Source organism: Balaenoptera acutorostrata, chromosome 4, assembly GCF_949987535.1.
Source record: "Balaenoptera acutorostrata chromosome 4, mBalAcu1.1, whole genome shotgun sequence".
Taxonomy (NCBI): domain Eukaryota; kingdom Metazoa; phylum Chordata; class Mammalia; order Artiodactyla; family Balaenopteridae; genus Balaenoptera; species Balaenoptera acutorostrata.
The window spans coordinates 111,793,727-112,082,084 of record NC_080067.1 but is presented as its reverse complement, the minus strand read 5'-3'; the positions used below and the strand labels follow the sequence as shown (position 1 = coordinate 112,082,084).

At 37.1% G+C, this 288,358-nt stretch overlaps 1 protein-coding gene, 1 long non-coding RNA gene and 3 pseudogenes across 5 annotated transcripts; all 5 read right to left on the bottom strand.

The window, feature by feature from the left end:
* Positions 1 to 57,869: 57,869 nt before the first annotated feature.
* Positions 57,870 to 60,391, bottom strand: LOC102998634 (eukaryotic translation initiation factor 3 subunit E-like; annotated as a pseudogene).
* Positions 60,392 to 60,594: 203 nt separating this feature from the next.
* Positions 60,595 to 105,515, bottom strand: LOC130708159 (uncharacterized). Its single transcript, XR_009008260.1, has 3 exons — positions 105,263 to 105,515; positions 104,478 to 104,704; positions 60,595 to 60,917 (listed from the first exon to the last, which is right to left on the bottom strand). It is a non-coding gene; the product is annotated as an uncharacterized LOC130708159 (long non-coding RNA).
* A 5,260-nt stretch (positions 105,516 to 110,775) lies between these two features.
* LOC102998358 (uncharacterized) lies at positions 110,776 to 111,790 on the bottom strand (annotated as a pseudogene).
* A 1,135-nt stretch (positions 111,791 to 112,925) lies between these two features.
* VGLL3 (vestigial like family member 3) lies at positions 112,926 to 160,733 on the bottom strand. Of its 4 annotated transcripts, none has more exons than XM_007164095.2 (4): positions 160,168 to 160,733; positions 148,268 to 148,550; positions 138,727 to 139,260; positions 112,926 to 119,235 (listed from the first exon to the last, which is right to left on the bottom strand). In XM_007164095.2, exons 1-4 carry the CDS (start codon positions 160,291 to 160,293, stop codon positions 119,192 to 119,194), a joined length of 987 nt encoding a protein of 328 aa, XP_007164157.2. In that variant the 5' UTR covers positions 160,294 to 160,733; the 3' UTR covers positions 112,926 to 119,191. The 4 variants fall into 4 exon arrangements, with proteins under 4 accessions (XP_007164157.2, XP_007164159.2, XP_007164156.2 ...); XM_007164097.2 differs by having other exon boundaries at positions 148,268 to 148,385; positions 160,168 to 160,714; XM_007164094.2 differs by having other exon boundaries at positions 148,268 to 148,553; positions 160,168 to 160,701.
* Positions 160,734 to 282,008: 121,275 nt separating this feature from the next.
* Positions 282,009 to 282,796, bottom strand: LOC114237227 (40S ribosomal protein SA-like; annotated as a pseudogene).
* Positions 282,797 to 288,358: the final 5,562 nt, after the last annotated feature.

Genomic DNA, 288,358 nt, shown 5'->3' with positions numbered 1-288,358 from the left:
ACATTATTTTTTATCTCTGATAATTCTATAAATTGTATTTTTTATAAGTACAGAAATGACTTAAGAAATATTGTTGACAGATGAATACATGGGAGGAAAATGATGATGATTTACAAACTAATTTAAAATATTGCCATTCCTTTAATAGCCAAAAAAGTAATTAAAACTGTTTCACTTGCTTTCATTTTTAAATATGCTATTGAAACTTTTAATGTTAATTTTACAGAAAGGAAAATATTGTGACATGAATTTTACTGCCTTTCCATCTGATTAGAATTATGTTAGATCTGGTTTAACTGTATCAACTAAATAATACCAGCTTGAGTTTCTCTTGGACATTTGTATCCAATTCTGAGTGCTTAGTTTTTGAATACATACTAAAATTTCACTTTGGTTGTGTTTACATGTATATCTGGCCTAATATTTTAACCACATTATCTGCATGCCCAAGTTAATGTGTCAGTTCACTCAAAATGGTTTAATTTATATTCTTTTAGACCCCTGACTCCTGTTTTGGAGTGAGTAGGAAAGGTGATAGAATTTTCAGGATCATCTTGAATGAACACTTTGTTGCACTCTGAAATAATCTATATTTTTCTTAATATTACCATTTAAAATGTCACTATATACCTTTTTGATATTTTTTAATACAATAATTTCGAAATGAGGCAGATTTCTTTGCTTGCATTGTGAAGGAGTTAGGCAATTTAAAATTTTCCAACTGGCTAATTTTTACTGCAATCTGGTTGTTCTCAATCTTGGCTGGGAAGCTTTGAAAACAAATTAAAACCCAGGCCTCACCCCTGTACCAAATGAATCAGAGTAACTGTGGGTGGGGACAAAGGAGAGGTACTAAACAAAGGAGGGGGTGGGGATTAATGCACCATGAGCTAGAGAACCACAGCTATATAACCTTTGTGATATTTTATTGGAGGTAGTAGTTCCATCCACATGTTTCTATGAATAGTTCTTGATAAATATTTTAGATTCCAGGAAGAGAACTAAGCCATCTCTAGTGCAGACCAATATGAACAAAACAATCATGTGAAAAGTACAATATCCACAACAAACTGGGTTATTTTGTTAAAAGGTTCCAAAGCAGGCATATAATGCCCAATTTTCCATTTGCAAACTTATAACTCTAAATCTGCAGAGTTTAAGAAGTATCTGTAATTCTACTAAATGTCTTATCTATAGGAGGTTTACTATGTAGTTGGGGAGAAAAGGCTGTATTGACTACTTCTGGTGCCCTGCCTGATCTCCTCCAGGACCTCTTACTAGTTCTGCACTACTTTGCTGGTGATGCCTTGCACCTGGGAAACCTTCTGAGCATGGTCCATGAACTACCTGGTTGTGCCTAAAATTTCATACCAGTACCATTTCCCCACCTTCCCCTCCACAGCCCATAGCCATTGACTAACTGGTGCAATATATAAAAGTCCAGCTCTATAAGCATTAGGTGGAAAATCTTGGTAGAGTAATTTACACTCCAGACCTCTCCATGGGATCAGGCTGAGGCTTGACTTCACCTGATCATACCCTGGCTTCCCTTCTTCCCTTTCCTGCTCTGCCTGCCTCAAGCCCTAATCGTTTGCAGATGAATCTGTCTCAGGCTTGTCTTCCAGGAAACCCAAACTAAATATGAGACTACCTCACATATAGAAATATGGAACAAGAACACAATAGCAATAGTATTGCTAATGACAGCTAAAACAAAGTACCTACTCTGTACCAAGCACCACGCAAAAGAACTCTAATCAATCATCAATTACTTTATTTAATCTTTGCAATACCTGTTACTATCATCATCACTGCTCCCTCTCCCCAGTTTATAGATCCAGAATCAGAACTTTTGAATGGATATGCAATTTTCCCAAGGCTCTCAGCTAGCCAAGGAACCCAAGCCTACAGTTTTAACCTCTCCTTCATAAATTCAGTGTTTAAATGAGCTATAAATGATATAGATCCATCACCATAGAGATCAATGGAAACTGGCTATAAAAGGCAGTGGTTGGGATCAGACAGACCTACACTATTACCATGAACCAGACACTTATTAGTTGTACTGATTAGCAAAGCTACTTAGGTCCACAACTGCAATTACCCATACATTGTCTGATTGTTTTCAAGGATTCCATGAAGCTCATATTTAAAGCTGTTATCATAGGAGTTACTGAAAACAAAAAAATTCCAAAATCTCATCCGTTTCTTGGAGTCACAGAGTAACCTAAAATCTCAGTTTTATGACCAAAACAGTTAGATGAACAATACGTTTCTTGCAAAACTAAAGTTACTAAGGCTGAGATTTGGTTTATTCACCAATATTGTGAAGGAAATGATACACGTATATACATTTATATGAATATATAATATATATATATATATCCCAAATTGGTTATGTCTAGGATTACATGAATTAATGAGTACCATACTTAACACAGGTCCTATGGCATAGCCAGCACTAAATGATGTGATTTCCTTCCCTTTTTTTTTTTTTTTAATATTTATTTATTTATTTTTGGCTGTGTTGGGTCTTCATTTCTGTGTGAGGGCTTTCTCTAGTTGCGGCGAGCGGGGGCCACTCTTCATCGCGGTGTGCGGGCCTCCCACTATCGCGGCCTCTCTTGTTGCGGAGCACAGGCTCCAGACGCGCAGGCTCAGTAACTGTGGCTCACGGGCCCAGCTGCCCCGCGGCATGTGGGATCTTCCCAGACCAGGGCTCGAACCCGTGTCCCCTGCATTGGCAGGCAGAGTCTCAACCACTGCGCCACCAGGGAAGCCCTTTCCTTCCCTTTTAAAAATGGTTTCATCCATGTTGATATAAATAAATGATCACAAAAATATTTGAAAGTGGAAGAATAGATAAATCTCTTATACAGAAGAATTCCAAATAAGTTGTATAGATATTCCTCCCTTAAGGAGGGGAGCATCGCTCCCTACCTGCTAAATGTTGGTACCGGTTAAGTCTTGCTTTCAAAGACAACAGTATGGAAAGAGAGGGAAAGTGGCTTTACAGGGGCGGAACCTGGCACACACCACTTCCAGGCAGGTGGTGATGATTAACATCAATGATAAGATTTGCTGATAGTCTGTACCCTTGATATGATGTGGTAAGATTGGCAGTTTACACCTATGGCTTTTCCCCCTAAATCATGAGAGAAACTCAGACAAATCCAAAACACCTGAACAGTACTCCTAAAACCTGCCAAGGTTTTTAAAAATCAAGGAAAGTCTGAGAAAAACATCACCATCTAGAAGAGCCTAAGGAGACATGACAACTAAATGTAATGCGGTTTCCTAGATGGGATCCTGAACAGAATAAGGAAATTTAAGGTAAACACTGAGGAAATCTAAATAAAATATAGACTTTAGACAATAATAACGTATTAACGTCAGCTTATTGGTTGTAACAAATGAACCATACTAATTCATATAAGGGGTTAACAATAGGAAAAATTGTCTGTGAGGCATATAGAAACTCTCCTTACTCTCTTTACAACTTTTTTTTGTAAATCTAAAACTATTCTAAAACAAAAAGTTTATAGCAAAGATCTTAAAATATAGATAGAGGGGCTTCCCTGGTGGCGCAGTGGTTGAGAATCTGCCTGCCAAAGCAGGGGACATTGGTTCGAGCCCTGGTCTGGGAAGATCCCACGTGCCGCGGAGCAACTGGGCCTGTGAGCCACAACTGCTGAGCCTGCGCGTCTGGAGCCTGCGCTCCGCAACAAGACAGGCCGCGATAGTGAGAGGCCCGCGCACCGCGATGAAGAGTGGCCCCCGCTTGCCGCAAATGGAGAAAGCCCTCACACAGAAACGAAGACCCAACACAGCCATAAATAAATAAATAAATAAAAATAAATAAATAATAATTAAAAAAAATATATATATAGATAGAATTTTCTAAGAGGGAGTCACTGGCAATTATGTAATGTAAAAGTCACCTGATATCATACGTGCAGTATAATATTATTTAGCATTAAAAAGGAAGGAGATTTTGATAGATGCTGTAATATGGATAAAATCTGAAGATATTATGCTAAGTGAAATAAGCCAGTCATTCCTAGAGTAGTCAAATTCACAGAGACAGAAAGTGGAATAGTGGTTGCCAGGTGAGGGGAAGGGAGAATGAGGAATTAGTGTTTAAGGGGTACAGCATTTCAGTTTGGGAAGGTGAAAACTTTCCGGAGATGTATAATGGTGAGAGTCTCACAGCAATGTGAATGTGCTAAATGCCACAGAAGCATACACTTAAAATGGTTAAAATGCTAAATTTTATGTTATGTGTATTTTACCATGATAAAAATAGGTGCCTGATGTCAAAATAAATTCATACAAATAAATTCATATGTAGGACTATAAGTTCCTTGAAAGGAGGTATCATAAATTTTAATTTATTTTATTATTTAATACCTCTTAGTGCCTACAATGGCACCTGAAATTATTAGGCATTTCAGGATGGAAACAGCAGGAGGTGGTAATAAATATTTAATTAAACAATAGGGAAAAGGTGTGATTTCATAAAGAAACAGAATTTAATGTTACTATCACAATTATTTCATTTGATTATCATAACTTTTAATCAATGTAATGGACATGGGTGGATTCACACCTTGGGAGAGTAGAATATTAATAGGTGTATGTATTTCCCTTTTAAAATTATATTGGCAAACATTAGAGGGGCTTTTTAAAAAGTTGACCTTGAAAATTCTTAAAAGAGAAAATGTACTTTCTGTGCATCTGGGGACTTAAAATTTACACATATTTAACTTAAGTGTTGCCTTAAGCCAGGGCAATTCAAGCAAGTGCTTTTTCCCATGATAGAGAAATCTGAAATTCTTACATGCTCTTGCTACTATGTATTTTGTGGAAACATGAACTATAAGATTTAAAAATAAACAAGTCATATTCCAGGGACTTTTTTTTTTTTTTTTTTTTTTTTTTTTTTTTTAATGTCTGGCCTCTAAGCTTAGGTGCTTACTCTCTTTTTGGACTACAATATCCCTGGAAGAAGCCTCCACTATCCACTGCATCTGTACTGTCATTGAACTAAAATTTACAGTAGACGCTACGTGGAGCCCTCTGCATATTTTTCCAGAGGGCCTTCCCTTGCAAAACCAAAGTCACTGGAATATAATCATCCATAGCTTTTCTCATTTTGTGTGAAGTTGTAAAGTCAACTTTTACAGAAAGTATTCCCAAATGTCAGGTATTTAAAGCACCTTTAGAATTGTTAGCATAGTGACAAGTTGGCATTTATCTTGAGGGTAGCATTTTACTGACCAGTACTGAGAATGAATAGATAATATTGACAGTAGCTAGAATTAATAAACTCCTCAAATGTTTCATGTTTGATTTTTAAATCAATGTAAAAATATCTAAGGTAATAATTTAACTGATAAAATGGATTGATAAAGTATCATGTGCCAGGCATTATGCTAAATTCATTAAGAGCATTAACTGATTTAATCTCAAAATAACCATATGAATGAAGATTACTATTCCAGTTAAATTGATGCGGAAACTGAGGGTTAAGTAATTAAAGTTAAATATATCGATCATGATTCATGCAGCCAGGAAGTCAAGAAGCTTGATTCCCTAAGTACCATCTCCAGTAACTGCACACTTAACTATTTCTAAGGAAGATGCTAAGGATGAAATATGAGCCTCTCAAGGCTCTTTTTATACTTAGGTTTACAGTCAACAGTTATTATTTGACATTTGTATGCTATAGACATCTCCAGTATTGTACATGTAGTTTACTTCTGAATTGAAATTAGAGGCAGAGATCTGTGTTATGCTAAAAGATCAGAAAACTTAATATTAAGACCTAGTGACACCTGTTTCAACATTTTTTAACCATGCCCTACCCCTAGATATCTCACTTTTTCTCCAGTGGAAAAGCTATATCCATAAAAATAATGCAAAGGACAAATAAAGGAGTTGAGAGATTTGCCAAACTGCTCTTTGATGGAAGGATTTGCATCTGCATAGGGTTGCCCTGAAGATGCCGTAAAGTCACATGATCATTCTCTTCTCCCATTTTCTCCTTTCTCTTTCTTTTTTAAAACTTTTGTTGATGAGTGATTCCCTTTTTCTCTTTTCTTTCTGGGTGTTTTTTTCTATACCTTTACTCCCTTATCTACTTTTTTTTCTTTCTTCCCCGTTACCTTCCCTAGGCTAGTAGTTCTGTTGATTCTTCCCCTCCCCTAGCGGGAAAGGAAACCCACAGAGCTTAGAGTTGGAGCAGTATGACTCAGAAGGAACAATTTTAAAATACACCTTGATATTCTGTTCCTCTTTCCACCTACCATTATTTGACTCTTCTGTGTAACCTATTTCTTCTAAATATTCTTTAGGATCTAAAGTTTAAATGAGTACAAAATTCCATTTTAGTTCCTTCTCATCTCATGTCCTCTTACTTTTTCTGGTGAAAAATATTGGATATATAGCAATAACACCTATATTTGCCATTGAATCAGAATTTGTATTATTTTCTTGGTTTTTAATAGTTACTGTGCCTTTCTGTTTCTATTTATTAGCCAATGACTAATATTTAGCCATTAGACAAGACCATTTTAACTCAATACAGTACATCTTAGGTGGTTAATTTCCACATAACTCTGTTTTAGGCTGTAGTTTGTCTTTCTCATGTAAAATATTTTTCTAATTTTTTTCATTCTGATATTTTTCATTTCACAAATGATGGTTGTTACTTTTGAAATTGTATAAAAAGACAAAATAGCAAATTTAGTAACCTACCAATATAGAATATTAAAGAGGCTATGACTGGACATTAAGGGAATAATTACATTTCAGATAAATTTCGGAAACATTTTAAAAAGCATTAGGACATCCTTATTCACATCTACTCAGCAAGATAAACATACATTTACACATACACACTATACAAAAACACACATACTTACCCAGTGATGTAGCATCCGGATAGTCCTTCAATGAAGGGCTTGATACCCCGGCTCCTGGTGGTATGTCAACAGACAGTCTTCACAACAGCCTTCAGGGACCACCTCAGCTGCAGAACACCGCTGCCTAAGGGTCACCTTTCTCTAAGGTCACGTTCCTGCTCCTGAGTGGCCCATATGACACCGTGACTGGTAGATGTAGGAGAATAAATGTCTGGTCGTCTTGACCCAACTCAGGGCAGCTCTGAAACGCATTCAAGCTTCAAAACAACCTGAGGGGTGAGCTGAGATGTGTTAGGTCTGCACTGCAGCTTGGCTTTTTCGTCAGCCCAATCCTGCTTCCCACTCCTTTTTTCTACAGGTGTAGATGTGGTGGATCTGCACTGCGGCTTGGCTTCCTCCTCTGGCCAATCCTGCTTCCTTCCCCTCCTTTCCACAGGTGTTGATCCGAGGGTGCTCCGTCATAAACAGCCTGCATACTCCACACCCACTCAGAGTCTGTTTTCTGGGAAACTGATAAACAATTTCCTAATCCTTTATTCTTTTATATTTAAAATAAAGTAAGTAAATGATTTTTTTAAATGTTACTCATACTTTAAAAATTTAAATCCCCCTTAGTTACAATCAATTCTGTGGCCTTCATATCATCCAAGGTAATTAAAGTGAAGATATATTATATATGCTATAAAAATCAATTATCAAATATGCTTAAATGCACACACACATAAAAACAATTTTACCTATGAGGGTAATAATTCCATGAAAATAAACTCTGGAAATGAATAAAATGGGAAAAAAACCTAGTGAATTAAATGTTGCAATCAAAATGAAGGCTGTTTTTGCCAAAAGAAATTGGAACTCTTCATTGGGCAAGTTATCTACACTCTTTCAAGGAGGAAAATGGAGGAGTAAAGATGAAATGTGATCTGAACAAAAGAAAAGCAAGTGAAACCCTGATGGCAAGAATTCTGTGACCTATAGTCCGTGACCTTCAGATCCGAATGGGTAGTATACCTTGACACTCTCAGCACGCCTGAAGCAGGCAGCAGCTGTTCCTAAATAAGTGCACTTTGCTACGACACAGAAGATAATATACACTTCTCTTCAGAAGACGTTTTCAGAATGAAGTAATTAAAATTGCTTATGTCAGTTAGTGGATCTAGGAATTAAGACAAATAAAGAGAAAATAAAAGCAAGACAAGAGTGGGGATAAGGTGGGGAGAAGATCTCTCCTCAAAACAAAAAACTAAAACAGTATTTTCTCTGCCATTCGAATGCTTTTCCCAGTTATCATTATGTGACCAAACGATGGCGTTCCTATAGTAAAATCCATGGACCCTTTTGTATCATCCATCTTGACCTTTAAGTTCATTTGGGGCACCTAGGTATTTCTAGAGCCACTTGGAATTACAAAATAACAACTGCAATCAAAACAGCTCTTGGAAGAAACATTAAGATATGGTATAACCCTTCAAACATGTTTGCATTTGAAGTCTATGTTTACCACTGATCCACTCTCATTTCTAATGCTATAGGGGGAATCATGTCAAAATATGTTTTCAGTTCCTGGGGTGTGCATCTAAATAGCACCCCCCCCCCCAAAAAAAAAAACTGGGCTGACTCCCTCTGAGGGATTCTGATTCAAATGATTTTAGGTGTGGCCTCGGATAATTATACACTAGAAATGCAACACTAGAAACTCCAATCTGAAAATACAGGCTGAATCATGGATTTTGACAGATGATGACAAATTATAAATAATTTATTGATTCATCTTATTATTTAGTAGCAAAACTGATATCAGACTAACAATACTGACTAAAGCCATTTCATATTTTTACAGTATTTTCCTTCCTTCCTTCCTTCCTTTCTTTTCTTCCTTCCTCCCTCCCTCTCTCCCTCCCACTCTCCCTCCCTCTTTCCCTCCCTCTCTCTTTCTTTCTTTCTTTCTTGCTTTCTTTCTTTCTTTCTTTTCTTTCTTTCTTTCTTTTCTTTCCTTTGTGAGTAAAACCAAAGGAAAGACTCACAAAGACCCATAAAATTGCCAAAGGACAATTTATGGCATCAGTAGTAGCTGCCCTTAAGGCTATCATCTAAGGTACCATGAAGGTTCCTAACTTCTTTCTATGAATTTCAATTCTTAAATTACTGAGTCAAAAGCAATAAACATTTGAACTATTTCTGTAACAATCCCATATTCCTTTTCTTTTTTATTGAAGTATTGTTGATTTACAATATTATATTAGTTTCAGGTATACAACACAGTGATTTGGTATTTTTATAGATTACATTCCATTTAAAGTTATTTTTACAGGCTTTTTCTATAACAAGTTTTCTCTGTTACTCATTCTCTTTGTGCCTCTCCCTTGATCTGCTTTTTACACTGAGTAGCTATTTAAATAGCTCAGGTGAAAAACATTGGGAAGTGGGTGCTTATGAAGTACTGATTGTATTGGAGAGAGGGGAGAATTACAAGGGTTAGTATTCGAATTTTTTTTTTTTTAATTAAGAGACACATATATAGAGAAAAAAAGTCCACTCTTGTCTTTCTAACTGGATTTCAATTAGCCACTGTCTTCTTGTTCCATGTTATAATATTAATTTAGAAAAGAAGATTGACTGTACTGTTTATGCTCTGTAAGTATTTGAGTAGGAAAAAAATGAGGAAGAGAAAGGTAGAATCAAGAAAGCCTAATATCAGCTGTGGTAACAAATCTTACTGGATTGAACAAGAAAGGTTTATTAATTTATTTGGGGGAGTGGGTATTACCAAATGTCTATCATAAACCGTGGAAGGACTCTTCCCATATCATTTTCATTCAGGGACCCAGCCTTCACTGTGCAGAAGAGGGATGAGGTAAATTGCACCCCAGCTCTTAAATGTTTCTGCTCACATTGCACTGGTTAAAGGAATTCATGTAGTTCTGCCTAATTTCAGGGGGCAAGCTTCCTATGTGTGCAGAAGAAGGAGAAGCTAAGATCCTTAGTAAAAAACTTAATGTCTACCACAGTTTGATTATTGTCAAATAGAATATGATATTATGTGCACACACACACACAGTTAAATAGATTGATTTTGGTTGGAGATGACCTAAACAACTAAATCCAGTGTCCTGCACATGGGAATTGCACTTGCTCTAGGACTATTTTCTAACAGGAAATTTTAAAATTTGGGGAGCTTTAAGATGGCGGAAGAGTAAGATGCAGAGATCACCTTCCTCCCCACAAATACATCAGAAATACATCTACATGTGGAACAACTCCTACAGAACACCTACTGAACGCTGGCAGAAGACCTCAGACCTCCCAAAAGGCAAGAAACTCCCCACGTACCTGGGTAGGGCAAAAGAAAAAAGAAAAAACAGAGACAAAAGAATAGGGACGGGACCTGCACCAGTGGGAGGGAGCTGTGAAGGAGGAAAGGTTTCCATACACTAGGAAGCCCCTTCGTGGGCGGAGACTGCGGGTGGCAGAGGTGGGGAGCTTCGGAGCCATGGAGGAGAGCGCAGCCACAGGGGTGCGGAGGGAAAAGTGGAGAGATTCCCACACAAAGGATCTGTGCCGAGTAAAACTCACCAGCCTGAGAGGCTTGTCTGCTCATCCGCCGGGGCGGGCAGGGGCTGGGACCTGAGGCTCGGGCTTCTGAGGTCAGATCCCAGGGAGAGGACTGGGGTTGGCTGCGTGGACACAGCCTGCAGGGGGCTAGTGCGCCACAGAAAGCCGGGAGGGAGTCCGGGAAAAAGTCTGGACCTGCTTAAGAGGCAAGAGACCGTTGTTTCGGGGTGCGTGAGGAGAGGGGATTAAGAGCGCCACCTAAAGGAGCTCCAGAGACAGGCGCGAGCCACGGCTATCAGCACGGACCCAAGAGACAGGCATGAAATGCTAAGGCTGCTGCTGCCACCAAGAAGCCTGTGTGCGAGCACAGGTCACTCTCCACACCGCCCCTCCCGGGAGGCTGTGTAGCCCGCCACTACCAGGGTCCCATGATCCAGGGACAACTTCCCTGGGAGAACACACAGTGCACCTCAGGCTCATGCAACGTCACCGCTGCAGGCTTCCCCTGCATTCCATACCCCTTCCTCCCCACGGCCTGAGTGAACCAGAGCTCCCGAATAAGCTGCTCCTTTAACCCCGTCCTGTCTGGGCAGGAACAGAGGCCCTCAGGGGACCTACAGGCAGAGGTGGGGCCAAATCCAAGCTGAACCCCAGGAGCTGTGCGAATAAACAAGAGAAAGGGAAATTTCTCCCAGCAGCCTCAGGAGCAGCAGATTAAATCTCCACAATCAACTTGATGTACCCTGCATCTGTGGAATACCTGAGTAGACAATGAATCATCCCAAATTGAGGAGATGGACTTCGGGAGAAATGATATATATATTTTTTTACTTTTTCTCTTTTTGGGAGTGTGTATGTGTATGCTTCTTTGTATGATTTTGTCTGTATAGCTTTGCTTTTACCATTTGTCCTAGGGTTCTGTCTGTCCTTTTTTTTGTTGTTTGTTTTTTTGGGGTTTTTTTTAGTATAGTTTTTAGTGCTGTTTATCATTGATGGATTTGTTTTTTGTTTGGCTGCTCTCGTCTTTCTTTCTTTTTTCTTTTTTTATTATTTTTAATATTTTATTTTTAATAATTTTTTATTTTAATAACTTTTTCTTTCTTTCTTTGTTTCTTCCTTTCTTCCTTCCTTTCTTTCTTTCTTTCTTTCTTCTCCTTTTTCTTCTGAGCTATGTGCATGACAGGGTCTTGGTGCTCCAGCCGGGTGTCAGGCCTGTGCCTCTAAGGTGGGAGAGCTGAGTTCAGGACATTAGTCCACCAGAGACCTCCTGGCTCCATGAAATATCAAATAACGAAAGCTCTCCCACAGATCTCAATCTCAACGCTAAGACCCAGCTCCAATCAATGACCAGCAAGCTACAGTGCTGACACCCTATGCCAAACAACTAGCAGGACAGGAACACAACCCCACTCAAGAGCAGAGAGGTTGCCTAAAGTCATATTAAGTTCACAGACAGTCCAGAACACACCACCGGATGCGGTCCTGCACACCAGAAAGACAAGATCCAGCCTCATCCACCAGAACACAGGAACTGGTCCCCTTCACCAGGAAGCCTACATAAACCACTGAACCAACCTTAGCCACTGGGAGCAGACACCAAAACAACTGGAACTACGAACCTTCAGCCTGCAAAAAGGAGACCCCAAACACAGTAAGTTAAGCAAAATGAGAAGACAGAGAAGCACACAGCAGATGAAGGAGCAAGGTAAAAACCCACCAGACCAAACAAATGAAGAGGAAATAGGCAGCCTACCTGAAAAAGAATTCAGAGTAATCATAGTAAAGATGATCCAAATTCTTGGAAATAGAATGGAGAAAATACAATAAATGTTTAACAAGGACCTAGAAGAACTAAAGAGCAAACACACAATGATGAACCACACAATAAATGAAAATAAAAATTCTCTAGAAGGAATCAATAGCAGAATAACAGAGGCAGAAGAGCAGATAAGTAACCAGGAAGATAAAATAGTGGAAATAACTACTGCAGAGCAGAATAAAAGAAAAAGAATGAAAAGAATTGAGGACAGTCTCAGAGACCTCTGGGACAACATTAAATGCACCAACATTTGAATTAAAGGGTTCCCAGGAGAACAAGAGAAAAAGAAAGGGAGTGAGAAAATATTTGAAGAGATTATAGTTGAAAACTTCCCTAATATGGGAAAGGAAATAGTTAATCAAGTCCAGAAAGCACAGAGAGTCCCATACAGGATAAATCCAAGGAGAAACATACCAAGATACATATTAATCAAACTCTCAAAAGTTAAATACAAAGAAAAAACATTAAAAGCATCAAGGGATAAAAACAAATAAAATACAAGGGAATTCCCATAAGGTTAACAGCTGATCTTTCAGCAGAAACTCTGAAAGCCAGAAGGGAGTGGCAGGACATATTTAAAGTGATGAAAGGGAAAAACCTACAACCAAGATTACTCTACCCAGCAAGGATCTCATACAGATTTGACAGAGTAATTAAAACCTTTACAGACAAGCAAAAGCTAAGAGAATTCAGCACTAACAAACCAGCTTTACAACAAATGCTAAAGGAACTTCTCTAGTCAGGAAACACAAGAGAAGGAAAAGACCTACAAAAACAATCCCAAAACAATTAAGAAAATGGTAATAGGAGCATACATATTGATAATTATTTTAAACATAAATGGATTAAATGCTCCCACCAAAAGACATAGACCGGCTGAATGAATACAAAAGCAAGACCCATATATATGCTGTCTACAAGAGACCCACTTCAGACCTAGGGACACATACAGACTGAAAGTGAGGGGATGGAAAATGATATTGCATGCAAATGGAAATCAAAAGAAAGCTGGAATAGCAATTCTCATATCAGACAAAATAGACTTTAAAATAAAGACTCTTACAAGAGACAAGGACACTACATAATGATCAAGGGATCAATCCAAGAAGAAGATATAACAATTGTAAATATTTATTCACCTAACATCGGAGCACCTCAATACATAAGGCAAATGCTAAAAGTCATAAAAGGGGAGATTGACAATAACACAATCATAGTAGGGGATTTTAACACCCTACTTTCACCAATGGGCAGATCATCCAAAATGAAAATAAATAAGGAAACACAAGCTTTAAATGATACATTAAACAAGATGGACATAATTGATATAGGACATTCCATCAAAAAACAACAGAATACACTTTCTTCTCAAGTGCTCGTGGAACATCCTCCAGGATAGATCATATCTTGGGTCACAAATCAAGCCTTGGTAAATTTAAGAAAATTGAAATCATATCAAGTATCTTTTCTGACCATAACACTATGAGAGTAGATATCAATTACAGGAAAAAAATCTGTAGAAAATACAAACACATGGAGGCTAAACAATACACTGCTAAATAACCAAGAGATCACTGAAGAAATCAATGAGGAAATCAAAAGATACCTAGAAACAAATAATAATGAAAACATGACCCAACACCTATGGAATGCAGCAAAGCAGTTCTAAGAGGGAAGTTTATAGCAAAACAATCCTACCTTAAGAAACAAGAAACATCTCAAATAAAAAACCTAATTTTACAACTAAAGCAATTAGAGAAAGAAGAACAAAAAAACCCCAAAGTTAGCAGAAGGAAAAAAATCATGAAGATCAGAGCAGAAATAAATGAAAAACAAATGAAGGAAACAATAGCAAAGATCAATAAAACTAAAAGCTGGTTCTTTGAGAAGATAAACAAAATTGATAAACCATTAGCCAGACTCTTCAAGAAAAATAGGGACAAGACTCCAATCAATAGAATTAGAAATGAAAAAGGAGAAGTAACAACTGACCCTGCAGAAATGCAAAGGATCATGAGAGATTACTACAAGCAACTATATGTCAATAAAATGGACAACCTGGAAGAAATGGACAAATCCTTAGAAAATCACAACCTTCTGAGACTGAACGAGGAAGAAATAGAAAATATACACAGACCAATCACAAGCACTGAAATTGGGACTGTGATTAAAAATCTTCCAACAAACAAAAGCCCAGGACCAGACAGCTTCACAGGCGAATTCTATCAAACATTTAGAAAAGAGCTAACACCTATCCTTCTCAAAATCTTCCAAAATATTGCAGAGGGAGGAACGCTCCCAAACTCATTCTACGAGGCTACCATCACCCTGCTACTAAAACCAGTGAAAGATGTCACAAGGAAAGAAAACTACATGCCAATATCACTGACTAGCATAGATGCCAAAATCCTCAACAAAATACTAGCAAATTGAATCCAACAGTACATTAAAAGGATCATATACCATGATCAAGTGGGATTTATCCCAGGAATGCAAGGGTTCTTCAATATATGCAAATCAATCAATGTGATACACCATATTAGCAAATTGAAGGAGAAAAACCATATGATCATCTCAATAGATGCAGAAAAAGCTTTCCACAAAATTCAACACCAATTTATGATAAAAACCCTCCAAGAAGTAGGCATAGAGGGAACTTTCCTCAACATAATAAAGGCCATATATGACAAACCCACAGCCAACATTGTCCTCAATGGTGAGAAACTGAAACTATTTCCTCTAAGATCAGGAACAAGACAAGGTTGCCCAGTTTCACCACTATTATTCAACATAGCTTTGGGAGTCTTAGCCACAGCAGTCAGAGAAGAAAAAGAAATAAAAGGAATCCAAATTGGAAAAGAAGAAGTAAAGCTGTCACTGTTTGCAGATGACATGATATTATACATGGAGAATCCTAAAGATGCTACCAGAAAACTACTAGAGCTAATCAAAGAATTCGGTGAAGTAGCAGGATACAAAATTCATGCACAGAAATCTCTTGCATTCCTATACACTAACAATGAAAGATCAGAAAGAGAAATTAAGGAAACACTCCCATTTACCATGACAATAAAAAGAATAAAATAGCTAGGTATAAACTTACCTTAGGAGACAAATGACCTGTATGTAGAAAACTATAAGACACTGATGAAAGAAATGAAAGATGATACACACAGATGGAGAGAAATACCATGTCCTTGGATTGGAAGAATCAGCTTTGTGAAAATGACTGTACTACACAAAGCAATCTACAGATTCAATGCAATCCCTATCAAACTACCAATGGCATTTTTCACAGAACTAGAACAAGAAATTTCATAATTTGTATGGACGCACAAAAGATCTCGAATGGCCAAAGCAATCCTGAGAAAGAAAAATGGAGCTGGAGGAATCAGGCTCCCTGACTTCAGACTATACTACAAAGCTACAGTAATCAAGACAGTATGGTCCAGGCACAAAAACAGAAATATAGATCAATGGAACAGGATAGAAAGCCCAGAGATAAACCCACTCATATATGTTCACCTTATCTTTGATAAAGGAGGCAAGAACATACAATGGAGAAAAGACAGCCTCTTCAATAAGTGGTGCTGGGCAAACTGGACAACTACACATAAAAGAATGAAATTAGAACACTCCCTAACACCATACACAAAAATAAGCTCAAAATGGATTAAAGACCTAAATGTAAGGCCAAACACTATAAAACTCTTAGAGGAAAACATAGGCAGAACACTCTATGACATAAATCACAGCAAGGTCCTTTTTGACCCACCTCCCTGAGATATGGAAATAAAAACAAACATAAACACATGGGACCTAATGAAACTTAAAAGCTTTTGCACAGCAAAGGAAACCATAAACAAGACATAAAGACAACCCTCAGAATGGGAGAAAATATTTGCAAATGAAGCAACTGACTAAGGATTAATCTCCAAAATATACAAGCAGCTCATGCAGCTCAATATCTAAAAAACAAAAAACCCAATCCAAAAATGGGCAGAAGACCTAAATAGACATTTCTCCAAAGAAGATATACAGATTTCCAACAAACACAAGAAAGGATGGTCATCATCACTAATCATTAGAGAAATGCAAATCAAAACTACAGTGAGGTATCACCTCACACCACTCAGAATGGCCATCATCAAAAAATCTACAAACAATAAATGCTGGAGAGGGTGTGGAGAAAAGGGAACCCTCTTGCACTGTTGGTGGGAATGTAAATTGATACAGCCACTATGGAGAACAATATGGAGGTTCCTTAAAAAACTAAAAATAAAACTAGCATGCAACCCAGAAATTCCACTACTGGGCCTATACCCTGAGAAAACCATAATTCAAAAAGTCATGTACCACAATGTTCATTGCAGCTCTATTTACAATAGCCAGGACATGGAAGCAACCTAGGTGTCCATCGACAGATGAGTAGATAGAGAAGATTTGGAACATATATACAGTGGAATATCACTCAGCCATAAGGAGAAACAAAATTGAGTTATTTGTAGTGAGGTGGATGGACCTAGTGTCTGTCATACAGAGTGAAGTAAGTCAGAAAGAGAAAAAAAAATACCATATGCTAATGCATATATATGGAATCTAAAAAAAAAAAAAAAAAAAAAAAAAAAAAGTTGTTCTGAAGAACCTAGGGGTGGGACAGGAATAAAGACACAGACGTAGAAAATGAACTTGAGGACAAGGGGAGAGGGAAGGGTAAGCTGGGACGAAGTGAAAGAGTGGCATGGACTTATATGTATTACCAAATATAAAATAGAGAGCTAGTGGGAAGCAGCTGCATAGCACAGGGTGATCAGCTCGGTGATTTGTGACCACCTAGGGTGGTGGGATAGAGGGGGTGGGAGGGAGATGCAAGAGGGAGGAGATATGGGGATATATGTATATGTATTGCTGATTCACTTTGTTATAAAGCAGAAACTAACGCACAATTGTAAAGCAATTATACTCCAATAAAGATGTTAACAAAAAAATAAAAATAAAACTATGTGTTTTATTTTTCTGTGAAGATAAAAAACAAAACCAGAAACAAAACATGACTGTAAAAGAGATGAGGGAGGAGTGACTTGAGTTAATCATGCTAATATATTTCAATAGTGACTTTTATAAAAAGATCTTTGCAGCCTTTTTTTTCATCTTAAATCAAAAGTGAGTGTGAGTGTGAATATATATATTTGAAGAGATTCAGTCTAGTAGTTGCAGTCCTACAACTCTCTCCATTAATACAAATTGCAATTTTGTAGCTCTTTAGCAGTGTTAATGTTTTTTTCAATATTGCTATTAACATTCTCCAAATATTTAGTAATATGTTTCTGCAATATTTAAAAATTTGTTATTTGCAGATATATCTATATTTAAACATTTACTGTGATGAAGTTAATCTACAATATATTGTTTAGTTAGGGCTTACAATGTTAACAGAATGGATAAAATGGAATCTGAAGAAATATAATTGTTAACAAGGAAGGAGAGAATTCTGTAAAATTTTAGATAATTGACAGAATCAAATGGCTGGTTCAAGTAGTCTTGCATGCCAAACCATTATTCCTGGAATCTAATCTCAAGTTTAATTATTTCAAGAGTAAGTCTTTATATTTTAAAAATCAATGCGTTTACTCCTCAGCTCTAGGGTCTGGTGGTGTGGAGAAAAGCTTTTATAATTTAGCAAAAATAGATGTAGACCGGGTTAAGTTAATAAAATATTCCAAAGAGTATGACTACAAAGTAAAAAATGTTAATAAGATCTTTTTAGGATCAAATTTATTTTTAATTAATCCAGGTATGAATACTAAATCATAGATTTGAGGCAGTAAAATGTAAACTCACCAATCTTATTTACACAGTATTCTTTGCTAAGTGACAAAAATATGAGTAACAATATCTAGATCTTAAAAGACATAACAGTGAAAAGAAAAAAATCTTCACAGCAGTTTTCCTTTACATTATCTATATCTTAAAAAAAATAGGAATAAAAAAATAATAGGAATTATACATTCAGAGTATAGACCCTAAACTTTGAGTAATGATCATTTCTTGGTAATCTCATCTATGTTTATTTCAGTGAAGCAATCATAAAAGACAATTTGGTGTTTTTGTGGCAAGCATCTCAAAATCCATCCACATTTTCCTGAAGTCAAGAAAACAATGTGACTAGGAGAAAACCCACTCTAAGCAAATAAGATTTCTGAATCTTTAATTTGATGGTAGCTATATCTGGTGTGTTAGATAATTTATATGCTAACACCAAACATTCCCAAGCTTTCAAGTATTTCAGAATGCTGAAACAATCCACTTTTTTTTCTCCTGCAACCCACTCTCCCCCTAATGCTGACTTTAAGATTTTGAAATCCTGTCCTTTCTTCTGAGCATCTGGCATAAATCTCCATCAGACACGAAGAAGGAGGGGCAAATTCTGTGGTCTGCATGAGAACAGCCCAACAGCTGCCAGTTTAATCCCTTGACGTTGCAAAAATTCCTTCAAGGAGGGAATCCCACTTAACATGCAAACAGTAAATCCTGATACATTTGGTTTCTTTCCATTTTAGTGATATTAATTAGAATGAAACAAAACAGTATTCATTTTTAATCTTTTTTTTTGAAAAACATTTAAAATTCTAGAAAAGAAATTTTGTTATGTCAGCATCTAGATGACTCAGATTTACATGGTAAGATTAAAATTATATTGCACGTTTACAGAATGTCACCATCTGACATCTTGATAAGTGTGAAAATACTATACTGCAATAGTTTGGTAAAAAAAAAAACTTTGAGGACTTGAATGTAGGATAAGGATAGGAAAAAAGGAGAGGTGCCGTGAGTGGACCTAGATAATTTTTATGCTTTTATATTTGTGCTTTTATTTTTTTCTTGAAGTATCCCATAGCTTTCACCAGATAATCCTCACCCCAGGGGGCACTGGTCTGGTCCATCCTTGTGATTCTGGATAGAACCACATTTACTAGAAACCTCCTAAGCTTTGCTCCCCAAAGTTGTAGCTGTTTGTCCTTCATGACACATTCCCTGACTCCAGTCTTCTTTTGGGAATGCCTTCTCCCAACTCACAAGCCTTGGAGCCAAAGAGATAGCGCTAAATGGAGACTTCCCGAGAGAAAGTCAAATACCGTTCCCCATTTATTCTTCTGGCATTCACTCCAAAACCATGGCGGAATTAGTGTACTCCCCTCTGCGGTCAGTACCCCTGGGTACATTGGCCATCATCCAAATTAGAGCTTAGCCTGCTCTGAAATCACTATCTGTGTCTTGGCTGGGGAAAAAACTTGGAAGAATTGACCATTTCTAGCTCCCTCTTTGTGTTTTTAATCTTTAAAGGATATTGTAATTATGTGTCAGTTTAACCCAAGACATCAGAGACAATCTTGGGACAATTAGAATCTCATTAAAATCACTATCGGGTGCAACCCTTTATTTACAAGCCTCATTTTTTTAAATTGCTGTATGAGTTTAATTTTATTTTCTCAAGATACATCAAGTGAGTTTAGGAGTGAAGAATGAAATGGATAAATAGATAAATACATAGGTAGGTAGATATAATATGCTAAATAGAAAATAAAGAGCAAAACACATATCATTCATACATGAAAACGTAGAATCAAATTAGCTAACAATGTAACCACACGTAAAGATATTCCTTCGGAAAACAAATTAATGTTTTCATAAATGTAGATTAGCAAAAGTAATCTGTATGTAATATTTTAAATTAAGCTATTTGGTTGGTTGTTCAATGGAAATAAATGGGTCTGTGTGGGCCTAGAACATATGTAGGAAAACTTAGTGTGAAAAATAAGAGGTTATATATTGCCTAATATCATGAATAATTTTGAAGTCAATTAAAGCATTCCAGTAGGTTTGTTTTTCTTAAAAATGAACACATGCGGAAGTTACTAACAATGCCATAAACTTGTTTTAAGCAGCAACTGAACTGTAGCTACATTCTCCAATAGTTGCCACCAGTTGGAATACAAGCCTCATTCTTACTTTACATTCTTTGCAGCCTGTCTCAGAGTAATAATAGCTAACACACATATTTACCGTCATTGGGTGCTCTTCTAAGTGCTTTACAAATATTAATTCATTGTGTTAAGCACTCTGGACACCTTCTCAGATTTCTCTGATGTCCTCCCTCCCACAAAGTCCTCCCTTTGCTAGGTCTCTTCTGTACTTTCAGAGTCAGATGAACCTCTCCACAGGTTTCCTTGAGAAAATACCAAGGGCTGGATGACAACGTCAAATTGCATGAGAACCAGCTCTACGTTGAGGTAAAAACTTTGACTGATGGGAACAACAGATGAGGAGTCATGAGGATAACTTCTCTCTCCTCTCTCTTTTCTATGGCTGTTCCTCGTTATAACTCTTCCAGATAATTCCCATGTACATAATAAACATGCCTACCAAGAGACCCGCTTTATCTCTAGGCGTCTTGCTGTGAAATAGAACCCAGATTGATAAACATTATCTAGCATAATTTTACCTACTTTGTTAACAACTGTTTCCTTTTTCTCTCACTCTTACCACCCTAGGTTGGAAACACAAAAATAAAAGGTTATCCTCTTAAATCTTCCCTCCTGCTCCATTTTCTAGAAGGCCTAGACTAAGGTGATCATTTAATTTTCATAAAAATCCTGTGAGGTAAGTACTATGATTTTGCCCATTGTACAGATAAGAAAACTGAAGCATAATAGGATTATAAGTAACTGATGCAAGTTAGCACATCTAGAAAACAGCAGGCCAGGATAAAAATACAGGCAGTTTGGGTCCAGAGTGCATGGTCTTAAATCAATGCTGTATGATGTTGTCTGGATCGAGAAGGCAGCTTGGACCCAAATCTGTATGTCAGCTTCATCTCCATAAACACAAAGAATTATTAGTAAAATTAAAAAAAAAAAATTTGAGATAGTTGTCTTGGATCCTGGAAAATACCACAGAAGAGGTGAGAATTGACAATCCTACCGTGTCAGTTAGATCTGCTATCTAATTGAAATATCTTTGCCAAGGAGTGTCTGCTAGCTCACTGCTTCTATTGCTATATAGCAGGGTAGTGGGTTTTTTAGTACTATCAGTTCCAGAATATTCTAGAATTACCAGAAAGCCACACCAATAAGTATACTCTGGATTACCATACTATTCTTTTAAATAAACTTCTGGAAGAAATCCTAACATATAGCTCTTCCTCTGTATATCCCTCATGTGATAACTTATTTCTATTTAATCTTAATTAATAAATCCATCCATAATTTAAGACTAAACATTTATTAGTGACTGTTCCCATCAATTTTTGGTTATATATCTTTTTATACAGAAACTTCCCTTTTCAAAGTCAAACCTAATGAATCCTCAAATTAATGTAGCAGTGCAGACTTCTACCAGCCAAACCTAAAAAGCAGTTGTAATAAAATTATAAAACGGCACTCAATACCTGGCTGGGAAAGTATAAAATTAATATTTGCTGACTGTGGTTTAGAACTTGAAACGTTAACACAAAAAAGTGGGGAAATCTAAACATTTGTTCCTAGTAAAAGTTTTTCACTTATATACAATAATAAATCTGACAGCCTACTTGTTATTGCAGAATGGACTATGGTCTGCTTCAAGTACATACAAACCATTCCATTCATTCCAAAAAAATCAATTATAGTTCTTCCAGGAAATTGTGGGGGAGTTTCAAAATCCAGCTGAATTCTTTGGAAGTTCAAACCCCAAACTGCATGTTCTACATGCCCATAAACTAAATATTATTTTTTGAATCCTTAATCCTATACGTCCCACATTCACATCGTCAGATTTTACCAATTCCTCCTTTACCACATTTTCTCAGCTTTAACATTTCTTTTCCACTCCCAGAGCTGGGGCACACTCATTTTCAGGTTGCGATTCAACCAGTATGGTCTGGATTCTGTGGTTGCTATATTGCATCCCACAGATTTAAGGAAGAGCATTTCCCTAAGTTACTCTGTGAATTGAATCCCCTGCCCCAAGCTGTGATACAGTTCATGTTCTCTCACAATCCCAGTTCTCCATTTGATCAAGAATATCTCTTCATATACAGCTGGCTTCAAATTTTTAAGTCATTTCCATGTGTTCTCCTTCCCATGTAGAACATTTAACACTATTCTTCTGTTGATTTTCACAACCTGTCACACAAATCTTTCAATTAAGTGTGAAGTCCATAGACAGAGTGATGTTGAATTCATTTGTATATTTCTCTTTTGGGTATTATGTTGGGTTTTCTCTAGGTATATTTGACTTTTTTTATCCATCCAACCAAATCTCAATAAGCATAATGTATTAGTCATGATTCTCCAAAGAAAGAGATATATATACATATACACTCATATATGTCCTATTGTATCCTGTGTATGTGTGTGTATATATATATACCAGGTGTGTTTATATCCTATGTATGTATATGTATGTATGTATCATACATACACACATGCACACACACAAAGAGATTTATTTATTATAAAGAACTGGCTCGATTATGGAGACTGGTGAGTCCAAAAACTGCATTGTAGACTACCCAGAAGAGCCAATGATGCAGATGAAATTCAAGGCAGTGTGGCAGTTTTCTGGAGAGTTCCCCTTGCTCAGGGAGGCTGTAGTCTTTTTTTAAAAATTCAGACTTTCAACTGATTAGATGAGGCCCACCTGCAGCATGGAGAGCAATCTGCTTACCCCAAATTCACCACTTTAAATGTTAATATCATCCAAAAATACCCTCCAAGTTGATACATAAAATTAACAGTCACACACAATAACTGTGCCTATTATTGCACTTATATTTTTTCGCCAGGTCACAATAGCCAGCACCCATGTTCTGTTTAACAGTAGATAGTTTACGACTTAGGTGACAAGCTCACATTATGTGTTGCTGATGTCTTAGAAATAAATTAGGCTGGCAAAGATAATTTTGCATGGCATAAATAAAAATATAATGGGTAATAAAAATTGATTTTTATGAGCTTTGTTTTTATGCTATATCCTTAGAAATTATTAGAACTCACAGATAGGTTACAAAAGCAAATTTTAATTTCTGAGATCTATATCACATTTAAAAAATAACTTTTTGGTAACTTGCAGTATAAGGTAGAGGCGAAGCTCACACTGAAGTCAGACTGCTTGGAATTTAAATCCTGGTTCTTTCCATTAGAAGCTGTGTTACTTTGGGTAAGGCACTTAATCTCTCTGTTCCTCAATTTACTCACCTATACAATAATATTAATAGAATCTTCTTTATAGGCTGTGCTATTGTCTAAATGTTTATGTCCCCTCAAAATTCATGGTTGAAACCCTAAACCCCAACATCTGATATTTGGAAGTGGGGCATTTGGGAAGTAATTAGGGTTAGATTAGGTCCTGAGGATGAGGAGGATGAGACCCTTACAATGAGATTAATGTCCTTTCTTGATGAGACAGATCTCTTTCTTGGTTTTCCATGTGAGGAAACCAGGAAGAAGACTTGCACCAGAACCTGACCATATTGACACCCTGGCCTTGGACTCAGCCTCCAGAACTGTGAGAAATAAATATTTGTTATTTAAGCTACCCAGGCTATCTTATTGTTATAACAGCCCAAACTAACTAAGACTGGCCACTCAGAAAATTAAATGTAAAGTCCTTATAAGGATACTTGGCTGTTATTAAGGGTTATGCATATTTGTTAAATTAAAAAAAAAGGAAATAAAATAATTGTCCTGCATTAAGCAGAGGTTTTCTCCCGTGCTGTGAATTGACTCTGGAGAAGTACAAAATCAGCATGACTATTTTAGCTAATAAAATTCCTCACATTCACTTAAACACTTTATGGAAGTCAAAACAATGAGCTTTAAAGTGTTTGCATGAGATATTTTCTTAGGTGGTTGGATTTGTTTGTGTGAGAAAGCTAATACTAGCTCACTCTAGTGGAGAAATAAGTTGTCTGTGTCTTTAAGACACTCTCATCACAAGCAGATGAGCAGACAGTTTAATCTTTTTGGTAAGGAAAGAGCAAGTTTGGTGAAGTAGGCAGGTGAGATACTTGGCATTGTAGACACTAAATAACTTATTAACCAGTTTTCCTTTTCGTTTTCATTCACTGGATGTCATGATACATAAACCCATATGCATGGAAAATATCCCTGAGAGAGTGTTGGCAGAAAAGTTGGGTAATGTCTTCTTTTGCTGTATTTGTTATAGTATAAATTATAATATCCAATCTCTAATCTATTAAAGAACATACTTGCCATTTTTATGCTCTAGGGTAGATAATAAATCATGTCATGATCAAATATTAATACTAATAATTATATCAGGCTGCCCTAAGGACTCTGAGATGTCTCAAAAGTTTGAAAATTTTTTTTCTAGATTTCTAATATCAAATGTAATCTCTAAACAGCTCCTACAGAAAAATCATATCTACTGTGCTGGGTCAAAAGACAAGAGAGCACATATCAACCTCCTTAGACTTAGGTGGGCAAGCACAAGTTGACTGACCGAGGAGATTTATTATGGCTTCTGTACTGCAGTTGCATTCAACCTCTGCTTGATCAGCAATAGATGTTGATGTCTGTTTCTAATTGCTGACTGACTCTCCAGCTCTTGTACTATAAAAGATTGGGTCACAATGACCCAGAAGAGTAAAAATCTGACAGTGAGGTAGCTCAGCATTTCCACACAAATGTATCCTCTCATGTTTATGGCAGACTTGGGGTCTGAGTCCATACCAAGTAGAGCATACAGGGGTGTCTCAACACACAGAAATAGGAAAAAAGATCATGAGAGCATGGCATTAAATTCGAAGAACTGTATTATTTCTTAACTGTAGTGGGGAAAATATGTAAAGAAGCTATGCTCCCATGCCCACTCGAGTCAAATATAAGAGGCTGCTCTAACCCTCAGCATGCTCCTAGCCAAACATCGCATGTCCATGAGAATGTGAGGATAGTTCGAGAAACAGAGAACGGAAATGATCCTACTCTTTCCTTACTATTGAGAGAAATTTTCAACACAATTTTCACATTGATTTATAATAGTTTAATATGTATTTGATATTACTCTTTTAACCTATGTGTTGCAAATGTAGGCTTACAGAATTTCTACCTTGTGTTGGGGGCATTAAGATGTTAAATGTATTTTTATTTTATGTTTAATTTGTGGTTAAGAGGCTTGCTCTACATCAAGATTGTAGATTATATACCCAGGATTTTACAGATACTTGCATGATTTCATACTGTACATTTAAAGCTATTACTTATTTTGTGTAAGTAGTGAAGAAATGTCCATACTTATTTTTAACACTGTTTATGTAATGATCCAATTAGTCTTTACTAATTTTAAATGACGTTTATGACACTAAATTTCCATTATACTTGAGTCTAATCTAGTCCATTTAGATCTATGACCTATTGATCTATGTCCATACTACTTTTTTTTTTTTTTTTTTTTTTTTTTAAATTTTATAGCTACTTTATTTATTTATTTATTTATTTTTGGCTGTGTTGGGTCTTCGGTTCGTGCGAGGGCTTTCTCTAGTTGCGGCAAGTGGGGGCCACTCTTCATCGCGGTGTGGGGACCGCTCTTCATCGCGGTGCGCGGGCCTTTCACTATTGCGGCCCCTCCCGTTGCGGGGCACAGGCTCCAGACGCGCAGGCTCAGTAGTTGTGGCTCACGGGCCCAGCTGCTCCGTGGCATGTGGGATCTTCCCAGACCAGGGCTCGAACCCGTGTCCCCTGCATTAGCAGGCAGACTCTCAACCACTGCGCCACCAGGGAAGCCCCATACTACTTTTTAATTTATGAAACATTATAGTACAATTACTGTTAGTAAAGTACATCTTTATTTTTTTCTATTATTTCCCTGTTTCCTTATGTTTATTCCTACAGATGTCTTTTAGAGTCATTTTTTTCACATTAAAAAAATACATTAAGAATTTGACCAGGATTGATGGCATAGCACTAATAGATTAACTTAGGGAAAGTTGACAAATTTCAGTATTTTCCTATTCTAGAACAAAATATATTTTCTCTATCTAGTAATCTTCTGTTCTATAATAGGTTTCAGAGTTTTAATTGTATTTATTCTATATTGTTCTATTGTGCTTTGTGTTGGAAATATTCCTAGGTTTCCCTTTACCTTTTTTGTAAAAGTTTGATTGTGTTTATAGATAGGAAAGCTACTAAATTTATTTCTGGAAGCATTTAAGTGAATTTCTTAATAATAAAAAGAATCTTCATAGATTTATAAAAAGAACCTCTGTATACTATAGATATTTTATTTCCTCTTTGAATAATGCCTGAGGAGCGTATACAAAAAGAGTTCTCAGACTACTGAGATATTTCCAAATTCCTTCAGCACTTAGAGGTCCATAGGTTTGTGAGCAACTGGATCATATGACTATTTAAATTCATTCTTCCTGGATGAGTCTGTATTTCACATTGACATGAGTCTTTTTTTTTTATAAAGACCATTAAAACACAATTCATGTCATAGAATTTGAGAGCTATATAAAGCTACAGACATTATGAAGTCCAATCCAATACATGTTTCGCATACATCAATATATTGAAGTCTTTAAAAATATTTGTTGGGCTGCCCTGGTGGCGCAGTGGTTAAGAATCTGCCTGCCAATGCAGGGGACACGGGTTCGAGTCCTGGTTGGGGAAGATCCCACATGCCGCGGAACGACTAAGCCCATGAGCCACAACTACTGAGCCTGCGCGTCTGGAGCCTGTGCTCCGCAACGGGAGAGGCCGCGACGGTGAGAGGCCCGCGCACCGCGATGAAGAGTGGCACCCACCTGCCGCAACTAGAGAAAGCCCTCGCACAGAAACGAAGACCCAACACAGCCATAAATAAATAAATATAAATAAATAAATTTATTAAAAAAAAGAAAACAAAAAAAAACATTTGTCTTTTTCCATTTTTTTTTTAATGAAATAAAATCATCATCATTCCATTGTTCCAATTACCGGGCTTCAGTTGATTGTGTTAAAACATGCTCAGCTGGGTCTTCCGTGGTGGCGCAGTGGTTGAGAATCTGCCTGCCAATGCAGGGGACATGGGTTCGAGCCCTGATCTGGGAAGATCCCACATGCCGCAGAGCAACTAGGCCCGTGAGCCACAACTACTGAGCCTGCGCGTCTGGAGCCTGTGCTCCGCAGCAAGAGAGGTCACGATAGTGAGAGGCCCGCGCACCGCGATGAAGAGTGGCCCCCGCTTGCCGCAACTAGAGAAAGCCCTCGCACAGAAACGAAGACCCAACACAATCATAAATAAATAAACAAATAAATAAAAAATAAAAATTAAAAAAAAAAACAAAAAAACATGCTCAGTTGAGCAGATGGCCAGGGACCAACTAGAGTAGTGGCCCTTATTTTACAGAAACTATAAAACTGATACCAACTGATACTGTTGGTGCCTGCAAGGCAGTTCATCTCTTCAACAGTAAATCTGAGTCTGTGGGTTCTCTAAGGTTGGGCAGAGCCTGGGAGAACTGTTTATCAGTGTCAAAGAAAAGATTACTTGGAGAGGCCTGGATAACAGACTGACCATCCATGATTCAGCAAATTTCCTCTACCAAGCTTCCTAGTAGCAAAAATCACAAATCATTCTTGTTTAGGAAACATATGGATCATTATTTTTTATATCTGTCAAACCATGAACAGGTCAATCCCTATAGGTTCATAGTCAAGAAACAAGTCAGATACTAAAGATGAGAACTAATCCCTAGGCAACTGGTCAGAAACTAGGAGAAAAGACTCATGCTTTTGATAGACCCCTTAACAGGATATATTATTCAAGTACATTAAAAAACAGGCATATATGTCAAAACATCAGCTGAGGAAGATTAAACTTTCTTGCAGAAGTTCCTTTTAACTGAAAAAGGTTTATTTTCTCTTGTCAGCTGTTTGAATGGCAAAAATCTACTAAGATAGTTTTCTCTTATCCTTAATTGTCTATTCTTTCAGAATAGCTTTATCTTAAAGACTTGTTTAACCTACAATAAGAATCACCTAGCGTTAAAGTTAACTATGTTTTGCATGTTATTAATGAAGTATGATGAAGCTACTGTTAGCACCATCTACTCAGTCACTCAAGCTCCCCAGTTCCCCTTAAAAATGGATTTCTAATCACTTCAGTCATTTTCTGTTGGCCAAAATAATAAAGCAAAAATCTGCATATACTAGGCTCTCCATTATCTGGCAACTGCCTTATTCTAGCCCAACACCTGCCTGAGGTGTGACAGTTGTGTTGACTGAGTGGCAGGGAAAAAACATGGATATTTCAAGGGACAGAATTAAATCAAGTTCAAAAACTCAGATGAAGTATAAGAAGGCTACAAATTGATTACTTATGAAGGCCATATCAAAGGCTTATTTTACATATACAGGTGAGTGGATGAAACCAAGCATGAAGACAGTGATCAGGAATCTTTGACTCTATGTCCAGCCTTATTTCTAACCATTCCTTCCTATGTACTTCATCATGCTATTTTATGACTTTACGTCTTTGTTGAGATAGCTCCCCCTAGGAAGGCTTTTGCCATCTGGCCAGCACAGTGAACTCCTACTGACATTTTACAACTGAGCTCTGATTAAGCCTTCACTAACTCTTCCACTATTTCTCTCCCCCAAAAACCTGACAATCACTTTCTTTCTTTTTTTTCCCCCAAGACTTTTTAATTTATTTTTTTAAAACATTTTTATTGGAGTATAATTGCTTTACAATGTTGTGTTAGTTTCTGCTGTATAACAAAGTGAATCAGCTATACATATACATATATCCCCATATCTCCTCCCTCTTGCATCTCCCTCCCACCCTCCCTATCCCACCCCTCTAGGTGGTCACAAAGCACCGAGCTGATCTCCCTGTGCTATGCAGCTGATTCCCACTAGCTATCTATTTTACATTTGGTAGTGTATATATGTCAATGCTACTCTCTCATTTCGTCCCAACTTACCCTTCCCCCTCCCTGAGTCCTCAAGCCAATTCTCTACGTCTGTGTCTATTTTCCTGTCCTGCCCCTAGGTTCGTTGTGACAATCACTTTCTGCCGCCACTTTAGCTGATACTTACAGGTAGGACATAGAGATTAAGGAATGACTCTAAGAACCTAGAGATCATGAAGATAAGATTTGCCTAAAAGATTTAAACTTCAACATTAATGTGTAATGAATTGCTACAGAAATATATACAGTCACAACAAGGAGTCAGAATAATGTCTGGGCTATGGAAATTCCACATTAATAGAATTGTTGATATTAGTTCAGAGTGAGAATAGTGAGGAATTTGAGTGAAAAGGAATGTGATTCGCTCCCTGCCAAATTTTTCAGTGAATGAGGAGGATTAAACTAGGAATCAGGAAGAGAGAAGACAAAGGAGAGGCAAAAGATAACTGAACATAACGCTGTGAATCTTAAGAGAAGAAAAACATTTTATTTAAAAAAGCTCTGTACTAATCATCATGGAACTGTAACCGAGAGAAAAAAACGACAAAATCCTACTTCCTGACCATCAGGAAAGTGAGTTCAAAACTAAAAGATGCAGACAGTGGTATCTTCAAGGAAGACCTATGTTTCAGCTAAGAACAATGTAGGAGAAGTAGCTGGCATATAATTTGTGACTCTTGGTTAAATTTAGTCCTAATGGTTTCTTAGACATGACTGAATACTGAGCCAATAAACATCCTGCTTGGGATGGAGTTTGCCAAGCAATAGAGGTCTGATGCAAGATATCCTGCTAGAACTACAGCAGCATCTTGCCCACCAGGCTTTGTGGAAAGGGACAAAATATACTCATACAGATGAGGGTCCAACAGCAGTAGTCCCTTACTGTGATACTCTGCTCACAAAGCAATATTCTAATAATTTGGCTTTTAATACAGATTGCCTAAAGGGAGAAAATATGCTTGGAAAATAAATATGAATGTCTAATTTTCCTATAATTGTATTTCTTAACATAAATTAATGAATTTATATATATATTGGTTTTATACTTCAGTGTTTTGTGATCATGGTCAGAATAAATTGGAAACCCTCTAGGATCATTTCTGGTCCACTGAAAAGATCACTCTTCAGGCATGGCCAGCTTATGAGCTAACTCTAGATTTACTTCTATTACAGAAAATAATTCCATTAACACTAAATAGATCTATACACTAACAGAGGGAATCTATTAGAGAAATACCTCTGTTACCCTGAAAAGAAATCATATTTTTTTGTGTGTGTCTTGCCTACCAATCTGTGAGATTTGGAGGACAGAAATGGTGTCTTATTCTCTTTTAAATCCAGAGCATCTAGTGCAGTATCTGGTATGTGTCAGGCAAACATTTAACAGTTTATGAAAGAAATTAAACAGTGCTCTATAGACTGAAAGTGTGTGTCCTCCCAAAATTCATACTTAAAACCTAATCCCCAACGTGATGCTGTTTGGAGGTGGGGCCTTGGGGAAGTGATTAGGTCACTAGGGCAGAGCTCTTATTAGTGAGAGTGCTGTTATAAAAGAGGCCCCAAAGAGATCCCTAACCCCTTACGCCATGTGAGATTACATTGAAAGAATGGCTGTCTAGACACCAGACACCAAAACTGCCAGCAAATTATTTTGTACTTTTCGGCCTCCAGAACTGTGAAAAATAAATGTGTTGTTTATAAGCTACCTGGTTTATGGTATTTTGTTACAGCAGCCCATAAAAACTAAAATAAAGAGCTATTCAAATGGTGGCATTGCAGGAAAAAGATGCCCCTTTCCATTGAACAAGGTCTTATAGTATCCATAGAATCTAACAATTGCTTTCTTGAAACTCTATGTAGAAGGTTGTACTGCCTAACAGGTCTCTGTGGCCGATTGAACTAAGTGGCTGACATATGCAAATTGGAACCATGATGCAGATCTATGTGGTTGGTCATTTCATCAGTCCTACGTGAGACGGGGGATTTCAATTTGTGACCACAGGCCAGACAGCTTAACTTCTTGCCCCTACAAATGTGTGGTACAGGTGGGCATCATGGAACATTTCCCCAGTTCTTTCAGTGAATGTCAGAAAGTTTTTCATTTTAATCGAATGGCAGATTTAATACAGATGTGGTTTAAACTGTCTACCATAAGTAATATATGTTTAAAACAGAATAATTAACATGAATTAACATGAATGATTTTGATAACTTGAGCTGCGAACACTAAACATTTTCTACAAAGTTTCAGGGACTTTTCACCTGTATTACAGCAAATGAATAGTTTCCAGGACAAGATTTTCTTTCAAATCAAAACATCTTCTCCCACCCTCCGCCCTGACTCTAAGTAGTCTATAGAGAGCAAATGCTGTCGTTGTTGTTTTTTTAATCTACAGGCTATTGAATTTTTCATAATGCTTACTTCCATTGATTATCTTAACAAATACTTTCTTAATAAGATGGAAACAAATGCAAAAGCCTCTGTAAGACAGGAAATTGGGCAGAGGACTAAGATATAAAGGCACAGAAACCAAGGACTGAGGGATCCACTCCACAAAGCCAATCAACAGAATGCTCAGGAGAAGAGCTGAGTTGATAAATTAAGGCTGAAAACATGAAGATCCAAGTAAAAGAAAAAATAAAGAGGAGTGTGTGTTGCCAGGGGGTGGGGTGGCAAGGAAGAAATTGTGAGAAACACACAAAATCAGAGCCTAAGAGAAAAACAAATACTGTATGCTAACACTTATATATGGAATCTAAAGAAAAAAATAATGGTTCTGAAGAACCTAGAGGCAGGACAGGAATAAAAACGCAGATGTAGAGAATGGACTTGAGGACGTGGGGCGGGGGAAGGGTAAGCTGGGACAAAGTGAGAGAGTAGCACTGACATATATACACTACCAAATGTAAAATAGATAGCTAGTGGGAAACAGCCACATAGCACAGGGAGATCAGCTTGGTGCTTTGTGACCACCTCGAGGGGTGGGTTAGGGAGGGTGGGAGGGAGATGCAAGAGGGAGGAGATATGGGGATATATGTATATGTATAGCTGATTCACTTTGTTATAAAGCAGAAACTAACACACCATTGTAAAGCAATTATACTCTAATAAAGGTGTTTAAAACAAAAATCAGAGCCTATTGGCCAATCTAAAGTCAAAACTCGTCAATCAGGTAAGAATTATGAGTCCCACACACTTTATGCCCAATCTTGAGCTAGTATAAAATTATAAATTTTAGAGAAAAAAAAATATCATTCCTACCTTCAGAAAACATATTTTCTAGTTTGGTCCTCAGACTAAGTGGTCAAAATTAAGGTTTTATGTGGCCAAAACTATCACTAATCAGTGAAATAATAAAAGCAATGACCTGATGAGCTCAAAGAAGGGATAAAAATGTGTACGGATTGCAGATCAATGTCTGAAGTCAAGAGGGTACAGACCCCTAAGTATAACTGCAAAAGATGAGCACAGAAGGAAGTCTGCCAAAGCAAAAGAACTGATCTTTACATCCTGTTTTGCAAGTTAATCTTTTTGCCATCAGTCAACTCATTTGCCCAAAGTTCTCAGAGAAATAATAAACAGTAGAATTGGCGATCTTAACATGAGCAGATTCTGATTTTGATGAAATTGTTTTGAGGTTTTTTAATACCATCAAATCACCATCAAAAGACGTTCCTGCCCCCTCCCCTTCTGGTGGGACTATCCTGTAGACAGGATCCTAAAAAAGATGAATTACTCCTATTAGATAAATGAAAATTTGTCAGTGATTTATTAAATAAGAATTGTGCTCTCTTGCCTTAAAACATAAATTTTAGTCTTTGTTATCTTTTTGCTTCACTGTAAATTTCTGTATATTTTCCTCTCTGTAATATCCTAAGTTTGATTTATCCAATATCCTCAAAAACTCATATGAAAGACAAATGAGTTGATGCTGGGCATAGCTCATAAAACATGTCTGGAGAATAATTTTTGATATATAGGAAACCTTTTTGGTCAATTTTGCAGTTGGTTTTCAAAGGTCATTTTTTTCCACCGAAATTCAATTAGTCATATAAAGTGTGAGTTAGTCATGTCCATCCAATTGGCAACATATCCTGATCCAGTAGCATGTGGAACTGGTGATAGGTATGTCAAAAATAGCAAATATACCTTCAGTTTCTTCTTGCCCATTCCACTTCATGAAGTCCAATTAACCAAAGAAGAATTTGGTCTTCTAGACAAAATTTCAGTGACTACTGAAGTAAAGTTCAGTAAGGTTTGTTTGGGAGAATAATCAATGTTTATTTGTATCTTAAGGTAGATTTTGCATAGTCCTTTTCATTAGTTTTTTTTTAATCATAAATGGATGAAAACTCATTGTAAAATTTTTTTTAAATCCCAAAACTGAGAATATATGACTATCTTTTTAGATACTTTTAAAATGCCTTTTAAACAGAGTTGTGTTTGCCAAGGGGTGTGGGGGAGGGGAGGGATGGTCTGGGATTTGGGGATTAGCAGATGCAAACTATTATATTTAGAATGGATAAACAAGGTTCTACTGTATAGCACAGGGAGCTATATTGAATATCCTATGATAAACCATAATGGAAAAGAATATAAAAAAGAATGTGTGTATATATATATATATATATATATATATATATATATATATATATATATATAGCTGAATTACTTTACTGTACAGCAGAAACTAATACAACATTGTAAATTGACTATACTTCAATAAAAAATAAAATGCCTTTTAATGATTTTTCTTATATAATAACTTTCACATTTTATACTCAGGCAGATGTTCTCAGGAATACTATAAAATCTCTTAAGTGTCATTTATTATTTTCTAACATTTTGAGATCAAAAACATTCAAAAGAGAAAAAGATAAGTAGGCTTGTAAAAATTTTATCTAAAAAAGGTTCTTTTTGGTAAAGCTTGACTGATATTGGTATTTTATAAATATAATAAAAACAGTGTTTCATGCTACTCACTGAATAGTATTACCCTCCAGTACAGATCTAAAGAAGCTATAACTATTAAAAAAAAATAGTAAGAAGGTCTTTATGATAGGGAAAATGCAGAGTACTTTCTTTTCTAATAGGTCAAGCTACTTAAGAAAGTAAAAACAAAGACAGTTTCTTGTTCATGGTTCCACTAACAGTTTTACGTAGGCTGAAAACTGGCCTCTCATCCTGTGACTGGGAGTCTTGCTTTTGTTTTTTCTGCCCTCCCTGCCCCTATCCTGCTGAAAACAAACATGGCTTGAGAAAATGCCTAGACACAGTGATCTTATTGTGCCAATCTTAGTGCAGTTAGATGATTGAGAAGCACAACATGCTCCACAGATATGGAAACCATGTAATTCTGAGCTTCTTCCAGGAAAGAATGAGCTTTGATAGGCTGGAACTAAAGCTTTTCTAAAGGTGTAAAATAACCATGAATTTCCTATTACTATGGACAACTATTTCAGATATTCACAGCCAATTTAAGCATGGTGTCTAACAGCTGTTCATAGTTTTCCTGCCTTTGAGAACATATACCTTCTAAAAAGAGAGAGGGGTACATTCCCCACTCTCTTTTTTTTTTTTTTTTAAGTTATAACCATGTTATTTTTGCTTAACATCTGGTTCACTAGTTTGCTTGATTTGATGAAGTTTGAAAATGTATATGGCCCATTTACAAAGGACATGTAGAAGTACCACATTATTTTACAAAAGTTTGAATTTTGCCTCAGAAATGCATTTTATATTTTTAAAATTTCTACGTATTTAACACAAATTTATATTATGTGCAAAGTTTGAGAAGCCTTACAATTTTACCTAATTCTAAGGACAATAATTTTAACTATATGAATAACTATGCCCAGAGATGCAACCCGTATAAAGCACTCACCCATTTTCATTTTAATTACATTCATTAATAGAATTTTAGTTCAGAGAAAAAATTGAATACAGTAGAAATAGAAAGCATTTTTACATACCTTATTAGAGAGACTATTTTTTCTTTGAATACATAACATTTTGAATATTTACCTGGAAGCTTTCCATGTCTTTTGACCGCAAGGGAACTTTTATTTATAATAAGCATACTAAATTCTTTAATTAATTCAGATCTGTGAAATTGGCTTCAATCTGAGAAATGTCAATGCCATAGATAACAAAAGTTTAGTATATAATATTCTATACATATTGCTCAATAATATAAATAGGAGACGATGATGATGAGGGCATGTGTAGTGAAATTTGGGTGCTAGTTATAAATTTAATGTGAATTTCTGGAAATGTGAATCATGCAGTACTAGCAATTTTTCCCCCCTCAAGAATATTAATCTTTCAAAGTGGAAATGAATTGCCTTGGTTTCGGGGGACAATTTGTACCCATGGTTACTTTATACTGGAGAAATACTTGTGGACTTAAATAGATGACTGAATCTACCTGTGTACCCTGCAAATCATTTTATAATCAGCACTTCAGTTAATCACCCTTTACATCCAATTGAGGGAAAATTAAGAGAATTGAGGTACTGTATGTACTTTAGATAATCTTTTACTTGGGAGGCTTTTTACTAGTTTTCTTTGAGAACTCAAATTGATAAAGTTCAAATGTTATTGCATTTGCTTGGATGATCATATTTCAACATCACAATCAAGGAGTATTATCATTTTATAAAATACACACAATTAAAAACTACATGATGTAACAAAATGTGAAATGCAAAGCTAGATTCACTATATGTACATTTTCAATCCATTTTCAAAAGTTGATTTGTTTTTGTTTTGTTTTTTTAGGGGAATGCGCTAGTGAATGAAAGAAAGACTGTCTTTAAAATATTCTAACAGTGATCGTTGATAGAAAGAATAGAATATTAAGAAATGCTTTGATACTTTAATTTCAAAAATCAATATTTTTACTAATATTGAAATGTATATTTTACAGAAAAATGTTAATTCATGTCAGTGTTATTAAAACTCCCTTGTACTTTTCCAAAAATAATTTATCTTATACAAAACTTGGCTTGGAGGAATCTGAATTTTAACCCACCTTAAATCCAGTGTTGAACCCAATAAATGGAATTCAACCATACTTTTTAGAATTACATATATTTTTAATTGTATTAAGGATTAATATATTTTCTCATTTTGATATGTAAAATTTCTCATAACTCAAATTAAATATAAAATTATAAAACTATTTAAAACTAAGAAAAAGGTTGTTTATTTCTTCAAATAATATTTGGATTCATTTATCTTAAAAAAGTATCAAATTCATAAATAATAAACTATACTACACCTTTAAAAAAATTATTACTAAACCTGAATATACAAGAGTTTTATGGTTTTTTCTCTGAAAAATAAATAAAATAACTCCTTTACAAAGCAATAAATCCATAAATCCAAACAGGAATCACAGTGGACAATATTACCTTCCCAAATCAATCATAATAATTAATATTAATAGCTGAATATTAGTTATTACTTATAATAATAAATTAATGTTAATAATAACTAAGCAAGTCATAGATGATAAAATTTAAATGAAAATACTGTTTTACTGAGGTAATTTGTATGTGGTTGCATAATATAAAGTCATATATTATCAAAATCGCAAATTGCCGCAGGTTTTGGAAACTTGAAGCAACTTGCTGGTAAAGCGATATAGTAGAGAAACATCTATTGTCATGGTAAAAATGGTCTCTGAAGAGGGATTATTAGCAAAAAAGAAAGAAAAAAAAACTATGGAAGTGAAAGAACTTTTGTATGTCCTTTTTTTAAAATGCTGTTATTGTGAAAAATTATAATATGTCTTTCACTGTGCTCAGTGGATCTTATCACAGGGGAGGAAAAAGGCTTAATAGCATGAAAAGAAAATTTCAAAATCTGCACTTTTACAAGAGTATCCATTTAGAGTAGGCCACAGATTGGCACATAAAACCACTTTTAACAAAATGAGTCAGTTGAGATGACAACATTTATTTGTTGAAATCAGTGTTGTTTTGAAAATCAGTGGTACTTTTACAATCCACTTAGAAAAAAAATTGGTCTAATTTCTTAGTCCTGTTTTTATCCCCAAAATAAACCCTTTTAAAAAAAGCCATACTGTTAATTCCATTCATTAGTCTACTTTAGGAATGTGGACAAATAGAAGATAGCAATGATAAAGATAAGGCAAAGGAACCCAAAATTCTGTGCCTTGTTCAGCCTTATCTTCAATAAACCTGTATGAGTTATTCTCATTTTCTAGGAATTCCTGACAATCTTAATCTCATTTTTCCATCATCCAAATTGGCCACATAGGCAAAAATGGCCCAATCCTGGTTCCAGTGAGTCGAGTGAAGACATGGCAAAAGTTGTAAGAAAGCTTAATTGATTCTTACTTTGACAATCATTGATAAATTCAAAATTTAGAAAGGCAATCACTCCAATAAAACAAAAATGAAATTCTACAAGGTTACATCTATTTACAAACTGATAAAACAGCCTGGCCAATGGAGATGATTAAAAAGCAAACAAAAATTTAAAACGACATCTACAAAAAAGTGGTACTTTGAAAGGTTTATCTGGCAAGTGAGTTGACCAATGACAGACAATCGATCAATTTAGGATAAATCACAATGTTGTGGGAAAAACTTGGCCTTTGAATCAGACGGAAGACATGGTTTAAAACCTGGATTCTAAACTTGTCATCATTTTAGTTCCACTGAGTAAGATAACATTTATTTCAGCCTTGGAATCTTCATAAATAAATAAATGATACATCTTTCATAGGACTATTGTAATAATTAAACAATATAAGGATTGGCATAATGGGGGACAATGTCTAGAGAACTTTGTGAAATTTGTACATAAGTGTTACGGGCTGAACTGTGTCCCCCAAATTCATATGTTGAAGTTCTAACTCGCAGTTCCTTAGGATAGGACTGCGTTTGGAGACAGGGTCTCTAAAGAGGAGATTAAGTTAAAATGGGGCTTTTAGGGTGGGTCCTAATCCAATATGACTTGTGTCCTTATAGGAAGAGGCAATTTGGACACTCAAAAGAGACACCAGGGATGTCTGCACACAGAGGAAAGAGCATGTGAGGACATGGCCACATGGTGGCCACCTCAAGCCAAGGAGAAAAGCCTCAGGAGAACCTGACACCTCAGTATTGGACTTCCAGCCACAGAACAGTGGGAAAATAAATTTCTGTTGTCTGGTATTTTGTTGTGGCAGTCCTGGCAAACTAATACAATGCACATATAGAGAAAAAGAAATGTATCCCAATGTAGGCATATGTCCATTGCTGTATGTCATAGTTTCTAGGAACATGCCTCAGGAAATGTTCCAAAAACTTTACGTACATTATTTTATTTAATCCTCAAAATAGCAATAATGAGTTCAGTGCTATTTTAATGTCTATTTTACAAAGAGGAGACTGAGTCACAGCTTTCAATAACCTAAGGTCACAGAGTTTGCCTAAAACCAGAGCCTAAGCTCATAACCACTATGCTCTAAAAGAAACTGCAAAGTTAAGAATAACAAACATTCAGTTCTATGGGTGTGTATACAAATTGTACATCATTATTCATTAAAGAACATGAAACCCCTAGCCCTTGTTAAGAAAGAAGGAAAAGTCATATAGACTTTAATCCATATTTGGACATGTATGAGTACATGTTATCAGATCTATTTTAATAAGAACTTTTCAGTGATCATTTTCATGAGGAATGTAGATGACACATGTGGTTTTTAAAACACAAAGAGTTCTTTTTAGCATAGCCTAGACTATAATATTAGAGTCCTTTAACCACATCAGCTCCAAGTATCCATTGGATAATTCCATGAGCACAAATACAAAGTAGATACAACTCAGAAGGAAATAAAAGCTGATTACATTGTCTGACCCTCAGTTAAAATGCTTAGATTTTTAACTGGAAAAAATGTATTTCATTTTGCAACAGTAATTTGGTGGAAGGATTTGAATAGGTCAAATATCTGAATTATATATCAATTTAACAGAAACTTGGTTTGATCATTTGAATTATTGTTAATCAATTATTGGTATGGAGAGGCCCTAGAGGATATAAAATAAGAAATTGATACAAATGTTGAGCATCAATTACTCATAAAAAAATTCATCTAATAAAATTAAAATAGCATTTTTAGTTATGAAAAATACTTATTACAGGTACCAGGCGCTTCCCTAGATCTGACATAGCAATTAAAAAGACAAAATTCCTTTTCTCTATTTTTCATAAATATGAGAAAATGTCCACTAAAATTTTTTTAATATCATTACTTTTCATTGAAATGCCTTTTTTCTTTTTAGTAGAGCAAAAAGAAGCTTTACTTGATGACCCTATAAACATAATCATAAATTCTAATTATTTAATTCTGCTCAAGCAGTATTTTCATTAATTTACTTATCCAGTCTTTTTCTTTATGTGTCTTAAAATCTAGAATGGTTGTACTTTCAATACTTTCTCTGGCTATAAGAGTTGCACATAACAATTATGGAAAATTTAAATAAATAAAACAAATAGTAGCATTTGTAATCCCTCCACCACTGTAGGTCACTACTATTCAGATGTTGATGTATTGCATTTTTCGTTTGTTATTTGTTTATATGTATTTGTGCCTGAAAATTTGATTCATGTGTGCATTTATTCTTTAATTTAGCAAATGTGTATTGAACAACTGCTCTGTGCCAGAGCAACAGAATATGCCACCCACGACTCTGTATTCTGAAATGGAAAGTTTGTTGATGGAGAGAAGGCTCCAGATCTGGACATGCTAAGTTTGAGACGTGCTTTAAACACCCAAATGGAAAAGCTGACCAGGGAGTTGGATGTAGAGTTGTGCAGTTCAAAAGACAAGCCTGGTCCAGATATATAACATTTGGGAGTAGAAGGCATTTAAAACCATAAGGCCAGATAAAGCAACAAACACATTATAACGGGTAGAGAAGAGACCAAGGACAGATCCCTGAAGCGCTTAAGAGGGTGAGGAGAAAAGAAGAACCAGGAAATGTGACAGAGAAGGTGCAACCAGTGAGGGAGGAGGGAGAGCAAGGGAATGAGGTGTCTAGAAGCCAAATACAAGAAGTTTAATATAGTAGGAGAGAGTTTTGGCTCTGAGAGTGCTGCTAGGGCGAGTATGAGGATAAGTAGGAAGTGACTGTTGGATTTAAGGTGAGGAGGGCATAGGTGATCTTGATGAGAACAGTTGCCATGGAGTATTATGGAGGAAAACTTGGCCCCAGTGGAATGAAGGGAGAATGTGAGAAGAATTAGAGTGAGTGTGTATAGGCCACTCTTTCCTGGTGTTCTGCTGAAAGGAGAGTTAAAAAAAAAAAAAAAAAAAAAGTGAGTGGTACTTCAGGAGAAGGTGGGAAAGGGTTCAAAATAAGTTTTGCTTTTTCTTTTAAAATGAGAAAAATAATATATGGTTTGAATAATAATTGAAGTTAGCTAAAGGGGAGCAAAAAGGTGGTGTAAGAAAGAGGGGGGAATTGTGATGCTGACGAGAAAGAAAGGAAATGGGACATCCTTTAGTCAGATCTATGAAAAAGTGAGTTCTGGACATAGGCAGAAGGGCAGAATATGTGAGGGCAGATGAGGTTAGTCATGATTAGTGACAGTCTGCAATGATCCCTTTTGACGACCGAGGAAATGGAGTAGGGATGGGAGGGGATAGGCCTGGAAGGATCAAGGCTAATGTTCATGAATTTCAGATGAGAACAATCAGGGTGGTTGTTTTCTCTGCTCATGTTCAGCTGATTGGGTGCAGGAAAAGAGTAGGAGAAATTGTGGATTTAGGTGGTTATTGGCTAGACCATGAAGTGGCAAAGAAAGCAAAAAAAAAAAAAAAAAGATTTTTATCAAATTGTTCTCATTTAACATTAAGTCATAAGCCTTTTCTGTGTTATCAAATATCGTTGTAAACGTTTTAATGTCTGTAAATTGTTGGGCTGCACCCCACAGACCTGAAAGCCCATCCTCGAGATGGGAGACAGCAACAGAGACATCAACGGTTTATTGGATAGGGAATCCTACCCGTCTGAAGCAAAAGGTCCTAGAGCAACAGTCCATCATGTATGGCAGGCGGGCGGGCGGGCGGGCAGGCAGGCAGGCAGGACACGACAACAAGCTTACTCAGGGGAGAAAGAGGCTACCATTTATAGAGGGAATTGACTTCAGGTTGGCTCATCAGTTACCTGAGAAACCAGTGGCTGGGGCAGGGAGCAAGCATGTTGACAGTTACTGATTAAGCCCAACGATTAAGAGGATTGGATAGTCATGTGAGTAGGGTGTAAGTGAAGCAGGGACTGGTCGAGCAGAAGATGTACAGAGAGCAAGAGAACAGCCATCTTGAGTGGCCTGACCATCCATAAATAAATATATGAGCAATAGGTTTAAATATTTCCCTATTGTTGGAGTGTTTTAAATGTTTTTACTTATTATGTATACTATTTCAATAATTATTGAATTTGAGGATCAAAATTGAGAACCAATTGAAAGAAGAAAGGTATCTAAAAGCACAAAAGAAATTGCAAAGGAATTCCAAAGGAATAAATTATTTTAATGAAGAATCTATCGCTGTAAAACAATTCATTCCACAAAATTCAGTGGCTTCAAAAACAGCAGCTAATTTTTCGCTCATACGTCTGCAATTCAGGTAGAGCTTGATGGGAATATCTTTTCCTGCTTCAACATCCATCATACAAAGCAACTTTGACTGGAAAAATTACTTCCAAAGTGGCACCATTTACTTGGCTGTTGCTGCTGGCTGTTGGCTAGCAGCAGAGCTGAGGATATTTGAAAGATTATAATATATCTTAGAAATCAATATTTCATGATGGATATAAATTCAGATTTGACTGGAAGAGTTTTTATATGTTCCGTTTGTCCAAAAAAAATCTTTTAAAAACTTAATTCTACTTTTCTTGGACAATTATTTTTTGCCTCAATTGTGTTGGAATTTCTTTCCTATCTCTTTTTGGTATACTTTGCTGTTCTATGTATGGCTCATTAATATGAATACTTATTTATTTTCATTCTCTATTTATAAATATGAAAATTTTCAAAACTATGCTTGTACCTCTGAATAGAGTGTTGGACATATCTTATACAGCTTACCATGATGTTGGCTGCTAAATAATCAGTCATCATAATTTGTTTTCTGTTTTATACAGTACTTTCTAGCAGAGATTTGCTTTGCTTTGTTCCTTTTCTGTGTTTATTTTCAACTTGAGGTGTTTTTTTAACATCTAACTTTGATGATTTAATTAAAAATGGAAACTAAATTTCATCTTTGAGAAATACACTAAGGTTTTATTTGTGATGTGATCACAAATAATGGTGTATATGAAGGTGTATTCTCAGTTTTTAGTTGCTAGGTTTAATATTTCCCCTTTAATTTAACCTAGTGAGTACTCAAATATTTTCTTTTATTCTAAGTGTATTACACCAATTACTTCATTGGCTAAAGTTTTTTTTTTTTTTTTAAAGCACTTTTTTTTTTTTAATAGTTTCTCTTTTTCTTTTTTTTAAACTTGTTTGGGTTTATTTATTTATTTATTTATTTATTTTTTGGCTGTGTTGGGTCTTCATTTCTGTGCGAGGGCTTTCTCCAGTTGCGGCAAGCGGGGGCCACTCTTCATCGCGATGCGCGGGCCTCTCACTATCGCGGCCTCTCTTGTTGCGGAGCACAGGCTCCAGATGCGCAGGCTCAGTAATTGTGGCTCACGGGCCTAGTTGCTCCGCGGCATGTGGGATCTTCCCAGACCAGGGCTCGAACCCGTGTCCCCTGCATTGGCAGGCAGATTCTCAACCACTGTGCCACCAGGGAAGTCCTAAAGTTTTTAATATGTAACAAAATCTTTACAACAGACTGATGGTTGAGAACTGATATATAACAACATCTCTTGTAGAAATGCAATATTTTCATTCAAATTAATAATCTGTTACTATACGATTAGTATTTGGGAAAATATAATCTGAAAAATCCATTCACTGTAAAGCCATACAAACAACCTAAAAGACCATTTTATGATTTCTTTATTATTGTGGAATAGACAAGATATCAATCTCTTACACCTAGAATCACTCTGTGCCCTAATCCTAAATTATATATTGCTTCTGGGTGTTAAAAAATTTTATATATAAATTTGATTTATCTCTCCCTAATAGTTAAAAATACTTAGGAAATACTCTTTGAATGTATGAAGACCTAAAATGACAGTTCTTTTATTCACAGGCTACCTCTTCCTACACATGCAGCATCTAATGTTTAATGGTATAATATCTCTTTTGATAAAGCACATCTTCAATATTCATGTTTTTATGATTTCATCAATTGTAAAACTCATCTTATCCACCTGGATATAAAGTATAAAAAGAACTATATTAATCATGTCATTAATAGCACTGCAGTCTGAGCATGTTTATTGAAATCACACATCCTCTCTTTTGACTCTCATTTTGCAGAATAGACCTCAGGATATATTTTTACACTGTTATTGTAATTTTCATTAGAAGAGTATTATTTAGTTCCATTAATACTTTAGCACAGGAACTATTAATTAAGTATTCATGTTTCCTAAGTTTCTTATTGATAAGTTAAAAGAATTAAATGACATATCTGTATGAATTATTACCAAAGTCACAACTATTTGACCTTCATCATTTGGAAACTAAGAAAATGACTCTTAGGATATTTCTCTGGAACACAAGAATACTTCCTCTGTGAACTTCATTAACATAGGTATTTTTCTGTCTTCTGGTTTGGAATTACACTTGTCACAACTCATTTTCAGTGTGAATTAAATGTTTCCTAGGTAATATAAATAAATATATTCTTGCAGGCAGCGCTCACTAATAGCTAACTATTCTTATTGACCAGTCTCCGTGGTAGAATTAGTGAGGTTTGTAGGTATATTTTAATGTCATTTCAACAAATGAACCTCTGTGACCAAGAATAAGCCTAGATTGTAGAGATGTTTACTGGGCTGCCAGAACTATTGGAAAAGTGAAATAGATCCTTTTTTTTGTTTGTTTGTTTTAACAAAGCATGTTTATATTTTAAGTTTACTATTATTATTTGTAACTTCATTTTTTTCTTTTATTATAGCTCTAAATAGTATTTTCATCTTCAGTCTTCAGCAGGATACTTTTTCCCCTCAAATGTAACTAGGTACTATACCAGAGAGTGAATCATTTTTATTGCCATCTATGGGAAATAAAGCATTACATTTAATTTCCCCAAGTAAAGTCATATAGTAAAGACAAGTTTTATTACAGCCTCTATTCTAGAATTTAAAATACTAGTACTTTGTTAATAGTACTGCTGTAGTATTTGTCAGTTTTTAAAGACCCAATGTCCATGTGGGAAACTTTAATGTTAACCTTATATTCCTTCCAAAGAAATCTACACATCTTGACAATTACACAAACACACATACACACACATGATATCTCTGCAACTGAAAATATAATCTAAATATGTGTCAGCATGTAGTGTTATGAGTTAGATCTGTGACAGCAGATTCTTGATGAGAATCCTGTGTTCTCCATTTAGTACCTGTTTATCCATTTGTAAGCTACTAAATCTTTCCAATTTTTGAAATTCTTACCTGTTCAATGGGATTTTTACCCAGGAACACTGTGAAGATTTAGGGAGATAACATACAAAAAGGATGAGGTACTAGTACTATGTAAGCAATTGCTTTATATTAACTATTACTTTATTGTGGTATTTTTTCATATCAATGTACTTTTTTTTTTTTTTTTTTTTTTTTTTATAAATTTATTTATTTATTTATGGCTGTGTTGGGTCTTCGTTTCTGTGCGAGGGCTTTCTCTAGTTGCGGCAAGCGGGGGCCACTCTTCATCGCGGTGCGCGGGCCTCTTCACTATCGCGGCCTCTCTTGTTGCGGAGCACAGGCTCCAGACGCGCAGGCTCAGTAGTTGTGGCTCACGGGCCCAGTTGCTCCGCGGCATGTGGGATCTTCCCAGAACAGGGCTCGAACCCGTGTCCCCTGCATTGGCAGGCAGATTCTCAACCACTGCGCCACCAGGGAAGCCCCTCAATGTACTTTTAAATGGAAGATAAGGATATATGCATATATATGTCTCTGTAAAAAAAAAAAAGTTACCACAATTTAAGACAGTATCATGATGAATATCACAAGGAAATCTAAACAGGCTCTAGGTATTTCAAGAAGAGAAGATCTTTTTTTTTTTTTTAATTAATTAATTTATTTATTTATGGCTGTGTTGGGTCTTCGTTTTTGTGCGAGGGCTTTCTCCAGTTGCGGCAAGCGGGGGCCACTCTTCATCGCGATGCGCGGGCCTCTCACTATCGCGGCCTCTCGTTGCGGAGCGCAGGCTCCAGACGCGCAGGCTCAGTAGTTGTGGCTCACGGGCCTAGTTGCTCCGCGGCATGTGGGATCTTCCCAGACCAGGGCTCGAACCCGTGTCCCCTGCATTGGCAGGCAGATTCTCAACCACTGCGCCACCAGGGAAGCCCAAGAAGAGAAGATCATTTTTAAGTGATGCTTTTTGAAAGGACTCTATGAATGAATAACATCTTTCCCAGTCACTGAAACAGATTCACAAGTTTATTTTGTTATTAAAATAAAATATATGGATAACTGATTGGCTGACCAAAGTGTACTTTCAATAACACTAGAATTAGTACATATTTTTGAATTAAGAATGGATTTAGTTCAATGTATATAAGCTTTATAATTTAATTCTCTATTATATCTGAGTCCTTCAGGTGTGTTTGAGAAGCAAAGCAAAGTACAATTGTTTTTTTAAAGTCACAGGTTAAAAAGTATGTGAAATACTTTAGCAAACATTTCAATTGGTTGCTGCACAGATAATAACCTTCAGCATGTGGTCGTGAATTAAATGCAAAATAACATCAGGAGCCCTGCTTCAAGAAATAATTAGGCCTTCTGCAGAGTCATTCAGTAAAATTACATTATTGTGCTCAACTGAGAGGAGCTGTGTAGAATTGTATTTGTAAAATATAATTGCAGGGACAGCTGGCCTGAAAAAGGACGAATCTTAATAATATACGTTGCTGAGGTGGTTGGTTGTTTACTCCCCATTATGAGAGTGGTTGATAAGAAGAACAGTCATTTGTTGCATGGGAAAGAGAAATTAATTCAGGAAAATGATGATGTAGCTTCTCGTGCAGTTTAACTGAATTTTAAAGTGAAATGTATTGTTAGCCATGAAAGCAACATGCCTGGAAGATTTGTGCTCCTTGCTCCCACTCTTGAAGCTTCAAATCTTCTATGTGGCCTTTCTCAGTTGGCTTCTTCTTTTATTTTCTTAACTTCCCTCTTGTAATGTAAACATGGGAAAGAGAAAGTGGTGGAAGAACAAAGGATAAGCATACAAAATAGCTCCACTCCTTCTGCATAAAGCTTTAATAGGGAAATGGTACCACACTGAGATTGTTTGAATAGATTGATAATAGCACGTTCATTTAAACCAAATGGGGAGCCACTGTATGTTTTGCCATTTTAAAGTCAATTTCACTTTTACTTAAAGGCCCTCTAGATTTTTTTCCACCCTTTGTCAAATAGGATGATTGATTTTATCAACATAAGTTTTCAATGCCATTATAAACTCACATGTGCTAAAATAAATGTCTTGACACCCTCAGGATCATGAATTATACAGATTATCACAGGAAGTGTGGAGGCTAGTATTTCACATACAATTTACTGTCATGTAAATTAAATCAAGGGAAGACAAAGAAAACATTTTGGTTGATTATCAACTCCACAGAGAGCTATAAGATATAATATGACATTTAAAAGTAAGTTAAATTTTAAATGGCTTTTGATTATACAAATGAATATTAGGTAAATATTTGAGGTAATTATCCCTTAAAACCAAAACATTAATAAATGCATTTTATTAGTCTTTATTGAGAACTGAATATTTCTATATTTAGACAATGCCATAATACCTTTCTCTTTTAAAGTATTGGGGTGACATAGTTTTATTTCTAAAAACAAAGTTTGTAATTTTCAGGTAAAATATCTAAAGACAAAGTTTTAATTCTTCAGCAAATATTTATTGAGGCACTGTGTGAGAGTCACTGTTCTATGCAGTAAACAAAACACAGTACACTCAGGGAAGTGATATGCAAAAGTGAAGGTGGACATTTGTAATGTCAGCAGTGATAAATGTAACAAGAAAAATTAAGCGGAGTAAGGAGATCAGTAAAGTACGTACACGCAGGTTGGTCAGGGAAGTCCTCTCTGAAGAGGTGACATTTAAGCAGGGCTCCATCTCTGATTCTGGTGGGGGTTTTTTTTGGAGAATTATTTAATATTTTTATTATTCTGAAATTGAGGAGAAGCCAAAGCTGCCAGAAAATTTTAAGATATACATGGAGGAATTCTGTTCTATCACAGGAAACCAAGTCAGATGACTTAGATATATGTACAGCTGAGATTCACAGAATGCTTTTATTAACTTCACTTATACAGAAAATATGATTTCAATGAAGCAGTGGGAGATATAAGGAACCGATTTTTAAGTTATTATGTCTTATGATCTTATGGGTCAAGAATTCAGGAAGAGCTCAGCTGGGCTATTCTGTCCTGTGTGGTTTCAACTAAGGCCACCTTGGGGTTCAGCAGAAGACAGGCTCATCTGGAAGGTCCAAGGTGTCTTCATTCACACATCTGGCGCCTTGGTGTGGATGACGAAAAGGCTGAGGTTGGCCAGGGGCTGCCAAGGAGGGGACTATACGTGCCAGTTAGCATGGCAGGCTCAGGGTCATCGGGATTCTTGTGTGGTGGCTCAGGTTTACTCAAGAGAACGTTCCAAGAAACAGTAAGTAGATGTTTCTAGCCTCCTAAGCTCTAGACCCAGCACCTGCCCACAGCATCATTGCGGCTGTATGTTATTGATCACAGCGGTCACAGTAGACACACAGATCTATAGGCTCCAATTCTTCATGGGAGCAGAGTCAAAGAGTTTGTGGCTACCTTTAATCTGCCATAATATACATTTTAAAAATGACAAAATTTACTCAAAAACGGTGATAATAAGCAAACTAACCTAAAGTGATTGGATAGCTCTATAGATCTGTTACATTTGTTTGTGTGTATAGTATTTGAACCAAACCTAAAATGATATTGGTGTCATAAGAACATGGCATTTTCCCACTTGTATACTCTAGAACCCATAAATTAAAATCCAGTCAGAGAAACATTATTTAATTATATATTGAGGGTAGTGACATGAATCTATGAAATGCAGCAAAAATTAATGCACTATTGGTGTTTCTCTTATAAAAGGGGATTTACAGATGGTTTGTTTTCACCTCAATGCTGATTTTAGGATCTTTCAACTCTTACATAAAAGATACAATGACCACTCATTGTGACATAATGATCTCCTTTATTTTTAAATTCCCACTGAAAAAATTATAAGTATGATGCCCATATTTGACTTACAGGCTGTGTTGTATCTGCTTGAGAATTAATTTGCAAACCATTCTTTTGGTAGCCCTGAGCTGTCAATCCAGTCAGTATGGTCTCTGTTTCTGATGTCTTCTTTGATAGATAATTCTAAGTTCTAAGCAAATTACTCAACCAATTTTACCTACAGTAGAAATAAAATCATCCTAGTATTTTCCCTAACTGTGGTACATTTTTTATTCACGTTCGTTCACTAGGTCTACTTTAATAGGACAAATAAGATCACTTAGAATATCTGCTATAGCCATGGAAGTCCTTAATTTAGGTATTAAGGATTTATAATAATTGGGATCTAATGGTCATTATGAGTTAATATTTTTAAATTAATTTTTTCTATGTAAAAATGTTTTATCTAAGATATTTAAATAGCCAAACTTTTACTGTGATATTGTTAAACTTTGTTAAGTTAACATTTGTTAAGTGGAGCACAGGGTACTGAATGGTGAGTTATGGTTCAACTACAGACCACAAGAAAGTTGAACTAGAGAAGATTATTACTCACAGGTCCTGGGGGAAGTATATGGTACTCTAAAGAAGTTACATAGATTTCTCCAGATATATGCCCAAGAGTGGGATTGCAGGATCATATGCTATTGCAGCACTATTTACAACAGCCAAGACATGGAAGCAACCTAAATGTCCATCGGCAGCTGAATGAATAAAGATGTGGTATATATACAAAATGGAATACTACTCAGCCATAAAAAAGGATGAAATAATACCATTTGCAGTAATATGGATGGACCTAGAGATTATCATACTAAGTGAAGTAAATTAGAGAGAGAAAGACAAATATCATATGATATGGCTTATATGTAAAATCTAAAAAAAATGATACAAATGAACTTATATACAAAACAGAAATAGACCAACAGACATAGAAAACAAATTTATGGTTACAAAAGGGGAAAGTAGAGGGTGGGAAGGATAAATTAGGAGTTTGAGATTAACATGAACACACTATTATATACAAAATAGGTAAACAATGACCTACTGTATAGCACAGGGAATTATACGCAATATCTTGTAATAATCCCTAAGGGAAAAGAATCTGAAAAAGAATATATATATATGTGTGTGTATATATAAAACTGAATCAGTTTGCTGTACATCTGAAACTAACACACCATTGTAAATCAACTATACTTCCATTTAAAAAAATTAAATAAAAAAAAAGTTACATAGAGAGGTCAAGGCAGAGTGCAGGCAGAGAAAGAGGCAGGCCCTCAAGCATATGCTTTTATTAGGGTTCCTAGGCGAAGTGCTTTGGGGTTCCCAGGCTAAGGCAAGATTGGTTAATTCAATTCAAAAGAGTGGGGTTTTGGTAAGCTCCACAGGGGTCTTATCTAAAGGGAGCACACGGAGAAGGCACTGAGAGGTGGGAAAGATTGTTGATCACAAGAGCCGTTGGGGAAGTATTATCAGAAACTTAATTTGCTTGTGACTCTGCAGACTGTTATTTGGGGGCACTTTCATGAGGGGCTAGTGTCAGTTTAATACCCTCATAGGCTACTTAACCAAACAAAATGGATGCAGAGGCAACAATATCATGGAGTAGCTTAGCTAAACTCTCAAAATATATATTAAATAACAAAATGTAAAATTCTAGAACAGTATTGGCTCCACTGTAACAGTTTTCTGAATTATCTAAATTCTGGTCTGTTTGGACAGCAAGATTTATATTTTTCCTGAAATCACTTGAGGTTTAGCAGGGATTTCTATTTCTTTATATTTAGGAAAGTCTGAAGATAGCTACGTGTGCTATTCTGAATGCAACACCCTTGCTTTTGACATTTTCTTTCATTTTTTTCCATGTGAAGTCCCTCTGACACTAGGTATGACTAGAGCCTATATTAATAAGATCTTTCAAGACTTAACTTCTCATAACTTATTTTTAAGGTAAAGAACCTGGAAGACGTATGTCTGCATGAGTTGGAAACCAAAAATTCCACTTGCATTTTTGCTCATTAAACATACAAAAATTATTCAGAAACTGACCCAAGACACATGCCAGTTGAAATAAATTAAAAAGGAAATGACTTTCTTTCTCCTTGTGCTGGCCTCATGGAACAGTCTCATTTACTCTTCAAAACATGTTATAAAGTTTGATCTTGACCAGGAAGTTGAGAGAATGTAATCACAGTCTGTTCTCTTTGAACTGGCTGGGTCTGCCAGCCAACTTCTCTTCTGGCATTCCCAGACTCAAATTAGTCTTGCGATTAATTAATAACCACTTTAATTCCTTTCTTGAAAAGCATGATAAAAAAAATCATATCCCAACATTTAAATGCCTAGCATTTAATGTCATATAATCACCTGAAGGTGAAAATAATATCTGCCTGGCTTGATTTCACAGTTACAGGAATTTCTGGGTCTAGATATCTGGGAATATTTGAAAGCCTAATGAAACTTTTTGGTTTTTATCTTTTTTTTCAAAGTTATTCTCTTTTTTTCTGGGCTTTGGCATTAGGTAAGTCTATCTAGAGATGATTTGATAACAAGTGATTTTTATAGGAAGCACTCATAGCTTTGAGCAATTTATAGGAAACATTCATAGCACTGAGTGTTCCTTTAGGTTTACCAATTTTATTTTCTAGAACCCAAAGGTAATTTTTATAGTGGTGGATCCATGAGCATTAAAAAATAAGAGTTAATTCTTATTAAGTTGTTACTCCAAGTGCTTCTTTGTGTATTAATTCATTTAATCTTCATGATACCCCTATGAGGAAGATACTTTTTTGAAGGGGAATAAGGGGTCATCCCCAAATATAGATGGGGATTCTGACCCAGAGAAGGTCACAAAGCCAGTAAATGGTAGAATCAGGATTTGAAGTCAGCCTGTTCAGCTTGCCCGGTCCTTATCTGCAATATTGTTCTTCCTCTCTATATTAGATTTAGGAAGAACTATTTGTAAAGATTCAGTGGCCTTAGAATAACTCATAACAGAACCAACATATTCAAAATTGCTTTGTATGAGTCATTATGTAATTTTCAAGTTTTCAGGTCTATGAACTTTGTTTATGCTAAACTCAATACCTTAGAGCATGTAGGAATATATAATCATAACCTCTTTTGGCAATGGACACTTCTATTCATAATTTCCCATGTATAATATATGAGAATCATTTGGACAGAAATATATGTATATATATATATGCATATAATAGGGAAATGTTATTATGATTATTATATTTTAAAATATAATTTTCCTTTTAAGTTTACCTTGTTTGGAGGAGTTTCTAGAAGGAAAAAAAATGAGTCAAATTACATTTTAGAATTTCTTTTTCCTAAATTAATGTTTTACCCTCAGTGACCTCATGAAGATATTCCAGAAAGGCTGGGGTGGGGGGACATCTTTAAAAGTTAGAAGTATTTCATGTATTTTGGTGTTCAACACCATGGTCTTTCAAGTGACTGAAGCATTGCTAAGAAAAAGTAAAAATCTGATGTCAAAACAGTAATTGCTTTTTTTATATTTGCAACTGATCATAGGACTTAAGAGAATTTTGATCTTATGGATATGTCAAACACATAGTATTAGATATATAGCAAAATTTACTTTAGGCAATTTTCAAGATGATTTTAAAATCATCTTAAAATTAGTTTTTATATTATAGATCATGGAAATATTTCTTAAATATAATGACAGAAATAGCAAGATAACATTTTTCAAATTGGCTGTTTCTTATAATTTGTTAAACAAAGATTTTCTTGTGGAATTAAAAAAAAAAAATTAACACATCAGCAAAATATGCTAGCTAACTTTTAGCATGTGTGAGATGACTAGCACAATTTACTTAAATTGCTATTACACAGTGTGGTGTTTCTGCTCTGACTACCTAAGGTTTGGACTTATTAAAGTATAAATTCAAGAAATTTTGATTTGAAAAAATAATAACTAGGTCCCCAAATAGGTCCTCCTTATGATCTCCTCAGAAGTGAACAGTTTTTTCTTTTTTTCCAGGTTGTTTAGCTTTCGCATTTGGTCAGTGAATCAATAAATATAGAAGTTATAACTTCTATGGCTATTGTAAAACGTTCGATGCTTGGTGTGGATATAAAAGGGCAGGAGGTTTTGAGACTTTATCTTGCCAATGTTTTGTGAGAACATCAGAATGTCCCTGAGGCTGGGACCATATGTTTTTCATCTTGAGTCTAGCACATTTCCTGACACATAGTAGGCAGTTGAAAATATTTGTTGAATGGAAAAATGACTGAATGGCTGAATGTGCTAAACTGTTCCTGCTTCACATTTACAGGTTATTTTTAAAACTGTTAGAGTGAGGAATACACTCATTGAAAACAGCAGAAAATATTTTCTTTTCACAAATCTCCAAGGATTTTTGATAGGTATGTTAGTTCCCCAGTGTGCCAAAAGCTTTAGTCACTGTTCTCTTTTTAATACAAGCATCAAGGAAGTCTTTGGTTAAATCTCAAAAAACTTAAATTTGCTTTTCCAATTGTTCTCTTTGCAGAAATGTTAATTTACATGTTGAATTTTCCATTTTTTACGTATCATTAACAGCTTTTATGCATGATGGCCGACAGTTATAAGCAATTTTTCTTAAAACAGTTCTACCTATTGAATATCATGTAACCATTATTTTATTTTACATAAACTTCTCAACAACTCTAAGATGTAGGTATTACAATTATCATTCCTATTAACCTAGGCCTAGAGTTATTAAAGAATCTGACCTAGTTTGTTCCACTATTAATAGGGCCAGACTTGTCAGATTTGAAATTGTTACTATGGTCTTTGACAAGGCTATTTTTGCTGGCATTGTATTATGTGTATGTATGTACCACATTCATTGCTTTAATGTATTTTTTTAAATAATTGGTTCCTAAGTTATGTATAATCAATTTAGAGCCCTTGCTTTAGCAAATTCATTCCTTTACCTTTAAGTCTAGAATCAAAAGTAGATGGCTGGAGATGTCAATTTTTCAGCATATTTTATACAAATAATATAACTTATTTTTAATATTTGAAAGTCTATCATATTTTCTTTTACGTTTCCACATTCTTAAGCATATATGCCCAGAGATATAAAAGCTTGAGGAATAAAAACAAATTTTACTTTTAAGCACCAGATTTGTTTTTCATATGGTAAAGTCTTTGATTTGTTTTGTTTTCCTGCTTCCCAAAAATGCTAACATAGTCCTGCCAGGATACAGGCAGTTGTTTATGATATTCTAGTATTTTTCAGGCAAAGAAAAGTTTCTTTTTTTTTTTATACTGTTCTTTTACTAATGTAAGTCAATATACCACTAAAAACTGTACAAGAAATACTGAATTAAGGAACAAATCGAAACCATTATTGTCTAGAAATGAGTAGAAAACACATGTATTTAAATCACCAAAAAAAGTGCTCATATTACTTCTTCAATTGGGACAATTCAGATATGACTAGTGATGGAGCAGACTCTCTGAGAGCCGTAATTTTATTCCCATTATGTCATTTGGATGCTCTTAGCTGCTTGTGTAGCAGAGAGCCACATCATGACCATAGAACAGACTGTTTCTTATCAAAAGCAGCAGCACTATAACGTATTTTCCATAAAAAGAGAGGCAAAGTACTGCCATGTTTGCATTTTCATTATTTTTATAGTTGCTTCTATTTTCAAAGTTGAATATTCATCAGGGTGATTATTATATCCAAAGCAACAGAAATAACTGTACAAATCAAAAGTTATTTTTATTTTTGTAGAAATGTAACAACTGATTTAGGGGCTTAATATAAAACTCCAATTCTATTATAATACTCTTAGCATCCATATTTTTGCTTTAGACTGTCTAGATGGACAAATAAATTGACAACTTTAATCAATATGTCACATTCATAAGTCAATAAAATTCATAAATTTATATGGATGGATTTCCCTGTTTATGCAGATAATCAATCCTTTAGTCTATCTACATATTTATGAAGTAAATTAGAGAACAAATGAATGAACTAAGCCTACTTCAGCTGTTTGTGAGAAAAGCCAAATCAATGAGGCAGTGAGACCATAGTGGGAGACCATGGATACCCATTTGAATATTATAGGTCCTAAGAGAGAAAATCTTTTCCTTATTTTAATTATTGATGTTCATTGGCATAATTTGAAGATTATTGATTTAGGAGTCAGAGGCCTGATTGCTGGTTGGTTCTGCCATACAATACTGTGTGGCCTGTTGTCATTTATTTAACCACATTAGATCCCAATTTCCTCATGGAGACCATCACAACTTTCTTTGACTCATAACTTTGCGGTGACTTTCAAAAGATATAAGATACTATGCAAAAAAATAAAAACATTGTAAAAACTGCAAAGAGCCTTAATAATAGATTTTTCTTATTAACATAAAATCAAAAATTATCTGGAATTTGCCTCATTTAGATGGAACCCTAAACCCCAGTAGCCTGTTTCTTTTTAAACCTTCATAATTTTCCATGTCTACCCCAAGAATAGCAAATGGGAATTTTCCTTGAGGAGTTTACAGATCATAGAGATGAACAAGGCAAGTGAGCATCTGTCATTAGATCAGATGACTAAACTAAAACCATTATTTCAGATTGCCTTAGGTCTCATGTACTCAAACCAGCAGCAGTAGTCTTGTGTATACGGGTGTTATGTGCACGAGCTTCTTTGTGCTTGTGTGAATTTTTGCCTTTATAATAAATATATATTATCCTTTCAACAAAATAAATAAAATTTCAACTTCTGAATAATCCACTACATGTTGGAACTATTCTAAGCCAATACTCTACGTCTTAGAGGAAACCTCTCACACAAAGAAAATAGATTTATGTTTCCCACAGGACAGCAGAGCTGGAAGACATTATACAGAAGAAACAACTAGTTTGTTCAAAAGGACCAGTATTAAAAAGACACACATTTTATGTTATCATGTAGAAATGATGAATGATACTTCTTGTAGATGGTATCAGATAACAATAAGAGGAAGCATATCTGATAGCTACAATTTTGAGCCCAATTAGACAAAATGGGACAGCAGTACCTAATGGACAGCACACATCTGTTGTTACAATGTGAAGTACTCCATGGAATTTGAGAATTACCCAAGAAAGTGTAGGGAAATTTCACACAATCTGACTTTGTCTCTAGTTGATATTTCAGTTGCAGAGACACCATAAACCTGTTTTGATGCTAGAGTAACAGCACTCCACCAAAAAAATCTAAGTATCATAAAACGAATGTTGTGATTACTAGAAAGAAAGAAAATGTTGTATATTCAAGACAGAAATATGTTTTCCAAGTAGTTAACTAAAAGAATATATACTATTTCTTTTGTTGCAAAAGTTGATTCAGTCTTGAAATATAAAAATAAAATTCAACTATACAAATGGCAAGGAACTAATTTATGATGACCTCATAGATATGTACTCTTTTTATTAAGAAACTAAAAAATGACATTGTTTAAGTTGTGCTGGGCTTCAGCAGCTGTGATCGCATTATTATAATCAGCTATCTAATTATGTTGGAATGGTGCAAATTTTTTTATGTTTAATAGCTCAGTGGTCAAGATACCCAAAACTAGCACAATTAGAGATTTGAAAATGAAAGTAACTTAGTCTAAACCTTTTTAGAACAATATACATATATTTATATAAACTAATGTAAAACTGATTTTAGTATTAATCTGTTGTTCAGTTTCAACTACACCTATTTGGAGAGTTGTGACTACTTTCCTATTTGGAGAGTTGTGACTAAAAATAAATTAATGTCCCTTTCTTTAATCAGCACATTTAAACCAAGAAACTTCATTTACAGTGTCTAGTTTTAAAATAAACCACAATTCAATGAACAAATATGATAACTGAGTACTGAACCTATACTCTAAAACCTCTGATATATTTTTTTCTCTGATGTTAGGAATAATGAAGTAAAACTTAAGAAATATATGTAAGAAATGTACAAAAAGATGTTGCAGTATTTTCTTCTGTAAAATTGGCAAACAGTGTTTACTGTGAAGCCAATAAGGGCATTTGGTATGATCTCCATCATACCACTTTTTTTTTCAGCGTGCTTTCAAGTTTCCCTAAGTTACACATGCTATTTGGGAAAGAGAAACATAAGCAAATTTAGTAGCATAATTGGAAATGAATGGGTCATCACGTGTGGTTGTAATATAAAATATTTTAGGAGTAAGGCAAGTAAAGCATAATGGTTTAGATCTGTTGATCTCAAACTTCAGTGCACATCAGAATCACTCAGTAGTGATTCCTGAGTGGGCCCAAGGATTTTTATTTCTAACAAGTGACGAGGTGATACTAATACTTCTGAATCAGGGAGCATACTTTGAGAACTACTAGTTTAGAGGTACATGAGTTGCTAATTTTACTTCTGAATTAAACTTAGTTAGAGAATGTAAAAAATTTTATTGTTTATAATTAGTAGAACAAGATGTTCAATTTTAGCCTAATGTTAAAATCCTATGAGTGAAAGGGTAATTGAATATAAACTTAAAGGGTATATTGAGAACAGATTTATTACAATGGAGTCTGCAGTTCATATGACTGTATAATAGAGTGCCTGCTCAGAGCCCTAAAGATGAAAGCACTGTTGATATTGGCATAAGACCAAGACACTCCTAAGAGCAATAACTAAAGCAACAATCAGTGCTTGTTGATATGTTATAGTAACATATCAACAATACACCCCAAATGGAGACTAGAGGAGCAAAGCAACAACATGTGACAAAGTTAAAGGAGATGCTGTGTACGAAGAGACGAAAGAAAGGTTTTTGAAGTCTCTATTTGAAGAGTGACTACAAATGGTCATGAATTGGTACATAGCTCAAGGGTATCCAGCTGAAGTGGATAGGGGGAGTTAAAAGTCCACCTCCAATCCTTGCACCCAGATACCTGACACTGAGGCAGGGGTGCAGTTTTAATTGCACAAAATCATCATTTGTCCAAATGGTACATCTTTTTCTAATTCATCTCCCTACTTCAGGAGTCTATGTTTTATTTTATTATTTTTTTATTTTTTATTTTATTTTTTAATGAAGCACAGCCAATTTTATTCAAAGTCTCCAAAATTTATATTTAACATGTTAATTGTTTCTAAAATGTTTCATCTTTGTAAAATGGTTTTATTTCACCTTTCTTTTATAGATTTTTCATTTTTTCTGTACAGTTCTTCGGGAGAAGCCAGAGTCCTGAATTACACCGTTAGGAACCTCTGACCTACTATTCTGATTTTCTTCTCAATATTCATGGCCAACACCTGGCTTTTAAATGAAAAGCTTTTGGTCTTTTCAATCACTTGCTGATAGGGTGAGACTGCACTGTTACCCATAACCACATGACATAATTTAGAATCAATCTTGGCATCCAGTCTTGTATTTCTAATCAAATTTACAACCCACCTTTCAGCTTCTTCTGGAGTCATGTTCAGTTTATCTGCCAACATGTTAATGCTGATACACTGATGGATGTGACAAAAAGTCTCAAATATGAAGAGACAGACATTTTTAATGAAGTCCTCAAGACAAGCCACCAAGAAAAAATCATTCACTAACACTGATTCACATTCTCTCAGCTTTTTCTGAGCCCCGTCAAAGTGAAAGTTAACATATAAGCATTCAACAAACTCTGTAATTGGGTCTTTACATGTGTAAGACTCCTGTTGAATAACGTGGACCAGATCTTTTAGCACCTGCGGCGTTTTCAAACATCTTTCTTTGTTATGACTGCTGTGGTCAAACAGTGGAGAATATGTGGACCCATAGTCTGAATTGCATTAAGATACTGCGGATGGTAAAGGAAGAGATAGATAATGTTTTCACGCCCTTGGGGTTACTGAAGAAAACAAACAGAGACTAATGAATGAGCCATGTTCGCTGCTGAAGAGACTGAAGTGGAGAACTCACAGAATTGTATCTATGGTCTCTTTTAGCCATGTAAGGTCTTCCATGGCTGCATCCCAATTCTGCATTAAGATTTCAGAAGCCAGTTTTCCCCAGAGTGAACTCAAAGCATTTCTATCCGTTGCTGGAACCAACACTCTAAAGAAGTAAAGATATTCTGCAGCTCAAGAGTAATTTCCACATTTATATAGGAATTTTGCATACAGAGAGTGTCTCTAAAAATTCCTGCCTAAAACCATGTTTGTCTGCCAGGTAGTCAAACCGCATCTGACCATCCCTGTTTGACTGCATTTGCTTTGTAGTTTCTGGATCTTCAAACATCTTCACAATTGGTTCTGTTTCTGCCTGAAGCTGTTTCAGTTGTGCAGCAACAGTGGTTCTTTTTTCTCTCAAAGCATGAGGAATATCATCAGAACAAAGGTTTTAGTATACATCCATAGCAAAGGCTACCGTATTGTTATCACTAAGAAGATCCACTTTCCCTTGTAATAATTCTTTTTCATTATATATCTCCTTTACAGAGGGAAACTCAAGCAATGAAAAGACTAGATGCCGATCCAAAAAGTGTGCAGTGTGAGTAGTCAAGTCGTACTCCACCTTCTTGCCAAGGAAAAGTAAAGTGTAGGAGTCTATTTTTTAAATTTAAACCCAGTAAGCCAAGGAATTTAGGCCAATTTGTTAGTTCCTGAAATATGGAAAGAAAGCAACCACAATTAATGCTGGTGCTATAGTATTGGGTTGGCCAAAATGTTCCTTTGGTTTTTAAGTTAAAAATAAAAGACACATTTTTCATTTTCACCAAGAACTTTATTGAACAACTTATTCGCCCTTTTGTTCCACTACCTTCTGCTATTTTCCAGGCAACTTCATAAATCCATCTTCCCAAAACTTTTTATTTTTTTGAGCAAAGAACTGTTCCAGGTGCCTTTTACAGTCATCCAGGGAATTGAAATTTTTTCCATTAAGAGAATTTTGTAAAGACCGAAATCAATGGAAATCTGAAAGTGCAATGTCTGGTGAATACAGCAGATGAATCAGAACTTCCCAGCCAAACTGTAACAGTTTTTGCCTGGTCATCAAAGAAACATGTAGTCCTGCACTATCCTGATGGAAGATTATGCATTTTCTGTTGACTACTTCCGGACGCGTTTTGTTGAGTGCTGCTTTCAGTTGGTCTAACTGGGAGCAGTACTTGCTGGAATTAATCATTTGGTTTTCTGAAGGAGCTCATAATAGAAGCCTCCCTTCCAACCCCACCATATACACAACATCACTTTCTTTGGATGAAGACTGACCTTTGGTGTAGATGGTGGTGGTTCATTTCGCTTGCCCCATGATCTCTTCCGTTCCACATTATTGTGCACTATCCACTTCTCATCACCCGTCACAATTTGTTTTAAAAACAGAATGTTTTCCTTACGTGTAAGTAGAGAATCATATGCGGAAATATAGTCAAGATTTTTTTTGCGTAACTTATGTGGAACCCAAACATCAAAGTGATTAACATAATCAAGCTGGTGCAAATGATTTTCAGCTCTTGATTTGGATATTTTGAGTATGTTGGCTGTCTCCCACGTGGTATAAGGTTGATTGTTCTCAATTATTGTCTCGATTTGATCGCTATCAACTTCAACTGGCCTACCCGACCATGGAGCATCGTCCAGCGAGAAATCTCCAGCACAAAACTTCACAAACCACTTTTGACATGTTCAATCAGTCACAGCACCTTCACCATACACTGCATAAATCCTTTTTTTGCGTTTCAGTTGCATTCTTACCTTTCTTGAAATAATAAAGCATAATATGCTGAAAGTGTTGCTTTTTTCTTCCATCTTCAATATTAAAATGGCTACACAAAAATTCACCAATTTTGATAAGTTTTTTTTTTTTAATGCACGCTGGTATGATAGCTGTCACAATACAATCTAACAAAATTGTTTCTAATGAAGTTAGACAACTAAGCGCTACTAGAGCCATCTTACGGAAAAAAACAAACGAACTTTATGCCCAACCCAATAACTTTATGGTTACATGACCTTAACTAAGTGGTCTAACTCCTCTAGGCTACAGTTCCCTAAAACATGAATTGAAGTTGTTGGAATGAGTAATCTCAAATGCTCTTTCATCTCTGAAGTCTAATAATCCTATGTTTAAAATAAAGTAAGAGAGTATCTGAATAGAAAAATATCATGAGCATTGACACCAGGCAGATCTGGGTTCAAATCCACATTCAGAAAACTTCCTTGCTGAATGGCTTTGGATGCATCATTTAATCTCTCTGAGTTTCAGCTGACTTATCTGCAAAATAGAGAAAACAATTCTTGCTTCATAAGAACAAGTAAAACTGAAGAATAATGAGTTCCAATATAAATATTCAATATTTTCTTAAAATCATTGAAGAAAACAATTCTCCCATTATATTTCTGTCCTTGGTAAGATAAAAAATCACATAGAATGAAAAATCACACCTACCCCCGTATCAAATCTCCCCTCTCCCAATACTGCAAGGTTTAAATACAATAGTTAAATTTTTAAAAAAAAGATTGGAAAGAAGGAAGGAAGAGATAGAAAGACATGGAGAAAAGAAAAGAGGAAGGGCTGTGGGGAAAAAAAGAAATATTTTTTAATTCCAGAAGAGAACTCTTTCTCCTTAACCCAAAATGACTAAGTTAAATCATGACAGTACAAAGATATATAGAACATATGGAAAGTTACATACTATAAAAATTAAATTGTCAACAGCTATATATGAAAGGCATGACTACAAAAGGAATAAACATAAGCACTATAAGAAATATTTAACAGGTAAATACTACTTAAAATACTTTTGGAAGTCCTAGCCAGAGCAAGTAGGCAAGAAAAATAAAGGCATCTAAATTGGAAAGGAAGAAGTAAAACTGTCACTCTTTGCAGATGACATAATATTATATGTAGAAAACCCTAAAGTCTCTACCAAAAAACTGTTAAAACTAATAAATGAATTCAGTAAAGTTGTAGGATACAAAATCAACATAAAAAATCTGCTGTGTTTCTATGCACTAACAACAAACTCTCAGGAAGAGAAATTAAGAAAACCATTGCACTTATAATTGCATCAAAAAGAATAAAATACTCAGGGATAAATTTAACCAAGGTGAAAAACCTGTATTCTGAAAACTATAAGACACTGATTAAAGAAATTAAAGAAGACACAAATAAATGGAAAGATATTCCATGCTCATGTATTGGAAGAATTAATATTGTTAAAATATGCATATTACACAATGCAATATACAGACTCAGTGAAATCCCTATCAAAATTCCAATGGCGCTTTTTCACAGAAAAAAAAAGATCCTAAAACCTGTGTGGAGCCACAAAAGACCCCAAGTAGACAAAGCAATCTTGAGAAAGAAGAACAAAGCTGGAGGCATCATACTCCCTGACTTCAAACTATATTGCAAAGCTATAGTCATCGAAACAACATGGAACTGGCCTAAAAAAAGAGACATAGAACAACAGAACAAATAGGTAGTTCCCAAATAAACTCAATGTATATGGTCAATTAATTTATGACAAAGGAGCCAAGAATATACAATGAGGAAAGGACAGTCTCATCAATAAATAGTGTTGGAAAAACTGGACAGCAACATGCAACAGAATGAAACTGGACCACTGTCTTACACCATACACAAAAATTAACTCAAATGGATTAAAGACTTGAATGTGAGACCTGAAACCAGAAAAGTCCTAGAAGAAAACATAGGAGGTAATTTCCTTGGCATAGCTTTTGTGATTTTTTTTAATTTGGATTTGAAACCAAAAGCAAGGGCGACAAAAGCAACAACAAAAGTGAGACTGCATTAAACTAAAAAGCTTCTATACTGCATAGGAAATCATCAACAAAATAAAAGACAACCTATTAAATGGGAGAAAATATTTTCAAATCATATATCTAATGAGGGGTTAATATCCAAAATATATAAAGAACTCATACAACTCATTAGCAAAAACAATTCAATTTAAAAATGGGCACAGGGCCTGAATAGACATTTGTCCAAAGAAGACATACAGATGGCCTACATGTACATGAAAATGTGCTCAGTGTCATTAATCATCAGGGAAATGCAAATTGAAACCACAATATCACCTCACACCTGTTAGAATAGTATTATCAAAAAGACAAAAGATAAAAAATGCTAGCGAGGATGTGGAGAAAAAGGAACCCTTGTACACTGTTTGTGGGAATGTAAATTGGTGCAGCCACTATAGAGTATGTAAGTCCCTCAAAAAATTAAAAATAGAACTACCATATGATCCAGCAATTCCACTTCTGTGTATTTACCCAAAGAAAGCAGAAACACTAACTCAAAAAGATATATGCACCCCCATGTTCATTGCAGCATTAGGTACAATAACCAAGATAGAGAAACAACCTAATTGTCCATCAGTGAATGAAAGGATAAAGAAGATGTGGTGTATATTTGTATACACTGGATTATTATTCAGCAAAAAAAAAAAAAAAAAAAGAATAAAATCTTCCCATTTGTGACAGTATAGGTGCTGAGCATATTATACTAAGTGAGCATATTATACTAAGTGAAATAAGTCAGACAAAAAATGACGAATACTGTAGAGTCTCACTTATATGTGGAATCGAAAATAAAAAATAAAAAAGTTCGTAGATACGGAGAACAGCAGATTGGTGGTGGCAAATGGATGAAAGGAGTCAAAAGGTACAAACTTCCACTTTTGAAATAAGTAAGTCATAGGGATGTAATGCACAGCATGGTGACTATAGTTGATAATACTGTCTTGCATATTTGAAAGTTGAGAGAGTAGGTCTTAAAAGGTCTCATCACAAGAAAAAAATTATGAAGCTGTGTATGGTAACAGATCTTTCCTAGATTTACTGTAGTGATTATTTCTCAATATATACAAATATCAAATCATTATGCTACATGCCTGAAACTAATATCATGTTGTATGTCAATTATCTCTTTATAAAATAAATTGTCAACAGCTGTATATGAAAAATATGACCACAAAAAAAATGTATGGAAGCACTATGAGAAATATTTAACAGGTATCTATAAAAGAAAAGATCAGTCATTAAGATGGCAAATTCTCAAGAGTGTTTTTAAAGGATGGTAAGTGGTATACTATTTTCTAGAAATGCTGGAAACACTGTGGCCATAGAGGCTCCAACTAAATGTTGTTTGAATCTTTATTCCAACACTGTGGTCCAGTAATGTGACTTTGGGCCACAGCCTTGATACCAACACCTATCAAATGTAGATTATACTACCTATTTCTCTAATGAATCTGTTGCTTACTAGCCTGGTGACCACATAACAAAATCAATTTAAATGCTCCCAGTCAGTTTCTGATCTATCGCTAAGTTTTATCTCTTCTGAGCATTAAATGAGATAATGCATTTAAAGCACTTGCACATAGTAGTCATTCAATAAATATGAATAAATAATTAATATAAAGATTAGCATAAAAGTTCCAGTAACATGCAGTTAAAGATATTTACATGTGGATACCATCATTTCAATTACTTTAACACCCTAGGATTTTTAGCTCTGTCAAATGAATCTAAAATATGGTTTCTTCAAAAACTGATAAAGGTTAAATGAAGATGAATTAATTTTCTACAGATTCTATTACTTTTCATGGGACAAAGGAAAAACATGGCTACCTTAAGATTCACATTTTCCATAGAAGTCAAGTCATAGCACTACCATCTCTGAATGTTGGTCAATGTATCCAAATAGCCAAACATAATAACACAAGCAGTACTTGCCAAAAACACAAATAAGTCCACTATTTATGTGTGGGCCCTGAACATTGTTTTTTAGAAATCCCAAGAATATGATAATGTCTCAGCAAATATCCTTTTATCTTCTTAGTATCTGAAATTCCAAAATTGAGTGCTTCTTTAAGTTTAAAGCTGTGATCCCTCTTATCATATTCAAATACTCCTGAGAAACATACTTTTTAATGTAATCATTGGTCCTTCATACTTATTCTCATCTATAATCATGATTTTGACCAACTGCTTCCCCTGACACAGCTGGCCTCATAGCCCAGGTGACTTTTCCACTCCTCTTTGGCTGTGTACTTACAGTCCAACATAAGCCCATTTGAAATGATTAAACAGCAGTGAAACTGCTCACACTATGAACTAAATGTCTTTATTTTTATGTTTTATTATATTTTATAAGTAAATATGGAGGTATATTTCACAGATCTTAAAAAATGCAAGTCAAAGAAAATCAGTATCATATTTCACTCAGAGATACCCTATGTAAATAACATCAAAGAATTCATACCCTGCTATTTTTATATATCAGAAGTATTTTCACTGATGATTAAGTATTTTTATAAGTAACTGTTCTAATGAATGTGTAATATGCATTCACACACTTGTGCTATAATTGTTTTCAACAACCCTGATTGTTAATGCTAATTTTTCTGCATGACAATAAATATATTTATAAATAAACACGTGAGAACCTACGTATTACTTTAGCTTCCTAAGAGGGGAATTCCTGATCCAAAGTTAATAAATCATCTACTTTTGCTAAGTACTTTATTTGCTTTCCTGAAAGATCATAGAAGTTAACTTTAAATAAGATCACTATCTAAATCCTTCCAGTAACAGTTACTTTTACTTTAATGGAAAAATAACTAATTCATGTTCATTGCAGAAAATTTAGAAGATACGGGGAAAAATGAAGAGTTCTGAGAAATTTTACCATTTACAATGAATAGTTGTCCTTGTTTTCACCAGAGCTTTTCCGTGCATATTACACACATATTTTTTAAAGGACAATACAGAGTATACAATTTTGAGCTCTACTTTCTTTTTCTCTTTACATGGTATCATAAGCATTTTCTAATGTTCAATTCTCTTTTTTTCTTCTTTATCCCAGTAGTCACCACTGTCTACACTGTTGCCTTAATCAGAAACTCAGAGGAATCCCTCCAGACACAACTTTCCTCTCCTTTTCCAACATCAAAAGCTTAAGCCCTCACATGCCCTCTTCTAGAATAACTCATGTGAGCTTCAGCTTCCCTCCAACCATATTTCCACTGTTTCTCTCACTTGTGCTATTGCAGGTACCCCTTACCAGGTCTTTCTACCTCCAACCCAGCCATCTTGTATCCCATAATCCATGATGCTAGAGAATCTTCTTTCTAATATTGAGACAAAATCCTGTTATCCCAATGATTACAATGATTCGTTTAAGATAAAACCCTGGTTTTTCAGCGTAACATCGTTCTCATTCACTTCTTTAGCTTCCTTCATCTCTTGACATTGTCCCAGTTATAACTTACATTCAGGAAATGCCAACCCACTTGTTCTTCCTTGATTGTGTGTTGCTCTCCATGAGTACGTAAATTCCCCATTAAAAGTCTCCTGCAGAGACAATGGAGACACACAATACCTATATTTAAGTCCTGGCTGTGCCTGCTGTTGACCTTGGGCAATTCACTTAACTTGTAGGTACTTCAGTTTCCTCACTTGGAAAATTAGGTTAGTAACAGTGCTTTACCCATGGGATAGTGATGAGGAGTGAATGAGTTCATATTTGTAAGGAGCTTGGAACGGTAACCCACACAAGTAAGTGCTATGTAAATGTCTCCTAAATTGAGGCTTTCATGTTGCCCTGTTATAATGCTTAGCTTGCACACCCTGCTTAACTTTGAGATCGCTCCAAAAGCATTTTTCTGAAACTAGACCGAGATGCCTGCCTCTACTCTTTGACCTTTGTCCTATCACTCTGCGCACAGTGTTGAAATCGTCTACATTTGTGACTCCCAAAATGGTCAGTTGTCTGAGAGAAGAGGTTGTCTTTCCTCTCTTCATTGCCAGAATCTAGCACAACGCCTAAGCAAGGCCCTGCTGGTTGTGGGCCATCAGTATCTGTTTTGCAAATGAACTGGCAATTTTGATTAAGGTCTTGTTCACTACTTGTTCTTTTCATGTGCACTGTATTTTCAAGACCCTAGTTAAATTTAAGAAAATAGTTTAACGACCAATCCTTACAATAGATTACAAGCATGCAATCTAATTTTAAAAAGAGACCGAGTCAGAATCCACTTTTATCTGGCATTTTACTATATTATCCTCATGCAGAAAGCAAGTAGCACATGCCACATAGTACTTTAAAAATTAGCAACCCACCAGTCATATTTACTAAGATTAAAAGTTGTAGCAATCAGAACTAAGCATGATAAGAAGACATGAAAGAAATAAAAAGACATAGACCCTACTTTTAAAGGTGCTTGGGGGTGCTCTTGAGTTTCAGAGTATACATCCACAAGATTATTTAAGAATACTTAAAGACCTGTGACAGGCTATAATTCAGAGGATAAGCAAACTAGAACAATGTTTTATCCATAAGTATAAAGAATACATAAATGGAACCAGTAGGACAGAATCATTCAGCTCAACAATGAAATGACTTTTAATTCAGATTATTAAGTCAGACAATTGTACAAGGATTTGAAGAGAGGTTAAAAATAGCTATGAGAGATGAATAGCACACTTAGTCACGAAAGTAGAAATAAAACAGATGAACTGAAAAGAAGATTTTTGGAGGTTGTAAAGCAGTTGGCAAATTCTCTCTTTCTGACATTCTATCAGGAAATGAAATAGGTGAGTACGCTACAAAGCCTGGAATTCTCTTTCCATACAAGTCTTTAAGGAAAGATGAGTAAGATAAAACCACTTTGTAAATGAAGATGTTGCAAATATATAGATATTCTTGTAACACCACTAATGTTATTATGAAGTTTATAACAACAGTACTAATAGTAAATAATAACATAGTAATAGTATAACAAAGGATATAATGGTGAAGATTACCATTATATTAATAGAATAGGGAAAGCAAGATATAAGGACAAATATAAATATTCTAGATTATGTTATTTACATACTTGAAAAACTGAATACCTGAGTATCTAACATAAACTATACCAAAGAACATGCTATTACTTTCCTAATAAAAAGAAAGAGCTTCAAAGGCAAACAAATAATTTCCAAAGTCTTTTTGTCTCCAAGTCACTCTTACACAAGAGGAATTTGATGAGTTAAGTGTAAATGAATAAGAAACATGTGGATTACATTTTCTTTAAAAATACACAAGGGTTTAAAAATAAAGGAGAAAAAGTGTTTGGCACAATGCATTTTCCGTAAAGCCAAACCAAAAACATTTGAGACAGTTTTAGATTGTAGTATGACCTTCCACATTGTTGTGTTTGTCTATTAACCTAAAAATAAACACTATTTTTCAGTAGGAGAACTGAAGCCATAAAATATACACCAAGGTATGGATATGAATGAATAATTTCTTAAGGATTTAACTGAGTTTTTTTTTTTTTTTAATAATCTTCCATCCAGAGATGTTGAAGCAAATGCCCACCACATGTGTCATACTCCGTGTCTATTCCATTATTTCTTCATAATGTTTCTGGTTCATGTATTAGAGGAGACAACATCTGAATATGTGTAAAAAAAAAAAATGAACCTTCCCCTAGTGGTAAGATTGACTTAACCTCAACTTGTACTCTTCAAATAGTTCCAATGTATTCTCAGTTTGCATCATTTTTAATACTTTGGTCCATGCTTTATTCCAATTGCTGCCTATGTATTTGTTGGAAACACATTGTCTATGATGACACTCTTTTCCTGTAAATAGGCAAGAATTGTACTGAAACTTGAAGAGCTGGGTTATTTTGAGATTTACTGGTGAGTAAGTCAAGATTGTGGAACACACCATTAAGCCAGGCAATGTCCAACTTGACAGCCTGCAACAAGTGGAGAGAACAATTAAGCAAGAACACTAAAAAAAGTTGGTGTTTTTATTTTTGTTGTTTGCTGCTGTCTCACCTGGTGTTTCTATTCAAGCACGCCTGACACTTCAGTGATTTGGGATCATTGTTTTGTTCTTCTTGAAATATTGATATTGTAATGATCATTTTGCTATTCCTCAAATTCTCCCAATCATCATGCAACTTTATCCCTTTATCCCTATCCCAACTTCATCAACTTTATCCCTTTTATGCCAAGCACAAAGTTTTGTCAGTTATTTATTTGTACCTTTCCTCAAAGTCATCCTTTCTTTTTTCTTTCCATGGCCAGCTTCCCAAAGGAGACACTTATCTCTCTACCTCTAACCTGCAGTTACAAAAAGGAAGAAATCATCAGTCTCCCTTCCACTTCAAGTATGAACCCATAGCCTGATGACAGCAACTGGGGTTTGGGCACTTATTCTGCATTTCTGGGCTGCTTTGCTGATACTGCTTATTCTATCACTTTTCTACTTAATAATCTTTGAAAACACCCCATTGTTCAAAAGCTAAAATCCTAGCCCAGAATACTAGAAAGCAGTATTTACTCAATAAATATTTGTTGAAAGAATGGAAGTATTCCTCTCATTTATAGCTGTCTAAAATCTATCTCCAAACCACCTCTTACTACATTTTGAAGCACATAAACTCTGTGGTAGGCAGAATGGTTCTCCAAAGATATCCATCCCCTAATCATTGGAACCTATGGATATGTTATGCTGCATAGTAAAAGAAACTTTGTAGATATAAATTAAGGTTACAGACTTTAAAATAGGGAATATAATATGGATTATCCAGGCGTGTTCAATATAATCACATGAACACTTAAAGGTAGAGAATCTTTTCTGACTGGAGGCAGAAAAAATGTGTCAGAAGGGAAAGCAAGATATATGTGACAGAAGGGAAAATCAGAGAGATTCCAAGCATGAGCCAATTTGATGTACCCTTGTTGACTCTGAGATGCAGGGACCCACAGGGAAGGACCTAAGAGCCACTAGATGCTAATAACAGCCCCCAGCAGACAGCCAGCAAGGAAATGTGGACCTCAGTCCTACAATCACAAGGAACTGGATTCTTCCAAAAACTTGAATGAGTTTGGAAGAAAATTCTCCCAGGGCCTCTTGATAAAAGCCCAGTTGAACAACATCTTTATTCCAGAGCAGAGAAGAGAAACAGGGCAGAGCAAATAGCCAGCGAACAGAACTGTAGGATAATAAATTTGTGTTATTTTAAGCTAAGTTTTTTTTTTAATTTGTTACAGAAGCAATAGAAAACTAATACACTCTCAAATAAGTCGTCCTTGAGTTATACCCATGCATGTCATTGCCTTCACCTCTGATTGGCACACTACTTATGACAGTAACACCCTTTTTATATCAATTCCCAACCCAACTCTAACTCACAGAAACTTCTTTAAAAAAATTGCACTGGGTCCCTCCCAGCAAAATATTTTAATTAGTTAAGGTTTGTAAAAGAAAATACTTAGGAGAATCTCTTTGGTTTAATTAAAACAACAGTATACCTTTTGGATTACTTGATACTGTATATGACTTTCTCTTTTGATTTATAACTATAGGCATTTAAGAAAAAAAAATGAAAGCCAGTGCTTAGCAAACCTAAATATGCATGTATAACATCTAGAGATTCTATTAAACTGCAGATTCAGATTCAGTAGGTCTGGGGTAGGACTGGAGATTCTTCATTTCTTGTGAGCTTTAATTATATTCTGTCACTTATTTTTTTGTGTGACCTTGGGTAAATTATTTCAGAATCTGAACCTAAATTTTCTCATCTGTAAAATGGATATAATAAGTAAAAATGTGATCATGAATATGAGAAATGCTGCTTCTTGTGCCCTATGACACAACCCCTTAGCCTACTGTAATCTAAGCTGCATTTTTCACAGACAGAGCTCATCACACTTATCACATCCCATATGAAACTATAGCCATATTTTTCTACTTTTCTGTTATAGCAACTCAGGAAGTATCAGCAAAGCAGCCCAGAAATTCAGAGAGTGAATGCCCTTGGATGAATCCATCAATCAGTGGAGCTAGGGATTAATAATCAAGGTCCCAGGCTCCGCTTCTTCATTCAACAAGTACATTCAACACAGTTCTTTAGAGAGAATGAAGCCCACAGTGGGATTAAGTGCCAGTTGTTATCAGTGAGAACAAACAGCTTCTTTTCCTGTGTCACTTTCCTCATCTCTTCATTTATGTTTCTGGGTATCACCTTCTAAATAAGCTACATTTTAATAAGTCCTTGTCTTAAGTTCTGCTTTTAGCACCATGATCACTCATACTTTCACCTGTTTTAGAATGGGTTGAGCAGCAGGAGAGAGAGAGAAAACATTGGCTTATGGTGTAACTTTAATATTGAACTATATGGGGACAATGGTAATTTTAACGACCATGGAATAAGCCGAATTTTTAATTTGTTTGTGTGTTTGTTTGTTTCTTTATATTGGAAACCTTGCAGAAAGAGAATGACAGTCTGACGTTATCCACCTATGAATTCAGGGAATGCTGAGAAAGCCAAAGGGCCTTCATGGAAATTTTTCAAAACTTTCGTTTCCTACAGCTAGGGGTAAACTTTGCTGAAATTCAAGCACAGGATTTAATAGTAAATGTAGAAAACCTGCAAAGGAGACAACGTTCGGCCTCAGTGTCTTCTAGGCTAAAATTATGGTGAAGATACAGAGTAAGCAGGAGCCTGAGGTCTGGAATGGTGAGAGCTGTTGTACCCAAGAAGGCACGCATTAGTGAGAAGGACACTAGCATCTTTGAGAAGTTCATTGTGGCTGTCTTCTGTAAGACAGAATTAGCAGGAGGAGATGATGCCCCGAGAGATAGGGCCCTCGTGTCGATGAAGATGACACGGTTCCCGAATAGCAAAGACCAGATGGTGGCACATAGCCATCAGGAGCAAAGTCAATATAGTCACCATAAAGCACAGCAATACTAATGTGATAAACAAGGGGTCCTTAACTTACGGGGTTCTTTGACAATTATAAGACACTGTGATATGTCTAGGAGTGAAATAAATGAGCAGCCAGCAAGGGTGATGCTGGATATGAACTAAAAACCTCAAGAGATAATAAACCAAGGCTTCTATTAGCTTCTGCAATGAAAAATCACTATTCCTTGCCCAGTTTCCAGATCTGAGCTAACCTCACACATAGGGCCTGGTGACCAAAAGGGAGATAAATTCTCTTGAGGAAAGACTCTGTCATGCCGCCAAAAGCATGTATAATAAATGTTTCACCAATCTCTCCTTGAAAGAACCTATGGCCTTAAAGTAACTGCATATTGAGGAGGAAGAATACCCAAGATCTATCATGAGGCATTGAAAACTGAGCCTTACTTGATACTGAAATTAAAGTGACCCTAATCCCTAATATATTATTGCAAGGCAGTAAATGGATTTCTGGCCTAAACATATCTTGCAGTGGATCCAATCATTTCATGGACTTACCCTATGTCATTTTCTAAAACCCTGAGTTTTTAATCAGGGTTTAAATAAATATTTAGAAGCTGTTGGAAACCTTACGTTAGATTTCTGATCTAGAGAATAAGAGATAATAAGATAATAAGGGTAAAATATCAAGAGCACACTTGAGGTTACCCTACTCTTCCCGATCATGGTAGTGAATCAGATGTAATGCTGCATCTAAGGTGGAAGCATGTCATCACAGGATCAAAGAAAATCTGACAGAATGTACGAATAGTTTCATAAAAGCTCAGCCAAAATGCCAGCATGGGGACGACACCTTCTGTGGTTAGGATACCGCCTTCTCTGATGCAATATTCATATTTAATCGACAGGTATTATATCATGCCTGTACCCAGTACTAGAATACACCGTTGTGGGAATCAAATGTTGAAAGAAGGATTAACCATTGTCACCATGCCTCTCAGTGACCCACTGGGGAGTTTGTGCTGCTCATTCCTGCAACTTTAAATTCTGCAATATTCAAGATCTTTAACCCCAGCATGGAAATGTTTCTTCTAAGGGATATACTAAGGAGTCCTCCAATCCTAAAGCTTCAACTTATGATTAGTAATTCTGGGCCTCTCATACCTGTAGACCAGCACGTAAATAAAGGAATTAGTAAACTGACAGCGTTGTTGACTGTGATTATCGTGAATTTCTATGGTTGCTGTCACGTCATGGAGGCATGGAGGAGTATGGAGGCCACTGAGGTGGATCACTGTGGCTTCTGTCGGGCTTTCTATGTTCAACGATAACAGAAAAAGGCATTTTCAGCAATAACTGCCTGAAAAGGAGCAAGGCAACCAAAGACTCAGATGCCTAAGGGATGAAGGTCTGTGTTTCTCTTTTAGGCAAGCAGCTTATATGTCAACTGGGGAGCTGGCCAAGTGTGAGAGGACTCTAGAATGGGTGGTAGAGGAGGGAAATGATGAACATAAGGCATAGAACTGGGACGCACAGCTGTAGCAGGAAATAGAGCCCGCTATACTAACCCTGTCTTTAACCCTTTTTCTCAAGAGGTGGTGGCCAGACACACCTTTGAAAAGTTATTAAGAAGCTGAACTTCATGTGAGGCAGTGACATTTCTGAGCAGTAAAAAGGGATGCTGGGGCTTCCCTGGTGGCGCAGTGGTTGAGAGTCCGCCTGCCAATGCAGGGGACACGGGTTCGAGCCCTGGTCTGGGAAGATCCCACATGCCGCGGAGCAACTGGGCCCGTGAGCCACAACTACTGAGCCCGCGCGTCTGGAGCCTGTGCTCCGCAACAAGAGAGGCCGCGATAGTGAGAGGCCCGCGCACCGCGATGAAGAGTGGCCCCCGCTTGCCGCAACTAGAGAAAACCCTCACACAGAAACGAAGACCCAACACAGCCATAAATAAATAAATAAAAATTTAAAAAAAAATAAAATAAAAAGCAGAGTTTAAAAAAAAGAAAAAAAGGGATGCTGTAGAATACCATTTGGGGGTTCTGTGTTAAGGTCCCCTGAGCAAACCTGCAATGTCAGCCGCAATTGTGGAGGGCTCCCTGCCATGCACTCAAGCAGCATCTCACCGCATGTGCCAGCTGCTTTGCTATTCTGATTGATAGTTTTTGCAGAAGTTACAGGAAGCTCACTCACCCTGCACACAGGGTAGCTTGGAAGTGTGAGATAACTAATGCCCATAGGGCACAACCCTCAACAGTGATGGACAGACTTGATGGTGAAGGACCCAGCTTTCTCTCCTTCAGAGAAACAATTCTAAGGGTCCCCAGCAGGACTGAGCCGCAGTTGCCCTCAGTGGTAATTTACTCTTTATTGGAATCTAGTCCTTCCATGCCTTCCATGCCTCATCCATCTTACTCTATCATACAGTCGGCCTACTGTCATTAGTTTACAATATTTATATGAACAAATGCGGTGTCCCTAGGCCCCTTCTTCTCAGGGCAGCTGGTTAAAACCCTATGAGAAATGCCTGAGCCTTGCAATATCTCATCATCCTCCCAGGCGCACCTACCTCAACCTAATGTGTTTTTAAATGTATGAATCTAGCATGGTCAAACCTGGAGTAAAACATTTAAGATGACGGCAGAGTTTAAACTTTGGGAATTATAAAATTCCAGATTCAAGGTGACTCCTAATTGATTCCATTTAAAACAGAACCACTTATCTCAAGAAAATGAACTTGAATAAAATTATAAGTAGGTGAGAGTATGAGTAGGCATGCTACGGTTAATTGATAGGAAACATAGTTATTTTATCAGACTAGATATGCCCAGTGAATAAATATGAATAGTTAGAGCCTTTTATAAAACTTCTGAAGAAATAATATCTTTATATATTATTTCTGCATGTATTAGATTCAAAGACTTTAAGAGAAATCCTTGGATCATAGAATGTTAAACAGGAAGGACCTTGAAGAGCTTCCAATTCTGTCCTCTGTCTTTCTGTTGTCTTTCTTGCCCAGGAAAATCAATGTAGCATTAAGGTTAAACACAGAATCTGGAGCCAGATAAGCTTGGTTCCGGTCCTGACTGTGACCAAACTAATGCATTTTTCCATCTCTCAGTTTCTCACGCCTGCAATGGGGATGATAATAGGAGTAGCTAATGACAGGGCTATTGGAGAACTGAGTGACTTAACACATAGGAGATCTTAAAACAATTTGTTACATGCTAACAACACAATAAGTTTTATTATTTTTGTTTGTTTTCCTTCATTCAGCAACTGTTTATTGAGCACCTGCTATATGAAGTCACTGGCCAGGTGCTAGAACTATAAAGACAACTGTCATGGTCTATGCCTTCAAGATTCTGAGAAACTGGGAAGAAATGAATACAAGATGGAAAGGACAGTGCAACAGGATAAATGAATATATTTCCCTGGAGCAGTCTTTTCAGATGAGATGATATTTTAACTAGCTCTTGAAGGTTAAGTAAGAACATTCTGGGAAGTTGTTGCTGCTGCTGCTGCTGATAATGATGATAATAAATAGTAATTAATAATACAATCTTTAGTTAGTGGGTAACATTTATTTGCTCCTCACGGTAGGCCAATTTGTAATATCAATATGTATTATTTTGCTTAATCTTCATGAGTTTGGTTTCATTTTTTTGTTTGTTTCTTTATTGAAGTATAGTTGATTTAAAATGTTGTGTTAGTTTCAGGTATACAGCAAAGTGATTCAGTATATATATATATATATATATATATATATATATATATATATATATATATATTCTTTCTCAGATCCTTTTCCACTATACATTATTACAAGGTATTGAATACAGTTCCCTGTGCTATAGCGTAAGACCTTGTTGTTTATGTAGTTTATATGTTGTAGTGTGTATCTGTTAGTCCCAAGCTCCTCATTTACCCTCCCCTTTCCCCTTTGGTAACCATATATTTGTTTTCTATGATGGACCTAGAGATTATCATACTAAGTGTAGTAAGTCAGACAGAGAAAGACAAATATCACATGATATCACATGATCACTTATATGTAGAATCTAAAAAAATGAAACAAATGAAGTTATATACAAAACAGAAACAGCTTCATTTTTATCTCTAGCCTTGAATTTAGGAATCTGAGGCAGAGAGAGATTCTGACATTTTCCCAAGGTCACTGGGAGAATTAATGGCAGAGCTGCAGAGCGAGCTGGGGCAGAAAGGCATTTTAAGCAGTGAGATAAACAGTGGAGAGCACGCTTAATTATGAAAAAGCAAGGCTTGATGCTGAAGGAGAAAAAATTCAGAGTGGCTTGAGTACTCAGTGTTCAAGGTGTTAAAGATGGTGGAAAATGGTGAAGAATCCTGAATATTTTGCTAAAAGCTTGAGCGTAACACAGAAGGACCCAGTAGGAAAGGAGTAGCTTATGGAAGTTTATGAGGAGAAAAACAAGAGTAATGCTACCCTTTACAAAGAAATTTACATCCATCATACATCATCTCACTTAATTCTTTCAACAACCTGTGATCTATGTAACAGTATTCTTGTTTGAAAAAAAAAAAAAAGGAAGCATACATTTAGAGAGGTCAGTTATTTTCCTAAGGATTTAGGGATGACAACTCTGGAGGTGGTATACTTGAGTCACATCTTAATTGGAGGCAAGGGTTAGAGGGAGGATATGGTAAAGTCAAATGTGACTGTGGTTTCTGGAGTAGGGCACTGAGTTAGAAATGACACCATTAAACGAGATTTACAAGGGAGTGTGAGGGTTACAGGAGGACATAAAGAATTCAGCTTTTGCATAAAGACTTCGTACGGATTATCAGACTTCCTGGTAACAGAAGCTTATAGATGGGCCGTTGAAATATACATCTAAGTTCTAAAGAGATGATAGCTAAAAATGGCAAAAAAGGTAATTATTTGAAAAGTATTAATGAACTTTATGCTTTTACTTTTCTGCATATATAACCATCATGCTTATTGACCTGAGGTCCAGGGCTATAGGCATCAGTCACTGGGGGATGAGAAAATTAAGGTCTGTTTCAGAAGCAATGTAAAGAGAAAAAGAGATGATGACAGAGTACCAATAATATTTTACAGTAAGACAGTGATTTTAAATCCCAACACTGTAGAGAAAAATAAAGATTAGCTTGATTTCTTTAGTTTCTATTAATATATGAAGGGCTAAACTAGGTGTTTTCCAGTAGAGAAAGCAGCCACATTCCCCTGAGGTCAATATGGAAAGAAAGGTGACAATGTGATAAGTGAAATAACACTTCACCCTGACCTTGAAGGTTGGTCAGAAAATGGAGGTGGGGGAGAGAAGGAGATTGCCTTGTGACTCAATATTCCCTCTCTGCAGTTGATCTGGAGGTGAGGAAAGTCTATTAGACAATTTGAGGAGAGTACCAAATTCAGGGACTTGTGACTCACTCCTTCCATTGAGATCATTTGTGTCGACCCAGGACACTCTGCAAACTGTGCTAACGTGAGGTACCCCAGTCTGATCAAGAAGGTGGAGCAGGGACTTCCCTGGTGGCGCAGTGGTTAAGAATCCACCTGCCAATGCAGGGAACACAGGTTCGATCCCTGATCCGTGAAGATCCCACATGCCGCGGAGCAACTAAGCCCGTGTGCCACAACTACTAAGCCTGTGCTCTAGAGCCCACGAGCCACAACTACTGAGTCCGCACGCCTAGAGCCTGTGCTCCACAACAAGAGAAACCATTGCAATGAGAAGCCCTTGCACCGCAATGGAGAGTGGCCCCCCCTCGCTGCAACTAGAGAAAGCCAGCACACAGCAACAAAGACCCAACGCAGCCAAAAATAAATAAATGAAATAAATAAATTTAAAAAAAAAAAGGAAGGTGGAGCTGCGTGGTAAGAGACATGGTTGACACTCTGTTGGTCTTGCCATAGTTCTATAGAAGAGGGACCACATTGGAAGTCACCAGGTCTGTGCGTAGCCCTACTGTAGTGGGATGAGTTAACTTGGGTCAAGACCAGACAGATGCATGGAGGAGAACTGCATGTCTCTGCCAAATGAAACTGAGGGTCAGCTGCATTAACCAGGTGGGAGATGCCTATGGTCCTGGAAGGACAGTCACAACCTTAAGTTCAAAATCTCAAACTTTAGTTTCAGAGGCATGTAGGAGGCCTAACTACAAAGTAGACAAGACTGATGGCAAAGATATCAGTTAGTGCATGTGCAATAAACAGAGGGAGGCTGAACCAAAATAAGACAAAACTGAGAGCCACCATAAAGATATATGAATGACATGCTCCTTCCTCTATCCTGAAAATTCAACTTCTTAGCAAGTGAAGCAAGAGAAGGCAGAAAATAGCTGAACCCAGTTTCTATTTGTTGTCTTTGTTCTTTGTGCTTATTTTTATCTTCTACTTTTTTGTGTGTGCCTTTTGTGGTTTTAATTGAGCATTTTATATGACTCCATTTTCTCTCCTTTCTTTGCATATCAGTGATACTTCCAAGACCACTTTCTTACTTTGTTTTCAATTTTGCATTTTTAAATTGAAATATAATTGATTTAGAATATGAGTTTCTGCTGTACAGCATAGTGATCTCATATTTTTATAGATTATACTCCATTTAAAGTTATTATAAAATGTTGGGTGTATTCCCTGTGTTGTACACTACATCCAAGTCCACTTTCAATTAATACTTCATGGGTAGTGTGAGTACTTTAAAATAACAAAATAATCCTAATTCCTTCCCCTTATCCCTTGTATTACTATCATTTCACTTATATATAAGCATACATAACAAATATGCATAAGATACATACATAAGCATAATTAAAACTTTTTTCTATTATTAATTTGAAAAAAAATTGTTAGAACAATGAAAACTAAGAAAAAAAATTTTATTTTACCTTCACTTATTCCCTTTCTTTATATAAATCTGAGTATCTACATTATTTTCCTTTTCTCAAAAGAGGTTGTGTTTTTTTTAATATTTCTTGTGAAGCAGGTCTAGTGACAAGAAATTTCCTCAATTATTGCTTGTCTAAGAAAGTTTCTATTTCTCTTTCACTTTTGAAGGATAATTTTACAGCATATGGAATTCTCATGTGGTTTTTTTTTTTTTTTTCCTCTCAACACTTGAAATATGTTGTTCCACTCTCTTCTTACTTGAGTGCTTTCTAAGGAGAAGTTGGATGTAATTTTTATCTTTATTGCTCTATAGATATGGTGTTTTTCCCCCTCTGGCTTCTTCCAGGATTTTTCCTTTATCTTCAATTTTCTGTATTTTAAAAACATTACCCCAAGGTGTACTTTGTTTGTTTGTTTTCGCTTTTATCCTGCTTGTTGTTTTTCTGAGCTTCTTGGAGCTGTGGTTTGGTGTCTGACATTAATTTGGGGAAATTCTCAGTCATTATTGTTTCAGATATTTCTTCTGTTCCTTTCTCTCTTTTCTCCTCCTTCTGGTATTTACAATACGTGTATGTCACACCTTTTTGTTTTCTTACAGTCCTTGGATATTCTTTTCTGTTTTTCTTGGTCTTTGTTCTCTTTCCTTTTTAGTTTTTGAGGATTCCATTGATGTATCCTTCAGGTCAGAAATTCTTTCCTCAGCCATATCCAGTCTACTAATAAGCTCATCAAAGGCCTTTTTCATTCATATTACAGCATTTTTTATCTCTAGCATTTCTTTTTTATTCTTTCTTAGGATTTCCATCTCTGCTTACATTGCTCGTCTGTTCTTGCAGGCTGTCTACTTTATCCATTAGAGCCCTTGGCATATCAACCACAGAGTTTTTAATTCCTAGTCTGATAATTCCAACATCCCTGCCATGCCTGGTTCTGATACTTGTTCTGTCGCTTCAAATTGTGTCTTTTCCTTTAGTGTGCCTAGAAATTTTTCTTGAGAGCTGAACAATGGCAATACTGAGTAAAAGGAGCTGTTGTAAATAAACCTTTATTGATGTGGTGGTGAAGTACAAGGGGAGGGAAACTTTTTATAGTCCTATGATTAGATCTGTCTTTCAGTGACCCTATGCCTCTGGACTGTGAAACACTTCACAGGTTTTTCACAGGTTTTTTCTCCCCACTTAGCTGAGAAAAGATGCTAAAGTGGGCTTGAGTTAACTACAATCATACCTTGGTATCTGTGGGGATTGGTTCCAGGACCTGCCACAGATACCAAAATTCCAGGATGCTCAGGTCCCATAGTCAGCCCTTAGTGTCCATGGCTCTTAATCTGCATATTCAACCAGCCAGGGATCATGTAGTATTTATTCAAAAAACTTCATCTATAAGTGAACCCAGGCAGTTCAAACTCATGTTGTTCAAGAGTCAATTGTATTTCCCTTCTGCCACATGGAAGGCTAGAGTAGGCTAGAGTTGGGTGTTTCCTTTCCTCATGTCATTTAGCCTCTGATAAAACCCCAGCAGGTTAGGCTCTGGTTAACTAGTTTCTCCTGATGACAAGCCTTGTTAAAAGTAACAGACTAGGGCTTCCCTGGTGGCGCAGTGGTTGAGAATCTGCCTGCAAATGCAGGGGACACGGGTTCGAGCCCTGGTCTGGGAAGATCCCACATGCCACGGAGTAACTGGGCCCGTGAGCCACAATTACTGAGCCTGCGCGTCTGGAGCCTGTGCTCCGCAACAAGAGAGGCCGCGATAGTGAGAGGCCCGCGCACCGTGATGAAGAGTGGCCCCCGCTTGCCACAACTAGAGAAAGCCCTCGCACGGAAACGAAGACCCAACACAGCCATAAATAAATAAATAAAATTAAAAAAAAAAAAAGTTACAGACTAAGTTTGGGATTGACATGTACACACTGATATATTTAAAACAGACAACCAACAGGGACCTACTGTATAGCACAGGGAACGCTGTTCAATATTCTGTAATAACTAAATGGGGAAAGAATTTGAAAAAGAATAGATGCATGTATATGTATAACCGAATCACTTTGCTGTACACCTGAAACTAACACATTATTAATCCACTATGCTCCAATATAAAATAAAAATGAAAAAAAAAAGAACAGAGTGTAGGTATCCCCTGCTTTTGAAAGTCTGCTTTACACCACTTCACTTTTATGAAAGACCTACCTTAGTACCTGCTTTCACTAACCAAAAGAAATCTGAAGAGGATCTTGGCATTTATGAAAAAGGCAAAAAACAAAATTAGCACTGCGTGTTTGTTCTGCAGCGAGCCATTATAAAGGCAGCGTGCACCCAGAGCAGTAAGGGTGGCCCCGCCAAGCTCCTTCCCCAGGAACTACATTCAGCATCAAGCCACCAAGGCTTTGAACTGTGTCTGTGAGCATCTGTGCTTTAGCTCGATTTATTTTATGCATCCATTGGCAAAATATATCCTAAGGTAATTGCTTCTTTACACCATTTCAGTTTATGAAAGGTTTCATGAACTCCCTACTTTGAAAATGAGGGAAACCTGTCCTCTTGGGTATTTCGTAATAGTTCCTTTTCTGCCTCTCCCTGTGGGAAGCCTGAGGGGATTTTTCTCAGACATTTACTGTGAGAATCTGGTCAAGCTCCTGGAAGCAAGTCTCGCAATAATGTGGGGGGACCCCTATGACTGAGTCCCTCTAGAATTTTTAACTCTCAGATTTGTCCACGCAAAGCCTCCAGAAATGTATCAAGTACAGTTTAGGTTTCTCTACCCCAGCACTGGTTCCTGCAGCAGTTTTTGCTGGTGAGTCTCTGCTCCTATAAGCCAAGACTCCCTGTATTTGCCTCACTGTCTCTCCAGTCTTGGGGGCAGCAGTTTGCCCTTTGGGCATTCCTGTCTCAGGATGAGTTGTTGAGTTTTTCAGCCTGTCCAGCTTTTTACTTGTTGTTAGAACTGAGTGGTGACTTCCGATCTTCTTCCACACAGAACTGGAAACCAGAAGTCCACCCGTGCTCTTTTGCAGTGTGCTAGCAGGCCTCAGAGAAAGAACCATCACTGTATTTGTGCATGCATGCTTGTGGATGAGAGAACAAAGAACATCAGAACAGCAAAGCGTTCTTCAGGCTCTCCAAAATGAGAAGGTAATTTGAATGTATTATAGCAAGAGAGCCTTCTTGCTGGGAATTGGAATCCCTCCCCTTGCTGCAAGAGATCTCTGGCCATCCATGAGCATAAAGAAAGAAACCCTGGGGCAATAGCCCCAGACTTGCAGTAGGGTCAGTGCTCTCCTCCTTGGCCATTCATAAGCTTTCACAGACTCAGCACCAAACTGAAGTGCTGAGGGTAGAGAATAAGAGATCTCAGGATTTGTTTGGAGAGAAATGTCTATTTGAAATACATATACTATTAACATCTGATAGAAATGTGATCAAAAAAATTTGATATGGTTATGACTCGAACCACTTTAAATATACCTGGTATGGAAGAAATATGTTGCAAAAATCTATATTGGGGCTTTAAGATGGAGGAAATGCCAAAAGAATGTGTATATTTCTTAGGGGGTCAGATAATGGGGGACTACAAACAGCTAAACAAGGTTAGACTGAAGAATTATTGGTTAGTGGTAATGCAGTTTCCTTCATTGTGTTCTTTAAAATATTTCTAGGAATTGCAAATAATTTTGAAACCTTTAAAAGTCTCAAATGAAAGCCGAATGTTTATAAAAATGATTGGACCATTTCAAATGCTACAGATTTTGCAACTATACTGTCAGGCATCCCAGGATGTTCTTTCAAACTCCCTGGGCAATAAGTAGAGGAAGTAGGTGTAAAAAAGAACAAGCTTGTGAAACAATTTAAGATTTTCCTCCCTGTTCCCTAAACAAGCATGTATTTAACTACCATAAGGACAAGAAATACTCTTACTTGAAAATGTGAAAAATCTTCTCATCAGTGCTTGCTTTTGAAATTTAGACTTTGGCTATAGGTAGACACCTAGAAAAGGAGCTGCTTTATTTTGCCAGAGTACACTTTTATGTATTTCTTTAAGGAAGGATTTACACGTAGTAAACTATCTGAGTTTTTACATTTCCAAAATGCCTTTGTTTCTCACCTTGATTAATAGTCTTCTTGTGGATAGATATCAATTTTTAAAACCATTTATCCTAGACATCTATTTGAAGGAATGTTCCATCATCTTCTATCCAATGATTCTTGTGAGAAATATTTATGATGCCCATCTTAAAACCAATCCTTTGTTTATGGCTGTTTAGTTTAGTATTGATTTAACTTTTGTTTTAAGTCCTCCTGCCAACAACTTTTAAGATCTTCTCTTGTTCTAAATTTTGTGATATGTCTAGTTGTGGTGTTTTTTGTTTGTTTGTTTTTTTCCATTGAATGTTGTTTTGTACTAGAGGGGTTCATTCAATCTTGAATGCACTGTTCTTTTCTGTGCCCTCAGGAAATTCCACTTTATTTTCCCTTTGATTATTTCATTCTCTCTCTCTTAGTTTCCCACTGCTTCTGTAACAAATTACCACAAACTTAGTGGCTTAAAACAACATAAAGTTCTTATCTGTAGTTCTGGAGATCAGAAGTCCTAAAATCAAGGTGTCAACAGAGCTGCATTTGTCCTGGATGCTCTAAAATGAATCCATTTCTTTTTCTTTTCTAGCTTCCAGAGGCTACATGCCTTCCTTGGCTCATGGCTCCTTCCTTAAATCATTCAGACTTCCACTGTCATCACTTTCTCTGACTCTGACCTTCCTACTTCCTCTTATAAAGACCCTTGTGACTACATTGGGCCCCCCTGAATAATTCAGGATACTTTTCCCACTTTAAGATCCTTAATTTAATCCCATTTGCAAATTCTCTTTAGCTATGTAAGGTAACATATTCACAGTTCTGGGAATTAAGATATAGATATCATTCAGAACCACTGTTTTATCTACCACACCCTCCATTTTCTTCATTTGGCATTTCTGGAATTCCTATTTCATAGATGATGTCCTTCCCAGAATGACTATCTCTATCTCTAATGCTGATTTCTTACTTTTTCATCTCTTTCTCTTTTTGTGTATATTCTGGTAATTTCCTAGATTTTTTCTTCAGGTCTATTTTTAACATTTTATATTGGTGATTGTTTTTCTCTTTTTATACATAGCAGTTTATTTTTATTTTATAATTTCTTCTTTATTGGCTTTAAACTTAGGTGCCCTTCATCTGATTTATCTTTCAAATAAGTCCATCTGCATTTCATTATTCAGAAATTAACTAAATATTTGTTCTGATGATAGCTTCACTTTACTCAGCTCTGTTTTTTGTCATTTGTGTTGTAATTTCACTGAATTTTCAGGAAGAAAGTGAGATAAATATATGTGTTCTCTGTTACAACTTGAACTGGAAGTTGTATAAGCCTTTATTTTAGTTGCTTTACAAATAGTAAAAGATCTTCTGTGATGGATGCAGGAAATGATAAGGAAACCTAAAGAAAAGCATCTCTAGGAAGAGAAATAGTGGCAACTGGAAAGGCAGGTGAATATCAGTAATAGTCAATAAAATGTTAAAAAAAAAATTTAAAAAGCTGTGAGAGAGGCATCCTAGTAGCCAATGGACCAAAATCTGAAATATTTGAAAGAAAATAATTACACTTCAGATGAAAGTTAAATTGACCTCCTGTACAAGAATGGTAGAATGAGAAATAAACACAAGGCAACACGTTAAGTGTTGGGCTTCACCCCGCAGGCCTGCAAGGCCTGTGTTTGCCCAGCTTCAAGACTGAAGAAAGAGCCTGGAGTCAGCAACAGAGACATCATTCCTTTAATGGATGGGGGAGCTTACACGTCGGAAGCAAGGTCCTGGAGCTACACCCTACCATGTACGGTGCACGGCAGGTGGGCTCATTAGTTACCAGGAAACCAGCAGAAAACCAGCAGAGGGGCACGCCCCTCACTACTTCTGATAAGAACAATCACTAGCTGGGGCCTGGGGCAAGGATGTAGGAAGGTCAGTCATGTGAGTAGGATAAAGGTGAGGCAGGCAGTGGTTGGGCAGGGGATGTACAGAGAGCAAGAGAACAACCTTCACTTAATGAGTGGCCATACATTAAGCAATAGAGATTCTCTTAATCTAACTGCCGAATGAGAAAATAAATTTAGAACATGAGAGTAATGGGGGTTGCAGTGGTCAATATTTAGGTTTTTAATATTTTCAAGTGTTGAAAAATATTTAAGGAGACAAATTTTAATCCAAATAAATTGGCTTGAGTTATGTAATAGTTCAGGTTCTGTGTTAAACATTCAACAAAATACCAAGATGTGATGCATGAATATAGTGGGTATTTTTACCATCCGATCGGCATAAGAAATGTGGTGTTTCTACAAACATTGTGGGTATGAAATTTGTTAGACTGGGGGTGTGACTCGACCTTCACTCAGTGCTCTATTCTACTCTGTGAGTCAACCAAGTGACACTAACTGCAGACAAACTCTAGGGCATCTTTACTGACAACACATAGCAACTCCAACTTGAAGAAGGAACCACTACAGGATAGGACCACCTATCAGCATCAGAATCACAATTGTGCTAAAGCCAGGGATGTGGAGAAAACGATGGCTTCCTGGATTGTTCTTGGGCAAGGACAACTGCCAGCACCCAGCCTGCTGATAGCCAAGGACCTGACATATTACCAAGCAATGACTCTAAGGATGTATTAAAATGTATCCATGCAGAGGTACCCTCATTCAGGACCAGAAAGAAACCATTGAATCACCAATGTACTAGTTGCCTGCCTTCATCAACTGCTCTCAAATTCCAAATGTTCTATTCGGATTACCAACTGTAAACCTAGAATCTGTCCCATCCTTGTCCAATTCTTGGCACAAAACTACTTGAAATATCCGATGACATGTGAGGTGGTTTAGTGTGGTGGTTATGGACCTTCCCCTTGGATCCAGACTCTCTGGGTTTGAATCCTATTTCTTCCACTCACCAGCCATGTACGAGCTTGAACCTGTTGCTTAAATTCTCCATGCCTCTGTTTTTCCTTCTGAACAACCAGGAAAATAACAGCACACACCTCTTAAGGCTACCGTAAGAATTAAGAGAGTCAAGATACACAAAGCCCTCAAAAGAGTGCCAAGACAAATAGGCACTAAAAGAATGCAAATTTGATTATCTGCCATTTCCTGTTTCCCTTCCTTCCAGGAATAAATTAAAGGCTACCACATCAGTGTATCAATATATTGATATGAATAACTCTCACATTAATAATTACTTTTTCAAAATTTTAGTAGTCATGAGGCTGACTGACACTTGAAGTGCTTGAACGATAGTCTTGGACATCCAACAACATTGCAAACTCATTCTCAACTCAAATGACCCCATGGAGAAAGTCCGACCATACTTAGCCCCTCTGCTATAGCTTCTTTAGTACAGAAGTTGATCTGGACTATCAGTATATTTGAGGCCAACCACATGTGTTCTTCCTCCAACCTCTTTCTTCCATCTTTGGGTTCCAATCTTCTTTCTGCCTACATTTCCAGTAATGACCCTTGTCTTAAGTTTCAAAGTTGTATGGGTTAAACTACTTTCTCATTCTTGCTCTGAGAATAGCATTGCATTCCACCCTCTTTCTGGAAAAGGGCTCTGCCCTTGAATAAAAGGCAAACTTGAATACTATTGAGTCATGATAAATGGTGAAACTTAAGCCCACAGGACTTTATCTTTGAACATATTTTTACCCTGACATCTTGAAAGCATTACATGATGCAATTATCTCCACAAGTTTTTTTAAAACTATTTTTCCATCCCAAACGCACTATTCTAAATGAGACCTCAATTTATTACCATCATCATCATCATCCTTTCATAAACTCCTACTGAGTAAGCTGCTTCAAAGATATTGTTAACACTGAAAAGTGTATCACAGGATCTTGGTCACGGAGAGGTTAAGAGTCTATATGGGGAAATTGTACAAGTGCCGAAAGATTATGGACCCAGGTAAAATTTACTGTGTAGCTTATAATTGCAGCAGGTAATAAATGCTACATGCAGAATAAAGAATGGGTTTGAAGAGTCTTTAAAAATGAGTAAGATTGAGACAAGAAAAGTGAGTGTGTCAGAGCATCCTCAAAAGGATATACGTAGTGAGCACACATTGCAGAATCTGGAAGGCGTGTGACACGTCTGAGAAATAAGAGTAGGATGATTTGGTCACTGTGAGAAATTTTAATATGGAATCACTTTTCCATCTAGTAAAAACTACAGAGTTCATAAGAGAAGAGGAAAAGAACCCAAACATCAACAAAAAACACAGTACGGATGATGGCTATTAGGCAAATATTCTTCTTGCTGTAAACTAGTATTCCTTTTGTATGTTTTTCTTCTTTCCCCTTCCTTTTTAATGGGGACCTAATGTTCCAAGAATCCATTTGACTTTGGCAAGCTGTATGAGACACCAAGCAAGAGCATGTTTAATATGCTTACATGATACAAATAAATAGAAAGTAAAAAACCAAACATGCAACAAGCTAGAATGATTGTCACCTGAAGAATCCAGAAACTGAGAAGAGCCTGGGTGGTGTACCCTATGTGAAATGGGTGTCAGTGTCTCCAGAAGACCCCTGCTCCTGCTACACAGGCTAGCTTTGTTCTATTTCATGAAATGGCCAAGCTCTGTGGTATACTCATTCTTTTTCTCTTTCTCTTCAAAGGTTAAAACAAACAGGAGAGATCAGATGATGATCATAATAGGAAGAATGTGGGTGTGGGAGGTGTGAGAAATAACTGCCTGGGGCCTGAGTTCGTTCTCCCTTGGATGACTGGAAATCACACTGTGGCTGGATGACCAGAAAGTACACCAAAGACTTTGAGTAAAATCTACAGGCCAGGCCCATAGAAACAGTATTCTGCAAAGATAAGTCCGATCATCACTTACTCATATTTGCCAAAACAATCAGCCAGGAGAAGAAAGTCCCTCTCCCCTGAGTCCCTGCTTCTTTCTCCCAGGATGTAGCGTTGCCTATTAGGACCATTGGAATTGCCGCAAACATATCCTGACAGCTGCAGAAGATTTTGGTAACAGCCCTAATTCCACTTTCCCTTCCATCTGTCTGCAGATGGTTTAAATTTGACCCCTCAGGAAAAAAAAAAGAAAAAAAAAAAAGAAAAAAAGCATCCTACCAAGAAGTAATTACTATGCTTGTAGATTTCACATCAAAAAAAAAAAATGACAGGATTGTGATTTGCAGGAGTCTTGTAATTGTAGATTATGTTGGGAGTTTGACACTCATTCTGAGCATGGAGGTTTTGACACTATTTGGAGCTGGATTGCTAATATTTCGTGTAGATTTATTCAAGCTGTCAATCATAACAACATAGAAAATAATCAGAAATGTCAGCCAGGATGCTGAAGGAAGTCAGTCCTTTCAAAACTATTAGAATTGCTTTTATTTTTCTTTTTCAAAATATCTTTCAACTACAACAGGATGATACAACACCAGAATGTTTCTGTTTATTATATGCCATCTGGATTTCCTTTATTAATTATAGAATTCTTCTTTCTACAAGATTTTTCTTCTAAAAATTGCAAAACTATTTAAAGGTATTATTTTAAAATTCACTATACTTTAAGGAGATTATCATGGTGTGAATAACATAACCGAGATAATTTAGGAGAAATAAAAATGTAAATAAAGTCCTAGAATATTTCAAAGAATTATAGACTCTTAGAATCTCTATGGCCTTAAAGTTCTCTGGTCCAAGCCTCTCCTTTGCTAAGTGGGGAACTCAGGTGCAGGGAGAGTTGACATGCCCTGAGACACTCATTTTGCTTACCACTGAGCCAGAAGGAGATGCCAGCTCTCCTGATACCCAGTTCTGTACTCCTTCCACCAAATTTCTCCTGAGATGTCCCTTTGACACATAAGTCACACATAAGTCGTTCTTTTAAAATAAGTCAATTTTTCAGATGAACAGATAAAGAAGATGTGATACATACATACAATGGAATACTACTCGGCCATACAAAAGAATGAAATAATGCCATTTGCAGCAACACGGATGCGACTAGAGATTATCATACCAAGTGAAGTAAGTCAGAAAGAGTAAGACAAATACCATATGATATCACTTATATGTGGAATCTAAAATATGGTACAAATGAACTTATCTACAAAACAGAAACTGACTCATAGACATAGAGAACAGACTTGCGGTTGCCAAGGGGGAGTGGGGGAGGGAGAGGGATGGACTGGGAGTTTGGGGTTGGTAGATGCAAACTATTACATTAAAATGGATACACAACAAGGTCTTAATGTATAGCACAGGGAACTACATTCAATATCCTGTGACAAACCATAATGGAAAAGAATATTAAAAAGGAATGTACATATGGGTATAACTGAGTCACTTTGCTGTACAGCAGAGTGGCACAACATTGTAAATCAACTATACTTCAATAAAAAAAATAAAAATAAGTCAATTTTTTGTAATTATTTCATTAATCTTCAAATAAAAATCTCTGAAATAGAAGGAATTTAATTTTTAACATATTAAAGCCATATTTTAGGGTACTGGCTTTGTGAACAGTGTTGTAGAGCCTACCAAGAAAAGACATGGTTCCTTATGTCAAGAAGCATATCATTCTTTGGGGAAATTATCTTGGGAAATCAAGGTCTAGGCACGTGAAACTGTAAGACTCTAAGGCTGTATATGAGGGAAAATGAATGGCACAGAAGATACAAAAGAAAATAAGGCTTTTCCTTGGCTTTCAACAGGTGCTCTGTGAATACTTGTTGAGTTGCACTGAGTGTTTTCACTTGGAGAACAGCTTCTCTCTGGGAAGAGGAGGGGATAAGACAACATTGTCAATAAAAATTCTGTAGACTTGGGTTTAATTATGGATATTTTTTAAACATATCTAAATGTAAAATGAGTCTGGAAAGACAGTTGAGTGTTATGTATTTATTCTAAAAACATTACGTTAAAAGTACAGATTACATTAATATGTGAGAAAAAAATTCTTCCTTTAAATAATTTTCTAAGTATTTTATCAGTAGCTTTCTGATCTGTGATGATGATTTTATGTGTCAACTTGAATAGGCCATGATACTCAGATATTTGGTCAAACACTAGTCTAGACATTGCTGTGAAGGTAGTTTTTAGGTAAGTTTAACATTCAAATCAGTAGACCGTGAGTAAAGCAGATTAGCCTCATAATATGGGTAGGTCTCATGCAATCAGTTGAAATAAATGTTTCTTGCATTAAGCAACTGAGGTTGGATGATTGTAATCACAGCCTAACTTTCCTCTCCTTTCTAAAATAAAAATAGGTATTACAAGAAAAAAGAATGACGTCCCCCAAAGAAGAGAAAATTCTGCCTGCTATCCACAACATTAGCTCTTCCCTGGGGTCTCCTACCTGCCAGCCTACTCTGCTGATTTTGGACTTGCACAATGAATGAATGAATGAATGAATGAATGAATTAATTAAAATATGCACACATACATATCCTATTGCTTCTGTTTCTCTGGTGAACCATGACTAATAGCACACCATCAACTTACCCATCTAATAAAGTATCATAAAAATTGACTGCTCAAAGGAAGATACATCTCAATGCTTTGACAGAAAGCACCAAAGCGACTTGGAGATAATAGAGAACTATCACTGTGACCATATGATTACTGCCTTGGACTGTGGTGGTTGGAATATTCTTTTGCAGAGGAAAAACTGCTAAGTTCTACCATAAAGGCAGGTAGTCTGGGCTCTAGACTCAGAGATGAATTGTGCCTTGTCTCAATATTTATTGGCTGTATGTGTTTAGTAAGGCATATCAGCTCTCTGAATCACAGGTTCATCATTTTAAATTTGTAATTTATTTAAAAAATTACATATAATAATAAGTAACTATGTTCCTATCCATAGGAAAAATACTCTACGGTATTTTCATTAATTTTTACTGTATATTTTCTTTCTTCCAAATGTGAAAGGACACTTGATTTGTGGAATCCTTTGGAGAAGTTGTATCATTTCAACTGGATGACTATTATTGAAGAAATATTTCCATGGTTGGCTTATAGGCTTCCTAGGGCCAGATGAGAATTAATATCTTAATATGTGTTCAGCTTTTTGCTCAGTGATTAACATAAGTAAAAGTAATCAATAAATATTTGTTATTGTTCATAGCTGCGGTAGAGAAAATGTTCACCAAACATTTCTTGCCCACATTTCGCTGTGTTCTTGCAGCTTGATAGGACCATGTGAATAGTTTGAGCCAATTAGATATAAACAGAAGAAGGAACATTTTTAATTTCCAAAATGAATCCATTAAAAAAAAAAAAGTAAAAGCTGAAAAGACTAAGTGTTCCAGACGTTGCAACTTCAAGATGTAAAGAAAGCCTTCCTTATTCTGGGTTCTAGAGCAGCTAGGTGGAGTAGAGGTCCCTTGTCAACCTCTACAGTGAGTGTGAAATAGAAGTTTCCTGCATGAGGCCTCTGAGATTTGATGATTGTAATCTCAGCCTCACTTTCCTATTCTGTTTAAAATGATGATGCACCATGCTTACCCTTCAATAAGAATAATCAGTGACATTCCCAAATAACCAGAGACTCCAAACCACCATTATATTAAGTAAAATATATTGAATTATCTACATAATTTGTACTAAGACAACATGATGAGGTGATTCAGATTGAAAAGTGTTTTCTTTTTAACATTTTGTTTGTTTATACTTTTGTTTTTAAAGTTTGACTTTCAGTGAATTTATATACTTTAATTTCCTTTTCTTTTCTACTTCATGTAGACCTTTTAACATAACTCCTTTAGTTTTTGCCTGTCTGGGAAACTATTTTCCTTCAATTCTGAATAATAACCTTGCTAGGTACAGTATTATTGGTTGTTAATTTTTTTCATTTAGGACTTTAATTATATCATGCCACTCCTTCTGGCCTGCAAAGATTTTGCTGAAATATCAGCTAATAGGCTTATGTGGATTCCCTTGCATGTGACTAATTGTTTTTCTCTAGGTGTCTTTAAATTCTCTCTTTATGTTTAATTTTGACATTTTAATTATAATTTGTCTTGGTGTGGATCTCTTTGGGTTCATTGTGTTTGGGGGGGGGGGGTCTCTGTGCTCCCTAGACCTGGATATTTGCTTTCTTCTCCAGGTTAGGAAGTTTTTCAGCCATTATTTCTTCAAATAATTTTTCTGCCCCTTTCTTTGTCTCTCTTGTCCTTCTGGGATCCATATAATGCAAATTTGTCCCATAGATCCTTTAAACTATCCTTATTTAAAAAAAATTTTTGTTTTCTATTTTGCTTGGGTAATTTCCACTATTCTGTCTGCCAGATCACTGACCATTCTTCTGTACCATCTAATCTGCTATTGAGTCCCTCTACTGTATTTTTTATTTCAGTGTTTATATTCTGACTAGTTCTTTCTTATGTTTTCTCTCTGTTGAAGTTCTCACTGTGTTCCCTCATTCCTCTCCTAAATTCAGTGAGCATCTATTTTAACCATTATGAACTCTATATCTGGTAATTTTTTTTTTTTTATCTCCGTCGCATTAGGTATTTTTCCTGGAGTTTTATTTTGTTCTTTCATTTGGAATATACTCCTCTGCCTTATCACTTTGTTTGACTTTCTGTGTTTGTGTTCATGTGGACAAAACAGATACCTCTCCCAATCTTGAAGGCATGGCTTGTGTCAGAGTGTCCCCTGTGCAGACTGTGTGTACCAGGCAGTTTTGGCAGGCCAACTAGAGCTGAAGCAGGCACATGTGGGCCATGGAGCCCTGGGGCACACTGCGATGGGGCTGCCCCAGTAGGAGAGCTGGAGCTGGAGTTGACATGGGCAGGGAGCCCAGGACATTCCAAACTGGTGCTCACTTGGGGGGATGGCTGTAGCTTGTGAGGGTCAGGATTCTGGGGGCACACTGGCACTGCCTTAGATGGTCAGTTAGAACACCTGGATTGTATTCCCACCTGAGCTATCAAGGTGGAAGGGGAATGTCAAAAGTGGTGCTTTTGGGTACCTCCTACCTCAGAGAGAGTCTCGTCATTTCCCCACCCATTTAGCAGATGCTCTAGGGTTAGTAAATGAATATCCTTGATGCATAAACTAGGTACCCTTTAAACCACTGTTTTTTGGGGGGGTTTTTTGTTTATTTATTTTATTTTATTTTATTTGCTGTGCCCCAGGTCAGGCAAGTCTGCACATGGGTCCCTCAGTGATAGCCCTTCCTACTGCACGTTGCCACATCAGGGGTGGGATTTCCATAGATACTGTGTCTGTGACTCATCTGCCCCTCTTTATGTTGTCCCTCTATCATATAATGTGCAAAAGCTGTTCAATCAGCCCTCAGTTCTTCTTCAGGATGAATTGCTCTATATGTAGGTATAGGTTCAGTGTGTCTGTGGGAGAGGTTAGTTCAAGGTCTTCCTAATTTGCCATTTTGGACTGGACCAATTCTGTTATTTTCTTCATCTACTTTACCCAACTATGTAGTCAGGCATATAACCAAAGGATGGATTCAATAGGCCCACTTTGAGATAGAGGTTTGGTCAAAGTCTATTTACCAGCCACCTTCCATAAGCTTCAGCGAACCATAGTCACATCTCAGGTCCACAGGGATTAAGGTCAACTCAGAGTCAGTGTCTGGGATTTTTCCCTTTCTCCAGTGCAGAGTCACTGGCAAAATGACTATATACTATATCAGGGGATGTTTAGAGGATGATTTACAGTCTGTACACATAATGGTTACAAGGCCCTCCTCAAGAAGGCCAACTGAGTTACTCCATTAAATCCTGTATCCAATAGATATAGCCTATCTAACTTTCTATTCCACCTCCTTAGTCTAACATGCTCAGGATCCATTCATGTATATGCTTCTCAGCTTCCAAATGGTAAATACGAGCAAGTTCTTTCAATCTCTGTGATGTGTAAGTTGTCTTCTCCCAAGATAATTAGTGATTCTCCCCTGGGTCTTATTGGAACCTGACTCTCGTTTTTGAAGTATGATGCGGGTATTTTATGAAAGAAGGTTAGTTTCCCCTAAAAGAGGAAGGGAGTTGTTTGAACTGGCAAATGAATTTTGGGACTCAATTATGGGATTTATTTAATTATGGGGCCCAGGTTTTCCAGCTTCCTCTGAGAACACCCAAATATTTCTACCCACGTCTAAGGGAATCATTCTTCCTCACTAAGAAAATTGGTAAAGTTGTCTGTCCAACTTGCTTTAAAATTCTCCAAACTGTACCATAAAACTTTGATTCTGATCTTCAGCTGTGTCTACAACTGAATTTAAAAATCCATTTAATGCTGTTATGAAGTTCTCTGGTTTTCTACCAGAATTTTGAGCTAAAAGTTCAAAACTTTGAGTTAACCTTTTTTTTAAAGGCTTTCGATGCCGTTTCATATACTCTTCTATCCCTTACAATATTTATAACCATTACTGCTGCCACAGTGGACGAGTTCAGTAGATTTCTTAGTTCTTAGAGCCCTGATACTTCAAATGGATTTGATGACACTGCATACCATGGATTACTAAAATTCTCCTTTTTGCCTGCAAGGGGGTCATTCCTACATTCATGCTCTAACATATGAACAACTCTATGCCACATAATTTCTTGAGGATTTTTTTCCTAGGACCATTCCTTATAGGCAAAAGTGTGTCTGCCACATTTCAACCAGGTAAACGGAAATCACTCTGAATACTCAAAGTAGCAAATTCAATGCAGGATATTAGTTTCACAGTGATGGAAAAGCTAAGGGGATGGTGAAGTGAACCAGAGATTAGTAACATCAGGAAGCTTCTTCCACCCATAAGTGAGGATCAATATTAAGAGAGCCTGAGGCCAGGGTACCTGGCATTAGCTGGGAGTATAGCAGGAATAGAGGCTACAGAGAAGCCATAGTCATCTCTGGAGATATAGCTGCTGCCAGAGATGTTGTTCAAAGTAGAAAAGGAGAAATATCCAGGCTTCTCCCTGACTCCTGGTCTCATCCCTCAGTCTCCTGCCATTGCTGGGAGTCAATCCTCCTGTGATACTGAGGGAAACACTGGAAAGTTTAGGAGGAGATCTGAGAGCAAACAGTCCCTGGATCTACAAATAAATAAAAGTCGTTGCTCTTTCCAGAACAGAGTGGTTTACTAAGGAGGAGAAAAAACTTCCCCCTCCACCTTGGAGTGAACGGTTCTGTTTACATTGAGCAGCTACCACTGTGTAATGAGGATGGCATCAGGCATCATGTGCATAATCTACCTAGAATAAAGCTATTACAAGAAAAAAAAACAGACCAACTATGCATTAGGACATTTACCAGGAGAAAGAAATTGAGGAGAAACAAGCATTTACTTTTCAAAAATAAAAGAAAGAAGATTTGGTCAAATTGCTGATAAAAGACAATGTGAGAGAGACTCAAACACACAGTACAGCCAGACCAAAGAGGTTGAGGATGTTTTTAGAACACAGAACTCTATACATTTAACTAGCTTTATCCCACATGAGAGATGGCATTGTGAGGAGGTAGTAAATGTTTTTAGATTATGGTGATAATTGTTCTTCCTGATGAAATGGTGAAAGACTGTAGGTAATTACATGGAATTTGGATGCAAGGAAATGAAGTGGTCAACACACATTAATTGAGGCTGGGGTTTGAGGACAAGATGATGGAGTAGAAGGACCTGAGTGCACCTCCTCTCACAAAAACACCAAAATCACAACAAACTGATGAACAACCATCAGCGAAAAAGACTGGAACCTACCAAAAAAGTTATTCTACTTCGAAAGACAAGGAAGCCACAATGAGACAGTAGGAGGGGCGCATTAACAATACAATTAAATCTCATACAGGCTGGGTAAGCAATCCACAAACTGGAAAATAATTATATCGCAGAGGTTCTCCCACAGGAGTGAGAGTTCTAAGCCCCATGTCAGGCTCCCCAGGAGTCTGGAATCGGGAAGAGGAGTCCCCACAGCATTTGTCTTTGAATGCCAGTGGGCCTTGATCACAAGAATTCCACAGGACTGGGGGAAACAGAAACACCACTCTTGGAGGGCACACACAAGGTCTTGTGCACACTGAGACCCAGGGGGAAAAGCAGTGACTTCATAGGAGCCTGGACCAGACCAACCTTCTGGACTTGGAGGGTCTCATAGGGAGGTGGGGGAGGGGGTGGCTGTGGCTCACTGAGCAGAAAAGGACACTGGTGGCAGAGGTACTAGGGAGTACTCATTGTCGTGAGCTGTCCTGGAGGCTGCCATTTTGATGCCAAGACCTGACCCCATCCAACAGCCCTTAGGTTCCAGTGCTGGGATGCCTCAGGCCAAACAACCAACAGGGCAGGAATACAGCCCCACCCATCAACAGACAGGCTGCTTAAAGTCGTCCTGAACCCACAACCACCTCTAAATACACTCCTTGACATGGCACTGCCCACTACAGGGGAAAGACCCAGGTCCACCCACCAGTGGGCAGGAACCAGTCCCTCCCACCAGGAAGCATGCACAACCCTATTAGACCAGTGTCAACCACCAGGGGGGCAGACACCAGAGCAAGAGGAACTACAATCCTGCAGCCTGTGGGACTGCAAACACAGAAAGTTAGACAAGATAATATGGCAGAAGAATATGTTCCAGACAAAGGAACAAGATAAAACCCCAGAAGACCAACTAAGTGAAGTGGAGATAAGCAATCATCCGGAAAAAGAATGCAGAGTAATTATAGTAAAAATGATCCAAGATTTCAGAAAAAAGAATGGAGGCACAGATCAAGAAGATATAAGAAATGTTAAACAAAGAGCTAGAATATATAAAAAACAAACAAACAGAGATGAACAATACAATAGCTGAAATGAAAAATACACTAGAAGGAATCAATAGCAAAATCAGTGAGTCAGAAGAACAGACAAGTGAGCTGGAAGACAGAATGTTGGAAATCACTGCCATGGAACAGAATAAAGAAAAAAGGATGAAAAGAAATGAGGAAAGTTTAAAGGACCTCTGGGACAACATAAAATGCACCCATATCTGCATTATAGGTGTGACAGAAGGAGAAGAGAGAGAAAAAGGTCCTGAGAAAAAATTTGAAGGGATAATAGCTGAAAACTTCCCTAAAATGGGAAAGGAAACATTCACCCAAGTCCAGGAAGCAAAGAGAGTCCCATACAAGATAAACCCAAGGAGGAACACACCAAGACACATATTAATCAAACTGACAAACATTAAAGACAAAGAGAAAATATTAAAGGCAACAAGGGAAAAACAACAAATTACATACAAGGGAATCCCTATATGGTTATCAGCTGATTTTTCAGCAGAAACTCTGCAGGTCAGAAGGGAGTGGTACAATATATTTAAAGTGATGAAAGGGAAAAACCTACAACCAAGAATACACTAGCCAGCAAGGCTCTCATTCAGATTTGATGGAGAAATCAAAAGTTTTACAGACAAGCAAAAGCTAAGAGAATTCAGTACCACCAAACCAGCTTTACAACAAATGCTAAAGGCACTTCTCTAGGCAGAAAAGAAAAGGTCCCCACTAGAAATAAGAAAATTACGAATGGGAAAGCTCACTGGTAAGAGCAAACATACAGTGAAGGTATGAAATCATCCACACACAAATACGATATCATAACCAGCACTGATGAAAAGAGGAGAGTACAAATGAAGGATATTGGAAATGCTTTTGAAGTTAAGAGACCAGCAACTTAAAACAATCTTGTATATATAGACTGCTATATCAAAACCACTTGGGAACCACAAACCAAAAATCTACAATAGATATACACACAAAAAAGAAAAAGGAATCCAAACACAACACTAAAGACAGTCATCAAATCATAAAAGAAGAGAACAAAAGAGGAAGGGAAGAAAAGAGACCTACAGAAAAAAATTTAAAAAAAAAGATTTTTAAATGTCAACAAGAACATATATGTCAGTAATTACCTTAAATGTAAATGGATTAATTGTTCCAACCAAAAGACACAGACTGGCTGAATAGATACAAAAACAAGACCAATATAATATGCTGTCTACAAGAGACCCACTCCACATCTAGGGACACATAAAGACTGAAAATGAGTGGATGGAAAAAGTTATTCCATGCAAATGGAAATCAAAAGAAAGCTGGGGTAGCACCACTCATATCAGACAAAATAGACTTTAAAATAAAGAATGTTACAAGAGTCAAGGAAGGATACTACATAATAATCAAAGGATCAATCCAAGAACAACATAAAACAATTGTTAAATATATATGCACCCAGCATAGGAGCACCTCAATATATAAGGCAAATGCTAACAGCCATAAAAAGAGAAACTGACAGTAACAAAATAATAGTGGGGGACTTTAACACCCTACTTATATCAATGGGCAGATTATCCAGACAGAAAATCGATAAGGAAACACAGGCCTTACATGACACATTAGATCATATGGACTTAATTGATATTTATAGAGCATTCCATCTGAAAGCAGCAGAAAACATATTCTTTTCAAGTGCACATGGAACATTCTCCAGGAGAGATCACATGCTGGGCTATAAAGCAAGCCTTGATAAATTTAAGAAAATTGAAATCATATCAAGCATCTTTTCCAACCACAAGCTACAAGATTAGAAATCAACTACAAGAAAAAAACTGTAAAAAACACAAACACGTGGAGGCTAAACAATATGCTACTGAACAACCAATGGATCACTGAAGAAATCAAAGAGGAAATCAAAAAATACCTAGAGATAAAATGAAAATACAATAATCCAAAAACCTATGGCACACAGCAAAAGCAGTTCTAAAAGTGAAGTTGATAGCAATATAATCTTACTTCAGGAATTAAGAAAATAAACAACCAAACCTTACACCTAAGGCAGCTAGAGAAAGGAGAACAAACAAAACCCAAAGTTAGCAGAAGGAAAGAAATCATAAAGATCAGAGCAGAAATAAATGAAATAGAGATGAAGAAAACAGTATAAAAGATCAATGAAACTAAAAGCTGGTTCTTTGAAAAGATAAACAAAATTGATAAACCTTTAGCCACACTCATCAAGAAAAAAAGAGAGAGGGCTCAAATCAATAAAATTAGAAATGAAAAAGGAGAAGTTGGCAATGGCACTGGAGAAATACAATGGATCATAAGAGACTACTACAAGCAACTATTTGCCAATCAAATGGACAACCTAGAGAAATAGACAAATTCTTAGAAAGGTACAATCTTCCAAAACTGAACCAGGAAGAAATAGGAAATATGCTGACCAATCACAAGCACTGAAATTGAAACAGTGATTTAAAAACTCCCAACAAACAAAAGTTCAGGACCAGATGGCTTCACAGGAGAATCCTATCAAACAATTAGAGAATACTTAATACCTATCCTTCTCAAACTATTCCAAAGAACTGCAGAGGAAGAAACATTCCCAAACTCATTCTATGAGACCACCATCACCCTGATACTAAAACCAGATAAAGATACCAAAAAAAAGAGAAAATTACAGGTCAATATTACTGATGAACATAGATGCAAAAATCCTCAACAAAATACTAGCAAACAGAATCCAACAACACATTAAAGGATCATACACCATGATCAAGTGGGGTTTATCCCAGGGATGCAAGGATTTTTCAGTATCCACAGATGAATCAGTGTGATACACCACATCAACAAATTGAAGAATAAAAACCATATGATCATCTCAATAGATGCAGAAAAAGCTTTTGACAAATTTCAACACCAATTATGATAAAAACTCTCCAGAAAGTGGGCAAAGAGGGAACCTAGCTCAACATAGTAAAGGCCATCTATGACAAACCCACAGCAAGCATCATACTCAATGGTGAAAAACTGAAAGCATTTCCTCTAAGATCAGGAACAAGACAAAAATGTCCACTCTCACCACTATTATTCAACAGAGTTTTGGAAATCCTAGCCACAGCAATCAGAGAAGAAAAAGAAATAAAAGGAATCCAAATTGAAAAAGAAGAAGTATAACTGTCACTCTTCACAGATGACATGATACTATATGTAGAAAACCCTAAAGATGCTACCAGAAAACTACTAGAGCTCAGCAATGAATTCCATAAATTTGCAGGATACAGAATTAACACACAAAAATCTGTTACATTTCTATACACTAACAACAAAAGATCAGAAAGAGAAATTAAGGAAACAATCCCATTTACCATCACATCAAAAAGAACAAAATACCTAGGAATAAACCTACCTAAGGAGGCAAAGACCTGTACTCTGAAAACCATAAGACACTGTTGAAAGAAATTGAAGATGACACAAACAGATGGAAAGATATACCATGTTCTTGGATTGGAAGAATTAATATTGTCAAAGTGACTATACTATCCAAGGTAATATACAGATACAATGCAACCCCTATCAAATTACCAATGGCATATTTTGCAGATCTAGAACAAAAAAATCTTAAAATTTGTATGGAAACACAAAAGATCCCGTATAGCCAAAGCAATCTTGAGAAAGAAAAACACAGATGGAGGGATCAGGCTCCCTGACCTCATATACTATACTATAAAGCTACAGTAATGAAAGCAGTATAGTACAGGTACAAAGTGAGACTTATAGATCAGTAAAACAGAATAGAAAGCCCAGAAATAAACCCACATACCTATGGTCCATAAATCTACGACAAAGGAAGCAAGAATATACAATGAAGAAAAGACAGTCTCTTCAATAAGTGGTGCTGGGAAAACTGGACAGCTATATGTAATAGAATGAAATTAGAACATTCTCTAAAACCATATACAAAAATAAACTTAAAATGGATTAAAGACCTAAATGAAAGACCAAATACTATAAAACTCTTAGAGGAAAACATAGGAAGAACACTCTTTGACATAAATTGCAGCAATATCTTTTTGAATCCACCTCCTAGAGTAATGAAAATAAAAACAAAAATATACAAATGGGACCTAATTAAACTCAAAAGCTTTTGCACAGCAAAGGAATCCATAAACAAGACGAAAAGACAACCCACAGAATGGGGGAAAATATTTGCAAATGATGCGACCAACAAGGGATTAATCTCCAAAATTTACTAACAGCTCATGCAGCTCAATATCAAAAAACCAACAACCCTATGAAAAAATGAGAAGACCTAAATAAACATTTCTCCAAAGAAGACATACAGATGGCCAAGAGACACATGAAAATATACTCAACATCGCTAATTATTAGTGAAATGCAAATCAAAACTACAATGAGATATCACTTCACACCAGTCAGAATGGCCATCATCAAAAAGTCTACAAACAATAAACGATGGAGAGGGTGTGGAGAAAAGGGAACCCTCCTACACTGTTGATGCGAATGTAAATTGGTACAACCACTATGGAGAACAGTATGGAGGTTCCTTAAGAAACTAAAAATAGAGCTACCATATGATCCAGCAATCCCACTCCTGGGCATATATCTGGAGAAAAACATGGTTTGAAAGGATACATGCACTCCAGTGTTCACTGCAGCACTGTTTACAATAGCGAAGACATGGAAGCAACCTAAATATCTATCGACAGATGAATGAATAAAGAAGATGTAGAACATATATACAAAGGAATATTACTCAGCCATTAAAAAGAATGAAATAATGCCATTTTCAGCAACATGGATGGACTTGGAGATTGTCATACTAAGTGAAGTAAGTCAGACAGAGAAAGGCAAATATTGTATGATATCCCTTATATGTGGAATCTGAAAAAAAAGGTACAAATGAACTTATTTACAGAACAGAAATAGACCCAAAGACACAGGAAACAAACTTATGGTTACCAAAGGGGAAGGATGCGGAGAGATAAATTAGGAGTCTGGGATTTACATATACACACTACTATATATAAAATAGATAACCAACAAGGACCTACTGTATAGCACAGGGAACTCTACCCATATAGGTAATAACCTATATGGGAAAAGAATCTGAAAAAGAATGGATATATGTATATTTATAACCGAATCACTTTGCTATACACCTGAAACTAACACAACATTGTAAATCAACTATGCTCTAGTATAAAATAATTTTAAAAAGTGTTTATTGAAATTTATTTATTAATTTTCCAGTGGAAGTCATAGAAGCCAACATGGATTGTTAAAATTTGGTTGGACACACCATAAAAGATTTTTTTTAAAAAACTAAATAAGTAAGGGCAAGGCTGGATAACCTGTTATGTCTTTAGTGTTATATGTAACATTATCTTCTGTGTTGGATATAATTATTTATAGGAATGCTGTAAATTATTTTTTTTAATTCTACATTTCTATTTTGCAACCATTGAGTAATTCAATCCTGCTCACTGAATGCATGGGATGAACAAAATTTCTAAATTATACACAGGTTTGAACATTGGCTCCTTGAACGACAAGCTATGATAAAAATATAAATTCCAGGATGTCAAATTCCTAAGGGAATTGTGTCTCTCCTGCTTTTTTCCTGTTAAGATTACATAAACACCAATGGCCTTTGTTGCAAAGAGATTTGGAATTTTCCTTTGTTCCACTGTGTACAACATTGTCATTACTGAATTTTTATAGTCTAGTCTTCCACTGACATCTGAAGAAGTGGTCAAATAAACTTCCAATTAGATTATTCTTTCCAAAATTTTCTTGCCCCGGGAAAATATTAATGCTGATGTCTAAATAGGTTATAGCAGTATATATTTTAAAAATACACATAGAATCAGAGAACTTTTGAGCTAGAAGAAGTCTTAGAGGTATTCTAGTTTTGTTTACCCTATTTCATAGATGAGGAAACACAACAAGGATATTTAGTAATTTTTCCAGAAGCACATAGGCTGTTAGTGACAGTCAGTTCAGGAATACATTTTTTTCAGATAATCTAAGAAAGCATTCTTTCGGTAATATTTCATTGCACAGTAAGACTTCATTTTGTGGGGAGCATGTGATGTGGTTCTTCTTTGTGATCATGAATAGTTGCAAACAACACATAGACTTTTTTATTCTTGAAGAAAAATAAGACTGGCTTATCCAGGGGGTAACTCGTTCCTCACTATTCTCAGCTTCAGGTTATTTGTACATAAATTCTTCAGTTCAAAGTCATCTTACAAACTGTTTTTCTCTTGTTTGTCTATGTTGAATTCCTTCCAAAATTTTCAGCTTTCGTTTCTGCCTTCCTCTCTCAACCTGAAGCCTTTTTTAATCTCGGCTATTCAAGATGGAACTCTCTTATCATCTTTGAATTTATAGTTTAATGTACTACAACAGACAAGAACTGGAAGTTAAAAATACAAAGCCAAGACAGCCTAGAAATAAACGCACATACTTATAGTCAATTAATCTACGACAAAGGAGGCTTGAATGGATATATAATGGAGAAAAGACAGTCTCTCCAATAAGTGGTGCTGGGAAAACTGGACAGCTACATGTAAAAGAGTAAAATTAGAACATTCTCTGACACCATACACAAAAATAAACTCAAAATGGATTAAAGACCTAAATGTAAGACCGGAAACCCTAAAACTCCTAGAGGAAAACATAGGCAGAACACTCTTTGACATAAATCGTAGCAATATTTTTTTGGATCTGTCTCCTAAAGCAAGGGAACTAAAGCAAAAATAAACAAATGGGACCTAATTAAACATAAAAGCTTTTGCACAGCAAAGGAAACCATCAACAAAAGGAACCATCAGTTTTCTCCTACTGAATAGGAGAACATATTTGCAAATGACATGACTAATAAGGGGTTTATATCCAAAATACATAAACAACTCATACAATTCAACATCAAAAAAAAAAAGAAAAAAATCCAATTAAAAAAAGGGCAGAAGACCTGAATAGACATTTTTCCAAAGAGGAAATGCAGAAGAACAGGCACATGAAATGGCTCAATATCACTAATCATCAGGGAAACACAACCAAAACCACAATAAGATATCACCTCACACCTGTCAAAATGGCTGTCACCAAGTATCAAACAACAAATTTTGGTAAGGATGTGGAGAAAAGGGAACCCTTGTACACTGTTGGTGGGAATGTAAATTGGTACACCACTATGAAAACAGTATGGAGGATTCTAAAAAAACTAAAAATAGGACTACAATATGACCCAGAAATTCCACTTCTGGGTATATATCTGAAAAAAACAAAAACATTAATTTGAAAAGGTACATGGGGTCTTCCCTGGTGGCACAGGGGTTAAGAATCCGCCTGCCAATGCAGGGGACATGGGTTCGAGCCCTGGTCCGGGAAGATCCCACATGCCACAGAGCAACTAAGCTGGCGAGCCACAACTACTGAAGCCCATGAGCCACAACTGCTGAAACCCACGAGCCACAACTACTGAAGCCCGTGTGCCTAGAGCCCATGCTCCACAACAAGAGAAGCTACCGCAATGAGAAGCCCGCATACCACAATGAAGAGTAGCCCCCGGTCACCACAACTTAGAGAAAGCCTGTGCACAGCAACAAAGACCCAATGCAGCCAAAAATAAATAAAATAAATAAATTTATATTAAAAAAGAACTTGTAAAAATTTTTTTAAAAAAGAAAAGATACATGCACCCTAATGTTCATAGCAGCATTATTTACAATTGCCAAGATATGGAAGCAACCTAAGTGTCCATTAGCAGATGAATGGTTAAAGAAGATGTGGTAAATACACACAACGGAATACCACTCAGCCATAAAAAAGAATGAAATTTTGCTATGTGCAACAACAAGGATGGACTTGGAGGGTATTATGCTAAGTGAAATTAGTCAGACATAGAAAGAAAAATACTGTATGATATCACTTATACGTGGAATCTAAAAAATACAACAAATAGTGAATATAACAAAATAGAAATAGACTCACAGATATAGAGAACAAGCTAGTGGTTACCAGTGGGGAGAAGGAAGGGGGGTTGGCCACACAGGAGTAGGGGATTAAGAGATACAAATGATCATGTATAAAGTAAGCTGCAAGAATATATTGTACAACAGGGGCAATATAGCCAATATTTTATAATAACTATAAATGGAGTATAACCTTTAAAAATTGTGAATCATTATATTCTACACCTGAAACATATAATACTGTACATCAACTATACTTCAATTAAAAAAAATAAGCAGTTGAAAACCACCCTGCTAGGCAGGAACATCAGAAGTAGAGAATTACATGTTTGCAGGTTCTCAATCTGTGGCATTTCAGGAGCAAAAACAGACACAGCCTCTGACTCGAGAGAGAGCATTTACCTGAGAGCCTGCTCTTTCCTCCTCTTTCTCCTCATGCTTTGGATTGTATCCTCAGGCAAGATTATGTTGCGGAATCACATCTGCATCTTGAGAACATACCTTCAAAGGCATCAGCACAACTCCTTCGCCTGCTCCCACTGCATCCAGAGAAAGAAGGACCTTGAAATGCTGAAAATGCCAACCTCTCCAGTCTTTTGTCTCAGGAGAAATTCAGGAACAATGAACTCCTAGATGAAGACCAAATTGTGATTTGTTTTCTTTCCTGTCTGCATGTGCTCTCCCCTTACACAGACACCCAAAAATTCTGCTACAGCATGAAGTCTGTTGGTTGCGCTGACCTGCCCCGTCCAAACACATGCAGAGCAGGTTCTGTTACCCGCCCTTGGACAAATGCCTGGACGCAACTCTCACAGATATACCCAGTAGCCCTCGTGCTTAATCCTGGCCTTAGCTTAGAATCACCTGGAGCACTTAATTAAAATAGCATTGATGTTTCCACCCAGATCAATAGACGGGCTCTGAGGGGGAGGCACAGGTGATGTTATTTCTCAATACTCCTCATGTGATCCTAATGGATGGGAACCACTTAGCTAAGCATTCCTTTTAAAGCTTTAAAGTGCGTGCAAAATCCCTTAAGGATAAGGGGCCCCAATCTAAGAAGCTATGATCCTGCAAGTTCGCACTGGGGCCCATGAAATGACGTCTTTAACAAGTATTTTGCTGCTTATGTTGTTCCAGCAGACTCGTTTTCAGCAGCACTGAGTTTGAGGTGTCACACAGCGCACCTGAGTCCTCTGCATGCCGTGAAGCTTTGGGAAGGGAACATCCAGAACTTCGGGCTCCCATGGGCCAATTCCTAGTGTCTGAGCTCATCCTGGAATTGGCGTGGCTGTGTTGTCGCCTAGAGCACATGCGGTGGCCATGGAGAGAATCACATGGTGCTTCAGGGTTGTATAAAAGGTTCCCCTCAGAATTCTACCCAATGCTACCCTTTGTCCTCGAGTCCTTTAGCCCCCTGTCTCCTCAGGGCCTATTTGATTCACGGGGCAATCCGTGGTGTGAGCACCTGTCCACAGGTGAGCAGAGCCTCCATCCCCAGGAGACCTGAGGCATGAAAGTGTTTACATCACAGCTTTGCCTGAAAATAAACCAAAGACAGCAGCAGAGGATAGATTAGCATTTTATGTTTGGAATGGAGAGAAACCCTTCCAAATGATGCCATGAATGCACATTTAGTGATGCACAAAGGAAGCTATGATACATGCTAAGTAACAAAGGAGATTATAACTGGAAAAAAATGCAAAGCCACACACCAATATCCTGTAAGTAGGACTTCTCTTTACCACGGAGACACGTTGAAGTGGCATGTACACAGACAGATTTGCCCTGAAGCAAATGAGGCTAAAGCTTCAAGGCCCCTTCCCAAGCCCTGGGATGCATCCCAGCATTCATGTTGACATATGTTTTTGCAAATATTTCAAAAATAAGCTATTTTAACCACAATCATTTCAGAGCACTCTCTTTTTCACTCAGATGGTCCTTATTACACTTTCCCTGCATGGGGTAGTGGATATTAAGCTAAGGGAAAGTTTAGTTGGTAGATATACACAGTTTGGATTTGGATTGAGTGGGATATATTTATAGCATTCTCAAACATTTTCAGGGGTAGATAAGTAATCATATCCTAATGTAATGGCTTCTAGGAATACTTCAGCCCCTCACTGTGCTGTTTCAAAAGGGGCTGAGAGGATGTTACTTTATGAACAGGTCCTATGAAGGTTCCACTACCAAGTATAAGAAGAAGGTACTGAAAAAGGAACATGTTTGAAATGTGATAATAAAAGCACGTTGTTTGAAGAGTGCTATGTTATACCATACTTGTGTCTTAAGCAGGTAGTTAATACAAATTTACATGATTTTTCTAGGTTTTGTGGTTATAGTATTCAGTCTCTCAAAATCTGTTAGCTGTGATTTCTAATTCTAAATAAATATTCACTTTCATACATAATTTAGCATTCGTTTTGTTTATTTTTCTTGAAAAGCCGCCTATCCCCCAAACTTTTATGTCTCAGGTCCCACAAATCATAGATCAGCCCTTGGGTGAATAACTTCCCGGAGAGAATCCTTTTTGGCTTCGGGACAGCCTGATCCTGGCTCATTCCAGGAGCCAGAACTGAGCCAGGCAGGGGTAGGAAAGACCTATTATGAACAACCAAAGAAGTCAAAACCTCTTCTGAGAAGTGCAATAAAAAGATCAACATCAGAAAATGTTGAATTCTGTTGACAAGTCGAAGGGGCTCATCATGGGGCCAGGAAATAGATGAGTTCAGAAGTTTCACAGGCCCAGATGTACCACAGAGAGCAAGGAGCAATGGTTCCATCAAATAACATTTCCATGAAAAAGCTGGCATTCCTAAGACTTGTTTTCATGAATGTGCACTGCCTAATAGGAGGGTAGTTTGGCCTATTTCAAATAGTCAGTACAGACACGACGTCCACTGACAATTGTCAAGGGAAAAAGATTTAACACACACGTGACTTCAAGACCACAGCCCCTAGGCATTGAAATCACCACTTTGTTTTCCTTGTATTAGTATTTTTAGCATATATGGTTGACCCTCCATTTAGCATAAATGGAGAAGAAGAAAAGATGTTATGTTGTACACACAAACACACCCAAATTCTAGGGTTCTGGGAGAGGGAGATTTCTCCTGCTCTGTTTTTTGTTTTTGTTTTTAATAGATCTTTATTGGAGCATAATTGCTTCACAATACTGTGTTAGTTTCTGTTGTACAACAAAGTGAATCAGCCGTATGCATACATATATCCCCATATCCCCTCCCTTTTGAACCTCCCTCCCACCCTCCTATCCCACCGCTCTAGGTCGTCGCAAAGCACCAAGCTGATCTCCCTGTGTTGTGCTTCCGGAATCTAAAAAAAAAAAAAAATGGTATTGATAAACCTAGTGGCAGGGCAGGAATAAAGACGTAGACATCGAGAATGAACTTGAGGACACAGTGCGGGGGAGGAGGAAGTGGTGGCGAAGTGAGAGTAACATCGACATATATACACTTCCTGCTGTGTTTTTATGGGATTTGGAGGAAGAAGAAAATGGGAATTACTTCCCTCTTGCACAAGTTTATGTTAATCTGATTTCTGATGCAGAAATTCGACTAGACTTTTTGATTACTCATCATGGTGTATCAGTCATGAAATTAGCTGCCCAGTAATTTAGTTCAGGGACCACAGCTAGTCTGCGGTATAAGCAGTTTAGAAGCCAGGCATCCCATCACCCAGAGTAGGGCATTTATACTCTTTCTTACTTATATTTTATATGTGAACGTGAGCAAACCATAGGCACTCAATATTAATTTTTTAGTAGATTGAGAAGCCAGCTGGTGCAGTGGAAAAGAAGTGAGCTTTGAAGTTACACAGACTGAACATTCAATCCTAATTCTGCTTGGGACAAGTGATCTAAAATCTCTACAACTCAGCTTTCTCATCTGTAATGTGGGAATTAAAAAACCCACCTTGGAAAGTTGTGTGAGGATTCAATGGAGTGACTGTTGTGTCCTTCTTACAAGTGCCTAGTAAACTGGGGCTGTTAGTAATTGATACAGGAAATCGTACTCTTCCCAGGAAGTCTAGTGTTTAACAGGCATATACACATTATCTCATTTAATCCACATATCTACTTTACAATGCAGGGATTACCATATCTTTTTTTTACTGATGAGGAAGAATACTTTTTCCCACATCAAACAACTGACAATTAGAGAGTAAAAAGGTCAAAACCCAATCTTGCAATTTCTTAGCTTTCTGACAGAGAACCTGCAAGTTAAGATATTGTGTGTTTTTAAATGATTTATTCCATTACCATTAGTCCTGCCCCAACACACACTCAGGGTGTGAGAAATGAGAATACTTCATAAACATTAACCTAATTATAAAATAATCAGGTTTAAAATGTAACACTGATTGTTTCAGCAGAGAAAACGAGAGCTCAGCCCTAAAGAGCTAGTGAGTTGACATTTTCAGATGAAAACTATGATAAGATGTCAACAGAAAGAAGCTATAATTCTTCCAACCCATTATTCACTATTTTAATGAGATTTGAGATTGACCTGAGTAGAAAAATAACCAGGATCCTTCAGACCAGAGGAATATGTTGAATGAGTTGATTCTGTATCCCCAAGTTACAAATAATGATCTACAGTTGCAAAATCTGTCTGAACTCTATTTGGCTTGTGAAAGCCACCTTACTCTAGCTTGCTCTAAAGAATCTTCCCCTTTCTGGCTATTTTTAGTTCCTCCTACTGTCTCTTTTATTCTAGTTGGCTAAGAGATCATTAAAATATGTTCACGGCAAATACATTCAGATGTGACAATAGCAAAAACTTTGGGAACAGTGTGGTGTTCTAAGATTCTATTTGGGGGCTTGAATCCTGGTTTTTACTTGTGGCCAAGGACCCTTGGGCAAGAGCTTCCCTGATCATTTACTCAATTACTCAAACTACTGAAAAATAAGATTAATAAAAAATCATAGTATTTACCTAGTGTTAAACTATTTGCATATTTTACTAGTCTTCATAACTCTATGAAGTAGTTATTTTAAATATCTTCATCTTATGGATGAACACAATGAAATTTTAAAAGCTTAAGGAAATTGTCCAAGGACATACAACTTCTAAGTAGCATCACTAAAACTCAAATCCCCATTTTTTAAATATTGCTAACAGCCTCCCAAATAATGCTATCCACATGTTACTTGTGAAAATTCCTTGAGATAAATTCATGTATTGTTCATGGTATATAGAGGACTTTTAGTACATATCCCTTCCTGTCTCTTTGTATCTACTTTTTGTTTTCTCAAAGCAGTTTGCATCTTTTTATTTCACTTGACCTTCATCTGACCAATAGAGAAACTTCGGAAATTTGGGACTAAATGATATCGACAAGTTTCCCGTGGAACTGGTCCTAGGACCCAGGGTTTCTCCTTTTACGTTTGCCATCTTTTCTCCTCTCGAAACCTGTCAAAATCCTGTAAGAAGTGACTTATATTTTTAACTTCTCTTGAGTCCTCTCTTCCTTTTTAGGCTTTGGGTAGAAAGGCATATGCTTATTTTCATAAATGGATGAGTGCCTTGATAAGAACCTGATAATACACACTTAAAGTGATTACTCTGATCTTTGGAATCTTCATGGCGGGATGGCCACTCTCAAGAGGACTTTCCCTCCCCTCGCAATGACAAGCCTTAAAGGAATCTGGCCTGAGGAGCATCTGGGCTGTGTGCAGGGCTGGTGTCAGAGCAAGTGCAAGCTAGTTCCCCGAAGCTCAGCCTTTACAACGTGGTACAACTCAAACATTCCTTCAAGGCACCGCCCACCTTTTCCAGTGGGAATCTACTGAAATGATTCTCTTGGAAGCAGTGTGGAGGAATGGGGGAAGGGTGTTAAGTAGGTGTTTCCAGAGGAGATAGTGGATGGGTGAGTGGGTGGAGACAAAAGGGGGAAATGGCAAGTAAAGATGGAAAAAATAACCACTACTGCCACCAAAATATTCTGCTCAAGGAATGAGGGAGTACACCTTACAGCTGTTAGCACTGGTCAGCATGTTTTGCATATTTACATATACCAAGTATTTCCGAACAGCCTTGTGTTTGTTTTAAAATCCCACACAGAGGGGCTTCCCTGGTGGCGCAGTGGTTGAGAATCTGCCTGCCAATGCAGGGGACGCGGGTTCGAGCCCTGGTCTGGGAAGATCCCACATGCCGCGGAGCAACTGGGCCCGCGAGCCACAACTACTGAGCCTGCGCGTCTGGAGCCTGTGCCCCGCAACGGGAGGGGCCGCGATAGTGAAAGGCCCGCGCACCGCGATGAAGAGCGGTCCCTGCACCGCGATGAAGAGTGGCCCCCACTTGCCGTAACTAGAGAAAGCCCTCGCACGAACCGAAGACCCAACACAGCCAAAAATAAAGAAATAAATAAATAAAGTAGCTATAAAAAAAAAAAAATGGTTGCAGGGACTTCTATTATAAAAAAAAAAAAAAAAAATCCCACACAGAGATGTCTGGTAAAGCTGTCACTGTGAAAGGGTTATTTTCTTGGTCATGTTTGCAAAACTGCTTTCAAAACTCTGTATATACAACATAAGAGACAGAAGAGTCACTGTCATTACCCACGTTATAGAGAAATCTGGACTAGTCCATTTACCCATCAGACAACAGTCAGAGTGAAACACCCACATTCTAAGGCAAAAAAAAAAAAAAAAACACCTGGTTGGTTGAAGCCAATTTTTTATTATTACTTTTGCTTCAATACAAAACAAAAGACAAAATATCACCCAGTGATCCTTGGTTAGTCCTGAACCCACCAAAGTGTGATTTTCTTAGTTACTGCTGACTCTCATCTTTGATTTAGGAGTTGAGATTTTTTTATGAAAAATGCTAACACTGGATGGATTTCTCATATAGCCATTTTCTTTTGGAAACATAAAGCTCCACAAAACCACACATAGCCCATTTGAAAAAGATTAGGGAACTTCCAGCAGAAGGAATGGGGTAGTTTAAAGCTATATTTTCCTTTTAGCAAGATCCACAAGAAAAGGATAGAGTGTTGTGCTTAAAGGGGAACAGATTTTGTATTTTTTGGCAAGATATTAAATCCTCTGTTGCTATATTTGGTTTCCTGCAAATAGTCTTTCGTACAAGTGCAAAGCAAAGATCAATGCTGGTGTTCTTCATTCAGCCACAGCCAAACTTGGTATGAAAAGTAAAACGGGCTTAAGTGTTGTTTCAAGAGATTCTAGTTCATTTATTGATCAACAGCATTCTAGAGTCTAGGTTCCTACTTTACACATTAAATGTATCAAAACATGTTTGCTTTCCATAATAGTTTTTCCCCTGCTTAACTGATAACAGATGTAAGGATTCAATCTGGACAGAAATGTAAAAGCTTTACCAATGTAGTTAATGCAGTCATATATGGATATTTAGTCAAATGTGTATAAGCAGGTCAAATGAGATGCTTGGAGACTTAGGACATCACAGGATGGGCATATATTCCCAAAAAAGGAAGCAAAACAATTAAATGGTAGTTGATTGTCCCCAGAGAAAACACACTTCAGCTAGGAAGAATCTGTACCAGATGTCCTGCTCACCACCCCCCTGAGTGCCTGTCTGACATAAAGACAACATAACCCTTTGGATTCGAAGACACTATAATAACCACATAAATGTTTGAAATAGCAACAAGAATTTCCTTTATATGCAATTATTTAAGTGACTGTAGATGAATCTTACACAGATGACCATTGCAAACATGGAACACGCCTTGCTAGTTCCAGTGATATAGTAAACCCTCTTAGATTAAAAGGCTTTTAAAAATTAACTGAAATCTAATAGTAATTGTGGTAGGTTGAATAATGCCCACTCAAAATGTTCACTTCCTAACCCCCAGAACCTGTGAATATGTTACCTTACATTTAAGGACTTTTTAAAAATTAAGAACCTTGAGATGGAGAGATTATCCAATGCAATTACAAAGGTCCTTAAAACTTGTAAAAGAGAGGGTCAGAGTGATCCCATGTGAGAAGGATTTGACCAGCCGTTGTTGGCTTTGAAGATGGAGGAAGGAGGCCATTAGCCACGGACTCCAGAAGCTGGAAACACCAAAGGAACAGATTCTCCCTTATATCCAGAAAGAATGCAGCTGACAGTTTGATTATAGCCCACCGAGACGGGTGCTGGATATTTGATTTATAGAGCCATAAGATCATAAATTTGTGTTGTTTTTAGCCATTAAGATTGTGGTAACTTTTTACAGCAACATAGAAAACTCATTACACTTGTCTAGTCTAAATACGGCAGACAGTTGAGAAGGCTGTGCCACATTATTTCACCTGTGATGATGAAGGTCTACTAATCGAAATGCTGATTTCCAGGCTTTGCATTTTCACATTACAAATTCATTTAATAAGAAAATAGAAGGCCCCTGTAGAGAAACTCCAGCTTCCTTTAAAAATAAGGTCTTGGACTTCTTTCCAGGTGCACTTCTTCAATGTCAATGAATTGTCAGGAAAGTTTTGTTTGTTCTTCCACACTACTTACAGAAGCTCCATATCAACAAATGTAAAAGCAAAACAACAAAGTACACCTCTCCCAAAGAGTTAATTGATAACTTCAGAAGCGTTGTGCTAAAAAATTCACAAGCCTCATAGCGCATTTCACCTGCTCTTCTATTATAAACACTTGTTTTGTAACCATACAATCCTCACTATGACATATAAATCCCTTGGCTGTAGAAATTAACCTCATTAAGAAAAACTAAGGTGGTTTAATTTCTAAAGATATTTGTAATTTGCTTAATTGAATAAGAAGAAAAGAGAGAGCTTTAGTTAATTGTCAAGAAATGCAGACAAAACCAAATTGCTACATTAAAATATAAACATTAAGTTCACATTAAGTTATTTATTGAAAAAATTGAAGATGACATTTGTTTTTATTACAAAGTCCTCCATCATCTCATATCATCAACATATAGCTATGAGACCTGCATTTGAAGAGTGAATAGAAATACAAAAATGTCTCTTCCTCCAACCCCATGAAAAACAACAATAAAAAATATGATTTTATAATTAGGCTGTGAAGCGAAAAGTTTTATGAATTACATATATTTTGTAAATTAAGAATGACAACAGAGCTAAGATTAGTTAATTTCTCTTTCTGGACATGTAAAATGAAGATAGCATAAAATTGCCCACAAAACTAATAAATCTGGAATTTTTTTGTATTTCAGGGTTGTAAGATAACATTTATATTACAAGTTTTCAGTTCACTTAATCAAGTGACAAATATAAAGTTCACCATACTATGTATTTTTTTTTTATAAAAGCTTTCACCTTATCTAGATTTATGTGATGAAAACAAATTGAATCTATGTTTTCCCTTTCAATATATGCACTTTAAAATACAAAGAATTCACATGAAGACCCTTCCCCATATTGCATATCCAGAAAAATGTATGGAATAGTAATTTTAAATCAGATACAATATCCAAGATTGTAAATAGTCTAAGAAATTAAATCAAGTGTGTAAATAATCATTAATTTTTGCCCTAGCCACAGCATAGAAAAAAATGTACACCTCTATCAGTATCTCTTATCAGTAAGAGATATCATTAGAAAACTTCACATCTTATGCATATACCAAAAAAACTAATGAAAGAATCTTGTATTCTAAAAGAGTTATTCTTAGGGCAAAATTTAGTAGTCCAGAAATTGTTAACAAGGAAGCTAATCGATGATAACGTGGCATTTTCTAGGTGTCATTGTTTATTTACACAAAAGAATTGGTAAATTACACTTAACTCAATGATCATTTCTTGAAACTTTAAAAGAAGATTTAGATAATTGTATTGGATCAAATGAATTGGCATTTTCAAGAGAACATTAGTTTGATCAATGATCTGAAACTATAAAAATATTTTTCAAACAGACAAAAAAACACAATGGACAATAAAAGGAATAAGAAAATTATGATATTTTAACTATAATGACTATTTCTATACTTTGGAAAGTGTATAGAGGGAAATTCCCAGCGAGCACTAAAAGGAAAAAACCCACTGAAGATTCTGAAAGTCTGTTCTGTGCCCAATCTCCATGACCAAGTTACCAATTAATTAACTTTTTTTTTAATTAATTAACATTTTGAAGCTATTAGAACTGAGGTTCCCTTGCAGGCCTCACCCGTTGCCCACTTTCCATTTGTGTGTAGTTTACATATCCTTCTTCAACATACATTATTTTTTTTTTTATTTTATTGAAGTATAGTTGATTTACAATGTTGTGTTAATTTCTGTGGTACAGCAAAGTGACTCAGTTATACATATATATATTCTTTTTCATGTTCTTTTCCATTATGGTTTATCACAGGATATTGAATATAGTTCCCTATGCTATACAGTAGGACCTTGTTGTTTATCCACTCTATATATACTAGTTTGCATCTGCTAATCCCAAACTCCCAATCCTTCCTCCTCCCACCCTACCTCTCCCTTGGCAACCACAACTCTGTTCTCTATGTCTGTGAGTCTGTTTCTTCAACATATATTATTAAACTAAATTTTTACCTTGATTTTTCTAAAATGACTTAAATAATAGTTTTAATGTTTAATAATAGATTTAAAGGATTCTAGGGCCATGTTTTTAGAGAATACATTTTAATTTCTCTCTCAAACCACCTTAAATTTTTTGAAAGATATGTCTTTTATCCTGAAGGAGGAAAAAAGACAACTGAGTCCTTAGGGTCCTGTACATTAAAATTGGCAGGCTGATTTCAGTCTTGGTCTCATAGTTTCAGCTTTTCTGCTGTCCTGTCTGCTGTGAAGATGCTCAATCACAGGAATTTTAACAGCCATCGATGCCCCTTTGTAACCACAATGGCTCAAGTGAACCCTTTCCATCTTCAATAACTGACACAGTGTCAACATCTGCTTCCAATGAAGTTGTTTCTTTTTTTCTCAAGTAGAATAAATCTGCTGACTGAGATCATAAAGGGTTGGGGTTTTTTCCTCCTCTTTTCATGCAGAACGTTTTTTCCACCATATTTTGCAATTTTTTCTCCAAGTCAAGTAAAAAAAAAATGGGATAACTTCAAAAGAGATGTTTTTATTCTAGGTGCTAAGGAAGCCCAAAATATAATGAAAAAATTAAAACTTTGGTGATTTCATGAAAATGTCACTTTAATTTTGGGGACAATAATACACGGGGTCCTGGATGAATAAAAGTTTGGAACATGTAAGAAAACTCAGAGTTGGGTCTACATACCACTAAAAGGTTAATTTATTTTCCTTCATAAACAGCACACTAAAATAGAGATAATTTAGAAATTTATGTTTTATCTTCAACATCTAGTAGAAGGCAAAGATTCTCTTGCAACAATTTCTTACAGAAAGGCACAGTCATATCTATTTGATTGCTACAGAAATGGGTGTGGAAAGTAAACAGAAGTGATGTTTGGGAGGTCAATTTTATGATTTACTCACTCAGCTGATAGGTATTTGTGGTATCTGTCATTTATTGAATGTCTACTATGAGCCAGATGATTGAGTATATATATATGATTTCCAGCCTGCCAGTTAGGTATTATTATCCCACTTTACTCATGAGATAAATAAACGAAGCACCAAAACACACATCTAATTATGGCTAAACCAGAACAGAAAATGACCTAATGTCCAAGCCAATGTTGTTGGTTTTTTTTTTTCATTAATTCATTCTGCTTCTCTATTTATCCTCTAGTCGATCTGTAACATAAATACTAGCCTTTTCTACCTCTTAGTACCATTGTCCCATTGACTTAATTTGGCAAACCTTACATAACCAAGGGACACTCAGTAAGGGATAGAATGCAGTTTCTAAAAATATAGTTTTGATTGCCATTTGTATAATGAATAACGAGCTCCTCAAGGGCACAGTTTATGCCCGTGCCTAGAATTTTTTTTAAAAAAAAGGTTTTTACAACATTGAAGAAGTTAATTTCTCAATTATTTGCAAACCACTTGTTATCATTTGCAAAATGTAGAGCAATATCGGCCATTTTTGCTTAAAATAGTGATGTAAATAACTTTAAGCGGAAAGAGAGAGGAAAAAAGCTAAAGGGGAAAGTTAGGAGGGGACGGTTAACCTTAAGACGAAGCATTGATTTTTACATTTAGAGGTGCTTTTCAAATAAACAGTGAGGAACCAAATAACCCGTAAAGATCTACCTAATCACTATTTTGTTGTTTCTTAGTTCATGATAGTTCAGTGGTTGAAGCATAGATTCGATGGCAAATCAATGAGATGATTTTCTAGGGTCTAGCTCACAGATCTTTAGAAAGCTTGAATAAAGCCTAATTTATAAAATAACCAAAGGTGGAGTGGTTCCAAATGAAATTGGGGAGGGAGATGGTAGCCCTCAATAAAGCAGTCTGGAAGCCTCCAAAATTAACAGTACCATTTTGGTGCGAGAAAACCAACCCAGAGAGTGACAGCATCTTAAACTTAAACTCAGAATCATACTAAATTACAACTCATCCTCTTTTATGACTTTGGTGGTAATAGTGGTATGATTATAGCGATGGGATGTGAGACAATTACAGAGACAGGCACTCATCTTTTTTGACTCACCTTTTGGTCCACTCCTTGTATATGCAAGGACCCAGTCCCTGCGATGTGCCTGCGACACCTGGGCCCGTTCTCAGTGGGGGGTCTCACTCACAAATCTCTCCTGTGTACAGCAGGATTCAGATCCCCAACTTTTCTTGCGTCCTCAGAGCCAAGCAATGTTTTATCAGAGAGTTACCAGGAGTGACACAGGGCAGAGTGTCACCCTAATTTCAGGGTGAAGCTATCTAATTGTCAGCTCTCTCGCCTTAAATTCAATTCAGTGGAGAGTAAGGAAACGGGCAGAAAGTCAATACGTTTCTTCTCATAACTGGGAAAATCCAGTTGAACGATCTGAATGAGTTGGAGTACAACCCTGTTCTAAGAGAAACTGCAAAGGAAGTTAACAGGTTCCAAGGGAAGAGGAGGAAAATAAATATCCCCAGTGAGTCATCCCATGGGAGCTACTGAACACTGGTCTTTGAGAATTCAGGAGGACACAAAGTAAAACAAATTTTATAGATTCATTCAACCTTGTGCTACACAGATTTAGGCAAATTACAGATAATTGTATCAAATCAAATTGTAGATCAAAATGTAGATAATTTAACCAAGCCACTCCCTAGAAATCTAAGTTCATATCATTAGTAAGTGGAAGATTCCTTACGTTTGGACCTCACATTAGGTTAAAGGTGCATACTGTGTTAAGAGGAGTCTGGTTAAGAAGCAATAGAGTGATGAAAATACAAGAGAGTGTATAGATTTATAACTCATAAGATGCACCAGGAAAGAAGACTATGGCATAAAAATAGAGATAAGGGAAATATTTGAAAATTATCTGTGAGAACTCTGCCTAGCTAAGCAGAGACTATGTTGTTCTTATATCTAAAATGTTCACACATATGAGATACACTATTTAAGATGGAAAATGTATTTCATTAAACATTTAATTTCACATGGGTGAGGACAGGGATGGGAAAAATTTGAGAAACATTTTTTAACAATCTAAAACTTCTATATAATACTACCTTTTTAATATGAGCCATCTCTGGAAGCAAATGAAAGAAAGAATGGACTTTACATTGAAAGTCCTTAAAATACCAATAACGGCTACCTTTATAAACCTAATCTTTTCCTAATAGCATTTTAATGATAATCCCAACTTTTTCTTATTTAGATCCTGAGGGCCATGTCAAGTTGAATCCTGAGTCCTCAGTAATAAATTTCAAATAATAAGTTGTCAATTTATTAACCTAATTTCAGTAATTGTAGTATAAATCCCAATTTAAATTTATCTTGCCCCCATTTTTTATTAAAAAGAACTAAATCAACTAAAACCAGAGTTAAACAGACAAAAAAGACACAAAAACTGATTTAAAATATTACATATGCAATACATTATTTTTCAATTTAAAATGATGGGTAACACTCTCAGGAACAGCCATTGAATTAAAGGCTTTGTGATGCGTCTAGTACCTTCCCAAATATTATCCCTTCAAACTATCTTCAGGAAAAAAAAATTCACTTAAAATATGGCAAAAAATTGCCATGAATGAATAATTATAAACAAGAAAAATAAGTCACTGGCACTCAAAGTTAGCATGATTAAATGTGTTCTTTTTCCAGTAGTTGGATATAAATTCTGGTTCCATTTTTCAAAGTCAGATGGACGAGAAAGATAATTATATACTCTAGGCAAACTCTCCATCTGATTGAAAGTTTATGCCAACTTTCTTCTCAGTCAACCTCCAAGCAGTCTTTGGGAGAAATCAAAGTAATGAAATAGCCTTTCTTTAGTGTGATCATTAAAAATCTTCCTTTTCAAGCTTTACATATAACTCAGAGCTAAGTGAGCTAGCATGGAATTAAATCTTCACTGAGATTTAATGTAAAACAATACCATATTGGCTTGGCTATGGTGCTACTTTTGTAAAAAGGAGAAACTATCAAACATTTGAGGTAACCTAGAAAGCACAGAGCGTATCACAGACATCTTAAAGCCAAGCATTTTAAACATTTTTGCCAGTGCTTCTCTGAGAGCAAGTTCTTTAAACAGAACTTAACAATTTTTACAATATTAAAAAAAAAAAACACATCCCTCAAAAATAGCCCATCGATGCTAAATCAAACTTTCTGTATTTTTACAAAAATAGATGCACATAGAGCTACAAAATTTTATTCCTGAAAGAATGATCATTTTTTTTGTGGTTCATCTTTTCCTGACAAGGTGGTTGGTTCAAAAAGAAAAAAAAAAAACTCAAAAAAAGTGTCGAACTGAAACAAAAATTAAACCATGTATTGTTAAAAGCAAGACAAAAAATAAAAGAGTGTTGCACAGTTGGCAAAGGCTCAGATGAGGGAAAAAATAAACAAAAATGCTTTTCTTCAATGTCTATGACCCACTCTGCTTTCTCAAGAAAAGGCTCCAAACCAAAGTCAGCTGGATAACACTTCCTCTTTTCCTTCCATGTCTACTGTGTCCCACTGCAGAATGACAAACCCTGGCAGCATCTTTTCCCAGTGGGCCCATGGATTCACGCTTCAATCTAACTTGCTAATACTGTGTGTTTCAGTACCATGGTGAGTCCTTACTCTTGTCTTGATGCTGTAGACCTAGAAAAGGTGACAATGAGAAATAGAAAAGAATCAATATACGTAGCACTCAAAAATGGGCATAATCTACAATGCACTATGTATAGAAACCAAAAAGACAATTGAGCTTACAATTTTCAAAAAGCCAACCAACACAGTAAGTGACAAAAAAACTCTAGAGCAGTGTTATTTGCATGGTACACATTCTTTACTATGGTTTTATCTTACTACAGTAGGTGTGAATAATAAATAAAATAATATAAATGAAGATTTCTTCCTTCTAATCCCAAAAGGAATTGATATGGGGGAAAATGATATAACCTGTCTTTGGGCATTTAGGCAGCGCTTCAGTTCATACTTTTCAGCAACCATCAAATGACAGTTTTGGACTAAGGTAGTGGCTAAATTTACCGATTTTTATTGCCTTTTCTTTCAGAAACTATTTAAGATGGCTTATAAAAATCCATATCTCAAAGCCAGAAAATGAAATTTACAGATAAGTTTAAAAATAGGAGTACAAAAGGAAAATATGTGAACATGTATGAATTCCAACTCAAAGCTCAAATGATTAGGACGAAGTATATCAAAGAGGAAACAGAAAATATGACTCTGATTTGGTTCTAATGTAGTCAATTGACTAATTTCTGATGTGGGCAATTAGCACACCATCTTCAGCTTACACTCACTTGAATCATTTTATTTTTGTCCTGAGGCATAATTGTTTGGAAGAGCGAAGACTCCAAATAATGGTTGCTCTTAAGTTGTTTAAAACCAAATACCTAAACATGAAGAGAAGGCTATTAAATAAGTGAGTAGAAATGCAGTGTGACTGCTGTTATGTGGGTGCTAGGATCCCAGGCTGTCTTCTTGATTTTTTAACCTAAACCTGTTGTAAGTCTGGGCTGGATGTCAGAAATTGAATGGTTAAATGAGCCAGTATGGCTTTCAATGTAACTGTTACTAAAACAGCTGTAGTGATTTCATTGCTTGTCCTTCAACTTGTTAAAGAACTTTATAAAACAATGTGTGTCATTATAAAACAGATACAAGTAGTCAGTCATTGCTAGGAGACATTAAGACAATCTACAAAACAGATTATATAAAGGGAGGAAGAACAAATAAAAGAAGTCAGAGAAGCACCTCATAGAAACACAAGGCACAATCTCTGGTTTATAGCATTTGTATCCTGGGAAAAAGCAGCGCTTCTAGAATGCCAAAAGATTAGCTCCATCTTAAGTTTTTTCTCATGTATACTAGCATTATGTTTAGATACAGTCAATAGTTTTCCTTTCCCATTTCAAAAGAAGAAGAGAAGGATAAAGAGAAGCAGGAAGAAGAAATAAAAGGATCTGGGATATACCAATTCACTCTAAGTTTGCTTTATTCATTTTCAAATAATTTTGTGGTCAGAATAATTTGCAACCTGACAAAGTCTCCGTTGGGTGACTTTTATAATCTAAACCACCTTAACTGACAATCTGCTGACTGCATAAATATTTTTTTCATTATTAAAACGTCTCATCTTCTGTATGACTCAGTATTTTCCACACTTGAAGACTACATCAATCTATAGAATGTCAGCACTGCAAGTCATGAATAGTGTTGGAATCATCAAGTGGTTTGAGTGTCTTTTTTTCTTCTTAAATAAAAGCAATCCTTAGTTTGCCTTGCAAAGACAGATGACTCCCTCAAAAGCATGTTAGCCTTTTTCTGTGGACAAGGATTACATTACTTAACAGAGCCCTAAATATTCTAACCAGAATAACTGGTTGGAATAAATTTCATTATAACTTCGTCTCTTCAATTGTTTTGTTTCTAAAACTTTGCATTACTCCAAAGCAAACCTTAAAAAAATCAATTCATCTACGCCCTGAAACATATTAAATAGCTAATGTTGTCCTTTTGGCTTAGCTTCTTCTTAGTGATGGGACATATATAAAATTTTTACTTTGATTACTAGGTATCTATACCTGTAAATTTCAAAATAGGTGTAAGTAAAGCACAAGAAAATGAACAACCACAGGCAAAAGACCCTACTACTAGTAAGTTGTAACAGGAAAGCAGGACTATGATCTTTCTTGTTAAACACTTGTTGAAGGAAGATCAGAATATTTAAGAATCAGCCAGTACACTTAGTTTTCCAAGTAAGGGTGAAAGGGGACAAAGTCATTAACCCATGATCCTTATGTGGTCTATATATATCTTTAATCCATGATCCTTACATGATCTACAGTTACTTGGGGTTTCCCCAAATTTTCTTACCAGAACACAAAATCAACTCTGCTATTATTTTGTTCCTATTCAGGCTTTTTTTTGCCTTCTCAATTCCTCAACTCAAACCTATATGCAATTAGTTTATAACACATTCTGAAATCTGCCCACTGGCTAGCTGAAATCACCCATGTTTTTCTCTTGATGTTAGTAACTCAGTTTTAGTTTTATTGTTTAGTCTGTGAGACTTTCCATGAAAGGAAAATAAACATCATAACAATAATGTTAGCAAACACTTTCTTAGGGCTGAATATGCCAGACATTGTGCTGCTTTACGTGAAATATCTCATTTAATGCTTCCAACCATGCTAAATATATATATATATATATCCATTTTACAAATGAGAAAACTGAGAGTAAGAGAGATTATGTTAACTATGAAGTGGTAGAGCCAGGACTGAAAATAGGTGGTCTGATATCGGAGACAGTGGTCTTAACCACAATGAATATGGCTCCCCCTATGTGGACTATATTGTCTGTAGGCTGTGACACTAGCCTATACTCCTGCAACTCCCTGAGTCAAAATCCTTTCATTAAATTAATTCGAAGAAAAGTCAATACATTTTTTTAACACCTTTATTGGAGTATAATTGCTTTACAGTGGTGTGTTAGTTTCTGCTTTATTCCTTTTTGCACTGTTTAGAAACACCCTGATTTAACAGAACTGATACCAGTGTTAACAAAATAGCTCTCCTATTGTGTTTTTTTAAACTATACATTTGAAAAGCTTTACCCAAGACACAGCAAAGGATTACACAGTAGTTAGTTTGTTATACTTCAGATGAAGACTACTCCAATCGTGTAATGGACATGTTTTATTAACTGATGTGTTTTTTTGATATGTATCTTTAATATAACCACTCCTCCCTGCCCCCCACAGACCTCCCCAGTGTGAACACTGAAGACATAGGGTGGCCATTTGACTCATGAGGTGGTTGTCAGAAATGGGACCAAAGAACAAAGACATCACATTGTTGGCTTCAGAGTTTGAGTCTGGGATGGAGTTAGGAGAAAAGCCTGAAAGGAAATGCAAGCCCACAGACCCAGTTCCTCCCTTCAGTTCCAACACCACCACCACCACCTGACCACCAAAAGAAAAGGGAAAAAAAACCCAGACCCAGGAATAGAACAAAGGAAGGACGAACATAAGAAAGAAATATAGAATAATTAGTAGCAGGAGAGAAGTCTTGGTCACAGAAGATCATAATAGGATTTCCCTTTAAAATTTGAAGAATCTGACTATATATCAAGGCATCATAACTCATTTTCTCATTTTCTAGCTGAGATTTTTGGGAGGCTGTTGCTTCACAGATTCATCTCTTGCAAAAGGCTCTGGGAGTAAGGAAGTAGAGATGGCAACAGGGTGTGTCTAGGCATAGAAAGCCTAGAAACTTCCCCCTCCCTAGTTTCCTTCAACTCCAACGTGTCTGATGAAAAGATCTTAAAGTTCCCATGGGCCCCCTGCAACAATGATACAGAAGTTAGTTCAGAGAGATTTCTGGCAGGCCTGCTACTACATTCCATAGTAGTGGGTACCCCATGGAAGAAGATGTGGGTATCCCATGGCAGAAGATGTGGGTACCCCATGGCAGAAGAAATGGCACGAGCCACCCCAGCTGAGCACCTTGGAGGGATGATCACCAATATTAGGAAGCTGAACTCGAAGTAATTAGTCATTGTCGGGGGAGCACAGTATGGAGAATGCACAGAGAAACAGTGGGGGGAGGGGAGAAGCTTGCAAACAAAGGCCAAGATAGGAATGAAATGACATGGCCAAGAGCAGAGAGCAACCTCTCAATCAACAATGTTCACAATGTGACAAACAACGTGATGCAATGTGAAGCAATCCCTAGGTAGAGCGTGAGGGAAGCATCTGAGAAGACGTTTCAACTCTACGTGGGACAGTGTTTTAAAAAACTGAGCAATGAAGATATCATTGGGCTGGACTATGAATACTAAGAATTGACGAAATTACTGTATAGCACAGGGAACTATATTCAATATCCTATGATAAACCATAATGGAAAAGAATATGAGAAACAATGTATATATATATATATATATATATATATATATATATATATATATGTATAACTGAATCATTTTGCTGTACAGCAGAAATTAACACAACACTGTAAATCAGCTATACTTGAATAAAGTAAATTAAAAAAAAACTGATGAAGTTAAATTTTCTGTTATGTGGCAGAAATAAATAGTAAATTGGCTTACTGAAAATGTTACACTCCAGCACACCTGAGTTTTAGGGACTATGTGATTATCAGAGTCATATCCACTAGAAAAGCATATCCTACTTCTAAGGAGGCATAATCACTTGACAACATCATTGACTATCGCTCATAAGTAAGTTGAATATGCTTCCAATTAATTTTATTGCTGGAGATAAAAGAAGTAATGTGGTAACCATGCACTGGTGAACATGCTGTTGATAAAAAGAGAAGAAGAAAAATAGGAACATAAAACCTGGATGTGCAGGTAGAATATTTTATGACTGAAAAGTAAAGAAAATACTTAAATGAACTTTTCATTTCATAGATATTAAGAGTCTAGAAAACCCTTGTGGATCAGAATGCTTGCTATTAGACTAAAAGAAGCTGGTAGCTTATTTCTACATTAAAAATAAAAATGAATCCCTGCTTCATCCTTGCTTTAATAAAGAAAAGCTATAATTATTACAAATATAAATATATACAACACTGTATTGGATGCTATATCAAAATATCCAACCTTCACCAACAACCTGACATCTAACACTGACATACTGTCAAATGATCACAAACTATGTGATGTGAGAGACAGTCATATTATCTTCTCCTACTTTATAAAATTATCACTGTTAATGATCATACAACTACATTTGTTTGTCTGAGGCCCAGAGCAATCAGTTTAAATGCTAGTTAAGAATTTCTAAATAAGATCTACATGGGGGTAACACCTTAACACTAATGAAGGGAAAAAAAATAAGAGTGAGGGCTATCCAATTTGGGAACTATGATTTCATTTCAGGTGAATATCAAGATAGATCATGTTTACTCACCATGGAGACCTCCCTTTATTTGTTTTTAAAACATCTTTGTTTTTTTAAACTTTAAAACATCATAGATTTGTTTAAAAATCAAGTTACAAAGTATTTCAAAAGTAAAAGTTCTACGTAATGTACCCTGTCATCACACAACTTGCTGAGTATACTTCAGATGTACATGCATACACCACTGTTTATCCTGTGCTACAACATGCTTATTTCACCAGCAATATTATCTTGGAAAACCATTTCATGTCAGTATATGTAGATCAACCCTTTTGAAGGGCTACACAATATTCATTCTTCCCTATACCATAAATTACCCAGTACTCTATAGATATGCATCATTCGGATACACACACACGTGTGTAAAAATATATTTGTTACTTATGTGAATATTTTGGTAGATAAGAAAAATTCCTGAAAATGTTTGTATAATTGCTGAACCCAAGCATATACCCACATTTATGCTTACATATTTCATCATGAGGGGTGTGTTTCAGAAAGTTTGTACCAATATTCATATTTTTACTATTATTATCATTATTATAGATTAAAAGTATCTAATCATTTCAATTTACATTTCTTTCAATATTAATGAAGCTGAACATTATTGAGATTATGGCATTTCTTCCTCTGTGTTTTATCTTTGGCCTATTTTCTACGCTTTTAAGAAAGTAATTTCCTCATTGATTTCTAAATGCTTTTTGTATATTAGGTATATTAGCATTTTTTCTCATGTATTACTTGTATTTTTGGCCAGTTTGATGAGCACTAAGTACCTCCATACTTAGTACTTAAATTTTGGACAATAGTTCTTTTAAAAGTCGTCACAAACAAGATGCATTCTTGAACCAGACCAAAGATTAAATTTATTATGACACTTAAATTACAATTATTCACTTATCATTACAACTCTTATATACTAAAACAATAATAAAAGATACCTAACTATGACCGAGTAATAACTGATTAGCAGAGGGAGGGTTTTCAGTGTATAGAGACATTTTCTCGGGGTACATTTAGAATTGGCTTAAAATCTCCACACTGTCAGAAACAATGAGGTGAAAACTGTCTGAACCTGCTGAAATATCCTTAATTCAGATTCAAAAGAGGAGTAGAACTTTAAAGCTCTCTGAACCTGACGTTACCGGTAGACCGTAATTTCGTGCATTATTGTAAGAAGCATGACACCCACACACCTGCGGCCAACATTGCAGGTGACTAGCAGTTCAGTGGCCAGGTGTTTCCCACTGCTCCTGGCCCAGGTGGCAAGCCCCCTTAGTCTGTCTGCCCTCTCAGACGTCTCCTCCCTCCGAAACCACAAACTCATGCACAGACTCTCCAGCCTTTGCCTTTAGCGATATCCACTACCTCAGACTTGTGCACTTTAAATGCCCAGCTGGAAGGGAAACTGGCAAGTACTTTAAGCATAAGAATATGGAATTACAAATCTGCACCAGCCATTCTAAAACCGACCTTTTGGACAAATATATAATATAAATCACAGAGTTAGGTAGTTTTTGATCACAGCAGCAATTTACCACGTTCAAAATGTCAGTGTCAGTGTGATAACCTCTTGGCTGAGAGAAGCTGGGGACCAGGAGGTGCAATATGGCATGAAGACACCTCTCACCAAGTTAGTGACCTCAATTTCAAAGCAGATAAAAAGTAACTTTGAAGACAGAGACAAAGAATAAAGCAAAAAAGGAATGGGGAAGAGTGAAATGAAATACCCTCTGTGATTTCTTCTACAGACTTTCTCCCAGAACTGGAGAAGAGCAAGACCAGAAAAACGCCTGGATCACTTATTGTAACTGAAACCACAAGTTAAAATACTCTCAAGAGATTCTAACCATCCAGACATCTGCTGGATAAGAAATACAGCCAAACATGCATCTTTAAAGAGGTTTCTAGGTTATGCAGTGACAGCTTTACGATCCAGAAAATAGATAATCCAACCAAAGGAAGAGCTAATCTGGATCCACTGCTTACCCATAAAACCTTAATTAGGGACACAACACCAATACAGCAAACATTCTACCTGAAACTATGAGTTAGTTAAGAACTCTAAAATTTTAAAACTTACTTCAGAACTGCAGAAATACAATGTAATTTTTATGCCCATTTAGTTTAAGTAATCAATCTTCCCATTAAATCAAAACATATTGGAAAATATTCAGTAAGAATGAGACATGGTGTATATAGATCAATTCTACACTGACATCAGTAATTTTTCATCTCACTTCTATGTGACACGAATACAAGCTCACTCTCTGACATTATCCAGAAACGTCTGTCCAATCCAAGCAAACATAAATAGGGCTTCAATGATTGTGAAGATGCTAGATGTCACCTGATACTGCTCAAACAAGGCAGCTATGAAAATAAGCATTATAACACATGCTTGTGGTCAACAAAAATTAAATGCCCAGTTTATCAGGCTGTAACCAAACAAAAAACGGCATATTTTGCTTCTCATTGGTCTCTTGCAAGACTTTTTTTGGTCATCTTTTTGCCAAGGAATTCAGAACATGTTGGCCACAGACAACTGTTTGTGAAACCTTGTATTGTTGATAAATAGAACAATAAGAGAAGAGTTAGACAGCCAAAAAGAGAATAAAAAGTATCTGTAAATTCCACAGGCCATATAGAAATTTTGTATAGAATCTTTGTAGCTTATTTGAAAGTCAATGTGAAATTGCCTGGGGACAAGTTCTAAAATGGATTTCTTCATTCGAGCTGTTTCTTTTAGATGCATGCCTATATGTGATACAGGAAATAGGAAAGCATTACTGAAAAGACAATTTGCTGATACAAAATACACTGACCCCTGAAACAAGCCTTTTAATGCTTTGAGTGGTTCTCCATTAGAGTCATGTTAGAATTAAGTATGAGTTTATTGAATTTCTATAGCTCTCCTCTCAGGCAAGCATATAAGCTTCTCTTGGGAAGACACTGTGTACTTTGACAACATCCCCAATCCCCATCCCCAATCAACGACAGGTAGTTGATGACAACTCCTTCAAGAAAATAATCAAAAGATAATGGTGTTGCCCAATTTTGCTTGCAATTTTTAAGAAAACATTTCAGAAAGCAAGAGATGCCATCCAATTTATATAGCTACTGATAGCAATTTGTTCACAAAATTAATACTAGAATGGAAAATGAATCCGTTTTTAGTTCACAACTTTTGAAGATTAGCATGTATTAATTGAGCTTTGGTGAATCTAATTATACGCATAGTCTAACTTCCTTATTCTGCACAAAAAATTTCCTTTCGATCTATGTGAGTGTCAAGAACAAATATCTCAACCATCCATAAGCACAATGGGATAGGATGTACTTATTTAGTAACCCCTACCACATGGTAGAGCGTTTAGATGGAGAAAACTATGTTTAAAAATGTCAAAGATGTATATTCTGATGACCCTTCAAATCCTTATCTTCTTGATTCTTTATCCTCCCTTCTCTCATAATCTGCCCAACCAATACAAAAGCACCCAGTTTTCAAGGTATGGCCAATACCAGCAAACACCACTACTGTGAAATTTGACTCCAATATATATCACAGCTATTCTTCAAGAACAGAAACAAATTAAATTAGAAATAGTCAGGAAGTGATAGAGGTATTTAAAGTTTGCATCTCAATTATGCGTGATGCTTCACATCTCCAGTGTGACTTTTTCTGTTTGAAATGCACCATATTTATTAAGAATAATGAGAGCTTTAGCTCTGCACCATGTGTCACCATCTAGAAAACACAACCACGTTCATTAGTGCATTGGAATCTCCTAGTTGTGTCAGAGTAGGGAGTATCATCTCCATTTTGCATCTAAGGAAGAGGAGTGGAGAGGTTGTGAGACTTGCTCAGCATAATATAGCTACGTGAAGATAGGGGTCCTGGACTCTATTTTTTGGCCCTCTGCTTTTTCCATAAACACCTCTGCAAAGATTAACGTTCCTGTATTTACCATCATTTTATGAGCCCCGAAGTTTGGGGGAAAGAGTAAATTATTGATAAAATCAATCTTTCTCCTCTCTTTTTCCTTGTCTCTTTCTCTTACACACACATATGCACATACATACATACATATATACATATTTTTTCTCTTATTCTCTCCTCCTTAAACTCATATTAGTGACCCCAATACCTTCAGCCCCAAAAGGAAACACAAATTGGCAAACTAGTCTTCTCTTCTTTCATTGAATTGTAAGTACATGTACACATATGCAGGATTTCTTGCCATCCATTTTTTACAAAAAGGGCATCTATAGGCACTTCCTCATCTTTTTTTTTTTGTTTGTTTCAGTCAGCAATACCACACAAAACATACTTCACTCATAGATTACCTTCTTGATGGCAGTCACTTGATTCCACTCTTTTGCTACTATGAATATTGTCACAATGCACATTTTTGTACCTCTATCCTCATATGCTGCTGCTTGTATTTGTGTGGCATAGACTCACAAGAGGAAGAATACTGTGCCAAAGGTTATGAGAATTTTTAACTGTAATACATTTTCTAGTTCACTTTTTTAAAAAGCCTACAATTCTTTAATTTTCTACCAGCAATGTATGAAAAATAGCATTTTCCCTTAACCAAGATGTCTTTCACAAGGATTCACACACACATATCACACAGGCAATTATTTGTATTATTATGCAAATGCATCCTAAAACATTCAGAATCCTCTCAGAAGGCTTCTGCATTTGTCCTATAAGGTCGGAGGAGGACCTGTGGGAAGAAATCCCCAGGTTTCGGGTCTTGTGACATTACGGCACCATTCTAAGGATGAAGGGCCGGGAGAGAGCATGGGCAACATCTACGTGGCCCTGGGAGAGCCGGGGAGTTTCATTAAGGTCCTGCAGAATCCAGCCCTGGATACTCAAAACTGACAGCAGTGCTCTGGAATGCATTTCTCCCTCTGATTTACCATTCTGCTACTTTTCATGCAGATCTCACTCTCTGGCTGGGATCTCCTGGCCTTTTGCATGCATCTCGAAGATGGTTTCCATTACCCTTCTGGTCACGAAACTGTCATTCTGGACATGTGCCTTATACAACTAACACCATTCAAGAGTGTGTAAATACTGTAACATACCTTTGGTGTTTTTTCTTTTTTTTCCCTCTCAGTGGAAAATAGACTTATGCCATAGGCCAAAGAAAAAGAAAAAGGATTATAGAAAGTGTGAAGCAATCAGTTGTTAATTACTAAAGTCTTTACTGTCACCAAATCATAATAAACTGTAAAAAAAAAAAAAAAGTCCACAGGAAGTATCATTTTATAAACATTCTTCCTAGTATTTTTTTTAACCCACAACTATTTCTTTGTGACATTTTAACTATTCTAATTGAGATATTGCCCTCAAGGTAAGTACCCAGAAATCTATAAATCTCTATCGACCAGCGTGACTGTCATTGAAAAATCACATAGTCCTAGGGATGGCTTCTGTATTAAAATGCCATTTAATGGGTCTCCCTGCTGAAATCAAATGATTAGAAGTAAGCTTCTGTGTCTATTCTATTTTACGACATTATTAAATAAAATTCCTTAACTTCTTCATTTATAAAAATCATTAATAACATCAGGAAAGACTTCAATGAATCACCAACCCCATAACCTTCCTATATATATTAAATGACTAGTATATATGTTCCAAAGAAGCGGTGAAATGGAAAAGAGAGAAACTGCTTGTAGTTGAGCTCCTATCGTATGTGTTGCTTTGATGCCTTCTCTTCTCTATGCTGAAAAATATCTTGGTGTTTTAATATTTTTTAGAGCTCATACTGTCCTGTTAATTATTACTGTGGCTCTCAATGATCTCTCTCCAAATTTAGCATATTTCTCTTTCATTATAAGGCCTGGAATTGGGGCACTAGGCTATCAGGTAAATATTCAAATGTCTTAGGTTCGTAACTCTTGGTTTCCTTTGGTCTTTTATTGTAAATGTATATGTTTAGAGAGAGAAATGATTTCCAAGAAGTTACTGGATGCAAAGCTCCATGATTTTGATACCCTTAATATTCCAAATAAAAGCTTGTCAGCACCAGACCACCTAACAGGAAGCATGGGTCTTGAGAGGTGATCTAGAGAGATGGTAACTTACAGGCTGGATGGAAAAGCAAGTGGTAACTTTATATCCATTTCTCTTTCATGGAGAGAAACTGCTTCTCCATTTGCTGCTCTAGTATGTGAGCTATTTTTACCTGGCTCTTTTACTTCCTATATTTGATAAAACAAAGATATTTATATTTCTAATGGATTTCAATGTAAAGCATCCATATAGTATTAAGCAAGACTGATCTTAACCAATGAAGTAGTTTAATTAGCTTATTTCAAAGGGAACACTGTATAATAATTTTGAGCAATAATAATTACAACTTAGATTGCATTAAAATGCATTTTTGGTCATTTATGAAAGACGTCTCTCACAAAATATTCAGATTAGAAGATTCAGATTAAACCAGATATATATATAAAACTATAAATATATATGTAGAACTATGAACACATATATTTATACATATATAAGTGCATATATGTATAAACATTTACACATATATAAATATATATATATAGTTTATAGGCCTTATATCATAAAAAATTCAGAAAACCATCTAAGGTGATTCTACTTTTATGATATTATCAGACACATAGTGTCTATGAAGAAAAAAATAAAAGAAGGGCGTTTGTGAACTCCTAACTTCCCTATTGTTGCCCAGTGTTCCGTGTTCACTATCAAAATTTAAGAGCTCAAAAATATTTTTTCCAGGTTTCTTAACAGTATTTCTATTTGCAGGTTAATCAAGCCCATTGGTATAAAAGTCTCTTCAGAAATAATTTGGTATATGCCTCAACATTTGAGAGAATACTAGAAACATAGCTTCCTGTACTTACGGAAAATTTCACAAACCTGCATTTTTAGATCTATTGATTATTATAGTTACAGTTTTTCTCTGTCTCATAGGAACTGATGTCCCATTCTTTGATATATAATCTTGATTTCACTCAATATCTGAAGGTATTTTCATCAATGAGAGGTGAATGTTTGATATCTGGCTATAATCACACTTTGGGGCGGAATCACATAATGATTCACTCATTGAATCTACTACTTATACAAATGTATGGTTAATGCTTATATGATAAAATGTTTGAGAAACCAGAAGGTACATCAATATATGTAAATGCTCTTTTAGCTCCAGATTTCTTAAACCTGTGATATAGCACAGAATATTGTTGAATATCGTTTTATTTTTTAATTTTAGGCTAACCTAAGTGTATCTTGTTAAAAAGAATATGTACACCTCAGCTCTAAGTTGTTTATGTATATTTTATATTGAGTTATTGTAACATTTCTCAAAGTAAAAAAAAAGATAAATTTATAACAAAATTGGAGTTAAAATAACTTGAGGGAGCCTAAGAAAAATATATCTGTGAATCTAGAGATGAAAACAAGCTCAAGCTATGAGCAGCTTGTGTTTATAGAAAAAAAGTCATACCACAAATCATGACTCTTTTTCCTTTCTGTAAATTTAAATACAGTGGATGAAGTAGAACTTATAAAGTCAACTTTGTAATTCAATAACAAGACCTCATTAACAAATCTTTACTTGAAAAATTAATTCAAACTGGCTGGAATATACAACATTGTATGTCCTACATTAGGTAAATTATTGGTAATAACAGGAAATAAGAATGACAACATTTCCATAAGATGCATTTTTTTTTGGTTATGGCCACTGACAGATGAAATTGTAGTTCAGAATTTACTTAATGTCATCATGAAAAAATCTGAGCATGATAAGAAGAAACATATTCTTGCATTCATATATGCATATCTAATAATATATTGTATCACAATCACAAATATTTCCACATTTAACTCTCCTCTCCCTAACACACAAAGTGGCCCCATACAGTACTCTGAAATTAATCTGCCATATCCTGGGTCTTCCCTTTTTCAGCTTACCCTCCTAGGTATCATCTTCAGCCCCACCTGTCCTTCCTAAACTATACCTCTTCACAGCAGCTAAATGTTAGGTGAAAGTTTCTGATGGAAGTTGAAAGCTACATGGCTTTTATGATGGAAAAAAGGAAACAGCATTTCCCAAAGAGCATTCCATGAGAAGTTAATAAGTATGCTAAAAACAAAATGTGCCCCAAAGAAAATCAGATTGGAAAATCTCTTATTAAGCAAAATTTAAGATGTTTCTTTACTAAAGAATGCATAATAGCCTTTTATACGCTAAAGTGAATTCTGATCTCAGAGAGATGTACGTAGCAGGCAATGTTAACAGATTCATTTCACCATAGACCTTTCTGTTTTTCAATTAAGCCCCTCTTATCACATTCAGGAACTATTGTTCCCATGGAAGCAATAAAACCCAGTTTTGAGACTGCTAAAGGAAAGGGGAAAGTGTTATGTGGGATTTTAATAACAGCCTTTTGGTAAAGATGGGTATTTTGCACAAGGAGGGCAGATACAGATGCCCTACAATCATATCAACACACTGATCGTTCTGAGTGATGTATATGAAGTATCCATTCAACAGAGGGAGCAATAAGTGACAGCAAATCAGGCAAGGCAGGAAAGTAGGGCCAGGGCAGGGTGAGGCAAAATTTAAGGAGGTATGTACTTGCACGTCTTGGAAAGTGAGTATCTCTTTAAATTTTGAGTTGAGGCACCTCACTCTCCTCACCCTAGCTTGGGCCCTTCAGAAAAGATGGACCATCTCTCCTCATGCTTGTAGAAGAATTTTGTCTACCAAACCCCAGAACTCTTTTCTATTACTGTATTACGATACTCTGTAATTAAATTAAAAAAAAATTATGCTTATAGTAAATGCTCTTTGAAATATTTTCAAGAAATAGAGAGGTATATAAAATAAAAAGTGAGGTTCTCTCAACCCCATAGTTCTACTAGGTACATAGCCAAGAGAACTGAAAACATATGTTCACCCACAAACTTGTATATGAGTGTTCATTACATTATGCTTATTAGCCAAAATGTAGAAACAAACCAAATACTGAATGAATGAATAAACAAAGTGTGGTACATTCATACAACGGAATAGTATCCACCCTAAAAAGGAATGAAGTTCTGATACATCCTGTATGGATGAATCTTGAAAACATAGGCCAAGAGAAAGAAGGCAGACACAAAAGGTCACATACTGTATGACTCTATTTATATGAAATATCCACGGTAGGAAAATCCATAGGGGCAGAAAGTAGATTAGTGGTTGCCAGGTAATAGTGGAAGGAGGAAGTATGGAATTTCTTGTGGAGGTGATGGGAATGCTCTATACTAGACAGTGGAGATGGTTGTAGAACATTGTCAACATACTAAAACCCACTGAATTGTATGCTTTCAAATGCTGAAGTGTATGATATGTGAAATATTGTTCAATAATAATTTTTTTTTTCTTTTTTTTTTTAATAATAAATTTTTTAAAGCTAAAATGAGTGAAGGTCTGATCACTTTCCCTTAGGTAGCCAGAATTTATAGTGTACCTACTATGTGCAGGGCACATCTGTAAATGTTTTACTTCATTAACTCATTTAATCCTTGAAACCACCCAATGAAACATCTTTTAAAGATAAGGAAGTTGAGGCACCAAGCAGGTTAAAAAATTTGCCCAAAGCCCTGTAGCTAGGAAGGGACAGAGCTGGGCTTACAAAACCAGGCAATCTAGCTTCAAAGCTCACATTGCACACTAATTACTAGGAGCAATGACCACTAAATATTGGGGTATATACTTCTAGGCACACACATACATATGTATGTGTGTCGATAGATAACAAGTATTCACATGGGACTATACATACTAGAGGTCAGCAAACTATAGCCCATAGACCAAATCAGGCCCACCATCTGTTTATACATAATCCATGAGCTAAGAATGGAAGAATGGATTTTATATTTTTAAATGGTTGAGAACGAAGGAATGAAAAAAGAAGAGTATCATTTCATGACATACAAAAAGCATGTAAAACTCAAATTTTAGTATCAATAGAAATTTTATTGGGACACTGCCAGCTCATTTATTGTTTTGTCTGTGATGGGCTTCTACACTACAAAAGCAGAGTTGAGAGGTGGCAACAGACAGTGTGACCCCCGCAAAGCATTAAATATTCCTATCAGGCCATTTACAGAAAAATTTTGCTGACCCTTGGATTATACCATACAAGATACTCTAAAACTTTCTTAGGTCACTAAACATTATATCATGTTCAACCTCCCAGACATCTTAATTTCATTAAATGGCTGCAAAATTAAAATGCACCTGAAAGTATTAAATCTTCCCCCTATTGATGAAAAGGGCATATTCTTTATCAAATTTCTCTCCAAATGGTTGGATTAATTTATTTACCTCCTAATGTGAAAATGACTTACATTTTGGTGGCCTAAGTACCTGGTCTTTGGGAAGTTTCATGCCTGTCTCACCTGAATGCAGGCTCTTTTCACAGTTGCTCAATAGTCACCTAACAAAGATATTGAGTTCTGAGCTGTTTTGGGCTGCACGGTCAGGTCAGCTTTGCACAGATTACATAGAGGGACTCATCTCTCATTCTTCTCAACAATCTTACCTTCCCTGCTTGGGCCTATTACACAGAAACTTCTTTTACAAGTAGTTAGAAAAGTGGAAGAGTAGCTGTCACTCTTTTGTTGTCCCTCTGTAGTGGATACTGTGGTGGGCTGTCAGGTCCCTCACTATTCTGTGTTGAGATATTCATTCTCCTGCTGTTGGCAGCTCATGACATTCAGTTGTTTCGCTTTGGGAATTGTTTTCAGCTGAACAAGGCTACCTTGCCTAATGTCATGACCTTTTTTCCAGGGGCAAATCCATCCAGTAACTGATCAGTGTGGGAATATAAAAGCCCATCCACCTTGACTTAAGGCAAGACAATTATAAAAGGCCATCCCAGATCTAGAGCTCCCTGTAGAATCCACTGAGGTTCAGTTGAACTTATTCATTGTGAGACTTCTCCTGTTCAATTCTTCTCTCATTGCACAAAGATGTTGCCCTGAGAACATTACTGCATAAATTTCCTACAACCAAAACTGCATCAGAGAGTCTGTTTCTTGGGGAAACCGACCTAAAACACTCCTAACTAACTCTTCCTAAAGGAAGAGAGATGTGATATTTGATAAGATGCCTGAGAATAGGAGAGGAAAATGAGTCCCTGTAGCTTAGCCCCTTCAACTCTCTCTTTTTGGGGCCACCCCCATGCAGGGAGGTGCATGCTCCTCCTGCTACCTTTGTAAGGTAAGTCATGCCTCAGACTATGCTTTTCTGAGGCAAATCTGACCAACCATCATCTCTTTTCACAGTAACGAGGCTCTAAACTGTTGTGACAAGGAAGATGTCTATGGGAATCTTCTCTGAAGACTAGATTTTCCCTAGGATTGGATCTCCCAAAATCTAAATTTAGCTGAGGATTCCAGGAAGTTAAATTATGGTAGTAAGCCTAATCTAAGATCTCCAGTTTGGCCTGATCAATAATTATGCTAATGATTTGATCTTTATCTGCTTGATTCCTTTGTCTTTGTTTGTTCAGTTGGGTTAAAACTATGGGACAGGAAAGAATGATGATCATCATCCTAAACCCACACTGACAAAGAGGAGCACTACATACATCCAAAAGGTAAACCTTCATTCCTCAATATTAACCATTTACAGTCTAATTTAACAGTTTTAATTAATAGTCTCTTTTACCTATATAAACAGGGAGATGCTACCCCAGCAACTCTTTAGATTGGGGCAGGTCTTAGTTCAAATCCACCTTGAGCATTTGTGATTTAGGAAGCAGTTTTCAAATAGGAAAACTGAGCTGTGTCCTTATCAGTAACAGAATCACAGAAGATCCATCTCAGATTTGGTTTAAGGATTAAAAGCAAAAATATATATAAAGTATCTCTGGCAATACCTTATATAGTGGGTATTCAATACATATTAATTCATAGCTCAGTAAGTATTAAGAACTATTATATAATATACCCATATGGGTGCTCTCTAGATTCTTCAGAGAGAACAAAAATCCCCTCTCTTCTACTTCCAAAAGGTAGGAGGATGACTTTTCATTCCGAAGAGATTATTTCAAGCCAAAATTCTGAACAATGAGTCAGTGAATCGGGGTCACACCAAAATTAACAAGTACAAAAGTAGGTAATAAGTGACAGAGAGAAACAGGGAGCAAAGGCAATCACATCCACCTTCCCCTTTATGTTATAAAATGCAAAGGTTAGATGCTATAGACTGAATGTTTGTGTCCCCGCAAAGTTCATGTTAGATCCTAAACCCCAATGTGATGGTATTAAGAGGTGAGGCCTTTGGGAGGCAATTAAGTCATGGGGTGGAGCCCTCATGAATGGGATTAGTGCCCTCATAAATGAGATCCCAGAGAACTCTCTTGTCCCTTCCACCAAGTGAGGACACACTGAAAAGACAGTATCTATGAAACAGGAAGCAGGCCCGCACCAGACATTGAATGTGTTGGCACATTGGTCTTGGATTTCCCAGGCTCCATAACTGTGAGAACTAAATGTTTGTTGTTTAGCCCACCCAGTGTATGGTATCCTGTTGAAGCAGCCCAAACTAAGAAGAGAATGTTCCATTTGCCTGCTAAGAGCATTGTTAACTCTGGCCACGCAGGTACCCGGAAAGTGAGAGCCTGCAGAGACTGGCTGCCAATGATGGCAGCTACCAAACTGGGGCTCTCATTAGATTTGACCCCAGGCACCAAACAACTCAAGAGTCGCCTTCATACTGTTAGTATGTGGCAAAGGAAGGAGGGAAGCCTGTGGTGGTTAGCCCCATCATATTCTCTTCTCGTAGAGAGGGAGAACCAAGTCCCCAGAGAGTTTAGAAAAGCAGCTTGAACCCAGAGGCTGAGTAGGAAGCTGAAATGGGTAAGGTTAGGCAATGACCAACACTGGAAAGCTCAGCAGAGAACCAGTTAACCAAGATAAGAATGTTTCACTTATGTCAGGGTGAACGCAACTTGATGCTCAGCATTTATTACTCTGGTGATTTCTCTGCTATGACCCAGCATTCAGATTAAAGGTCTTGCACACTAAGAATAAAACTAAGAAAAACTATGAAAAGAGTGAGTTTTCTCATCACAAGGAAAAAATAAAGAATTAAAATGTATAAAAAAGAAAAGAGTGAGTTTCCTTAAACTTCTGGGAAGAAAATTCTAATTTGTCGCAACGTGTTCCAGGAAAAGAACCTGGGATTGGAGGTGCAGGTGGCTGCCATTGGAACGTAGATTCTGGGGATATAATCACTGACCTGATTTGTCTTCTTAGCCTGTGATGCTTGTGATTTTGTGAACTCAGAACTATTAACACTACTAATATGAGTAATTTGGTCCAAAAATCAAGCTCAAACATTTAACACCATGACCTTCGGAACTAGTGAATTCCAGAGAGGAGCTGAATGCTCTGTGAAGAAATATTTCCCTTACCAATTTTTTTCTAAATCTGTTGAACATAGACGTTAGAGTAATCTCAAGTCTGATGCTTTAAAACAAGAGAGAGAGAGGGAGAGGAACAGAAAGGAAGGAGAATAAGGAGGAAGAGGAAGGACAGAAGGAAGGAAAGAAGGAAAGAAGGGAGGGAGGAGGAAAATAACAAAAGGCAAATGAAGGGAAAGGAAGGGAAGGGGAAGAAAGGGAAGAGAAATCCATTCCTTTAAAATACGTTCCATAATTCTTTTTAAAGACCATGATTATATTACATGGATTATATTCCAGAAAGCAGTTTGGTTTATAAATAATAAATAAGACCTGACAAAAAAGGGAGAAGGAAAAATTACTGAAACATTCTATTTCTGAATTCTGTTAGGCATTACACATCACTGGTAGAGAGCACAGAGACACGGGAGATTTAAAGAATGTGTTTAAATCTTTGTAAATATAAGGTGCCAGAGATTCCAGTTCAAAGAAACAGATTACTAGCTTAAGAAATGGGAGAAAAGTTCTGAGACCTCTCTCACGCAGTCATACCAGTTTCTGCAGGAATGCAGGAATTCTTGAAAAATGGTTAGTTCTATAAACATATGGGCACAGCGGAACTTTCCATGGAAGAGAAAAAAAGTTTTCCAGGTATTTAAAACATCCTCCATTTTTCTGTATTTATTTCATTAATTTTTCTTCTTTTATGGAAAGGAGGAAATTGCCGGGCTCACCTGTATCAAACCCCACACTTGGCACTAAGTCCACGGTTCCGTGAAAGGCTCCGGCCCACGCTGAGGTAGCAGTGGTGACTGTAGTCGGATCTGTTTTTGTGATGTCACACGGGGGAGCGGGAATCCTGGCCGCACGCACAGACGGCATCAGCAGGGGCCCGTAGGATGGATCCAGGGCAGAGCCAGCAGAAGGGTGGTGGTGATGGTGGTGGTGGTGGTGGTGGTGGCGGTGGTGCATGTGGGGGTGGTGATGCCGCATGTACATGTCATGCATGTGGCTGTAGGACGGGCTCACCTGAGATGCCAAAGGGTAGTGCCAGGACTCGGACACGGGAGGGGGAGGGGCGGGGCCAGTCTGATGCAGCCCATGTCCTGACCAGGGGCTGGGGTCAGCGGCAGTAAAGGTGCCAGGGGGTGCAGTAACCTGGAAGTCAGGATGAACTCCCCCCAAACAGGGTGCAGATGGGGGCTGGTAAGAGCTGGTCCAAAAGGAAGTCGGGAAACTACTCCGCTGGCTTGAGAGAGCTGAGCTGTCTGAGAAGACAGAAAAATACATTATTTACATAAGATTCAGTTCTGGGATAGACTTGCCTCTACTTGTCCAATATTTTACAAGCAGGCTAATTAGTATACACTCTTTTTCTCCCCACACAGAGGTGAATAGATACCAGGTAAGCCTCTGAGTTGCCATGCCAAGTCAGTGCTCAGGGGTCCAGGTGCTGAACGAGTCCCCTGCTTTGTTTGCTTAGCTTAGGCTGTCACAGTCTAGGCTGAGGTCGGCAAGTCTGGGACTGGAAAGCTTCATTTCCTCCTGCGTGTCTTGCTGCCATCAAGTCTGAGCAGAGGTCACAGGTATACAAGTCTCAGGTAAGAAAAGCTTATGCCACAGACATGATTCAGGTAGGTTGGAAACGATGATGTTTACCAGTTTCTTTTAAAGGAAAATAAAATTTTCACCCAAACTAACCATTTTAATGCTGAAAGTAACAGATGGAAGTAAGATCACAATGATGCTTGCCAACCCCCATTTTCCATCAAGAAGAGTATGTTCCAAGCTTATTTTTTCTGTACAGGTCTGGGAGTTTCTAAACTGAAAATAATAATAGTTCACATTTAGTGTCAGTGACCAAATGCCCAATACTAGGCCAGGAGCTTTGCATGGATTTGATCTCATTGGATCCTCACTCCAACCCTATGAGGTAGTTACTGTTATTATCCCCATTTTAGAGATGTGGAAACTGAGGCAGGGAAGAAGCTCAAGAGTCACAGCTGGCAAGTGGGAGACTGGGCTTTGAAGACAGGTAGCCTGCCTGGATGGCTGGCTCTCACCATACCTGTGCCACAGGACAGCACACTTGTAACTATAAGCTGAACATCTAGAATTTGGTGACGATTCTGCGGAAATCATGAGTGGAGGAGATTCAACTGGGGTAACGGATTTGAGGACATGTTTAGGGAAGGGGAAATGATATCAGAGAATAGCATTTGGAGATAAATAAGCAAGAGGGAGAACCGTCCTCGACTTTGCTTCAATTCAATTTCTCCACTCAATGGTCTTGACATATTTATATAGACGACCTACTATGTGTGAAACATAGGGCGACTAGGGATGACTGGACAGGTATCACCTTTAATCACAATCTGGCAGGGGACAGACAAGTAAATAGACATGAGCAATGTAACTTGGTTTGTGCTCTCATAAGGGGAAATACAGGGAGAGGGCACTAAAGCTGCCTAAGAAAATAATAGCCAAATAGAAAGGGTCAGGAGGGCTAGCCTTGCGAAGAGGTAGGGAAGAGTGTTTTAGGCCAGGGGTCACCCCGGGCCATGGGCCGGTAGTGGTCCGTGGCCTGTTCGGAACCAGGCCACACAGCAGGAGGTGAGCGGCGAGAGAGCCAACGAAGCTTCCTCTGTATTTACAGCTGCTGCCTATCATTCGCATTACCGCCTGAGCTCCGCCCCCTGTCAGCATTATGGTGAGTTGTATAATTATTTCATTATATATTACAATGTAATAATAATAGAAATAAAGTGCACAATAAATGTAATGCACTTGGATCATCCCGAAACCCTTCCCCCTACCCACCTCCTCTGTAGAAAAATTGTCTTCCACGAAACAGGTCCCAGGTGCCATGAAAGTTGGGGACTGCTGTTTTAGGCTAATGCAAAAGTATGTGAAAAAAAGGCCAAAAATTACACATACACACACAAATAGCATTTGATGGACAAGAAAGAGTTCAGTGGGCAGATGGTGGCAAACAGACTATGGTCTAAGAAAGACCCACATGGGTATGGTTTTATGAGCCACGCACTAAGTGTGGGCGCTGTCCTGAGGAGATCCAGTGAGCTTAAAAGGGTTTTAATCTAGGGAGCGTTACAGTCAGAACTGTGTTTAGAAAGCTCGATACCTCCAGTGAGAGCCGGGTGCCTCCAGTGCAGGGTAACTAAGCAAGCACTGGCCTGGGAGTCTGGGGGGCTCAGCCAGAAAGCTGACACCCAGCAATTACCCTGTGTCATTGTAGGACCCCAAATGATCTGTTGGCCTCTCTGTGGCTCAGTGTCTTCCAATCAAATATGAGGCATTTGAGCTCATTTAATTCCAAATATCTTCTGGCCCCATGCTTCTAACCATTCTGTGACATGTCCTATAGAGTATTTGTATCTATAGATAATGATAAGGTTGCTTAGTACATTAGTCATGCGAGTACAGTAAAATAGTATTTTTATACTGGGTTCCACACAAAAGAACCTTGCTAGATCCTTCCATGGAATGAAAGATATCCTAAGAAGTACTGTGAAATAAAAGTATTCAGAAGTCTGACATGTTCACGTTCTCACGTCATAAACTTCCACGACATAGTTTTCTTGCCTCAGGGAAAGCTTATATAACTTGACTCAACCCCTACATATGTAATTTGATGAACGTAATTACGATTATCACCGGGTTGTTCAAACATTTCCTTTCTCTAGCTTCCCTAAAGGCTGTGGCACTAGCACTGCGAGCTTTTCCTCTCTCTCCCCATCAGCCCTACAGCAGAGCTATCAGCCACCCCATCCGTAGACAGATAGCTATTCAGTGTCTCAATTCAAGTTTCCTCCCACCCCCTGCTCAGGATCTCCATGGATCTCAAAACCCTTGAGGAAATCTAAGCGATGATGTCTTCAAGAGGCAAAGGATGAAAGGACAAACTATTCTTCCAACCTTCCAATGGTCCTGGCAAACTTTTACTTGAATGGCTTAGTTTTGTCACAATCACAATCTATCAGAAAATAGCACTTAAAGTCACTTACTGGCATTGAGGCAAATATGTTCTATTTAAGAATGGTCTTCCTTTGACATATGAAACGTGGCTGCTAATGACAAGAAGGAAAATTGTGTAAGCTGTAGGAAGAAAATTCAATTTGCCTTAAATGATGGCCGTTCGTAGAATATTTCTATCATACCCACAGTAGAAAGCTGTTAACGTTTAAAGTTTAAAACTCATACAAAGAGTTTATAGAGGCTCCTTATGTTATACAGTGCAGCTTTGCCACCACCAATCTGCTCCTTTGTTCTCACAGATCCAATCTTTGGTGGCAAACCCTTCATTCTGCTCATAATTTGTATCTCTTGCGGGGCCAGAATCCCATTATAAAAACAGCTGAACTCAACCCACAGGTGTGTGCCAGAGACAGAGAGTTCTCTTTATTAATATCCCCCATTAAAATGTCAAAAGTACAGAGAGTATATGTCATTTCCCTGGATGCTTTCCTTTTGTTTCTTTCCATTTGTATGTCCACGGACCTAATTTTATTTTACAGATGCTTATGCATTTTGGATATGCGTGCAGAAATATGAATAATGAAAAAATTCCTTACCAAAAATATTATCCTACTTATGACATATTGTATTGTGATTAGTGAACACATTAGCATTGAAAGTAGAAATCTATTCTAAAAAATGCACCCCATAGAGGCTGAACAAAGCTTTAAAATGCCCCAGGGAAAAATCAAATTAGAAGCAACTTAATATTTTCCCAGTCGGTATGTCTCCTGAGATTAACATAAAGTTTGCAGAGATCTATGCAGCCCTTTTCAAAAATAATGTTGCAGTCTACAAGTAAATGAAACTATATTGAACAGAATATGTTTATGGACAAGTCTACATTTCAAAACCACTATCTGGTATCTTGATTGTTAAAAAAGAAATTCTTGATACAAAGAAACAGATGATATTCTTTGTTTCATGCCTGGGAATCAGTGTGCTTATTTCATATGTGTGTAAATTTTTTCATTACATGACTCTTTGCTTACAAGTATTTAATCACAGCCACATTTTTTGGATGAAAAAGCTTATGAAAAACTGCACACGCTATTTCCATGCAATATTACTTTTTAGCAATTCAGAACTATGCGATATTCACACTCTGTGGTGACTTTGGGCTCAATGATACTGGATATTTGGATGACATTAACACTGAGTCTAACATGTACAAAAAGTCTAAATATACTTTGGTTCAGTTTGCATTTGGGATTAAAGAATATTACACATGCATACACACCCTTATTTCTAAACAACAACAAAAAAAGAAAAAGAAAAAAAGAAATTGTCCCATACAACCCACCCAAAGCATACCCAGTAATCTCACTGGTATGGTTTTTAGCAGAAATATGTCTTAGAGACATAAAAGACTTTAACATGGAACATCAAGTGGTTCTTTCAATTTCACAGTAGCTGGGATACTTTTTACATTAAACTTCAATGTCTCTGAAAAACAACCTAAGGGCAAACATTTTATGCAAGAGAAAATTCAACATATAATTTTAAAAAATAAATATTTTGTTACCTAATTTTGAAAAAAAAATGAAAACTATATTAAAAGGAAAAATGGGACCATAAAATGTTGTAGAACCTCTAACTTAAGTCATCTTAAAAATCTCCAGAAAACATATTGTTAGAATAAATACTGATTGGAAACATCCATGTTAAAAGATAATATTTACCTTTTTATTAACCTCAGTGAAAAAAAAATGCTACTCCAGTCTCAACCTAGAGGGCCCTCGCTCTAATTTTAATTCTCTTCCTCTTGTTCTGCTTCCCATAAAAATAAATCATTGGGTCAGAGGTGAAATGATACGTGTTCCAGTGTTTTCTGTCACTCAGGCATTAAGCATTACCATTATATCAGAAGACTGCCCTCCAGGTATTTTGTTCTAGAGTTGCTCAAAAATGGGCCTTGTGACTCTAAAGTGAGAGTTTCAAGGGGTGCTGTCAGACACCCTACTCCTTGGAGGCAGGACAATGAGATAAACCAGGCCTCAATTTCCTCCGACGTGTTTGTTCTAAGCTTCCCAGCAGCGATTACTTCCAGTGCCTCTTAGAGATGCCGCCCAACTCTCTCCGTCCCTGTCTCAGTCGGCCCAGGAGATAGGCCCTCTCTCCCCTTCCTCCTCTTTGCTAAGTTTAATGCTCATTTTGAGAGGGCTTTCTTATGAGAATGTTGCTCCAAGAAGACAGATACAGATCAGTCATGCAGAAAACATTTACTTTGCAACTACAACAAGAAAAAGTATATCAAGTTTACCACTCAGCATAGTTTTTAAGCCAGTGACATATTTGTCTATGTCTCGACTTAACTACTCGCTTTCCCTACACACACACACACACACACACACACACACACACACACACACACTTTCTGTAATAACACTTAAGCACTGAGGTCAGTGAATAGACATATTTGAAGCCGATGCTTCTATTGGATGGGATAAGGAGACAGTCAGATTCATTAGGTTTTCTTAACTGAGAAGCCCTACTCAATCCATGAGGAGATATAATGGGAGAAGCGGTAGTCGTTGTGATGTCATGTCAAATAAAGTACAAATATTTCCTGTCAACTGTTTGCCTCAAAGCTGCAAAATGTCTAAAGAGGACTTTCCTAACTCCATCAAGATACAGACGCAACGTATGACCGCTGTTCCATCATTAGCTGACACTCTATCATTTGCCTAAAGATTTACTGTGGAAATACATTCTGCAACCAAACATAATTCAGTTTTAAATTCCTTTGAAGTACTGTAGCACTTGTGTAGCACTGTGAAAACCTCATGCCATAAATTAGACCCTTTAATTTAATACAGCTGGTCAGCAGCTCCTCCTAAAGTATTATTGCCATGGCCATCAACATTGTCAATAGCCTTGAGTACTTAGTATGTCCAAAACACTGTGTTTTTGCCAGGAATACAAACTTCCAGAAAACAGTATTTCTGAATAAAGATCCAAGGTTGGTTTTCTATGTGCCAAATGAGTGGAAACTTACTTAAGGAAGAGAGAAAAGGCATCTGACCTTCAGTCAGTGCCTTGCATCAAGCCCTATGCCAAATAATTCATATATATTATCAAAATATCTTTACAACAACCCTAGGAGATGGGTATTAATCAACACATATTATAGTTGAAGTTAATCTCAGAGAGACTTTGAGAATTAATCAAAGATAACATTGCAACCAGGCAGTAATAAGGTCCAAACTTGAACCCAAAACAAACATAATCCAACCAAAGACCGCATTATGCAAAGCTGTGTTGCTTTGGCAATTAATACAATATTTCCAGCAACTCTCTTAACTAGACATGGGAATCTCAATTTATTATACTTCTCTTTAACATATTCAATAGTTGCTAAGTCCTTAATTACATTTTGTGGATTTCATATGAATCTTATCCAACTTATGTATACTTAACTAAAAACACTAATTCACAACTAGAAACAACTATGGCAAAGTTTTATTCATGAGTAGAAAGTAAATAATACATTTCAAATCATAGAACTTCACAGAAAAAAAGATTTCAACAACCACTTAATTCAACCTCCTTATTTTATAAATAAGAAAACTGTACCCAAAGATTGCATACAACTTATTACTAATAAATTCTCTATTAAGGATTTTTTTTTGTTTTCTAATCCTGGGTACATGGTATGAACTTGGTTCATCTAATTTAATCACTTGATCATTCAATTCATATTCCATATTTTTCACATAGAAATGCATTATCCTGAGTACTGGGGAAAACAATGTGAGTTAACTAGATAGGATATATATAGTCTCAGTGGAAGAGGAAGAGATGGAAATTGAAGAGCATGCTGTGTTTGCCTGGGCTACTCTGATAAAGTAACATACAAAGCTCTAAAAATTCTGGTCTCTACTTACACCTCTTCTTTTCATTCCATTCACACTAGTATTTCGGCTTCTCATTGAACACTCAAGTTCAATTCTTCCTCAGGGCCTTTGCACTGGCTGTTCCCTCTGCCTTAAATAATTTCTCCCTAGATATTTGTGTGATAAGAAGTGCTCTTATTTCCTTCGGGTCTGTGCTCAAATGTAAGTCTTAGAGAGACCATCTGTTATCACCTTAAGTAAAATAATACCTTGCATCTCATTATATATATATTGCCTGTCTCTTTCACTAGAAAGCTCCATTGAGTGTAGAAGCTTAGACTCTCCTCTCCATTGCTATATTCCCACTACCTAGAACATAGTAGGACCTTAATAAATATTCGCTGCATAGTTAAAAAAAAATATTCGCTGCATAAGTCAATGAATGCAACAGGAGATAGATTTGAAGGCCAGATTTAAGATAATGCCAAGAAAATTCTAATAATACTTATTAAAACATTACCATTATCCACACTTTCTATACTGAAATTTGACAGCCTTCCAAAGATCCTCTCCATTCAGTCATGCAGATTATGGGAAAAACACTGATATGTAAAGTTTTTGCATTTACACAACACCTCACTTAAAACTATTATGGTTATGCTACTTTAGACAATCACTCTTACATCTAGCTATAATTTGGGGATTTCGCTCCTATATTCCAAGTTAAATGATCACTGGGTTGCATATGCTAGTATACTAAAAGAATTAGGCGTTGCATTTATTACTCTCCTGGGACTGATTGTCGTGATAGGATTTATTATTGATATATCAAACTATTTATTAAAGCCAGTTAATTCACTGAAGTTTTCCTATTTTCACCCTCCACAAGCTATTAAAAGTATTCACAATGCGCTATCAAATAGGACATTGTTGGTTCTATTAGCATCTTGGGATTTCAAGGACTAAGTTCTCAGTTCTTGTGGGAAGTCCATAATTACTAATCAAATAAGCAGTATGCTTCCCAATTCACCTCTACCAAGGTCTAGGTCACTTGAACATGGATTCCACCTTCCTCTTTAAAGTCACTGTGTATGTCAATGTTGTTCATATTTATTATCAGAAAGGAGAAAAGAAGGGGGGGATGGTGAAAACAGAGAAGGGGAGGGGAGGAGAGAAAAGGGAAGGAAAGGCAGGCAGACAAGAAAGAACCATTCTTCTGATGCTGAGAGGGGACCGACCACTCATCACCTCTCACCTGCCCCCTACCACAGGTGATCTACCACAGGTGACCTATCACTGGTGGCCAGCCTCTCCTCACCATAGGATCACATGGGGCACTTACTACAGTGATTCCCAGAGCCTCCCTCTGGAGCCTCTGTCTGATTTGAAGGTCCCAATAAGGGGGCTGCAATCCGTGATTTTTAGCAGCACTAGATCAACAATTATCAAACTTGAGCCTGCACCTGAATCCCTGGCAGGGCTGGTTAAAACACAAGGTACTCTACCTCTGAGTTTCTGATTCAGTATGTCTGGGGCCCGGCCCACAAATTTGCATTTCTAACAACTCCCATGTGATGCACATGTTCCTGGTCCTGGAAACCACACTTTGAGAACCATTTTACTAGATTCTTCTTAGAACCAGGTGAGTTCAGAAGAAACATTCATCACATATTTCTCTAAAACTACCATTGGAATGATGGATTGTTTTTTTCTAATGTTGTAATTATCTCAATTAAGTTGTCATCCGATCATTTTCTGTGAGTCAGAAATCAGATTCAAACACACCTCTCTGTGACCTCTATATAGAGGGAAATAAAGGAGAGGAAGCCCAATCTACTGCTTTGCTTTACTGAGTTCAAAAAAAATAGCCTAAACCAGGGAGATACAGTCAATAACATCTGGGTTGTACACTACAAAGAGTTAACATCACAACAAAGCAGGACAGAGAAAGCCATCAAGAGAACACAAAAGGCTTTCAAAGTATGTATTCCTGGGTCAGACTCAGACCTCTGCTATGTCATCACGTAGCACCTAGTGGAATGAGCAAGAGCTAATTTTTAAACACTGATCCAGGCACGCCTATTATTTAGAGATCCAAATTGGGCCATCGGGGCTTAAGGAATGGTGCTTCGCAGCTCAATCCTGCCACTATAAACTCAGGCCAGTTGCATCACTACTTTCCATGAGGAATTTAAGGGGTGTGACTGCATCCTTTCCAACCCTGCATTCCACATGTGACAAAACTGATCCAGCTGTTTGTCTGAAAGAAATTCCTTGCTGTCCTTAAAAATTAAAAAGCGAGTGGATATCCGTCCTCCAGGGGCAAGTCTCCAGCTGGAACCTGGTACAGACGGTTGCGAAACAGAGCCAGTGCCCTGGAGAACATCTGCTTTGGAATTCTTACCTCGCCATAAGGGGGTTAGCCCCATCTTGCTTTTTGAAATGGCAGATTCTGGATGAAGGGTGCTGGCTTGGCCCAAAGCTCTTGAGAAGTGTTCATCCACTACTGACCCAATGTCTCCCTGGAAATAAGTGAAAAGGACACAGCGAGAGTTAAGGTACTCCATCTCGGCAGGCTGGTCTCTCTCCTCCTCCTCCTCCTCCTCATCCTCCTCCTCCTCCTCCTCTTGTTTGCTGGGAAGGGTGACTTCCAGAGAGTCCTGCATCTTGCTGTATACCGCTAACTTCTTCTGGGATGGAATAAACAAAACACAGTATCAAAGACAGTTTGTAAAAAAGCATTAACTAGTTAACTTTTCACTAAAAAAAAAAAAAAAATCTAAATATTAACATATGTTCACAAACTGATTCTTCTTCATTTGTTTTACTCCATCTTCCCCCTCCCCAAACCAGCCTTCTGCTTCCCACCCTGAAAAAAAAGACTTTGTTATTTCAAATTTGGCGAAAACAAAAATGTCCATTATCCAATGGTATATTCTCAGACTGTGAAAGGCAGGCTTGTTTTTTTCTTAATTTAGATATACCAAAAGGAGAATGACTTAAAAAAAAAAAAAAGAAAGTGACAGATCTCTTCCATTTTTGTTCCCTTTTCTATTTTAAAGATTTAATGTACAGCAACATTATAGTTCAGGACGGGGAGGAATGGAGATGGTAGGCCTAACTGTCTGGGGGAGGGGTGGAGAAGAGAAGAGTTTTCATAAATGAAATACACTAAAATAAAAACAGGAATGTAGCATCTTATAAAAGGATTTGGCAGATGTGCTGAACTCATTTCTCAAAAATCAAACTAAAATGACAAAATAAGTCTGTGTGAAGATCCATTTTGCATGGAACATATTTTTCAGATGTTCCACTTACCACCATTATCATAAAAGGGAAAAAAAAGGTATTATGATGACTTGCTGAAAATAATACAAGATACTAGCAATGGCTAGGATGGCTTTCAAATCAAAATGAAAAAGGTTTGGTAATTTTAAAATATTTTCAAAACAAAATCGTAGCTCTAGTAATAGTTTATATTATATCTGATACTCTTATATTTATTGCCCCATTTAATCTTTACGATTCTATAATGTGGTTATTATTACTCTCCATATTTTAAATATGAAGAAGTGAGGCACAGAGAAGTGAAGTAACTTGCCAAAGGTCACAGAGCTTATAAGTGATGGACCCAGAATGCATAATAAAAATACACAGATGTACATATGTGTGTACATGTATGTGTCAGAGGAGGGCAGGGGAGGGATATCTAGTGCGGAAAAAAAAAATCACCAAAATGTTATGTTTTGTGTTCTTTTTCTGGGTGGTAAGCTTGTAGTTGGTTGTTATTTTCTTATTCCTACTTTTCAATATTTCCAAATATTTTTCGTAGAGCACATATCATTTTATATAATCAACAACTTTAGTGCAAATTATATATAAGAAAATAATGCTAAAAAATTATAAAACTCATTATCTTAATGACAAAATGAGCATCCAATCATCTGTATACCTACAAAACCTGACCCTTTGTCATACCATTTTTCTTATTTCAGAAAAAACTGCATGTTGGAAAGTGAATGTCAGTAGAAAAAAATAAATCATTCTAGAATATTCAATAAGCACATAGTTTGGCAAGTGTTATCAAAACACATAACCAAGACTCAATGTTTCTAGTGGTAATTACCAGCCCCAAAATCTGTAGCCCCAAATTATAAATGCCTCATTCAAAAAACTGAACCCCAGCAATGAATATGTTGTTCTTTCGTGAGGTAGGGTCTGAAATGTTCAGGCACATTACAAGCTGCTGCTTATTATTTAGGGCTGTTATATATACACACTCACTATATGTATCTCCCTTTTTATTTGACATCTGTGTCAGTATGGTTATCATTTCTTGATGAATAGATGATTCATTCCCTGTGAGTGAATATGCGTTGCTGATGAATAGGTGATTGTAATGACTGAGTGGTTATAAAATTCTTTCAATCTGTTCTGCACAGATTTGAACACGGTTATGTTTAACTTCAATAGTAAAAAACACCGTAGTAATATAGGTTATGTATAAAATGAAAAGATTGAACTAACTGACCTCTACAGTTACTCCTGGCTTTAAATTCCATTATAAAGTTACATGAATATTACTATTTATTAGTCAAATCACAGTACTGCTTCGCCGGGCACATGTGCATTTACCGAAGTTATACCATTTTAAGCAAATGCACACACTCTGCCAAATATTCAGGCATATTAGAAAGAAGCAATGTTTTTATTTGGGAAAAAAATTAAAACTGATCTACAGAGTGGCTTCACTGCCTTAAGTGTTCAGTATTATCTATTAAACCGATTTCTTTTTTCCCATTAACGTCCAGTGCAGCATCAGTTTGTGAGAGTCAGGCTTTGCATCTACTTGTTTAATTTGTTTAATTTTAACGCTTATTCCTTAAATGAAAGAGCCTTGGCTATGTTAATTATCCAAAGAAAGACAATTTTTTATTTTATCCCAATTAGCAATTGATTCTTAGATAAAATAAAATTAAAGTTATATATATGTGAAAGATTTGAGAACTGCAAATCAAATGCAAATATAGCCTCCATTAGTATGCAAATGTAGCATAGCATTATGATCAATAATGGTATCAATAAAATTTCTTAATTTTTACATTGATGGCAGTTGAATTTAAACTATAGATTTTCAGTCTATTTAAGATTACACAATTTTCGAAATGCTATATAATTTTATGTTACTCTTTTTTAACCAACTGCTGAGTGGTTGGATACAAATAAGTTATACATTTTTCACTATGAAATGGGGAAAAATTAAGCAAAATCTTCCATTGTATCAAAATACATTTTATGAGTCTATTTTCTAAATGTCAATTCTGTCAATGGATGCATTGATTCCCTATAATCTTTATATTTCCTATATATGTAATATATATCTATATATACACATATGCATTTATATAAGTATATGTTGAAATATTCCTTTCAAATAGCCATGGTACTATAAAAATATCTATATTGACTACTCTATTTAAATACATTTTGGGAGGATGATTATAAAATATACTTTTTTTTCCTCTCTCCCAGCTCTTCGAGGCAGGTCTTCTACTAGTTAAATAAACTTGCTGGAGACCATCAAAAAATAAAAAATAAAAATGGAGCCTATGATATAGCTACCAATGGGCAGGATATAAAGCATATTTATCACCCCCCTCTTGCATTTTGCATCAATTTTCACAAATTTTAGTGTACCCATTTAAATATTTACGTTTACAACACACAGGAGCATTTATGATCACACCATCAACATCACTGGTTAAAATAAGAATTCTAAAGCATCCAAACAGCCTGATAGCTTTCTAAAATGGCAACACTTAATTTACATACATTTTTTAAACATCAGGTGTGAGCATGAAGAAAACGGGAACACACAATTTAAACAGCAATTGATCCATATGCTAACATTCACACTATCCTAATCTTCTTCCCCAATGACTCTTAAGCCTCAACTGCCTTCTGTTATCTGTGCTTTTGTGACTGTAAATCAATCCTTCGCTTTTTTTAAAAAAAACTCAGTATGTTATTTATGTACACTGTTGCCATATTCTGTATTTACTTGGTGTTTGCTCCTTGGAATGAAACTTCCCTAGTGTTATCTTCATTGTTGAAAGTAATATATAAAATTTAAAACTTGAAAATAAATCTCAACTCATCAGAACCTAGATTTCCTGAATCAATGCTGAAAGGCAATGTGGTTCATACTTTTCTCAAAATGCACTATCACACCCTAAAAATAGCCCAATCTGTCAGAAGTCTTCATGTTTTTCTTACTAGACACTTACGAATTATTAACAAAAATAAGTCATCAGAAGGAATTTCAAAGACTACAATTTGGTTTATTGAATGCACCTTAACTGGCTCATTTTCCTTTGCAGAGTAATGACAAATTTCCTTCAGGTAAAAGAACCCTAGAGTTAGATGAAACAGTGACCGAGTTAACAGGCACAGAGTTAAAATTAACTCAGAAAGACTTGAAAGTAGCAGTGTGAAGGAGTCCGCCTAGGCAGTGCGGACCATGCCCAAACACCTCACAGCCTGCCATCAGGCACAACAGAAACAAACTCGCACAGGAATGTGCCGGGGAAAGGATTTGTCTGACAAGAGAAAGACTTCCATGTCAGGAGCCAAATACCACTAACTTCCCAAGGCTTAAGCCTACAAAATGCCAAATGATTACTGTGCATATGTGGAAACTTTTTTTCTAAGGAAACAAAAGTATTTTAATGAATCATTGGATATTTGGAAACAACTATTTTTTTTTTTTTAATTTCTACTGGCTATCTTCTCTAAATGCAATGGTTCTTTCATCCTGAGATACATGGTTAGAGCCTGTAAGAAAGGACCACTAGCCCATAGTCAATGTTTCAAAACTATAAAGCCCATAAAGCAGTGTGTTGCTCTTTGATCCTATTTTTCTGAATTTACTTGAATAACAGATTTTTAAATCTATCCCAGAGAGACTTGAAGTTTTGGTCCTTGGCCTATTTGGAGGAGGAGGAATCAGGTTGAGGGAAGGTGGGTCAGGATAAGGAAGATAGTTCACAGACCTTTGATATTTTATTTCACTAACTGTCACACATACACAAATATTTTGTCCAAATAATTATTCTCAATGTGTATATGCAAAAACTGATTTACTTGGCCAGATCATCTAACTAGTAAATGGCAAGGATGGGATTAGAACCTATTTCTGTCTGACAACAAAGCATCTGCCAAGAAAACAGACTAAAGAAAATGAATCTCTATATAATATTTAGTTTAACTGTATAAACAAATAGAAGCCCACAGTCAGCGTGGCATCTTATGCTAACTAAAGAAAGTCTAAAGTTATTTATAACACTTAAAAACTAGGGATGTAAACATATCAAAGATATGGCTATTAAATAATGCAGTGCTCTTCAAAATATATGTATATCTAGATGAACTTGCCCTTCTATATCTAGAAATGTGTTGTCCCCTTGGCAAGTCAGATACAAAATACAATTTTTCTGGAAATCCTATTTTGGAAATGTGAGTGGAGCCAGTTTACTAGACACACTCAGACCTCGAGATTGTGTGTTTGTTTGCTTTTTTTATTTTTCTTAACAGTAGGAGGAGCAAACCAAAAATACTATTAGCTATTTTTGAGCACACCTGCCACTCAATGATTCTGGTCATTATCAAAAAAAATCAAACCCATCCCCTCAAAGGATGAAATTTTTCCAGTTTTGAGGATGTTAAAAAAAATGTGCCACAGGCTGAAAATTTCAAAATTTGCATTCCCAAAATGTTTTAAGCAATGATCGCATCATGAGGGTATGTGTTCTCTCTCAAACTGACTGCTTTGAATGAAACAACAGTTTCTGATGTATAAATTTCTGGTATGTTTACACAATCCTATTACTAGATTTAGGGTATGATTTCACTTTTTAAAATTTATCTGTTAGTCATCGAATTGCCAGTTAATTCTTATTTTGTGTCAGTCATTGTGCAAAGGCTCGGAGCCACAAAAATGAAAGTCATAGCAGTTGAGAGAGGGTTGTAAGGAAAATGGTAAAGAAAGAGAACCTCCAGGTTTATCCACATGGCTAATTGTCTAATTTCTCCAAGTAGCTAATATTCAAAAATTTAAAAATGAGAAAAGTAAGAGGGTAACACTAGGTGAATTACTAATTGCTTTTGTTGCTTCTAAAGAAGCCCAGATGGAAAGGGAACACAGCAGAAAGAGAACTGGAATGGTTAAGGGGATTTGACCAAAACTAGTCCATGAATCTGGGTAAGGCACCGAAACCTTTGGCCCTCAGCTTCCTCTTCTGAAGATGAGGAATTTTGACTTCATTATCTCAGAGGTCTCGTCCAACTCCGTAGGCTAATAAGCAACATGCTGGAGCTCTAGACAAACTCACACTTAATTTTGTTTCTTACGTTGGCTGCCTTTTCTGATTTTGCAGGACACTGGTCAAAAAAACCCTACAGATCACTGAAGACTAATTCATTTGCAGACATAGGTCATCTAGCCCAATTCCTAGGAATTAGTTTGTGTACTTCCTTTAGCTATCTTCACAGTAACCAGAAAGGAGGCATCCTTCAAATATCCCCACCCCATTCCCCAAGGACAAGTGTTTTCGCACACTAAAACAACATAGTTTTAAGAGGAAAGGACACCTGTTCGGTTTAGGCCCTTCTTCCTTTCTTTTCTTTCCTTTTTTTTTTTTCTCTACTGAAGTATGAGACAAATGAAAAATAGTTCCGTTATCCCAGTTCAGACCATACTTGTAAATTACTGAAATAAATCTGGTATCCACTGAAATATCTATAAATATGGCATTCATGACTTGCTTCGAGCAACAGACGTTTGGGTCTAATGGTTCAAGACACTATTAGGGTCTTCCTAAATGAATAGTTAAAGCAGAAAACCAGCTGCTGCAAGAGGTGCTTTTTAAAAGAGTCAGTGCAAAGTTTTGACCAAAATTATTTCCTCCACTATCTCTGCCAGAGTCTGAAATTCAAGTATTGGAGAGTTTTTGTTTGTTGAATGAAAATGTTTTTCTAGAGACAATACCTTAAATTGTTATGTATTACTAGATGTATCAGTTTTGAGATTTCTTTTTAAAGCCAGTTGGAAATAGGGCCGATGGGAATGGGATTCAAGTTAAGTGGCCGGGTTTTAGAATGGCAGTCACTTAACTCTCGAGTTCGCTTTAGAATCTGCCTTAGGCATCTTGCGCATAATATTTTTAGTTTTATTGACAATCCCCTTTGCACAGAAAAACACAAGGCAGAAATGTACACACTGCCCAACCGGGTCAACACAGCATCTCTTCTGTAGTTGTCCAAGGAAGCACCGTGCAGGATCGTTCTACCCACTGATCCCCCTCATTTCCGCTGTTATGGGTCATGTCCCCGTCATCTCCAACTCTGTGAGATGTGAGACTTTACCAAGCGCTAAGTGAAGTAGGACTTCCTTGCGTTGAATGAAAATATCCTTCACTTAAATTTCCACAGAGTGCTGCCTTGTCCCGGCATTTGGTTTTTCTGGTGAATGTAGCCTCACTGCACATGATTTTATGGATTTCAAGCCTGCCCTTACTATCCGTATTGTAATCTCCATTCTGGTTGACTGCCAGAGACAACAGTTCAGTTTAGTTATTTCAAAGTTTAATTTTCCTTCTAGCTTTGAATTTTCTGGCTGGAAAGTTATTGGGAGCATAAAGCTCTGGGGCACTTGAAGCTTCTAAGTCTCTACAGTCAAGTTACTTTGTGTAGTTTGGAATCAGAGGGGCTGTTCGCTCTCAAAGAAGTCCTGTATGAACTCTTATAAATCTAATTAAGTCCTTGCTTACAGTTGCAAGAAAATTATATCCTCCAACTTATATAAGTGGACTGTGTATTGAAACTATTTAGAATGTAATTGTATGCTTTCCTCTTAATAAATCTAAACTTATGTTGGAACAGCAATGATATATGAGGCACTTAAAGCTGACTGTTAATACCACTTCCTGCATATTATTTTCAAATAAATACATGTTCATTTGCTAAGTGGATATTCTGCTTCATCAGCAAAGGATGCAACACGGATAGCAAAAGTCATTAGCATAATACAAATGCTTGCAAAACAACTTTGGAATGCCTAAACTAAAAACGTACACTACCAAGGACTTGGAAAGAATTTCAAGCTCCAAGGCCAAAGAATCTACTGCATATTAATCTTCTTTATCAAAAAGTTGATTTGGAGCACTAAAGACAAAAATAAGCCTATTGTGCAATAGCAAAAAAAAAAAAATCTTGGGAGACGGCATGGTATGGTGGAAAGATGCTCTGCTGGGGAGCAGGGGATCCGGTGGTCCTAATTTTGTCACCAATTAGCTTTGAAATCTTTAGCCAGGCATTTCAGCCCTATAAGCATGCATTTCCCCATCTGTAAAAGGAGGGGTTGAAGTATGTTTTCCCAGGGTTTTTTTCCTAACAAACAGAATCTCAGATTTTATGACCTAACCAAGGTGGCAGAGTCGAGAGAAAGAGTTTGAAAAACTCCTTACACACTTAGAACTGGAGTTCTGCCTCCCAAGACTTTTAATTCTCGTAAGTGAAAGCAGGCATGCATATTCACCCAGCTGTCACCCTTTAAGAGAGCAGCGTCAATATGCTCTAACTTATGTGAAGCCCAAAGTGCGATTGTTAAAAACCCCTATGCACAATTCGAGAATGGGCGATTGTTCTCCTCTGCTTTCACCACCTCACCTATGAACTCACCCAGTTCTGAAAGCTTTGCTTTAAGTATCTCCCTAATGTTAACATTATGAAATTATGGGGGGAGGGAGATTTTAGACGACAGATCGTCTGCATTTAAGATGAGGAATCTATGGGGTATGAAGGGAATTTATGATTGTTTCCCTCAATTTTTCCTGACACATATTTTGAAATTGTTTTCTCTCTTTTCCTACTGTCACTGTTGGGATACAAACGCATTCCTTTCTGTACACGTTCTGCAGTGTCATCATGCCTTTGGAGCACGTGCTGAGAGACTAAGTCGAGAGTTCTCCTGAGGAGTTGGTAGGGACTGATGCATTCAAGCAATGAAGAGATGGTGGGCACAGGGACCAGAGACCTTAGCATTCCTTAGCAAATCCTGGCTCTATAAAGCACACTGTTAGATTTATGCATGGCCACACAATTTCTAGGAATTAACGTCAGGGACTATAAAACTGACTCTTTAGGTATATTTACATTTTACTTTGATTCACTTAGCCTACTGTATGCTTAAGTAACACACTGCAATGCAGCCTGATGTATACGCAGTTCACTGTGTTTAAGGTACTAACCTATTACCCACCTATGATTCAATTAAAAAATGAAACAAAATTCCAAGTGCCTTTTACACTTGTAATTACACAAAATTACATTGTACTTTTAGGTGGAAAGCTGCGAATACATGTGCCTGGAGCATTAAGTTCTACTATGTAAAAAAGAACTTCTGCTATATAATCATGCATTAAGAGGAAAATATACCTATGTTTAAAATCTATCATAATAAACCACTATGAGATAATAATTTACAAGGACTATAGAGCTATATGGACTTGAGGAAAAAAATCAGTTCAAAGATACACTACAATAACTGAAAATACAGAAGTGATACAAAACTTTAATGCTCTCTTTTCTAACATTTTCTAAATGACCATTAAACTTTGTAACTCTGTCACTTTTCCTGTCCTCAACAAGTCAATTTTTCAAGTACAGTAGGACTCGTAGCCCTTGTTTTTGTCTCCCAGGCAAGATGCTATTAGGGGTCACTTCCCACGTACGGAGAAAACAATCTTCATGGATAATAATGATAAAACCTTATGGAATGCAAAAACAACCAAAATATGTATTCTCAGATGACTACGTTGGGGCCAAGTCAATATTAGTCCCACTTCACCCACGCACCACATAGTCTAAAAATGCTGTCAGCCTGATAAGAATTTCCTGATTTACTCTGTTTTCCAGCAGAAAATATAGGTCATCAAAATAAACCCCTGACAGTAAAAGAACAGTAGTTACACTACTGTCTTTTTATTTTGCTAGCTAGTTATATAGTCAAATAGTTGCTTTACCTGACAAAAAAAGTAATCTCGAAAAAGCCAGTGTAGTAAAAGCAACATGAAAATTTCAAGCACACTTTTCAACTAAGTTCTTAAGTTCAACTCAGCCCAACATCTACTTAAACAATATCTACAGAAGCTCAAAGGATAGCAGAAATTGATCACTATTTACTAGTATGTGCCACTCATCGAGGTGGACAATTCAGGTGAAAAAGAAAGCTCATTTTTTGGTTTGTTGACGGTCTTAGCAAAAGAATACGATTTGAGAACTGAGTTTCGGGGCAACTGCAAAAGTTAGGTAAGGTATTGGAGTTATTTTTTTATTGAAAGCTAAATTTCATGATTAGTTATTTATAATTTTTCTGATACCGAATTTTATTTTCTAGCTCAAAAAAGTATGCCAATTCTAACCCCCACTAGAGAGTCGTATTTTAATGGAACTATTTTCACAACTCTGGAAAATAAAACCTTATTCACAACTATTCTGCTAAAGTTATTTTTGAAGGGGAAAAATACCTTTCTGAATGTTTAGTAAAGTTTGAGGCTGTTGCTCGTCCACATTCCAATTGATAATTGAAGGCCTCTACAGTCTCTCAGATGGAAGAAAGTAAAGAAGAAAAGGGTGGTTGATCTGGGACACAGTGTTCATAACACACAGAAAATGGATATCCAGCGTCTCTTTGCATCACTTGCCTGACTTGGACTTAAATGATTTCCTCCATTACTTATATCTTTTATATTAAAGCCAAAGAAAAAGAGCACAACCAAAATGTTTTAACCTGTCACCCTTGATCACAAATTACAAAAAGTTTTCCCATTCCCCTCCCTAAAAGTAATCTTGCTTTGAAATGCTTAAGATGACGAAGGAAAAAAAAAAAAAAAAAAGATAGCTAGAAAGTGAGGCTCCTTCCTCATTTGCCCTAGTTGTCCTGGTTAAGCTCATATTGTTCAGCAGATAAATCTAGAGTATGTACTCTTCCAGAATCAGCTGAATTTCAGTCCCTAAATTCTAAACAGAAGTTATCATTTCTTTCCAAAGAGTAGCACAATAAATCTAGTAAAGAGACAGGGGTAGAGGAAATAAATTAAATGGCCAGATTAATTAAAGGGCCAAACCCTGAAGACCACAATAAAATATATGTTTTTTAAGAAACTAAAAAAAAAAAAAAAAAAAAGTCAATCAATAAATTCTGTGGATGTTAGTTTCGGAACCATATCTAGATCCCTGATAGGTGTCTCTACCTCAGAGTATGTATATTTTTTTAAGTCTCACCAAATCAACCCACCCTAATTCCCAGAGTCTCAGGACCCTATTTTGGTACAGCCCCTGGCCACATGCTCACATATGTGTTTTATGTAGCGCTAACTAAGCCTTGACACACTGCGGGCGAACAGGGAGGAGCGTCCAGGGGTACCTAGTGCTTAATTCCCCAGAACCCTACTCTCCCTTCTAAAGGAACTTTATCATCTCCCTAGTTCCTGAATCCTTTTTATGCAACAGCATTCAGTCACTCTTGGCATGGTGGAGACCCAGCATCCAGTGATCCAAGGTTACCTCTTAGCTGGGAAAGGAAAGGGTTCTTCTGTCCAACAGACTGAACCATAACATCTCTGTGCTTTGATGGAATTAAAAATGAATGAGGAATTTGGGGAACAATCCCTGTCACCTAAGTATGGAAGATGACAGACTTTGCAGAGAACTTCTAGTAACATTTGACAGATATTACGCTAGACCCATGTTCCACCATAAAAGTTCCAGAAAAGTCATTCCATGGGCCCACTGTCCAGGTGGCCTCCCCTATGCCAGTGACACATTTCATCCTCTTAATCAAGAAAACCCTGAAACACTCCACCGTTTCAAAGGAAACAAAATATTTGGTTTAAAGTAAGTTTACTCACATACTCCTAAGACAGATGCCCTTGGTGAGCTTCAGAGAACTGGGCCCTAAGAGCTAGGGTGGCTACGAGGAACAGCTTCTGAGCCGGTGACAAGAGCTCACTGAAGCCCCCAGCCAGGTAATGCCTCACTTGGAATCCCCACCCATCCACCTGGCAGCTCGTCCTTCCCGAAGCCTCGTCTCTTCTCTTCTGATGGCTTTCTGTTCAAGGGCGCTCCCGCAAGTCTCAGAGCATCCTCCGCGCCACCCGTCCCAGAGGGACGTCTTGGGAGCCCCAGACCGATACTCTCGCTGCCCCTCGCCCCCGCCCCCGGCAGGCTGCCCGGTCGGTGACTCACCTGCTGGCCAGGTTGGGGCGCCGGGTGGTAATAGGCTGTGGGGCAGGTTGCAGCTGCCACGGGGTTGGGCAGATACTGGGGCGCTCCATACGGCTGTGGGTGATACATCACCTCCGCACAACTCATGGCAGCCGGGGCAGCGGCGGCCCCGGAGCTGCGGCCGCTGCTCTACGCGCTCGCGCGACGGGCGCCGCCGCAGCTGCCGCCTCTGTCGCAGCCCCAGCTGCTACTGTGGCGAAGGCGGGTCCTCGGCGGCCGTGGGCTCCGCGCGGGGCGCGGGCTCGGGAGGGGTTGGCAATCGGCGGGGGCCCATGCGCGGGCACCCTCATCTTCAGCCCCTCCGGGTGTCCCCTGGCCTGCGCTTATATAGCGACTCGGGGACGTATTGGCCCGCCGCGCGGCGGGAGCATGGCAGTGCGGGGCTCGGGCGAGGGCAGCGGCGCCCACGGCAGCGCCAGCCGCAGCCGCAGCCCCGGCCGGGGTCGGGCAGACCTGGGGAACCGGGCTCTGGTTTGCATATACACAATGCACGCCCGGGGCTCGTCCTATCACCGGCGCTCCCGGCTGGGCGAGGACCGGGAGGCGGGGGCAGAGGGAGGGGGCCGACAGGGGAGGAGGGGGAGCACCTCGCCTCTCCCGGCTCTGACGCGGAGCTCCGCGAAGTTCCTCCAACTCGGTCGGTGGCGGGCCGGTCGCCCAGCAGGGGGACCCCGGGGAGGGCCGGCCGCGGATTGGAGCGAAGTTGCAAGCTCTCTCCGCCTCCCGGCAGCGGGGTGGTGGTGGGAGGGAAGGAATGGTATGCGAGAGGTTCCACGCCCTGAAAGCTCCGCGGGTTCCCACCCCATCTCCTGTCACCTGGGCGCCGGGGCGAGGGCTTCCCAGCCCCAAGGAGCTTTTACAAGGAACACCAAACTGGAGGCCAAGGCTAAAGGAAGGCCAAGTGCACTAGGAGGTAAAACAGAGCAGGCGCAAAATGAGCTGGAATTGGCTTCTACATTTAATATAACCGTAAGTGAAAGTTAACTTCATGGCAAGCGCGCACGTGCCAAGAATGCGACGCGGTTTTCCGTAAGCAATCTCCGCTTTAAGTTAACACCTTCATGGTATGACCTCCTTGCGGGACGTCAACCTCTTCCGGCTTTTTCAGCCTGGTTTCCATAGAGCAACAGACAGTGACAGTCGATTAAACCCATCCAGCTATTATTTAAAGGTTGATTTGCACGTGGTTTACAATCCTCTCGGAAATGAAAAGTTTGTTCCTAGGAATGTAATTGTATTTCAGTATAATCAGGTAAAGTAGAAAAGATTTATACTTATTTTATAAATAAGCAAACTCTCTGACCAAGTGTATCTCTCCCCCTATATATGACACAGAACAATCTCTTTCGTTTTCACAGAGACTATCCTTTGAGGAGAAGTTAATCTAGATGTTAAATGTCCTGATGTTGTTATGGACAGACTTGTGTCCCCCTAAAATTCACGTGTTGAAGCCAAACCCCCAATGAGACTGTATTTGGAGACAAAACCTATCAGGAGGTAATTAAGGTTAAATGAGGTCATAAAGATGGGGCCCTAATCTAGGACTGGTGTCTTTATAAGAAGAGGAAGAGATGCTACAGATCTGCCTGCTTTGGCACAGAGGAAAAGCCTTGTGACACCCAGTGAGAAGCCTCAGTCTACAAGCCAGGAAGAGAGGCCTCACCAGAAATTAACTCTGAGGGTACTTTGATCTTGGATTTTTAGCCTCCAAAACTGTGACAAAATAATTTCTGTGTTTAAGCCACCCAGCCTGTGGTATTTTGTTATGGCGGCCCTAGCAGACTAATGCAGATGTACAGTACTAATATATTGTTTGTATTGTTAACCTTTATATGAATGTGTATGTGGCTACGTATAACTACACAAACACACAAATATATAAATGCATATACACTCACACATGCCCTCACTCATACACTCAAATATACAAACTATAGTAATTGGATAGGAACTCTTGGCTACTCACAGCAGCTCCTATTCACTCACTCATTCTTTCATCCACTGAAAATTAAAAATATATTTATAAGAGCTTTCACAGTTTAGACTTTGTACTCTTTGTAATGGAGGAGTATTCCAATCAGTAACAGACATACAAATTTATTTAAAATGTTTATTACTGTCTTTTCACAAGTTGACAACCACTGGTCATACCCATCTTCTGTGTTCCAGGTTCATCTACTCAGTTTCTGTCTGGATGGCTCCACGTAGATGTTCCGTAGGAACCTCAGTCATAATAGCAGTAATATTTTCCCTGTAGCCCCAACCCGACCCTCCTCTTTTAATCCCCATTTCAGGTGTTGAAACTCCCACCCTAGTTGCTGAGCCGGAAATCTGGGAATCATCCAACATCACAGTCCCCACATCTGGTCTTGGAGTCCATTTCATACACACTTTTACCTTTCTACTGGCTCTCTCCACTCATCTCTTTATCTCTGCTGCTATCATCCTTAGTTCACTCAGCTCCTCTCACCCAGAATCCTGCAAGAGGCACCTACCTAATTTCCAGGCCCCAAGTTCAACCCTCTTCTCATCCATTTTTCATGATTTGTCCTCCTATTCTTTTCCATCCCAGCCACTGCAAATCCAACAAAGTAATGATGCTTGACCCTCTTTTAAAAAAAATTTCCCAGCAGCTCCCCAAAGTCCACAGTCCCAACTCTTTAACATTCAAATTTTGGCCCCTACCTATGTCACCATCTCCTGCAACTGTCCATTCAGCCATTTGAATTGAGACCTCCCTTTCTAGGAAGAAGCGTGGTCGCTTAACACCACTAACTTTATCTTCAGATAATTTATCTGTAACTGATTATTTTTTTGTACAATTATGTGCTCAATATGTCTCCTCCACTAGACAATTGCTGAGACCATTTATATCTTGTACATCTAACATTTAAAAGGTGTTCAGGCTATTATTTGTTGACTTAGAAAATAAAGGCAGAACTAGATCCAACATGTTCATACCCCAATTTCTGTATCTTCCCTGTGCCCCACAGAGCCTCTATCTAGTATGCTGCAAATATTTACTGTATGACAAAGATGTAGTTCTCAGATCCTAGTAAGTCATGGACTCAAAAGTCTGGAGGTATTTGGCAAAATCTTTCTATAATGCAATATCTTTGTTTTGCTACCTCCCTTCATTTCCATATTGCAGCGATGGAAGAAAATGAGAAAATTAAGATAAATTCTGCCCAGACAGAATTAGAATCTAGAAGAAGCATAGACAGAACAGAAGGAGAAAATAACCCATCAAAGGGTGGAGTCTTTGTTTGCTCATTAATAAAAAGTAGGATCATTCCTGTTAAGGAGAGCTAATTTGGAGTTCTGATAGGAAAACAGATGCGCCTTACTTCCCCCAGGTAGATGTTTAGGGTTTTAGAATAGAAAAGAATCAAAAAGATCACCTAGTCTAAAACATCTTCTTTCAAAGATAAGCAAACAAGTGGTCAGATTAAAATCTCCTAGGGAAATGGAGGCAGAACTAAAACCAAAGTGTCCAGGTCTCTGGACTCTTAGTTCAGTTCTTTATCACCCACAGTAATATTTATAAACAAACACATAAGTAAATCTACATGCATGCATACATTATATGTATGTGTGCATACATGTACCTATTTGTGCACATCCATTTATGCATATAAGAAGAGGTTTTAGATGAGATTATCCTTTGGTGAACCTTGAGTTGTGGAAAAGGAGTGAGGGGAAATGTAGGCCGATTACATTTGACAATAGTGAGTCACCCACACCAGAGAATTTGATCTAACCACTGGTGTACTCATTTTCATATCTGTCACGCAGAGGTGGGTGTCACAATTACTTGGAATAACTCAGCGATGGGATGGAACTTGATAATTTGCACTTTTGAGCTCAAGTTCCTCAAAAAGTACTCATTTACCTTCTTTTTCTTCTCTGTGTCCACCACTGATCTTCTGGTTGAGTGATGTGGAACTCAAGCCTACCCATCCAGTGTTTACCCTCCTACTCTTTTCTATCCCAGCCACCGTAGTTTTAATAGAATACTTAGATGACCTTAAATGTTCCCAACTCTTCTGAGTCAGGAGTTTACAGTTATTATATTTTTGGTCCCACCCACCAACTTTCCCAGAATATTTCCAAATTTTCCAGCTGGAATTTAGCGGGGTGAACTCCCCAGACCAGTTTTATTTGGAGGGGTAACTTGAAGTAGATTTTCCCAATATTTCTTGGGGTAAGATAGGGCAAAGAGGGGGGCAGCTTTTTGTTTTTGAGGGATGACAACCAGGCTTGTCTTTAACTTAGGGTCTCAGTGTAAGAGAACACATGGGACCTGCAGTGCCTGTGCTGGACATCTCAGCATGTGTATCCAAACACTCTTCCCAGGCCACCAAACAGCTGATTCTTGGCCTGCACTCTGGCCCACTGATAACGCAGCCTGCTCTAGGAATTACCGCTCTGAGCAAGTGGACTTGGTTCATCCGCTCAGAAAATTCCCAGGTCTTGAGGACATAAACGTGGTTGTTCTAGGCAGAATAACGCCTATGAATATGTTTATCATATAACAAAAGAGAGTTAAAATTGCAGACGGAATTAAGGCTACTAATGAGTAGATTTTAAGATAGAAAAATTATCCCAGATTATCTGGGTGAGCCCAGTGTATATAAGTGCAAGGGTCCTTTTAAGAGGGGAGACAGGAAGCAGACGAGTCAGTGTCATATTTTTTTTTCACACACACACACTGTATTTTATTTTTACAAGAGATAGACTGACACCAAGCATTGTACATGGATGACCACAACAAAAGCAACAATGATTGCAATTACCAAACATGAAACACACTCATACTATGTCATAATATTGACATTCAGTCCAGTAATCCTCCACTGTAACAGCTCCTTTACTTTGCAGTGAAAATTGATTTGTATATTCTTTGCCTCTGAGTCCTTGTGGGATTTTTTTTTTTTTAATTCAGACAGAAAGTCACAAAAATTATACTCATCCTCATCAGTTCACTCAGTCCCATGTAATTAATTTTTTTTCATCTTGATCTTTTGTTAGCACTTTTATGAGTTCATCAGTTTTTCATTAGAGTTCTGAAAATGCTTATTCATTCAGTTCAGCAGTACAGTCACTTACCAGAAACCTGTACTTGTCAGAGTCTTTTCCATGAATTTCTTGAAGATGAAACCCTTTTATAGGAACATATTTGCAAAAGCATCAGAGTACACCCAGAACTGTCTGTAAATGACAAAAGACTTAAAAATGACCACAGTTAAAGATCTGATGAAAGTTCATAATAATGCAGTTGACAAGAAAATTAGTTATTTCTGAGATATACATTTTAAAGTAATAACTAGGATTATGACTTATAACATTATACCAGAACATATAAGATTTTTAGAAATTTCATGTAATGTCTGAAACATTTATATTAACACATTTCCATACACATAACCCGAGGAAAGTTTAGTATTAGTTGTTTTGTTTGTTTGTTTGTTTATACTGCAGGTTCTTATTAGGCATCAATTTTATACACATCAGTGTATACATGTCAATCCCAATCGCCCAATTCAGCACACCACCATCCCCACCCCAACGCAGTTTTCCCCCCTTGGTGTCCATATGTCCGTTCTCTACATGTGTGTCTCAACTTCTGCCCTGCAAACCGGCTCATCTGTACCATTTTTCTAGGTTCCACATCATGCGTTAATATACGATATTTGTTTTTCTCTTTCTGACTTACTTCACTCTGTACGACAGTCTCTAGATCCATCCACGTCTCAACAAATGACTCAATTTCGTTCCTTTTTATGGCTGAGTAATATTCCATTGTATATATGTACCACTTCTTCTTTATCCACTCGTCTGTTGATGGGCATTTAGGTTGCTTCCATGACCTGGCTATTGTAAATAGTGCTGCAATGAACATTCGGGTGCATGTGTCTTTTTGAATTACGGTTTTCTCTGGGTATATGCCCAGTAGTGGGATTGCTGGGTCATATGGTAATTCTATTTTTAGTTTTTTAAGGAACCTCCATATTGTTCTCCATAGTGGCTGTATCAATTTACATTCCCACCAACAGTGCAAGAGGGTTCCCTTTTCTCCACACCCTTTCCAGCATTTGTTGTTTGTAGATTTTCTGATGATGCCCATTCTAACAGGAGTGAGGTGATACCTCATGGTAGTTTTGATTTGCATTTCTCTAATAATTAGTGATGTTGAGCATCTTTTCATGTGCTTCGTGGCCGTCTGTATGTCTTCTTTGGACAAATGTCTATTTAGGTCTTCTGCCCATTTTTGGATTGGGGTGTTTGTTTCTTTAATATTGAGCTGAATGAGCTGTTTATATATTTTGGAGATTAATCCTTTGTCCGTTGATTCGTTTGCAAATATTTTCTCCCATTCTGAGGGTTGTCTTTTCATCTTGTTTATGGTTTCCTTTGCTGTGCAAAATCTTTGAAGTTTCATTAGGTCCCATGTGTTTATTTTTGTTTTTATTTCCATTACTCTAGGAGGTGGATCAAAAAAGATCTTGCTGTGATTTATGTCAAAGAGTGTTCTTCCTATGTTTTCCTCTAAGAGTTTTATAGTGTCCAGTCTTATATTTAGGTCTCTAATCCATTTTGAGTTTATTTTTGTGTATGGTGTTAGGGAGTATTATAATTTCATTCTTTTACATGTAGCTGTCCAGTTTTCCCAGCACCACTTATTGAAGAGACTGTCTTTTCTCCATTGTATATCTTTGCCTCCTTTGTCATAGATTAGTTGACCATAGGTGCGTGGGTTAATCTCTGGGCTTTCTATCTTGTTCCATTGATCTATGTTTCTGTTTTTGTGCCAGTACCATATTGTCTTGATTACTGTAGCTTTGTAGTATAGTCTGAAGTCAGGGAGTCTGATTCCTCCAGCTCCATTTTTTCCCCTTAAGACTGCTTTGGTTATTCGGGGTCTTTTGTGACTCCATACAAATTTTAAGATGATTTGTTCTAGCTCTGTAAAAAATGCCATTGGTAATTTGATAGGGATTGCATTGAATCTGTAGATTGCTTTGGGTAGTATACTCATTTTCACAATGTTGATTCTTCCAATCCAAGAACATGGTGTATCTCTCCATCTGTTGGTATCATCTTTAATTTCTTTCATCAGTGTCTTACAGTTTTCTGCATACAGGTCTTTTGTCTCCCTAGGTAGGTTTATTCCTAGGTATTTTATTCTTTTTGTTGCAATGGTAAATGGGAGTGTTTCCATAATTTCTCTTTCAGATTTTTCATCATTAGTGTATAGGAATGCAAGAGATTTCTGTGCATTAATTTTGTATCCTGCAACTTTACCATATTCATTTATTAGTTCTAGCAGTTTTCTGGTGGCAGTTTTAGGATTCTCTATGTATAGTATCATGTCATCCGCAAACAGTGACAGTTTTACTTCTTCTTTTCCAATTTGTATTTTTTTTATTTCTTTTTCTTCTCTGATTGCCATGGCTAGGACTTCCAGAACTATGTTAAATAATAGTGGTGAGAGTGGACATCCTTGTCTCGTTCCTGATCTTAGAGGAAATGCTTTCAGTGTTTCACCATTGAGAATGATGTTTGCTGTGGGTTTGTCATATATGGCCTTTATTATGTTGAGGTAGGTTCCCTCTATGCCCACTTTCTGGAGAGTTTTTATCATAAATGGGTGTTGAATTTTGTCAAAAGCTTTTTCTGCATCTATTGAGATGATCATATGGTTTTTATTCTTCAATTTGTTAATATGGTGTATCACATTGATTGATTTGCGTATATTGAAGAATCCTTGCATCCCTGGGATAAATCCCACTTGATTGTGGTGTATGATCCTTTTAATGTGTTGTTGGATTCTGTTTGCTAGTATTTTGTTGAGGATTTTTGCATCTATATTCATCAGTGATATTGGTCTGTAATTTTCTTTTTTTGTAGTGTCTTTGTCTGGTTTTGGTATCAGGGTGATGGTGGCCTCATAGAATGAGTTTGGGAGTGTTCCTTTCTCTGCAATTTTTTGGAAGAGTTTGAGAAGGATAGGTGTTAGCTCTTCTCTAAATGTTTGATAGAATTCACCTGTGAAGCCATCTGGTCCTGGACTTTTGTTTGTTGGAAGATTTTTAATCACAGTTTTAATTTCATTACTTGTGATTGGTCTGTTGATATTTTCTGTTTCTTCCTGGTTCAGTCTTGGAAGGTTATACCTTTCTAAGAATTTGTCCATTTCTTCCAGGTTGTCCATTTTATTGGCATAAAGTTGCTTGTAGTAGTCTCTTAGGATGCTTTGTATTTCTGTGGTGTCTGTTGTAACTTCTCATTTTTCATTTCTGATTTTATTGATTTGAGTCCTCTCCCTCATTTTCTTGATGAGTCTGGCTAATGGCTTATTAATTTTGTTTATCTTCTCAAAGAACCAGCTTTTAGTTTTATTGATCTTTGCTATTGTTTTCTTTGTTTCTATTTCATTTATTTCCGCTCTGATCTTTATGATTTCTTTCCTTCTGCTAACTTTGGGTTTTGTTTGTTCTTCTTTCTCTAGTTTCTTTAGGTGTAAGATTAGATTGTTTACTTGAGATTTTTCTTGTTTCTTGAGGTAGGCTTGTATTGCTGTAAACTTCCCTCTTAGAACTGCTTTTGCTGCATCCCATAGGTTTTGGGTCGTCGTGTTTTCATTGTCATTTGTCTCTAGGTATTTTTCGATTTCCTCTTTGATTTCTTCAGTGATCTCTTGGTTATTTAGTAACGTATTGTTTAGCCTCCATGTGTTTGTCTTTTTTACGTTTTTTTCCCTGTAATTCATTTCTAATCTCATAGCGTTGTGGTCAGAAAAGATGCTTGATATGATTTCAATTTTCTTAAATTTACTGAGGCTTGATTTGTGACCCAAGATGTGATCTATCCTGGAGAATGTTCCGTGCACACTTGAGAAGAACGTGTAATCTGCTGTTTTTGGATGGAATGTCCTATAAATATCAGTTAAATCTATCTGGTCTATTGTGTCATTTAAAGCTTCTGTTTCCTTATTTATTTTCATTTTGGATGATCTGTCCATTGGTGCAAGTGAGGTGTTAAAGTCCCCCACTATTATTGCATTACTGTCAATTTCCTCTTTTATAGCTGTTAGCAGTTGCCTTATGTATTGAGGTGCTCTTATGTTGGGTGCATATATATTTATAATTGTTATATCTTCTTCTTGGATTGATCCCTTGATCATTATGTAGTGTCCTTCCTTGTCTCTTGTAACATTCTTTATTTTAAAGTCTATTTTATCTGATATGAGTATAGCTACTCCAGCTTTCTTTTGATTTCCATTTGCATGGAATATCTTCTTCCATCCCCTCACTTTCAGTCTGTATGTGTCCGTAGGTCTAAAGTGGGTCTCTTGTAGACAGCATATATATGGGTCTTGTTTTTGTATCCATTCAGCAAGCCTGTGTCTTTTGCTTGGAGCACTTAATCCATTAACGTTTAAGGTAATTATCGATATGTATGTTCCTATGACCATTTTCTTAATTGTTTTGGGTTTGTTTTTGTAGGTCCTTTTCTTCTCTTGTGTTTCCCACTTAGAGAAGTTCCTTTAGCATTTGTTGTAGAGCTGGTTTGGTGGTGCTGAATTCTCTTAGCTTTTGCTTGTCTGTAAAGCTTTTGATTTCTCCATCAAATCTAAATGAGATCCTTGCCGGGTAGAGTAATCTTGGTTGTAGGTTCTTCCCTTTCATCACTTTAAGTATATCATGCCACTCCCTTCTGGCTTGTAGAGTTTCTGCTGAGAAATCAGCTGTTAACCTTATGGGAGTTCCCTTGTATGTTATGTCATTTTTCCCTTGCTGCTTTCAATAATTTTTCTTTGTCTTTAATTTTTGCCACTTTGATTACTATGTGTCTCAGCGCGTTTCTCCTTGGGTTTATCCTGTATGGGACTCTCTGTGCTTCCTGGACTTGGGTGGCTAATTCCTTTCCCATGTTAGGGAAGTTTTCGACTATAATCTCTTCAAATATTTTCTCTGGTCCTTTCTCTCTCTCTTCTCCTTCTGGGACCCCTATAATGCGAATGTTGTTGCATTTAATGTTGTCCCAGAGGTCTCTTAGGCTGTCTTCATTTCTTTTCATTCTTTTTTCTTTAGTCTGTTCCGCAGCAGTGAATTCCACCATTCTGTCTTCCAGGTCACTTATCCGTTCTTCTGCCTCAGTTATTCTGCTATTGATTCCTTCTAGTGTAGTTTTCATTTCAGTTATTGTATTGGTCATCTCTGTTTGTTTGTTCTTTAATTCTTCTAGGTCTTTGTTAATCATTTCTTGCATCTCCTCAATCTTTGCCTCCATTCTTATTCTGAGGTCCTGGATCATCTTCACTATCATTATTCTGAATTCTTTTTCTGGAAGGTTGCCTATCTCCACTTCATTTAGTTGTTTTTCTGGGGTTTTTTCTTGTTCCTTCATCTGGTATATAGCCCTCTGCCTTTTCATCTTGTCTATCTTTCTGTAACTGTGGTTTTTGGTCCACAGGCTGCAGGATTGTAGTTTTTCTTGCTTCTGCTCTCTGCGCTCTGGTGGTTGAGGCTATCTAAGAGGCTCGATGGGAGGCTCTGGTGGTGGGTAGAGCTGACTGTTGCTGTGGTGGTGAGAGCTCCGTAAAACTTTAATCCACTTGACTGTTGATGGGTGGGGCTGGGTGCCCTCCCTGTTGGTTGTTTTGCCTGAGGCAACCCAACACTGGAGCCTACCTGGGCTCTTTGGTGGGGTTAATGGCAGACTCTGGGAGGGCTCACACCAAGGAGCACTTCCCAGAACCTCTGCTGCCAGTGTCCTTGTCCCCACAGTGAAACAGAGCCACCCCCCACCTCTGCAGGAGACCCCCCAACACCAGCAGATAGGTCTGGTTCAGTCTCCCCCAGGGTCACTGCTCCTTCTCCTGGGTCCTGATGCACACACTACTTTGTGTGTGCCCTCCAAGAGTGGGGTCTCTGTTTCCCCCAGTCCTGTCGAAGTCCTGCAATCAATTCCCACTAGGTTTCAAAGTCTGATTCTCTAGGAATTCCTCCTCCCGTTGCCAGACCCCCAGGTTGGGAAGCCTGACGTGGGGCTCAGAACCTTCACTCCAGTGGGTGGACTTCTGTGGTATAAGTGTTTGCCAGTCTGTGAGTCACCCACCCAGCAGTTATGGGATTTGATTTTACTCTGATTGCGCCCCTCCTACTGTCTCACTGTGGCTTCTCCTCTGTCCTTGGACGTGGGGTATCCTCCTTGGTGAAGTCCAGTGTCTTCCTGTCGATGATTGTACAGCAGCCAGTTGTGATTCTGGTGCTCTCGCAAGAGGGAGTGAGAGCACGTCCTTCTACTCCGCCATCTTGGTTAATCCCCCGAGTCAGTGTCATATTGATGTGAAGTGAAAACGACTCTCCAGCCATCGCTGACTTGGAAGATGGAAAGGAACCACAAGCCAAAAAGTACAGGCAGCCTCTACAAACTAGAAAATGCATGCAGTGGGCTTGCCTAGAGCCTCCAGAAGGAATGCAGCCCGGCCAACAACACCATTTTGGACTTCAGACCTCCAAAAGTGTAAGATAATAAATTTGCATCGCTTTAAGTCATTGAGTTTGTGGTGATTTGTTATAGCAGCAATAGGAAACTAATCAACAATTTAGTGAGGGAGCGGGTGCTAGAAGGGAGGACTTGGGTGAGCATGTGCCCCTTTGCCCTACAGATTCCTCAGAGGAGAGGCACAATAGGAGGAGAACCAGTGAGAGGTTCTCTAAAGCTCAGGGGCCAGGGAGGGACTCTGGCTGCCTGGATCTAAGAGTGGTTGTAATAATACTAATGGAATACACGGAGAAACAGAAGGTCAAAACTCACATGCAAAGCAATAAAACCACTTTTTGCAGTTGTCATTTAGGATCACCTGCCTTCAATGGGCCCTCCTCAATGCCCAGCAACTTTACTGTGTTCCTCTGGCATGCTTACCCACATCCTCTTGTGACTACTGCCTCCTGTCTTCTCCACCATTCTCAAATCCCACAAAACCACTTTCTCCACTTTCTACTTTTCTATTCACTCTTCCACCCATATGCAATCAGATTGCTGCCTCATCACCCCACCAAAATTTATTAAGGTCACCTGTAATGGTCATGTTAACAAGTTCAAAGTTTGTCTTCAACTTCATCCTAACTGATGCTTTGTAAATTCGGACACTGTGGATGAATCCCTCCTTCAAATTGCCTTTTCTCTTGACATCCTATCATGACGTCCCTCTTTGCTAATCTGTCTCCTTACACTTTGGCTACTCTTTCTCAGTTTCCTTTATCATATCCCCCCCTACTTAAACTCTGAATATAGAGCTTCTTAGTCTCTTCCTGGGCCTTTTTCTCATCTTACTCTATCCTCTCATCCAAAGAGATCTCATCCATCTTCACATCACTTCTATATGCAAGTAACTTACAAAAATTAGCATCCAGCCCAGAGCCCAAGACTCACAGATTGGAGATATATCTTATATGAGGTTCTAAAGTTAATAAATAAAGCAAATGAAACCATGCATGGTCCAAATTATTATTGACAATTTCGTCAAAGCCCCACAATGAACTGGATCACATATACTGTGTCTCAGTAAGTGCGACACAGACAATTTAACCTCCAGCATCGAAAAGACTGCCTTTTCTTGGGTTGACAACCAGGTGAAAAATTGGTCCATGTTTAGGAGCCATATCTTTTTTTTAAGATACACTAATCTTCAAATGCTAAAATCATACTCAAATTGGCAAGATATATGCATAATGTAAGAGAGCCATGTGGGGATTTAGACTCAAGGAATAATAGATTCATGTCTCCCACCTTACTCTTAACTCTGGGCTAGTTCTACTAAGTTTTAACTCACTGGTGAGGATAATGCTTCTTTATCATAAATTCTCTCTTCCCCTCTCTTTCTCTTTCTTTCTCTCTGTTTCTCTTCTCTCTCTGCCTCTGCCAGCTTACCTCCACAGCCTCCTATCCATTTTCTCCTGGCCACTCTGCAAATTTGTTCCAGCACATGTCATCCATCCACTTGCTTCAGTCCAATGAACCCTCTTCCTCAGTCTTTGCATGCACTATTTACTTGGAAAACTCTTCCCACTACTTGGCCTACTTACTATCTTAGGACTCAGCTTAAACATGCTTCCCCAAAGACACTTTCAAATTTAAAGTACACCCCCATTCTGCCCTCACTACTCTCTCAATAACATCCTGCTCACACCCCCTTCCTAGTATTTATCCTATTTTGAAATATAGGCTTTTTCTTAACCTTTTTTTCCTGTCTCCTCATTATGATCCATGAAGGGATAAAGTATATATGTTTTATTCATACTCATTCAATGAAGTAATGATTTTATGCTTCATTAAAGGATAATTTCCTTTTGGGTTCAACATGGTCACAGTTGTAGGGATAGGCTTTGTTTAAAGGTAGATGTTTCACCACCCAAAATGTAGGTTATAGACTTGTTAGGTGATTTAAAACATGTGTCTTATGAGAGGATGAAGAATGATGAAGGAGGTTTATATGGATCAGGTGTTTATGATTTTTCTGTTTTCATGGGCAAGATGATGATAAAGGGAACTCACATTTTATGAGCATCTGCAATGGACCAGGCATTCACATTGATTCCTTTTCTCTCACTCATTTAATTTTCACAATAATCCCATGAAGTAGTTGGTATTACCATTTTAGATATGAAAAAGCTAAAGGTCAGAGAAATTAAATATTTTAAAGATCACCTAGCTGGTGAGTGGCTGAGCCAGGATTTGACCCCAGGTCTGATTCCAAAACACTTGTATTTTTGAAAAAATTATTATTATACCATATATTATATAATAATTAATGAGCACTAAGTCTAACGAAATGGCCTATGTATATATTTAACTTCATGTGTTTGTGTGAAAGAGTTAAAAAGATAGTTTCACCAAGGAATTGATAAGCCTCATAAAAATTTCTTAGATCAATTATTTGTCTAGTGGGTCAATTTAATTAAAATTTCCTGCTGAGCCTGAGTTTCTGGCTTTAAGAACTAGTTTGGAAAGAAGTGGATAGGGAGCTCCTGAAAGTTCTCAAGTTCAGTGGAAAAACTGACTGCTAGGGATTACAGAAGTAGCTTCAGAATTTTCTCTTTGGGTAGAATTGAGAAGTTTTTTTCTCAAAAGTACTTTTATGTTTAATTTTTTCTCTTCTATTTGGTTCCTTTCATAATCTATTAAAAATTGAATAGCATCAGATTTGTGGTTACCAGAGGCAGGGGTTGTGGTAGGTGGGATTAGACGAAGGTGGTCAAAAGGTACAAACTTCCAGTTATAAGATAATTAAGTACTAGCAATGTAATGTACAACATGATAAAGATGATTGACACTGCTGTACATCATCTATGAAAGTTGTTAAGATAGGAAATCCTAAGAGGTCTCATCACAAGGAAAGCATTTTTTTTTCAATTTCTTTAATGCTGTACCTATATGAGATCATGTATGTTCACTAAACCTACCGTGGTCATCATTTCATGCTCTACGTAAGTCATATCATTATGGTGTACACTTTAAACTTATACAGTTTTTTAATCATTTTTTAAATTGAAGTATAGTTCATTTACAATGTTGTGTTCATTTCAGGTATACAGTAAAGTGATTCAGTTTTATATATATATATATATTTATATTTATGTATATATATATATATATATATATATATATATATATATGTTCTTTTTTTACATTCATTACAAAACACTGAGTATGGTTCCCTGTGCTATACAGTAAGTCCTTTTTGTTGGTTATCTAATTTTATATATAGTAGTGTGTATATTTTAATCCCAAACTCCTAATTTATTCCTCCCCCCCTCCCCTTTGGTAAACATAAGTTTGTTTCCTATGTCTTTGAGTCTATTTTTCACATATGAGTGATATCATATGATATTTGTCTTTCTCTGTCTGACTTCGCTTAATATGACTATCTCTAGGTCTATCCATGTGGCTGCAAATGGCATTATTTCCTTCTTTTTTATGGTTGCATAATATTCCATTGTGTGTATATACCACATCATTTTTTTATCTATTCATCTGTCGATAGACACTTAGGTTGCTACCACATCTTGGCTACTGCAAATAGTGCTTCTATGAACATTGGTGTGCGTGTATCCTTTCAGATTAGCGTTTTCTCTGGATATATGCCCAGGAGTGGGATTGCAGAATCTATTTTTATTTTTTTAAGGAACATCCATCATGTTCTCCACAGTGGCTGCACTAATTTACATTCCCACCAACAGTGTAGGAGGGTTCCTTTTTCTCAAAACTTATACAGTTTTATGTCAATTATATTTCAATAAAACTGGAGAAAAAAATTTGAATAGCTTTTGATATTACCAGAAATGTGGCCTTAGTTTCAGGAAACAGAGATTTTGAATGGAATAGGGAAGAGTGGCCAGAGTAGGCAGGTGGACAGGACAGCAAGCCATGTAGAGGACAGTGATGAGGGAAGTTACCAGGTGGTCGAGCTCTTTACCAAGAGGGCAGGGGCTGGCTGTGCTGTGGGCTGACTAGTAAAATCAGAGTCAAAAGGGTCCTTCAGATACTCGCATGAAGAATGAAAAGAGCACAAACCTTAGCTCCAGACAAAACTCTGAACTTCAGTGTTCTCATGTCTAAGTGGAGATAGTTATATTTAGAAGGCTTCTGTGAGGATTAATAAATAATATACATAAAGCTCATAGGGGAGAACCTGACCTGTGCTGAACTTCAAAATGTTAGTTTATTTCCCTATCACAAACCTCCCTCAGCAAGTTGTGAAACAGACAAACTTCATACTGTATATGGAACAAGACCTATCATAGAATAACTAAATACTTAAAAAAAAAACATAATTTGGGGGTCTTTTTAAGAGTTCTGTTCTAAAAACGCACAAGCCAAACATCCAGTCCTGTGAATTCAAGGACAATCTAGGGCATACGACACGTGAGAGCTGTGCATGGCACATGCCTGTTGTGTTTTGCATTATTCTATTCTCTTCAGCCTGGTGAGATTTAATGGCTAAGCTTATAAGAGTCAGCATGTTCTCCCTGCAGAATGTTTTAAAAACATTCATGCAAGAATTTCTTAGGCAGGGTTTTTTACAGAGATATTATTTGTACTCTGATTCAAGACGCTATTTTTTTTCCTGATGATTTTCAACATCTAGTAACGTGCCACTTCTCTGTCTTATTTACTTCTCTTATGATGTGTTTAGGTCAGAGCACATGGTGCTCATTACAAGTTGAAGATCTCATGTAAAGACTCTGAGGATGAAGTTTCATCTATTTACAATTTAATAAGGAGGCTATTCTTAATCCTCCTAGTTTGGTTTGTTTAATAAAAAGTGGGACTTTAAGTATCTCCAGTGGACCCAGCAGAGACATACAGCAAATAGCATCACCTGCTTCACCAATTTCTCACCCATTGGAGGTTCATCGCAACTCTCTCTTAGTACCTCTGTTTACTATTAGAATATATTCCCGAAACAGTCAGCATGCTCTCTCTGTAGAGTTTGTTGAATTTTTTCTCCTCTAGTAATTTTGGCTGGAATTGTAAGATTTTATAGTACTCCTTATTTATATATTTTATAGAGATTTAATAATAAAGGAATCCAAGTTGGGAAACAGTGAGATGAGATGAAGAGATACCAAGACACTTTTAGCCTGCATCAACAAATCAGCACAGAGTATGTATTTCACCAAGAAATAGGATCATTTGTTCTCATGGAAGATAATGACAAACCATTAGTTCAATGTGTACTTTGAGTTGGTTGTTTGTTGCTTTGCTAGCTTTCCTGGTAGTAATGGCTGATCTGGGCTAATCTAACTACATTCTCTCTGTCAGCCTCTGACAAGTGGAATACATTCACATGAAGTCTGGCCTGGTATGGGTGCAGTTCTGTCCTTGGAATGGAACAAAGCTAAATAGGCCAGGAGGGACTAAAGCCTTGATCTTGGCATCATTAGCACTGTGTTCTAACCCACTGGGCTAATAACCCACAGACAAAGACCAAATGGACTAATAAATCACAGCAGCCAGCATAATCTGGTTTGAATTTGTTTCTCATTTTTAATACATTTGTTTTCTAATTTTATTTAAGTATTTTAGGGTAAATGAAGCCAAAGTCCCATGTTGCTATCATTCAGAAGAGAGAAGGCAGAGAGGAAACGCTGTGTCCCACCACTTCCCACAAACACTGGGCACAAAGGGACACTGTAGGCTGCACTCTCCCTTGGACAAGAGGTGTAAACCTGGAACACTGAGGGCAAATCATGATTTTTATACGTAATTTTTGCTTAATAAGAACAAAAGAGGCTTTGTATTTAAGGAAAACTTTTTGGACCACCTTGAAGGCCAATAGCTTTTATGAAACAAAAAAATCACTCCTCTGTTTTGTTGCTTGTTTTTTTGCCGGATTGTCATGCATTGTGTTTGTTCCATGCATCCAAAGATATACACACATCTTCAAGTCCTAAAAGTAATTTAGTTGCATCCCAGCTGCCCACTTCGTTCTTACTGTATAGATAGGTCACTGGAGAGGTTGTCTTCACATTATTGTCCCTGTGGCTATGGATGCCTGGAATATATTCAAAATCCCACCTACTTCCAAGGCACACTATAAGCAGCACTTATTGTAGGAAGCATATCTTAACATTTGAAAATTCCTTTATACTATTATAATTTGTGTTGCTTGCACCTTATATTCGGTGACTTGATTATATGCAATTATTATTGTTGTTCTTTAGTTTGCTCTGATCATTTCAATTATCATAACTGCCTCCCTCATGAAAAGATTCAAAAGACAAATTCCATGAGGGAAGAGGCAGAGTTAGATATTTCTTTGGTGGTTCGCACAGCACGAAAAGTGGGTACAGTGTAACCCTGCTTAGGTTAATTTGTATTGAATGACTGTTGCTGTGATCAGAGAATGTTGTGGATTGTCGATATATAAATGGTCTTGCTTTGGTCTCTTTAAACACCATATAGGAAGAACACAAATGCTAAGGACTTTTTATGTGACTATTAGAAAATATATCTTTCATTATTTTTAGCTTAATTTTCATATTTTCTTTAGAATACTGTCAAAATGTTGGGTATGATGAGTAATACTTTTGAAAATACTTCTTTTTTTCATTTTCTAAGGATTTTAACATAAGCAGTCTCTTTAATATAGCAAAACTGTAGTACAACTGAAAAATACAAAATCCACTGAGATTTCAGGAGATATATATCAACTCCAGTAACTATAAATTATAGTAGCTTATCCTTCATATGTTAGTGTCCAGAGAGACTGCAAAATCAACTCCATCCTGGCAGTATAGTTAGGGACAGACTTCCTGAAATTATCTAATTATAGCAGAAACCAAGATAAGGAAATTAAGTAACAGTAATATTAGCAATAATACTAATAATAACACCAGTAATAATCATAGTTAACCTTTATGTAGTGCCTGCTATGTGTCTGGCATGTCTTATGCACTTTACATATAATAATTTGTTAATCCTCACAATAGATTAGGAAATCAAAGCATCAAGTGGTTAAGTGATCACCCAGGCAATCTGTCTCAAAGGGGTATTGAAGAAAGTTGACATGTAATTTTGGCAGTTCTGAATAATTTTATCCATTCTATCATAGGAAGCCACAGTCTCTTGTCTACAACTTTTTCTTATAGCTGAACAGACAACATTCATCTCTAATGTCTAAAATGATATTCTGTGCTCTAGATAGCAGTGGTCTTCACCAGAGGGACAAAAGCACGAGTGATAACCTGTCCCTGTATATACCAACCTGGAATCTTGAGGAGACAGGGATGCACACAAACCAATGAAAATAAAACAGTACCTCTGCTGCCTTAATACTTGTCCAGTTTTCTTACTTACAGTATCCAAGCATAAATTTTATTCTTTCTTAAAAGTTAATAATTGAAATATTGGCATATCTGCTGCCAACTTTGTAGGATTAAATCTCATAAATTCTCAAGGACTGAACTGTTTGTTTATACTTTCTCTGGAAGCACACCATGTTCTTTATGGATAATAACAAATATTTTTAAAAATCTAAAAGTAATTTCAGAGCATTTGATAATCAGGTCATGACATAATCAACTTCAGATATGCTACAAATATGAGGGACTTGATGTGAACAGATGGGAGAGATAAAGCTATTCTTGGGCAATGTGAGATGCAATATTGAATATTAATTGTTACTTCCAGCTCAGGAAATGTGCAAGACCTAGTCATTAACTACAGCATTGCTCCTCAAAGTGTAGTCTATGGTCCAGCAGGACCATTATCATCTGCGAGCTTGTTAGAAGGAGAAAACCTCAGGCCTCAGCCCAAACCTGCTGAATCTGAAACCACACTGTGATAAGATCTTCCAGGTGATTTTTATGCATGTTAAATATGAGAAGCACCAAACTGGAGTGTTTCTCTATGGCAGTTTATTTATTACAAAATCATGTTCCAGGCATTTACGTCATTTCATATCCTCATTCTGCCTATGAGAAAGTTAGAATATGTACATGTTTTTTCATGATAAAACTGTTGCTAAGAGAGAAATTCTCCTGGGCCAAATACATAGAGAAGGTGACCTAAACCTAGATCTTCTAAATCCGAATCCAGTACCTTGTCCATTCACAACAGACCATCTCTAGTTGTCAAAACATTTTTAAGTTGGGTCCTTAGAAATGCAAAAGTGTTGCCTGTATGTTGTTAAGACATAACATATTTCCTACTATAACTCTGCCTTTAGTCCTCCTAAAGGCAGAAAAGGTAATCGTAGTCAGATACAAGTAAATTCATTCACTTCAGGATTTTTTCAACTTTTTCTGGATACATTCAATGATTTCAGATTAAACTGGACATTTTAGATTTTCCGCTTCTACTCCGGCCCGAAATGATATTAGGCTATTGGGAGTGGGGTGGGACGAGGGGCAAGAGAGCAGTGCATCTGCGGCACTGTGCCAGGCAGGGGAGCCCACGGCTGCCTGGGCTTCTCAGTCCTGACACCCACTTAGCCATCGCTACTCGTTTCCCCTGCTATGGCGACACTCCTGGAAGGCTGCTGTTTCTCTCAGCACGCCGGAGAGAGGGCAAGGGCCTGGGTATTCTCTCTTTTCCAGTTCCACTTATGCCTGACTTCTGGTGCTCCTCCCCCCTTTTCTGGAGCTGATTTTGAAGGTGAAGGTGGGAGGAGAGTGGACAGGGCACCCGAAACCTGCTCTCCTACGCCTTCACCAGTGTCTAATGTTCTAGCTTCTTCTACAACATTTCCTTGTTTCTTCTAGCCCAGAGAGTTCTTATCGAAGTCAGGAAAAACTTGATCTTCTAGTATTCCTGTGTGGCTTTTTTCAAAGCTTAGAAGTCAAGAAGTTGATAGCTTTGTTGTCCGGTTTCTATAGCTGCTACTCCTCCTTGAGGCAATGCCTGCCTGAAGTATAGTGCCCTAAAGGGAGGAGAGGTGACCAGGTAAAGTGGAATGAGGTAGGCCAGCATCCACTAATACTGAAAAATATTATCCTTCCTGGTGTCCCATAATTTCATGAAATAATGTGAAAGGCTAGAGGCACTGGCCTTTCTAGAGTTTAAATCACGGGAAATTAGGCTCTTTCTAATCTGTTTGTCTGACAATATCTGAATATATTCAGATGGATTCAGTACTCAATGATATGCTTTAAATGTTATCGACAACCTAAGGGATGTCCATAGGAAAATAATCAAAATGGTAAGGTAGCTGAGAATGATTTCATGTGAGACATGATTACAGAAATGATGATAATTTAGGCTAGAAAAAGTAGATACCAAGGGGAAATAAGTATTTGAATGTCTGTCATATCATGTGGAAAAGAACAAACTTTTGCTGTTGCTGTTGTTGTTTTTGTTGTGTTTTGCTCCAAGGGAGGAATTGGAATCAATTAATTTAGTTTAAGAAATCAAATTTTAGTTCAAATTAAGTATGCCAGAGACAACACTGCCATTTTCATTATATCCCTGAATGGAACAGTGTTACAAAAGAGCCCCAATTCCTGACACATTACTCGAAAGAGAAAGCCACTAGGAAGGTGAGCTTCCTAATCCATATTGAATGATGGTATGAGAAGAGAAATAAACTTTTTATTAATAATACCATTCACTAATATTTTGTGATTTTTATATTATCACAACATAATATAGTAAGGAAGCTTGACTAATACAGTAATGAAGAACTTCCAAAGAAAGATGTTCAGCAATGGACTGGATTTCCCATGCAGAAGTACCTACCTTATTATGGAAATTGGCAAGCAGTAAAAAGAACACATTTACTAATAAATGTATTCATAAGTTACCTATTCATTTATTAAACGATATATCCAATGAGCACATACTATGTGCCGGTTATTCTATCATGCACTAGAGAAAAAGTAGTAGGCGAGATCAGCATAACCTTTCAGCATTAGCTAGTAGTTTTGATTACATGATTTTCGTGTTTGCTTCTAATTCTAAGGTTTTTATTGTCAATTCAATAAATTAACTACCAACTCCATCCTACTGTACAATGTTCCTATAACATTTAGCCATCCTCAATTTTTCTACATACACAAGAATATATGTATATGTGCATTTTTGTGTTTATACAGATATGTTTTACACTTCTCATAATTCACCTAATAATTGTTAGGAATTGTGAAGAACCTGAGATTTTATCCAACTTGCAAGTTAACAAGTTAACTTGGATGCTAATAGAAGGCAAAAAAGTCCTGCATCAGAAACAAAAGATATTTATTATTCACAGCATGGCTGTATCTAAAATATCAGCATTTGCACTGATTGCCTGAGTCCCCAGTTCCTACAAGGAGGAATGACAAGGTCTAGGTGACACATGCACATGAAATGGGTTGCAGAAAAGGAATCTCAAATTTAGGAAATGTCAGTCATTCAGAACTGGCTGCAAGCAAGCCTGCCCACACTTTGTCCCAAAGAGCGGCATTAATTTTTTTTTTTTTTTCTTTTTATGATGGATAACAAATGAACAGCTCTCTGCTCTAGGGGGAGACACTGTATCTTCCAAGGTTGTTCTCCATTTAAACATCCCTGAAAAGATAATCAGGACAAAAGGATGTCAGTGCTTCTGCTCACAAGCCATGCAGAAACTCTAGAGGTCCATAGAAAATTGTCTTGCAATAAACATACCCACTAGATTACAAGCTGCCATGAACCAGAACTAAGCCCATCCTTTTTCATCACCATACCTTCAATACCTAGCAGAGTGCCTAGGGCACAGTAAAAGGAGCTAACACTTGTTGAGGTCTTATCACATGCCAGAACTTTTTAAACATTGCATGTGTTTACTCAATTCCAGCAACTATAAGACAGTGACAAATATTACCTGCACTTTACATATGAGGAAACTGAAGCCAAAAGAGTTTAGCAACTCATCTAAGATCATACGGCTAGCAAATGCATTTCTTAAGGAAGTAAATTGAGTGAATGGATGGAAAAATAACTTTGAAACAGAAAAGAAGCATCTGCAATGATATGCATCAAGCTATGTACCGGGTTGCAACTTTGAGGTTGAATACAGTGCAGTTTGTCCCAGGCTTCACATGCTACTAAAACTCAACTAAAATCAGAGGCTAATGCATATTGTTATATATCTGTTGATTTCTGTAACTGCAATCTGCTCAGAGATTCTACACATAAGTCTGTGCTATAACATGTCTACTTGAAGGTTTATTGTCTAGATTTAATTTGCCTGACTTGGCCAAACTTCATGGTAAAAGACGAATTCTCTCTGAAAAACTAGGAGAATTTATTTTATACTTATTGTTCTTAGCAGTATGTTCATTGGCAGAACATTAAAAGCAAGTAGAATTGCTGTTTTATTAACTGTGGAATAAATGTACAATGGAAAAACTAGCTCATGACTGAAACAGAGAGAAGTCATTTCTGTGCTATGTACTGTCCCTGGGTGTAGACAGGACTATAGCTATACAAAGTACATACCACATTATGTCTTGATTTTTGTTTTTCAAAAGAAATGCAATCTGTCTTTTGTTACATTTCTAATTTCCCTCTTCATAAAATTATCTCTTTTGCCCAGATTGTAAACATAAATTGATATGTACTGAGGTAGAAGGAGACTGAGAAACATGTATTACTGCATATCAATAGAATATATATGGAGAGCAAGGTGGGAGAAGAGAGGAAAAAGTTCAGAAAATCAGGAAAAACATGTACTCATAATTCCACACCCCAATATAAATCCATTGTTGCATTAATTTGTGTATTATCTTCCAATATTTACTTTAAATGATTCATCAATAAAGTCACACAACACATATTTATTGAGCACCTACTATGTGCCAGATACTGTTTAAGATGCCTGGGATATAGGGGTGCCCAAAATGAAACAGACAAATATTCTTGCTGTACCATTCTAGAGATGGCTTTTTAGGTAGTATATATCAAATTTTGAAAACTACTTTTTTAATATAAAAACATTTTCTCATGTTACTCTTTGGTTTTTATAACCATCACTTTTAAGGACTGAATTCTCTTACCTGAATAGCTAATGATTTAAACTACTTTTCTGTAGTTGCTATATTTGTTGTTTTCATGTTTTGGCTGTTTAGCAAATAACCCCATAATGAACATCTCGACAGATTGATTTTTCCTCCATGTTTTATACAAGTATATTCTTTCAGCTTATATTTCCCGTGGACTTGTGCCACCTTTGGACACCATTCTGTTCTTGTTTTGTCCAAGAGTCTCATTCAACACATTGAATTTTCTGTCAGCAGAATCAATCATCACTGAATGATTTCAGAGGTGCCAAAGAGTGATGACCCCGCAATCTCCTTCATCTGTAACTGATAGTTGAAATGTCGAGGTTAGAGTTCGATCTTTGTTCTCTTTTAAAATGTACATACCACTGCTATACTAATATCTTGCATATCTACAATCATCCACATCAATATCTACAATCATCCACATCTTTATAAGAACAAATAAGAAAAGAGCAGACTTGATAGGGAAAAAAGAAGAAAGCAGGAGGCCAGGGGCGACCACTGTACCCTATGCATAAATGAAGGCAAGTACATTTCTCTCTCTATATATATGTTATTCCTTTTTTTATCATTACTGTGAAATACCTGGTATGGGATTATCTGACATTAAAGAATTCTGTTTAAGTGCAAGCACATGTGTAGTTGGCTGGGTAAAGTTAGCAGGTTTGAATGTCGTTAGTACAACATTTTAGTTGTCTGGAGTCAATAAGTAGGAGTGATTTTTATACATCGTCACACTGTTATAATACCTAAGGGTAAGAAAAAGCTGGGGATTGGGGAGGTTCATAGATTGCTATAATTGTAAGATCTAGTAGACATTTCATTTTCAGATGAAGAAGCTGAGAACTAAAAAAAACTGAAAAACTTGACCAAGTCATTAAAATGGTATAATATTTCCATTCAGGTATTCTTTCAGCTATAGTTTACTGCCTACTCACCTTGGTGAGTATTTGGACATTTTACAGCAGCCTTTGAAAAACTCTAAAAGTCTTTCATCTTTTTGGAGGAAAGAGGAAACCAGTAGATGCTTTTCTTTAATTTTATTTTCTCCTTTGACCTGGGATATTAATAATTTTTCTGAACTGCTTTACAGCACATATTCTATGTAAATGTGGAACAGGAAGGGAAAAGAAGAAAAAAAAGGAAAATAGAATGAAATAACAATTTAAAAGGAAATTGAGTGAATTAAGATTTTCTTCTTTAATTTGTAACAATATATAAAGCTTAAACTTGTGTTTTTGATATGAAAATTAAAGTTTCCTTTTCATTACATTAGACAAAGCCATTCAATCTCTTCTTCGGGGGTCCTGTTTCCCAGGACAAAGTGAAGCATCCTCTTTTCCCTGTTGGGAGTTGAGCCAAGCATGAACATTGGGTTTCTTAAGACAAAGTTCCCTCTATTCTTAAGGAAGGCTAAATAATTTTTTTTTTACTTGCTAATGGATTTAAGGGTCTGTTCTAACAGATGGCTATGTTCCTCTCCAAGAGTCTGATAGTCCTATTATGAGAGAAGAAGAGGCAGAAAGACAATTTGTGTATTTATTTATGAGAGAGCAAAAGGGTGTGGGTGAAAATTCCTTGGGAAATTGGGAAGTTGGGAAAAGTTAGAGCCCTGTAGAAACCAAAGGCCAAATGCCTCTAAGCATGGTCTTATTGTGGATCTGCTTTTAGAAACTCCAAGGCCAAGGAGGTGGGAACAAAGATCTTAGAAGAAGCACAATTCTAATGTCCAGGAGCTGCACTGGACAAAAAACCCAACTTCAGCCAACTGTCCAGTCACTACATGATGGAAATATCTCCCTTGCCTGCTACTGACTTAGGCTTGGGGTAACTGAGAGCAATGACCTGCACACATCATTCCTGTCTTCCCAGGGAACATTATTTGGTTGCTCCATGAGGTGGACTGCTCACAAATTGCCAGGATATTTGTATGCTGATGGATTACAAATCACTTATTATTGGGAAGAAATGTGAGTCTATAATTGGGGGCAGGATGAAACCTGTATATACAAAATATGCCAAACAGTACTGGAGACACTTAAATATATACCATTGCTCACTATTTTTTAAAAATGATTTTTTTTACATGCACCCCAATGTTCACTGTAGCATTATTTACAATAGGCAAGACACAGAAGCAACTAAATGTCTATCGACAGATGAATGGGTAAAGAAGATATGGTATATAGCTATACAATGGAATATTACTCAACCATAAAAATGAATGAAATAATGCCATTTGCAGAACATGGATGGACCTAGAGATTATCATACTAAGTGAAGTAAGTCAGTCAGAGAAAGATAAATATCATATGATATCACTTATATGTGGAATTTAAAAATGATACAAATTAACTTCTTTACAAAACAGAAATAGACTCACAGATATAGAAAACAACTCATGGTTACCAAAGGGGATAGCAGAGTGGGGGGATAAATTAGGAGTTTGGGATTAACATAAACACACTACTATCTATAAAACAGATAAACAAGGACCTACTGTATAGCACAGGAAACTATACTGAATATCTCATAATAACCTATAGTGGAAAAGAATCTGAAAAAGAATATAAAAATTGATCTTGTTTTTTGCTATCAATTTTTCTGAGAGGATAGCTGAGTACTTGGATAAAAGTAGATTTTTGATTACTCTAAATACCTTTCTTATCAACTTCTTTGGTTCTCAAAGGGTTTGTGATTAAAGAAGTGAAAGTGAGGGGACAAAAGGCTACAGTGTCTTTGTAACGCACACACAATTAGGCATGAAATAGTTGGAAATGCTCCTTATTAAGGATGCCTAGGGAATGTTGAATGGTTAGACAGGAAGGGTCATGACGCTGCACCAATAGGGAATCTCATTTCGATTCAGATTTCAAACAGAACAAGACTCTTCCCACCAAAATTCTACACAGGATTACAGAATCAAGATAGAGAAGACAGCATAAAGTGCATCCCCTCTGACTGTCTCCAGTCCTCAGCAATCAAAAGATGCAGAACTATAGCATTACTCTGCTATCTTGGAATTCACAAAAGGAGATCAAGAATTTTGATTATCAATAAGCTCTTTATGTAAAAAGATCCTTTGTAGATCAGAGCACATGGGAGTGTCCAATACATTGCAGTACAAGTGTCTTAACCTCCTCCCCCTCCCAGAAAACACCTATATGCAATCAATGTGATTTGATTTTGTTTTGTTTTAAAATACTTAGTTAAAAATTACTCTGGATATTTATCTTAATTTAGCAGTTCTTCAACTGAATTACTTAAATCATGTAAGACTATTTTGAACAGAAACAAAGATTTGAACTATTTTCCCCCAATACTATCATAGCTTATTTTTTACTGTTTACTGGATAGTTAGTGGAAATAACAACGTAATCTTTTACCTCTTTTTCTTTTTTTACTACGTTATCTTGAAATGAGAAAGAGAGCGAGAGAGAGAGAGATTATATTTCATTCTGTTTTCTCTGCTCATCTTTCTGGACAATTATTCATTCTTGAATAATGCATGTCAGTTGAATTCGCACATGTTCATATAATTTATAAACTGCCAGAATACAGTTTTGTGTAACTACCAAATTAAAATATTATGTCCATTAAAATTCAGCGTTTCTTATTTAGATTATGCAGTATTTCTTAGGGAATGGAAATGACTCAAAAGCATTTTATAATTATTTACTGAAGCCCACTTCTCTTGTAAAGCTCACGGGCCATAAACTCCATGATATGCATTACATGCTGAGGGTTATTTCCTTAAAAGGAAAATAAAAATTAAATTTCTTAATTGTAAAATTTAATATTTAAGTTGCAGTTATCAGAAACTATATCTAAATTCATGAATTACTATGCCCCTCCAAAAAAAACTGTATATAAATGAATGCTTTGCTTGCTTTGTCTCTGTTAATTTGATTACATACTTTTAGGTATCTATTAGTTTTTAAATTATGTATTAAGTAATTTAAGTATGAAGTGACTCATGGAAGTAAATATGATTTCCTATTAACTAACATATATTGAGGCATAATTTGCATACAATAAAATTTCTCCCTTTAGGAGTATAGTTTTTTGAGTTTTGACAAACATACAGTTGTGTGACCACCATCACAGTTAAAATATAGAATACTCCCTTCATCCCTCCAAAAATGTCCTTGTTCCTAATTATTGCCAGGGTCTTCCCCCACCACCAGGCTCTGCCAACCACTGGTCTGTTTTCTTTTTCCACAGTTTTGTCCTTTCCAGAATGTCATATAAATGAAGTAATATGGTATGTAACCATTTAAATCTGGCTTCTTTCAGTTAGCATAATGCCTTCGATATTCACCCATGTTGTTACATGTATCATTAAGAGTTTGCTGATTTGTTATTGCTATTCAGCAATAAAAATTTTTCATTACTCTGTTGTATGGATGTACCAGAGTGTTTCTCCATTCACTAGTTGATACCTCTTTGGATTGTTTCCATTCTTGATAATCAGGAATGATGTTGCTATAAACATTAGCATACAGATCTGTGTGGCTGTATGTCTGCATTTCTCTTGGGTAAGTGACTAGGAGTGGGATTGCTGAGTCACAATGCTAATGAATGTTTAATTTCATTTAAACATTTCTTTACTGCCCCTCACTGTAAGTAGATTATACCCACCCTTCGATATCAGGGTTCTCCGTGTGACTTCTTTAGTCAATAAAATGTGAGCAAAGGCACCTGTACAGCTTCTGAGTGGAAGCTTTAAGGAGCAATGCATGATTCTTCCTCATGCTTTTCCCTCTATCAGGAGAACCACATGTCCTCAGGAGGGCTGCTCCTAAAGGCAGGATCTAGGGAAGAGGGTGCTTAGCACAGAGCCACAGTCACCCCGCAGCCTGCATATAACTTGAGTGAGACATGAACATTTGCTGTTGTACAAAATGGAGGCTTTGAGTTTGTGACCTCAGCATAAACTAGCAAAACTGACTGATAAACCTCAGAAACTACTTAACTTCAGGTTACATTTGAAATTCACTTCTTTGAATGTCTTTCTTTACTCCCTTGGGCTTGATATATGACTGCCTTTCATTCCCAACCTCTTCTTTGCGCCTTCATCATTGGATCATCTTCCTACTTCCATTCTCTCCAAAACTAAGTCTTTAAATCACACGTTTTCCTCTTCACAGTAATTGTACTACAGTAGATGTTTAACTAGTCTCACAGTTTCCAATTTATACCCCCTAGCCTAAATTATGTATTCTTGATCCTGTATGACTTTTTTTAAAAAAAACAATACACTCATATTATGTTTGTACTAAAACCCTTCAGTAACTACTCATTATTCAAGGGCTAATCTAACCAGCTCAACTTTGTTCATGAGGTTCTTCCGCTGGCTCTGGAATTCCCTCCTCTGCCACCTCCACCATTACAAACATCTTCCATACTCCACTGAATGGACACTCTCTTCCAATCACATGGGTATACTCCTTGATCCAGAATTTACAGCAGATATTTCTTTCTCCTTTGCACCCCATTTTTCTCTTCATTTTAAATCCTCCAAGACATATCTTAAACTCTATAATTTTAGAAAACTTTTTACTAATTCCACTCAGGGTTCCCATTGGCTCCTCCAAGCCGTTCTCCACAAAGTGGCCCAAACGACCTTTAAAAACACATATCCATCATCCCTTCTCTCTACTTAAATTATTTCACTGGCACTTAGGATCAATACTAATATCTTGAAGCCCGATGGGTTAGCCACTATTTACCCTTTCAGCCTCTTCCCTTCCCTCTCTAGCACTCCGGCCATAGTAGTCCTCTTTTTGTTTCATTGGAACTTCATACTCCCTCCTGCCATGGGATCTCTGTGCTTGCTATTCTCTCTACCTAAAATGTTCTTCTTCTATCTCTCTTTTCCTACTTAACTCCTTTTTATTCTTTAGATTTCAATCCTATTATTGCTTCCTCAGAGAAGCCTTTCCTCATTTTTCTGAGCACATCCAAACTTCTTAATATATGCTTTTATAGCATCATATACTTACCCCACCTTCACTGTACTTATTACAGTTGTAATTTACATTTATCTATATGATTATCACATCATCTACTTGTTTGGGCTTCAGCATTGTGGACCCATCCCACCCATGGAACAATAATATCTGGAACATTATTTGCTGGATGTTTCTCAAAGACCTGTAGCCCATGGTACATGGACCTTCTCTCTGTATCTGTTCCATATTGATTTGTAGTCTTTTATTGATTTGCAACTTAGATCTCTATGACTCTGTTTCCTTCTTGTTTGCATGTCTCATCAATATACCAATAAAACCAGGTACCTAGTAGCTTCTATACTATTAGTTGAATAAATGATATCTAGTTATTCTTGAATAAGAATACACTTAGATTGAAGGTTAGTCTATGTAGCAAAATTAATACATTTAAATGTATCAATATTTGGCCACTTCAAAAAATTTCAGTCAATTGTTTCATTCACATACTCAAACAAAAATGTTTAAATAAAACCACTGAAAGCTACTATCATCAGCATTATGATTAGAATTGCCAGATAAAATTTCAACCATAAATAATATTTTAGTGTATGTTTCCAATATTGCATAGGGCAGAATTACACTAAAATTTATCTGTGGTTTATTTGAAATTCAAGTTTAGCTGGGAATCCTTTATTTTTATTTGCTTAGTCTGGCAACACTAACTATGATACTCCTTGAAATAATAATGGTTGCTCTCCATTGAGTGCTGTTAGTTACACACAGCACCAAGTGCTGCTGTTGATTATTTTATTTCATCCTTACAACCAAGTGAGTAGGTCCTATAACCATTCACTTTGAACATATGGAGAAACTACAGCATAGAATAAAGAACTTGCTCAGAGTCACATAACTAACAAGTATTAAGTCTTACATATGATTTAAGGTATGTAAGAACTTGGAGTCTGCACTTCCAACCATCATAATATACCACCTCATCTAACACTATCTAAGCTATTGAACATACAGCAGGCAACTACAGAGACAACACAGAGACTTTTGTCATTGAGTGCTCTGAATATTCTCTAATTATGGCAATCCAGAGATCCCAATGTAAAACCCAGCATTGGATTTGTGAAACAGCAAATGAATTTCTGATACCCCCTAGGAATTTCAGATCTTTTAGCCACTATATGGATTCTGAATTTACATAAATGTGCTACAGTATCACAATCTGTTTAAGTTATAACCTTGGGTCTACTATAATATATGAGTTCTTAAACAGTTTCTTAAAAACTGTTCAAGAACTTTCTATGACATAGAGAAAAATCTAGATATAATTTTCATCTCCTGAGATCAATGTAATGGATACCTCCTCTGGTAACAAAATCATCTCCAATACCAAGTTTTCTTTGGTCTTAAAAATTTCTTAAAAATTTAAAACGATATGCACTAAATTTATCATTTTATTTCAGTGGTAACTTTAAATAGTAAGAAACTACCCAGGGCTTTCTACTGTACTCTTGTGAATACAATGTAAATAGGTCCATTTTTGGGGGGATATGTTATTACTTTCGAATCTTTTTTGTAAGTATTAACTTTAATTTCCCTCTCTTTAAATTGAATTGTCAGGTGACTTAAAATAATTTTTGAGTTCTATACAAAATGTAGCATGGATACAGTGATGGATTAAGTGATTCTTGTGCAGAGTTTAAATATCAGCTTCAAAGATGTTAAGGAAGAAATTTTAAGGTATATCATATGACACACATGTTGGGCCTTCGAGGTGTGGTGCATTCAATGATCCCTTTACAACCTTCTTTTTAGGAAAACGGTACTCCCCGGGTTCCAGGCAAATGAAACCCTTTAGCATTAGATAACTTTCACCAAGTAGTGGGTTTTAGACATAGATTTTAAATGGTTGGATCCAACACTGAGCCCACACATGTTATCTCTCCAACTCTGAGCCCACACATGTTATCTCTCCAACACTGAGCCCACACATGTTATCTCCCTGGTTCTAGCTCCCTCACTCTTTCTTACCCTCTTCACACCACTGCCCCTGAGATCTTGTCACTCAGCACACACAGGGATAAGCAGCCCTTCTTCTCTGATGTGGTGGCAATAACAGAGTCAACACTGTAGGCTTTTGAGTCAGACTGGAGTTCAAATCCCAGGACTGTTTATTAGCTGTGTGACCAGAGGCTGAGTATTTAACCATTCTCTCCCTGAGTATTTTCACTCAAAAAATCACAAGTATAATTTCACCAACTTCTACGGTTGCTATGAATATTAAATGGATAATGCATGAGGATCATAGGTAGAAAGTAAGCAGTCATAATGTTAACCAATCACCACCATCATCATTATTATTTCATATCAGAAAAATGTGAACAACATGCTTTTGTAAATAGGAAAAGAAAAAGAAGTCCCAGTTTTCACTTTCCTGTTGAACTACACTCTAACCTCCCCTCTCAATTTTCCTATTAAAAAGCTGCCTCTAATGTAAGTACTTTTTTTAGATTTCAAAATGCACCAGAGAAAAGCTATTAAGTTTGACAGTATCAGTGGAAAAAAACACAGCAGCGTATATTGCCGATTTTGCTTGCTTTTACCCATCCCCACATCACGACATTTTAACCACTGGACTGGATTTGCACTTGAGCACAGCCTCCAAAAAGAAAAAGAAAAAAATTATTCATTTGCAGCCGTTATCAAAAGTATGCTCTTCCAGAATAAAATTTTTCCCCGATTTAGAAGAGAGAATTGGAGCAGATATTTATTTTGTTAAAAGCATTATCACTGGGTTTTGAAAAGTGTGGTAGAACCTCAGTGTACTTCAATGAGAAATATATTAATGCTCTTTCTTCATGTTGAATGTCATGTCACCATCTTCCATCTTTTTTTTAACCTGATGGAAATATCTCCTATTCATCAATATCTCAAAAAAAATTCCATGGGTCTGGGAGACAATTAACTACTCAGATCAAAACAGTCTCTCTCTCTCTTTCTCTCTGTCTTTCTTTTCTTGCTCTCCTTCTCTGTCTTCAGACCTCATTGTCTATAACAAACCATTCTCTGAGGACACAAGAACCTAATCTTCCCTTCCTAGCAGTGATATGGGTATAAGTGTTTTTGTTTTATTTTATGCTAGATATCCATGTATCCTCACACAAAGGAACTTTGTAATGGTCTATATTTGCATACTCCTTAGGTAGAGTTTCATGTGTCTGCATTTTAAAAACTGTGTCACTACTTGGAGTAGCAAATATTTTGCCACAAAATAAACTTTGGAAATCTTCATGGTCGGCAAAACTGATTATAAATCCACACTGATTATGGTGATTGAAAAAATATCTCCATGTTGGTCCAGTCTTTACTACAAATATTGTTCTTAACAAATAATAAGTACTTAATACATCCTTTTGTAGGAAAATTTAAAAGAATGTTTGAGAGGGTAGCACTGGTTACTGTTATGTCTTTTATTTATATAAATACCCACAAACCCCTTATGGAAAAACTCTGTGTCAAATATTTTTTAAAATGGTAAAATTAATATGTGTATTAAGCACTCAGTATTTGCGTTTGTTCCTTTAATAAATATTTGTTAAGAGACTACCACATTTCAAACTTTGAGCAAAGTACTACAATAGAGTTTTGAACAAGATACCATATCCAGGTCCCTATTTTCGTGTAGTTTGCATTCTAAACAAGACACACCTCAAGTTAATAACTAATATTTTCATTTGCACAACTGTGGGAAGAAGTCTTAGTTGGTTCAGTAAGAGTGTCTATTAGACTGGATGGGGAATGGGGGTGAATCAGAGAAATATGAAGACCTAGAATTCAAATAAAATAAAAATTGCCAGATAATCATATGGTCTGTTATTCTTTTTAACTAAAAGTAGATTCCTCATGTGTGTTTATTAAATTAACCTATCATATATATAATTACGGAAAATTGGGTTCTATTATACCTGGAATAAACCAGAATGCTCCTTGAAGGAAAAATTTGTATTCTGAAATCTGTTTTCATCAATTTGGGGATAGGACATAAATTCTTTAGAAGGAACATGGTTCCAAAACTTAAATGTGAGTTAACAAACAGATATGATTTTATATAAGGATGCATTGGTAAATTTCTTTGACTACCACTACTTTAGGATTGTAACTCACATGTAATGAAATTAAAATTACAACCAGAAGATTGCTTATATCAGAAAGTCAAATATGTACTGGAAAAGGACTCTAATTCATAAGTTAATAAAATTTTTTAAGCTCCTCCTTTGGCCAGATCTAGAACTTTGGATTTGTAATAGAGTCCTGATTTGTAAATCAGGAAGGCTTTCCCCAAAGAATATTTTTACTGGATTTTTACTGGATTTTTAAGTATGAGTAGATGCTTATCAGATTGAGAGGCGAGGAATGAGCATTCCAGGGCTATGGATGGGCTGGGACAAACTTACAGATGTTTAAAAGGGCTTTGCTTGCTCAGAAGACAGAGGAAGTAGAACAAATTATTGGAAAGCAATAGCGGCATTTTGTATGCCATACTAAAGGGTTTAGATTTTATTATGATTTTAGTGGTGAACTATCAGTAATATTTAAGTAGCAGAGTGACAAGATCAGATCTACTTTGTAGGAAGTATTTTCTGTTAGTGTGAACTATGCTCTGAGGGTTGGTCAGACCACAGTGAAACAGGCGAACAACACAGCAATAATCTGGCTAAGAGATGATCTCACTCTATCCAATCCATAATCTGGAATTATTACACCTGTATAGTTATTCCTAATAAGAAATCACAGGGAAGTTTAATACATATAGGATTGTGAGACCAATAAAACATATAGACCAATAAAACATATTTAAGCCTAATACCAATTTGACTACTAAAAGTTAACATCACGGGTAAACAGTTTTTGACCAGAGAGGCCAGAAACCATAACACATGGGGTATAACCCTCATAAACGTATGAACTTCAATCTTAGACCCAAACAATGAAAGTCAGGGCTTCAGCTTTTATACAGTTTCTTAAACATCAAACAAAAACTAAAATGTTTAGACCCACTTATGCTCCTTTTCTTATCCTTTACGGATGACTTGCATTTCTGTATTTCTTTAATGCTGTGGTCACCATGTCAGTTTCTTCCCAGGGGCTGCTGGTGGGATCTGAAGTTGCTGGGCAAACCCTCTGCTCAGGGTTTCTAAGCAACACGTTTTGCATGTGGTCAGAATTAAAGTTTGTTGTAGTCCAGGGTATTTTGGTTGCTGAAGAAAGGTTTCTTTTTGGTTTTGTTTTTAAAATTTTCAGCCATGCTTAGTCATAGTTTATCATCAAATACATAAAAACGCCTACCATAAGGAAAGTTACAGGTGTGAAAAAACCAGACATGAGCTGTACTTTTCTGAATATTGATCTATGTAGTCAGATTCACTAATGCTGTCTTTGAAACAATTTTCCTGCTTCTCTGACTTTAACATTTTTCTGTGTAGTTATTTCCTGCATTTGTCAAGAAAATCAACGACATCTTCCCAGGTGTGAGGTTGGGTGGGATACAAGGTGAAATAAGGAGAGTCTCCTTTTAGGGTGCTGCTAAATTCTTTAACCCAGCAGAGTTCAGACCCTGCTGAGAAAAATGAAGCCCAACTCCTTTTTGTCATCAAGCACTGATTGCTGTGGGGCAGAGAAACCTCCTAAGCACATACGAAGGGCACGCCGGGCTTTCCTCTGGTTCTGGGATGCAGCAGAGCCTGTGAAGCTTGCAGGATAATCTCAGGGGTGTCCACTCCCACTCTGCTGAATCCTGTCCGGGGACTGGGAATCTGGGACCTATCCTTGCTGTCCTTCTGAATCACTTATTAGTTCTCCCAGGCTGTGAAACACCAGAAAATCTAGTCATGGAAGATGGTGATTCAGTCCCACTTCTCTTGTCTCGAACACATGCAAATGACCCCTGAATACAGCCCCTGAAATCCTTCTCCTTTGGGAAGATTTGAGTAATGAACTTATATGCTGTATTTTGTAGTAAAACAGAGTTTTGAAATAATGTTGGATTGGAAGTCAGAAGATCCCCCTCCCCCCTAGCAGATCGCTGAATACATTCAAACTCCTTAGTATGTCCCTGGTATCAGGTTCCTTCTTATTTTCTGGTGGACCACACCCTCATTTGTACCTTATGACCCATCCATACTAACAACTTATTTGTGGCTTAGTGAAAACACACTGCTGTTTCATGCTTCTCTTCTGATTCTCTTCTGTCTGCCTAAAGGTTTTTTTCTCTCCTGTTTTTCTTATGAATCCTTACTTTTACTCCAAGATGTTATTCTGAAGTCACCTCTTCTGTAAAAATTATTTCAATAACTCATCCTTATTCTCTTTTAACTCCAAGATCCTAACCCAGAGCTGGTACATAGAGGCTATCCAGTACATATCTTTAGAAGGAATAAAAGAAACTCTTGGTTATAACCATTGTTTTAATAAATTAGGTTATGATTTTTGAGCAAACTTCTTCCTTTTGCTAGGAATAAGTTTCCATAACTGGAAAATGGGTATAAACTAGAAGATCTCAAAAATTCTTTCTATAGATCTTTCATTATAGTCATTAGGGCTGTTTATAAATATTCTCCTCCTCCACTTAGCAGGCCCATTTTAGGGTGAAGTATGACATGGTCAACTGACTTTAGTGGAAATGACATATACTCCTTTTCAGTTTAAGATACTGCAATGCCCAATTCGCACTTCTCCCTTCCTTACTTATAATGACTGGAAGCAGGGATTGAAATGAAACCATGCACCATGATATGGCCTGTGCTGGACAAATAGCATGAGTGAAAAACTTTTGTTGTTTCTCAGATTTGGGAGTTGTTACCACAGTATAGCATACCCTTTCCTGACTGATTTCAACCCTTACAGTTCATGATTCTAGCTCATTTAAGAGAATAAACAAACTTTGATTACAAGTCTAATGTCAGGCCATAAATGTTCTGGCTTCAAAAAAATCTATTATGTTAGTATGTAATGTATAAGGGTTATTTTAAAACTATCAACAACACTTGAAGCATTAAAACGTGCTTCTATTTAATGTCAGTAAGCAATTACAATAAAATAAAAAAACTTCAAAATTGGTTTTATACAAACCATAAAGAGAAATGGGGTAGAATGGGAATTATTTTCCTCTTCTGCATTTAATTTATATTCAGAAAAGATGGTTTAGTTTCTATATTTTGGAAAACAGTGTTGCACATGGACTCAATTTTACTAAATATGCAATGTTTGTATGTATTATTTTCCAAGTCATTCCTCTTTCCATGAAAATGGCTAATTTTTCCCTTTTCTGCTGTGATACATTCTCACAATTTCATAAGTTATATGGTAAGGTGTTTTTAATATTAGAGAAATGTTTAAAATATATTTTTCCAACTTTAAAGCTTTCAACAGAAATTTAGACCAATGTTAAAATAATCCAAACAAATATTTTAAAAATTCAGGCATCCATATGTTTCTAATTTTAGAGACCAGTCATTGAATAGACTGAATAATCAAAGATGGCTGATATTTTTCAATTTTATTCAGAAAATTTATAATATCAAATTAATTAGCAGTTTAGTTTAAATTTTATTTAAAAAAATACATTTTTCTAGAGGAAAATCCTTTAGTGTCTTATCAGTCAGTCACATCCTCTCTTGCCATCCACTGTAAAACTTTTGCTTTTTCTGCCTAGACTCTGTATAGCCAGAGAATGAAATTACTATTAGTTCTTGACGGTCAATATTTCTTCAAAACACTTCAGATTTCCACTTTTCTTCATGCTAATTAGAGATAAAGCAATCTTATTTTCATCTTAAATCTGAGTCACACTGATTTTTCACAGACTATTAAGGAGTCCTGAGATCGTAAGAACAGGCTTATGATTTGACAAACTGAGTTCAAACTCTCAGTGGTCAGCCAACCAGCTGGATATCCTTGGAGAATTACTTACCTTCTCGAAGCCTCCAGTTCCATGTTTACAAATGTGGGTATTGATATTATCTCCTCATACATTTGTCATGAGAGAAAAATGGGATGTGACATTTAATTCCAGAACTACAAGTTCCAAAAAGGCATTTTGTTGTTTTGTTCATTCTGTAGCTCCAGTGCCCAACATGCTTTACACAGAGGAGACTTGTCTAATGTTTATCGAGTCAATGATTGGATAAACATTTAATAAATAAAATGGATCAATGATTGAATAATGAATTTTATATAATATATAATATATTAAGTTCTACAAGTTATAGTTATCATTACAATCATTTCTATTTCATGATACACTGTCTACTTTTACCCTTAAACCCACCTAAGATTTTATAATTTAATTCTTTTTTTTTAAATGTTTTGATCAATTTTCCTAATTGTGATAAGTCAAACTGCTATGGCCCAAGATCCTGGACTACTAGAAAGAAAATCCTTATACGGCACTCATGAAAAGCCATTCATTCTTTTCACTATTCTATGTCAGCCCACAGAGATGGTAAATCATCTTGATTTTCAGGATTAATTCACTTAAGAAATGTTCATTCAATTGATTTTAATGAAACTATAAAGACTGACAGTAAGAATTCATTTTGCTTAAGATGTATTAAGACACATACTCTCCAGATGTCTTTTCTTCATTCACATTCTTAACACTTTACTAAATGCTCCCCAAATACTTCCCCAAACACTCACCACATGAAGACATAGACACAGACAGTCTCTTTCTCACTCTCTCTCCTCTTAAAAGTGTCTTTCTAGAGACTAGGGGAGAGTTTGACAAGATCACCCTTGATCTTTTTCCCTTGATGGAAAAAGCATCAACGTACAGCCACACTTGTTCTTTGCCTCAGAGTGTTGGCCATTTCACTTGTGGACTATAAAGACTGAAACACTGGACACCACACCCCTCCTGGGGTTGACCTTTTGTGTAGGCTGGGCTTCTTGGCTCAGGAGTGTTGCTACTCCCTATGAAGTTCCAAGATGAGCCAAAAAAGTAATGAGCAGTACTTTGCAATCCCTCCTGGTTTGTGCTAAATGAGGATAGCAGAGCAAAGGCAACTCTTTGGGGTACAAGACAAATCCAGAAGCTTGTGGTTATGGTAAAATCACCCCTAAACCCAAAATGATGAGAGAAGCTATGCTTACAAATCTTGAAGGGAAGTTAAGGTACCAGACAACATGTGCATTCGTTGTTGCCAAACATATCTCCTCAAATATTCCACACTCGTATGCTATTACTTTATCCTTTTATGCTATTCCAGGATAATCTGCCAGGGTGACAGCACCTAGATGTTTTTGTTTTGCTACTGAACAGAGAAAACTCTCATTTCCTCTTAAAATAGAGCTAAGTCCCAGCTGTGGTACAACAGCTACCTTGAAAATAGTCCTATAAAAGGACTTTTACAAGTTATGTGAAGAAATACATTTTTTTTCCTGTAAATAAACTAGCAAAAATCCTCAGCCACATACTGGAGAAATGCAGGTAAGAAGAATAAAAAATTTCAGTTTATTCTAGTCCAGGATTTCTACAGGGAAAAGCATATAAATTGTTTTAACAGATCCATACTTCTAAATTATCACAAACTTTATCGTTTCTGGTTACCTGGCCCAAAAGCAATAAAGTAGCTCTTCAGGATGGGGGCAGTGTCTGGAGTCTGGCTGCTCAAGCAGGAAGACGGATGTTACACCTACACGTCTGCTAAACTTCTCTTCACAGGGGTCCTTCCAAAACACGTTAATATAAAATTTTGATTTTTATAATAACTGAGAGGATCTCTTTGTTTGGGACCAATCAATATGTCTCCACTGCCTGCTAATATGTCTGCTGCATGATAGTTGCTTAATGAATCTTTGTGGAGTGAATGACTGAAAGAACACTTTCTCTGGTAAACTACTGATTAAATAGGATTTCAGGATTAATTCACATTTATTCAGTTTCCCAAGAAACAATTTGTGAACAACTTTAGACCCAATCCATTTCAACCTTTTCATTTTAATGATGGAGAATTCAATGCCCTGAATTTTGTGGTGCCAAATACTTATTCTCAAATAGACAGGCACCAACATGGTCCTGAGGACTTGGAAATGTTCTTCCAGGGAGCTAGTCTACATGCAGCACTGCACAAAGTAAGAGCCATTCACAATGTTGGTGAAGAGTTTTACTCTAGGTTATATCACAACAGGTTTCAGATTTGTTAAAATGAAGTCCTCTTGATCCTTAAGTCCAATTCTTTTCTGTTAGGGCCAATTGTGGTCCAGTTTTGCAATGAGAAATTCCTCTTCTAAGAAAAAAAAATATATCGTAACTCTCTCCTGCTCTTCCTCCTACATAGACCATAAATCCAGAATCAGTCTGAGGTTTTGCTCTGCTCTAAGCAGCATACTTTCCATTAGCTCTCTGTGTTGCCTCCCTAACCATCCTCTCCTCTACCCCCAATCCCTTCCCAGACCACATTCTCAGTGCCAGGTCTTACTCCAGCTAGCAACTCAGTCAACAAGCATCTAATGAGAATCTGGTCACATGTGCACTAACTTGCAGGGCTCACAATCCTTCCTGTTCACACATCTAAGTCTGGGCAAGTAGGACAAGGAAGTTTATAAAAGGCAAGGAACCACTAGGCCACCATTTCAGCTAAAACAAATAGGCTGTATTTCTAGGATTAGGTTTTGTTACCTCTTGGAAGAAAAGCAAGAACTTAAGAGAGTCATTTCTGCCAATCATAGTAGTCAATTTGCCTTATTCTCTAAATCCAGACATAAACAGTCAATACAATGCCCAGTACATTCTTCTTCTCAAAGGAAAGAAACTTAACATATTCTCTTAGTTGGATTTAAGATATACCTTTAAATCTAAGCAGTTTGGGAAGAAAGAGAAAAGGTGATTTGCCTATTACCCAAGTGTTTTATATCAAAGGGAAGTTAGGAAGTTGGTCTTCGTTTAGCTAATATGCATTACCTGTTTTTCTCAGGAATGTAGAAAACTGGCTGTACCATAACAATATAGAAGTTTCAAATTTAACGGTTTGTTTTTCTAAGTATTTAGCAATGAATATATATATAAGAATTGTCAATCTATAAAAAAGAATAATTTTCTAAATATTTCAAAATAGGTAAGTAGATTCTAGGAAGCAGAATGAAAAATAACATGGAATTGTACGAATTTGCCAGTTTAATAGACGTGAACAAGATATAGCTCATTTACAAAAACTCCCTATTTTTATTCTAACAACACAAAGAACACAAAAAGGAAGAAAGGAGATTGTCTCTACTCGTTTCTGGAGACTACAGGTAATATGTACGTGGGAAGAATGAAAATCCTCTGGAGTGATAAATGGAAAGTTTCGGACTAAAGACCATTCAAGGTCTTTAACCCAGGACTGGCCCCAACCAGAACAATGACTCAAAGGTAGATTCAGATTTAGCACTTGAATCTTCTGTAAATATTCTGAAAATAGAGGTAAAAGTTAAAACAATGCTCACTAAAATATCTGAGATTTATTCACTTTATTTAAATGTATAATTCTATATTGTAGGTCATCTGGGAATGTAATAAGACTATGAAGGATTTATTAAGTTAAATGGCAGCTAAGTGTTTAGTCTATTATAAAAGGCCAAGGAATCCATGACCTTGATCTCCTCTCAACAGTTCTCCCACTAGAAACTGTAACTTCATGCCACGCAAAAAGATTATGAGGTGATTCCTGACATACCTTTTTACCTTTGACTCAAGTGTAAGGATTCTGGAATGAAACATAGGTAACTCTGAACCATTACTTATTTGGTATCTTCCTACATGTTTGGTGAGGATATATTAGCATGAAAAGAATTGAAAATTATGATTACAACCCAGTTTCAATGGGGATTTACCACTTTAAGTTCTTTGGAAAAAAAGAGTAGTGTAAGATTAGATACATTACCCAAAGCATCTATCAGGGTTCTGGTATGACATAAATGCATGCAGATAAACAATGGAAGAAGTTGTTTCTCCATACTGGTTGTTGACTAAATTTTCTGGTGCTCCTTGGGTGTCTAGGTGAGAGTATAGGTCTTGACCATTATGGGGTACCAGGTCTCATCGATAATATCGTTTCATGTGTTTAATGCAGCCTTCTTTCTCCACAATGGAAAATTATGTGGTATGAGTGGGCAAGCGTGTGTGTGTGTGTGTGTGTGTGTGTGTGTGTGTGTATGCATATGTGTTCGTATATGGGGGAGAAAGATGTTATTTTTATATAAAATAATTACATAAAATTAGAAGGCTAATATTGAGATCTCCTAGGGAGGAGATATCCACATTATCTATGAAATATCAAGGATGGTATGTAGAAAGAATAGTGTTCCCCAAAGAGGTACACATCCTAATCCCTGAAACTTGTGAATGTGTTGCCTATGTGGAAAAAGGACTCTGCAGATGTGATACAATTAAAGATCACAAGGTAAGGAGATTATGCTGGATTATCTGAGTGGGCCCAATTTAATCACAAGTATCCTTATAAGAGGGATTTGGGAGGATCAGAGTAAGAGAAGGAGATATAACCATGGAAGCAGATTTTGAAAGAAATATAACCATGGAAGCAGATTTTGAAAGAGATATAACCATGGAAGCAGATTTTGAAAGAGATTTGATGATGTTGCATGCTGACTTCAACGATGAAGAAAAAGGTTACAAGCCAAAGAAGGCACATTGTTTCTAGAAGCTAGAAAAGGTAAGAAACAGATTCATCCCTAGAGTCTTCAGAAGGAGCACAGCACTTGATTTTAGACCCTTTTGAAATGCTGACCTTCAGAGGTCTGCCATGATCCATTTACACTTCTGACCTCAAGAACTGGAAGATAATAAATCTGTGTTATTTTAAGCCATTAAGTTTGTAGTAATGTGTTGCAGTAGCAATAGAAAGCTAACACAAATGGGTACTATGTATTGAGTAAGTGTGTAAAGTCTCTGGAGCTAGACTGCTTGGGTTTGAATCCACATTACTGTGTAACACTGATCAATTTCATTTTTCTTTATCTCAGATTCTTCATCTGTAGAATAGGGATAATAATAGTAACTATTTCATAGGGTTGAAGCAAAGGACTAAATGAATTAATACATGTAAAGCACTTAAAATATGAGCCAGGAATGAAGAAATCACTGCATATATATTATCCATTATTATAAGAGTTGAAGCAATTGATATATCTGACAATTCACTGATCCTATGTGGCTGCCACCTCTTCAGACGGTGAATGAATGCCAGCTTGATCCATTGGCAAGGTGATTTTCAGTCTATAGTGTCTGGAACTATATGCTTCCTAGTCTGTTATTTTCCTGTTTTGCTGGAATGGTTCATGGCCTATTTCTTGCCATAAAGCAAGACAAGGTCATTTCAAATCATCCTGAGGCAAGAGGATTATGGTCAAGATTCCAAAATTTAATCAATAGAGGGAAAATGCTGTAAAAGGCAGATTGGGACCAAATTTCAAGTCAAAGAGAAGCACATGGGACGTCAAATTTGAGCAGCACCGAAAATACAAGATCTGTTACCTGATTCAGGGTTGAAGAAGGAAAGTGACAGAGAGGTAGGGAAGGCATGGTAAAGACCACAAATATTGGAAAAATCTGTACAAATTTACACAAACCATGCTTTGTGGTCATGGAATTTCCCTAATCTGCTTTTACTCCAGAAATCTTCCAGAAATCCAAAAATCTCTCTCCAATAGTCAACTGGTCATCTCTACATATCTCCTCCTCATATTCCTTATCTTTCTTGATTAATTATACTAACATTCCATTCAGAAACTTGGAGCTATCATCAACCTCTCCCTCATAACTAGTGTCTAATTTGCCAAGTCCCATCAATTATACATGCCGAGTAAATCTCAACTGTCTTCCATCATCACTCCTACAGTTTAAACCGTAATAATTTCTCATCAGCTTCTTAATGGATCTCTCTGCCTTTATTCTCACCACCTTTCACAGAATCCTACACACGCCTCCTGAGTTAATTTTATACAAATCACAGAGTCGTTCATGCTATGCCTCTGTTTAAAATATTTTAATAGATCCTTATCAACTTTAGGAGTAAACCAACACTTCTTAGCAGGGACTTTAATGTTCCAGCTGTGTCTGCTTTTCCATCCTCATAGCTCTCTGGTCACTAATTCCTAGGTGCTTGTGCTCCATAAGTTATCTCTTACTCAGACACACAATTCTCTCTCTTCCTTTCACAGCATTGTGTGTACTCTCCCTTTACCTACATGCCCCTCATCCATTATTCACCTGGCACGTTCCTACTGATCTTTCAAACTTTGCTCTAATGTTGCTACCTTTGCCAATAGTGTGAAGCCTTCCTTCACTGCAAGGAGTCTGCTTCCTTTGTGTTAATAGCAGATGTGAATATCAGGAAGTGTGCAAGAACTCAGTGTATAAGGAATACACTTTACTTTTTTATAACAAAATTAAGTTTATTTTGAGCATTCATCTTATCAGTGCAGGAGAAAATTGTTTTAAGTCCATTTAGTCTCCCTGCCCCTTTCCCTGGGCTTGGGTTTAAGTTTTGGGAGACTTAAATAATTCCAAGTGCTTAGGGGGTGAGGAACTACATCTTTAACAATTCCATTCATGCCTTGCTGCCTGTGGTCCTTGGATATCAGACCATTAAGCTCAACACTGATATTTCTATTCCCATGGCCCCTTCTAGTGGGTTTGTTATTTGCTATTATAATGATGCTCCCATGACATGTTACAGAAATTGCTGCAATGGTGTCTATGGCTTTTGGGCCTTGAGGTCAACCTCTCAGGACTCTACCCATAGACATAAGGCACACTATCAGTCTCTCTCCATTCCCCACGTCCCTCCCAGCCTTTGTTCTTATACAGTCTTCTCCATCTCTCATCCCTACTGTTGGGAGAGTTGGTGGGAAAGATAATTATTTTTCCTTCATATATCTTTATGTCTTGAATCTTCTTCATTCTCCCAAGGCCTTAAATATCTGAAGACCAAGGCCAAGAAGAAGCTCAAACATTCTCTTTTGTTTTGGTTGTTGTCCTGGCTGTTGTGGGCATTGTGTTTTTGTTTTGACTCTTCCCGCCTGGAAGAGATAAACATGGTAAGGTCTATCTGCTGGAGTCAGGAGGAAGGGAAATAATAAATCCAGGTGGGGAAAAAGAAAATGAGGCATAGTTAATATCTTAACAATATTATTCTGTCCCATATCACAGCCAGGATATTAGGCAGAGACAAGTGGCAGGATCTGAAACTACTAATTCCTACCAACGCTGCTGTAGGCCAAATGATGAAGTGGAAAGAAGCTGGTCTTTGGACATCACATTTCTTCTCTCATCTCATCAAGTCTTCCTTTCTCATTTTGGTTTGCCCATTTCCTCCCAAATCTATGAAAATATGCTTCCTGAAAGGCTCACAGTAGTGGTAAATTCTTAACAGTTGATTTCTGCACATTAACCTTACACACATTAGAGAAGTTAGAGTCATAAGCTAACATAAGGTAGAGGCAAGAAGATATTTAAGGCTGAACATATACTCTGATTCTGAAGTAAAAAGTAAAATTATTGTCATTGGTGCTTCAATGGGCCAGACCAAGAAGCTAGCTAAGAAAACAGACATACATGAGACTACAACAACCACAGATTTTGTTATCTGCTTGTAGGCAATCAGAAAACATAATTGCTAGTAATTCTTTCTTTGACTAACTTATTAGCCAGTTGTGCCAAGGGTCACTTTGGGTTCAGTTACTCAACATCATTTGCAAGAATAATTTTGTGGGTCTTTTTTTTTTTTTCCAAAAAGAGCGGAAATCACTTGCTTACTGTGGTATCATGTCCCATTTTCTTCATCTACGTGAACATACTTTTTTTTTTTAAATGAAAGCTTATTTATTTATTTATTTTTGGCTGTGTTGGGTCTTCGTTTCTGTGCGAGGGCTTTCTAGTTGCGGCGAGTGGGGGCCACTCTTCATCGCGGTGCGCAGGCCTCTCACTGTCGTGGCCTCTCTTGTTGCGGAGCACAGGCTCCAGACGTGCAGGCTCAGTAGTTGTGGCTCACGGGCCCAGTTGCTCCGCGGCATGTGGGATCTTCCCAGACCAGGGCTCGAACCCATGTCCGCTGCATCGGCAGGCAGATTCTCAACCACTGCGCCACCAGGGAAGCCCAAATTTTGTGGGTCTTTTTAACTGCCAAGCACCAGTTGCCAGGTTTGATTTACCCGGTTACAAAAGATAATATCATTTTTTTTATTATTACCATATGAGCGTTTATGCTTAAAGATTCTTTTTTATACCATCTTGGTACAATGAAAATGTTAAATATATTGAAACATTAATTTTTAACTGCATCGGGAATATTAAACTAAAAATTATCAACTTCCAGATAAAATAATGTGCCTAAAGATATGATTGTAGGCAATGTCCAGGCTCAGGAAAAAATGTCATTTTCATAGAAATGGAACCAAATATTATCAATATTCAGACACATATAATTCTAGTCCCTTATTAAAGTTGATAAATATTAAAAATTTTAAATGGAAAAATTCTATATAAAATATGCACCAATGAAACACTTATGTATTTGAAGGTTTTAAATTGTTATTCCCAAATTTAGAGGCCAAGGGCAACTTTTTGGTTCGTTCATAAAGCCAAGAACAAAACCTTGAAATGGACCCAAACCATTTGAGGGTTTAAATATCCTTGTTTTTCCAGCTGTGCATTCTAGAATAGCCTACAGATATCTAACAGTTTACATTTTACAGATTTCACTGCAGAAGGAAAAAATTGTTTTTCATGACAGAAAACTACTTTGGGTAAATATAAATGTAAATGAAACCAGAAAGTGCACTTCACTGTTTAGCTGAAGGGAAAATTTTATCTATTTAAAAAATTCTTTTTTATTCTCCTCTGATTTTGACTTGAATGGCTTCCAATTCCATCTGCCTTCTTTGTTTAGGTTTCATGACTTCCTTCCCTTAACCCATCGTTAAGGTAGTTGCATCTATTGAAAATTTTCAGAGCCCATGTCTTAAAATGAAATATTCTCTTCCTTTCAGCCATCACTTGTCTACCAAAAGGTGCTCAGTTCAAAAGAAGGAAATATATTCTGGTTCTCATATAGTTTCCATACTTAAGAAAAGGATTAGCTCGATCTACTTGCCCCCTTTAACAGAGGAATTCAAATCACTTTACCAAAATAATTATGAATAGGTTCCATTTCACTCGGAAGGCTAGTTATCTGTAATAAAAACAGTTTGATTTATCCCTGGTAGTTTTCCTTCGTTGTTTGAGATTGGCCATCAGGCAGAAATTAATTCTATTTGCCACAGAGTGATGCAAAGTTATGAAAATATATGCAAAATGCCAGGACCTTTATTCAGTGTAATTTCCCAAACTGTAAAAGTCCATTACCTGGAAGACACTAGGAACACACATAGATAAGTAAATTCTTCCTCAATTAATTATTTCTGCTTTGTTTGGACAAATAAGTAAATAAGAGTTGAGATTCGTATTTTCAAAACAATCTGTAGAATTTTCTGGATGTGTGCTTTCATAAGATAGATAATATTGGACTATAAATTGATTTATGAAAATTTTTGTTTCAGGAGAAAATCCAAGAAGAAAATATTTGATTGACTTACACTTTAAATTATATGTGTGTGTACCTATATATTTATATATTCATGCAGAAAGATAGAGTAGAATTTGGTTATTGTGTGATACAATATTTTGTCCACTAGATGGGTCTCACTTTCATATTTTTTGAAATAAGATGATTTTTTTTCTGTATTCGTTCTGGTTGACCTCACAGAGCTTCCTGTTGGAGTTAAAAACAATAACTAACCAGTACTCTTCAAAAGTAATCTTCTTGCAGAACAACAATTTAAAAAAAAAAAAAAACTTTTTTTTTTTAACTGAGGAACTGTTCTACTCTTCTAACTGGAATTAAGAATAAATTAAATAATAACTAAGTGTAATGTGGGAGCCTGGATCCAATCCTGGAAAAGAAATATAAACATTAGTGGAAAAACTGGCAAAATTTGAATGTCTATATATTAGTTAATAGTATCATTTGGATACTAATTTATTGATTTTGATCACTGTGCATTGGTTATGTAAGGTGTCATCATTAATGGAAGCAGGGTGAGGAAGATGAAGGAATTCTTCTATTTGCACAAGTTTTTTTGTAAGTCTACAGCTATTTCAAAATAAAAAAATTTTAATATCAATGTAATAAAGTGAATGATAAATTAGAAAAAAATAATGAGCAGTATGAAGACTGTGATTAATGAAAAGTAAAAAAGGTTTAATAAACAAGATGCTAAAAAATGTTTAGATTATATTTTATAAATCCTGTTGAACATGATCATGTTTCTTATTAATTTAAGGTGTAGACCTAGTAAAGATCACAACTGTTGGTTTGGTCTACCGAAACAGAAGTAATTAATTGAGGAAAATAAAGTAATATGGATATGTGTCACACAGCCCTTATAGCATATAATTTTCTAATTTTGGAATTTTTTTTATTTTGAATCATTGCTCAGTCATTTAGTGCAGACATCTAATTTTTTCCAGAAAAAAACACAGGAATAATATGTTTTCTGAACTTGTGATTACAAGTGACAATAACTGTATGGAATTTATACACACACAAATGAGTACAAATAAAACTGAGGAAATCTAAATAAGATCAGTGGATGGTATCACTGTCAATATTTTGGGTCACATTATACTATAGTGTTGCAAAATGTAACCACTGGGGAAAACTGGGAAAAATATACAAGGGATCTCATATTATTTCATACAATTGCATGCAAACCTATAATTATCTCAATTAAGAAAAAATTGTGAAGGCAAAATAAAGATATTCTCCAATTTTAAAAGAAAGAGAAAGGGAGAGCCAGAGAGAGGAGTCTGAAATATTTGTTGTTCTATCAGAGAAAAAGATAATAAATTTATTTTGTGTGGTTCCTAGGGAATCAAGAAACTTTTTCTATAAAAGGCCAGACAGTAAATATTTTAGATTTTGTGGGCCATTATGTCTCTGTTACAGCTACTCACGTCTGCCATTGCAGCCTGCAAGCAGCCATTGTGAATAAACAGACAATGAGCATGGCTGTGTCCTAATAAAATTTTATTTAAAGACACAAGTCTGAATTTTGTATAATTGTCTTGTGTCATTAAATATTATTATTCCTTTGATTTTTCTCAACTATTTAAAAGTATGATATCCATTCTTAACTTGCAGGTCACACACACAACTGCCAAATTCTGCTGTTAGGCAGAATTTGGCCTTAGGGCTATAGTTTGCTGACTCTGCCAGAGAGAGACAGATTTGGCTGAAAATAATGAAAATTTTTACAATAGTAGAACTAGCTGCAGCTAAGTGGTCTCTCTGTCAAGATGGTAGAGAGGATCTTCACAAAATAAATGAGGAACTGAACTGGTAATTCAAGGGTTTCCAGTTGGATGATTCTGTGATTCTTTGGTCTTGTCATGTCCTGAAATGTGGTAATTTAAGGGGTAAAAAGAGATTGGTTACTTATTTTTAATTTTTTAAAACAAAATTGGCTAAAAATATTGACTAGTTTTTCCTAGTATCTTAAAATTTTTAAAAATTCTGTTCTCATAGGCAAAACATTCTCTGACATAAATCGCACCAATGTTTTCTTGGGTCAGTCTCCCAAGGCAATAGAAATAAAAACAAAAATAAACAACCCAATCTTACAAGCTTTTGCACAGCAAAGGAAACCATAAATGAAATGAAAAGACAACCTATTGCAACTGACAAGGACTTAATTTCCAAAATATACAAACAGCTCATACAACTCAATAACAAAAAATCAAACAACCCTATCCAAAAATGGCCAGAAGACCTAAACAGACATTTCTCCAAAGGAGACATACAGATGGCCAATAAGCACATAAAAAGATGCTCAACATTGCTAATTATTAGAGAAACGCAAATCAAAACTACAATGAGGTACCACCTCACACCAGTCAGAATGGCCATCATTAAAAACTCTACAAATAACAAATGCTGGAGAGGATGCAGAGAAAAGGGAACCCTCCTACATTGTTGGTGGGAATGTAAGTATGGAAAGCAGTGTGGAGGTTGCTCAGAAAACTAAAAATAGAATTACCACATGATCCAGCAATCTCACTCCTGGGCATATATCCAGACAACAATATAATTCAAAAACATACATGCACCCCTATGTTCCTAGCAGCACTATTCACAATAGCCAGACATGGAAACAACATAAATGTCCATCAACAGATAAATGGATAAAGCAAATGTGGTACATATATACAATGGAATACTACTCAGCCATAAAAAAGAAATAATGCCATTTGCAGCAACATGGGTGCAACCAGAGATTATCATATTAAGTGAATTAAGTCAGAAAGAGAAAGACGAATATGATATGATCACTTACATGTGGAATCTTATATATGACACAAATGAACCTATCTATGAAACAGAAACAGAACCACGGACATAGAGAACAGACTGGTGGTTGCCAAGGGGGAGGGGGGCTGGGGGAGGGATGGAGTGGGAGGTCGGGGTTAGCAGATGTAGGCTTTTATATGTGGAATGGATAAGCAGTAGCACAGTTCAATATCCTATAATAAACCAAAATGGAAAGGAATATTAAAAAAAGAATGTATATATATGTATAACTGAATCACTTTGCTGTACGGCAGTAATTAACACAACATTTTAAGTCAAATATACTTCAGTAAAAAATAAATAAATAAAAATCTGTTCTCTTGCATTTTTTGAACCCACAAGCTACCTCCAGACCTGAATTCTTCTTTACATTCTGATTCATATCTGACGTTCAGGAAACTTCTTTGGTTACTTTTCTTAAATTTTGTAGTGGAAGCCATAGTTTAGCGAAGTTGCTGGTATTTATTATGTGTTCAATGATTACTAACTATACTTGTCATTACTGTTATTATTATTTGCCAATTTTGTGCATAAGAAGGCCTAGTCATCCAACAGAAAACAAAGGAGAACAATTCAGAAGACCACTATGTAAATTCAGTCCACTGATATATTACTGTATAGATGCAGAAATATTTGCTTTCACATTCTGGAAAGGTTTTTTTGCTCCTCATTGCCACAGACCTGAAATTCAGTTATGACAATTTCATCTCTTTATTTTAAAGCGTTGGGCTCTATGAAAATGCCAGACCTTTGGAGGGGCTGCCGGATTAAACTGTATGAGTGGGGGCTGATTCAGGTTTTGTGAGACCTGCAACTCTCTTTAAGAAAACTAATACACGATTATTAACAAAAATTAGGAAAAGGATTTGGGGGGAGGGGGCTGTGCAACAGAAGGGACCTGAAGCTTAAACATTATGAGCTTGACAGTAAATGCACCTCGGGAATCAAAAATGAATGAGTCTCAGATTCTTTACTAAGAGGATGTTTGAAAGAAAAGAAGGAAGACCCCAAGGCTCAGAAAAATTGAGTTTCTGTGCCTAATGAGATTTGCAGCATAATATGTCGAACAGAAAGCACTGGCGACTGAGGAGGGGGCAGGGTTATCAATGACTTCACTGATCTCACTGTTTATGTTTCCTCTTTTTCTTTTATGGCTTCTTAATTTCTGGTGCCATGGAGAAAGTGATGTTATCCAATCGTCTGTCAACTTAGCATCCCTAGCCCCAATAATTAAACAGGCAAATGAAATCAAATAACTCAAAGAAATATGTATTGAAAATAAGTAAATATGGATTTTCAGAAAATAAAGACTATTAGGAGATAGGAAATAGTGATTCAGTCCATGAGAACATCTTTTGGAAAGATAGCATCTTCTGAAAATGATGAAATCTTTAGGACCTAGGAAAGTATGGATCTCTGAACCAGTAGCTTCGTGTTCTCTGAGGCAGTTCTGGCTTTCATTCCACTTGTCATTAAGCACACACACCGAAGCATGTAATTAGGGCAGCATGCTGAGAGTTGAACTGCTGTTACATGAGCATATGTCTTGTCTTTTCCTAAAGGCCCTCCGCGCAATGGCTGATCAATGAGCATGCCTTTGCAACCATGCCAGCATTTTTGACTTAGGTCAATCAGATGTAACTAAATCTTTAAAGCCTTAGCTGAATATTAGAATTTGATCTATATAGTCAGGAGAGTCACACCTATAATATGCTTAGCAGAATTTCGTCAGCTTCATAGACTCTGAATGAGGACATTTTGGGTGCAACTTGGCCCTGGCCCCATGCCTCTGAATGTGTGGCTGTCTATAGCATCAAAAGCAAACCTATTATCTATTAGTCATTCTCAAATGGAACATAGCTATGGTTGTGAGATAGATTTTGAGTCACTTTTCAAAAATAGAAAAGGACAAAATGTATGATTAACCTTTAAAAATTAAAGCAGATTCAAGATTAGCTATAAAATGCATCAGTTTCATATGCTACATTATTCTATGCTTTCTTTAGCCAGAGAAAAGGGGTGGTGTTATAGCTACTGGACCAGAAATTGTGCATAACCCACAATATTGGTGAACTCTTTAAATAGCTGCTTTTATTATTGACAAAATCATTAATTGCTTTTAGAATGACTCACCTAAAACAACTATGGCACTATTCGATATGTCTAATACTCCAAGGCATATAGCAAATAGGAATCTTATCCATTGAGTCTACTACAGTGCAGAAAGTTTGAGAACCATTGGCTTAGAGAATCTCACGGCTACAGCTCTCCGATATGTACAAATCCATAAATGCCCCAGGAATTACCTAGAGATGGAATAAAATTGGTCTCACACATATATCTCGCACTTATACTTACAATATTTCAGTATGTTGTTTTTTATTTAAGATAGCTTTTTAAGGGTTTCTGAATTCACTATAGAATTTTGGCCCTATGTGTTTTTATAATTAATGGACACTAAATATAAAATTACTATCACATGAGGGTTTATGAAATATTTTGAAATTTGAAAAAATGTCAGGTAGTAATTGAAAAGGAATGAAAACCTTCAAAGGTAGAGTTGATAAATAGGTAATAATATCTCCCTCCCCAGAACTCTTTCCTTTTCCTGGGTTCCCAGGATTCTGGGCAGCAGAATTGAATATAGTGAAGCACATGCCCATATCAGAAATGCAGTGGTAGGGCCTATATTTTGATTGAGAGAGTGTATTTTCCTCCTTCTGTAATATACGTAGAATCATTCTCTTTTACCTTTGCTAATGGAATTCCTCTTCCCCAATATGATGTATGAATCAAATCTTTGTCCCCCACAAAAAAAAATTCAGTGTGTGTGTCTAATCCAAGTCTGACTGCTTAAGGTAGCTCCTTTTAACTGGAATAATCCCTCAGTGGCAACTAGCTCAATTTAATGTTCTTTGATTAAAAACAATTGTGATTTATAGAGAGGAGGTAATAGCTCATTTTAAGATCCTACTGTTATTAACAACACAGCAGGGAAGCTCTCAAGACAACAGCTTTTCAGCAGAGGATGTTATAGAGCAACTGTAACGCATTTCAATAGTACAGCCCATCATCTTTCAAAGCGCCCAAGGAAAGAATGTTGCACTAATGAGCAGGCTGAAAGCATAGCTGAATGGATTGCATGAACCAACTCCATGCATTTTGTTAATTCAGATTTTTTTTTAAATCACATTACACATATCTTTACTACAGCATTATTTGGAAAGATTCATTATGTAAGACACTGTCTTACATAGCATTAGCATATTACAAATGAGAAATTTATCCATTTTGGGGTTTCATAAAAAATTTTTCTTTGCCTCAATGAATACTTAATATAATTTGTTAAAACTTTTTTTCTACCTAATTATTTGTTTGCTGTTTAATCCTAAAATTCTGGTGACATCACCCTCCTTAATCCTAAAACCTTAACATTTTAAAATGGAATATTTTTATTTACTTTCAGCTATTAAAGTTCAATGACATTTGACAAAAAAGTAAATGACATTTGGGGAAGGGAAGTAAATGTCCTTTACCTTTTAAAAACATTAGATACGTGGCAAGTAATTGGAAGTGTTATATTCCAGGAAGTAAAAACATAATGATTGCATCTGGGGGCATATTTACTCAAACATACAATAAAGAAGTATTGAGTTAAGAGTATAGCGCTGTACTGAAGCACCAGGGAGAGCTGTTTTTGAAAATCTATTCTTTAGGTCTGCATTAATTAGTCACTGAAATTATTATGAGTAATATCCTCGCCAAATGGATATTCAGAGCTCACCTCTAAGGCTCATCCAGAGGGTGGAAATGAATTTGAATATAAGAGCAGAATGGATTCCCTGGAGTCATTTGGTAGAACCTTCACATTTTATTGATTAGGAAAGCTCAGACCAGAGAGATGAGTTCTCCAAGGTCACACAAAGGCCACGGCAAATCTGGCCTTTCATTATCACCTTGCTGCAGTTTCTACTCTACTACTAATCTTACCCCTTAGCATGGGTTTAAACAAAGATCTAGAAGCTTCTGGGCAATAGTTCAAGCGGGTCTAAATTATAATCCTGTTAAAACTTTTTCTCCTTCCAATTATGCTGTAAGTAAAAAATTATCAACTCTCCACTTTTTTACTGAGTCAAACAAAACTTTGGCATTGTCTCTCTCCTTTTTCCAAGGTTTTATTGTTTATTATATGCTATAGTGGTAAGTCCTGAGTTGGAAGTGGTCAAGTAAGGACGCTGAATAAAAGTTTGGCTTCTTGACCCCTCTGAATCAGCTGAAAGGATGGGTAAAAACATCTCCAGGGATGATCCAAATAGAACAGGATGGCATGTCCTTTCAGACCATTCAGAAGGGTACAATATACAAGGATGACACTTTGGGGTTGTCTACCTTTGCTACAGAAATCTAATAGATATTGCAGGAGGACATATAGTAGAGAAAAGAGAGAGAGAAGAGACTAAGATGACTGCCCGTAGCCCAGGAAGGGATGTGTTGGTCTTGTTTTAAATACAAAGCAGTAAATCAATCTTTTCATGACCTATGTTATTTGAATTGATATTCACTGAAAATGACCCAAGAATTTCAAAAATATTACAACCACAAGGTGGCTAAGCATTCCTCTAATGTACACACAGAAAGACTAAAGGCTTCTAACATAAGCAAGACTGTATAAATAGAAGGATCTCAAATGATCCTGAAAGCAACGTGACCTGAATGCTTCCAGACCCTTAAAGGAGTGGGTCCTGCCATTGTTGGCCTATAAATCAAACTGTTATGTAATGGCCTTTCTAAATTCAAAAACAATCCACTTAATTTCTAGTTCTGTTCATCAACAATTTTTATTTTGTATTAATAGGATAATTATACAAAAAAGTTACATAATTGAAAGAGTCTTTCATAGAGACAATAAATAGTAAGATAATGCAATTTAAGCAAAGTTCAATTTTTTATTATACCAAAATATATTGCTCTATAATTCTCCAATTAAATTTGTATTTACTGTTATTTTCAGTATCACACAGCAAAGTGAACATTTCTTTAGCAAAATATAAACAAAGCAAACTTAATTGGTTAAATATAGGGAAATGCAGTTTTTGTCTGTTTTTACAAACATTTTGTTCAGTTATTAGCCATATGTGTTTCCATATGTGAATGTGTGTATATTTAGAATGAAAGCACAGTATAAGCTATGTATCTTCAATTTCCAAAGGGGAAAAACTCAAATGAAAGGGTTACCACTTCTTATTTAAACCAAACACTCACCATGACCCCTGGATATACTAAGCTTTGACAAATGATTATTCAAAATCTTAAAATGTCTAAAGAAAGAAAGAGAAGTCAGAGCTTCCATCTAAACAACTCTTTAGTCTCACCAAGGCTTCTACCACTCCACTGAATTTAAACTAGAAAATCGGCATTTAACCACGATTTTGTCCAATCTAATGGATCTTCTTAGTGACTCACTTTAAAAACAACTTCCCATTAATTTTCCAAGTAGTTGGTTTCTTCTTCCTAGAAACTCTCTCTTACCTTGGCTTCAAGTACACTAAATCTTCCTGGCTTTCCTCTCTTCTTTCTTTGGCCACTATTTCACAATTTTTCTGCTTCTCTTCTACTCAACATTTAAATGTTGGAATTGTTCAGGACTACTTTTTTTTCTTTTTCATCATCTTTATTGGAGTATAATTGCTTTACAATGGTGTGTTAGTTTCAGCTTTATAACAAACTGAATCAGCTATACATATACATATATCCCCATTATCTCCTCCCTCTTCCATCTCCCTCCCACCTTCCCTATCCCACCCCTCTAGGTGGTCACAAAGCACTGAGCTGATCTCTCTGTGCTATGTGGCTGCTTCCCACTAGCTATCTATGTTACATTTGGTAGTGTATATATGTCCATGCCACTCTCTCACTTCGTCCCAGCTTACCCTTCCCATTCCCCATGTCCTCAAGCACATTCTCTACATCTGCATCTTTATTCCTGTCCTGCCCCTAGGTTCTTCAAAACCATTTTTTGTTTTTTTTTAGATTCCATAATATGTGTTAGCATACGGTATTTGTTTTCCTCTTTCTGACTTACTTCACTCTGTATGACACACTCTAGGTCCATCCAGCTCATTACAAGTAACTCAATTTCGTTTCTTTTTATGGCTGAGTAATATTCCATTGTATATATGTGCCACATCTTCTTTAGGCATTCATCTAACGATGGCCACTTAGGTTGCTTGCATTTCCTGGCTATTGTAAATACAGCTGCAATGAACATTGCGGTACATGAGTCTTTTTGAATTATGGTTTTCTCAGGGTATATGCCCAGTAGTGGGATCGCTGGGTCGTATGGTAGTTCTATTTTTAGCTTTTTAAGGAAACTCCATACTGTTCTCCATAGAGGCAATATCAAATTACATTCCCACCAACAGTGCAAGAGGGTTCCCTTTTCTCCACACCCTCTCCAGCACTTATTGTTTGTAGATTTTTGGATGATGGCCATACTGAATGGTATGAGGTGATACCTCATTGTACTTTTGATTTGCATTTCTCTAATGATTAGTGATGTTGAGCATCCTTTAATATGTTTGTTGGCAATCGCTATATCTTCTTTGGAGAAATGTCTATTTAGATCTTCTGCCCATTTTTGGATTGAGTTGTTTGTTTTTTTGGTATTGAGCTGCATGAGCTGCTTGTAAATTTTAGAGATTAATCCTTTGTCAGTTGCTTCATTTGCAAATATTTTCTCCCATTCTGAGGGTTGTCTTTATGTCTTGTTTATGGTTTCCTTTGCTGTGCAAGAGCTTTTAAGTTTCATTAGGCCCCATTTGTTTATGTTTGTTATTATTTCCATTTCACTAGGAGGTGGGTCAGAAATGATCTTGCTGTGATTTATGTCATAGAGTATTCTGCCTATGTTTTCCTCTAAGAGTTTTATAGTGTCTGGCCTTACATTTAGGTCTTTAATCCATTTTGAATTTATTTTTGTGTATGGTGTTAGGGAGTGTTCTAATTTCATTCTTTTACATGTATCTGTCCACTTTTCCCAGCACCACTTATTGAAGAGGCTGTCATTTCTCCATTGTATATTCTTGCCTCCTTTATCAAAGATAACGTGACCATATGTGCGTGGATTTATCTCTGGGCTTTATATCCTGTTCCATTGATCTATATTTCTGTTTTTGTGCCAGTACCATACTGTCTTGATTACTGTAGCTTTGTAGTATAGTCTGAGGTCCGGGAGCCTGATTCCTCTAGCTCCATTCTTCTTTCTCAAGACTGCTTTGGTTACTCGGGGTCTTTTGTGTTTCCATACAAATTGTGAAATATTTTGTTCTAGTTCTGTAAAAAATGCCATTGGTAGTTTGATAGGGATTGCACTGAATCTGTAGATTGCTTTGGGTAGTATAGTCATTTTCACAATGTTGATTCTTCCAATCCAAGAACATGGTATATCTCTCCATCTGTTTATATCATGTTTCATTTCTTTCATCAGTGTCTTATAGTTTTCTGCATACAGGTTTTTTGTCTCCTTAGGTAGGTTTATTCTTAGGTATTTTACTCTTTTTGTTGCAGTGGTAAATAAGAATGTTTCCTTAATTTCTCTTTTAGATTTTTCATCATTAGTGTATAGGAATGTAAGAGATTTCTGTGCATTAATTTTGTATCCTGTGACTTTACCAATTCATTGATTAGCTCTAGTAGTTTTCTGATAGCATCTTTAGGATTCTCTATGTATAGTATCATGTCATCTGCAAACAGTGACAGTTTTACTTCTTCTTTTCCTATTTGGGTTTTTTTTTTTTTTTCACTCTGATTGCTGTGGGTAAGACTTCCAAAACTATGTTGGTTAATAGTGGTGAGAGTGGACAATCTTGTCTTGTTCCTGATCTTAGAGGAAATGGTCTCAGTTTTTCACCACTGAGAACGATGTTGGCTGTGGGTTTGTCATACATGGCCTTTATTATGTTGAGGTAAGTTCCCTTTATGCCTACTTTCTGGAGGGTTTTTATCATAAATAGGTGTTAAATTTTGTCAAAAGCTTTTTCTGCATGTATTGAAATGATCATATGGTTTTTCTCCTTCAATTTGTTGATATGGTTTATCACATTGATTGATTTGCATATATTGAAGAATCCTTGCATTCCTGGGATAACCCCACTTGATCAGCCTGTATGATCCTTTTAATGTGCTGTTGGATTCTGTTTGCTAGTATACTGTTGAGGATTTTTGCATCTATGATCATCAGTGATATTGGCTTGTAGTTTCCTTTCTTTGTGACATCTTTGTCTGATTTTGGTATCAGGGTGATGGTGGTCTTGTAGAATGAGTTTGGGAGTGCTCTTCCCTCTGCTATATTTTGGAAGAGTTTGAGAAGGATAGGTGTTAGCTCTTCTCTAAATGTTTGATAGAATTCCCTTGTGAAGCCATCTGGTCCTGGGCATTTGTTTGTTGGAAGATTTTTAATCACAGTCTCAACTTCAGTGCTTGTGATTGGTCTGTGTATATTTTCTATTTCTTCCTGGTTCAGTCTCAGAAGGTTGTGTTTTTCTAAGAATGTGTCCAGTTCTTCCAGCTTGTCCATTTTATTGGCATATAGTTGCTTGTAGTAATCTCTCATGATCCTTTGTATTTCTGCAGTGTCAGTTGTTACTTCTCCTTTTTCATTTCTAATTCTATTGATTTGAGTCTTCTCCCTTTTTTACTTGATGAGCCTGGCTAATGGATTATCAATTTTCTTTACCTTCTCAAAGAACCAGCTTTTAGTTTTATTGATCTTTGCTATTGTTTCCTTCTTTTCTTTTTCATTTATTTCTGATCTGATTTTTATGATTTCTTTCCTTCTGCTAACTTTGGGGGTTTTTTTGGTTTTTCTTTCTGTAATTGCTTTAGGTTATGGTTAGGTTGTTTATTTGAGATGTTTCTTGTTTCTTGAGGTAGGATTGTATTGCTATAAACTTCCCTCTTAGAACTGCTTTTGCTGCATCCCATAGGTGTTGGGTCATCGTGTTTTCATTGTCATTTGTTTCTAGGTATTTTTTGATTTCCTCTTTGATTTCTTCAGTGATCTCTTGGTTATTTAGTAGTGGATTGTTTAGCCTTATAGTGTTTGTATTTTTTACAGATTTTTTCCTGTAATTGATATCTAGTCTCATAGCGTTGTGGTTGGAAAAGATACCTGATATGATTTCAATTTTCTTAAATTTACTAAGGCCCGAAATATGAACCAAGATATGATCTATCCTGGAGAATGTTGCATCAGCGCTTGAAAAGAAAGTGTATTCTGTTATTTTTGGGTGGAATGTCCTATAAATATCAATTAAGTCCATCTTGGTTAATGTATCATTTAAAGCTTGTGTTTCCTTATTTATTTTCATTTTGGATGATCTGTCCTTTGGTGAAAGTGGGGTGTTAAAGTCCCCTACTATGATTGTGTTACTGTCGATGTCCCCTTTTATGGCTGTTAGCATTTGCCTTATGTATTGAAGTCCTCCTATGTTGGGTGCATAAATATTTACAATTGTTATATCTTCTTCTTGGATTGATCCCTTGATCATTAGGTAGTGTCCTTCTTTGTCTCTTGTAATAGTCCTTATTTTACAGTCTATTTTGTCTGATATGAGAATTGCTACTCCAGCTTTCTTTTGATTTCCTTTTGCATGGAATATCTTTTTCCATCCCGTCACTTTCAGTCTGTATGTGTCCCTAGGTCTGAAGTGGGTCTCTTGTAGACAGCATATATATGGGTCTTGTTTTTGTATCCATTCAGCCAGTCTATGTCTTTTGGCTGGAGCATTTAATCCATTTACATTTAAGGTAGTTATTGATATGTATGTTCCTATTACCATTTTCCTAATTGATTTGTGTTTGTTATTGTAGGTCTTTTCCTTCTCTTGTGTTTCCTGCCTAGAGAAGCTCCTTTAGCATTTGTTGTAAAGCTGGTTTAATGGTGCTGAATTCTCTTAGCTTTTGCTTGTCTGTAAAGCTTTTAATGTCTCCGTTGAATCTGAATGAGATCCTTGCTGGGTAGAGTAATCTTGGTTGGAGATTTTTCCCTTTCATCACTTTAAATATGCCCTGCCACTCCCTTCCACTTTGCATAGTTTCCGCTGAAAGATCACCTGTTAACCTTATGGGGATTCCCTTGTATGTTATTTGTTACTTTTCCCTTGCTGTTTTTAATATTTTTTCTTTGTACTTAATTTTTGAGAGTTGGATTAGTATGTGTCCTGGCATGTTTCTCCTTGGATTTATCCTGTATGGGACTCTCTGTGCTTCCTGGACTTGATTGCCTGTTTCTGTTCCCATATTAGGAAAGTTTTCAACTATAATCTCTTCAAATATTTTCTCAGTCCCTTTCTTTTTCTCTTCTTCTTCTGGGATCCCTATAATTCAAATGTTGGTACGTTTAATGTTGTCCCAGGATATATGAGACTGTCTCCAATTCTTTTCATTCTTCTTTCTTTATTCCGCCCTGTGGTAGTTATTTCCAATATTTTATCTTCCAGGTCACTTAACCGTTCATCTGCCTCAGTTATTCTGCTAATGATTCCTTCTAGTGAATGTTTAATTTAATTTATTGTTTTGTTCATCATTGTTTGTTTGCTCTTTAGTTCTTCTAGGTCCTTGTTAAACGTTTCTTGTATTTTCTCCATTCTATTTCCAAGATTTTGGATCATCTTTACTATTATTACTCCAAATTTTTTTCAGGTAGACTGTCTATTTCCTCTTCTTTTGTTTGGTCTGGTGGGTTTTTACCTTGCTCCTTCATCTGTTGTGTGTTTCTGTGTCTTCTCATTTTGCTTAACTTACTGTGCTTGGGGTCTCCTTTTCGCAGGCTGCACGTTCGTAAGTCCCATTGTTTTTGGTTTCCGCCCCCAGTGGCTAAGGATGGATCGGTGAGTTGTGTAGGCTTCCTGTTGGAGGGGACTAGTGCCTGTGTTCTTGTGGATGAGTTTGGATCTTGTCTTTCTGGTGGGCAGGACCATGTCCAGTGGTGTTTTGGGGTTTCTCTGACCTTATTATGATTTTAGGCAGCCTCTCTGCTAATGGGTGTGGTTTTGTTCCTGTCTTGCTAGTTGTTTGGCATAGGGTGCCCAGCACTCTAGCTTGCTGGTCATTGAGTGGAGCTGGGTCTTAGCATTGAGATGGAGATCTCTGGGAGAGCTTTTGCCATTTGATATTATATGGAGCTGGGAGGTCTCTGGTGGACCAATGTCCTGAACTCGGCTCTCCCAGCTCAGAGACACAGGCCTGACACCCAGCCGGAGCAACAAGACCCCGTCAGCCACACAGCTCAGAATAAAAGGAAGAAAAAAAAAAAAAAGAAAGAAAGAAAAAAATAATAATAAAATAAAATAAACTTATTAAAATAAAAATAATTATCAAAAATAAAAAAATTAAAAAGTCATAAAAGAAGGAAAGAAAGAAAGAAGAGAGCAACCAAACCAATAAACAAATCCACCAATGAGAACAAGAGCTAAAAACTATACTACAAAAGAAAAAACAAAACAAAACAAAACGGAGAAACAAAACCCTAGGACAAATGGTAAAAGCAAAGCTATACAGACAATATCACACAAAGAAGCATACACATACACACTCTCAAAAAGAGAAAAAGGAAATATATATCTATATATATATAAAAAAGGAAGAGAGCAACCAAATCAATAAACAAATCTACCAATGATAATAAACTCTAAATACTAAGGTAAGATAAACATAAAACCAGAAACAAATTACATGCAGAAAGCAAAGCCCAAGTCTACAGTTGCTCCCAAAGTCCACTGCCTCAATTTTGGGATGATTCTTTGTCTCTTCAGGTATTCCACAGATGCAGGGTATATCAAGTTGATTGTTGAGATTTAATGTGCTGCTCCTGAGGCTGCTGGGAGAAATTTCCCTTTCTCTTCTTTGCCCGCACAGCTCCTGGGGTTCAGCTTTGGATCTGGCCCCATCTCTGCATGTAGGTCGCCTGAGGGCATCTGTTCTTCTTCCCTCAGACAGGAGGGGGTTAAAGGAGCAGCTGTTTAGGGGGATGTGGCTAACTCAGGTCGAGGGGAGGGAGGCAGAATGCCGGGCGAGCCTGTGGTGGCAGAGGCCTGTGTGACGTTGCAACAGCCTGAGGTGTGCTGTGTGTTCTCCTGGGGAATTTGTCCCTGGATCATGGGACCATGGCAGTGGCGGGCTGCACAGCCTCTCGGGAGGGGAGGTGTGGATAGTGACCTGCGCTTGCACACAGGCTTCTTGGTAGCTGCAGCAGCAGCCTTAGCATTTCATGCCTGTCTTTGGTGTCCGTGCTGATAGCCGTGGCTCATGCCCGTCTCTGGATCTCGTTTAGGTGGTGCTCTGGATCCCCTCTCCTTGTGCACCCTGAAACAATGGTTTCTTTCCTCTTAGGCAGTTCCAGACTTTTTCCTGGACTCCCTACTGGCTAATTGTGGCACACTAGCCCCCTTCAGGCTGTGTTCTTGCAGCCAACCCCAGTCCTCTCCCTGGTATCTGACCTCTGAAGCCAGAGTCTCAGCTCCCAGCTCCCATCCGCCCTGGTGGGTGAGTAGACAAGCCTCTCAGGCTGGTGAGTGCTGGTCGGCAGTGATCCTCTGTGCAGGAATCTCTCCGCTTTGTCCTCAGTACCCCTGTTGCTGCACTCTCCTCAGTGGCTCCGAAGCTTCCTCCCCACCACCCCTGTCTCCGCCAGTGAAGGGGCTTCCTAGTGTGTGGAAACCTTTCCTCCTTCACAGCTTCCTCCCAGAGGTGCAGGTCCCATCCCTATTCTTTTGTCTCTGTTTTTTGTTTTTTCTTTTGCCCTATCCAGGTACGTGGGGAGTTTCTTGCCTTTTGGGAAGTCTGAGGTCTTCTGTCTGAGGTCCCCTGTCAGCATTCAGTAGGTGTTCTGCAGGAGTTGTTCCACATGTAGATGCATTTTTGATGTATTTGGGGGCAGGAAGGTGATCTCCACGTCTTACTCTTCCACCATCTTGAAGGTCTCCCAGGACTCCTTTTTATACTCTCTTCTGTTCTCACTGTAACTTCTTACTCCAGGTTAACTTGCAGTCTTCAGTGTCACTTTAACATGGAAGGATACCCCCCATCATACTATCCCCCAAGCATTTTGATGGGAAGAAAGTGTCATAAAACTGAGTAAAAGAGACAAGAGTCTTTTTTGAATCCCTAACACAGCTGGCTGAAGAAACTTAAAGACCTAAATGTCCTCTTATGGAGAAGACAGTCCAATAATACCAATATGATGTGGCCAAGATTCACCATTTTTAAGACCTTGAGGACCATAAACAACTGGACCCTGGATAAGAGGCCAGAGGTTTAGAAAAACCAGGTGGAATGTGAGGGGAGAGGGAGAGATGGAGGGAGACCATCTGTGTTCATGAACAGCTAATGAAAAGACTGTTCTTTATTTTCTACATTTTCTGGTAATTAGCTCTACATATGCACCATCCAAGATGCTAAAGGAATAATTAATGAGTCACACCAGTGCCCAATACTCCCAGTTTTTGTCTCAAGCTTAGATTTTTCTTTGAGTTCCAGACCCTTACATTGAGTCATTACTCAATGTATCCTTATCAACTCCCCCTAAGTAATTATGAAAGAGAACTTGTGTGCTTCTTATTCTTTTCCTTCTGGTGATGTTTATCACACTGTTGCTAACAAAGAAACCTAAAAGTGAAAATTGATGATTCAATATTCCTCATCCTCCATATCAAATCCATTCATTCTCTTCCAACTCTGCCATCACTACCCTAGCCCAAACCACCAGGATCTCTTGCCTGGATTATTTCAATTGATACCTATTTTTTTATTATTTTATTTATATTTTTATCAAAGTTATATGCATACATGAATGCTACACAGATTAAATAGTCAAATAGTTCTATGTACAAGGGTTGCAACACACACACACACACACACACACACACACACACACACACACAGGGTATCCTGGTATCTTCCTCCTCATTTCCCATCTCCAACCTTTTTCAATTCTGTTAGTGAATTCTTTGGGCATTTACCTCTAGACCTCTACAAAATAAATATATATTGTTATTTCTTGATTCAGAATGGAGCATTAATTTCTCATATAGCATTTTGTATTCCCTGGAGTTCATAGTTATTTAGTTTTTTTTTAATTGCTTATTTTTCCATTTATCCCAAACTCATTGCCAGGTGTTGTCTATATCTAAAGTTGCTCCATGTATGAGATTCTTTCAGTTTCTGCTTCTTGGAGAACCTCCCACAGCCTGGTGACCTGCTTCAGTCTAATTAGTTGACTTCCAAGCCTGGTTTTCATCTCCTTTCAAAATCCTCCTAGAGATTCCTTTTACCTTTCTCCAGTGTTTCCTGTTTTCTATATTCCATGGCTTTCTATTTCTTGCTTCATTCCCTTGTTTTAATTGAGCAGTAGCCTCCAGAGAAATCGTGACTAGGAGGTGAGGTTTTGCACCTTTCATGTATATTTTTTGTTCTATTCTAGCAATTCATTGATAGTGGGAGACTATAGTATTCTAGATTGAAAATAGTAGTCCTTCAGAATTGGAATGTTTAGTATTTGTTTTCTATTTCTCTCTGGAAGTTTGTAGTTTCTTAATTTTGTCCCTTTCATATGGGAGGTTCTGGGGCACTGGTAGACCTTTGCAGTGTGCAAATTTATGTTCCTCTGTCTTTGGGGACTCTTAAACTCTTCAACTGATGATTTCCTTCCTCCATTTTTCCTTTTCTTTCTATTCGGAATGGCTATTATTTGAATATTAACCTTCATGGGCTGATCTTCTAATTTTTCTACGTTATCTGTTATTTTTCTATTTTTGCTCTACTATCTAGAATATAGTCCCACTTTGTACTTTTGTTTTACTATCTGGAGTATATACCCTAAGTTATCTTCCATAGCCTTAGCTTTCTGTTTCTGCTATGCTCTTATTTTTAATATCACAGGGCTTTTTGTATTCTGGATATTCATATTAATAGTATCCTTTAATACTAATCTGTTCTTGTTTCCTGCTTGTATATCTTTTAATCTCTCAAGTTATTATTCATAGCTTTTATTGTTTTATCTTCCCTGCATAGTTTTTTCTTCAAATTGTTTTTATTTATTTGTTTATTTTGGTCTCTGTTTTTCAAGTAAAAAAGTGTTTCTCAGATGTCTGGTAATCCTCAGCTGACTGCTCATATTTAATAGTGGGAGATTAAAAGTGAGTGGCATTTCTGAGTGTGGGTGGGACTTCGCCAGTGTGGGTTCAGTAGGGAGATCTGACTGCCCCATACCTTTGGGAAAACCCGTCACTATTCTTAGTCTTTGCCTCTTAGTCTTGTAAGATTGCCCAAGGGTAATTTCTCATGCTCAATGTTTAGCTACTAGCAGCCTGGCTAGCAGACTTCTTGAACCCAAGTTGAAGAAAAGGACTGAGAGTTTCAATATCCAATGCGTTTTTGTTAGTTTTACTACTTTCTTTTTAGTATGGACTCTTACCACCTCCAGATCATCCTTGCAACTATATATGGTATCTTCTAATATCGAGATTTTGTGTTCACTTCTCCAGACACTCTAAACTTCTATGCTTCTGCTCTTATGGAAGGGGATATGGGGATCTAACTCTAAACAGGTTACAACCCATTCACTTTAATTTAATCCTTACTAATCCTTTGTCCCTACTTCCATGGGACCTGGAAAGACTGATTCCTGAGAACTGGGAAACTAGGTGGCACAAATTTGCTTCTTTCCTAGCTATCTCTACTGCTGGTTTAGGATTCAGCTTTCTCCTTTTTACTTAAAGAAGCCTTTCCTAATCACACAAATCAGATTTTATCTCTCTACATACACTTACCAAAACTCTCTACTTCTTCTGAGTACTGATTGCAATTAAACCCATTTGAATAATTACTTGTTTAACCTCTGTCTTCCCTAGTAGATTGTAAGGAACATGACAGCAGTCCATGGTTGTCTTGTTTTCAGCTCTAGTGCAGAGTCTGGCATATTTTCTAGTACATCGTGAGTACATAGTGTTAATCGTTTAAATGAAAGAATAAATAAGAAAATAAGGCAACTGAGATAATCATTACTAAAACCCTCAAGACACAGCCTATGGCCCACAACACTTTTAATTACTGTGCCAAGCTACAAAATCATTTCAAACTATTACATAATCATATTATACTTGATCTATTAACCTACTTCAAACCTAGAAATAACTGCTAGTTTATTCAGTTTTAAAATAGATAAACTAAAATTTTTAATGTAATTTTATGAAATGATATGGCTTCAAGAATGATTAATAACAGAAAGCAAATATAAAGATATTAAAAATAAATACATATATATGCCAGGTAGCGCTAATAGATATGAAGAAAAAGTAAATAAGAGTAAGCAGAAGAGAGAGCAGTGGGGGACCTATTTTAGATAGGAGGTGCCGAGGAAGATCTCTATGTTGATTTTACATTTGAGCCGAAATCAGGAGGAAATTGGAGATTAAACCATGAAGTTACCGATTGTTCTTTATTTACACTCACTTATACATGCTCACATACACACACACATACCACTTATCAGAACAAATATTACTTTTCAGTGGCAGTGCAGTCATAAAATGAGAAAAATATTTTCCTATTCTCCAATTATGGGAATATTTTTTCCATAATTTGCAATGTACTTTTCTCAGCATAGATTCAATTCTTACACATATTATAGTCATCATGTTTTAGTTCTGTTCCTTTTTCCCCAGATTCCAGATTGTGGCCTTTCAAGTTTGTCAGGAATAAGATTAAGATCCATGTTGGACCACATACCCATTGTTACAGAAAGAGAAGTTTGAGATAACTGTTCTAATAGAATCACAACTAAATTCTTTGCAAGTAGTACACAAACCCTCAGTAATTTTTTTTTTTTTTGAGTGGAATGATGATCTTGGTTTATTCTTTCAGTCATATTGATATAGGCAACCCCAAAGAGGCTTGCTGATGAAAGTTTCTAAAGCATCACTCCCTTGGAGATTTACAACTGAGAGTGATTCAGAACTGAGAAGCATAGTCTCACTAGTCATCCTGTTTTCACCTGTAAACTTCCAGTGGTCCTGGCATCTAATTCCATATGACTCTTTGGATACATAGCATCTAGGCAATAAGCTCTATTTCCACAGATATATTTTTCACTCCCAAAGCGAAGATCTTGAAAGAGAAAGAACGAGACAGGGAAGACCAGAGAAACCCCCCAAGTACCACTTTAAATGTCAAGCTACAACCTTGAACAGGCTGCAGCAAAATGATCGACAGAAGCACTTTGTCACATCTTAACCTCATATTTGATATACAATGCATATCAGATTCTATTACCTATGGAGAAGATTACTTCTCCATATTATTAACTAGCCTACATCATTCTCTCCCATCATAAGTTCATTGTCCTAAAACAATAGCTAATACTAGTTGAGTATTTATTAGGTCCTGTAATAAGTACATTAGATAGAGAGATAGATAGGTAGAAATAGATAAATAGATTACTAGGTATAAACTCATTTAAACATCACATCAACTTATAAAATAAGGGTTAATTTACTCCTACTTTATAGAGAAGGAGAAAACTGAGATATAAAGACTATAAACAATTTGCCCAAAATTGCAGAGCAAACCTTCTATTCAAACCCAAATACTCTTGAGCCAAAGTCAGATTACAAACCTTTAATCACTGTTCTATATCCCAGTCGTCTTTCCCTTAATTACTCTTCCATCTAGCATCTCTCACAATCCCACTTCTTTTAACAGTCCGAAGAGTTGAATAACATTTTTTTGTTATTCACTTCTCCATCTTCCATAAGAAAAACCCATTACAAAAATCTTGCCCCTTTGTTCCAAGCCTATCCTCATAGACATCAATGATTCTACCATTTGTAGGTACTGAGCACAAGCTTCTATGGCCATCATTTTAGTCCTGAAATAAACATTGACTGACAAGAAAATTAACACAATAAAAATTAACTCAACCCATCTTTTTCCTTTTTAACATTATTTTTCATTTTGTGTTCATAGTAAAATCTGAGAATAACTCTGCTTTCCAATGATTTAATTAATACTTTTTCAACCAGGTGTTGAGGCAAAGAGCTTGTGATACATCAATCTTGTCAGTCTACTTTTTTTCTATTTCTATATAATTATCATAATGGAAAATTATTAAGCCAGGGTTGAAAGAGATAATTTTAGAGGGCTTCAGTATGAACTCACTAGATATTTATACAGACCATCCAAGTTTTAGAAAGAAGAAAAAGTATACTCAGAAAGAGAAAAAAAATTTTAAGCAATTGAATGTGTTATAGAACATTATACTTAAGACAACACGTTTGATTCTAATTCCAACTCTATTTCTAACTTGCTATAAGGATGTGGGCAAAGTTACTTACTTTGTCCATTTGGTAAGAGGAAATATTGAAGTTTATTATCACAGAGGCTCATTTCTATGCTTAAATTCTATTTCCATGTTATTACAAAACAAAGGAGTGGCAAGTTGATAGAGATGGCCTCTTCCAGAACTGATATCTGAGATCAGATAGTTTTGACTTGCCCCATAAAAAATTTGAAAAAATAATAGGATGTATATTCAAAAGCTTTGATGAAATTGACATAGGTCAGCCACCTACACCCCACCCAACCCAAAGCTCCACCACTCAGTTTTTGACTATATGGGCTTACTTAATTCTTACTCATTTATATTATAAAACTACATTGATGAGTAGATATTCCTTAAGAAATAACTCCTACTCTTTCTTTTTTTTTTTAAATAAATTTTATTTATTTATTTATTTATTTATGGCTGTGTTGGGTCTTCGTTTCTGTGCTAGGGCTTTTCTCTAATTGCGGCAAGTGGGGGCCTCTCTTCATCGCGGTGCGCGGGCCTCATTATCGCGGCCTCTCTTGTTGCGGAGCACAGGCTCCAGACGCGCAGGCTCAGTAATGGTGGCTCACGGGCCTAGTTGCTCCGCGGTATGTGGGATCCTCCCAGACCAGGGCTCGAACCCGTGTCCCCTGCATTGGCAGGCAGATTCTCAACCACTGCGCCACCAGGGAAGCCCCAACTCCTACTCTTTCTAAAGAACATGAACGGGCAAAGCTCCTCTAACTTCTTCATCACCCCCAATTACTTTTGATACAGTTTGTCAAGTGCTGTTACAAGATGGCATTTGTCCACTAACTAGCCATGCTTGAAAGTATCCCAGTTTTCTCTGAATGAATCATTCTCAACTTTGGTTGCACACTGGAATCATCTGGGGGAGCTTTTAAACTACTGATGCCTGGGTGCCACCCCCAGAGATTCTGATGTGATTAGTTGGGCATGAGGCCTGAGTATTGGGATATTTTTAAAGCCCCCAAGTGATTCTAATGAGAAGCCAATATTGAGAATCTGAAAATGTGTTGAAGGATTCCAAACTCTGGATCACTGAAAATTCTGTACTCACCTTTCTATATCAGCCTCTCTGCCTCACTCCTGGTGTATTCTGAGTTACAAGAAAGCGCATACACTTCATTTATGGCTATAAGGAAATATTGCCATTTTAAAAGAAAGAAAATGATTGCAGACTTTTTATATTTGGGCAACTGCATAATTCCTTTTAGGTAGAAAATGGCTTCTTTCTTTAAAAAATAAAAAAAATATTTTTTCGTTATGAAAGGCAAAACAGAGGGCAGAGTTTGAATGAGAAAACAGGGAAACATAATTAACTGCCTTGCAGAGTAAAGATAATATTTGCTTTTGCTGGTGTAAAGAGATTATTTTAACATAAAATAATGTTAGCTTTGAACAGGTAACCTCCAGGGCAAGAAGTGTGTGTGTGTGAGCCCACACACACGAGCACGCCCCTGTGTTGCTGTCTTTTTTTTTTTTTTTCTGCACTTTTTATGGGGGTGAATGTTGTGAAGAATGGGGAAGGTGGAGTGGTCAGGTCAGGGATAGAGAATACAGAGGAAGAACTGTATTCAAAGGAGAAAAAACTTTGCAAAGAGAGAACAGGTCCCAGCAACATGGTGATTAAGCCCAAATTTAGAGAAAACATGGCTGTTATTTAAATATTCCCTGAGACAGTGTATGATCAATAAGTTTAGAGAGAGCAATTTCCTATTCTCTGCTATAATTTTTTTAACACCAACCCTCCCCAAATCTTTAATATAATGTAACTACTAACTTAGTAAAGGTGTCTCTTCTCTCTGCTCTGTGGAATAAACTCTAAATTCACATTTTGAGGTGCAGTCAACCAGAAAGGCTAAAGGAATATGTGGAGGTGGAGAGAGATGGCCAGAACAATAAGGGAGAAGCCAGCCAAAACCAGGAATTTGGCACAAGAGCTAACAAATAACCACCAAGACATGTAAGCACAAACTCGAGGAATTCTTAGAAATATCTGGGAGGAATATGGGAGTCTAAAGTGTGGTTGGAATTCAAATAATTTCATTTAGAAATTAAAGAAAAATTTGTGCCACTGAAGACCAGAGGGTACAAATGGGTCACATACTGGTATATTTGTGGGAACATCACAAAGTTCAGAAAAGATCCTTGACACATTCATCGTATAATGGAGAATAAGAGCTTAACATGTACCTTTCACTGAAGGGCTAAGACCTTGACAGTCATGACTTCTTTGAGCCTTGTAAGAAGTCCTATGGGAGTAGCAATACCTAAAGTTTAGTTGTTTCCTGTTGTTTTTGTAAGTGAAATGGAAACCCTATCAAAAGAAGAAAATAAGCTACAACTGTGCGACATTAAGGCAATTATGGGATGTTGAATAATTTCCAAGTCTATAATCAAGTTATACTTTATTAAATTACAGTAGTTTTGTTTAGATATTTTTCTTCCTTTAAGAACCTTAAAACAAGATATGCTTAAATTCTCACCAGTGGTCAATTTTACTATACTCACGAGATATTCTTGGTGATAGGTTACATTTATTTATTTTTTCTTAGATTTTTTTCTTATAGAAATACTGGTATAATTTCTAGTACAGTGGTTCCAAGAATAATAAAAACACAAAAATAAGTAAAATACAAAAAATACATAGCCAACCTGTATAAGAATCATCTCTGTGGCTTATTAAAGCTGCAGATGCTAGGGTCCCAGCTGCATGGGTGAGAAGCAAAAGGCTATTTTCTAGGAAAGCATGGAGGAATCAGGTTTGAGAAACACTGGGCTGTATGACAGACCCCTCTAACAATCTACAGTTCTGGAGTTTAAATATCTTTTGCTGCTAAGAACAAATGCATCTCTTTGGCTTTTGGCCTCTGATGATGTTCTTTGTTTATTTCATGGTTTCTAAATTTTTCTTTCCAGCTCCCTCTCTCCTTCCTCCCCTTCCTCCTTCTTATTATCCTTTTTCTCCTCCAATCTTCCAGCCAAAATCTACATGATGAACAGGAATCAAGTAAAGGAATATCTGAGGAAAGTTCATTTTAAGTTGAAGGAATAACAACTGCAAAGCAACAGGCAGGAGCAAGTTTAGTTGTTTGACAAACACTAGGAAGCTATCCTTGTGAGAAGTATCCATAGTCAGTGAGGCAGAACATGGTAATTTGCAAGATCAGAGACACAGGCAAAGAGTTAGATGTATATGGCTTTGAAAGCCACGGTAAGGGTTTGGATTTAATTCTACTTGCAATAAAAAGTAATTGGAGGGTTCCAAATAAGGAGAAAAGGTGGGGTTCTGCCTTATTTTTAAAGTATTTCTCTGCCTGCTTTGTGGAGATGAGTTATGGGTGATCAAGAGAAAGTTCTGCTAAGAAGCTACAGCAGAAGTGTAAGAATGCGCTAATAGTGATTGGACTAGGTAGCCCTGAAAAGGGCTGTGTGTTGATTGTTATCTTTTGAGATTCAGTGTTATCCCTACTTGCTTCTGTCATCTCCCCTTTACTGTGGGTACAGCATGCTAGGAACTATAATTCCCCAAACCCCTCCCCAGAAACTCTCTGGTTATATTCTGCCTATTATAGGCACTCACATAAGATTCAGAAGAAGAAAGTTAGAATTCATTCTTCTTCCAGTATGGTGGTGACAGCCTGTACTGATGGAGAAGAGGCAGTGGTTTCATGCAGCTTCTTAAAATCCAAAGTCCACTGTCAGTGTCCTACTTCACAGGTGCAGTTTCAGTACAAGCTTCTTGCAGTTTTATAATTTCTAGCCAGCAAACCGAATGCTTATAACTCGACCCTCTCCAACAATACTGCAAGCAGTTGATCTTGTATTAAATATTTCTGTTTGAAATATATAGATTGATTTGTTTCCCTGACTGAACTCTGACTAATGTAGTATTTTTCTTTGCCTAGGAGTAGTTCCAAGAAACAGTCCCTCAAGGATAGGAATCTGGGAGTAATTATCTGTCCTGATTGGGTCTGATGGTGGTGATGACCTTAGCTCCAAGAGAAAATGGGATGTTAGTCATACGTATCATTTAGACAAAGTGTCCATTAGGGTATAAGTGACAGTTGCAAGGGCTCTGTGTGGGCTGGTTACTTCTGGCTGCATTGGAAAGATGACATAAAGAAAATGATGAGGTCAGAGTTTTAAATTCTCTGTTCAAATTATAAGCAGAGAACCAGAGTGTTTCAATGACTGACCTAAAATAACTTCTAATCTACAAGACAGAAGATGACCAATATAGGCAAAAGCAAGGTTTGAAAGTTTAATTCTGTGGGTTTGAAAGACAGTAATGTAAGTTGAATTCAGAGTTTAAAAAATTATAATGTAATTTGAATTAAAAGCATTAAAAATACTCTAATTTGAAAATTTTAGTATTTATAAAACGGAAACAAACCTGGAAAATTAGATATGGAAAAGGTTGGTTTACTTGGATCAATCTGAGAAGCATGAGCCTCTAAGTCCCCCTGCGCTTCCTGGAGGAAGCAGCCCCTCTTCTCTGAGTGGGGGACCCTTTCTTATCTCATCTGGAGCCATCAGCTTACAAAGAGTGGCCAAGATCTACTCACCATCTCTCACTCTTTCCAGAATCATAATTAGCACATGGCCCAGGATTACATACACAGTCTGCCCATAAGGAAACACACTATACTCCAAAATAACTAGAACATTTTGCTCAGAATCATGGGGTGGGGGATATACTTGGAAAGAGCCAGAGAAGAAGATACACATCACTGGTCTGGGCTAAGTTTAAAGATCTAGTTGCCCTGGATCTACTGAGTTAACTCAAGGAGTAGAAAAGGCTCCAGCAATGTACTCAGGTGGTTGACTGAAATCTTGACTCAACAATGTCCTACATGAAAGTTCAGGTGTCAAAAATGTTTTAGTATAATATAAAGGATGAGATCTCAAGGTCTGGGAGAAGGGAATTTTGGAGTAGATCTGTTCTCATACCATGGCTCCTAAAGGCACAGAGGACTGATTTCACCAAGTATTACAAGAGAATAGCATTGACACAGTGCACCTAGGAAAACTTCTGTACTTGCTGTGCTTTTTGTGTGGATAGAGCTGTGAGATGATGCTATCAGAATGGAATCTGGTCTTATGAGGGATGTGGTCCAAGAGTGGCAGCATTTAAATGTCTGAGATAAGGTTGGCAAGACTACCCAAAATAGGTCACAGGGCTGGCGTAGTAGTCAGAATGTTTTCACCTGCAGGGATCTTGACAGGGTTCACATGATAATGGCACAATCTACTGAAGTATTAAATGGTGTGTTTAATCAAAAACTCTTGGTATTATAAATAGGAACCTGATTCAAGTTATCCAAATGGAAGTTCTCAGCCTCACTAAGATCCTAGAATTCAACCAGTTCACACACCTGAAGCCCCTTGAATAAAGACCTCTGAGAATCCGCCAGAAGTTTTTATTGTAAATCATCCTCCTAGCCTTCCCCAAAGGGACCTGCAGACATTTGCCCAGGTCACTGGGCACAGAGGAGAGGGAAATACCCAAGCTTTAGGGAGATCATAGGACTCTTTCCTGGGGACTCAAAATGCCTCTATCATCCACAGTCAGAAAGAGAATTCACATTCATGTGATAAAGATTTAGCTCCAATGCATCAGAATTGGACCAAATTGATCTGTCAATCTGTCTCTTCCAAGTCTTTAAAGGTAGTATTAATCTGTGTTTTCTCCAGAAATGTGGTATTACATTTGTAATTTTGATAGGGATAAATAATTCATGGACTTCCCTGGTGGCACAGTGGTTAAGAATCTGCCTGCCAGTGCAGGGGACACAGGTTCAAGCCCTGGTCTGGGAAGATCCCACATGCTGCAGAACTAAGCCCGTGCACCACTACTACTGAAGCCTGCATGCCTAGAGCCCGTGCTCTGCAACAAGAGAAGCCACCTCAATGAGAAGTCCGTGCACCACAACGAAAAGTGGCCTCCGCTCACCGCAACTAGAGATAGCCCGTGTGCAGCAACGAAGACCCAATGCAGGCAAAATTAATTAAATTAATTAATTAATTAAAAAAATTAAATAATCTAATATCCTTATTCTTGGTCCTATCTACCATAATTGTTCTAATTTCATTGCTTTTAAACTAGGGAAATAATATCAAATTATTGAAAGATACATTCTTATAAGGAAAGAAATCTGCCTCTTCATTGTGTAAAAAGATAGGCATAGAAAATAGCAGTAAACTACTTCAAATTAAAGTAGGTGGTGACACTAATTGCAGCTGATGTTCCAGGTGTGATCTCTTTGCTAGAGTAAATTAACATATCCGTTCTCATTAAGATCAGATTTTGATCTGGCAAGTGCCCCCTCTCCCCAGTTGTAATTATTACACATCATCTGGCAAGGGCAGTGGAAACAGTTCCTTCTTTTACTTTGGAAGTATTTCATGTTTCTGGTTATCTGTCAAAATCTAATGTTCAGGGCACTTGATCATAGCACCATCCCACAGGACATTATACTGGCCCAGAACATTCATGACGTCATCATGATCGGACCTGGTGAGCAGGAAGCAGCAGATATCCCAAATGCGTTGACAAGACATATGCATGCCAGAGGAAAAAGATAAACGTCATGAAAATGTAGAGAAATGTCATCTTTGTGAGGTTCTAGGAATCCAGTAGAACTGAGAAATGCCCAGATATCCCCTCAAAAGTAAAACTCAAGTTGCTTTGCCTTCCATCTCTATAACTCAGAGAGACACAATGCTTAGTGTGCTCCTTTAGAGTTTGAAGGCAAGATTAATGTGTTGCTCTGAATCATGTAACAGGTGGTTTTGAATGGCCCTCCATAGATGTCCATATCCTCTGGAACTTATGGATAATTATTTGGCAAAAGAGACTGATGATACAATTAAGTTAAGGACCTTGAGTTGGGGAGAGTAGTCTGTGTTATCCAGGTGGGCCCAATCAAATCAGATGGATTCATAAAAACAGAGAACTTTTTCTAACTTTTGTTACAGAGGGAGGTGTGACTTTGGAAAAATAGAGAGATGCAGCATTGCTGGATTTGAAGATAAAGGGACAGGGGCACAAGACAAGGAATGTGGCTGGCCTTTAGTAAGTGGGAAAGGCAAGGAAATGGATTCTCCCCTAGAACCACAAGAAAGACATGCAGTTCTAATGACCCAGGTGGGATTTCTGACTTAAAGAACTATAAAGATAATAATTTTTTTTATTGTTTCAGGACACTAAGTTTGTGGTAATTGGTTACACAGCAATAGAAAACTAATGCAAAACCAAAGCAATAAGATTCTGAAGCTGGTATGCATGATGTAAAGTTCTTTCTTGCTTGGGCTTTATGACCTGGCAGATTCAACAGTGCTCCAAATGTCTATGGCAGATATGAATGCTGATGGACCATCTGGGAATCACTGATAGGGGAATCATGATTCAGATTTCCAGATTTTTTGGATTGCAGCTATGTGTTATTATGCACACAAAAAACTTACACTTTGAGAAACAGCTCCTGGGCTTGCTATTAGCCTCTGGTAGAGGTGGAATGCCTGATCTGGAACACTACGTGAGCATGTAACCTGATCTGCCCATTTCTGAACTGTTGTTATGTGATCCACCAAATCATAAAGTTGGGTGCAGAGAAGCACTCTGATCACAAGTTAGATAAGGCTTTTCCAGTCTCTGAGAGCACAAGGAAGTTTCATATATATTCAGTGCAGAGTCTCCTGGCACTTTCTGACCCTGCATTGTTCCATCGCTCTCAACCTGAATCTCTTGGTAAGTTCCTTATGATGATTGGTTAAAAAAAAAAAAAAAAAAAAAAAACTTCATCTAGATTTACCAGTGCTCACCAAAGTCACCTATTGCAGAGGAGGGGCTTAATATTCATATAGACAATATAATCAATTCTGAGTGTATCACTCAGCCAATATTTCCAGAGTTCATGGAAAAAAGATACGCATATTGGCAAGATTAGTAGAGTTATGTACAAAGATAAAGTTATGGACTCAACAACATGATATTCCTTATAACAAGCCTTATCTGAATACTGTCTCTGCTGTATTCCTAATCTGCAACAGCAGAAGTCAAGGCTAAGTTCCTAATATGGCTCTGTTCTCTAATGCACTGACCAGACACCTGCAGGCAGAGTGATTACATTGGAATTCTTGCACCAGGGAGATTATAAAATTTTGTCTTCATGGTAATACACACTTTTTCTGGATATGGATATACCTGCCTTGTCCCTAATGCTTCTTCCCATACCACCATCCATTGTTTTATTCATGATTATTGTATCCTGTGCATTGTTTCTGTCTGAGGAGCTCTTTTTTCTGCAAAATAAGTAAGACAAATGGGCTTTCCAATTGTATTATGTATCTCATCATCCCCAAATAGCTTCCTTATAGAATGTCAGAAGGCCTGCTGAAGATTCAGCTATGGGACCAGTTACGAGAACACATTAGTTTGTGGTGCTGTCCTACAGGATGCAAAATAAGCTTTGAACATTATTTTGATATTATGAACAATGAATGGAGCTGCTTCTTCCAAAGCCAGAAGAAATGGATTTGGGAACCAAATAGTAGAAGAGGATAGAGGTGGCTTCTATCATTGTTCCTTCTAATAAATCACTCAAATAATTTGTTCATTGTCCCCAGAACTTTGGATGCTGGTATCTTAATGCACCTAATTACCAAGAAAGGAGTGCTTCCACCAGGACATATAACAATGTTTTAATTGAAATAAAATTTGCACTCTTACTGGTGAGTATGCTTCTTTGTCTCAGCTCTGCTGCCTCATTTTCCCTTCTTATTGTCCATTTGTCAGGCTATATCTGTACTTCTAATCATATGTAATAGTTCTAGTGAAACATAAATACTAAATTCCTCTCTCTTAGTTCTTACTGCAAATTTTTAGAAAAGCATATCTGAGTGTGATGGGGTCAGATTTTAACTCCAATTTGATTAGCAGAGGTCAGAGAGCCAGTGATTAAGGTCAGAGGCCAAAGAGAAAAAAGGGTCATCACTGTCTATGCAGACATTCCAAAATGTGCCTTGATAACCAGGTTATCATGTTCACTATCTCATTAAATCCTCACAACAAATGCAACTGAGATGTCAACTGAGGACTTCCGGTCCTTTGAGTTATGATGGACTTGAACCCCCAACTACGTGCTCTGTGGAAGTTCTATTTCCTCCATATGATGTCAGTAAGTGCCCAAGAGGCTTATGTTTTCCAATCAGGCATCCTGCTTCCATATAATTACCTCTGCTCCATTCCCCTCTAACCCAATGTAAAGCTCAATGACTTATTTAATTTCCACTAAAAGAAAACAAAAACAAAACTATTCACTTATATCATGCATCATACTAAGAGTTTAGAATTATAGAAAATTTCACTTCACAGCAAAACAACAACAAATCCCACTATACTCTTTCTTATAAGATTTTTAATAATGTGAACATTGGTCTTTCAATTTCTGCACTGTTGGCTCCTCTCTGGTCAATTTCCACTCAGAGACCAGAAAATGAAAACAAAATAACCAAATTTTCTCAGGCTCTACAAGTTAACCCTCTCTTAGCTATAGTGTAGAAATATCATCTTCAAATTCAATACATTAATCGAGTTGTTATCTCTCCCCAAATGGAAAAATCTCCTCTTTAAAACTCTATCAAGTAGTGAGTAATATATGATAAATTTATCAAATGATCAATTTTGACATAGTTAAATGATCACAAGATACTGGAATAATTGTCCCTGTGTTAGAGAGGAGGGATATGAGACCAAGGAATGATAAATTAAGCGCCACATTAGGAAGAGATGGAATTTTAACCCAAGTATGTTATATTCCAAATTCATGCTGTTTCCACTACAACAGACTTCTTCCCAGAGGTTTATTGATGACTTGCTATCTACCAGAGACTTCTTATTACATTTCATTTATTCTTCACAGCAACATTTGTAAAGTCAGCAGTCAGGATATTTTAAATTTTGGCATCTAGTCAAGATATATTCTGACTAGCTGTGATAAGTTTTTGAACCTCTGTTTCTTCACCTGTAAAATGAAGCATTTGGACTTAATTATCTGGGTGGCCACTTTTGACTCTAATCTTAGGGAACCATATTATGTTTGCTGTCATTCTTTCTCACTCTGTCTGTAGTAGCAACTTCACTCTAGTTTGATAAATGCTTCATTTCTAGCACTTATCATATATATTTGTTAATTTTCCACATGTATGTCTGTTAGTTATATTCTGGAGGACAAACCAAATATTTATCTTATGTTCCCAACACCTGTATATAAGAACTTAGTGAATACTTAGTGAATACAAGAATTCACATTTGTGAATACTTGATTAACAAATGAACACATATGGTTTAATTATTAATCTAGAACTGTACATGAAGAAATGATTCATGTTTATTAATAGACTAATGTGAAAGGCTGCATTGATGTTCAGTACAATTCAAGGGAATAATAATACCCATCAGCCAGATAGGTTTTATTTTAACAAGTGAAGCACACACAAAAATCCATTTACAAAGGTGAAAAGTGAGTTCATTTGTGAATGGGTAGTGCATTCTTTGTTTTTAGGTTCCTTGTTGGTTGGTTGGCTGATTTTTTTGTTTGTTTATATTGAAATATGAGTATGAAAATATTGTGTTCACTTTGACCATTCATGGGCTTTGTTTTTATGGTACCCCATAATGCATTTATACACCTGTTTCATGTATTTGTGTATGTGTAAGGTAGAATAACTTAATTCTGTTTTGAAAAATAAGAGAATTAGACATCTATGAACACGACAACAGGACTGCCTACAATAAAGTTTAAAAAAAAAACACTTTTTTTTGTTTTCGTTGTTATTGTGTTGGCCAAAAAGTACCTTCGGTTTTTAAGTAAAACTAAAAGACACATTTTTCATTTTCACCAAGAACTTTATTGAACAACGTAGTCATCATTTTGTTCCACTACTTTCTGCCATTTTTCAGGAAACTTCATAATTCCATCTTCCCAAAACTTTTTATCTTTTTGAGCAAAGAACTGTTCCAGGTGCCTTTTACAGTCTTCCAGGGAATTAAAGTTTTTTCCATTAAGAGAATTTTGTGAAGACTGAAATCAATGGAAATTTGAAGGTGCAATGTCTGGTGAATACGGCGGATGAATCAGAACTTCCCAGCCAAGGCGTAACCGTTTTTGCCTGGTCATCAAAGAAACATGCAGTCTAGTGTTATCCTGATGGAAGATTATGCATTTTCTGTTGACTAATTCCGGACGTTTTTCGTAGAGTGCTGCTTTCAGTTGTTCTAATTGGGAGCAGTACTTGTTGGAGTTAATCATTTGGTTTTCTGGAAGAAGCTTATAATAGAGGACTCCCTTCCAATCCCACCATCACCTTCTTTGGATGAAGACGGCCTTTAGTGTGGCTGGTAGTGGTTTATTTCGCTTGCCCCATGATCTCTTCCGTTCCACATTATTGTAGAGTATCCACTTTTCAACACCCGTCAAAATTTGTTTTAAAAATGTAACGTTTTCATTACGTTTAAGTAGAAAATCGTATGTGGAAATACAATCAAGAAGTTTTTTTTTTTTTTTTTTTGCTTAACTTATGTGGAACACAAATATCACAGCAATTCACATAACCAAGCTGGGGCAAATGATTTTCAACACTTGATTTGGATATTTTGAGTATGTCGGCTATCTCCCAAGTGGTATAACATTGATTGTTCTCAATTATTGTTTCGATTTGATCGCTATCAACTTCAACTGGTCTACCCGACAGCGGAGCATCGTCCAGCGAGAAATTGCCAGCACAAAACTTTGCAAACCACTTTTGACACATTCGATCAGTCACAGCGCCTTCTCCATACACTGCACAAATCTTTTTGTGTGTTTCAGTTGCATTTTAACCTTTCTTGGAATAATAAAGCATATGCCGAAAATGTTGCTTTTTTTCTTCCATCTTCAATATTAAAATGGCTACACAAAAATTCACCAATTTTGATGTCTTTTTTTAAATGCACGTTGATATGACAGCTGTCACATACAATCTAACACAATTGTTTCTAGTGAAGTTAAAGACAACTAAGTGCTACTAGAGCCACCTTATGGATAAAACGGAACGAACTTTTTGGCCAACCCAATAGTCATCTGTATGATTCATATATACATATGTTTTACCACTTTCTATGTGGAGAAAAAAAGATAAGTTTTCATTGATGGAATTTAGATGAAAACTTGAATTAAAATCTTAATTGTACATTTTCTTTGTTTTGCTCTATTCTGTTGTCCAAACATCTCCTGGGCAAAGCTTGTGTTCAGCGCTGTGCCATGCTATAGATCAAGGCTCATGTTCCAGAGTCTGCTCAACTGCCTTGGCCGGGGTGGGTCAACTGATTTTCCCATCTATGTGCATGAAAGCTTAGAATGGATTAGCATTTCCTTTTACCAAAAATAAAAGAAATGAAATGTAATGAAATAAAAAGTAAAATGAAACCAAAAAAAGGGTTCATCTTGTTAGCTGTTGAGTTTTTAAGCTGTTTTATAACAGAATGTTTTAGATGTAAATGTTATTGGCAATTAGGTTTGCTTACTTGCCTTCCCTCTTTTCTTCAGTCAGAAGCATTATCTTATAGGAAACATTATTTGGTGGAGCTAACTGGAAATAAGAAGCAAAGAAACAATTTTACCAGCCAGTGTGATTAGCAGAGAGACATAATTGCCTGCCTATTTACTTTGAAGTTGTCATTTAATGAAGTGGTTCTAACTAAAACTCTAATGGAGGAAAATTCTTAATTCCTTTTTAATATTTCCCTATGTCTAGGAATGTAATTTAAAATAAATTTGAATGCTGATTGCTGAATTATACTTTCCCATCAGCACATCAAGTTGTTTCTCTGTTTACAGGCAACAAAACAGATCATTTAAGATGTTACACAAAATAAACAGCCAATCATTAGAAGATAAGCATAACAAATCACACCAAAATGCCAATTCCTATATGGTTAAGCTAATTTAAATGTTTCTTTTTTCATCCAATGCTCTTAATATACTTATTCCAGAACAGGTTACCAATTCACATATATTTTCTGCATTATATGTTATTTATAAAATAATATTTAAATAAATTATTTATTATAAATTCAAATGGATTTTGTCCATAGAAATTGTACAATTGATATGTTTAAATTTCCCTACTAAACATATCTATTCAGCATTATGCTGAATGGAAAGGTCACCTACTGTATGATTCCATTTGTAAATGTTCTTGAAATGACAAAATTATAGAAACAGAGAACAAGCTGGTAGTGGCCAGGTAGTAAGGATGGTGAGACGGGAGAGGGTAGGTGTGACTACAAAGGTGTAACCATGAGGGAGCTCTTTGTGGTAATGGACTAGATCTGTATCTTGATTACAGTGGTGGTTACATGAACCTACACATATGATAACTGGCATAGAAACTATATATACATGCTGTACTGATGTCAATTTCCTAGATTTGAATATACTTACATAAGATGTAACCATTGGGGAAAATTAAGGAAAGGGATTATGAGACCTCTCTGTACTATTTTTGTAACTTCCTGTGAATCTATAATTACTTCTAAATAAATTTTTAAAATATCTATATACATATTATATATATATATATATATATACACATATACATATATATATATATATATATATATATATATATATATATATATATATGCAGTATAGTGTAGTAGTTAAATCCATGAAATCTAGAAACAGATTATCTGGATTAGACTCTTTCCAGCTTTACCTCTTACCAGCTGGTTTTATGTCTTATCAGCTATAAGACTTTAAATTGGACTGAAGTTATCCTTCTCTGCAAAACGTAGAAAATAATGTTCCCTATCTCTTATGTAAATAACTTAAAACACTGCCTGGCCTCTAGGAAATGCAATTAAAGTGATTTCTATCATCATCATCATCATCACCAAGATTATGGATTCTATGTTTCATGTTACTATTTAGGACTGTTGTCCCTAACTACTTATTATTAGCAACCCCCCTCACTCTTAAATATGTCCAATTGGGAATATAAAACATGTGGGCACCTAATTTAAAAGTTTATTATACTTAGATCCAGTGCATGTTGGTCCTCTCCAGCACAACAATTCTTGCTGTGTAAACTCTGTCTTAAAATAGTCAACAATAAAAAAAGTTTAGTATCTAATGGCAATCTAGTCTCTTTTTAGGCATCAGTAATTGTCAGAAAGTTCTTTCTTTGAGCTTAAATCTGATTCCCTAAAATGATCTCTCCACTCCCATGATCCGAATCTGTCTTCTGATGCTATACAAATGAGGCTAATTCCCCTTTCATGTTACATTTTTCATACCTCTGAACCTCACTAAATCCATCAAACTCTCCTGCCTCCTTACTGCCCATTCACCTCAGCATTTCTTTTACCTTAGCCTTAATATCTTCCATTTCATTTACCGTTTCTAATGAGCAAATGTTTTACATTTTCATTGCTTTCCCCTGGAATCAGTAGTTTGTCAATATTTATCTAAAATGTGGTGTCTGTGGTTCAACACATGCAAATCAATCAGTGTGATGCACCACATAAGCAAAAGAAAAGACAAAAACCACATGATCATCTCAATAGATGCAGAAAAAGCATTTGACAAAATTCAACGTCCATTCATGATAAAAACTCTTTATACCCAAAGTGGATACAAAGGGAATATATCTCAACATAATAAAAACTATTTATAACAAACACACAGCCAATATAATACTCAACAGTGAAAAGCTGAAAGCCTTCCTGCTAAAATCTGAAACAAGACAAGGATGCCTACTCTCACCTCTTCTATTCAACACAGTATTGGAAGTCCTAGCCACTGCAATCAGACAAGAAAAAGACATAAAAGGTATCCAACTGAAAGGAAAGAGGTATAATTGTCATTCTATGTGATGACACAATACTATATATAGAAAACACTAAAGACTCCACACATAAACTACTAGAGTCAATAAATTCAGCAAGGTAGCAGTATACAAGATTAGCATATAGAAAGCAGTTGAATTTCTTTACACTAACAATGAAATATCAGAAAGGAAAGGTTAAAAAAAAAAAAAAGTTTAAAAATCACACCCCCCAAAATAAAATACTTATGAATAAACCTGACCAAGGAGGTGAAAGATTTATATGCTGAGAACTATAAAACATTAATAAGGGAAACTGAAGATGATTCAAAGAAATGGAAAGATATCCCATGCTCTTGGATTGGAAGAATTAATATTGTTAAAATGGCCATACTACCCAAGGCAATACAGATTTAATGCAATCCCTGTCAAATTACCCATGACATTTTTCACAGAACTAGAACACATAATTCTAAAAATTTATATGGAACCACAAAAGACCCAGAATTGCCAAAGCAATCCTGAAGGAAAAGAACAAAGTGGGAGGCATAATCCTCCTGTGGTAATGGACTAGATCTGTATCTTGATTACAGTGGTGGTTACATGAATCTACACATGTGATAAACTGGCATAGAAACTATATACACACGTGGTACTGATGTCAATTTCCTGATTTGAATATATTTACATAAGATGCTTCAAATAATACTACAAACAATACTACAAAGCTACAGTAATCAAAATGGCATGGTTTTGGCACAAAAACAGACATATGGATCAACAGAACAGAATAGAGAGCTCAGAAATAAACGCATACACCTACAGTCAATTAATCTTTTACAAAGGAGGCAAGAATACACAACGGGAAAAAGACAGTCTCTTCAGCAAGTGGTGATGGGAAAGTTGGACAGCCACATGTAAATCAATGAAGTTACAACATATCCTCTCACCATACACAAAAATAAACTCAAAATGGCTTAAAGACTTAAACATAAGACATGACATCATAAAACTCCTAGAAGAGACCATAGGTAAAACATTCTCTGACATAAATCATACTAATGTTTTCTTGGGTCAGGCTCTCAAGGCAATAGAAATAAAAACAAAAGTAAATAAATGGGACCTAGTCAAACTTACAAGCTTTTGCACAGCAAAGGAAACCATAAACTAAACAAAAAGACAACCTACAGAATAGGAGAAAATATTTGCAAATGATGCAATCAACGAGGGCTTAATTTCCAAAATATACAAACAGCTCATACAACTCAATAACTAAAAAACAAATAACCCTCTCAAAAAATGGGCAGAAGACCTAAATAGACATTTCTCCAAAGAGGACACACAGATGGCCAATAGGCACATGAAAATATGCTCAACATCACTAATTAGTAGAGAAATGCAAATCAAAACTACAGTGAGCTACCACCTCACACCAGTCAGAATGGCCATTATCAAAAAGTTTACAAATAACAAATGCTGGAGAGGGCGTGGAGGAAACGGAATGCTCCTACACCGTTGGTGGGAATGTAAGTTGGTGCAGTCACTGTGGAAAACAGTGTGGTTCCTCAGAAAACTAAAAATAAAATTACCATATCATCCAGCAATCCCACTCCTGGGCATATATCCAGACAAAACTATAGTTCAAAAAGATATATGCACCCTTATTTTCATAGCAGCATTATTCACAATAGACAAGACATGGAAACACCAACATAAATATCCATTGACAGATGAATGGATAAAGCAAATGTGGTACATCAAAACAATGTAATACTACTCAGCCATAAAAAAGAACAAAATAATGCCATTTGCAGCAACATGGGTGCAACTAGAGATTATCATACTAAGTGAAGTAAATCAGAAAGAGAAAGACAAATAGCATAAGATACCACTTATATGTGGGATTTAAAATATGACACAAATGAACCTATCTACGAAACAGAAACAGACTCATGGATATAGAGAACAGACTTCTTGTTGCCAAGGGGGGGGGCGTTGGGGGAGGACTAGAATGGGAGGTTGGGGTTAGCAGATGTAGGCTATTACATAGAAAATATACAAACAACAAGATCCTACTGTATAGCACAGGAAACTATATTCAATATCCTATGATAAACCATAATGGAAAATTATATTAAAAATGTATGTATATGTATAACTGAATTACTTTGCTGTACAGCAGAAATTAACACAACATTGTAAATCAACTATAATTCAATAAAAGAAAATAATAAATATAAAATGTGGTGTCTGGAGCCAACATCCACTCAGATGTGATCTATGTGCTATATACAGTGGGACTATTGTCTTCCTTATTTAAAACTTGGGATGCATTTATTAATGCAGTTTACTATCACATTTGCTTTACTGGTAGCCATGACACAGTATACAGGTGCTTAAGTAATTAATATTTGAACTTAGATGTTAATACTTTCTTGACATAACCCATAATACATGTTAGAATAATTTTCCTGATGTGAATGTTATGATTGTAGCTAGTCAGATTATATATTACATAAATACATAGATTAATATACAATAATAAATTAGATAAATTATATATCAATCATGAGTTAATAATCAATATTAAATTAGTCATTAATAATTATTAACAAATTATATTAAATATGTTATAAATATATAAGTATCTTATATTAATAATAATATTATAATTCAAATAATATTCATAAATTTGCATACATATCATAATCTACTTGGGAAAATAATCTGAAGTTATATAATATTTTACCACATTTATTGAAGTGTAGATGATGGGGAGAATATAGTACATACAACTTCAGTTTTGGAGAATAAAGATGTTTCCAAAAAAAATGACTCTAAGCTTCCACCCTGAGAATAATAGCAGGTGCATATGAAGAACATGATGGAGAACATGATGCTAATGAATGTTACATTTGCATTGTATATTTGATATGAAAGTATTTTTTATTGAAGCGGTTTATTGAGCTGTGTAACCAGGTTCTACTCCTTACAATTCATACAATCACCTCCTAGTCATAAAATATCCCAATGTACTCCCCATGGCTAGCTATGTTTTATTAGTACCAGCCTATAACAGCCAGTGAAGAGATGTCTTTGTCACTGCTTCACATTAAGATATATCTGAGTGCTACATGAGAGTGTCTGGAAATTGGGTACTTAAATCATCCCTGAGAAAATTTACCACATAGCAACTCTTTGTTTGCATTGTCTGCGAAAGAGTCTTGACAAAGAAGAAGAAGGGTAAGGAATAACTTAGTCCCATTTGATTTAAAAATAAATTGACATGATATATATTACATAATCCATAATGTGATCCATAAATATATATTACATAATGTGATCCAGAAAATATATATATGTGTGTGTGTGGAGGGTAAATAGCGGGTTGTAATCTTATGCTTCTTAATATATTTTAATAACAAATTTACTTGTGCTTTTGGAGTAATATTTGTAATTTACAGCTAGGACACAATGGTATTCAGAAATCACTTCCTTGGCATGGAGAACAGTGCCATGTAAAAGGCATGGCAAACATAAACCTGGATTCTTGAGCCAGATTTTTTGCATACGAATTATCAGAGCTCTTTGGAAACAAAAGTCAAAGACTTGAGTCTCACTCCTGCTCTGTCACAATTAGTTATACAACCTGAGGAAGTGTTTAAATTTACTGAGCTTCAGTGTGTTCAAGAGCAAATTGGAGATAATGAGATGGTAAGTGTATTAACACTTTGCTAATTATAAAAAATACAAGATTCTTATAAGATGGCCAGGTGATTCAAAGTGAAACATTGAAACTCTGGAGAAAGAATTGGCAACTCAGTTAACCAAAAATTCAGAAGATGGAGGTTCTATCACCATTAATTCTTATGTTTCTAGAAAAATAACTCAATAGTGAAGTTCAATCAGGTGATCAGTAAGGTTACTTTCAAATCCAAGGTTTGATGAGTCAAAGATATATAATTGAGACAAATATGCATAGAAGGAGGTTTTAAATTGTGGTTGTGAGTAAAATTACTAGAGGAAACGATGAAGAGAAGACTATAAACGAAACACTGAGGCAAGAAGAGGAACTCCCAAGGGAAATACAGAAGGAATCGTTAGAGTAGTGAGAGTAGAAGCAAAACATGTCTTAACAGGTAGGAAAGAAAGAGAGGGATTCTGCATTTATTCTGCACCTTGTTTCTGCCAGGCATATGATAGATTCTTTACATGTTATGTCTGGTTTCACTTTCACAGTAAAACCGTGTGCTGCATTTTTACCATTGCCATTTCATACATGAGGTAACTTAGGTCCAGAAAGGCTGGAACTGCAATTAACATCCAGGTCCAGTTTCTGTTTTAAGCTGCCCTCCACTTGCTAGAAAACATGTGGAAACCGAATTTATAAGTCATTAGAGAGGAAGTGGTTGATGGTGAAACATATTCAGAAAAGTTTTTGCCAAATAAAATAATGGAGTAAGAGCAGTAATATTGAAGTAGACTTGGGAACAAGAGAAATGCGGTGTTTGAGTTCAATGGATGAATCTGGCCAGAATTAATTTGAGACATAGGATTAAGCAGAGATAAATGAGAATTGTTGACAACAATGAGAACCTGGCTATGATTAGAGACTATGAAATACTAGTGGGTTCATTTGGTGGTGGGGAAGGGCTATATTAATATGCTCTGGTAATATTTCTCGACTAAAGGAGAGAAACAGAGGGTGGCAGCAACCCAGACTTGGTATTTTCAAGGTATTCCCGGAAAAATCTAAGGGGAAATAAGAATAGGCAGCATCTAAATCTTTGCCCATGGATTCCCAGATGGGTAGGAATCAAGTAAGTGTGCAATGGTCCTAGAGGTTACAGAAATGCTGAAATTATTTCTAATGAAAAATACTTTATATTATTTTTGCTTCAGCACCACAGACATAGGCATTAACCATTTGAACAAATCATTTGTTCCCTTTTACCAGTAGCAGCAACACATTTTTTTCCACAAATTTTTCACATAACCTACATATAAGTATTGAGAATATAAAAGTATGTGATATGGTACATTGACCTACCAGTCAGCAACTCCTTATTTTGCTAGCCCAATTGACAACTAAATGCACACATTAAAAATGGACAGAATATGAGCTCTATTTTTGTCCTTATTAACCATTAAGTTAAGTGAACTCTAATTTAAAAACTCTTCCTTCTCCTTCCCTACTTTAATAAAGAAAATGAGTTTATCTTTTGTTATAAGAATTGATTGTGTGCCTTCCTGCAAGGTCCTTAACAAATGTGTAGGGGAAAACTTTATAACTGATATTAAAAGGGCAATAGTTTTCTGCTTTTCCTTAATTGAAAAGATTTTAATTTAAAATTGTCTGCTATTGCTACTACTGGAACTAGGCTTTTTATTTTCCGCTGACGATAGAAAGAACATATGCTGACTTCTCTTTCTGCTACTAATTCTCCTCATCTTCCCTCCTCCCTCCTCATCTGATAAACACATACATTTCTTTCCAAACAACTTAAAGGACATCACTCTTTAAGCCTCTCCAACACTCACTCTTTAAGCCTCTCCTAAAATTCTCCAACACTCATCCCACCAGGAACTAACACTCTCTAAGGTGCCAAAGGAGCCAGGCACTTTGGTGTTGGTTGTTAAGATAACAGGGCTGGGCTGGGCTAGGCAGAGCTGCCATCAAACCCTGGCTCTGCTATGAGCTGTGCCACTTTGGGAAAGTCATCACTCTCTCTGAACCTTGGTTTCCTCTTGATAGATATCATAATTAGAGTTATTTCTCTACACATACCCTCACACAGCATCTAATTTGTAATCATATATGCATGTATATGTAATAAATTAGACAATATATTAGATACATGTATATAACATATTAGACAAATAAACTCTATTATTGGTTGTCCTGATCCTCAGAATCTAAAACAGTTTTCATACTAACAAATGTACTTAATAAATAGTTTTTGAATTAATAAATGAATTATAAAAACAACAGCAATCTATCATTTACTGAGAGCAAGGGTCCACGGCACTGTGTTAAACACTTGACTTACATTCTTATTCAATCTCAGTAACCATTAAATAATGTGTGTAGTATCTTAATTTTACTGTTGTTACGGGTGAATGTTAGAGTTGAATAATTTATATAACTAGGGTCATATGTAAATATGTGAAGGAAAGAGAATTTGAGACCGTGTCAATCTGATTCCAAAACTGAATAGATGAATGCATGAAACAAATGCGTTATTCAGTTAAGTTATGCCCAAACATCCCCAGGCGAAGAGATACGCAGATCCTCCAATGGCCCCTGATCTCTGCCTTCCAGGTGTACCCACTCAGTGCAGACTCTGTCTCTCAAGCCCACATTCGAGCCATCAAGGACCTGGAGAGACGAAATGAGTGACTTGTCTAGCACGCAACAAGGAAGCACAAGGACAAATTTTGTTTTCAGGAGGTAGTATTCATGAAAACTGGTCTAAACAAAAAGCAAATTATATTACATCCTCTTTAAAAAAAAAATTCCTCTTCAACTTTTTAAATCTAGTGAACAATTCCTCTTTGTAGATCTTTTAAAAATAATTTTAAAAGCTACTTGCACATGATTGTTAAGTTTTAGTTCATCCTTTAAGGTGCCTTAAAAAATCCTTTATCAGTTTCATATGATTGTTAAGTTCATTAAGATGCCTTTAAAAATCCCTTACCAGTTTTATAGACTTACGTAGTTTCACTCACAATGATTTCAAACTTTAAAAACCTTTCATCACTTCAAATATTGGAAAAGTCCTCTTTTAACTTTTGTGTTATTCAATTTCAGCACGTTAGACTGGCTCCTAGAGTTTCTAGGCACAGACTGATGGTTTCACATCTCCCCAGGCAGTTTGAACAGGAGTTCATCTTCTGAGGTGAGTTCTGATGGTCAGCACCTTTGAAGCAAGCTGTTCTCCTGCAAGGGTGTTTTACCTTTTCTCTCTGGGGCACATTTGTGTTCTCTTCCCAGAGTCTGCAGGAGATTGACTGCACCTAGTAACAAACTAATCTATCCAGCGTGTAGAGAGGTTAATTAACTAGGTCCACCCATTACATTCGCAAGGGTATTCCTTCAGACGTGCCTACCAACAAATCTTGTACTTTATTTCAATAACTGCATTAATTCTCACCTCTGTAAGAATCCCTGAGTTTCCACCGTAGAGCTTTTTAAATTTCTAATCTTCTGCCTTCAGATGTTCACAGAACTAACTCCTCTTTCAGGACCCAGCTGTTTCCTCCCAGGAGAGACCTTATCTGACCCTGTCTACTATACTTCGGTCCACCTCTCTTTCATTATATTGTGTTAGTTTCTTCGTAGTGCTTGGGACTATTTGGAATTATCTTATCATTTATTTACTTCTTTACTTTTTCATACCTTCCCCCAATAGAATGTACGTTTCTTGTTCACACCAAGGTGACATCTAAGCCATAAATCAGCCAACAAACTTAAGAGAAAAGAGACATGTTACAGTGACTTGTATGTATCTGAATTCTCACAGCACCTTGTTGAAACCTCTACTAAACCAAATACTATTTGGAAATATATATATAATTCCTTCAAGAGACTCAGCCCAGAGACGGTAATATTTTATTCATTTCAAACAACTTATAGACAATGCCCAGTAAATATTTTTAGTTTTATTAATAAATATTCAAGAAAATATAGACTGAACAGAGCTTTGTCTTAAGCAGAGCTATGTTTTAAGTCAAATACTATGAATCATGACCTCTTATTGATCAAGTGAGCATCAAGGTGTTTTACTTCCACTGAATCCTTCTCCTTGGTTCTACGCTTTCACTCTATGTCTAAGGTATGTGTAGGCAAAGCTAAACCTTAATGAAGTACAGTTTCTTCCATATCTTAATATTTTTTTATTTCTTTTGGTTATGCTGAAGGGAGAAGACTGTAATAAATAAAATAAGTTTCTGTACTTGACAATCAATGGGAAAGTGATGCTAAATAATGTCCGTAATACTGGTTTTAACTATTTTACATTCTATGGAAACTCCACAGTGATTGGTTAAAATGCATACTGAATTTTAGGTTCTCTACCTTATGGTACAGAAAATGTCTTCCTGATTCTGTGCTCCAAAAGGAGTTTCCTTTTGTAGCCTGGGTGATTTTGGATTCGGGAGGTTAAGGGTGACCTCTGGTGGCAATGGTATTTCTCGTTCACCGTTACTCTAAGGAGGGAAAAACTGACCTGAGTGCTTTTTACACATCCTAAGAATGCTAGAGTTTATGGTTAAAGGGGACTGATCATAATCAGTCATGTGTGAGTTAAAACAACCAACTGTCCAGGGGGCTGGGGAGTTGGAAGGTAGACACAACTTTGATGCCTAGTGTTTGTCTGTTTCTTTGGTATAAATGCCAATCATGGTCGTTTCAAGCTATGACTGAGACATTACGGAACACAGGGTGGGGAAAAGATGCATACAATCAGCTCTAACCAGCTGGTAGGCTCTGGTTCCAGCACACCACTGGTTGAAATCCTTGCTTGGGTTTTCCATATTCTTCCCCCAATACACATTCAAGGATGGTCAAACACAAAACAAGGAAAGGCACTGAAAGCAGTGAGTTTTATGTTACCATACTGAGCAGAATGATGCCTCCAGGACAAAGGTTGCCAGATAAACACAGGATGCCCAGTTAAATTTGAATTGCAAATAAACAGCAAATATATTTTTTTTATTATGAGTATGTTACAACTATTGTATGGAACATATTTATACTAAAATATATTCATTGTTCATAAAATTCAAATTTAACTGAATACCCTGTATTTTTATTTGCTAATCCTGGTAATCCTAAGAGGGCCACAGAACTAAAAGGTTATTTAAGAGAACATGAAATATATGTGACAGTTGGCAACCTGCATATCCTCCCAATCAGTGCTCCACGACCAAGGGAGCATCTCAACCAGGGCCACTGAATGGCTTAAAGGAGAGACAAGACATGGATTCCCAGGGTGCTCGGGGCACTGGGCAGTGCTGGAGAGGCCAAAGCCCCAGAACATCATCATTGGCCTCTGGGGGCCTAGTCTATATCCCCTAGGGTTCTGTGATATGATCTCTGTCTACGTTACCATGTTAGGAAGTTTCTGTTCTTGCCCCTTCTTTCCTACCTACGCTAAGATCTGCCCCAGTTGTTGGGCACTGGTGTGGTTCCAGGCAGAAGGTCCACAGAGTTCTCTGGCCCGGCAACATAATGGGGCTCAGCTGTGGTCTCTGAGGCCACGGAGAGTCAGCTAATGGCTGTGATGCTCTGCTGTGCTGGCAGCGACGACAAGAGGCCTCACACCAGCCCCAGATCCCTGCAGATTACTGTAGGAGAGGGCAGTAGTTCTAGTAATAGTAGGATTCTGTAATAATTAGAAGTCTACACAGTTGGAGAAAGGGAACTGATCATTGGAGTGGCTGCCCTTCTGAAGTAAGGAGAGCTCACCTTTGAGACGGTTATAAGGAGGAATTTGCAGGAATCGAATTAACTTTAATGAAAGCCAGAATCGAGAACACTTTAATAGAAATACAAAAGTTGGAGGCCATTAATAAGGACCTGAGCTCAAGAAAAGAGGCTTAGAAAAAGATTGAAAGAAGAGTAATATAAATGTCTCAAGTTGGGTCAGTCTTTAAACAATAAATGGTACATCAAAACACCTAAAATTTCAAATAGCTGTAACTAAAACCACCTTCATTATACATCAGAAAAAAAATGAAGCATGACTTTAGACAACATTTTAAAAAATGCTTTGAATGAAAATTCCAATCTTAAGGAGAGCATAAAGCTGCTTTCACAGGTAGAAGGATGGAAAAGAAGAGTAACTGAACATTAAACAAAATGCAGAGCTACAAAACTCTAAAGTGACATGTATGTAGTAAGTTACAAAAGTAAAAGATCATATTTCTGGGTGAATTTTGCTAAGGCTGAGTGATCCTGTTCTTAGAAAAGACAGCATGGATTGTGGGAACTGGGAATCCCATAAAACAAATGTATCAGAAAATGGAAACCTCTTAGTAGAATTTTGGAAGAAACAGATTGATGTGACTGAGTAAAACTTTCTGTGATAGGCCAAATAATGCCCCTCCCAAAGATATCCATGTCCTAATCCCCAGAACCTTACATGGTAAAAGGGACTTGACAGATTTGGTTAAGTTAAGGATCTTAAGATGGGGAGAGTATACTGGATGATCTGGGTGGGCCCAATGTAATCACAAGGGTCCTTATAAGAGGGAGGCAGGAGGGTCAGAGTCAGAAAAGAAAATGATATGATAGAAGCAGAGGTTGAAGTGATGTGCTCATGAGCCAAGGAATGCAGGCAGCTGTAAAAGATTAGAAATGAATTTTCCCCTGGCCTCTAGAGGAAACACCACCCTGCTGACACATTGATTTTAGCCCTGTGAAACTAATTTCATACTTCTGCGGTCCAGATAATAAATGTGTGTTGTTTTTAAGCCATTAAGTTTGTTTTAATTTGTTACAGCAGCTATCGGAAACTAATACACTTCTTTAAAAACTCTTGAAGAAAAATGAAACCAAATGTACACTAAATTAGCTGAAGAAGATAGGATAATCGATGCACTTCAAGACCATATTAAAAGTCTCCAAACTGAGAAAGTTTTGCTGCAATCAGAAAACCAGTTAGAAAGTGAAAAGCAAAAGCTCTAGTAGAAATTTCATGTCCTTCCTGAACTTCATTAAGGAAAAAAAAAAAAAAAAAAAGTATCTTCATGAAATATTCATTTTAGAGTGAAAAGAGATAGAGGAGAGTCTTTCCCAAAGCAATAGATCAGCCATGCATGTGAAGAGCTGGACACATATAAAATAGAAGTCAAATTCTTTCTGAAAAATTGGAAATAATCACTGGTAATTAGCAATGTCAGAGTATTTCCCATGAGAGAAAAGCCCATGATAGCAGGTAGGGAATACTGATGGTTGAGAGTAACTTTGATGGCTTAAAAAAGAAAAAATGGAAACTTCAGACAAGAATTTGAGTTAGAATTTAATGTGAACATTTTGAAAAGTATTTTTATGTCCCTGATGTAAATTTGGCGTAGGCCTTAGAATACCACTAGGAAGTCTCTGTATGACAGATCTTGAAGAAAGAGGTATAGGATGCTGTAATGGGGCAGGGATCCATGGTCTCATGACTGGTAGGGGGATACCATCCCTACGACCTCAGAAACAGATACAACAGTTCCTCCACAAGACAAAGAAAGAGCTTGCCCTGATGTTCTTGCATGGCAGATACTGAGGACCTTCCTTTGATTTAACCCTCCCAATAATAATGCAAATGTCCCAACCAGTGGACATTCTGGTCCTCCACCTTATCCTCCCATCAGAAGCCACATTTACAGAAGGGATGGAAGGGGAAATTTCTAAGAAGAGGATTGCTGGCCTGCCCCTTCTCCTAGAAAGCAAGAACAAACCTCTCCAGAAATCCCCTCCTTCAAGGGACTTCCATGACCCACAGCATCCTCCACTGGCAATATACGTTTCTACACCAAGCGCTGAATTCAGTCTTCCTCCCCATTCCACCTGAAAACAGAAGTGTTTCAGCTTCTGGGTTGATTCTACCTTCCAATACGCTTACTTCTGAAGATCCAGAACCACAGTAAGATACTTTCTTCTCTCTCTATTAAAGTTATTTTGACTTTTTCCCTCTCAGTTTTATTATTAGTTAAGTGATTTTATGTTGACTCAAATGAAAGTTTGATAGAATCGTGTCTTTAATATAATGCTTTATAACTTTAAGTTATTTAAAGGTGAATTGTGTAAATTAATTGCTTCATCTTACTCTACTTGCAAATAGTATAATTATAATATTTTTGTTATTGTCAACAACTATACTAAAATAATCCAGAAATGGAACAAATTTTTTTGGTCTTCTAAAATAATTTTGAACTTTCTCTATTTTGACATTACTGCCATTATTTAAGTGACTATACAACAGGTCAAATGGAAATTTCATAGATTATAATTCTTTGGATAGTGATTTATAAATGTATATTATATAAATGAGAATCTTATGAGTAAATGTTTCCATTTTGCTTGATTTTTAGATAGCGTTATTACAGTATATTTGTTGTTGGTTTTTATCAAGGCTCTTCTGTTGACCCAGAAACATAGCAATTTTTTGTCTCTTCCAAAGGAGGAATTTTTCTCTTGTTTAGTTTCATTGTTACAGTAAAGTGATTATACAAGTCCTCAAATGAAAAATTATAATTTTCAAAAATTAAAATTACAATTTCAATTAAATTTTCAAAAATTAAAATATAAAAATTATAATTCTTAGGATAGCATTTCATAATTGTCATTTATTTAAAAGTGAATTTCATGAGTAAATTGTTTCCTTTTCTTCCATTTCTAGATAGTATATGGATAGTATTTGGATTGATGGAATTTTAAAAGTCTCCTGTAATACAGACACTGGTAAGTGTTTTACAGGGTCATTCTCACATCTGGAGACATTCAAAATTTCAAGTTTGTGTATACCAAAGGCTGAATTTATTCTAGTTATGAGACTAATATGTTTACATAAATAAAGTTTAGTTTAAAGGAATACTTGTTCATGGGCTGCATTGTGTTTAGCGTAAAACTTATTAAACCCCTACCTTGGCTCCCAGGGCTCCCATCAGCGCCTCAAGGGTCCCAGAGTCCTTTATCTCTTGCTCACTCTGCTCCCTTGGCCAGAAATGCTTATTTTTCTGTCTTCTATGACTCCTTCTTGTTTAAATAAGAAGTACTTGAAGAAGATTTCACTGACTTCCCAGTTGAAATTAATTCCTCCTGTTCCTCTTTGTTTTCACACCCTATGCTTTCTGTTTTTTCCTGGATAACACTCATGACAATGTGCAGTTATATAATTATGTATGTGATTGTTTGTTGAATGTGCATATTCAACCCACATGTCCATGTCCTCAGAGATTAGATCCATTTTTCATCATTTACTATTTCCAGTGCTTTTAGGGCAGGAGATGGAGGGTATTTAGGGTATTTGGGTGGGACAATTCTTCCCTGTGCATGCACATTAGGCAGGTTTTGCTGCAGTAACAACGATGCATAACATACATAACAAACAGCCTTCAAATCTCAGGACAAAAAGCATTTACTTTTTCAACTGCAGTTCTATCTATCAGTACCCTGGACTTGGCTGGGCTTGGGTTTCAAGTCCGCTCCATTCAGTCAGGTCTGTTTCTTATTCAAAGACCCACGATGATAGAACTATATAGGCTTCTTCTTCTCATGGGGAATGTCCCAAACACAACAGGGCAAGCAGAGCACAGCACACTTCTTCTCTTTTATAATTGAAGTACAGTTGATTTACAATATTGTATCAGTTTCAGATGTACGGCAAAGTGATTCAGTTATATTTATATACATTTTTCAGATTATTTTCCATTACGTTATCACAAGATATTGAATATAGTTCCCTGTGTTATACAGTAAATCCTTATTGCTTATCTATTTTATGTATAGTGGTTTGTATCTGTAAATCCCATATTCCTAATTTATCCCTCCTCCCCTTCCCCTTTGGTAATCATAAGTTGTTTTCTATGTCTGTGAGTCTGTTTCTGATTTGTATATAGATTCATTTGTATTATATTTTAGATTCCATATATAAGTGATATTTGTCTTTTTCTGTCTGACTTACTTCACATAGTATGATCATCTCTAGTTGCATCCCTGTTGCTGCAAATGGCAATATTTCATTCCTTTTTAATAGATGAGTAATGCTCCATTCATAAACCAATCATCTGTTGATGGGCAGGTGGGTGTTTCCATGTCTTGGCTATTGTAAATAGTGCTGCTATGAACACTGGGGTGCATGTATCTTTTTGAATTAGAGTTCTCATCTTTTCTGGATATATGCCCAGGAGCGCATATATGTAGTAGTTCTATTTTAGTTTTTTAAGGAAACTCCATACTGTTTTCCATAGTGGCTGCACCAATTCACATTCCAATAGTTACATTCTCCACATCCTCTCCAGCATTTATTCTTTGTAGACTTTTGGTTGATCGCCATTCTGACAGGTGTGAGATGATATGTCACTGTGGTTTTGATTTGCACTTCTCTAACAGCTAGTGATATTGATCATCTTTTAATGCAAAGCGCACTTCTTAAAGCCTCAATGTGAATTGAAGTACAGTACTCTCATGTCTGCCCATCTTCCACTAGTCAAAAGAAGTCATGTTGACCCAAGTCAATGGAGCAAGGAAGTTAACTCCGCCCACCTGTGAAAATCCTAAATGCATATAACATTTCCTTAGGGATCTGATAGCAAAGCCCTTCTTATCTTGCTCCACCCCTATAGAGAATCCTTCTCAGCACGGCAGACAATGGAGACTGAACAGGTATTTCATGAATAAACTTATTTACAAGTTGCCCACGAGAATGGTTTTAACAATGTACACAGTGTTTGTGAGTGCTGTTAGTGCTCTTAGCATTAATATAGGACTTTTTAATATTAACAGTGTGATCAGTACAAACAAGTACTGTTTTAACAAGGGAGTGAGTGGTTTTCCTTACGGATGTTGAAATTTTTTTTGAGAAGTCTCTATTCATGTATTGACAGCTTCTCTACTAAGTCTCAGTTTTTAAATCTGTGATACTCTTGCCACATGTACATTAACCACTTATAAGCTTGTTTTTAAAATTTTTTAACGATTATTTTGACATGCAGAGTTTATGCAGTTTTTATCTCTTGCCCTTTTCTTTGATGGCATAATTAGTCAGCCCTTTTACTGACAAGTTCTGTCCCATAAAATAGACATAGACATATTATAACTTAACCAGTTTATTGTTGCAAATTTTCATCTTTTTCTTTTATAAATAATATTGTGATGAATATCTTTGTATGTCATCACGATTTCATGTAACATTATTAAAAAGATCTTTAAAAAGGATGGCTCAAGTCCAAGACTATTTCTTAAGTTCTTTACATATTCTGACAACTATTAACCAGAGAGGTTGTCCTACTTTTTACTCTTTTATCCACTAGAACCTGCTTGAGCCTAAATATTAACATTATAGATGTTTGGGACTAATTTAATGGTGAATGTGTCACCTCATTTTCAGGGCACCACAGGATAAGTAGTGGACTCTGAAATTTGAAGAGATTCTTTTAAAGGAAAAACATCAAAAGGATGTTGGGAAACAGAAAGACTAGGTGGGAGGGTGGCCTGCTCTGGCGAGAAAGTGAAGGGAAGGGTTTGGGAGCGAGAGTGAAGAGGCGGGAATAAAATGGGGGCCGAGAAGGGGAAGCCACGATGCGGGGTTGCTGCAGGCCTCGCAGCCCACACCCCTCGGGCACACCCCAGGTCTTGCTCTCAGGCCTCTCAGTGCTCGGAGTCTTCAGCTGGAGGAAGCCCAGCGCAGCCCCACGTGGCTGCCGGGCTGCGGAGACAAAGTAGGCCCTGATGGATGCCTTGCAGACTGGTGGAGCTGCGACCCCCCTGTGGGCCGCTCGCCCCTTCCTGAGGACGGCGCAGAGGAATTTCTGGTTAATTTATGTTCCCGTTGGATGCCCGGAAAGGGAGGTTTTGAGAGCCCCGAAGCGATTGCCGCTTGGGGAGCACGCCCGGGGCCCGCATCCAAGGTCCGGAAGGTGCCAGTTCTTCTCAGCGTCCGAAGCCCTCGGATCGCCTCTTCTGAGCGTCCCCCGCCCCGCCCCGCGCTGCGGCCGAGCTGTGCCCCGGGCCGGGCCGGTTTGGCCCGGGAGGGCTGTGGTTGCCTCGCGTGGTAAGGCGTTCCCAGCTTCAGGGGTGCCCAGCAGCCGAGAAAGGACTGAGCCCCCGCGGAGGGCCGGGCTCCGGGGATGTAAACAGGGCGCCTAAGACGCAAATTGAAGGAGGTGCTCAGTCTCCACGTGGCGTGTTTCGCCCCGACTCTTGCGTTAGGAGCCTCGAGCAGCACACGGCCTGGGCAGAAGGAGGGGGCGGGTGGGCGAGCCAGGGGCGTGTAGGACCCCTGCCCAGCCCCTCCGGAGCCCATCAGGCCTTCCTGGGACACCCCCAGGGTCAAAGGGGGGATTCGGACCCTGGCTGGACACTGTCTGTCTCAAGGCAGGGCGGGACAGAGATAACAGCCTTTCCCTGGGGAGAGGAGAGGGACCCATTTCCCTCCAAGGGCCTCAGGACTGCGCTGCAGGGAGCCCCATGCCCCTCAGCAACCTTGCCCCGCGCCCCTCTCACCCTCTGAGAGATCAGTGCTTGGTTGTCACTTTCTGCTAAGCTGATATTCACAGAGGGCTCTCTGCGCGCTGGGTGCTGTGCTATGAAGACAGTGACAAATACGAGGGGTCAGCTTCAGGGAGGCTCTTCCTTTGCGGTTTCCCCCTTTTCCCTCCGGAGTCTCTCCTTTAATAGACACCCCAAATGCCCAGTGACCAAGCTGATCAGCCTGGCACGGTCCAAACAGGCAGCCTCAGGGACCAACAGTGGACTGGGAATGGTCACCAAACAGCCCTCCCGTATTTTCAAGCACATTAGTGAGTAAGAGGAAATGAAACAAGGATGTACATCAGAACTTCACTATGACTTGAGCGACTTCTCTATTGATTTGGATAATAGTTTCCAAATGTGATTTGTATATGTGTGCGTTGCCCATAATGTAGTGGCTACAGACCCAACACACTTTACATTTAATCTGTATTAGCCTTTCCTCCATTAATTTCTTACATCTAGACAGTCAACACAACTATAAATCAAATCCTGATTTGTAGCATTTGCCTATCACTATGTGTAAATACCCATCATAGCCAACTTTAACATGTACTCTGTGTAGTCACTGAATACAGATTTGGGAAGAAATTCACAGTTGCACACCTTCGTATATTATTTCCACCATAAAGATACAATAGACATAACCTCAAGAACATAGACAACAGTAAAATGTAGTAAGATAATTATCTAGAGATAAAATTTGAGTAACTATTACCTTTCCAAGTAAAGTTCATTTAATTGTAAGTGTATGTAATTTAATTTGGGGCTTAAAATTTCAGTAATTTTAACAATTGACTCTCGTTAGCTAGTCTGAGCTATCTCTAGCACATGATCCGGACCCAAAAAGAGAGGTTTTGTGGTTTATATTTCCATCTGTATCTATGTTAACTGGAACTCAAATACAAAAAACAAAACACAAAAATACACAAAAACCAAAATTAACATATACTAACACATACATTTATACATGTATGTATGTATGTATATATACACACACACACTTTTAATAATACTCATTAACTGAGGGTCTACTCCGTGTCAAGAACCGTACACCTCTCAGAATCATTATTATCTAGTACAAATGTCAGCAAACTACCGCCAGTGGTTCAAATATAGCTTGCCACCTATTTTTTGTACTGCCAGAGGACAATGTATGGTTATTTCACATTTACATGATAAACGATAATCCTTTCTACAAGAATGGTTGCTTGGAGAGTTGAGAGCAGCATCAATAATCACCTAAAGAACAAGGTAAATTGTTTCCAGTGTTTTTGTATGAATCATCGGATGTTTCTAATAATGCTCAGTTATTCATTTGAGGAATCAATGCAGAATTTGAAGTGACTAAATAATTATTCTCTAAGAATAGTCTGCTTGGAACAACTATAAGTGAAAACATTTTTAAAGAAGTTGAGAAAACACTAATTCAGTACAACCTGAAGTAGAATCTGCTAAGATGTATTTCAACTAATGTTGGTAAAAATAGGTGTGGGAGCATAAGAAGGCATATTTGGATAAATTTACAAAGTGTATGAAAATATAAGGTGTTTAAGTCTATATCTATTAATTTTCTTATTCATCAGAAAGTACTTTCTACAAAATATTTGACTCTATCATGTGTTATTAAACCATCAGTGTCATTGGTGAACTTCATTCACTCTGGTGGGTATTTCTGCGATTTTTTTGGTTAGAAATAGAAGCTGAATATCCTGACTTGTCTTACCACATAGCAGTTTGATGGGTTAGCATTCATAATGTTTTATTGCAATTTTTCAGCTTAAGGACAAGACTGGAATATTTTTCTGAATGAGAATTGCCCTTGGCCTATATTAACGACCAGTGAACAGCCTTGGAAATTAGCTTTTGCTGCAGACTTGGTAATATTTCTTAATGAATTCAATGTACAATTATAAGATGAAATAGTGTTTATGTGTGAAACTTTTACTGTAAGTCACTTGGTTAACTAATGTTATATGAATCATTTGTAATATCTAGTTGCTCTGTTCATTTCCTGTATTGTTAAAAAGTTAAAACAAGAAGATTTCTATTTTCATAAATATTTGGAACAGGTATATTTTCAAAGATCAAACTGCAGCTCCAACAACATTTTTCACCTCTTAGTGAAAGTACAGAGAAAACTTCTTTACTTCAAAATCCATTTCAAAACTTTCCAATTAACTTTTGGAAAAAAAAAAAAAACCAAAAACTTTCCAATTAAGAAGCTTCCACCTAATCTTTCAATTGGGAATGATCACTTGGCAATGCAATGACATAATGAAAGACAAATATCAAGAGAAAGAGCCGGGCTTCCCTGGTGGCGCAGTGGTTAAGAATCCGCCTGCCAATGCAGGGGACACGGGTTCGAGCCCTGGTCCAGGAAGATCCCACATGCCGCGGAGCAACTAAGCCCGTGCGCCACAACTACTGAGCCTGTGCTCTAGAGCCCGCGAGCCACAACTACTGAAGCCCGTGTGCCTAGAGCCCATGCTCTGCAACAAGAGAAGCCACCGCAATGAGAAGCCCGTGCACCACAACAAAGAGTAGCCCCTGCACACAGCAACTAGAGAAAGTCCACACGCAGCAGTGAAGACTCAACGCAGCCAAAAATAAATAAATTAAAAAAAAAAAGAGAAAGAGCTGATAGAATTCTATAAATGCCTTCTAAGGCATAAATATGTGCATTTAAAATCATATGCTACCTCCATATGTGAAAAGCCATTTTCAAAGATGAAATCTTTAAAATTTTGTTTCAGATCAGCATTAACAGATGAACATTTGCAATCAATTTTTGTAATGGAAAAGACTAACTTTGAACCCCAATTAAATGAAATTTTATTAAAATAATTCTATAATTGTACTGGATTATTATTATATTTTAAATTTAATCTATAAAACTTAGCAAAAATGTGTTTTTTCTCTTGTTACATAAGTGCCTTCATATGCTCAATTTTGCCTCTTGGCCAGCAAAACCTAAAATGTTTACTATCTGGTCCTTTATGGAAGAAGTTTGCTGACTTCTGTTCTAGTTGAAAACAAAATTAGTAAGCATATATTGACTCAGACTTCTTTGTGGAGTCACTCTGCTTACTTGATTGCTGCAGGTAATCATGAGTAAAATGTTTTATAAATTTTATAAAAAATCCGTTAGAGGAGTAATAAATGATACATATTCTTCCGTTCATATTTAAGTATTTGGCATTAGATATACGGCCACTTAAAATGATAAAAGTAAACAATGTTGCTTGTAATAAAATATTAATTGATGTAAAATTTATTATTATTATTGACATATATTACTGTATGCCTCTGTGTCATGTAGAAATACTCTGTAAAAACAATTTGTATCTTTCCAGCTCATTATCTTCCAATTAGAGTTATATATACATTGCTATGCATCAATAGGCTGTGCACCAAAATGCAGTTATCAGTCCAAATCACTGCACTGAGATAAGTTGCCTCCATGTTCTCTGTAAAGTTGTCTTCAAGATATATTCTTGTAACAAAGCTGCTTTGGAAAGGTAATGCCTGCCCAGAATAAAATGATCGATGTGTTCCCAGGGAAAAGAATCACCTATTTTGCATTCAAAAGTTATTGATAGTAAAGGGCTTAATAAGAAGATTTATGTTATTGCTATTTTAGCAAACCATCTACATATCCTAGAGATCAGCATATACATACATGTTACAACTGATATTTCCTTTGGCAATCATTCACTTGTACTCAACAGGACAGGAAAAAATAATTTTTTTTTTTTCTGCAGAAATTGGCTTCCTTTGTCTCCATCTGATGTGGAGATTATCATGTGGCTAAGTTCTCTAAAAAAAAAATTCTAAAATTTTCAGTTTTGCAATGTATATGTTTTCTTACATAACTTACTGAACATAAACATAAAAATAGAACTTCTATCCTATGAAGTACAACATGGCCTGAAAATACCCTAACTGTAAGTCTTTGGTAACAGAAATAAATTGCTTCCCTACTTTGTCAATTCCACACTTAAACATTGTATAGTTATGAGTTTCTTATGAGTAAGTATATCTATATGCTCACCTTAAGTCCTTAAACTTTGAAAATCCATTTTAAATCTCAGGTCATTTACATAATACTACACACACACACACACACACACACACACACACACACATCAGACAAGAGAGAAACTCAAGAACTCAGTTATCTTTTTATTCATTCACTCATTAAGCTTATATTTACTAAATACCTAGTAAGTGCCCGGCATTGTACTAGATGCTTAATTCAGCCAAATAATAGTTGTTGCACTACCTCATTTTCATCCAGGACCCTAATGCACTGATTTTTTTTAAGTTTCATAAAACAGAACCAAAGGGGTTATCATTCTTTTAATGAGTGCTTCATATATCATATTTTAGGTATTTTAAGATTATTTTATTTCCCCTAACATAGAATAATTACGCTCTAAGAGGACAGCATTGTTTATCTCTCTTCCTCCAGGTTTACTTCTGGTCATCTTTCAAATTTAGCGTGTAAAGTTGAATTTTACTCTAAAGACTAATTTGTTGAACTGGCCTTTGCTTTAGCTTGGATTTTGCAGTATGTTTTCTTATCCCAAGAAGATGAATATATTTAATATACTTTAAATTGCATCATATTTTATAAGCTCTCTTGTGACCCACTGTTATATGAACCAAACATTATGGTATAATTATTACTTCAGATATCTCAAATGATGATGACTAATTAAATATACATACATTTATCAGTGAAAAAATTTCAATGACTTAATTTCTATTCCCTCTTGAAAGTTCCCATATCTTCTGCAGAAGAGGTTTTAAGAAGGAGCAAGTATCGGAGCAATTGAGAACATGATTTAGCATTAATATTTCATAGTGCAGTTGAGGGACACGGTTAACTAGAGAAATGCCAACATCCTCCCATCCTCCAAGTGAGTGGGACTCTTGGTTTCACTAAGAAGCTGATGTATAAGGCTCCATGGAAGATGTTGGTCTGTCTTTGTATGTATATCCTATTTATGGTAAAAATTTATTTTATTATTAATTTAGAATAGTGTCATAAAGAGACCATATTTTTTAAAAAAGAATAAAAATCTACCACCCTTTCCTTCACAGAAGCCACAATCTATATAACAAATTCTGCTAAATTCTAATTCACTAGATTTCCATAGGCTTAATTTTAAGATAAATAAGAAATCTTAGCCCTTTGGCCACTTCTACCAAGGGAAAAATTCCCAATATGTTATTCCTGAACCATGATATGAAATGTTTTCACCAGATTGTAGTTAGTTATATTCCATTTGTAATACAAAAACAAACACGTGAAAGAGGTAAAGGGGAAATTTACATCACTTCCATGGTTTGAGAATGAGAGCAATTTACTGATAGCTGAGAGATCCTATGCTAGTCTTTAGTACTATATCATATTAGAGATTTCCCCTACTTACATTCTTGTATTAACATGCCATTTCTTTTTAGAAATGATAGTAATGACAGTGTCATTTCTTTATAGAAATGACAGTGATAGTAACTCATTTATTTAAAGTACTTACTTTGGTTAAATTAGTTGTTTACAAAATGTCTGTTTTTCTTTTCTTTTTTTTTTTTTTTGCTTTGCTATTTACTCATCTTTGAAATACAAAGGCCCAAGAACCATTGGCTGTGTGGGAGGCAAATACATTGTCCCTCCCAAATCTTTTAACAAAGAATTCCAAGCAGGATGCACCTTGTATTCTCTCCTCACCAAAGATAAGTTTAGCATCCAAAGCACATTAGGATACGGTTGCCATAGATGATGACATTGTGATGTTCCTGTAGCTTTGTGCTATTTGAAAGGTACTGTTAATTAGTTTTCCTTCAAAATATTCCTGCAGGGAAGGGTGGAGCAATAGATTTCTGTGAGTTCTAGGGAGTAATTTATGCAGTAATCTCATGCAAAACAAAGCCTGTTGTTAAACTCACCTTTGTGTTTCCAAGTACAAGAACCTTTGAGTTCCTGACAATCTAAAATGTTTGGATGATTCAAACTCTCTTTGAATTTGGCTCCGTTCAATATAACTCCTTTTATAAATTTATATAAGCCAATGCCTAATGTAAAGGCTTTGTAACATATTGCTGTCTACAATTTGAAAATAATTTTCTATCATTTCCAGACAATTGCCCACAAATAACAAGCCATTCTGGGAAAACAAAGCAAAATGGAATAACAATAGAAATATAAGAAGTGCCTTAAACATAGCAATAGCATTAGAGGCTTTCAAATTTCTTGCTTTATTTTCCATTAGAGGTCAGGGAAGTCTCTTCCCTCACCTTTTATAAATTACATTTCCATATTCCCTCTGTATGTTTCTTCTCTTAAAAAATGTGACAAGGGAACCCAGGTCCCGCTGTTATTGAAAGAATTAAGCAAACCGTTCTTGCCTTAGCTAGGCACTACCTACATACCTAGGAATCCATACAGGACGAGAAAGAGTATTAGCATGTTTGTGGAATCAAACTGTTAAAGGCCAATAAAATATTTTGCTTAAAAAATTAAGAATTGCTATATCCCTTTAAGCAGGATTAATCTCCAAGATTTGCAGGCAGCTCATGCAGCTCAATAACAAAAAAACAAACAACCCAATCCAAAAATGGGCAGAAGACCTAAACAGACATTTCTCCAAAGAAGATATACAGATGGCCAACAGACACATGAAAGAATGCTCAACATCCTTAATCATTAGAGAAATGCAAATCAAAACTACAATGAGGTATCATCTCACACCAGTCAGAATGGCCATCATCAAGGAATCTAGAAACAATAAATGCTGGAGAGGGTGTGGAGGAAAGGGAACACTCTTGCACTGTTGGTGGGAATGTACACTGATACAGCCACTATGGAGAACAGTATGGAGGTTCCTTAAAAAACTACAAATAGAACTACCATACGACCCAGCAATCCCACTACTAGGCATATACCCTGAGAAAACCATAATTCAAAAAGAGTCATGTACCAAAATGTTCATTGCAGCTCTATTTACAATAGCCAGGACATGGAAGCAACCAAAGTGTCCATCATCAGATGAATGGATAAAGAAGATGTGGCACATATACACAATGGAATATTACTCAGCCATAAAAAGAAATGAAATGGAGATATTTGTAATGAGGTGGATGGAGTTAGAGTCTGTCATACAGAGTGAAGTAAGTCAGAAAGAGAAAAATAAATACAGTATGCTAACACATATATATGGAATCTAAGGAAAAAATAAATAAATAAAAGGACATGAAGAACCTAGTGGCAAGATGGGAATAAAGACACAGACATACTAAAGAATGGACTTGAGGATATGGGGAGGGGGAGGGGTGAGATGTGACAGGGTGAGAGAGTGTCATGGACATATATACACTACCAAATGTAAAATAGATAGCTAGTGGGGAGCGGCCGCATAGCACAGGGAGATCAGCTCGGTGCTTTGTGACCACCTAGAGGGGTGGGATAGGGAGGGTGGGAGGGAGGGAGATGCAGGAGGGAAGAGATATGGGAACATATGTATATGTATAACTGATTCACTTTGTTTTAAAGCAGAAGCTGGCACACCATTGTGAAGCAATTATACTTCAATAAAGATGTTAAAACAAAAAACAAAAAACAAAAAACAAAAACAAAAAACAAAAAAAAAATATAAGAATTGCTATATCCCTTTAAGCAATCAAAACTACACATGTTAAAGTACCAAATACCTTTTATACTTTTTAAGCAGGACTTTATCCTTTTCATCCTTTGAGAATCATGACCCCTGGAGTTGCAGGGAGGCCAGAATCTGCCCGATGGTGATATTGGAATGGCACAGACCACTTTAAGCCCCACTCAGAGAGGTCCTCTTTGACATCTTGTGACAGGTAGCACCTACCCATAATGAACTAGGAAAGTTCTATCCGAATGGGTCTGGGCATTGCTGGTATCTGGTACAAAGGAAGGCTTGGATCTTTACACTTCCTCCCTCCTCAATGTCTGACATCAATGCCAAGGCCAAAACAAAAAGTTTACAAATTTTACACCTCAAAAGGAAAATGAAAACAAAAATTATTGGTAATAGAGTACAATACTTATTACCAGATGGCCTTAACTCCACATAAGAAACTGCCGGATATTGGAGAATAGTCAACAGTACTGTTGAAATAAATTTCTAGGCCCAAGATGGAGCTGCTCTTGCCCAGGGTACCATGACATCACACCAAAACTTAGATAACACTTGTGTCACTCTGAATGCTCTGCTTGACAATACATGCAGTATATCCAGTAGCCAATTCTGAAATACAAAGCCAACTCTATACTTATTTCCTTGTTCATTCTCACCCCAAGCAAGTTTGACTGTATGGCCCCAGCCAATCACATATTTCCTGTATTCTCTTCCTTGTTCTTTATTCTTTACCCTATAAAAATGTCCAGCCTTCTGCCCCATTTTATAGTTCTCCAAATGAAGACTGTCCACTTCATGAAGTGTTAAATAAAGGTTGTTTGCATCATCTAAATTTTCTTCTTTAATAATTTTTTTAACAGTACCCAGTCTAGACAGGGAGAGTAACAGTATTACCTGGGAGCCATTAGAAATGCAGGATTTCAGGCCCCACCCCAAATATATTGAATCACAATCTGCCACTTAACAATATTCCCTAGGTGTTCTGAACTGAATGTTTGTGTCCTCCCAAAATTTATATGTTGAAATCCTAACCCCTCCCAAAGTGATGGCAATTAGAGATGGGGGCTTTTGAAAGGTATTTAGGTCATGAGAGTACAGTCCTATAAATGGGACCAGCATCCCTATAAATGAGACTCTAGAGAGCTCTCTGGCCATGTGAGGACATAAGAAGCCTGAGGTCAATGAACCAAGAAGTGGTTCTCAACAGATACCTATTCTATCGGTGATCTTGGACTTCCCAGGTTCCAGAACTGTGAGAAGTAAATGTGTGTTGCTTAAGCCACCCAGTATATGGTGTTTTTGTTATAGCTGCCCAAAGAGACTAAAATCCTAGGTGATCAGTATACACATTAAATTTTGAGAAGAAAAGGTAGAGGACTACAGGAGATTTGACCTGAGATCCTCCCCTCTCTAGATGAAATAACTTGCTCAACTAGTTTCAGATAAATGTTACCTACTTGAGTTTCCTTTATCTAAGGGAGCTGATAAATTGTGAGAAAAAAATTCATATAGTAGTTCATCAACTTTAATGTGTGGACATATATAAAGCCATATTCTGTTATCTCCAACGGATGTGATAATGAAATCCATTGGCTTCATCTACTTTGTATTGTTTGCATGTTTTACAACACAAAAAGCGTGCGTAAAATTAACTAAACAAGTGCATTTGCATTGAAACAACAAATTATATTCCGTTGTGAAAATTTTGAAACCAACATTAAAACTAATTAAATTTTGACTATTTCAGCATCACTCAGAGGTGACATCCTATATAAGGATCTTGTGCACCTTTAAAAAATAAACCAAATGTATTAAAAACCATTTTAAAATAAATATATGCCAGATAACATTTACAGGAAGAAAGGAGATTATTCCCCCCTACACACACACAATCCACATGCCTGCAAAAGTTGTTTTGAAATAACTGTTCCATCTTTAGTGGATGAAGAGAAGTAAGAACATGGAGCAATTTTCTATTGTGTGTTCAAGTACAAAATCAAGATATTACCAAGGGACATTATTATAATTAGTCGTAAACCCATAAACATGTTATTTTCTAGGTATGCTAGGTATGATGATTCTAATGGATTCCTTGTACATGATTCACTTCTTTGCTCTTGCCGAAAGAGATAGTCCAAAGAAGAGACATTTTAGTTAAATTTGATTAATAGCCTTTGCTTCTTTGCAAAACTGGAATTATAAGAGCATAGGTGGATACTTAACAATAAAGACAATGTGGTTTATACAAGAGACTCTCAACAAAATTATTTAGACAAGAGAGTCTTTGGAAGAAAACAGGCAAAATAAAAGTCCTTTAGCGTATGCCATCATATAGAAAATAAGTCAATAACATCCTAAGATGTTAATGCAGAATATTTCATAGAATTACACAGAAAAAAGGCACCCAGGAAAATCTTGGGAACTGAATTATATGCACAAACTTATGTAATAATTTTTTACAAATAACTGATTTTTAAGAAAGAAATGATAACTAAGCTGAAGCATTTTGTATTATCTTTTTGTTAACTATCACTGAAAGTTTTTGTTGAACTATTTCATGATTCTCATCAGTACAAGTACATTCATAGTGTAGAGTTCCCACTGACTTGGTTAACCTCTACAAATCTGGCTTATGTAGAGGTTCTCTTCAGAGACACAGAGAGAAAACTTACCCAACATAAGTAAAAAGCACATATACCTCATCTGCTCTACATATAGACATTCATAATCAAAAGGAATAAACTGTCCAAAGTGCCACAAACTTTATAGGTTGCCCGTGTAATACTGAATGATAATTCATGCTGAATGAATTGTCTTGTCTTTAAAATTCATTTTGAAATGAATTAGCGAAATATGGGAAAAGAAAAAAATCAGATTATCTATTAATTGTTTTCTGTGTTTCAGTTACTCTACTAAACACATTCATCATCTCACATGATACTTACAAAATTTCTTCGGGTTAACGATTGTTTTTATCTCCATTTTACAAATCAGAAAAATAGAGCACTGAAAGATTACATTAGTAAACCAAATTCATATACTTCAATATGGTAGAACAAGTCAATTTAAATGAAACAAGATACTATGAGTACAAATGCCTTTCACATATAAATACACCCAGTTAAATTGTATGTGGATGCTAAATTCTGAGCATTTCTGCATCTTTTACCCACGTGAATTTTCCTATAAAAACTATTTTTTCAGAAAGCATATGATTCTGTTTCCAAAAATCTTTATTTATTTAACCCTTTCTCTGTGACTATAATGATTGATTTCTTTGTGATATTTTCATTATCTGTAGAGAAGTAGTGGGCAACAGAGTCATCTGAAAATGAGAACAAAGAGATCACCAATAGAGGAAGCTGCTGGTCACTGATGATTGTTCTAAGATTGTTTTCAGAATGATAATGAAAGCAGAGTCTGAGTTGCATAAATTTGGCAGAAGAAGGCAGCAAATATAGAACATTTTTCAAGAAGCACAGCAGTGAGGAGAAGCAGAGAGGCAGTGATTTAGAGAGGAGTCATAAATTATTTTCTTTTTTATATTAGATACAAAGACTTTAACATTAAAGGAAAGAATGGATCATGCAAAAGGTTTTGAAACTATCAAAAAGAAAAGATGTAATTGAAGGGGCATGATAGAGATGGCACAAATAAAGGGATACAGATGATGAACATAGGTACTGACTTTAGGCTTGGCCAGTGGAAAGGGTATTTCTGCTGAGCTTGTATTTTTAAAAAAAGCAATAATGGGAGAAAATCTCAAAATCACTGTCCTTTGGAGATTAATCTTCAGAAAACGTTGTGGATGGGACAAATTTTATATCTAAAGAACTCTCAATACTTATTACAAAAGTGAACAACCTTTTGCCTATTTTTAAAAATAGGCAATGCCAGGGGCTTCCCTGGTGGCGCAGCGGTTGAGAGTCTGCCTGCCAATGCAGGGGACATGGGTTCGAGCCCTGGTCTGGGAGGATCCCGTGTGCCGTGGAGCAGCTGGGCCCGTGAGCCACAATTGCTGATCCTGCGCGTCTGGAGCCTGTGCTCCGCAACGAGAAAGGCCGCGATGGTGAGAGGCCCGCGCACCGCGATGAAGAGTGGCCCCCACTTACCACAGCTGGGGAAAGCCCTCGCACAGAAACGAAGACCCAACACAGCCATAAATAAATAAATAAATAAGCCTTTAAAAAAAAATAGGCAATGCCAAAAAAGAATAATAAAAACAAAAACAAAAAAAATAGGCAAAAATTTGAAAACATACTTCATCAGAGAGGGTATAGGATGGATAATGAGCATGTGAAAAAATGTTCAATATCATTAGCTATTAGGGAAATATAAAATAAAACCATGATGAGGTACCACTACATACTTATTAGAATGGCTAAAACAAAAATCTGACAATACTAAGTGTAGTTGAGGCTGCAGAGCAACTGGAACTTTCATACATTACCAGTAGGAATGCAAATAATAATAATAATAATAATAATAATAATAATAATAATAATAATACAACTACTTTGGAAAAGTTTGGCAGGTTTTTGTTTTGTTTTAAGTTAAACATGCACTTACCATGCGACCCACCAGTCCTAATACTGGGTATCTAACCTTAGAGAAATATAAACCTATGCTCGTTTAAAAACCTCTATACAAAATTTTACATCAGCCCTATTTATAATCACCTAAACAGGAAACAACTCAAAAGTCCTTCAGCACTGTGAGAGATAAACAATGGTACATCCATACACTGGAACATTATTCAGCAATAAAAAGGCTCAAATAATTGATATATCTGACAACTTGGATGAATTTCAAGGCATTATGCTGAGTGACAGAAAACAGTCTCAAAAGGTTACATAGGAGGGAGAAGATGGCGGAAGAGTAAGACGCAGAGATCACCTTCCTTCCCACAGATACAGTAGAAATACATCTACACGTGGAACTGCTCCTACAGAACACCCACTGAACGCTGGCAGAAAACGTCCGACCTCCAAAAAGGCAAGAAACTCCCCCCGTACTTGGGTAGAGCAAAAGAAAAAAGAAATAACAGAGACAAAAGAATAGGGACGGCACCTGCACCAGTGGGAGGGAGCTGTGAAGGAGGAAAGGTTTCCACGCACTAGGAAGCCCCTTCGCGGGCGGAGACTGCGGGTGGCGGAGGGGGGAAGCTTTGGAGCCACGGAGGAGAGCGCAGCCACAGGGGTGCGGAGGGCAAAGCGGAGAGGTTCCCGCACAGAGGCTCGGCGCCGAGCAGCACTCACCAGCCCGAGAGGCTTGTCTGCTCCCCCGCCGGGGCGGGCGGGGCTGGGAGCCGAGGCTCGGGCTGCGGTCGGATCGCAGGGAGAGGACTGGGGCTGGCGGCGTGAACACAGCCTGAAGGGGGCTAGTGCGCCACAGCTAGCCGGGAGGGAGTCCGGGGAAAAAGTCTGCAGCTGCCGAAGAGGCAAGAGACTTTTTCTTCCCTCTGTGTTTCCTGGTGCGCGAGGAGAGGGGATTCAGAGTACCGCCTAAACGAACTTCAGAGACTGGCGCGAGCCGCAGCTATCAGCGCAGACCCCACAGCAACAGGGGCGCAGAGGAAAAAACGGAGAGATTCCCGCACAGAGGCTCGGCGCCGAGCAGCGCTCACCAGCCTGAGAGGCTTGTCTGCTCCCCCGCCGGGGCGGGCGGGGCTGGGAGCTGAGGCTCGGCTTCAGTCGGATCGCAGGGAGAGGACTGGGGCTGGCAGCGTGAACACAGCCTGAAGGGTTTAGTGCACCACAGGTAGCCGGAAGTGAGTCCGGGAAAAAGTCTGCAGCTGCCGAAGAGGCAAGAGACTTTTTCTTGCCTCTTTGTTTCGCGGCGGGCAAGGAGAGGGGATTCAGAGCGCCGTCTAAACGAACTCCAGAGAAGGGCGCAAGCCGCGGCTATCAGCGCGGATCCCACAGCAACAGGGGCGCAGAGGGAAAAACGGAGAGACTCCCGCACAGAGGCTCGGCGCCGAGCAGCGCTCACCAGCCCGAGAGGCTTGTCTGCTCAGCCGCCGGGGCGGGCGGGGCTGGGAGCTGAGGCTCGGCTTCGGTCGGAGCGCAGGGAGAGGACTGGGGCTGGCGGCGTGAACACAGCCTGAAGGGGTTGGCGCACCACAGCTAGCCGGGAGGGAGACCTGGAAAAGGTCTGCAGCTGCCGAAGAGGCAAGAGACTTTTTCTTGCCTCTTTGTTTCGCTGCGCGCAAGGAGAGGGGATTCAGAGCGCCGCCTAAACGAACTCCAGAGAAGGGCGCAAGCCACGGCGATCAGCGCGGACCCCAGAGACGGGCGTGAGACGCTGGGGCTGCTGCTGCCGCCTCCAAAAAGCCTGTGTGTGAGCACAGGTCACTCTCCACACCGCCCCTCCCGGTAGCCTGTGCAGCCTGCCACTGCCAGGGTCCCGGGATCCGGGGACAACATTCCCGGGAGAACGCACTGCGCGCCTCAGGCTGGTGCAACGTCACGCCGGGCTCTGACGCTGCAGGCTCGCCCCGCCTCCTCTGTACCCCTCCCTCCCCGCGGCCTGGGTGAGCCAGAGCCCCCGAAGCAGCTGCTCCTTTAACCCCGTCCTGTCTGGGCGGGGAACAGACGCCCTCAGGCGACCTACACGCAGAGGCGGGTCCAAATCCAAAGCTGAACCCCGGGAGCTGTGTGAACAGGGAAGAGAAGGGGAAATCTCTCCCAGCAGCCTCAGAAGCAGCGGATTAAAGCTCCACAAACAACTTGATGTGCCTGCATCTGCTGAACACCTGAATAGACAACGAATCAGCCCAAATTCAGGAGGTGGACTCTGGGAGCTGGAGATATTAATTTTTCCCCTTTTCCTTTTTTGTGTGAGTGTATATGTATATGCTTCTGGGTGAGATTTTGTCTGTATAGCTTTGCTTTACAATAGCTTTATTTTACTTCACTATATTATAGCCTCTTTCTTTCTTTCTTTCTATTTTTTCTCCCTTTTACTCTGAGCTGTGTGGACGAAAGGCTCTTGGTGCTCCAGCCAGGCATCAGGGCCGTGCCTCTGAGGTGGGAGAGCCAACTTCAGAACACTGGTCCACAAGAGACCTCCCAGCTCCACGTAATACCAAACGGCAAAAATCTCCCAGAGATCTCCATCTCAACATCAAGACCCAGCTTCACCCAACGACCAGCAAGCTACAGTGCTGGACACCCTATGCCAAACAACTAGCTAGACAGGAACACAACCCCATCCATTAGCAGAGAGGCTGCCTAAAATCATAATAAGGCCACAGACTCACCAAAATACACCACCAGACGTGGACGTGCCCACCAGAAAGACAAGATCTAGCCTCATCCACCAGAACTCAGGCACTAGTTCCCTCCACCAGGAAGCCTACACAACCCACTGAACCAACCTTAGCCACTGGGGACAGATACCAAAAACAACGGGAACTACGAACCTGCAGCCTGTGAAAAGGAGACCCCAAACACAGTAAGATAGGCAAAATGAGACGACAGAAAAACACACAGCAGATGAAGGAGCAGGCTCAAAACACACTGGACTTAACAAATGAAGAGGAAATAGGTAGTCTACCTGAAAAAGAATTCAGAATAATGATAGTAAGGATGATCCAAAATCTTGGAAATAGAATAGACAAAATGCAAGAAACATTTAACAAGGATGTAGAAGAACTAAAGAGGAACCAAGCAATGATGAAGAACACAATAAATGAAATTAAAAATACTCTAGATGGGATCAATAGTAGAATAACTGAGGCAGAAGAAAGGATAAGTGACCTGGAAGATAAAATGGTGGAAATAACTACTACAGAGCAGGATAAAGAAAAAAGAATGAAAAGAACTGAGGACAGTCTCAGGGACCTCTGGGACAACATTAAACGCTCCAACATTCGAATTATAGGGGTACCAGAAGAAGAAGAGAAAAAGAAAGGGACTGAGAAAATTTTTGAAGAGATTATAGTTGAAAACTTCCCTAATATGGGAAAGGAAATAGTTAATCAAGTCCTGGAAGCACAAAGAGTCCCATACAGGATAAACCCAAGGAGGAACACGCCAAGACACATATTAATCAAACTGTCAAAAATTAAATATAAGGAAAACATATTAAAGGCAGCAAGGGAAAAAAAACAAATAACACACAAGGGAATCCCCATAAGGTTAACATCTGACCTATCAGCAGAAACTCTGCAAGCCAGAAGGGAGTGGCAGGATATACTTAAAGTGATGAAGGAGAAAAACCTACAACCAAGATTACTCTACCCAGCAAGGATCTCATTCAGATTTGATGGAGAAATTAAAACCTTTACAGACAAGCAAAAGCTGAGAGAGTTCAGCACCACCAAACCAGCTTTACAACAAATGCTAAAGGAACTTCTCTAGGCAAGAAACACAAGAGAAGGAAAACACCTACAATAACAAACCCAATACATTTAAGAAAATGGGAATAGGAACATACATATCAATAATTACCTTGAATGTAAATGGATTAAATGCTCCCACCAAAAGACACAGGCTGGCTGAATGGATACAAAAACAAGACCCATATATATGCTGTCTACAAGAGACCCACTTCAGACCTAGAGACACATACAGATTGAAAGTGAGGGGATGGAAAAAGATATTCCATGCAAATGGAAATCAAAAGAAAGCTGGAGTAGCAATTCTCATATCAGACAAAATAGACTTTAAAATAAAGACTATTACAAGAGACAAAGAAGGACACTATATAATGATCAAGGGATCGATCCAAGAGGAAGGTATAACAATTGTAAATATTTATGCACCCAACATAGGAGCACCTCAATACATAAGGCAAATACTAACAGCCATAAAAGGGGAAATTGACAGCAACACAATCATAGTAGGGGACTTTAACACCCCACTTTCACCAATGGACAGATCATCCAAAATGAAAATAAATAAGGAAACACAAGCTTTAAATGATACATTAAACAATATGGACTTAATTGATATTTATAGGACATTCCACCCAAAAACAACAGAATACACATTTTTCTCAAGTGCTCATGGAACATTCTCCAGGATAGATCATATCTTGGGTCACAAATCAAGCCTTGGTAAATTTAAGAAAATTGAAATCGTATCAAGTATCTTTTCCGACCACAACGCTATGAGACTAGATATCAATTACAGGAAAAGATCTGTAAAAAATACAAACACATGGAGGCTACACAATACATTACTTAATAACGAAGTGATTACTGAAGAAATCAAAGGGGAAATCAAAAAATACCTAGAAACAAATGACAACGGAGACACGACGACCCAAAACCTATGGGACGCAGCAAAAGCAGTGCTAAGAGGGAAGTTTATAGCAATACAAGCCTACCTCAAGAAACAGGAAACATCTCGAATAAACAACCTAACCTTGCACCTAAAGCAATTAGAGAAAGAAGAACAAAAAAACCCCAAAGCCAGCAGAAGGAAAGAAATTATAAAGATCAGGTCAGAAATAAATGAAAAAGAAATGAAGGAAACAATAGCAAAAATCAATGAAACTAAAAGCTGGTTCTTTGAGAAGATAAACAAAATTGATAAACCATTAGCCAGACTCATCAAGAAAAAAAGGGAGAAGACCCAGATCAATAGAATTAGAAATGAAAAAGGAGAAGTAACCACTGACACTGCAGAAATACAAAAGATCATGAGAGATTACTACAAGCAACTCTATGCCAATAAAATGGACAACCTGGAAGAAATGGACAGATTCTTAGAAATGCACAAACTGCCAAGACTGAACCAGGAAGAAATAGAAAATATGAACAGACCAATCACAAGCACTGAAATTGAAACTGTGATTAAAAACCTTCCAACAAACAAAAGCCCAGGACCAGATGGCTTCACAGGTGAATTCTATCAAACATTTAGAGAAGAGCTAACACCTATCCTTCTCAAACTCTTCCAAAATATTGCAGAGGGAGGAACACTCCCCAACTCATTCTACGAGGCCACCATCACCCTGATACCAAAACCAGACAAAGATGTCACAAAGAAAGAAAACTACAGGCCAATATCACTGATGAACATAGATGCAAAAATCCTCAACAAAATACTAGCAAACAGAATCCAACAGCACATTAAAAGGATCATACACCATGATCAAGTGGGGTTTATCCCAGGAATGCAAGGATTCTTCAATATACGCAAATCAATCAGTGTGATACACCATATTAACAAATTGAAGGAGAAAAACCATATGATCATCTCAATAGATGCAGAGAAAGCTTTCGACAAAATTCAACACCCATTTATGATAAAAGCCCTGCAGAAAGTAGGCATAGAGGGAACTTTCCTCAACATAATAAAGGCCATATATGACAAACCCACAGCCAACATTGTCCTCAATGGTTAAAAACTGAAACCATTTCCACTAAGATCAGGAACAAGACAAGGTTGCCCACTCTCACCACTATTATTCAACATAGTTCTGGAAGTCCTAGCCACAGCAATCAGAGAAGACAAAGAAATAAAAGGAATCCAAATCGGAAAAGAAGAAGTAAAGCTGTCACTATTTGCAGATGACATGATACTATACATAGAGAATCCTAAAGATGCTACCAGAAAACTCCTAGAGCTAATCAATGAATTTGGTAAAGTAGCAGGATACAAAATTAATGCACAGAAATCTCTTGCATTTCTATACACTAATGACGAAAAATCTGAAAGTGAAATTAAGAAAACACTCCCATTTACCATTGCAACAAAAAGAATAAAATATCTAGGAATAAACCTACCTAAAGAGACAAAAGACCTGTATGCAGAAAATTATAAGACACTGATGAAAGAAATTAAAGATGATACAAATAGATGGAGAGATATACCATGTTCCTGGATTGGAAGAATCAACATTGTGAAAATGACTCTACTTCCCAAAGCAATCTACAGATTCAATGCAATCCCTATCAAACTACCACTGGCATTTTTCACAGAACTAGAACAAAAAATTTCACAATTTGTATGGAAACACAAAAGACCCCGAATAGCCAAAGCCATCTTGAGAACGAAAAATGGAGCTGGGGGAATCAGGCTCCCTGACTTCAGACTATATTACAAAGCTTCAGTAATCAAGACAGTTTGGTACTGGCACAAAAACAGAAATATAGATCAATGGAACAGGATAGAAAGCCCAGAGATAAACCCACACACATATGGTCAACTTATCTTTGATAAAGGAGGCAAGCATATACAGTGGAGAAAAGACAGCCTCTTCAATAAGTGGTGCTGGGAAAATTGGACAGGAACAGGTAAAAGTATGAAATTAGAACACTCCCTGACACCATGCTCAAAAATAAACTCAAAATGGATTAAAGACCTAAGTGTAAGGGCAGACACTATCAAACTCTTAGAGGAAAACATAGGCAGAACACTCTATGACATACATCACAGCAAGATTCTTTTTGACCCAGCTCCCAGAGAAATGGAAATAAGAACACAAATAAACAAATGGGACCTAATGAAACTGAAAAGCTTTTGCACAGCAAAGGAAACCATAAACAAGACCAAAAGACAACCCTCAGAATGGGAGAAAATATTTGCAAATGAAGCAACTGACAAAGGATTATTCTCCAAGATTTACAAGCAGCTCATGCAGCTCAATAACAAAAAAACGAACAACCCAATCCAAAAGTGGGCAGAAGATCTAAATAGACATTTCTCCAAAGAAGATATACAGATGGCCTACAGACACATGAAAGAATGCTCAACATCATTAATCATTAGAGAAATGCAAATCAAAACTACAATGAGATATCATCTCACACCGGTCAGAATGGCCATCATCAAAAAATCTAGAAACAATAAATGCTGGAGAGGGTGTGGAGGAAAGGGAACCCTCTTGCACTGTTGGTGGGAATGTAAATTGATACAGCCACTATGGAGAACAGTATGGAGGTTCCTTAAAAAACTACAAATAGAACTACCATATGACCCAGCAATCCCACTACTGGGCATATACCCTGAGAAAACCATAGGTCAAAAAGAGTCATGTACCAAAATGTTCATTGCAGCTCTATTTACAATAGCCAGGACATGGAAGCAACCTAAATGTCCATCGACAGATGAATGGATAAAGAAGATGTGGCACATATATACAATGGAATATTACTCAGCCATAAAAAGAAATGAAATGGAGGTATTCGTAATGAGGTGGATGGAGTTAGAGTCTGTCATACAGAGTGAAGTAAGTCAGAAAGAGAAAAACAAATACAGTATGCTAACACATATATACGGAATCTAAGGGAAAAACAAAACAAAACAAAAAAAGGCCATGAAGAACCTAGTGGCAAGACGGGAATAAAGACACAGACCTACTAGAGAATGGACTTGAGGATATGGGGAGGGGGTGGGGTGAGATGTGACAGGGTAAGAGAGTGTCATGGACATATATACACTACCAAATGTAAAATAGATAACTAGTGGGAAGCAGCCGCATAGCACAGGGAGATCAGCTCGGTGCTTTGTGACCACCTAGAGGGGTGGGATGGGGAGGGTGGGAGGGAGGGAGATGCAAGAGGGGAGAGAAATGGGAACATATTGTATATGTATAACTGATTCACTTTGTTATAAAGCAGAAGCTAACACACTATTGTAAGGCAATTAAACTTCAATAAAGATGTTAAAAAAAAAAAAAAAAAAAAAAAGGTTACATAATCTACGATTACATTTATATGATGTTCTCAAAAAGCTACAGTGATGAAGAACTGAAGAATGATTTCCAGGGTGTAGGGATGGGCAAGGGCATGTCTATAAAGGCATAGAACAAAAGAGTTTTGGGGGGATGGAACTGTTTTGTATCCTGATTATTGTAGTGGATATATATTAGAAATCATAAGACAGTACAGCAAAAAAGTAATTTTACTGAATAATAATTTTGAAACATACGTTTCAGGGCTAGTGTGATGAAAGAACATAAAACAAAATGAGAGCTAAATTGCTTTGTAAAATGAAATAACTGGGATTATGCAGTTGTCTTCTGCTGCTGCATAAGTTAAACACAGGGAAAGTTGAAAAGGAGATGAGACAAGGAAGGACTTGCAAAAAACACCCCAGCAATGTAAGGCAAGCCAGCGAAAATTCCCTGCTCCAAGAGCAACCAACAGAAAAATATCAGTTTGTATGTGTTTTCCTCTTTTGTTGGTGATATTTCTCCTCTGTAACTTCCAAATTTCCAATAAAAAATTCTGTTCTGCACAGAACTTTCATGTTAGATTTACTTTGGTGAATATAGAAGAAATGGTCTCTGCCCAATTATGTCAGCAGCTGGAGCCGCAAGCAAAGAGAAGAGCAGCTGCAGGAAATAAGAAGGTAGAAAAGAATTGAGAATCCAAAGTAGTAGAGAAAACATAGAAAAACACTCCTGTTAAGCAATCATCCACAGTACTGTGATGGCTGCTGCATCTTCCATGAAATGAGATTTATATCTAATCAAGGGAAAGGCTGGGGATCCTGGGGACACTTGGGCTACACACATATAACAAGGAAATAGAATGCCGAGGTACCCTCTGAATTATGCCAGTGGGAACTTCACAAACATGATTTTCATAATTTCAATTGTTTGATATCTCCTTTATATAGAAGAAAATTTTCCATGAAGTCAAATACACCCTACTGAGGTGGCATATTATTAGATCTGATTCTAGCAACCATATTACTTACTTTTCCTCAACTTTGCAACTCGCACACTCACTATTTTATTGTAATGTGTTTAATCCTCCATAAAAATCCACTTGGGCATCTGATGAGACATTGAAGATAGCACTGTTCCAAGTAACATCATGAACTGACCGTCTATCTACTGCCTTCGGGTGGCTTGTGCCCTCTGAGGCACAGCCCTTCTCTAAACCAGTAACAGCCCCATAATGTACTGTGAGCTTTTATGCCATCTTCACACTGTCCATTGAAGCATCTCAAAGTTCACTAACGAAAAGGATAGTGTCATTTGTAGTCACTTAAAAGACAGTACAGAAGTATGCTGTGTTCTGAAAAGTTCTGTGACATGTGAATAGCATAACCCTTTGGCTTTCCTGCAGATCTGAGTGAAACAGACAGTGATTTACGGCACTCTGTTATTATTATTATCCTGGCAAGAATATAACTTTCTTGGCTTTTACTTCACTTTTATTCACTTATTTTGAAACTATATATTTTCTTCTATCCCTCACCACCTATTTCTTTTTATTAGGAAAACCATTCTTGCTCTGCTGTAGAATAATTTCCTTAGAGACAATTGCTGTATTACCCTGCTAGAGCTGTCATAACAAAATACCACAGACTGGATGACTTAAACAACAGAAATTAATTTGCTCACAGATCGGAGGTCAGAAGTCCAACCAAGATCAGGGTTGGTTTCTGGTGAGAGCTCTCTTCCTGGCTTACAGCTGCCCCTTCTCTCTGTGTCCTCACATGGCTTCTTCCCTTGGCTCTTGTGGGAAAAGGGCATAAGCTCTGGTGTCTCTTTCTCTTCTTATAAGGACACCAGTCCTATGGGTCAGGGTCCAACCTCATGACCTCACTTAACCTTAATTATCTCCCTAAAGACCTGTCTCCAACTACAGTCACATTATGGGGATAAGGCCTCAACATATGCATTCTAGGGGTACACATTCTGCCCATACCACTTGTATTGTTGAATCCTTTTTTCAAAAAAGCTGTTTATTTTCTCTCAACCCTATTTCTTAAGCTTAAGGAGCAGGTGAAGACCACCCAGGGGTTATTCCTACCCATTCAGTGGCCTGAGTAGTAGGAGCTGCAGACTAGTCTTTGGTGGTGGGCTGAGAACCACCATCTTCAGGAAACTACCGGCTAGGCACAGAGGGCACTTTTTGTCTTCAGACCACTCTGCAACCTCAGCTTGGGTAGCAGTAAACTCAGGAGCTGGAGTGGTCCGTTTACCCTGACATTATTCCTTGGTTACAGCCACTTTAGCAATCTTTTCAGTATCCCTGCAGAAGTAAACATCAGGCAAGACCTTTCGAGGCCACTCACAGGCGCATGGTGCTGCGCATGTGCAGCGCTTCCCGGGCCAGCATCCAGCACATCAGACCCGCTGAGGGAGCTCTCTTCTTGTTGCTCGGATGGAGATGTCCACGTAGCACAGAGGAGAGTCTGTGTCACGCAGAGCAGTGTCTGTCTGGGTCCATCTAGCCGAGCTTCCAGGAGTGAAGCAGCCAGCAGTGGGAGTGGCTCCCACAGCAGCAGTAAACATCAGTACAACGCGCTGGCCAATATCCCTGGAGGGTATGACACTGACATCAGCTGAGTTTTCAATGCTAACAATGGCATAAGTTGCCAGCAGAAGCTTCTCCCAGGTTCTCTTCCGATTTATGATGCAGATGCCACCACTTTTCCTTTTGTAGACGCACTGTTCAATTTGGAAGTCAAGGTTGGTGCCACCTAAGCAGGTTCCTGCTGCAAGGAATTTGAAGACATCCTCTTACTTCATTTGTAGGACACTGAGGGTTCTGGACATTGTGAAAGTTTCCCTTTGAGGTAAGCTGGGGTCCCAGAACAATGCTACGTGGAATCCTCTCTCAGCAGCACTGAATGTCTCTTTTTTTTTAATGCATCACTCCTGGATTTTAGGGAGAAATTTGCAACAAGGCAGGAATACACCTTCTAAAGGATTCACTTGTTCTTCTATACGACAATTTCTTTTACTGAATATGTGTCTCTGTACCTTTGCTTCAGTATAACTATGTCCTGAAGGATTCTTGACTTGTCACCCCCTGATTTAGGAAACTGCATGATCTGGTAGTCAAATGTAGCTTTCTGAGCTCCTGAATTGAATAGTGTTTGCTCTTTAAGGGCTCTGATTCAGAATCAATAAAACGGCAAAAGAAATGTGCACCATTCATCTCCCTCACATGAAGAGGGTTGTGAGAAAAGGTGTATTTTAGGGATGTGATTTGAGTGTTTTGGCAGCACAACAAACACCGAGATATTCACACTGTTAGAGAAAGGTGAAGTATATAAAGGCAAAGAAAAGAAGAAGAAGAAGAAGAAGAAGAAGAAGAAGAAAGGAAAGAAATCCCAATATCTGGGTTACCTAATTAGTTGAAAATACTGTAACACTGTAACAGCTCATTGGGCAATTTTGTAATCAGATGAACCCAAGGGGTGAATATGATCAAGTTTATAACAGTTCATTTTCTTTGAATGCAGCTGTATACAATGCCCCAGGAGATTCTAGAAACGATGAAACTACAGCAACTCTTTTAACAACATATTCAATCTCTAAAATTCATGAGCAGAAACACATATTGTTATGCCTTAAAGGGTAACCATAGACACTTTGGAGCCCCTTCCTGAGAGAAAGCAAAGAAGCTGGAAACCTGCAGCGAATGACATCTTAATTGTGTGGCCTTCTTTAAGATGGTCTTTTAAAAGTTTTTTTCATTTTTTCTTTGTATCTAAGTTCGTAGGGTTAAACTAATGCTGTGACTGCATTAATTGTTATTTGTCCCCCAGTGACTTTATAGCCAACAAGTGAACATTTAGCACCCACTGATTCTGACTCTTTGTGGAAAATAATCTATTTTGGGGTATTTGCTTCAGTTAAATCTTTTTTTTTTTTTTTTAATGTTTCCCTCCATTATTTTATTATGGAGAAATCTGCACCAAGGCAGAACTGGAGCTTCCAAAGAATTCATTTGTCTCCCTATTTATTCTTCCCTGGAAGTTATAAGCCTCTGTGGATAGCAGCCCAGATGGGTGCTAAGGAAGCAATTATGATTAAAAGCATGATGGGAATTCAGAGAGCTGCAGGATGTCTGCAAGTATCAAGGACTCTAGTTAAGGGCCTAATCCCACACTCATTATATGGCTTCTTTCTTAAGGTTGTCTACCCGTCAGTAATTACTGGGTTATTAAATACATATATTTAGCCCACCCTTTTTATAGTACACAGACATAGTCTGAGTCAGCTCTTTGAACAGTATTTGATACATTTTCGTTAGACACAAAAACATCTGACATTATCTAACAATCTCTTTCCCTTCAATTGAAGGAAATTTACTTTAGAAAATGTAGTAAACAAATGAAGTAAGTCATATGATTTTTCTCAGCGGTGTCTGGCATACACAGTAAATGCAAATTTCTTTCTCTTCCAGCCTCTCTTTCTAAAAGTATATCCCATAGAGAGGGGAGAAAAACCCGTGGTAACTATAATACAAGTAATTTTTTAAATTAAATTTATCTGTTTCAATATTTTTGAAAGGTAGGGAATAAACAGTATCTTAAATAAAGTAAAATTCAGAATTTAAAGCATAATCTGTACCTCAGAGAATATAGTTCTTTGGGGCCTATGTAGTCTTGTTTTATATTGTTTCCATTTCATGAAAAGTTAATGATAATTGTATCTTATTGATGTCAGGAGGTATAGGTAGTAAAATCAACTATTGTTCTCAGTCTAGAGAATTTTTAGGACAAAACAGGGAGTTGAGATCAATGGTGGCTAATGAATTAATTGATGATTATAAAATAAATATTTGTGCTGCGGAGATCAATTAAGGATATACGAGGGACTATAAAAGAACAAAGGAAGTAACGTGGTAATCACTGAGGGAAAGTTTGGCTTCTATAAATACTGTAGCTATTAAGTAACTTTTCAAGACTAGAAGTACCTCAATGTCCCAGCTCTAATTCAGAGCAATGCTGGGTTATTAGAGAGGCACTGACTACCTAAATAGAGTTATTTATCGTAGGTAAGGTATAAAATCACACCAAAGTTCTGTCTTAGGAAAGATTAAATGTGTACACAGACAAGAATAATTATAATGCTTGGTGACTGCTTAAAGTATCAAAGTGAGGTTAAAAAGTCCTATCATGATTCAGAAGAATAAACTATATATATAGCTGGAGCGACTGAAAGATTAAATGAGAAAGTAGCTCATGAACAGTATGAACTGTGTATGAACTAAGTCTTAAGAGAATGAAGAAAATAGGAAGAGCTTCCTAACAAGCAACAGCAGTGTAAATAAAAGTAAGGCTGGAAAGCAAAGAGATTACCAAAGGATTGGGGCTACTCCATAGAATGAGGGGCTGTCAGACTTGAGGCTGGAAAGAAAAGTGGGTCCAGGACATATATAATACTTGGGATGTCTTTCCTTTTTTTTTGCAGTTTGGAGTTGTTCCACTTACAATTGTTATATAACAAATGAATCCAAACTTGAGCTATGGCTTAAAAGAAACATTTCATTATGCTTATGGATTCTGTAGCTCAGAAATTCAGACACAGCATAGAGGGAGTGGCTTGTTCCTGCTCCTTGTAATCTGGAACCTCATTGGAGGTGCGACTTGAAGCCTGGGAGGACTTTACTGCTGAGGGCTGGAATCACCTAGCGGCTTGCTCACTTCCGTGTCTGGTGCCTGGAATGGGATAACTTGAGGAACAGGGCTGTGACTGAGCAATGGCACATGACATCTCCATGTGGCTTGGCTTCTTCACAGCCTGGTGGTCCTGGGTTGTTGGACATTCTGCGTGGTGGCTCATGGCTCCAGAAGAAAGTATTCCAGCAAACAATTTAAAAGCTACATGCCCTTTTATGATCCAGCTTCATAACTCACGTGATGGCATTTCCACTCTATTTATTGAAGAAATTCCATAACTGCCCAGATTCAAAAGGAGGAAACATTGGACTCATTTCTTGATATAAATAAACTTGGGGGCACTAGATTTTGTTTTAGTTTTGGGGGAGACACTCTTTTAAAAATCCTCCTGGAAATGAACACTAAATCAGTGTTGAATGAATAAATGATTTGTAGATGAAATATAGTTCTCAGAAATTTACATTGATAACTGATATCAGGATAAAGTATTGCTCGAAGTTGGGAGAGAATTAAAATTTAAAGTCTTAATAGACCCTCTCTAAATTAAAAATAGGTACTCTACTAAGTATCAAATTATATTTCTAGTTCTTAAATCTGCCAGGTCGGTTTTAATCTTCTTAGTTTATAGAGAAGGAAATGAAGAACTTACTTGACTTGCTGAAAGTCTTACAACCAATAAACAGCAGAGATCCAATTTCAAGTCAAGTCAGAGTTTTTTAGTGGTTTTTTAGTTTGTTTTTCTGTGTTTTTTTTTTTTTTTTCTTCTATTGAATGCGGTGGGAAAGGACAAAAGGGATTCATTGTAAGACACCTTGTGAGGTTAGACTTGACATGACTGCAAATGACTGGATATGGAGGTGCTCAAGGAAACGTACAGTTGAAGATAAATCTTTGTTTCCAACACTGTATAATGAGACAGATATTGGTGATGTCCTTCAAAAAATAAAGAATATAGTAGAACAGATTCATAATGTTTGGCAGGAAGAGAATGAAGAAGCACGACTGGCGACGTAATTCATGAAGCCCAGTTCAAAATGAAATTTTACTGAGAATTTCAAGACAATGTTCAAGTGGGAGAACATTAAACCAAGGGCTGAACTCTGTGGTCAGCACAAATCACATTGCCAGGAAGGCAGTTCTGAAAAGAGATCAGTTTGGGGCATGTCCACTTTTATTTGCTAGAGATATAGTAAAGGTGTATTTACAAAACTGGATGTGAAGAATTATATGATCCTTTATAGATCAGAAGGACAAAATAAGAATGTTAGAAAAATATATCAGATGAAGGAAACTATATCATAATTAAGAACAAATTGGGGTTTTTTAAACATCTTTATTGGAGTACAATTGCTTCACAATAGTGTGTTAGTTTCGGCTTTATAACAAACTGAATCAGCTATACATATACATATATCCCCATATCTCCTCCCTCTTGCATCTCTCTCACACCCTCCCTATCCCACCCCTCTAGGTGGTCACAAAGCACCGAGCTGATCTCCCTGTGCTATGCGGCTGCTTCCCACGAGCTGCCTATTTTACATTTGGTAGTATATATAAGTCCATGCCACTCTCTCACTTCATCCCAGCTTACCCTTCCCCCTCCCCATAACCTCAAGTCCATTCTGTATGTTTGCGTCTTTATTCCTGTCCTACCCTTAGGTTCTTCAGAACCATTTTTTTTTTTTTTTTTTTTTAGATTCCATATATATATGTGTTAGCATACGGTATTTGTTTTTCTCTTTCTGACTTACTTCACTCTGTATGACAGACTCTAGGTCCATCCACCTCACTACAAATAACTCAATTTCATTTCTTTTTATGGCTGAGTAATATTCCACTGTATATATGTGCCACAACTTCTCTATCCACTCATCTGTCGACAGACACCTAGGTTGCTTCCATGTCCTGGCTATTGTAAATAGAGCTGCAATGAACATTGTGGTACATGACACTTTTCGAATTATGGTTTTCTCAGGGTACATGCCCAGTAGTGGGATTGCTGGGTCCATGGTAGCTCTATTTCTAGTTTCCTAAGGGACTTCCACGCTGTTCTCCACAGTGGCTGTATCAATCTACATTCCCACCAACAGTGCAAGAGGGTTCCCCCCTCTCCACACCCTCTCCAGCACTTACCGTTTACAGACTTTTTGATGATGGCCACTCAGACCAGTGTGAGGCAATGCCTCACTGCAGACCTGATCTGCATTTCTCCAACGATCAGTGATGTTGACCATCTTTTCATGTGTCCACTGGCAATCTGTATATCTTCTTTGGAGAAAAGTCCATTCAGCTCTTCTGCCCATATTTAGTTTGGGTTGTTTGATTTTTTGATATTGAGCTGCATGAACTGCTTGTAAATTTTAGAGATTAATCCTTTGTCAGTTGCTTCATTTGCAAATATTTTCTCCCATTCTGAGGGTTGTCTTGTCGTCTTGTTTATGGTTTCCTTTGCTGTGCAAAGGACCTAAGTTTCATTAGGTCCCATTTGTTTATTTTTGTTTTTATTTCCATTTCTCTAGGAGGTGGGTCAGAAAGGATCCTGCTGTGATTTATGTCATAGAGTGTTCTGCCTATGTTTTCCTCTAAGAGTTTGACAGTGTCTGGCCTTCCATTTAGGTCTTTAATCCATTTTGAGTTTATTTTTGTGTATGGTATTAGGGAGTGTCCTAATTTCATTCTTTTACATGTAGCTGTCCAGTTTACC

Coding starts and splice junctions, on each gene's coding strand:
- VGLL3 (XM_007164094.2), bottom strand. CDS start 160,293: ATGAGTTGTGCGGAGGTGATGTATCACCCACAGCCGTATGGAGCGCCC. Junction 148,554..160,167: donor CGCCCCAACCTGGCCAGCAG/GTGAGTCACCGA, acceptor ATTCCATCCCAG/AAGAAGTTAGCGGTATACAG. Junction 119,236..138,726: donor AAGTGTGGGGTTTGATACAG/GTGAGCCCGGCA, acceptor CACCTTTTCTAG/GTCTACAGCATCAAGACAAG.